The 288,358-nt window shown below is 43.4% G+C and overlaps 3 protein-coding genes and 1 long non-coding RNA gene across 9 annotated transcripts; 2 read left to right on the plus strand and 2 right to left on the minus strand.

Annotated features, from left to right (window-relative positions):
* Positions 1-8,125: 8,125 nt before the first annotated feature.
* On the minus strand, positions 8,126-82,923 carry NMT2 (N-myristoyltransferase 2). Of its 5 annotated transcripts, none has more exons than XM_036024099.1 (13): positions 82,741-82,907; positions 55,078-55,213; positions 54,673-54,715; positions 50,729-50,873; positions 43,903-44,021; positions 43,715-43,806; positions 43,485-43,601; positions 42,666-42,836; positions 41,169-41,277; positions 33,524-33,694; positions 16,309-16,476; positions 14,283-14,420; positions 8,126-9,181 (listed from the first exon to the last, which is right to left on the minus strand). In XM_036024099.1, exons 1-13 carry the CDS (start codon positions 82,766-82,768, stop codon positions 9,077-9,079), a joined length of 1,542 nt encoding a protein of 513 aa, XP_035879992.1. In that variant the 5' UTR covers positions 82,769-82,907; the 3' UTR covers positions 8,126-9,076. The 5 variants fall into 5 exon arrangements, with proteins under 5 accessions (XP_035879992.1, XP_035879988.1, XP_028361804.1 ...); XM_028506003.2 differs by lacking the exon at positions 8,126-9,181 and adding an exon at positions 11,941-14,102 and having other exon boundaries at positions 82,741-82,914; XM_036024095.1 differs by lacking the exon at positions 54,673-54,715 and having other exon boundaries at positions 82,741-82,910.
* On the plus strand, positions 8,138-11,021 carry RPP38 (ribonuclease P/MRP subunit p38). The gene is made up of 2 exons (XM_028506004.2): positions 8,138-8,234; positions 10,090-11,021. The coding sequence occupies exon 2, from the start codon at positions 10,104-10,106 to the stop codon at positions 10,944-10,946; it is 843 nt and encodes a 280-aa protein (XP_028361805.1). The 5' UTR covers positions 8,138-8,234; positions 10,090-10,103; the 3' UTR covers positions 10,947-11,021.
* A 33,201-nt stretch (positions 82,924-116,124) lies between the features above and the next one.
* FAM171A1 (family with sequence similarity 171 member A1) lies at positions 116,125-243,447 on the minus strand. 2 transcript variants are annotated; one of them, XM_028505869.2, is made up of 8 exons: positions 243,149-243,447; positions 170,963-171,190; positions 160,153-160,245; positions 151,778-151,936; positions 146,608-146,784; positions 122,827-122,943; positions 119,682-119,796; positions 116,125-119,061 (listed from the first exon to the last, which is right to left on the minus strand). In XM_028505869.2, exons 1-8 carry the CDS (start codon positions 243,243-243,245, stop codon positions 117,360-117,362), a joined length of 2,688 nt encoding a protein of 895 aa, XP_028361670.1. In that variant the 5' UTR covers positions 243,246-243,447; the 3' UTR covers positions 116,125-117,359. The 2 variants fall into 2 exon arrangements, with proteins under 2 accessions (XP_028361670.1, XP_035880024.1); XM_036024131.1 differs by lacking the exon at positions 146,608-146,784.
* On the plus strand, positions 224,727-227,705 carry LOC118500198. Its single transcript, XR_004902753.1, has 2 exons — positions 224,727-225,227; positions 226,462-227,705. It is a non-coding gene; the product is annotated as an uncharacterized LOC118500198 (long non-coding RNA).
* Positions 243,448-288,358: the final 44,911 nt, after the last annotated feature.

The raw sequence follows: 288,358 nt of genomic DNA on the forward strand, positions 1-288,358 counted from the left end.
GAATGCCCTTCCCCTACCTTCTTAATTGGCCAACTCCTCTTTCAAGACTAGGCTTAAGTGGCACCTCCTCCAGAAGCCTTTAGGATAGGAAATAGCTTTAGTCTGGTCTACAGGCTTATAGCCATCCCTCCTCTGCTTCCACTCTCACTCTCCTTCAAAGGGCTCCTGCTGCACTGGGCCACCCTTCTGTTTCAACAGGCCTCACCCTCCTGCCTGAGGGCCTTCACCTCAGAACACTCTTCCTTGGATGTATGTGCAGCTCAGACCTTCCCCTCCTCCAGGCTTTGCTCAAAGGTCACCTCTTCCTCTTAGGAAAGCCTTTTTTTTTTTTTAAAAGATTTTATTTATTTATTTTTAGAGAGGGAAGGGAGGGAGATAGAGAGAGAGAAACATCAATGTGTGGTTGCTGGGGGTCATGGCCCACAACCCAGGCATGTGCCCTGACTGGGAATCAAACCTGTGACACTTTGGTTCGCAGCCCGCACTCAATCCACTGAGCCACACCAGCCAGGGCTTAGGGAAGCCTTTTATCACCCCCAGCCAGGCACTCCCTTCCCTCCTTCCCTGCTTTGTTTTTGTCCATAGCACTTTGCATCATTTGACATAGTGTGTGTGTATGTATATGTGTATATATAGTTTATCATGTCTCCTCCATTAGAACTTTGTTTGGTTCACTGCTTTACCCTCAATACTTAGAATTCAATAAATACTGTTATCTGGTGAATACAGGGAGAAAGGAAACAAGGGAAGGAGTGTGGAAGGAAGGAGAGAAAAACTTTCAGCATTTTTACATATCTAACATCTAGCTCATTGCCTGAAATATAAAAGATGCTCAATAAAAGTTGTTGAGCAAAGCAATATGTTATTTATTTTATATATACAGACATATGTGCACATTTCTAGCTTAAAAGTGCTTATCAAATTTGTTCTTATATTGCTTTGGAAAGAATTTTGTAATAATTTAATTCACATAAATATCTACATCTTAAAAATTGTAAAATTATAGGGTCTGTGTATATATATGTCATATTTTTAACAGTTACTTGCAGCCAATTTTGTATCATGTTGACACTTTATGTCCAAAATTGGTGCTGGCTCTTTAGGACCTATGGAAAAATCAAAAGTCTAACATCACATCACTTTAGGCCTCTTCCCTTAAAAAATAGTTTATTAAAAGAATAATCTCAGACTGGCTTTGTTACCACATGACTTAAGGTCCTTGAAAGTTTCTCTTTTTCGTAGGACGGCTCTGCCAAGGCCTCCAGACCACTTTACACGTCTCAGCCCAGCCTCGAGTGCAATGCTTGCCTGCAGACTCATGCCAGCCTCGCTGGGATTCCCTGCAATTCCTCCTCGTCTTGTGGGAGACTCCCACAAAAGTGAAATTTCTCCTTCATTTCCCTAGCTTCAGTTGAGACCAAGGCTTTTCATTTTGCCCTTCCTTCTTTTCCCCCATCCCTCAGCACCCAGGGTACAGCTGCTGGCTTCTGTCTCAGTCTCTGGAACTACTCAGCTGAGGTTTAAAGTTGGTTTGTCAATGCAGCATAACCCACTACTCGTAAACCTATGGTTATTTTACCTCTGCGACTAAGGACATTATGCTGATCTTGCATCTGATGTCTTGTAAATACATTAAGTGGACTGAATCCAATTAGGTTTCCTTCTTCCTGGCCTCCTTGCTGCCACCACATTGTTACTTAGGGATTTACTTAACTGCTCAAAACAGCTGACATTTATATTGGCTCTTTGTAGTATTATATAGTCCTGCCTAGCAGAGCTTCCAATAGCACAGATTTAAAGACTGTTCTTGGACTTTGTGGCTCATAGTTAATATGTTCTTAGTAACTGATTTAAAATAACTGATTACTATTTGTATAAAAATTGTTGTTATATAAGAACAATCACACTGTGGTGGTCAATTTAATGAGTACACTTGACTGATCATGGGGTGCCCAGATTAACCATTATCTCAGAGTGTCAGGATGAGACTAGCAGTAGAACTGATGACTCTGTAGAGCAGGCTGCCCTCCCTAATGTGGGTGGGCATCACCCAGTTTGCTGAGGGTTTGCATCAACAAAAGGCAGCAGCAGAAGGAATTTGACCCTTTTCCCCTGACTCACTGCTTAAGCTGGGACATCTCACTTCATTTTCTCTGGCCCTGCAACTGGGCTTTACGCTCTCTGCTCCCCTGATTCTCAGGCCTTCAGGTTTGGGCTGGACTACACCGCCAGCTTTCCTGACTCTCCGGTTTGCAGACAGCTGGCTGTGGGACTTGTCCTCCAGAGTCGCATGAACCAATTCCCCATAATAAACCATCATTATATGATGTATATACTTATCTCCCACTGTTTCTGCTTCTCTGGAGAACTTTGATTACTAATACACAGCAAAGATTAGAATACCATAGAGAGGGAGAAGAATCTGGCAGTCAATTCTCCTATACTCTTCTATTGACACACTTTCTTGTTGGGACTACTTCCATTTAGTTCATCAAAGGACTGTGGCTGACATAACTTATAACCAGGTATCTTAAACCACTCTTACATCATGCCAAACATATAAATCTAATAGCAGTCCAATTCTATAATTAATATAAAAAAGCTTTGTTATTCAAAAACCAAACTGAAGTTTTACATGGTAAAATTGTGAGGTGGCAGCTAGGAATGAGCAGGAGAGGGGAAATAAAGGCAGGGTCCTCACCATTACAACCTAACAAAGAACTCAATACAGGAGGCTAGAAGCAAGAGGAAGACGTGTCTCACCAACTGACTCAGCAGTCCTGAGCTCGGTCTGATAAAACTGCTGGGTGTCCCCAGCATTATAGGCAAAAAGAGCATAGGAGGAGCAGAGTCCTTGAGCCTGTGCGGCGAAAAGGGGGACTTCCATAACAATGTCACTAAGATTGCCGGGTACAGGAAGAGGGCCAGTCCTTGAGATTCTATGCTGGGAAAGGAAGCTCCTGTAACAATTTCACTAACTAAAACAAAGAGCCTTTACTCACTGAGAAAGAAAGTCTTTGTAGCTATACATTATTCCCAAGGAGGAAGGAGGGGGACCTAGAAGCCAGCTAAGGTACACAACCACTGGTAGGGAAAGTGGAGGCAGTCTGGCTTTCTCGCCCAGGAGGCTAGGTAACTAAAGGAAGCAGTGCTCCCATAGCCTCGGAGGGGCCTGATAACCAGTGTTCTCATAGCCTTGAGACTGGGTCCGATAAACTGTTCCCACAACATGAAGTGGGCTCACATGCACAGAATTATGTTATGTTTTGTAAAGTTTTGGCAGTTTTCCAGCCTTGTTCCCCTCTAGTACTTAAAAAGGTAGGGACTCCCTGCTGGGGGTGATGCTAGGAGACATGCAAGGGGACAGGTGCCATGATGGGTGACATGCTGGGGAGCAAGGGTCACAACATGTGACCTGCAGGGAGACACGCAGCTTCCAGCATGTGTGGCTCACCCACCCATGAATGAAGGCATGCCAGACATCCCACGACTCCATGAATATTTTTCTGTATGCACAAATACCATGTACCTGCCTGGCCTTGAAGGATCGCAACACACCCCTAAACCCCAACAGTCGGCATACTTAGATTAGCTAAGTATCTACTTGCAGCCTCGGCTCAGAACACACTCACTAACTTACTAACAACTTTATTTTCTCTATTCAGACTAGCTGGGCGCCTGCTTGCGGCTTTGTACCATGCTTGCGTGTGTGTTTCATAAGTAAGCTTGCTATCGCATTTCCTCTATATGTGCTGTCGCTCACTTGGATTCATCTCTTGTGGCGAGACAAGAACCAAGAACCAAGAACCAAGAACCACGAACAGAGGCAGGGAAAGAAGCCTCCTGAACTGCATCTCTTTCTCCCCATCTGTAACAAAATAACTGTAACACCTGTCATTGAAAAGTAAAGCGAATCATTCAGTATAGGATACCCGGTACATAAGAGTTAGAGTGATAACTTGAAGACACTGAAAAACATGGAAAATGTTATATATGAAACAAAATCAGAACACAAAACTCTACCTACATTATCATTTTAACAATGTAAATGTGTGCATAAATGTGGAACAAATTAGAAGGGAACACAGAAAGGAAATGTGTTTTAAGGTAATTGAGTCATGGGAATATTTTTTTTTCTACTTTTTTGTTATGTTTGCGCAATACAAATAGGAGAGAAATGTAGTTGTTAATTTTAGCAAAAATTCTTGTGGAAGTTATATGATTAGTCTTAAATTAAAACACAAGCACTAAAATCATAGAGGTACAGTTACTTTTTATTAACTCAATTCTTAATTCGGGTTGGCACCAGAGTCATCACAGTTATCATAATCAAGCACTTTTTATGCACAGGGACTGTGCTAAGCATCGAACACAGACAGGCTCTTCTACTGCCCACAACAAGGACTATTCTCATCACTTCATCGAGGGTTAACTGACTTGCTTTATGGTTGCAGGCTTAGTCAGTCGTGGAGTTAGGGTTTCAATCTAGCCAGCCTGGCTCCAGAGTTGTGGGAGGTAATGACAGGTACGGTAATCTTCACCCAGCAAATGTAAACCAAGATGATGTTATAACTCTAAAATCTGGAAACTCACGGGGGCAAAACATTATACACATTTCCTTCTCATTACTCTAGCACAGCGATTTTCAACCTTTTTCATGGCACACATAGACTAAGACTAATTACTAATATTCTGTGGCACACCAAAAACATATTTTTGCCAATCTGACAAAAATAGGTATAATTTTGGTTCATTCACACTGGATGGCTATCATTGTGTTGATTGTTGTCACTTTTTTATTTGACAATCTAAGGGAAAAGAGGTGAGTGTCCCCGACTAAACAGTCAAGCTTTGCATGTTTTAAAAATGCCTGCGGGCAGTTGAAAATCGCTGCTGTACCGTTGCAATTAGACATGGCTCTCTGTTTGTCTCAGAGCTTCCAAGTAGAGACCTATGACTACTTTAGAAGTGCATGTTTACCGTTCATCACAATGAACTAAGAGAATTCATTTTATTAAACAGGGTCTGTTGTTACACTCAAACTCGCTATAACTTAGTTCTTTCTGATCTTTCTAATTGTGATTCTAAAGATCACATTGTACTCTACCCTTTGCTCAATAATCTTTGACAAAGGGCAACACATCTCTTTGTTTAGTTTACCGCCAATTAGGTACATGTAGGTGATGGAAATTGAATATATGAAACTAGAACAAAAGAAGTAGGGGGAGGGGAACAAAACAAGCAGTTAAGAGACTGAGAAAAAGAGGAGGAAACGAAAGAGGGGGGCTAAATTAAACTGGAAAAGAAAAGGGAAGAGTGTGACTGAATAGGAAAGAGGCTCGCTAGGTCAGAATCAGCCTACTGTTTTCTAAATTCTTGAAATGCTGACCTTGAAAATATTCTTCAGCTGGTTTACAATTGTCCGTAACTTCCACGTGACTCCGTTCCTAACCATTCACCTCCATTGTTTGGAGTAGCCACAGCAGACATTTGGAGTTGCCGAATTGCTGTCGCAGAACTCAAAGCAGCCTTTACTCCCTTTCTTTGGGTTTGGGGAGCCGGGGAAGGAGGGCTCAAGATTGCCTGTAGGAATGTTATTTCCTCAAACCGCTTCTCATCCTCCATTTATCTTGACTTTCGTGGTTCTGGGATTTTCTTGGGGATTCAACGGAGACGGGGGGGGGGGGGCAGGGAGGGGCTAGGGTTTTGCGTCCCTTTGCAAGCCAAATATAGAAAAGCAGGAAGAGAGAGGGGGTCGCTAAGTCCGCCAGTCTGAAAGATAGAATTTGAGACGGCAGGCGAGAGGGCGAGCTTTCCAGAAACTATTGCGGTCTGACAGGTTCGCAGACCACGAAATCCAGCTAGTTTACCGTGGTAGCTAGCAGGTTACCGTGGTAACTGTGAAATCGCGCGAGACAGACTCCGCGCCTGCGCACTGCTGCCATAGGGCCCTGATCGACGCTTCACCTGACTCCGCATACACCCTACGCTCACATCTGAAGGGTTTTACTGATCCGTCCCTGCTGAGTAGCTTCCGGCACCCTCGAGGCAGTGAGCGGGCTTTTTCTGTTGTGAGTGAACACACGCAGAATGATGAAATATCAAGTTCTTTGAGCATTTGGGAGGTGGGGCTGGGAGGGCGAGGGCTGTGCGCACGCGCGTGGCGGCTCACGTGGACCCTGCGCCCGTGGCAATCGTGAGTGGGAGGGGGTAGGGTGGCGGAGAGACAGGAGGACCCATGCGGGTGGAATCGTGACTGGGACTCGCGGGGTGCTGAGGTCGGCAGGCATTCAAGGTCTCCCAGGCCTAGTCGCCCCTGCCCGGCCGGCGTGTTTTCCGGTCTGGGGCTTTGGCTCCTGCTTTGGCCTCTGCCGAGAGTTTAGCGTCTTTTGGGGTAGCAGAGATACTAAGATAAAGCCCCACCTTGGCCCTTCAGTATTCCACAGCCCGGAAGTGGAGCCGGAGAACAAAATAACTACACCCCGTATGCTCAATAATAAAGTATCGAAGGTCCTAGATAACCAGCGCAGCATCCAAAGGGAGAGATTAACGCTGGGTCAGGACTGCAGTCACTGGGAACTGGGCCTGTCCACCCTACGCCGCTGGATCTAGAAACCGGGAGGCATCCCTGAGTCCATTCTCTGCTTTACTCCCAGTTGATCACTACGTTCCGGAGATTTTACTGCGCAACTGTTTTAACTAGTCTGTATTTCTGTCCATTCTGTCCGCAGTGACTCTACCATTATTTCTTACCAGGACTTCTTCGGAGCCTCTGCTGCTTCCACTCCTGGCAGATGACCCTCAAGCACCCACATCCATAAGGATCTGCCTTGCTTTCCTCATCCTGCCCCTTCTCTGCTTTATAATGCGGAACGGTTGCTTCCCACTTTAAGGCCATCAACGATCTTCCACCATATGGTCCTTACCTATCTGTTCTAATATCTCACTACTCTCTAGCCTCTGCCCCAGTGACTTGACTTCCTTTAATGCTGTTCCCCGGGCACTGTTCTTGGTGCTCCATTTGGTAGGCATTCTTCAGATATATAAAAGTCACCTCTACCAGGAGGCCCTTCCTGACCCCCTCAACTAGTCAGGCTTCTGCTATATGTTCCTTTAGTATCCTGTAGTTCCCTGACCTGAATGTTTTACCAAGCTGTTATTGGGTTGGCCAAAAAGTTCATTTGGTTGTTTCCATAAGATGACTCTAGAAGTGCTTAGTTGTCTTTTAACTTCATTTGAAACAATTTTGTCAGATTATATGGTGACAGCTGTCATATCAGCATGCATTTAAAAAAAACTTAACCAAAATTGGTGATTTTTTGTGTAGTCATTTTAATATTGAAGACGGAAGCATGCAACATTTTCAGCATATTATGCTTTATTTCAAGAAAAGTAAACATGCAACTGAAATGCAAAAAAGGATTTGTGCTGTGTGTGAAGGTGTGAACGTGTCAAATGTGGTTTGCGAAGTTTCATGCTGGACATTTCTTGCTGGACAATGCTCCACGGTTGGGTAGACCAGTTGAAGTTGATAGTGATCAAACTGAGACATTAATTGAGAACAATTAACATGATACCACTCAGGAAATAGCTGACATATTCAAAATATCCAAATCAATAAAGTTATTTGTGAAAATGAAAAATGTGTCTTTTATTTTAAAGAAAACTAGACAGACTTTTTTGCCAACCCAATACCTACTGATATGCCTTCCTCATAGATTCGATGCTCAGTGAGGTCAATGACTTTTTTTCTGTAATACTTTACGGGTTAGTACATTGTGGATAATCCGGAAATACCTGTTGGTGTAAGAAGGGGGGTCATGAGGCTGAGGGTGGGAGTAGTATTCCAGACAAAGGGGATAGTATGCATGAGGACATTGAGATGAGAACCTGGCTCAGTGGTGGGGTGTAACATGCATGATGGGGCATATTAAGGAGAAAGGCTGGTGGAGAGATGGGAACAGTGTGGTGGGCCTTCTATGTCACCTTAAAGAGTTTGCACTTGATCCTATAGGCAGTAGAAGCCTCCAAGACATAGCCCAAAAGGCATCTCAGCAAGAGCTTCCTTTTTTTCCTTTCCAAAGCCCGCCCTTCTTACTAGTGAGTACTTGTTTTTGGATTATAGGGCATGGAGATTCTGCTTATCTGAATTTCCTGGTTCTCATCTCCCCCAGCCAGATCTGAAGACAAGAGGAGTTAATGCTTACCGTGCTCTCTCTGCAGAGCACAGAACTGTAAGTATTGATTCTGTTTTGTTTGAATGCTGACACATTGACTTGTAGTTTGGCAAGAGCTCTGTCAGATCACTTTTGTCTTGTCTTCCTGACCACCTTCAGCCTGATGCCAGCCTCTGCCAGTCACCCTTGGGTTTGCACGAGCTATTTCCTGGTTCCCTGAGCTTGAGGGGAACATGGAGATAATGGGGGATGGGGAAGGCTGTGCAGTGGGGCTGGTTTGAAGGCAGCAGATACTGAGTCTCTAGCAATGAACATGATATGGACACAAACGAGGTCTGACCTTTCACCTCATGGAGCTGTGGAGAAGAGAGGTCCTGAGGCCAATTTTCAGGCCTGTCCAGTGTGGGAAGGCCTCCCGTCCTACACCTGCAGTTGCTAGTTCCAGTTCTGTATCACATTCACCCAGGCAACTTTTTGCAAGTCCAGATGCTCTAGGCCTATTCTCAGTGATTCCAGTTGAGTAGCTCGGATGTAAGGACCAACCATCTGATGTTTTAAAGGCCACAGATTATTTATGAGGTGCAGCCAGGATTGGGAGAGCCTAAAAATTTAGACTTAGAAACCAGCTGTGACTTTTAGCAAGGTATTTGACCCGATGCTGTGTCCTCATCCACACATTGAGCAATTATACAGTTTTGTGAGACTGAAGTTAATAGATGGAGAAAGTGCTGTATAAATTCTGACATTGCACAGGGACACTTGCTCGCCAACATCAGTAGACAGCCCAGTAAGTGGGAGTTTAATTGGGGAGGACTTAATTCTTAATACTGCATGGGGCCTTTCAGAGAGGGCAGGCCTCAGTGGAGTGAGTGAGGGAGTATCTGGAATGAGAGATCTGGTTACCTGAAAATAAGGACAGTTCCCATTCCAGACTTCTCCTGGGCTGCCTCATTTGCCCTCAGTTTTGCCACATGGGTCCCTATGGTGGAACATGAGGAAGAAAACAGAGAAGAGAAAGGAATTTGCAGTTAGCTCTGGGAAGGAGAAACAGGATATCCCCCCTGGACTACTATTTTACAACATTTTTCCAGAAAGGCTCCTTCTGGTTATTTTTCCTTAATGGAATGGTAGCTTTAAATTTCATGACAAAATTTTCCTAGTTTTCATCATATTGCCAGCTGGAGGAACAGTCGGATTGGATTAACTTTAGGAAGGGGGACTGTCCACCTGCCTATGTATCAAATGTTTTAGGAAGGATACACAAGAAGCTCAGGGTCCAGGGAGGGGGAGAGAACTTACAAGATGGCATAAAATGAAAATGTCATTTGCACTTCTAATCATGTACATACGTTACTGTTCATTTTTAAAAAAAGAAATCACATCTAGTTAATTATAAAAGGCAGAGGCTTCCAGGGTCCTCACAGATCGTGAGCTCTGTGTAGACAGACACGGGGACTCATGTGAATGAGTTGAGGACTTGTTCACTGCTGACTTCAGTGCCTAGAACACTGCATGCATGTCAGATATTTGTGAATGCATGAATGGAGGCCTAACTAGAGAGGAATTTAGGAAATGGTAACAAATCTATAAGATTAATACCATACAGTCATTAAGAGGATAATTTTGAACAAGTAGAAACATGTAACAATTTTAGTAAATAAAATTTCACTGTGATTGCAGTAATGTAAAACATTCATATATTGCCTATATATGAATAAAGACAGTCATATGAAGAAATGGGGAAAATAAATTACTTAATCTTAAAAGACAGGTTAAGTGTATGGTCACATAATTGGTCCTCTATAATTAGGCTTGCTCTAGCCTATAAAGAATCAGAAATAAGTACAGCCAGGATGTTCTTAAGACATGCATTGCCAGTTAACACTGGCTTCCCTTATCATTTGCTTCTTAGGAAGGATTTTCAGAATGGCTGTGGCTCCTCAGGCACCAGGGAGGGGCTCCGTTCGGAAGACAAGACCTTTAACTGTAAAGACTTCACTGAACAACCCATATACTATCTGCTGGAGTGCTCTGGAGAGAGAAGATATGCACTTCATCTTACAAACACTTGAAGATAGATTTAAATCTGTTGGGCTTGAGAAGATTGAGGATAAGAGTAGAAAGAAAAAGCAGCCTTTTTCAAAAAAACAAGGCAGAGAGAAATGTAGCATAGATGTTATAAGTGACGCTCTGGAGAGAAAACCAGAAGATAACCAACAGGTGTCAGGGTGGACTTCTGTCCATGTCAGGAAGCAGCTTGCCATTGGCGTTAATGAAGTGACCAGGGCTCTGGAAAGGAACGAACTGCTTTTAGTTCTCGTGTGTAAGTCAGTCAAGCCTGCGATCATCACCTCACACCTGATTCAGTTAAGTTTAAGCAGAATGGTTCCTGCTTGTCAGGTTCCCCGTCTCAGTGAGAGAATTGCACCTGTCATTGGCTTAAAATGTGTCCTGGCCTTGGGATTCAAAAAGAACACCACTGACTTTGTCGATGCAGTAAAAGCTATAATCCCCAGAGTACCCAGTCTAAATGTACCATGGCTTCAAGACAGACTTGAGGACTCCAGGGAAAATTCAGAGTCTGACTCTTTGGAAAACGAAGACAAAGACATTTTGGACACTTCCTTTGAAGACCTCTCTAAACGCAGGAGAAAGCCAACTGAAGGTCAGCAGGCTGTAGTGCTGCAACCCCTTAAAATAAAGAAACTGATTCCAAACCCTAATAAAAAGAGGAAACCACCCAAAAGTAAAAAAACTACTTCAAAGTAAACTTGTCACTTCATACAACTGGAAAATGACACCTTGTAAAAAGAAACCTTGAATAAATTGTTACTTTTACAAAGATTCATGGGAGATTGGTAATGTTCCTTTCAAATGTGTGAGGCTTTTTAGACAGCACAGAGATGCTGAAGCTTAAAAACACTTAAGTGCAGAAAATAGAAGTATGCATATGAAAAGTTGATTCTACGCCTGTGCAAATTCACTTTGTAAAAGGCTGCCACAGTGCTTATGAGCAAGAACATTTTCTCTCAAACTTGGAAAATGTACCACAGTAAACATGGTTCTAGTTAGTAGGGCAGATGAAACTGGATTGCAGATATGTCATCAGTTTAAAGGAAAGATACTAAATTCTAAGCAATACATTGTTTTTAGAAACAATACATCAGTTTTTATTCCCCATTTGACTTTCTTTCGGTGGGTATAAGCATGGGCTTGGGAGAAAGGCTTGATACTTACTGAAGAAGACAGTTAAGGTCTTTTGACTGGTTAGAATTCACCCTTTTACATGGTTAACATTTCCTTAGAAATTTAACATGTATAAAAAGTATGGTGATTAGGTGAAATGAGGCAGGAACAGAATTCAAAAACTGAGGAGCTTGGATTCTCAGAGGTGGGTCTGCAATGATGAGCATCCTTCATGTTGGGAAATAGAGCACAGTCAACACTATAGTTATGTTCAAGTGGCTGTCACACTGTGTTTGGAAAAGTTACTTTCTCTTATTTAGGGTAAAGAGTTGCCAAGTTTATTTTCAGCTTAAATTCTGGGTGACACTTGGATTATGCTGCCTCCACTCATTTAAATTTTACTGAATGCCATCCTGGCCAACCCCCCACCCACAAAAACAAAACACTTACGAAATAGAGCATTTCCATTATTGACAAAAGGATGCAGGGTGAAGACAAATGCTTTTTTTTAAATATATGAAACACTGCATGTTACACTGAAATTTAGTTCCAATAGCTCCTTAATAAACAGAATCAGTTTTACTGATTATTTTAAAATGTTTATTGATAATCTTAAATTACAGAGGCAACTGCTATTTTTAAATGACTGAGAAAAAATATGACTTCTATAACAATTGGAATTTTATAAGTGAATAAAGGAACAATGCCACAGTTTCATCATGAGGTAAGCTCGTGACAAGATTTCTGACTGACAATTCTGCAATTATTTGAAAACCTACTTCATATGACTGTTCCATAAAAAACTAAACATAAATCCCAACTGAGCCTTGACTCCAGATTAAGTTAAAATCCCATTTACTTAATGCTGGTTTCTTAAAAAAGTTTCAGTGAATTGGTTCAGTTTTGCTTCTTGAAGTTTTCGTCTTCTGTTAAATAATGGTTATACAGTTGGGTTGAATCATCCTAACTGAGGAAGAAGTCTTCCGTTGTTAAGCAAGTACACAGTGCTGTCCTAAGTGGCACTGGTACACGCACACCCTCTACTGGTAGCGTTAGGGATAGCACAACCTTTTGGTTGGTTTTTAGGATAATGAATGACAAGCTGCAGAAAGTGGCTTTTGGCTTGTTAGTGTAAATCAGGGTCAACAAAAATTTTTTTTTGTAAGGACCAGACAGAAAATATGTTAGGCCTTTTGGTCTAAATTGAAACAACTCTGCCTTTTGTAGCATGAAGCAGCCACTGGCAGTGGATAAATGAATGAGTGTGGCTGTATTCCAATAAAACTTGATTCATTCATGGATGCTGCAATTTGAATTTATACAATTTTAACATGTTACAAAATGTTATTTCCCCCCAACAACTCAAAAACAAAAAACCATCCTTAGCTTGTGGGCTGTACAAAACAGACGATGGACTGGATTTAGCTGCTAGCTGGATTTAGTTTGCTAGCTCTTGCCTGCTATAAGACGAGACTCGTTTTTTATTTAACTATTTATAACATGAAGGAAAAGCCATTATGTCTAAAACAATTACATTTTTCTGGATTAAACGGCCTAGGCACTGGAAGAGGGAAGGCAGGAAGAAGTATCTACATTGTGGTATTTGAGTCAAGGTCAGTATATGTGGCCTCATTTAGCATCTTTTTCCCCTTGGACTATTGACAATATGTGTATATATGTACACTGTGAAACTTGGTTTTTCAATTCTGGATAAAAACACCATCAGTAACAAAATTTGAATACTTATTTACAAATAAGACATTTTCCATTAGCATGACAGCTTTCATGATAAATTAAAGTCAGCATAAAGGAATATGTGCAATTTTGCATAAGTAATAAAAACATTCAAACTATCAATATCCTGATAGCACTGATAAGATCCACTAGGCATTTTCTTTGAGTTCAGTGCTTCCACTTCCTTTTCCTCCCCTATCCTTGCTGTGGCTGAGAGGAAACGAACTGGTGCAGCAGCAGCAGTCGAATCAGTTACGGTGCACGTACTCTTTCAGAGAACACATTTCGTGTTTGCACAAAACTTTGCTTTTGAACTAATCCACTGACATGTTGAAAATTAAAGTACAAATTTATGTGTCTATTGATTTGGGAACTTTGCTTTTGGAGAAATAAATGTACTAGTCACCAGTACATTTTCATCTTGCTCTTCAAGTAAATATCCACCACTCATCATTGAGTTATGCAAGTGCTGATTTCAGAACTGTTCCCAATGGTAGCGTGGAAGGTGACACAAGGAAAAATTTCTCAAATGGATCCTTTATTCTGTTACACAAACAGACCACCACTTGATAAACAGAAATGCAGCAGTTTATCTCCACACCTTAGCAAAGATTTTCTTATATGAGTCTGTGACTTCTGTTCCATCCATTGAAAGGGTCCCTTTCTAGAGAATGGAAAAATAGCTTCTCTTCATCAAGAGACAGCCGAAAGTCTGAAAATTAGAGGAATGTGCTCTTTGTACCCTTTCGTCCCTCTTTCAAATGGATAAGCCGTGAAAAAAAACAGAGTGTTAACATTCCAGCTGGAAATACATAGTATGGGTCATATACGGGTGGATGCTTTTTCATCTTGTCCAGTTGTTACTGACTGCATCAATTTCACTGAAGTTGTGCTTTTATTCTTCTTTGGAAAGAAGTTCCAGGAATCATTAAGTAGAATATTAACAAATGATGGTGTCAGAGTTCTAGAAATGGAAATATTCAACTATTGTAATACAAGTCCAACCTACAGGGAGGGAAGAAATGGAATAGTAAGAACAGGTAAGCACGAGAAATTAAATTATAATGTGGTATGATAGATCTGTATTTTTAAAAAGCTACTAAAAAACTTAACAATCCTAAGGGAAGTATGGAATTTCCTAAGTAAATTTATTAAGTTTACAAAGGGTATATCAACTTCTCTTACCTTTTCAGAATCTGTTCCTGGACACCTCCAATTGTACAAGTAATACTGTAAATTGCCATCTCCTATACCAAACTTGAGCTTTTCCAAGAATGTCTTATTTTCCATCAAATCTAGTGCATTGAATACATCAAATCCTTTCTGCCAATGTAAAAAGGATTTAAAATTGAAAATTTGAAAAGACTAGAGTGTTTTCTGTATTATGTATTTCAGCGTAACATTGAATGCCTCTAATAACCTGAATATGCATTTATAATAAGATTCAATGTCTGTCATATATAGTATAGGTTAAGAATTCAGTTCAAAACTGTCTCATACAACTAGCAGTGAATCTGATGGAGTCAGCAAGATTGTTCAGAAATACTGAATCAAAATGTAGTACACTGCTAACAATGACATAAAATCTATTAAGAGTTCAGAAAATATTTTGTTCCTGTTTTAAAAGGAACTGTTGCCTAAATGGCTCCATCTCCAGAACTATTAGTTACTAGTCTTTCTAAATTCTGACTTATCTTAAGTAACAGCCAAGAAACCAAAGTTGTAAAACCTTTAAATAGTATATCTGTCTTTGGCTGATAGTGGGAAACAAATTCAGTGAAATTTAATAGTAAAAATCTAATGTCTTTAAAATGTTAGATAATACTATGTAAAGTAATATACTGAGTTGGCCAAAAAGTCCATTTGTTTTTTTTTTGTAAAATGAAAGACACAGTTTTCTTTTTCACCAGTAACTTCATTGATCTGGATATTTTGAGAATGTTGGCTGTCTCCTGTATGGTAGAACACTGATTTCTCTCAATGTCTTGATTTGATCACTATCAACGTCAACTGGTCGGCCTGACCATGAAGCATCGTCCAGTGAGAAACCTCCAGCACGAAACTTCACAAACCACTTCTGACATGTTCAATCAGCCATAGCATCTTCTCCATACACTGCACAAAACTTTTTTTTTGGATTTCAGTTGTGTTTTAATCTTTCTTGAAATAATAAGGCATAAAAACATTGAAAATGTTGCATATTTGTTGATATTCAATATTAAATGGCCACACAAAAATTCACTAGTTTTGAAAAGTTTTCTTTTTAAATGCATGCTGATATGACAGCTGTCACAAAAAGAATTTAACAAAATTGTTTCAAATGAAAGTAAAGACTAGGGCCACTAGAGCCATCTTATGGAAAAGCAACCAAATAAACTTTCTGGCCAACCCATTAGATGAAGCACCTAAATTTCTGCTTCTCAAGGTTTTTACCTTAAATAACTTATAGGACTTTATTAGGAAGTAGTTGAAATGAGTAATAGGATCAAAGAATAAGGATAATGTTGATTTGGAGATCCACTAGTAATGGATTTTTTTTTTGGAAAAATAAATGATCAAATACTAGATAAATGAAAGGAAAACACTTTTGATGTGGTGTTCCCAATTTCTCATGAATGATATTTTTTCATATTAAGTAAAGTGCATCTGTCTACTGACTTCAATTTCTTTTTAAAGGAAAATGTTTATTTGTAGCAAGAATTTAACAATTATCCTAACTACCACATCACAGAAATAAAAAATAATACAAATATAGTAAGGTATATTATGAATTTAATTCCTTTTAAATTCTTTTAATTTGACCAGTAATCCCCTTAATTTTAAAAATAAAATCCCTTTAATTTTATAATTCAGAGACCATTTATTTAAATCAGAAAACTTGTTGCTAATTATTCATTGTAAAACAAACACTCATGTATTTTCCTTATGTCATAGGATTATATATTCCTTATGGGTTTTATATATTCTTATATAAGTGTTTAAATTACCTACTTTATACAAAATGTCTTTTTGGTTTAGTTGCAATAGAATTAATGATGAAAAGAGCCACTAAATTCTTCTTTTGACTCATGGTAGAAAGTAAACAAACAAACAAAACAAAAAAACTCAAATGATTTCTTCCTGTGTGCAAGAAAATACAGTAAGATGCTTTATGTACTTTGACACACATACTTGGAAAAATACATAGGACAAAAAGCAGTGTATCTCTTACCAATTTAGCTATAATGAGCGCATCATTCATGAGGTCCAGCAGGGGCGTCTCGGTGTGAATGTTGTAGAAGGAGTAGGCAGCTTTGAGGCTCTTGTGAGCAGGGTGGTGCATGACTGTGGAGGGGAGTGTGTAGAAGCTCAGGAAGTCAGTAAGTTTACCACTGGAGTTCTAAAGAACAAAGGGAACATCAAGTAAATACCTCCTAGAAGAAATTTTATCCATGCATTTGAGCTAACTTTTTGACTTAAACTATGACTTTCTGTTAGAACAAAAAAGCAGCAATTCATACTCCTCCCTTGGCAGTCTGATTTGGAGCCCTGTAGGGTACGCTATGTGGAGGCTGAGAAGGGCATGGGGTTGTAACCTTAGGCTAAGTGCTAGTTCATGATTTGAATAAAGAAGTTAATCAGAAAGATTTAGAAGGAAAGCTTCCATTGGGATGACTAGTGAGTCTCTCTAGACTTATGGGAAAGTGATTAGAGTAGAATCATTGTTTTTGCAGAAATAAGACAGCGCTAAGGATTTGAAGGCTGCCTTGTCTAACTAACAGACACTACATAACAGTTCACTTCATCTTGGCACAAAGTGAGAATTTTATTAGCTTAAAGCAAAGTTGGAAAGAGTTTGAAGCTGTTTTTAGAAGCTCGTGACAGGCACTGGGTACTGCACCAAAATATACATATGTGAATAACTGAGAAAATCCGATGCTATCAAAAATCAAAAGGGATGCAAAAGTGGTATTGATTTCATTATCTCAGGTATACTTTTCAATACAACCAATTAGTTAGTATTATTGAGCTGTTTTGGTTTACAGAGGTTGCATATAATTCAAACATATCATAGTTTGAATTATACAGCTGAGGCGGCTAGTCTGAATGCATGCTCAATTCCACAGGGGTGGATCACTGGTATTTGAGTGTTCTGACTCATTAAACATATTTTTAGACATTAAATTAGAGACATTAAGCTACAGTGATTGTCTACTGCACAGGTGGCAAACGCAAGGCCCGCAGGCCGAATCCAGCCCTCCACCTTGTTTTATCCTGCCCAGCACCTTGTTTCTACCCAGAAGCAGTGCCGAGCTCCTTGCCCCTAGTTAAGGAGTGGTTACATTTGTGCAGTCCTAAAATTACATTCAGCCCTTTGAAGGCAACTGTGAGGCTAATGTGACCCCTGGTGAAAATGAGTTTGACACCCCTGGTCTATTGTCTTGTATTAGCAGCTCAGTATTAGAGATGAATGAAAAACCTAAACTTTCAGCATTAATAAAGATTCTCAAATTAAAAAACAATACAACAAATTAAAAAAACTCACTGGATGGGCTTAATAGTAGAGTGGAGATGACAGAGGACAGAATCACTAAACTTGAAGAATTCAGAATTTACCCAATCTGAACAAAAAAAAAAAGAGAAAACAGACTGAAAAAAATATGAAGTCTCCGGGATCTGTGGGACAGTAACAAAAGAGCCAACACTTATTGTCACTGGAGTCCCAGGAGGAAAAGGAGAAAGCATGGAGCTGAAAGAGTATTTGAAGAAATAATGGCTGGCAATGTCCCAAATCTGACAAAATACACACAACAGGTTCAAGAAGCTGGGTGAGTCTTAACAGGATAAGTGCAAATAAATCCACTCCAAGATGCCTCATAGTTGAATTTCCGAAAAGTAAAGACAAAGAAAAATCTCAGAAGTAGCTATAGAGAAACAATGCACTACATATAGAATAGCAATTTGACTGACAGAAGATTTTGCAACTGAAATCATAGAGGCCAGATGAAGTGACATTCTTTGAAGTGCTGAAAGAAAGGAACCATTAACCATAAATTCTATAGCTGGTGAAACTCCTTTAGGAGTGAAGGATAAATAAGGACATTTCAGACAAATAATAACTAGAAGAGTTTGTTGCTAGTAAACATACTTTTAATATTGACCAAAGGAAATTCTTCAAATAGAAAGAAAATAATACAGAATCTTGGTGCATCAAGAAGGAAGAACAAACAACAGAAATAGCAGAGCCCTGACCAGTGCGGCTCAGCTGGTGGGGTGGCATCCTGCAAAGCAAATGGCTGCCAGTTCTGTTCCTGTTCAGGGCACATACTTAGGCTGCAGGTTTGGTACCCAGCTGGGGCATGTTCCAGAGGCAACCCATTGATGTTTCTCTCTCACATTAATGTTTCTCTCCCTCTTTTTTCCCCTCCCCCTCTCTGAAAGAAAGGAAAAAAGAAAAGAAAAAGGAAAAAAAATAAATACCAGAAATTTTGTTATACAATTGACCTTTGAACAATGTGGGGTTTAGGGGTGCCAACTCCTCAGGCAGTTGAAAATCTGCATATAACTTTTGACTCCCTTGAAATTTAACTACTAATAGCCTACTGTTGACTGGAAGCCTTATTAATAACATTAATAGACAGTTACATATTTTGTATGTTTTAAGTATTATATCCTATATCCTTACAATAAAGTCAGCTAGAAAAAAGAAAATGCTATTAAAATCATTAAAAATACATTTATAGTACTGTGTGTATGTGTTGAAAAAAATCTGTATGTAAGTGGGCCCACACAGTTCAAACCTGTGTTGTTCAAGGGTCAGATGTATACTACAAAGTATGCTTCAACTCTTAAGTTTTACAAATTTACTTTATGATGGAAACAAAAACTGTAACACCATCTGATACTCAGGACCCTGATATTTAAAAGTTGAGAATGTAGAGGGACCTTAATGGAAATGAAGTCACTGGAAGTGGTAAAATGTTGATGATACCAGTAGACTATGAGCAGTCACATGTGTACATGTAATATATCTAGAGCAACCATCATGAAAGCTATACAAATACACTGAATGTGCTAAAAATAAATCAAGATGGAACTACTAAAAAATTCTCCAAGTAATGCACAGGAAGGCAAGGAAAAAGAAACAGAGTAACAATACCAGAGGGATCAAGCAGAAATAAATAATAAAATGGCAGAGTTAAGCTCTAACATATTAATAATTATCAAATGTAAATGGTCTAAATATACCGATCAGAAAAGACTGGCAGTCCTGACAGGATGGGTCAGTTGGTTGGAGCATCATTCCATACACCAAAAAGGCTGCAGTTTCAATCCCTGATCAGGGCATATACACAGGATGCAGGTTCGATCCCTGGTAGTGGCATGTGTGGGAGGCATCCAGTCAATGTTTCTCTTTCACATCCATGTCTGTCTGCCTGTCTGTCTCTGTCTCCATCTCCCTTCCTCTCTAAAGTCAATAAACATATCCACAGTGATGATTAAAAAAACAAAGAGTGGCAGAGTGGATAAAGAAACACGGCCCAACTTCATGCTGTTTGTAAGACACTTGCTTCAAATTCAATGACATAGATTGAAAGTAAAAGGACTACCAAAAGATATATCATATAAACATTAATGTTTAAAAAGTAGAAATGGCTATATTAATATTCAATAAAATGACTTAAGAGCAAAGAAATGACTAGAGACCAAGAAGGATATTACGTGATGATAAAAAGATTGATCCACTAAGTAGACATAAAGGTCCGAAAGGTATAAGTACCAAAAAACCTCCAAATATATTAAGAAAAACTGACAGAACTGTGAGGAGAAACAGACAAACACACAATTGTAGCTGGGAACTTCTATAGCTCTTTCATCAAGTAGAACTGCTAAAAAGAAAATCAGTAAGAATATTAAAAATCTGAACACAATCAACAGGATCTAACTGGCACACATGGAACATTCCACCTAAAAAGAACAGAATATACATCTCATTAGCACACAGAACATATTAGGTCCACAGACCAAATGTGCCTAGAAGAAACCTCAAGAAGCCCAACAGAGCAGAAATCATACAGTGCACGTTCTCCAACCATAATGGAATGAAACTAGAAATCAACTGGAATTCCCTAAGCACATCAAAACTGAACAGCGGAATTTAAGTAATCCATGAATCAAAGAGTCTCAAAGGAAATTAAAAAAAAATACACAGATGTGAATAAAAATGAAAATAGAACATACCAAAATATGTAGGATTAAGGGATTAAGTTAAAGCAGTACAGAGAGGGATACTTACAGAAATAAATGCTTACACTGTAATAGGGGAAAGTTTGAATAATCTAGTCTCTCCCTCAAGGTATGAAGAAAAAGTGGGGAAAAAACCCCCCTCAAAATCCAAAGCATGTAGAAGAAAATAATCACAGAATCAGAAATCAATGACACTGAAAATAGGAACATAACAGAGAAAATCAATGAAACAAAAGCCTGCTTCTTGGAAAAAATATCAGTAAAATTGATGCAATGCTAGTAAGACTAACAAAAATAAAGAGAAAGTGTAAATCATCAATAGAAAGAATGAAATAGGAATTACCACTACAGATCTGGCAGCCATTAAAATAATAACAGAGGAGTACTATGAACAAGTTTCCTCTAATTTGACAATTTCGAAGAAATGGACCAATTCCTCAAAAACCACCAACTATTAAAACTCCATCAAGATGAAATAGATTATCTGAATAGTCCTTATTTTAAAAAACACATTCTCTAAGGTTAGATGGTTTTAGCTGGAGAATTCTAGCAAACATTTAAGGAAATATCACCAATTCTACACAATCTCTTCTTGAAAACATAAGAGGAAGTAATACTTCCCAGCTCATTTTATTAGGCCAGTATTATCCTGATGCCTAAACCACACAATTGAGAATACAAAAACAAAAACAAAAACCACAAAAAAACTTGAAACCCCTGCAGACCAAATATCTCTCAAGGGCTCAAAAAATACTCAACAAAATATCAATAATCCAAATTCAAAAATGTATAGAAAGTATACACCATAATCAAGTGGATTTTTTCTAGTAATGTAAGGGTGGACAAACAGCTGAAAATCAATCAATGTAATATATCATCAGACTAAAGAAGAAAACTCATGATCGTAGCGATTGAAGAGTGAAATTCACTGGGGAAAATTCAACACCCATTCATGATAAGAACTCTCAGTAAGTTAGGAATAGAGGGGGATAATTGCAAACTGGTAAGGTGTACTGACAAAAATTCTACAGCTAACATCATACCAAATGGTGGAAGTCTGAATGCTTTCTGCCTAATATGAAGATCAATGCAAGGATGTCAACCTTTACCGCTCTTATTCAACAATGTATTGGAAGACCCAGACTCTAAATAAAAGGAATACAGATGAAAAGAGAAGATATAAAACTGTTCTAATTTGCAGATGACATGATTGTGTATGTAGAAATCTCAAGAAATCTGCCCAATAAACTGGAACTAATAAGTGATTTTGGCAAGATTGCAGAATATAAAATCAACACAGAAAAAGCCATTGTATTTGTATATACTAATGATGAACATGCTGAAACCAAAATTAACCCTGTGGAGGTCATGGTCAAAAAAATTACACTGTAGGTCACACGTTTCCAGGAGATACATTCATTACTAGTATGTGCTGAAATGCAAAAAAAATAATAATAATAAAAAATAAAAAATAAAAAAATAAAAACACTGCAAATTTGCATTTATTATATTTATAGAATAAAATACATGATTTTTATTTATTTTCAGTTACAATCTATAAGTTAAACAAAGAAATATAAAAACATAAAGAATAAAAAATTTTCTTTTCAAATAACAAAAACATGGGTATTGCTAAAAATTACAACCAAAAAATGTCTTTAATGTTAATCAGAATCTTCAATAGTTGGCTTTGCAAAACGTTTGTAACACCCATTGCAAATAATATTGCTTTGCTCAAGGCATAAATACTTTATACAACACTTGCAAAAATATTTTGATAAGTCACTTTGGATGTATAGCCCCTAACACATCTTTTTCTTTTTCTGTTTGTCTATGCTGTCATTAGTTCCCTTCAATTTGTGTTTGAAACTGATAAACTTTCAGGTGTAAAGGCTTGTGCACACCTGTAGAGATTTCTGAACACTTTTTTATTTGTTCTGACACTAACTGCATGAGATTTCTAATAAATATTCCTTAATTTCCTAAGGAATAGGAAATAATAAATATTTCTAATATTTATTAGAAATATCCCTAAATATTTCTAATAAATATGCCTTATTTTCACATTGCTGTTCAGCATATGAATAGTCTGAGCATTTATTCCTGCAATATTCAAAACTGTGTAGAATATAAATAACCACAGACCATCTTTTGGTGTTCCTGGCCACACTATATGCACCTATCATTTGGTCCACAGTGTCAATTACCGTCTTCAGTTGGTTGTAATATTCTATTATATCAGGCTTTCGTGAATCTAAATTTACGATGTCATCGAAATGCATACTTGAAACTAAAATTATATTTTTCCTCTTTTGGGTATATGAGATATATAAGTGTGCAATCTCCACTAAAAGCAATAAGTTGGATTTTTCAGGCCTGTTTTTAGAAGACACAAATTAAGGAGGTAGTTGGCGTTTATTCTTATGAGCAGTACCTACACATGAAAGTCACTTCTTTTTCAAGTCACGGATAAGGTTTATATCAGTGAACCAGTTACCTGCTGTAATGTTACTTTCTGAGGAGTAAATGGGTTCTGCAAGTCACTTGAATATGTCTGCTGGTTTATTACTAATCAAGTAAGGACCTTTGGGCTGCTTACTGGCATATGTTTCAAGATTTCCTGTGTAAAATACCTTTGAATCAACCATAGTAAAATATTTATACCATATTTATTGGGCTCAGATGGAATATATTGTCTAAACCCACAAACTCTCTAAATCCAGGTAGCATTCCTTCTGTTATTACATCCTATACCATAGATAAATAATTTACAATTCTTTACAAATGCTGAGAAAACGTCTCTCACAGCTGCTAATTTGTCTACTTTTAGGAGTTCTAAGCAGGTAAGTTTGTCATCAAACTTGATACAATTATGAATAAATCTAAATCTCCAGAAAGATGTCATAAATCTAAAAAGTTCAATCTCACTACCATTTGTAGCCCATAAATCCTGTAAATTTAGCCAACTGCTGCTATGTAAACCAGCTAGCTATGGGCCTAAAAATGCTTTTAATTCGATTTTATCTATTCATTTAGCATCTCTTTCTCATGAAAACCAGCTCAGGATAGGATCAATGTATTTATTTGTGTATAGTAAGATTAGATCTAAAATATCAATTGTGATGAAGCAGTTCCAAGTTTCAAGTTCTGTCTTGGCATTTTTTGTGTGTTTGGCCAAACTAATGATGGAAGTCGACACAAAATAGTCTATGACCGTTTTCTAATTTGTCTTCTTACTGGATTTTCCCTCCATTCTGAATCTTTTTTCTTTCCAAAAAAACATACTCTTCATTCATGTCTAATTAATCTTTACTTTCTACACTAAAACTACCTTACTCAGTATCCAAATCTTCTGAATAAACTTCCACATAAACTTCATCTTCTAAATCACTTTCATTTTAACATTCAACTTTTTTCCATTCTCATCATCAGACTCGAGTAGCATTTGCTGAAGTTCTTAAATATCTCTTGGATTATTGAGTCAATATATTTTTCCAGCCATTTTCAACAATAAATTAAAAAAAGAAACAAAACACTACTTTGAAGCTCATGAAAAAAAAACAACAAACTAGTAAACACTGACTTTGGAGTTTGTGGTATCTTTCAGATACAACTTATTATCAAATATCACATGCTTTTACAAAACACATGTTATAGCCAAACTGATAGCTTAAATGTATGGCTTAACATTAGTCACATACAAACGTGCAGCTAGTCGTGACCTTGAACCTATGCACCTAATACCTAATATATGTAATAATATTTAAGACAAGAGTTTGTATCTCTCATATCAGCTGCATCTTTTGCAGGGTTGAAAACAGGATACCATCATAATCACTCCAAGGAAAATGAAGCATCCAGGTATACACTTAAGAAAATATGAAAATCACACCAAGACACATTATAATTAAAATGGCAAAAGTTAAAGACAAAGAGTCCTAAAGCATTTTGGTCAAGATGGAGGAGTAGGCAGACACACTTTGTCTCCCTATGCAATCACAACAAGAATTACAACTAAATCTCAAATAATACCCAGAACTGTGAGAAAATTGAACTGTATGGAAGTCTGACAACCAAGAATTTAAAGAAGCCACATTCAATCAGATGGGGAGGAGGGGTGAAGACACAGAGACAGGGCAGAGAGGCGAGTAGACGCAGTGTATCATGGAGAGGCGGTGGTGGAATGGCCACAGGTGCTTTCATATTCACATGTGGGGGATAAAAATTGGGAGGGACACCTTATGAGTGAGCGATCCCAGCCCCAGGACAGACCACACAGCCCAGGGTTCCAGCACTAGGAGATAAATCCCCATAATTTCTAGATGTACAAACCAGTGAGGCTTGGGGTGGCAGAAGAAACTGCCGGATTTTGAGGAAACTCCACTTAAGGACCCACACAGTCTTAAAATATATGCAAACCCACCCACAGGTGGGATTCAACACCATGGTTAACAGTTGGAAGGGCACCAGTTGCATACGGGGAGTGGGTGAAGTGACTGGGAAGAGGGTGAACGCCGGACAAACCTCCAGAAGCCAGGCAGTGGCACAGCCCGCTTTACAAGTCCTCTTCCCACACAAAGCCCCAAAGCAGTGAAGTGGGTTGGCCCACGCTGGTGAATACCTAAGGTCCGCCCCACCCAATTTATAGGTGCCTTTTTTACAATAGGTACTATTAAGATGGGGAGTCAAAGCAGCTTTACCTAGTACATGGAGACAAACACAGGGAGGCTGTGAAATTGAGAAGACAAGGAAATGTGGCCCAAATGAAAGAGCAGAACAAGACCCCAGAAAAATAACTAAACAAAACAGAGATAGCCAATCTATCAGATATAGAGTTGCAAACACTGGTGATTAGGATGCTCAGAGAATTCATTGAGTACAGCAACAACATAAAGGAAGAAATAAAGGCTACACTAAGTGAAATTAAGAAAAATCTACAGGGAACCAATGATGAAGGGAAGGAAGCTGGGATTCAGATCAATGACTTGGAACATGAGGAAGTAATAAACATTCTATCAGAATAGGAAAAAGGAACAAGAATTCAAGAAAACGAGGAAGGTGTGTGTAAGAAGACTCTGGGATATCTATATATGCCAACATCTGAGTCATAGGGATGCCAGAGGGAGAAGAGGAAGAACAAGAAATTAAAAACGTATTTGAAAAGATAATGAGAGAAGGCTTCCCTAGGTTGGCAAAGGAAGTGGACATGCAGGTCCAGGAAGCACAGAGAGTCCCAAACAAGTTGGACCCAAGAATGACCACACCAAGACACATCATGGTTAAAATGACAGGGTTAAAGATAAGGAAAGAATCTTGGGAGCAGAAAGAGAAAAGCAGAGAGTTATCTACAGAGGAGTACCCAGAGGACTGTCAGCTGTTTTCTTGGGAGAAACACTGCAGGTAGGAAGGAACTGGCAAGAAGTATTCAGGGTGATGCAAGGCAGAGATCTACAGCCTAGATTGCTCTATCCAGCAAAGCCATCATTTGGAGTGGAGGGACATATGGGGTGCTTCCCAGGCAGGGTAAAGCTGAAGGAGTTCATCACCACCAAGCCATTGTTACATGGGATGTTGAAGGGACTTATTTTGGAAAAAAGGGAAAGATCAAAACTATGAACATTAAAAAGGCAACAAATTTACAACTATCAACAACTGAATCTAAAAATAACCCAAACCAAACTAGGCAAACAACCAGAACAGGAACAGAATCATAGATATGGAGATCATTTGGTGGGTTATCACCTGGGAGGGAGAATGTGGGAAAAGTTGCAGGGATTAAAAAGTGTAATTGGTAGGTACAGAATAAACAAGAGGATGTTTAAAATAGTATAGGAAATGGAGAAGCCAAAGGGCTTATTTGCATGACCCATGGACATGAACTGTGGCATGTGCTGCTGGAGGGAAGGGTGTACCAGGTAGAGGGGTGCAAAGGGAGAAAAATTGGGACAACTGTAATAACATAATCAATAAAATAAACTTTTAAAAAAGCAGTAAGAGAAAGATGGGTAGTTACGTATAAGGGAGCTCCCATAAGACTACCAGCTGATTTCCTAATGGAAACAGTTCAGGCCAGAGGGACTGGCATGAAATATTCAAAATGATGAAAAGCAAGGCCCCACAACCAAGACTACTTTACCCAACAAGGCTATCATTTAAAATTGAAGGGTACATAAAAAGCTTCCCAGACAAGATAAAAACTAAAGGAGTTTGTTATCACCAAACCACTATGACAAAAAATGGTAAAGGGAGAAGAAGAAGAAGAAAAAGGAAGGAGAAAAAAAATAAGGGGAGGGAAAAGAAGATGAAAGAGAAAAATACTTAAAAGAATAAAATGGCAATAAATACATATCTATCAATAATCACTTTAAATGTAAATGCTTAAATGCTCCAATCAAATAACATAAGGCAGCTGAATGGATTAGAAAACAAGACCCATATATATGCTGGCTACAAAACACCCAACTCAGAAGGAAAGATATAGACAGACTAACAGCAAAGGGGTAGAGAAAGATATATCATGCAAATAGAAAGGAAAGAGAAAGCTGGGGGAGCAATACTTATATCCGACAAAACAGACTTTAAAACAAAGGATACAGTAAGAGACAAAAAAGGACACATCATAATGATAAAGGGAGCAATCCAACAAGAGGATATAACACTTGTAAACATTTATGCACAAAACACAGGAGCACCTAAATATGTAAAGCAAATACTGATAGACATAAAAGGAGTGGCTGACAGGAGCACAGTCATAGTAGAGGATTTTTAACATCCATCAACAAACAGAAAATTTTCCAGACAGAAAATCAGCAGCCTTAAAATGACACACTAGACCAGATGGATTTAACTGATGACTTTGGAGCATTTCATCCCAAAGAAGCAGAATACACATACTTTTCAAGTTCTCAAAGGATGTATTCTAGAATAGAGTGCGTTAGGACACAAAAACAAGTTAATAAATTTATGAAGATTGAAATCATATCAAACATCTTTGCTGACCATTATGGTATAAAACTAGAAATCAATCACAGAAATGAAAAACACACAAAGACTTGGAAGCTAAATAACATGTTACTAAACAATAAATGGGTTAACAATCAAATCAAGGAAGAAATCAAAAGATACTTTGAAACAAATAAAAATGAGAACACAACCCAAAAATCTATGGGAAACAGCAAAAGCAGTCCTTGGAGGAAAATTCATAGCATTACAGGCCTAATTCAAGAAACAAAAAAAACTCAAATAAACAATCTAACTTTACAACTAAAGGAACTAGAAAGAGAACAAAGCCCAGAGTCAGTTGAAGAAATGAAATAATAAAGATCACAGCAGAAATAAACAAAGTTTTTAAAAAAGTACAAAATAAATCAGTGAAACCAAGAGCTGGTTTTTTGAAAGATAAACAAGATTGACAAACCTTTAACTAGAATCATCATGAAAAAAACAGACAGAACCCAAATAAAATCAGAAATGAAAGAGGACGAGTAACAACGGATATCACAAAAATACAAAGGACTGTAAGAAAATACTAGGAATAACTATATGTTAACAAATAGGACAATCTGGATGAAGTGGATAAATGCCTAGAAACATACAATCTTCCGAAACTGAATCAGGAAGAATCAGAGTATTTGAATAAATTACAACTTATAAAACTGAAGCAATAATCAAAAACTCTCAATGAAAAAAAGTCCTGGGCTGGATGTCTTCACAGGTGAATTTTACCAAACATTCAAAGAGGAACCAACACCTCTCCTTCTTAAACTATTCCAAAAAATTCAAGAGGAAAGACTCCTAAGCTCATCTTATGAGGCCATCATTATTCCAATTCCAAAACCAAAGACACCACAAAGAAAATTACAGGCTGACATCCCTGATGAACACAGATACTAAAATTCTCAAAAAAAATTAGCAATCTGGATCCAGCAATACATTAAAAAGATCATACACCATGATCAAGTGGGATTCATTCCTGGGATGCAAGGTTTATACGATATCCTTAAATTAATGAATGTGATATACCACATAAACAAAATGAAAGATAAAAACCACACGCTCATATTGATAGGTGCAGAGAAAGCATTTCTAAAATCCAGCACCCATTTATGATAAAAACTCTCAGCAAAGTGGAAACAAAGGGAACATACCTAACCATAATAAAGGGTATATATGACCAACCCACAGCCAACATCATACTCAAAGGGCAAAAGACTGTCCGCTTTCACCTCTCTTATTTCTTATTCAGCATAGTACTGGAAGTCCTACCAGTACTATGATTAACCACATCAATCAGACAAAAAGAGGAAATACCATGTTTTTCAGACCATAAGACACACCTAGGTTTTAGAGGAAAATAGGAAAAAAATTTTTGAAGCAAAAATGTGGTAAAATATTTAATAACATAAATAACATAATATTTCACCAAAGTAAATATAGAGCTACATTTGGACTATAAGACACACCCCCATTTCCCCCCAAAATTTGGGGAAAAGGTGCATCTTATAGTGTGAAAAATATGGTAAAAGGCATGCAAATCAGAATGGAAGAAGTAAAACTGTCACTATTTGCAGATGATATATTGTAACAGATAACCCTAAATAATCCACCAAATAACTACTAGAACTGATAAATGAAATCAGTTAAGTAGCAGGATACAAACTAAACATCCAGAAATCAGTTGCATCTTTTTACACCAATAATGAACTATCATATAGTGAGACTAAGAAAACAATCCTATTTACAATTGCATCAAAAAAAAACCCCTAAGAATAAATTTAACAAAGGAGGTAAAAGATGTGTACCTGGAAGACTGTAATTCACTGAAGAAACTGAAGAAGATACAAATAAGTGGAGGCATATTCTGTGTTCATGGATAGGAAGGATTAACATCATTAAAATGTCCATACTACCCAAATCAATCTATAGATTCAATGTAATCCCTATCAAGATACCAATGGTGTATTTCACAAAACTAAAACTAATATTAAAAAAATTTATATGGAACCACAAAAGATCCCAATAGGCATGACAATCTTGAGAAAGAAGAACAAAGTTGAAGGAATCACTCTTCCTAATATGAGACTATACTGCAAAGTCATAATAATAAAAACGGCATGGTGCTGGCATTAAAACAGACATAGAGATTAATGGCACAGAACAGAGAACCCCAAAATAAACTCATGCCTTTATGGTTAGTTAACATTTGACAAAGGAGGCAAGAACATACAATGGGGTAAAGACAGTCTCTTCAATAAGTGGTATTGGGAAAATTGGACAGCTTTGTGCAAAAAAATAAAATTAGGCCCCCTTTTACACCATACACAAGTATAATTTCAAAATGGATTCAAGACCTAAATGCCAGATTCTAAACCATAAGAATCCTAGAAGAAAACACAGACAGTAAAATCTCAGACATTTCTCATAGCAATATTTTTTCTGACACATCACCTCAAGCAAGGGAAAGAAAAGAAAAAATAAACAAATGGGACTATGTCAAACTAAAAAGTTTTTGCACAGCAAAGGAAACCATCAACAAAATGAGAAGATAACTCACTAAATAGAACATATTTGCCAATGATATATCTGATAGTGGGTTAATATTCAAAATTATAAACAACTTATAAAACTCAACACCAAAAAACCCTAAACAATCCAATTAAAATACGGGCAAGCCCTAGCTGGGTGGCTCAGCTGGTTGGAGCATGGTGCTGTACACCAAAAGGTTGTGGGTTCAATCCCTAGTCACGGCACATCCCTAGGCTGCAGGTTGGGTCACCAGTAGGAGTATATATGGGAGGAAACTGATGTTTCTCTCTCTCTCAAATTACTAAACATATTCTTGAGTGAGGATTAAAAAAATTTTTTTAATGGGCAAACAGCCTGAATAGACACTTCTCCAAAGAAGACATACACATGGCCAATAGACATATGAAACGATGCTTGACATCACTAATCAGAGATATGCAATGCTTGAAGTCACTAATCAGAGAACTGCAAATTAAACCATAATGAGATATCACTTCATAGCTGACAGAATGGCTATCATCAATAAATCGACAAACAGCAAGTGCTGGCAAGGATGTAGAGAAAAAGGAACCCTTGTGCACTGTTGGTGGGGAGGCAGACTGGTACAGCCACTGTGGGAAGCAGCATGCAGTAACCTCAAAAAATTAAAACTCTAACTGCCTTATGACCCAGCAATCCCACTTCTGGGAATACAGCCAAAGAAACCTGAAACACTGATTCAAAAGAATGCATGCACTCCTGTGTTCAGTACAGCGTTATTTACAACAGCCAAGATTTGGAAGCAGCCCAAGTGTCCACCACTAGTTGAGTGGACAAAAAAACCTATGGTATATTTACACAATGGAATACTACTGGGATGTAAAAAAAGAAGAAAATTTTACCCTTGCAACAGCATGGATGGACTTAGAGAGCATTATACTAAGTGAAATAAGCCAGTCAGATAAAGACAAATACCATATAATTTCACATGAGTGGAATCTAATGGACAAACTGAACTAACAAGCAAAATAGAGACTGACTCATAGATAGGGAACAGACTGACAGCTGTCAGAGCTAGGGGTGGGGTTGGGGGCTGTGTGAAAAAGGTGAAGGGATTAAGAAAAAAAAAGTCTCATAGACAAAGACAACAGCACAGTGGTGATCTCCCTAAGATCACCAGGAAGCTATCTGCCTTGTTTGCCACGCGGACATCTGCACTGGGAGTGCAGGAGCCACGGTGGGCACGGCTGCTGGTGTGCTGGTGCCTCGGCACCAAACTAGGCAGTGGCATGACACCGCATCAGGGGGCACTTAATTCACCGTCACCACACCCTCTCGGTTAAAAACAGGTTGCACACGTGCCCTTGATTAAGAATTAATTTCATTAATTCTCAACCCTTAACTCATCTTTTTAATCCTCTGTGGGAAGCCTTCTGCTGCAGACTGAAACACAAATGCTTTCTGAAGAAGTCCTCAGGCGACTGAGGGGTGAGCTGAACTAGCCACTGTTCCCTGCGACACCACTTTGCTGTGGACTGGCACGCTGGTCACTCAGCCGTGGCTGTCTGGCACATCCTGAAGGTCAATGATGTGAGTCTTGCACTTCAGGGAAAGGACTGGCAGGATTTGCTGCCGATGATAACATCTGAGCTTTCAGGAGCAAGGTAAAGTTTGGAAAACCAGTATCCTCCACCAGGAGCTAAATTTTGTATTTTCTGATGATACAATGGTGGTAATATCAATGAATGTGATTTTTTTACTACCTAATGAAATGTCAGTATTTGGAAGACCTATGTAACTCAGTCAACCAATATTTTCCAAATGATTGATATATGATATTCCAAACTCACTGGTAAAAGAGTCATTCAAAAAACAAGATTGGCCTGTGGATTTTAATCTAACAGAGTATGAAAATTCACTAATATGATTCAGATGCCCACAACTATCTGAAAAAGCTATTAAAATACTCATTTCTTTTCCATACTTCAATACTCTGTGTGAAGGATTTTTTTCATATACGTCAACCAAAACAGTGTGTCACAACACACTGAATGCAGAAGATGTGAGAACCAAGGTGTCTTCTATTAAGTCAGACATTTAAGAGACTTGCAAAAAGGTAAAACAATACCATTCTTTTAACTAATTTTGTTACTTTAAAAAATAGTTATTTTTCATACAAAATATGTCATTTAGGTAAAATGTAATGGGCTTATTGTTGTTATGCAGTTATTAAATAATATATATTTTCCAATTATTCTTTTTTTAACTGAGCTACAATTGACATGTAACATTATGTTAGTTTCATGTGAACAACACAATTTGGTATTATGTATACATTGTGAAATGATCACCACAGTAAGTCTACTTAACATGCATCAATCACCTCACAGTTATAAGTTTTTTTTCTTATGCTAAGAACTTTTAAGGTCTACTCTCTTAGCAAATTTCAAATGTACAACACAGTATTGTTAACTAAAGTCACCATATTCTACATCACGTCCCCATGACTCCCTTATTTGGTAACTGAGAGTTTATACCTTTGACCACCTTCACACTGATCACCCCCAACCCCCACTTCTCACTTCTGGCGACTGCTAATCTATTTTCTGTATCTATGAGGATTTTTTTTTAAAGATTCCCCATAAGTGAGATCATATGGTATTGGCTTTGTCTGACTTACAAAATAATATTTTAAAATTTCTGTTTTAATTTTGAATACAGTAAATATATGTAGGTATAACCCACAAGATAAAAAGTTCTTTGGGGTCCTCAATAATCCCTAAAAGGGTGAAAGAGTTCTGAGATCAAAAACTTTGGGAACTGTTACTCTGGAGAAACTTGCACAAGTGTGTACAGGTTTGTACACAAAGATAACCACTCCAGAACCACTCCAGCACTGTTTTAGAAACAAAAGTTTAAAAACAAAGGCTGCTCAAATGTTTTTCAGAAATGCTGTCTGAATTCACGCTGTCTGCTCCCACCATTACTGCCTCCCTTGGCCGCCACCCTGCATCCCGACCCCACCTGACAACGCTGAAAACACGTCTGCAGCTCCGTTCTCACAGATGCACAGCGAATGGGCCTCTGCAGTAGCATCTACCTGACCATCTCGCTCCTTTCTCCCCTCCAGGTACTTACCAGTTTAAATCCCAACTTCTTGACCCAACCCAACTTCAACCAAAAGAGCTTCTAAGTGAAACAGCATTTGTATAGCAAATTCTAAGCTTTTTAAAAAACAGTTTACAAATCACTATGTTAAACTCTAACCAATAATCAGGAATTGTACTGTTACTTTTCCTTCCTTCCTCTAAACAGGGTTAAGTAGGTGAGTCTCAGACAAAGGCAGTTCAGTTCGTTTTGCAAAACCAAAGGAATATTAAACTTTGGAATGTATCTACCTCAAAAGAGGTCATCCAAATTGGACTTTTTCAAAACTGAGAAAGCAATTAATCACACAGGTAGAAGCAGAAAAGCATCACGATTTCCCACTCGCAAGTAGTAAAAGCAAGCTTTTATCCAGGAATGGAAATTGCAAGAAGAAAACTGGTTCTGGAAGGGTGAGCAGAAGCTAGTAGAGAAGCAGTAATTCATGGAAGAAGAGGAAAGAGATGGCACTCTATGATCTTTCTGAAAAAGGGACTCAATGGCACAGTCCTTTCACACTTCTCTACACTATCATATCACCTTATCTTTACCTCCACTACAAACGTGTCAACAATGTGCTCCTTGGGGAGGAACCAGTGGGCTACTTCTTCTTCGTCCATCACCGGAGCAAGATGAAACCGCTTCAGGTAACTGTTGGTTAATTCTCTAACTGCTTTGACATCTCTTGGTTCCATTGGTCTTAAGCCCGAAGTCTTTGTCACCTTGTCAGAGTGAAAACAAAACAAATTGGGAAGTTTAAATACAGAGGGGTGAAACGCACTTTGCACTAAAGTGTGGTCTGCAGACCAGCCACGTCAGCGGCACAGGGAAGCTTGTTAGAACTGCAGACTTTGGGATCTGTCCCAGACTTACCAAGTCAGAATCTTGCAGTTTAGCAAGATTCCCTGGTGATTCGTCTACACACTAAAGTTTGAGAAGCACTGAGTTAGAATATATGCTAGACAATGCGTTGTATCTTATCTTTGTGTGCCAGGTCTTTGGTGAATATTGCCCATGACCCAAACAAAATCAAAGGAACACTCCAGGTTGATCCATATACTAAGGGCAAGAATTCTAACAGCTGAGATGACAGGGCAGAGCAATCTTAGCATGTGTTCTGGGTACTGTGCTTTAAAACTGCCTTGTCTGACATTCTGAAAACACAATGGCAAAAAGCTCAGACATTTATTTCAATGGTCTGTGAAAAGGATATAGCTATTTGTTCTCATAAGCAACAGTGAAATCCTATTGATCAGAAAGGAGAGGCAAGTGTTTTAATAGCCAAGATTTGTCTAAAGGCAAATGGCTGGCTGCCAAGAACTGGTTGTGGCCTCTCATGCCACCTTTTAGATAAAGGTAATCAGCATAGGCATGGGAGCCCATTCTTCCAAAGCATCACAGATTTCATTAAGTCACAGGAATACAATAACCTAAAGGTCAGGACATCTGGATCTGTTCGACCTCCTGTCCTGAAAAGAGCTCCAGACACCACTGAGCTCTCTAGGAACTGCCTAGACACCAGCACACTAGAAGTGGGAAAACCCACTCCACGTGCTTGTTTGAACAGACAAGATACCAAAAACTTAGAAACGCAATTTCATTTTCCCAGCTAATTTGATGTTTTTGAAGAAATATTGGATACATTTAATTGATAACTTGTATATAAACACTGCTACTTTACCTTTTCTGTCCTAATTATTTCTAAATATATTAAGAGCTGCCTCTGAAATTAGATCATTATGATCCCTGCATACCCCAGACTAGTAGAAAACAGGTTTTCATTTTGTGTGCTGGCTCTGCTCGATATTAGCAGTTGTGCTGAGGTCTCCAAGGTTCTGTGACAAAGGATGCTGATTGATTATTGATTGGTGAGAGAAAGGAGATGGGAAATACATTTTTTGTATCTATAGACCCAGTAGTTCTTAGCTAAGTATTTACTATATAAAACTCAGTTGTAACTTAAGTAATCTATAAAGACACGGTTATACAGCTAAAATAGTTTTATGGTCTAAATTGAGAGAATCTAAGTTCTTAACACTTATAATAATAGAGAAATCATAGTTCTAGCTTCTGTGGATCTCAAAGTGAAAGGACAAGAAATCTCCAGGTCCTTGTTTCCATCCCAGGCTAACCCTTCAAGCAAGCAGGGCAATACCAGCCTGAGTCTGTACTGAATGAACGCCTGTGTTTTGTACCACAGTCATTTATAGAGAGGTGAAGGCTACAGACATGGAAGAAAGTCACTGTCGGCTATGAAAAGATGATGCTTCTGTGGCCTGACATTTATATGCAAGCCAGGCGTGAAATTGCAATTTTCTTTTGTTTCCCCTGAGTCAGTTTTAGTATTGGTAGAATTTTTATACTGCAATTCATGGGAAGAGGGAATCTATGTGTTTCTAAATTCTGTTAAATGTAATAAACATGTATTTCTAAATGCTACTCAGAAGACCAAAACCATATATGTTGCATACTGGAATCATTAAAAAAGATTGTTTTCTGCTATGAGGATGACCTTGATAAATTTTAAATGGTTTTTCTTAATATTAGATTTTTTTTCTTTTGTTACTGGCTCAGTACCAATCAACAATATCAAGCCATTAGATTAATCAATGAAAGCAACAGGATACACAATGTGTTAATACAGAAAATTCAGAAATGAAGAAAAGGCTTGCCAACTTCCTTCTAAAGCAAAATATGTATATTTTTTATTTTTGATATTTTTAGAGAGAAGGGAAGGGAGGGAGACAGAGAAGGAGAGAAACATTGATATGAGAAACATTGATTGGTTTGCGGTTTCCTGACCTGGGACCAAATCTGCAACCCAGGCGTGTGCCCCGACCTGGAACCTAATCCGTGAGCCCGTCTGCTCCGCCGCCTCAGTGTGTGGGACAATGCCCAACAAGCCGAGCCGACCATCCAGGACTAAAGCAAAATATTGGTCAGTAGCACAGTTCCCACAAATTCAACACTCATACTGCCCAGTCACTAAACCAACGTCCTGAAAGCAGCTGTTCTCAAGTACTCAAATACTAGGCTCTGAAAGATCAAGTACTTCCAAGTCCTGGCTGGCGTAGCTCAGTGGATTGAGCGCGGGCTTCGAACCAAAGTGTCACAGGTTCGATTCCCAGCCAGGGCACATGCCTGGGCTGCAGGCTACGGCCCCCAGCCACCGCACATTGATGTTTCTCTCTCTCTCTCTTCCTCCCTCCCTCCCTTCCCTCTCTAAAAGTAAATAAATAAAATCTTAAAAAAAAATCAAGTACTTCCAGAAAGCTTTGCTAATGTGGTTATAGCCATCCACATTTGTCATGTTAGAAATTAGACATTTTAAAACAAAAAATACATATGTATGTATATATATAGTGCTCATATATATATATATACACACATATCTATATATATATGAACACAAATTTCATACAGCCTGTGGAAAGACTTCATAGTACATTTGTAAGATAATGAAAGTAAAAAGTGCAAACTATGTTTTAGTATTATTGTAAAAAGTGGTGACTTCGCGGACCGCCTGAAAGGGCCTCAGGGACTCTGAGAGCTGCTATCTAGAGTCTCCGAAGGCCGGAGACATGGGCAGTGGGATGCAGAGGAGGAACACACAGGGCAATGTGTGTTTGGGCAAACAGACAGGGAGAAAATAAACAAACTTAGCAATTTATAAGCACTTTGAGTTTTTACAGAAGCATTAAAGCAGAAAAGAACGACGGACAATTTCAGCTATAAAAAATATAAGGTCCTAGAAAACAAGGGGCAAATATTTCCTTTTGCTGACCAACAATGGCTTATGTATCTCAGGGCCTAAACTTGCCTCTTTCTGACATCATGAAGTCACATACTCTTCAAAAAGTCTACAGAAGCATGAAATAAATTTTAACCTGTAAAACAGAAACACTCAGTTAAGCTGTTGTCTTCAGGAAGAGATGGGAAGAACCTAAAACTTAGGTAAACATAGTAACTTTGGCATAATCTGGAGTGAAGTGGTAATATGTTCTGAGTGTTCAATAAAAAGCAAAAATTATTTTCCAGTAACTGAGAAAAATCTCAAATTTCATAAGCAAACTCTGTATCTCAATCAGACTTACTTTCCCACAGTCCAACTAACATGCATTCCTCACTGGACTCCATGTATATTGAAATGTGTGTAAAAGCTGCTGATAAGGTCATAAAGGAATAAAGCTCAGAGTCTATCAAAAAACAGAAGCAGTGTTTGTCCAACCATGTGGCATGAATGTTGCAGGGGTGTCCAACCTTTTGGCTCTCTGGGCCACACTGGAAGAAGAAGAGTTGTCTTGGGCCACACATTAAATACACAAACACTAACAAAAACTGATGAGCAAAACAATGTTTTAAGCAAATTTACAATTTTGTGTTAGACTGCATTCGTAGCCATCTGGGCCATATGCAACCCATGGGCCGTGGGCTGGACACCCCTGTAAGCCAAGGTTCCAGAGTGAAGATGTAAGCAATGACTACAGTTATTTATTTAATTTTTAAAAGGAGCAGTAGGACACTAAACACTAAAAAAAATCATCTACTGCCAGTAAATCTAGAATATCTCATTGTCTTAGCATACCTTCACAACAATGCAGCAGGAATGATGGGAGATTCATCTGACTCCTGCTCTTTATCTGATTCAGATTTTTCCACTTTTAAGAGCACTGACCAAAAAAACCTAACTTTCTTTTGAAATGCTCAATACAAGTTAAAGACAAACCAACGTTACGGTTGAGAAACACATTACTCTTGGAAAAAACCCTAGCATCTTAGATAGCAGTAACCAATGGTGTGGGCTTCAGGATAGTTCTGTCCTGACGTTAAACCTCTGGTAAATGAGTCTGGTGTTTCCACGTCCTCTTCTGTGAAATGGGGAGAATGACCTGCCCGTCTATGACTGTCATGAATAATAAGTGAGGCCAAGGATGCACAATGTCTAGCATGATGCTGGCCACAATAAGGGTTACCCCATATTTAGGGGTCTACAACAAAGGTAGAAACCAAGCACAAGAAGCAAAAACAAGAATAATGAATCAGAAAATAAGACATGCACAGAGCCAAAGTTGCACTCACTGAGGTTCTTCTCTTTGTGAAGAACTAAAGGGTTGTTGGGTAGAGAATCAAGACCTGAAATTTGTCAGACAATCAAGGCGTTTTTTTTCTGTGAACAACTTGGAAGAGAATGGAATTGTTCAAGACCCAAGATGTCTGAGGTTTGACTGTATCTGTCCCTTCATCTCTTCCACTCTTTTTTTATTATTAATTTACTCTTTATCTTTCTTCCCTTCTGTATGACTTAAAAGGGGGAGGGTGACTGGAACATGCCAACGAGAGCTGTCTGGACCCTGACGTTGTGCTTTCCTGTCTTAGCCTATGCTCTGCTGACCTGCACCAGGAGACATTCGGTGGGACTGGGCCATGACGCCTGCCCAACAGGTGTGTTTAGAGTTGATGGCAGAAGCAAAGGGATCTAACAGGCAGAACATGGGATCTGGGGCCTGCATCCCAAGACCTCCACTTATGAATGACGGGCCCCGTCTAAGTGTCAGATTCACAAGCATTAGCCTTTTCACCTTAAAAATTAGGATAAGAAGTGCCAAATTCAAAAGGTTATTTTGAGAATATACTGAATAGCATGTATGGGAGTACTTTATAAACTTTAGTTCACTGGGGAAAATAAAAACCAATGCCTGACCAGTGACTTATTACCGACTGTTATCTGCCTTGACTGGTTCTTATACAAAAACATGAAGGCTGATGGACACAGTCAAGTCAAAAATACTTTTAGCAGCTCTGATTCTAACTATCCTGAATAAATCAATGATAGGTACTAAAACTCCTTATTCTTCATTCAATTTTGGGCAACCTACATGTAAGTGGGTACCTTCCTTAGATACAGGCTAGACTGCCTCAGGTTCAACACGCTAAAATCTGCGGAGGCCAAAGAACAGCATTGGGCTCTAGTGAGAAAGGCAGGCGTGCTTGAAGTTTCTAATTCAACTCACAGAAAGCAAAGCAGCGAACAACTGAAAAGGAAGACACTACACAGGGCGTGTTTCGTCTCAGCGGGGTGCTGTGCCCTGTTCTTCTCACTGCCATTTGCGCCCCTGTGACTCTGTCTTTCTCGGTTGCTCTGGGTCTTGGCCATTAGCAGAAATTGTTTCTGGCTCCAACAGAACCCATAAATATTGTCTCTCATGATGACAGTGTGACCTCTCTGAACATTTTCCTATTTTTTCATTTCAGAGCCCTAGCTTGAGAGGGTTGCTGCTTCTTCCCCAAGTTGTGTGGAGGCTCCTTCTTCACATCACTGCATTTTCTATATTACCATCTGCTCTGATCTACGTTCCTCCTCCCTCTCTGGCCTCACGGAGAGGCGGGGAGCTCATCCGTTTGAGCCCCCACTTCTCAACAACAGCTAAGACAGAAGGGAAGAACATTCCTTCCGCCCCATCTGCCAGGTGGCGAAGCCCACGAATGATGGCACCAGCACCTCCAGCATCTGCTTCCTTCCCCTCCACTTCTCTCCTTATTAAATTCTGTCTCTGGTCAGACATCAGGTGATTCTCATTTATTATCAGAAAAAGACTTCCATTCATATAGTTATTGATTACACGCATTTGGCAAACATACGACTGGCCAAAAGACAAAAGGAGCTAGAGTATGCTGCACCTAGAATGGCCACGGGTGGGGCTCCCACACGTTCCAGAGGAACATGGCTCCATTCTACCTGTCTCCCTCAGCCAAGCTGAAGTGTGTACTAAGACTACGTTGTAAAAATCCCCCAAGCAGAATAATTCTGAAGAAACCAAAACTCCAAATAAAAAGTCTCATCTGTGGTGGACAGACTCTCAGATGGCCCCCAGTGAGGTCCGCCTCCTTGTGATCCATTCTTTCAAATGTGGGTGGCCCCGTGACTTGTACCTAACTGATGAAATACGGTGACTGGATGTCACTTTTGTGATTTGGGAATAAGGTTCTAACGTCCCTGTTGACAGGAGATTCTCTCTAGGACTCTCTCCTCACTGGCTTTGGTGAAGCAAGCTGCCACACTGTGAGCAGCCCCACAGAGAATCCCACGTGGCGAAGAACTGAGGTCGGCTTCACCTGACAGCCCACAGAAACTGAGGCCCTCAGTCCAGCTGCCCACACGGCACTCAGGCCTGACAATGGCATGTGTGCTCAGCAGTGGATCCATCCCTGTCAAGTTTTCAGACGAGACCTGGCTGACACCTAGATGACAGTTTCACGAGAGACCCTGAAGCAGAGGCCTTGGCTAAACTGTGCCTTCATTCCTGACAGACAGAATCTGGGAGACGGTGAGTGTGTCATTTAAGCTGCTACATTTGCAGTCACTTGTTACAGAGCAATAGATAACTAATATAGTATCCAAGCCAAGAATGGTAAGCACATTTAAATTTTTACAATAGAATATTACTCAGCAATAAAAGAGAATGAACAATAAAGTAATAATGAAAAAAAAAGAATGAAATCTTCCCATTTGCAACAACATGGATGGACCTAGAGAGTATTATGCTAAGTGAAATAAGTCAGAGAAGGACAAATATTGTATGATTTCACTTATATGTGGAATCTAAAAACAAAAACAAATGAAAAAACAAAACAGAAACAGATCCACAGATGCAGGGAACAAGCTGATGGTTGCCAAAGGGGAGGCTGTTAAGGGAATGGGTAAAATAAAAAAAAATTTTTTAAATGATAGAAATGAATACATTTTCCCCTACTAAAATAGAGACAATTTTTTATATTGGGAATTTGCTACTTTAAAAAGATGATAATTTATTAAGACATTATTTCCTCTCCCAGGTCTCTCCCTCTAAACTTTATGCCTTAGTTCCATTGAGTTAAGATTTCATCAGAACTCCAAAACTTTTCTTCCCTCTTACTTAACAGACCATGAATACTCAAAATTTCAAAACTTACATGTCTGGAGATCAAGCCCAAACAACCACAAACTGAAGAACTTAAAAAGTCTTAAAGACAAACGAACTGGTATTTCCAAGGGAACTCCCTTACTTCTCCTAGCCCTCAGTTCTATGCAGACCGCCCAGCTGCCCAGTCAGTCTGCAGACACATGAGTCAGTTTTTAAGACCCTGCAAGTAATTCTTTTCTACACTAAAAGCTTCAGTTGTTACAGCCTTGAAACACTGCAAATCACTTTTACTTACATCTGGAAGTCTGTACAGCTTCATTGTTCTCTGTAAAGTCATGTTTCTACTCAAGTGAGAAAATTTCACTTCTACCAATTTTCTGGGGTTTAGTGATCGATGCCAGTATCTGGAATACAAAAAAGGTTTGAAAATCAAACTGATTTCTAACTCTCCAAATTTTTACTCTGTCTCAGCTCAGCTGTGGTAGAACATTTAATGAACACTTACATTGTGTCTGGCCCGTTGCTGGGATGCTGGCTGGCCCTCTTCTAATGCAGTTATTTTAGAAGGCCTTTTGTTTTGCCTCTAAAATATATCCTACATTCCTAATTCTGTTTCTCTGTAGTTTGTGATCTTTCATCTTTCAATAAAGAGGTATCTTAAAACTGTAAAAGTCGTATTAATAATGACCAATTTGCAAGTATTTAATAACCATTGCTGATTCTACAGAAAGCAAACCAAAAAGTCTAAAAACCTGAAAGCAGCCCTGGCCAGCGTGGCTCAGCTGGCTGAAGCATCGTCCCATGAACAGAAAGGTCTCAGATGAGATTCCCAGTCGGGGCACATACCTAGGTCAGTCCCCGGTCAGGGCACGTACGAGGGGCAACAGATCGATGTTTCTCTCCCTCTCTCCCCCCGTCCCTTCGCCCCCTCTAAAATCAGTAAGCATGTCCTCAAGTGAGGAAAAAAACCCAAACATAAAAATATTCTCCCTAAAGTAGTAGCCTTCATGTTTGTAACATAAACCAAAGAAAACAACTTTTTGAGAAACTAGCTTGAATTTCTTAAGTGATTCTAATTTATTTACTGGGATGAATGATTTCTATTAATATGTACCTGTGAAGTCTTATTAACTCTGTTTATTTATTAATAATTCAATAGGACACAATAATTTTACAGTTTTTTATACTATGTCTATCTGACATAGTATAGACATAGTACTTGAATCAATAAAAATAGTGGAGGGAGAGAAACTCTGATTCTTCAGAAATAGATTAGCCAACAGACAACCTGATAAACAACTTTCTCACTGGCTTAACCTTTGAAAGCTTGATGAGAGCAGACAGAGTCATAAAAACAGAGCTCTAGCCTCTTGAACAAGTATGTCTGGGCTTTTTGACTGATGTTCATCAAGCTTTTGGAACAGCACTGCAGAGCATGGTATAAGACTGAGTGTTTAGAGAAGGGAGAAAAATGGCACCATTCTGGATATCTCCACATCAGAATGCCCTGGGTTTCCCCAAGGTAGAGACAGCACCGGTCTTCTAAATGGAAGACACTGAAATGCAGCTCCAGATCACTGGGATACAAGTGCCTGCATGGTACTAAAAAGGCTGGGCTCACTGGTTCTTGCTTCTAGTCTCCATCTCTGCTATCAACCAACTATATGACCGTGGATAAGCCCAATTCCCTCTGAGCAACATGTGAGGAGAATAATATTGTACTTCTAGCAACAGGGCAGGGAGGGTCAGTGCTTAGGTGCAGTAAGATGCAAGGTAAGGGCGTTGCTATTACCTGCATGTGGCCACTGGCTTAGGAAGAACCACACCAGCGGTATAAACGGCCTGGAAAATCCCTTCCAGGTTCACTCTTCTAGTTATTTCTCGAATTAACACTGGGGCAACCCGTTTGGATCTCAATTTCTTATGAACACAAAGAAAGTTGATTTCAACCATCTTCTTCACACTAAGAAATAAGGATGTCAAAAATCAGAGAAAGCATAAGATAAAAATATTTTAAAATATAAAACAATACACATAAAATTTCAAAGAATAAGAAACTGAAAGACCTCCTGAAATATAATATTTAAGAAAAATATTAAGAAAAACATTCTATCATCTAGACATTTCACAAATTCAGATCAATATACTATTTCCCGTACACCCCTGACAAAATGATTATAACTCTAGATCATGGAGATACAATGTCCCTTTTTCCGCCCAGAAATAAATCTGAAGCACCTATTTATAGCTTTATTTATTCTGCATATATGCATGTATATATAATGTGTGAATATGTACACAATACACATCTGTGTGTGTGTGTGTGTGTGTGTGTGTGTATGAGACTAAGAGGCATAGGGAGAAAAAGAGAGAGTTGTCTTTTTCTGTTGTTCCCAGGCCAATATTTTTAAAAACTAATAAACTTTTTTTTTGAAGCAGTTTTAAGTTGACAGCAAAACCAAGCAGAATGTACAGAGTTCCCATTTACCCGTGCCCGCCCCCCCACTCTCTCTAGCAACAGCCTGCAGAAGTACTTTTAAAAACCTATTACAATGGCAATTCTTGAAAAAGCAACATATCAAAACTGACATGGGCAAGCTTTAATACGTACCTGTCATAAATCCGAATGTTGGCTGGGATGGCACTTATGAACCCTACCAGTTTTTTGTTTGAAGACACTCTGACTCCACAGTGCCATTGCAGAAGCCAGCCCGGGGGACGCAGAGCCCTGAAGTCAACGCGGGTGAGGAGAACAGGTGCCAGTTAGTGTCCTAGAATACAGCAACAGCCGGGGACGTGCCCACCCCCTCCCACCACGGCTCCCCTGACCCGCAGACTCACCACAGCAGGAACTCAGGTGAATAGTCAAACCGGAACATGTTGTCGTCATCCTCCACGTAATTCTCATTTAACAAGGTATACAACTCCTTGAGCTACAAGACCAAAAGGGTGTCCTGTCTGTGGCGCTCAGAACCAACTCAGAAGCAATCTGCATGAATGCGGGTATTGAATTTAAGAGTTTTACTCACCACTTCCGCATTACCCAAATCTAAAGTGTCCCACATAAAACCCTGTGGCAAGGAATATGGTTCTTGACGCACGTTGTCTTTATCTGCTTCAATTGCACCATGAGACGTTATCACTTCATCTGCAGAAAAAGAGAATAGGAGACAAAAAGAGAATATTCGATTACAAAGCACTCTGATGATCCAAAATGGTCCATTACATACAATACAATCATATTCGGGGCCCTTGGGTTTAATATAATCTTTAAACAATTTCTTTCACACCACAGTTCACACCTAGTCTTTAAAAATAGACTATTATTTCAGCTACCTGTAGAGTGAAAAAGGGTGGCTAGGTAGTGGTGGAGAATAACCGCTACTTCACCACTGAAAGGAGAAATTCTCTGTCACGCAGTGACGAAGTGCATCACGAATTGGTAGTGATTTCCCAGTCTCAACCCTGAAATTACAGCACCATGGGAGACAATATAAGTCTGTGACAGACTCAGAGATGCTCCCTTTTTATTCTGCACTTCAACAAGCTGGGGGTGGGGTGTGGAAGGGGAAGTGGGGAGGAGGGCTGCAGGGATCTCTGACCCCTTCCAGCAAAATCTAAAATTTTAGTTTTGCTCATTCCCTCCCCCCTTGACCCTGCCCCCTGCCCACTAGTTGTCATCTGCTCTCCATCTATGAGCCTATCTCCATTTTCCTCTCCAGCTTGAAGAAAAAGCACTCATGGACATGGACAGCAGTGTGGTCATTGCTGGAGGAAGTGGGGCACAGGGGGACTAGATGGTAATGGAGAAAATGCAATAAAGATTAAATCAAAAAATAAAAAACAGACAGTATCTAAACTGAAGATAAGGTTTATCCATTAGGACTAAGATACTTTAAAATTAAACTACCTATTATTCCCTAGATGCATCTTCCGGGAAGCTGCTAATTTTTGCTACCATAATATTGTGACAAACTAGCGGTCATAAGGGCAAAGTTTAAAAACATACAATTGGAGAGTACAAGTGAATATGTGTGTGTTTACACAGTGAACCATGGATTCATGTCCAAACATACTGAATTATGAATTAAGTCTAAAATGTGTTGAAGTATTCTAGAAACATAATAAACAATGAATCAAGAATATAGCTGAATAGTTTAACACTATAATATGAAATCTTAAAAGTTCTATACTTTTATTTTTTAAAACATACTTAAAATATTCTATTTAACATTGAGTTTTCTTTCTAAATAAAACAGGAGGCTCAAATATATGATAATCTCAGAAGTCAAGAACTATTGACACAAAATAAATGTCAAATTGTTGGCTAGTCAAGTAACAAGTACCACTCATAGATTTTAAAAATTCATTCCTGCATTACATACTTTTAGCAATAGTACCTACAGAAATTACAAGTTGAACTAGAGGAATCATAAATTATATTTGGCCACAAAAACACAATTAAATAGTTGTGATCAAGGACTAAAAACATAACTATAGTTCAACACCAGAAACAGAAAAAGGTCCCACAAAAAAAATTAAATTAAATTATGTCTCTCCACCTAGACTGCTGGCAGAGCAGTTCAAGTCATCACCGTCTCTAGCAATTTTCACAAAGGTACCCTTTTTCAATTTCTCCTCTGCAGCTTCCCTATGTGGCTGGGATAAAACCCAGGCACACCCACCCTGCCCAGCTCCCCAGGCTTAGCCACACTGACCACCCTTAGGCTGGCCCCTGCTCAGGGCCATGGCGAGGCCCTCCCCATGCTCATCACGGGGCTGGCCACTTGAGTTTTTTCAGATACAAGCTTACATGCACCTTCCCCTGACTAAAGCTTTTTCCTACCTAGAGTATATCCTCTCCTCCAACCCCCACCTGGCCACCACTTATCCTACTTCCACACTAGTTTTGCCAGTATGTACCTCAGTGTCTGGCATTTAATAACAGACACTCAACAAATCTCTCCTAAATATAACTCAGCCATGGAAAACGAAGGAAACCCTGCCTTGTGCACAGCATGGGCAGACCTTGAGGGCACTATCCTAAGTGAGATAAATCGGACAGAGAAAGACAAATATCATATGATCTCATATGGGGAATCTTAAAAAAGAAAACAGAAAGAAAACAAAACAGCTAGAGAAACAGACTGGTGGTCGTCAGAGGCAGGAGGTGGAGGGTAGGGAAGTGGGTGAAGGAAGTCAGAAGGTACAAACTTTCAGTTATAAGATAAGTAAGTCCTGTAATGTACAGCATGGTCACTATAATCAATAAAACTATACTGCATATTTGAAAGTTGCTATGACAATAAATTTTAAAAGTTCTCATTACAAAAAATTCTGTAACTCTGTGTGGTGACAGATGCTAACTAGACTTACTATGGTGATCATTTTGCAATATAGAAATATATTGAAACTTTATGTTATATACTTGAAACTAACATAATGTTGTATGCCATTTGTACAAATAATAAACAAACAAATAATAAAACCAGAAGGAGGAACCCTGGTCTCTGCTGATTACAAACAACCCTCAGGTACAGGTTCTTACCATCACAGACCTTTCCTTTTGACAGATGGAAGTTTCAGGGTTTGTACCAGCTCCAAGGGGTTTCCTTTCCTTTTCTTTCTAACCCCTGACTTTGTTCCATTCATCTTATCTCTACTCTACCAGCTCATCTCCAAAGGAATACCTTAGACTTCCTCCAGTCAGCCCAAGTGGCCAGATTCCCAGCTGTTCCCTTAGTCCCTTCAGACCTTTGCTTAGGGCTTCCCTATCCACACAACACCAGAGGACCACCCCATTCAAGCAGCTGCAAATAGCTGACTGTGTTTAGACTGATCTGGGAAATAGCTCTGGAGAGAAACAGCCTCCCTGACTTTCACACATTCTCCCCTACCTCAGGCTCCCTCTTCAGTACCAGGGGTTCTCTGAACCAGAGAATCCTGCAAGGATTTAGGGGAGAGGACCCAGGCTATCTTCCCAAAGAGGTGTACTGGGGTCAGGTGCCCTAGAGGTGGCTTTCTTTTCCCCAAGGCAGTGACCTAAAAGCTACCAACAGCTTGCCAAGTAGCATTCAGCCAAACCCATACATTTGGATCAATAAAATACACCCTTTAAGCTAACGGTCACTCAATTCAATGCCATTTAAAATCCTGTAAATTCACTTCAACAGAGTCTTCCTCTGTTACCATATACACTTCTAGAGCCTGAAAGAAAAGGGAAGGAGGAAAACTTCCTTCTTTCACACTCTGAAACTCATGCTTTTTAAGCTGCTTGGGGTGGGTATGGGTGGGAGACAAAGGGTAACTTCAAAAAAGTTTGAAAACCATTATTTGAAGGCACAGAGAAGAATGCTTCCCTAATTTATACACTAAAACAGATCATTTCTACATAACTGGGCTATTAAGAGTTTTAGATGGCAATTAATCATTTATATTACACAGATTCTGGAACCCAAACAAACCAGAAAGAAAAAAATAGAAATAATTGAGACTCCTGGTCAAGATGGCAGCATAGATAAACACGGCTTACCTCCTCACACAACCACATCACAATTACAAGTAAAATATAGAACAACCATCACTCAGAACTGGCAGAAACTGAGATGAATGGAAGTCTGACAACTACAGAATTGAAGGAACCACATCCATCCAGACGGGTAAGAGGGGCTGAGATACAGAACAGGCTGGTCCCACATACACATATGGTGGATAAAAATTTGGGAGGGATATCTCAGGAATCAGGAGTCCCAGCCCCATACCAGATCCCCAGGCCAGGGTTCCAGTGTTAGGACGATAAATCCCCATAACTTCTGGCTGCAAAAACTAGTAGGGATTGAGTTGGTGGAAGAAACTTCTGAAGTCTCAAGCAGTTCCTCTTAAAAGAAGCCACACACGAACTTACTCAGACTCTTTCCCTCTGAAATCCAGCACTGGGGTAGCAGCTTAAAAGGCACCAATGGCAGACAGGGAGGAACTGAAGTGTCTGGCATCAAGGAGAGAGTGGGGGACAGTTTTCTTCCAGACAGAAAGGTAGGTAGAGCCACAGAGCCAGCAGGCGGGTACCATATCTGAGACTCCATCAACCTGGTTAACTCTGTTTGCCCAACTCTGGAGATCCCTTGAAACTCTGTCCCACCCAATTTACAGCTGTTAACAGAATCTTTTCCATATGAATGGCTAGTCTGGGCTCAGCTTCACAACTTCCTAAATCCTCTCAAACAAGCAACAGTTGGCCTCAGTGAGCCCTGAGCCCCCCCAGCCCCTGTACCTCTAGCTAATTGGCCCCAGGCACAGCACTAGCAGCAGCCAGCATACATTCATAGTTTGGCTTTGCATGGGAATCTCCAAGCACAGCACAAATAGCAGCCATCTCAGATTGCTTTATTATAGCTCAGGCAGGGTGCCCCAGGCCAAACACAGGTGGGGACTGACCTTGGCCTACACCACCTGGGAAACCCCAGGACTTGTGCACCCAACGGACAGCTACAGACCACATTGGAGCACCACTACCCTGCCCCTGCACAGCTAATCTTCCACAGAGGGTGTATGTTAGTGGTCAGTGGTCACAGCCAATCTTTGCAGCTGACTTCCCTGGGTAAATCCCTCCCATTGATCTGCCATCAGGACCAAGGCTCAATTACAAGAGGAGGGTATACTCAGCCCACATGAAGGGTACACCCTAAGTACCCAACTTAGATGACAGAGGAGGCCGTGCCACTGGACCCTATAGGTCACCTACTACATTAGGCCACACTAGCAAGACAGGGAGTCATAGCAGCTCTACCTAATACATAGAAACAAACACAGGGAGGCTGCCAAAATGAGCAGACAAATAAACATGGCCCAAATGAAAGAACATATCAAAACGCCAGAAAAAGAATTAAACAAAATGGCGATAAGCAATCTACCAGATGCAGAGCTCAAAACAATGGTTATAAGGATGCTCAAGGAACTTAGTGAGGACCTCGACAGCATAAAAAAGATCCAGTCATAATCAAAGCATACGCTAATTGAAATAAAGAACAATTTACAAGGAAACAACAGAGTGGATGAGGCCAAGAATCAGATCAATGATTTGGAACATAACGAAGCAAAAAACAACAAATCAGAACAACAAGAAGAAAAAAGAATCCAAAAAAAAACCAAGGTTAGTATAAGCAGCCTCTGGGACTACTCCAAGAGGTCCAACATTTGCATCATAGGGGTACCAGAGGAGAAGAGAAAAAGCAAGAAACTAGAAATCTATTTGAAAAAATAATGAAACAGAATTACCCTAATTTGGTGATGGAAGCAGACATGTAAGTCCAAGGAACACATAGAGTCACACACAAGACACATGCAAAGAGGCCACTCCAAGACACATCATAATTAAAATGGTAAAGAATAAAGAGAAAGAGAAAAATCTTAAAAGCAGCAAAAGAAAAGCAGCTAATTACCTACAAAGGAACTCCCATAGGACTGTCAGCTGATTGCCCAAAAGAAACTTTGCAGGCTAGAAGGGATTGGCAAAAAATATTCAAAGTCATAAAAAGCCTGGATCTATAGCCAAGAGTGCTCTACCCAATGAAGCTATCATTTAGAATCAAAGGGCAGATAAAGAGCTTTCCAGATAAGAAAAAAACTAGAGTTCATCATCATCAAACCATTATTATATGAAATGTTAAAGGGACTTATTTAAGAAAAGAAGATAAAAACTATGAACAACAAAATAGCAACAAATATACACCATCAACAACTGAATCTAAAAAACAAACTAAGCAAACAAGAACAGAGACAGAATCACAGATACGGAGAGCATTTTGATGGTTGCCAGATGGGAGATGAGTATAAGCAAATGGGTGAAGAGGTAAGGGGATTAAGAAGTACAAATAGGTAGTTACAGAACAGTCCTATGTCAAGTACAGTGTAAGAAATAGAGTAGTCAAAGAACTTATATGCATGACCCATGGACATGAACAGTGGTGTGGGGATTACCTGAGGGACTGGGGGGTGCTGGATGGAGGGGGACCAGGGAGAAAAAATTGGAACAGGTGTAACAGAATAACTAATAAAATACAGTAAAAATTTTTTTAAAGTAGAAATAATTATATAATGAGGTATCACTGTTTAACATATAGCAAAGCAGCAGATTTAGCTTTAACATATTTATAAACATTTATGTGGCATTCATATCATCCGCCTTTTTTTTTACATAATGTGAAGGGGGAACAATTAAATGGCATTTATTGAAACTGAAGCAGTAAAAGTCTAAGTGAAACATCCCAGAGTAGGCAAAGTGCTGAGGAAAGAGGCCTATTATGATGGTTTTTACCTGACCCAAAGCCCTGAGGAAGTCCTTTATGAGGTGCCCCAATTCTCTTGTTATACTGGAATACTACCACATTGGTTATAATCAACACCAATGGTGAGTGTTGAGGATCTTGGTGTTAAACTGTGCAAAATTTTCCATTTCTGTAAGATTTCATAAGTCAAATTTTCTGTCTTTGGGAATAACTGAGATGTGAGACTGCTAAAAATTCATGTATAGGAAATACAGCTCCATGAAGCTCAGAATCAAAAAACAGCGTGTGGGGGAGACTCCTTCTTTTATAGTTTTTTTTACACAGGCTAATGTTTCAAGTGAGAGAAAACTGGGGTTTTTTATAGGGGTAGAAATTAGATTAAAATTGCTGTTACTGAAAACCAATGTCACTACTCAATACATATCTACATTTTAAGAAAGAATTGTTTGTGTCAAGTTCTAATTTGTGGTATGAAAGAAGTTATAAAAGTAAAGTAAAGCCTCTTTTGTATTTTTTTGTTTGTTGTTAACACAGCTTTGTTTGGGGAGGCAGGGGAGGCAGAAAAGCTTACTTAGTTTGGGTACCGGCTGTGTGTCCCAAAACTGGTATCTGTGTTTGGCAGCCTCATCGATGTTCCTGGCGGGGCCCTGGCACGCCGATAACAGCTCCATTGCTCTCTGGATATCCTGCAACTTCTGCATTGGAATGGCAGGACTCTACAACAGCAAAGACACACAGACACAAACTATGAGGAAGCTGCCACCGCTCTAAAACCTGGGGCAGAGACATGTGCATCTATCTGCCTTGGAGACTACAGCACCAAAAATTGAACAGTCCTCCTCTAAACCTGGTCAGGGCCTTGGGTTCATGTATGCTAACATATTAAAATATAAGCAAACATACGATGTTAAAAATAACCATAACTCTATAGTTTTGCTGGGGCTGTGACAGTTTGGAGAATTTAAGATAAATCAAACTATCCTTTGCTTTAGTTTCCCACCCACTGGCAAATGGTCTTCACCATGATTCATCTGAGCGGAGCAGCAAAAGGAAGTGACATGCAAAGCATGCATACTGTCGCACCAGCCAGTCAGCCACTAGCCTTGGTTTCACTGTTAGGGTTATGCTCTGCAGTAGCAATGTGAGGACAAAGGAAGTAACTTCCAGGATGGAAACTAGGCAGACAAGGGAAATTTCAGTTCACTAAGAAAAAAGAAGTAAATCTGAATTTAGTACTGAGCTGGGAAGGTAGTGGATTAGGAAAGGAAACCTCTAAGGATGCCTTCCTCCTGGGTCATCCCCTGTCTCCTAACCCGGGCGCCCTTCCTGAAATAAACCTTCCAACAGGGACCAGCAGTTCCCTCTGAGCTCAAATCCTTGGCAGCCCTGGCCTGTTCTCCCCAACCCAAGTGTTCAAAACTAACCTTTTTTAAATAAAACACATTCTCACTCTATAAAATTGAGACTACCTTTAAATTATAAAGTTCCTTCCTCGAAGCCAATATTCCTCTCATCACTGATGATTCCCCAGCTCTTTTTTCTTTTTAAAACCCCCAAATAAGGTCATACTGCATGGAAAATGAAAGTATCCTGGAAATGAGGGAATAGTATATAGGACTGAAACTAGAAATCGGTGAGTTTTTTTCAATGTGCAAAATTACTGATTAGTTTTAGCGTGTTGATGCCATCCAAAGAATGCTCTTCACTGTAGTTCAAAGTGGTTAGAAGGAATTTCAGAGCCCTTATGTTTCCTGTGTGCCAGCGCACCAGGGGCACCGAGGAGGGGGACCCTGGCCCTCGACAGTCTATAAGCAGCAGCTCTGAACTTCTGCTCAACTTGGACCCTTAATAGTGTGATCTGGGGCAAATCTTTCAACCTGGAAGCTTAACTTGTTTGACCAGGTACAAAACAGGGTTATTTAATACAGACTGTCCTGTGGATGCTTTACTCACTGGGTTCCCTGAGGATTCTTGCCACTAAAATGATTCAAGGAAACAAAGCACTGGAGTCCAACCAGAGGTAGGTTAAAGTCTACTGTCTCCCCTTACAAGTTCAATAGCATCACCCAAGGCTGCTGTGATTTCTGTAAGCTATTTACCTTGTATTTTGATTGAAGTCTAAATTGTAAGGGTCATATCTCCATTACACAAACTCAATTAACAAAATGCTTTTGCTATTCTAATAAGGCTAATTTTTAAATTTCCATTTGTGTCTCTTTTGAACCTCCAACATAAAAGTAACTGGTTTCTAGCAAAGTGAAACTTACATCCAATCCGAACCCCCGACACAGTGTGTTAGAACACCTACACTTCAAACAGGAAGCATATTCCCACTAATCACGCTTGAACACTCACCCACCGATCTTCAGAAAGGGAAAGCAGAACCCACTCTTTCAGAAATCCCCCTACAGTGTCTGCACTGGATGTGTCATGGCAATTCTTCTTTCCTGACAAGAGTTAAGTCCTCTAACACCAATACATCGAAACTAAACTATTTTGTGACAAACACAAATCAGCAGCTTTGTGCCAAAGGAGCCAATGATACCCCAGTCCCGTGGAGGGGCACGCTGAGTGCTTTCTGCTCGACCTCCTTAGCCTCAACAGGGTGACCAGCAGTGTTTACATGAAATCACCATTTACACACATTTATATCCCACTGGGATTAATTTATATCCCAATAGCATATAATTACTTTAAATGCTTTCTAGAAGTAGATTTGAGTAAGCAGAATTTTCAAATCCATGGTGACAAAGCAGAAGGAAAACTCAGCTATGACAAATTCTTAAACCTATTCATCTACCTTCAGCAGTAGCACCACCTGGGGAGAAACGAATAGTGTTAGGAAAGGTGAGAGTGTACACCAGCTCGGCATGAGCTTCCCACTATAAATTCCTATTAAAGAGTCAGGCAGGCCTCTTTTCGTCCACATCTGTCACTTGTGATCTAAGTACATTGGCTGTTCTCTTTACCCATTATTTTCCAAATTCAGTACTTTGGAAATCTACAAGAATCCAGAGAAATTATTTCACTTTGGTTGTTGATTGTACACCATAATATTCTCTAAACAGTGTCCACTATAGCCTGGCCAGGTGGTTCAATTGGTTGGAGCGTCGTCCTGCACACCAAAGGTTGCGGGTTTGATTCCCGGCTGGGGTGCGTGCAGGAGGCAACCTATCAATGTTTCGCTCTCTCTGTCTCTGTCTCTCTGTCTCTTTCTCTCCTGCTTCTTCTCTCTCTCTAAAATTAATAAACGTATCCTCAGGCGAGGAACAACAAAAAAAAACAATAAACAGGGATCACTATAATATATGGTGCTATCTAGAGCTGGCATCAGCTTAAAAGAAAGGAGCTTAAGTTTTTAAAAAATACAACAGAGAGTAGCGCATATTAAAACAATTTTAAGTTATTCTTAATAAAAAAGGAAAAGAATTTTTCTACCACATAATGCTAACAGTTCCTCCAGCCTTGGCTGGCTCTAGTTTCTAATAAGTGACCAGAAAGGGGAAGGGTTAAAAATCACTAGGGGTTACAAAGATGGCAGAAGCTGATGGTGATGACAGAAGCAATAAGGAAATGGCCACAACTGAATATAAGTGATACCTCATTTATCTGATGAAACAACGTTTAGAAATGGGAAAAGAAAATCTTGCAAGCTTATGGTGTACCTTATACGAGTTACCTTGGAAATTATGTCCGGTGGATAGAATATTTATTACCTGAGAACCAAGGTGAAAAGCTAGGGAGGAAGACTCCATTTTCTTCTCACCCCACAAAGGCAGTCAGGGGAAAATGGGGGCAAGTAATTTTCCTTCTCAGTGATTCCTGGTCCTTATGTGTAAAACAGGCGACAATAACAAAACTACCTGCAAGATTCACTTTATGCGATACATACAATGCAAACTTCGTACAAGAAAAAAATTTAATTCCACAAAACTTGCATAATAGTTATAACTGCCATGTAGACAGAGTGCTTTACAATACAAAAACCATTTAATAAGAATGATCTAATTATAGCCTCATAACAACCCCATGAGTTGAGGAGAAGTCATCATCCCCACTTTGCAGATGAGGAGATGGGCGTAGAAAGGCAGAATCCTGTGCAAAGGCCAAGCTCTAGAGCCATGGGGCCAGGACAGAGCCCGGGTTCCCATCCCACCTCCTGAACCCTTCCCGTGACACGTACTACAATCATCAAAACAACTCTGTTTCATTATGCTTCTAATTCGACCCCTTTTGGCTGTGAGTTTTGTTGCTCCAAGGAGGCTCTGTGCTTCCCTGGGCCCAGCACACAAGGCCTGTGCCCACAGCTAGGGTGACTGGGGTTGCCCTAGAGAAAGGGGTGCCTGCCATCTGCACCACCAGTCTGCCAACACAGTGCCCAGCCAGATAACTTCTGACTTGGTTTAAATGGGTGTTTCTTCAGGGGAAACATTAGGAGCTAATTCCCACCCTTGGCAATGGAATTAATAATGGCCACTGAAGACTGGACTGATTCAAAGTCAACGTAAGACTTACCCGTGGCTGCTCCCGCTGAAATCTGCTGCCAGATGGTGTTGTGCTATTCAGATAATTAGACAGACACCCAGAAAAATTAAAATGTGAATATCTTCTAAACTAAAAGTCATCAAATATTAAGTGTAACTTCAAAAAAAAAAACCCTAATAACTCACATTGAGACTTTGTTCTATGATTACAATCTACATACTAATTTGCTGAGAAATATGCAGGTGGCATTCTAGCACACCCAAAGGCACAGCATGTACCTCTTTGTTATTGGGTGCTGACATTGACCTGAGGGTATAAGTACCCTCCAGTTACTATCAGTACGGTCACACCGCTGACCCAACAAGGGCTAAACTGCACAGACCTGCTCTCACATGCATGAGCAATGACACAGATTGAAATAAACACGGCTCTCACTTTTGAAGGCTGCTGAATCTTGATCTCCTGGGAATCAGATGCAGAGTCTGACTTGGTGCCTCCAGAATGTGGTTTCTCCTTTTTTCTCTTCTGTTTCTTCTTTTTCTTTTTGGCACCCAAGTCCCCTCTGGGACTTCTGTTAGGGAATTCACAAAGGGTAAAACAACAAATCATTATATAAAATTAATCACTTAGAACATTATGTCATACATGGAAAAAAACACTACGTTAGGATATATGATACTGTGATTTACAAGAAACATATATATTTGATAATACAGATGACCAAATATATATTTTAATATATATTATTAAATTTAATATAATATATTAATAAATATATATTATTATATACCATTATATATAATATATAGTTGTATAATTATATAAACATAAATTTATATATAAATTTAACATAAATATAAATATAATAATGTACAAATAATATATTAATATCATACAATATATAATATATTGTTATTTATTGTTTATAAATATATATTTGATAAATATATAATATAATACTATACATTAAATATATTTTTTAAAAATAGATTTGGTTTTCGTTGATGGTTCCTGGCTGACAGCTCCTGAATCCCTTGGAATTTCCTACATGATGAGAGCTTAAAGATGTCTCTTACATTAATGAGGTGACTTCTGGAAGCACCTAAAAGATGGTTGCCAGTAGAACCAATCATGTGATTAGACAGTTGGAACTTTCAGTGTCAACCCCAACCCTCCGGGGATGACAGGGGGCAGGAGAATGGCCAGTGGTTTCATTGCTTATGCCTGTGTGATGAAACCTTCATAAAAACCCATAACGACAGGGTTTGAATAGTTCTCAGGATGGTGGAGGTGCTGGGGTGGGAGGGCGTGTGCCTGGAGAGAAAACGGAAGATCCGTATGCTTCCCCGTGCCTTACCCTGTGCATCTCTTCCATCTGATGATCCCAAGTTACTGTATTTTGTCATGTATGATGCACACTTTTTTGCCCAAATTTTTGAGGGTAAAATAAGAATGCACAGTATACATGGGTCGTACTAATTCTGTATCTATATAAATGTTTTTATTTCTTCTATTTGTGCTTAAGGCATTAAAAGTGTAACTCTAGAAAGCAATAACAATATCCATATGCAAAATACCCTGGAATACGATAATCAGTTTTATTTCTAAACATAAATAAATTAAAAATTGAATTAAAAAATTAAAAGGAAATATTTTTTCCCCTGAAAGGTTGGGCCAAAAACATGGGTGTGCATTATACACAGCAAAATACAGTATATCCTTTGATAATACACTAACGATCTAGTAAGTAAAAGGTTCCCTGAGTTGTGCGAGTTGCTCTAGTAAATTAATCTAACTCAAGGAGAGGGGCTCTTGGGAACCTCTGGTCTGGCAGAAGTGCATGTAAAAACCTGGGCTTGTGACTTGTCTGAACCCTTACCCTGGGGGCTCTGAGGCTGTCTCTGAGTAGACAGAATCAGAATGGAGCTGAATTCTAAGATACTCTGCTGCTGTATGAGAATCGCTTGGTGTTGTATGGGAGGCGCCCCACCACCACACACTCACATTCAAATTGGGTCCAGGAACCCAAAATAGATGTAAGTGGGAAATGAATTTAGTCAGATTAGGAAGTTAACAGGACAAGTAACTCAGGAGAGTATTAGTCTGCACTCAGTCATCCTGCAGGATGCTTAGATGTCATCTCAGCAGGAAAATTGTAGATATAAACCACATTTTATAACAGAAGTCAAATTGCTTTCACAGTTATCACTGCTGCACTGATCTACTTAGTCAGCTTTTTAAAGGGAGAGATACATGTTGTAAAAAAAATCCATTATAAACATCTCTTGGGTAAAACAAATCACTAATCTTGACACAATAGAACCAAAGAAACTGCTTTTGTTCAGAGGGGGCAATTTTTCTTGAAAACAAAAAACTTTTACTAAAAGGATTAGCAATAAAAAAAACTCTACATGAAAGAAAAAAACATTCACTGGTAAAACACTTCCGTTTGGAACCTTGCCATCTCCTGAAGAGCAAAAGAAACACGGGAGATTTAAAGCTTCCATTCACTGGGGCCTGTCCTGGCCTATGCTCAGGAGGTAAATTAAAATTTAGAATCAGGGATTGTTACTGAACTTTTGCCTGATGTAGGGGAAAGTCATGGAAATAATCAGATCTGTTCCATGGTTCTCAATTAGCTCTATTGGTCCCTGCCCATTATACTTCTTGAATTTTTACCTAATTATAAAAATACATATTCATCATAGAAGACACAAATGTCATTAATATATTAACATCCTTCATATAGCATTGTCCCTTAAAGATAAATCAATAGTTGTTCTGGTATATATTCTTCTAACATTGTCTTTCTTCTCTAAGGATGCTTTTGTTTTTACTATAAATAAGTTTTAAGCAAAAGTTGAATCCTAACCATACCATTTTGAAACCTTTTTTTCTCCTTCCACTTCACAATATAACTTCTTTTCATGTCACAATATATTGAGCTACCTCATTTCTTTTTAGCTACTGGATAGTTTTCCATCATGTAAATATATTTAATTCCTATATTAAAAATGCTGCTGCCAAAAATATTCTGGTACTTACATCTTTGTTCATTCATGATAATATGTCCGAAGGTGGACATGCATGTACAGTTTTGGTTTTCGTAGACAAATGAGACTACTTTAATAAATACTGTACCAATTTCCACTCCACCAACAGTAAATTGGACAGTTTCTGGCTCTGCATGGAAGGAGCTTGGAAGTCATCATTTCATCCTAACAGACTGAAAAATCAGCATTCTTCAACGTGTAAAAAGGTGACACAGGGCAAACTGCCACCCCCAAGGCCGCAGAGACAGAGGCGAACACAGAGTTCCAGTCCCAGGAGCAGAGACTCTCCAGCTGAAACCAGCACAGGAGCCACTACCCGGGTGTGAAACCTCGGCTGTAACTGCGAGACTGCATGTGGGCAAGCCTGAGAGTTAAGAAGTCCAGGGGGCCCATCAGAAGGGTCTCCCACCCTTTTGTGAGTTTTACTTCCAGGAGCCCAAGAAAGTTCCCACCGTAAAGATTGGAGAAAAGTCCCCTTGGGCTTCCACCAGGGGACAGGGAAAGGGAATCATTTTGAAATAGCCAGAGTACTCTGTTCTTCCTAACAGGGTTTGCCCTCAGGAGAGACCAGGCAACCCACAGCTTAACCGGCTGGCAGACTGTCAGAGCCTAACTGACCTGGGGAAGGGAAATACCCAACTCCTGCCCATTCTAGCCACTCTGTGACAGTTAAGGGGGCTGGAGAAAACTGACAAATGCTTTAGTGAGGCACAGCCTCGCTAAAGGCTGGGGCCTGATCATAGAACTGTAGAACACGTCCCCTCCCCCCACATCTCACCACCGCTAAAAACCTATTTACAGCAGTTCCCTTACCCAGTATATCATGTCCAGCTAAGATGAAAAAATTACAAGGCATGCTCAGACACCAAAAATACAACTGGAAAAGACAGAGCAAGCATAAGAACCAGACATGGCAGGGATGTTGAAATTACCAGACCAGGAATTTAAAACATCTATGATTAATATGCTAAGGGCTCAAATGGACAAAGTAGACAGCATAAAAGAATAGATGGGCAAGGTTAACACAGAGATGAAAATTCTAAGAAAGAACCAAAGAGAAATGCTAGCGATCAAACAAACTGTAACCGAAATGAAGAATGCCTTTGACAGGCTTGTTAGCAGACCAGGCACAGCTGAGGAAAGAATTTCTGACTTACAGGACACAGCAATGGAAATCTTCATAGAAACCTCCCAAACTAAAAAGCGAAGAGAACAAGGATCGAAAAAACAAAACAGAATATCCAAGGACTGTGGGATACCTAAAAAGGTATAACATACACATAATGGGAATAACTGATAGAGAAGAAAGAGAAAGTACAGACAAAATATTTGAAGCAATAATAACTGAGAATTTCCCAAAATTAATGTAAAACATCAAACCACAAAGCTCAGAGAACACTAAACAGGATAGATGCCAGAAAAAAATCCTCCCCAATCAATCAAACAAACAAAAACAACAACCCTACACCTCGGTATATAATTTGAGACTACAAAAAAAAAATCAAAAATTAAAAAAAAATCCTGAAATAAGCCAGAGGGGAAACTAGAGGAGCTTAGAAAACACCTTGCCTAAATAAAGGAACAAAGAACAGGAAACACGATGTTGATTTCCCTACTTCTTTGCCAGCACTGAAACATTACCAGTCTTTTTACCTTCTGTCCCCAAGTCTTTTTTTCTCCCCCCAAGTCTTTAGGTAGGGAAAAAACTTGTAGATTTAATTTTCTTTATTTAATCAGGTGTGAGGGTACACGTGCTTATCAACCATTTATATTTTTCCATTAATTGCTCATTCTTATCCTTTTTTCCTTAGCCATCTTTTAAAAATTGATTTGTAGGTGCTCTTTATTAAAAGTACGAATAGAATCTATCATGTATTAGATATTTTTACTTTGGGCACTTTAAACTCATGCAATCCTTGCAACAGCCCTATGAAACACTACTTTTTGTTTATACTACATTGTCTAGTTTGTTGTATATTATTTAGATTACAAATACTTTACCCAGTTTATTTTTTAGCTTTCAGCTTTACTTATGGTATCATTTCCTGTATAGACACTTAAAATTCTTATAGAGTCTAACACTTAAATACTTCCTCTTGTGGCTTCTTGGCATTTAAATCTTGCTTAGATAGGACTTCCCTATTCCAACATTACATAAGCACACTTCCATACATTCCTTTCTATATGACTTTTGTAAAAAAATATTTCACTTCCTAATTCCCTTAGAATAAAAGGTGTATAATGTGAAGTATCATGTCATTTCTTTTTTTTTTTTTTCAATTGGTTCCAGAGAGAGGAGAAGGGAGGGAGAAAAATGAGGGAGGGAAACATTGCTGTGAGAAACATTGACCAGTTGCCTCCTGCAGAGACCATGACCAGGGGCCGAACCTGCAACCCAGGCACATGTGCTGACTGGGACTCAAACCTGAGACCTTTTGGTTTGTGGAATGACGCCCAACTAACTGAGCCACACAGGCCAGGGCTCAGGTCTGTATTGCCCAAAGACAGATATAATAAGAGAGGCAAATATGCCTACTTCGTAGATGCAATTACCTAGTGAGGTTCTCTTTTTGCCTGACCCTGCTCTAGGTCCAAGCACTTTCGAAATGTCTAAAAATTCTTTGATACTTCTCCCAAGAAGAGGTGGGGTCCCTTCCCCTCCCCTTAAATCTGGGCAGGGTTGTCACTCTGCTCTTAACACAGAAGAAATGACACTATGTGACTTCTGCAGGTAGGTCACAAAACACAGTTTCCACCTGGCTACTTTGGGATGTTCACCCTTGGGGCAACCTGGAGCCACGTGAGAGGTCTGACTGCCCCAACCACCAGGCTGGCAGTGCCGCTGAGCATCCAGGCAGCAGCTGGCAGCAGCTGGCACCAGCTAGCAGCCGTGGGAGGGAGGACTCTTGGACGGTCAGCTCGGTCAGTCTGCGGAAGACTCCCCAAGGCAATGTCTGACTGCACCAGCACAAGAGGCCCCAAGTGAGAAACTGCCTTTTCCAGCATGCTTACCCACAAAATCCACAAGTATGATTAAAAAAATGTTTTAAGTCACCAGATTGGTAATACAAACCAGAACAGAAATTTGGAACCTGAAAATCAAGCACTGCTCTAACAAAACCCTGAAACACAAGGCATCAGCACCAAGACCAGGTGGAAAGACCCTGAGGAGACTGTTGGCAGAAGTCCGATGGCCTTGAGGAGGCTACTGGAGAGGGCTTGAAGAAAATACAGAAAATATTTCATTTCATGATTATTTCAATGATTTCTTCATTTTCAAATAAAGAAAGGTTTGAGGGAAAATGACGCTTGTTATGCAGTAGAGGAGCATTTATAAAACCGGTGCCAGCAATAATGTAGAAAATAGAAGATGTTCCTAACGAACTTGACCTAACTAAAGAGATTTCTGGGCAGAGGGCTGAAAGTGCTGGCTCGCTGACCATTCCAGACAAAAAGCCTTGTAGGTTCCTGAGGGAAGTGCCTTGTGCATCTTCTCTGAACAACATGCTTCCAAGAATCTATGTGTCACAGCAGCTTCACCAGGAGCCCAAGGAAGAGAAAAACCTATCCAGAAGAGATCTGTGGGTAACTTGCGTTTAATGGACTGATTAAAAATGGAATCATAAAAAGCTCATGACATTTTTTAAAGAGTTACATTGGCTTGGAAAACAGAGAGCAGAAGAAAATGAAGAGGACTTCAGACCCTCAGTCTTTTACAAAGCAGGAAGCAGACAGAGGGGGCCACTCAGTCAGATGCAAAGTCAGTTTTCTTTTGGAAGATGTCTTAAAGGGCACAACCAAGAGCCCAGAGGACAGCGGTCAGAGCCAGGGAGAACAAGTCCCAGAGAATGGGGCTGAGTTTGAGCCAAGGAACCGGCAGCACATTACTAAATAGATTTCAGAGCTGCTACGAACCAGACCGGGGTGTGCTCCCTATTTTCCCCTTTTGGAATAATGGCTCTCCTACCTCTGTCCACCACTTCAGGGTGGGCGTGTGGAGAGCAGACAACGTATCTGCTCAGTTCCCAGGTACTCAAATCGACTACGAGGGGTGCCTCACCCACACCTGGACTTGGTTTAGATGACGAGATCCTCTACTTGAAGCCTGAGCCTAATTAATACACAGGCTAAAACAATATGATTTTGGAGAGGGCCTTAGGGAGGGTAAATGTATGCTGCATGGAGGGGAATGTAAATAATTTTCAGCCAGAAGGACTTTTCAACATGTCCTCAAAATTTTTAGGATCCCACCCAATGAAAAATGGAATCTAGACCCCTCCCTTTGAAAGTAACTCACAGCGAATCATTCATAAATGTGTCAATACACGACTTCTGAGTGTAGGTGAAAAAAGGCCACAAAGCTCCTACCCACTTCTCATGAAATCAAGTTCTTTCCATCAGAGGACCTTGAGATCTGCCACGCTGGTGAGACCACAGGCAAGCATGTTGGGTGAGAAACCAGCAGGTCTCTGGCCAGCCCCGTGAGGGAGCCAATGCGCAGGCCCGGGCCAGTGCAGCCCTTGGCTGACTGCAGCCCTGGCCAAAATCTAACTGCTACCACAAGAGAAACCCCCAGTGAGAACTCCCTTGAACTGCACCCTTTCCAAATTCCTAATCCACAGGATGTGTGAGTATAATAAACCAGTTGTTGGTTTGTTATACAGCAATAGTGACTGGCGCATAAAGATCCAACAGTGAACAAATTGAAGTCCCATCCTGTGAGACATACATTCTTAGGCAACAGACGACGCACAAAGGGGAGGCTTTCGGAGAGTGACCGCGACAGGGCCTGCAAGTGTGCAGCCTAGTGGCTGGCTGGCGTGCAGTCAGTCTTTCAGTAAATACTGAGAATTGCTATTATTCCACATTTAAACACATTGTTTCCCCTGCTAGGACACCTTTCTACCCTTCATTTCCTGGCAAATTGCTTGTCACTCAAAATGCAGGCCCCAAACCACCTCTTCCGAAAAACCTTGCTTCTTCCTGAATCTGAATCAGTTGCCCCCTAGCTCAATGAGCCCCCTGCCATCTGAGCACCATTTCATCAGGCACACTCTACACCTGGTGTTCTCATCTGCTCTTCCCACTAGAATATGTGCTCCTTCAGAACAGAGTCTCTCATTTCTCTATAAAATGTGTGAATAAGAGAAAAAAATATATATATATATTGCTCTCTTTCCCCCGTTCCTGGCACAGAGCTCCTAAAACCCTTGTCATTTCCTGGGTGAAAAGGAGTGTCTTTTGTTCTACTGAAGTGACCTGGTGGCTTCCTGGATGGGAGCCAGTCACCAGAAAGACCAAGCACCCTGATTAGAAGCTTGGTATTTTCAGCCCCACCCTTCCATTCTCCAGAGAGAGGAGAGGGGCTACAAATGGGATTAGTGATCAGTCAAGCCCACTCGTGAAGCCTCCATAAAAGTCCCAACAGTGGAGGGTCAGGGAGCTTCTGGGCTGGCAAACACATGGAGGTGTGGGATGGTGCAGCGCCTGCTGAGGGCACAGGGGAAGGATGTGGGTTCCGCATCCTTCCCACGTGCCTTGCCCTACACGCCCCTTCCATCTGGGTGTTCATCTGTATTATAATGAACTGGTCAACAGTAAGTAAATGACCTTCCTGAATTCTGTGAATTTAAATTAACCAAACCTGAGGAGCTGGTCAGAAGCACAGGTGACCACCTGGACTTGGGATTGTCATTTGAAGTAGGGAAGTGGCAGTCATGCAAAACTGTGCAAAATTTAGCTGAATTGCGGGACACCCAGCTGGTATAGGAACCCCCACCACACACACACACACACACACACACACACACACACACACACAGGTGTCAGAAGTGCTGTGTGCGTGTGACAGTAGCATGACAGCAAAAGAGACGCAAGGAGGCGAACTGGGTTTTCCCCACTCAGATGTGCGGTAAACATCATTCTTGCTCACCAGTATGTTGAATTCCCTCTCCTGCAGGCAACTGAGAGTATGTTGCATACACTTCCCACCCCTTAAGATGAGGCACAGGTGAGCAGTTTGCTTAGCTGATGGAAGATGAGTCATTCAGAGACTTTTCAGGCTTTGTTCCCTCAATGTTCTGATGGCTGGCACCTTGTAAAGTGTTGCTCCCATATGAAAGCGTGGAGAGCCTTTCCAGGGGTGTCCAACCCATGGCCCATGGCCCACAACCCAGATGCAGCCCAGGATGGCTATGAGTGTGGCTCAATACAAAATCATAAATTTACTTAAAACCCTTTTATGGCTCATCAGCTTTCATCAGTGTTTGTGTATTTAATGTGTGGCCCAAGACAACTCTTCTTCTTCCAGTGTGGCCCAGAGACGCCGAAAGGTCGGAAACCCCTGCTAGACTTCTCTCTGCTGAATGCCCCTTCCAGCCAAGTCCTGCACAGCCTTGTCAAGATGATGGCAATGGGACTGATGGCATGTGCTTTAGCTTAAGCCCGAGTCCCTCAGAGGATCAGAGGCCCCTGCCTTCACACGTGTAGGGGAGGTGGCAGACAAACCTTTGCTGACTTATGCAACAGAACTGTAGTGCTGTTTTTACCACATCATAACTTAAGAGTATCTTAACTGATACAAAGTGCTACTAGCCTCATCACCCACATCTAGGTCATAAAGGGACTCTCTTTCTGTCAGTTATCCATGAATTAAAAATCATACTCTTTTTAAATTTAAAATGGATAATGTGTTCCTCTACAAGGCCAAAATATGAAAGGTATGTTCAATATTGAGAAAAACTGTTTAGGAGGCAACTGCTTGGGCTACAGCTTCATATTTCCCTGATTCAAGTCCTACAATAGAAAGTGCTCATTTTTGGAGACAGATTGAGACCCTGCCAAATGGCACCCTAGTGGTCTAAAAATAGTAATGCATTCCCACCTCAAAATGAGCAGTTTATTTTCTTCAGTAGAATCAAATCTGTATTATTGTGATGTTTATATTTAAAATCATCTGGTGGCTAAGGACTCCCATAAATATCTGACTAGAAATTGGGCTAAACAAACATATCACAGCCAGATACTGGAGCTCAAAATACACCATGGGTAAGTACGTCAAAATCTCTGATTTGGGAGTTTGAATATTTTAGGCGTTGCTCCCTCAATGTTCCCATAGCTGGCACCTTGTAAAGCAGTGAACTTGCTGTATTGTGAGTACATGATTTATGTATGCATGTGTTAGTGGGGGGATGGAGTTACAAAAGAAAGCTGTTTGTCTCCCTAAGGTCTCTAATGCTTCTATGCCCAAAACATGTAGATTTTTTATAACAAAGTCTTGTTGAATGAATGAATTATTAATTCTGGTTCTTGACATGGCTCTAATTACATATTGTCAGGTGGTAAAATACCTCAGAAGGCTAAAATTCTCCCTATCTGGACAGTAAAGTCAAAGGCAGAAGTATTCACTGAGCATCTACTATGTGCTCGGCACTGTGTCGAGGGGACGGTGGTAACTGAGATCATCCAGAACACGGCCTTGGCTTCACAACCCAGAGAATTATCCCTCTCCTGCCTCATCCTTTCACTACTGCTGGTTATGGCTCTTCTAGAAGTCACCAGGAGCCCAGGATCTCACAGCTTTTCTGTCCAATACACCCAGTTAAAAGTATCTCCACATTTGCAAGAAGCTTTCATCCAGACGGATACAGGCTGAGAAGTGATGGCTGGCACGGGTGCCTACCCAGCTGGATGAACATAGCTACACCAATGAAGAATCCAGACATGTTTGTCCTGCATGTGAATTAATTTTTCCTAAAACAAATAAATTAAACTCATGGAAACTGGTATGGATATAGAGACAAAAGATAAAAATAGCAGACAATCTCACCAAAGATTTCTTAGATATGTTTACATTACCTGTTCTATAACTTATAGGACACTTGTGAAAGGAAGTTTTCTGTTAAGGTACATTTTGGTAGCTAATCAATAGTATGTACCAATGGTATTGTTAAAATTGTGCTGTTATTTTGATATAATGAAGAAACTAGAGTCATTTTTGTTAACTCTAGTTTGTCAAAGTTTTATTTTTCCCTCTCAAATATAAATTGACAGGGACCAGCAGAAATTGGCACTAAATTAGCCATTCCCTGCTCTAAACTCCCAGATGTATCTGGTAGTATTTATACAGTGATGAGAAGCAGAGCTGCCCAACCCTTAAGTTAGAGCTACTTTCCATTCCCCAGAAGCTTCAAGGAGAAGAGAATTTGAGAATGAGAGCTGACAGACGCACCAACCACCTCACACTCATTAGGATAACTATAATCAAAAAAGGTAATTTTTTGTTGTTGGCAAAGATGTGGTGGGAATATAAAATGGGGCAAGCAAGAGCTTTCAACAAACAGTCTGGCAGTTCCTCAACATGCTAAACAGAGTTACAACATGACCCAGCAATTCCACAGCCAGGAATATATAGCCAAGAGAAATGAACATATATCCACACAGAAATCTGTACACGTATATTCAAAGCAGCACAGACAAAAAGCGGAAAACACCCAAATGTCCATCAACTGATGAATAAAGAAAATATGGTACATCCACACAATGGAATATCACTGAGCAAAAAAAATGAAGTATGACACATGCTACAATGTGGATGAACCTTGAAAACATTATGCTAAGTGAAAGAAGCTAATCACGAAGGACACACAGGATATGCTTTCATTTATATAAAAATTCCAGACTAGGCAAATATACAGAAATAGAAAATAGATTAGCAGTTGCCAAGGGCTGAGAGGATGAGGGGGGTTGGACGGTGTCAGCTAAGGGATGCAGGGTTTCTTCTGGGGACAATGCAGATGTTCCAAAGTTGGCTGTGGTGATGGCTACACACTCAGTAAATATACTAAACACCAATGAAGTGTAGAGTATGTGAATTATACATCAACAAAACTGTTTTAAAAATTGGGAAATGAAATTCTTGTCTCTGGGGGTGGTAAGATATTGCTAAGGCCTCAGGATGATAAAAGAAAATATCTGCTTGTGAAGATTCTTTTTGGAAATCCAATGAAGAAAAACTGACTCAGATACCCAGTACTTAAGGCTGGTTACTGAATTACAGAAGTTTAGCCATGGATATTATGCAGCCTTTTATAGATTTCTATTGGCACTTTAAGAACAGGCATTCCATTTCCCGTTTCCCCAAGAATTCATATGAAAGATACACAATGAAAGCCTTTGAATTTTGCTACCCCAGAAAGGACAGATACTTCAGTCTGTGTCTAGAGAGAATCTCTGGCATATTCAAACCCCAAGAGTAAACCAATAAACTCCTTCTTAGCCATGCAGATGTCAAATATTCAATAAGCACATCCAGCAAATCCCTTCAAAGATGTATTCAAGGATTCCACAGAGAGGGCTTAATGGAATGAACAAAAAACACATCATTTTACAATAAAGTGTAAACATGTTAGAGTTGCTCCATGAGAAACAAGAGAGGCAGAAACTATTGGCTGACCCCCCAAATCCATCTCCCCCACTCCCTAGCTCACAGTGAGATAGCACTTCCCAGCACCTCACACTGAGGTATGGCCATGTGACTGAGTTCTGGCCTGTGGGACAGGAGTAAAAGTGACATCTGCCCCTTGGCCGGCCCAGATTCCCTCCTGGGCATGCTCCTCCGCACACACTCCTTCCCCGTGCTGACTTGACGCAAGTGCAGGGTGAGGCACTAGAGGAGAGCACAGCCACAGGATGGGGAAAGCTAGACTCTGACAGAATGAATGAAGGGAAGTCCCCTGGCCAACCCTCTGAACACCTGGCCCAGGGCTGTCCCGTGAAGAAGAGGAAAACGCTATTGTGCAGAGCAATTACACATTAGGGTCTCCGTGTTGTAGTGGCTTAGTCTATCATAACTAATACATTAATTTTAAGGGTGACATGCCTGCTCAATTTACGGCAATGTGAATGCCAAAGGTAAGAAACAAGTTTAGATTTGATAGGATTCCACCAGGGAGATCACTGAGCTCCTCCCCACAAGAACCATTAGTAGTCTGATGTTATAATTATTTTACAATCCCCTCCTTGATTTCTAGTTTCCTGCATAGAATATGGTGGGATTATAGGTAATTTCAATCTTCACTGTATTTTCATGCATTTTCTAAATTGTCTACGATGATCACAACCCTTTTGCAACTAAAACATTATTAAAATACAACTGAGTTCAGGAAGAAATAAACAGATCAGGGAAACAGCACACATGGCCCAGTAACAGCCCATGGTATACGGGGACTCGAGATTTGATAACAATTACATCATAAATCGGTGGTAAAAAATGAACTTTTCAATAAATAGTATCAGAAAAACTGACTTCCTATATAGAGGAAAATTTAATCAGTTTGCTACTTCCTATCAGTGACAAAAACAAATTCCAAAGGAGTTACAAACCCAAACTTGGAAAACAAAACCTTAAGACTGGAGACAGTGCTTTTAGTTGGTTCAGTTAACATGGATCCAGTGCCTAGAACAGTGTCTGGCATATAGTAGACGGTGAAGTCAATATTTGTTGACTGGATAACTGAAAGAATAAGAAAATAACTTCATAGTGTCAGTGAAGGAAGAACTGCTTAACCAAGGACCCAGGGTATAAGCCAACAGCTAAAAGGGGATAGCCCAACTACATCAAAGTTAAGCATTTTGTGGCAAAGTGATTATAAACCAAATTTTAAAGCTACAGAATGAGGCAAGATTTTTAAAAAACATATGATAAAGTGTTACTAGTCAGAACATACAAGAAGCTCTTCCCCCTTCTCATTCTGTCTGCAGTACAGCACAGAGAAGCAGCATGATATCCTCACCAGGACTGCAGGTGTTAGCTGGAGCCTGACCACTTGGTTCTGAATCTTGGCTCTGCTGCTTCCTCCTAGCTGTGTGACTTAGAGCCTATTATTTAACCTATCTGTGCCTCTGTTTCCATACCTGTAAAAGGATGATGTTTTCAATAAACAGTGTTATAAAAACGGTGAGGATGACTTAATATATCAGTATTAGTAGTTGGCACATAGAAATCACACAATAAATGTTACCTATTATTATAAATAATCTGCTCTATTTTTCTTCATATAACTTATGGTTAGCTAAAAATGTACTATTTATTCACTTGTCTTCCTCTAACTAGAATGTAAGATCCATAAAACAGCATTTTCCATTGTATTCTCAGCACTTAAAACAGGGTCTAACATATAAAAAGTCCTCAATGGATATTTGCTGGATGAATGAGAAATCAATGTAAAAATCAATAAGAAGACAAGAGACTGACAGAAGTATGGGCTGAGGATATGAATAAGCAACTCACAATAGAGGAAACTAACAGCCAACGAATTATGAAAAGATGCTCGGCCTCACCAGCAGTAAGAAAAATGAAAATATCTCACATTCTACTTTTCATCTACTTATTTGCCAAACATTGTGAAGTCTAATGCAATCAGAAAAATGTGAGGAAAGGGAACATTCATATATTGCCAGTGAAATGTAAGCTGATGTAACCACTTTGGAGAATAAGCTGGCGCTGCCACCATCACCAGCGTCATCACTGTCATGGTCACGGCAGCTAACATTTAGCACACAATGTGTCAGGCACTGTACTGAGCACCTTACAGACATCAACTTTGTAAATGGTCGCAACTTTGTGCAGTACATCCTCTGTTATGATCATTTCTATTTTATAGAAGAGGAAACTGAAATATAGAGAGGTTAATAAGTAACTTGTGAAGGTCACATGGCAAATAATGGCAGAGCCAGGACTCGATTCAGCTGACCTGGCTTCAGAATCCATGTAATCCCTACACTCTACTATTGTTTATGCATTTCTACTGGCTGAACATCTTGTTATTATTAGCAGATATTTATTAGCAATTTTTAGGTCTTCTTTTATGAACTGTCTATCTAGGATCACTGATAAATTTGTACTAGCCTACAAATTTATTGAAGGCTAGTGTTGTATTGAATCATAACAGATCTTTATTCCTGTGTGTGCGCGTGTGTGTGTGTTCAGAAAACCAAGTTACTTTACTAGAGGGAAAGGCACTACAAGGGAGAAAACATGAGAAGGTTTTGGTGCAGTTTATGGAAAACAGCCGAGGTAACTCAAAGGCACACCACAGTGCCCTGATGACGGAAGAGAATTCACACACAGCTATGGAAGTCAGCCAAGGCAGAGTCAAATTCTCCCATGTACTAGCCACAAGCCTGTCCTCATGCTGGGTCAGGGCACCCATCTTACACAAGTTGATCATGTGGCCACCCAGTTCAATAATGGATTCCGCCTGTAGTTCAGGTTCTTGAAGACATTATATGAGTGAGATGAGTGAGTCTGTTTCTTGTCAGAGGCTCATCTATGCAATTCCAGTAACAGCTTCTTCAGCCTTCTTCTCCCCAAGGGTAATGCACAGCCCAGAGCAAGAAGCAAACCTTCCACCTGCCAGCATCTGGCTTCAGTATGGCCAGACCTAAAGACTTCAACTGTCTCATTGGTTAGGTAGCTTCATCTCCTTCTCAACAAGTCCTTCTCCCCTTGGGATTGATGTAGAAAAACGTCTGTCAGAGTCTCTTCAAAGCCCCACCATCTGTGGTCAAAGCAGAAAGGCCTAAAGAAGACTTTGGAAGGCTCAGAGCTCAAAGCTCCCCCAAAGCTTATGGCCAGTGAGGGGCGGAACTCAATAATGACCTTTATCATTACAAAGATCAACCAAGGTGGTAGGTGGCTGCAGCTAGTGAGTCTGAAGCATTGGGCAGAGGTCACAGTGGGCCCAGCCAACCACTGCTGTGTTTACACGGGAGTCAGCAGCAGGGGGTGACTGCTTCAGGGCAGTGGCTAAACCGGAAGCCCTGGGTGCAACACAGGCCTGGCTGCCGCAGAACCCCGATGACACCCTGGGCTAGCTTCTGCTCTGTGCTTTGTTAACTAATCCCCCTCTCTGAGAGACGGAGTTGTTTCCAAATTTTCAATTCTTTCCATTCTTACCATCATCTAATGTGGGAACATATGTTGTATCTCATTAGACTTCTCTTTCCATAATTATATTACCAGCAAACAAATTTAGTACCCCCACCTCAAAAAAAACAATTCTAAAGAGTTAACATTTTATTTTAGCGGGACTTCCGGCAAGATGGAGGAATAGGTGGGCGCATCGTACCTCCTCGCACAACCAAGAACAGAACCACAATAATTTACAACAATGATTTGCAGTCATAATATCAGAACTGTCAGAGGATTTATCTAAATGGAAGTCGGACAGCCTAGAAGTTGAAGTAGACCCGTACATCCAGACTGGTAGGGGACTACAAGCCGAGCGAGCGTGCGCGGGGCTGGCGCGGGTCGCAGGTGCGCGGAGGTCGGTGGAAATTTGGCGCAAAATCGGTGCGACAGCAATCCGGGGCGCGGGAGTGCTGCGGTGCAGCGGTGATCCCTGAGTACGCAAGCAGCGTCTGGGGGAATCAGTGGGGCAGCGATTGTGGACCAGGGCAGAGCTCACAGCCCAGAAGCCCAGGGAAGTGTCTGACTCCAGGAGAACGGAAGGGTCGCCAATGATCCCTCCTGTCCCCGCTCCCGCCCCGCCCCCACATATAACGTCACAATCTAGCGACTGGGGCACCCAGCACCAGTGAACACCTAAGGCTCCGCCCCCCACCATAACAAGAGCGACCAGACCGGAGAAAAAATAAATAAATAAGTAAAATAATAGGAGAGACAGGGAAAGACGTAAGACAAGTTTCCAGCAGAACAGATCAGACCCCCAGGACTCATCCTTTTGAGTGACCAAGAAATAGCCAATCTATCAGATGCACAGTTCAAAACACTGGTGATCAGGAAGCTCACGGAACTGGTGGATTTTGGATCCAAATTACATGAAAAAATGCAGATTACCATAAAAGGGATGCAGGAAGACACACGGAGAAGAGCCAATTGCGAAAGGAAGGAATCTGAGTCTCAAAACAACACAGTGGACCAGAAGGAAGATAGAATCAACCAAGCAGGAGAGCATGATGAAATAAGAACTCAAAAAATCGAAGAAAAGCTTAAGACCATCGAGGACACCTTTAAACGTTCCAACATCCGAATTATAGGGGTACCAGAAGGGGAAGACCAGCAAGTGGAAAAGTTATTTGAACAAATAATAAAGGAGAACTTCCCCAAACTGGCAAAGGGAACAGTCTTCCAAGAAATCCAAGGAGCGCAGAGAGCCCCAAAGAAGTTGGACCCAAGAAGAAACACACCAAGGCACATCATAATTACATTAGCCAAGGTAAAAACGAAGGAGAGAATCCTAGAAGCAGCAAGAGATAAGGGGACAGTAACCTACAAAGGAGTTCCCATCAGACTGTCAGCTGATTTCTCAAAAGAGACCTTACAGGCAAGAAGGGGCTGGAAATATTCCAAGTCATGAAAGACAAGGACCTACATCCCAGATTGCTCTATCCAGCAAAGCTCTCATTTAGAATGGAAGAGAAGATAAAGTGCTTTTCAGATAAGGTCAAATTAAAGGAGTTCATCATCACCAAGCCCTTACTTTATGAAATGCTAAAGGGACTTATCTAAGAAAAGAAGATAAAGAAAAGACATGTATAGTAAAAGGACAGCAAACTCACAATTATTAACAACCACACCTAAAGCAAAACCAAAAGAAACTAAGTAAACAACTAGAATAGGAACAGAACCACAGAAATAGAGGGCACAAGCGGGGGCTAGCAGTAGGGGTGGGAGGAGGAGAGAGGGGGGAAAGGTATAGAGAATAAGTAGCATAGAATGTAGGTTGAAAATAGATAGGGGGAGGGCAAGAATAGTACGGGAAATGTAGAAGCTAAAGAACTCATAAGTATGACATATGGACATGGACTAAAGAGGGGGAAGGTGGGTGGGAGAGGGGGCACAGGGTGGAGGGGAGTGAAGGGGGAAATGGGACAACTGTAATAGCATAATCAATAAAATATATTTAAAAAAATAAATAAAGAGTTAACATTTAAGTCGTAATAAAATTTAATCAAGATTCACTGGCCAGAAACTAGTCTAGTGTGAAGTTTAATTTGTGAAGACCTGTCTTTGCAGATTGTCTAAGATCAAAATAAAGTAGGGCATTTAAATGCTAAAATGACGTTTTCTATATTTTTTAGATCATTACATATCATTGAAAGACTGAATACAAATTGTTCAGCTATTTAACAAATAAATTTCTTAAAGGCTTACTTCTTTGCTTCTTAGGTAAACTGTTCCTAAAAATGAAATGATGAACAGGAAAGTAGAAAAATCAGTTTTTAAAAAAAAGCTTGAAGAAGCTGGCAGCGTATATCCTCCATGGTAGTCCAAATAGTGAAAAATCACCCTATTTCCTACACCTTCAATCCCCCGTGCTCACAGGTTTTTTTTCTGATAGAATAGCTGACATACACTAGCTCCCACTTATATGACCTTTGTCATTTCTGGGCCTTTCAGAGTTTATGAAGAGAAGATAATAAGTCACAAAAATCTTTTTCTGGCTGAGATTCATTTCAGTAGTGTTAGTATTTTATACTCAATAATATTAATTTGTGTCAGCAAAGTTAATAATTTCCTGTGCTTTTCAAATTATACTTCTATTTCTAAATTCCCTTGCATATCTAACTTTAATTCCTTCCTCTTTTCTACATCCCAATGCTGATCATGGACCTAGTCAATTCTTTCATTAAAGGAACGTTCCATATTAGATTAAAATTCTTGTCGTTACAGAGTGTGGCAAACAATTACGCTTTCCGCCCCCCAGAAAAATCTTGTGAGGGAGTGGGAGCAAGCTGTGGATGGTAGTGGAAAACTGCTGTCTGAGGCGGTCCCGCCAGTGAGGAGGAGCAGTGAGGCTGCGACAGTGATGAGACGACGGTCAGTCCTAACCTGGAACAGACCCCCGGCACATGCAGGCTAAGGGATTCCAGGGACAGATGGCTCAGGGGCAGAGAATGACTAGAACAGAGAAAACAGGATAGTGCCATTGAGTAGAAGGGCTGAGAGATAAGTCTGTGACATGTGGCCAAGAACAAAGGCCAGAAATGAGACGGAAAACAGGACTTCCATGGGCAAAGTGAAGGGTCACAGGCAAAGGTGAGGCTCTGCAAAGGGCACTTCTCACCAGCAATCTCAAAGATACACGTGATGTTCTCAAACACAGAAGAAAACGATCTCCCAAATCCAGAAGAGAGCTAAAGGTCATGATCTGCTTTGGGACAGTAGAGGAAAGAGACAAGGACAGAAACATCCCAGAGCTCAGAGAAAAGGAACTGATGGTGCCTACAAGGACAGCTTAAAGTTGGGACAAGCCAGGGGAGAAGGAAGGAATGGGGTCTCTCTTTTGCCAACACTTACCTTTTCCCTCTTACCCTCAGGCTGTGGCAGCAGAGAAGTAACCCACGAAGAGCAATGGGGCATGGTGGGAGCAGGAGGCACAAGGTGTACGGTCCACCCACAGGCCTGTGTCGTACTGACTGTTCAGCCCAGTTTCTTCCCATCCTCTGTTATCCCCGAGGGTAGGGACCAGGCCCAGGACAAAGTATGTACTTGTTAAATCATAAACCTTTGAGAGACAAACTCTTCAGTTCACCGGTGAAGACACACTTGCCCAGATAGGTTAAGTGACTATTCTAAAATCAAACTGAAGGTAAGTGACAGAGGTTCCTGCCTCCTGGATTAATACTTATTTCAACACACCACACTGCCTCCCTAAAACCTGTTAGCTGAAAAAGGTTTTAAAATATTAAATATTCTGAAATTAAAAAATATTCTGGAGAAGTGTTATACATTCAAGGATACTAATTTCAGCACTGTTAGCGCAAAATACTGGAAATAACCTCATGATCTATCAACAGAGCAAATTAAAAATAATGATACAACCATTCAACAACAAAACATACATCCTTTTAAAAAATGAGGTTTATCGCCCTGGCTGGCGTAGCTCAGTGGATTGAGTGCGGGCTGGGAACCAAAGTGTCCCAGGTTCGATTCCCAGCCAGGGTACATTCCTGGGTTGCAGGCCAGAACCCCCAGCAACCACACATTGAATCCTTCTCTCTCTCTCTCTCTCCCTCCCTCTCTCTCTCTCTCTCTCCCCCTCCCTCCCTTCCCTCTCTAAAAATAAATAAATAAAATCTTAAAAAAAAGGATTTTTAAAAAAATGAGGTTTATCTATGTGGTTTGATACATATAGTGACTTCCAATATATACTGTTAAGTGGAAAACTGAAGAGCAGCAATGGAACAGCATGCTACCATTTGCAGGGAATGCACGTGCAAGCACAAGCATGTGCACACACAGGTACAGACCACCACCAGAAGGACAGCCAGAAACTGGCAAGAGTAGCTGCTTATGGGAGGGAAGCTCAGTGCTGAAAGAATGAGACTTACTTTGCACTGGATACTCTTTTGTGCCTTTTAAATTTTGTACCATAGGCTCAAACTACCTATTCAAAATACTGAATAATTAAAAAATTAAGGCATCTATAAAGCCAAAGCTAATGTACAGATGTAATATTAGTTAACATACAGGTTGGGCTGTGTTGGGTGGAGTCCCAAAATCACCGTAGCATCTGACACAGGGGCTCAATTTCAATTCTGTTTCATGGGAAAGTCTCAGCTTCCCTCAATGGGCGGGTCAGGGGTAGGGGTTCGACAGGAAGAAGATGGGTCAGGCTCCCTTTACTTTGCTCTCGGCCACCAGGATGTCTGCTGGGCTCACCTGGCCCAAGATGACTTCTCACCACATGTACACTCCAGCCAGTGGGAAGGAGGAGAAAGACAGCCCATGTTCCAGGAAAAAATGGGGTTGCTTTGGAGAAGGGGCCCAACAATAGAGGCCTAAGCAAATGATGATCCTCTCTATAGAGCCACAAGATGGACTGGCCAGCAATTTCACATGATCAGGAGAGGGCTTTGCAATGCCTTGGAAAGAAGTTCAAGGTACAGACTAACAGGAACTTCCAGGACAACAGATATGGCCTTTTTCCATTTTTGTAAACACATGTGAATAGGAAAATGTACAACTGAACATATACCACAGCACTGCTTTTTCCTTGATGATAGTCTAACATTCTATATTAATAATGGTATGCTTTTGCAAAAATAATTTTTTAAAAAAACTTCATTTGGAAAAACAAAACAAAACTCTGCTTTCACTGGCTCTTTCTTCAGGTTCCATAAAATGTTAATAAGTACCCAGAGGGTGGTTAAGAACAAGTATTACTGCCACCCTCCCTACAGCCCCCAAAAAACCAAGTGAAGAAACTATAGGAAATTATCATATTAACTGAATCACAATCTTTCTCTAGGAAAGTACTACCTGAGCTTGAACACTGACTGAACACAGTGGTGGGAATAAAGGGGCCCATCCGTGGTGTGTGTACTAAACCAGTAACAGAAGCACAATGTGCTAACGAAACAGAAACTATTGAAGCTAAAAATCCCAAATCAGTAAGGGACATCCACCAGATCACTTTTGCACTGGATTTCCTCCTGCAGCTGGGAGAGCATAACATGTCACTAACTTACAGGGGCTCAAAACAGCCATGAACACACTCTGTAATACTGTAATAAATAACACTGTAATACAGGTGGGTATGTGAAATATCAGGGGTATCACTTTGTAAAGTATATGATTGTCTAACCACTATGCTATACACCTGAAACTAATATAAAGTAATATTGAATGGCAACTGTAATTGAAAAATATAATTTAAAAAGAAAAGAAAAACACTGCCCACCCATCTCAGGAGCTAATCAGGCAGGGCAGGAGAGCTGGTCCCTGCTTGCTGCCAGGTTTCCTCGTCATCCAGAGATGCTCACATCACACTCCACAGCCCACCTGCTGCCTCTTACAGGAAACCGACTCTGTGGAGGCCTGACCGACTACAGGGCACAGGGTAGGGTTATTATGGGGGCACCTGGAAGACGCTAATATGTCTGAGGCTACACTGGGGCAGCTACTGAATGAACCTTACAGAAAGGAGATGAGACAGCTGTGAAAGAAAAATAAAAGATCTCACTGCAATTGTATTGATGCCATAATTAAAAGCAATGCTTTAGCCCTGACTAGGTGGCTCCGTTGATTGGAGCATCATCCCTGTGCACCAAAAGGTTGAGGGTTCGATCCCAGGTCGGCACGTTCCTATAGGAGGCAACCAATCGATGCCTCTCTGTCTCTCTAAAAATCAGTGAACATATCCCTCAGGTGAGGAATAAAAAAATAAATAATCCTTTCAGAGACTTGAAGAGACCCTTTAAAGGGTTCTCTGTAATCAAACTACAATATATTTTTAAACAAATAAGTGCATTCAATTTTTAAAAAATTCAATGACATTAGTGTAACCATTACACTGGTGAATTTTGCCTCCAGAGGCACTCAGGTTGGTAATCTAGGAGTTATGGAAAGATAACCTTCACACGTTATCAAACAAATTGCTCTATTTTGTTTATTTATGGTCCATGAGACCATGAAGTTTACTGAAAAGGCAAGAGTTCACAGTCAGTGAGAGGCCCAACACCTTGACTTGAATTTGAGGTGTGGCCTGCATAAATTATTTAGCCTCAGTCGATGCAATAAGAAAAACTGTATATACAAAGCAGGAGGCACCAACCAGTACTTCAAAAAATTAGCTGCTATTTTACCATGTTGAGTCCTATACAGCATAGACACCCACCACCACAAACTCTACAGTCCAAGTCCTTTTAACTAGAATTGGAAAAAGAAATCCTTCATATATTAATATTTCTAATGCCCATAGGGAACACTTTTTAAATTAGAAATTAATTTGTCAATAGGGACTAAGAACACCTGGGATATATTCAATAAACCTTTATGAAGCTACCAATGTGTGCAATGTATTGGACTGGCCAAAAAGTCAATATGTTTTTTTCCGTAAAAATAAAAAAAGGACAGAGTTTTTATTTTCACTAGTAACTTTATTGATGTGGATATTTTGAGTATGCTGGCTATGTCCCTGTATTGGTTTCTAGTGGGTAAAGGCCAGAGGTGCTGCTAAGCATCTTCTAGTGCATAAGACAGCCCCACAGCAAAGAATTATTCTGTCAAAATGTCAATAGTACCAAGAAACTCCACAAACTACTTCTGACACATTCACAGAACCTTCTCCATACACTGCATAAATCTTTCTTTTGCATTTCAGTTGTGTTTCTACCTTTCTTGAAATAACAAAACATAATATGCCAAAAATGTGTATTTTTCCTGTCTTCAATATTAAAATGGCTGCACAAAAATTCACCAATTTTGATTTTTTAAAAAAATGCACGGTGAAATGATAGCTGTCACAGTATAATCTAACAAAATTGTTTCAAATGAACTTAAAGATAACTAAGCACTACTGGAGCCATAGTACAGAAGAACTAAACAAACCTTCTGGCCAACCTAATAGCACCAGCTATTGCAAGCATGGGAGACTGCGGGTGCTGTCTCCCTGCTCATAGTCTACCTGCAGGCAGACAGGTAGACAAAAGACTCATGTACTGAAGGTGCCAGACTCATTTACTATCTCCTTCTGTGATAACTACTTTGACTGCAGACTTCAGTAAAGGTGTGGCCCTAAGTGGCCTTTGCAAAGGTGTACCATGTGATAATCCCCTCCCTCCACCTTCCCACCTTCTCCCACAGCTGAATGGACCAAGCCTTGCTGTCCAGAAACCAATGAGATCCTTTCTGCAGAATGTGAACCAAAATACAGAGTCTTCATGCAGTTAGTAGCTGACTAATGGAAGGAAGAAGGCTAGAGAGATAGGTAGACCCTGAATTCATGAACTGCTGATCCTCAATTTTAATTCTAATATAGTTCTGCCATACTTTATTTTGAGGTAACCTACTGCATGTTTAAAATAAAACCTTCCTTAATTTGAGTCAGTTTGTAGACAATGTTACACACACACCTTCAACAATGGACATAAAGAACTCTGTTGCCATACCCCGGCTGGTGTAGCTCAGTGGATTGAGCACGGACTGGGAACCAAAGTGTCCCAGGTTCGATTCCCAGCCAGGGTACATTCCTGGGTTGCAGGCCATAACCCCCAGCAACTGCACATTGATCTCTCTCTCCCTCTCTCTCTCCCTCCCTCCCTCCTCTCCCTAAAAATAAATAAATAAAAATCTTTAAAAAAAATAAAAAAAAAAAAGAACTCTGTTGCCCACTTACCAGCCATGTGACCCTGGACAAGTCACTTATCTCTATGAGTCACAGATTTTTTGCAGTAAAACCATGATCTGCCTGAGAAGATGAGTGGGGAGACGGGGGCAGGGGAATGTGACTGGTGGAAAGGCGCCATGTGAAGGATACATTCAGTAAAGGCTAGAGGGCCTTGGGTGATAATGACCATGGAAGGCTTCATAAAAGAAAGGACAGTGGAACTGGACCCTGAATTTAATGAAGAGGTGGAGTTCTCACAGCCAATCTCAACAATGCACAGAAGTAACAACATACTGCACAGAGTCACTTCAATTTTTTGGAGAAAAGAGCAGTGTTTTGAGCAATTAAGAGACTACTCTCAGAAGGAAAGAGGACTCCCAAGAACAACTACAGAAAATGATACAACAAAGGAACAACAAAGGAACATGGGCAGTAATAAATCCCTTTGGTGGACAATGATGTCTGGTATTGAACTTGAAGTTGTTTTCTGCCCTATGCTATAATCAAACACTCCTTCATTATTTACAAAGCCATCAGAAAATGATGTGCACAAGCAAATGCTTTATATTAGTGGTTCTAGAGGTGAATCACAGCTAACTGCATTAGCCAGGGTCAAGAGTTTGAGGGGAAATAGTAAAGGGGTCCAAAACATTAGGAGCTAGTGATGGGGGAGCTGGCAGCAGCCTGGATGTGCCAGAGGACCATGAAAATCCCAGTCCCCAAGAAATCCTCAACCATGTGCATGACCCCAGCCATTCTGTTGATCTATTAAAGAAAAGAATTATCCCAGGAGGTAAAAGGATGTGGAAACCCTTGGGTTACAGAAAGACAGAGAGAAAATCCTAGAGGCTTCTAGATTAAAAACGTCCAAACAAAAAAAGAATAAGGTTTCCCATACAAGAAATGGAAGCAGATTGGCAAAGAAACAACATCTGTGCCACTAAAGCTAGAAGATAATAAAACAATTTTATGGAGATTGAAGGAAAATGATTATCATAGAATCACATGCACACCAGACTGTGGCTTACTCATGAGAGCAAACGAAAGGCATCTTCAAACATATAAGAATTCAGAAAAAATAAGATATAAAGAGAGTGAGATGCAAGTATTTTATCATACATAAACTACTGCTTTCAATTAACATAAATCATATTTCATTCATGGACTTCCAGTATTACCCACAAAATGAAATAATCTTTTTAGTTCATAAAGAAAATTCTATGAAAATGAAAGAAAAGCATATACAGGAATATCTGCACTGGGAGCAAAATAATGTGGTAGTTTCCTTTTATCTGAGGCTCTAGGTTTGACTTGATATGTCTGAAACAACTAGGAAATACATTATACTCGATTGTGGGGGTAAATTAATTGTTTCAGGCCACAAGGATGCTATTTAGTAAATTACTGCTTTGTGCACTGACCCATTCCTAGTTGTCTCAGTGATAATTCACCTTTAAAGGGTAAAGCATTTACCTATACATTCCACCAAAGGCTTTTTGTCACTTAATTTAAATTGGCAGAGAATGAAGAAGCTAAGTGTAAAAAAGGAGAGTCAATTTTCTTAATTTAAATTTTTTTTCCTTAATCTTCACCCAAGGATATGTCTTTTATTGATTTTACAGAGAGTGGAAGGGTAAGAGAGAATGACAGATAGAGAAACATCGATCAGTTGCCTCCCACACACACCCTGACCAGGGATGGAACCCACAACTTAGTTATGTGCCCTGATCAGGATGGAACCACAAACTTTTGGTGTATGGGACGACACTCCAACCAACACCGTGACACCTGGCCACGGCAGGAGGGTCAAATTTTCACATTACACACATGAGCTGCTTAAGAAAAAAAAAATCTAGGTTTATAGTGATCCATTAATGCACGAACCAAAAAACCCGTTAAGTACTATCCCAAATTTGGCAGACATTATCTAAATTTAAACCCCAAAAAAGCAGTCCAACAAGCAGAGCAACTTGAATTTTTACTACTCTCTCTGTATCTTAAGAGGCTACAAAAAATCCATGATATCAATCTCTCCCCCTAGGAGCTATGTTATCTGCTCTAGGTTAAGACATTTCAGTCTACTGGGCATTCTTAAATTTTGAGTGAGCATGTTATCATGTATTTAATGTGCTGATGTACAAAACTAAAAACTGAAGAGGGCGTGGAGATGACTTTGGGTGCTAATCTGGGAACTTCACACAGCCTATAGCAAGGTAGCTAGGGACAGGCCCAGATCAATGGCACAGAGATGAATAATTCTTTGTGCTGTGGGCATTCTTAACTGTGTAAGCAAAGAAGTACGAATCAAATCTTCAAAAGAACAAAGCAAAATAGACAGAAATTACAGGGGAGAAGGGAAAGTCCTAGGTTTTCTCTAGAAAGATAACGGACAGGCAGTGAAGTTTTGGGGTAATCTATCACATTTGGATCTGAGCCCATTTCCGGCTATTGCTATTGTTTCAAAAACATATCTACCATAAGGCAAATTTCTATCACTGCATAAACAAAACTCAGTCTCAAGATTTCTGTAGAATTTCCTTTCCTATTTTTAAAAAAAGGCACTCCAGACTTGAATTATAACACTGGGTATTGGCAGCTGCCACTGAAATATTCACTGCAAAAATAATTTCTTTAAAAAGTGACTCACAAATAGGATATACATTTACTCAGCTTCTCTTTTTCTTGATCTTTTAATATTTTATAACACATTGAAGCTAAGCAAAAGTTCCTTCCTTAAATAAATCTTCCAGCAGACGTTAAATAGAATATAAATGATTTACACTTCAAATCACCAGTCATTTACAGAATCCTCTGCATGAACTGAATAAATAAGCCATCTGTGACTAAGGCCTCCCGTATCATGGTTTTTAAGCTGACCCAGTTCTTCATCAGTCACCAGGGTTTGCAAAATCTCACTTCTAAGGGGCATCATGAAATGCTCTGTGCCTGCACATAGTTTGAATCCAACAGGGAAAAGGGTAATGTGAACACCACCTTGAAGGGCGCCAGCCTTTATTTAAAATAACCCCCGCATCCCCTGCTACTAAAAAGAGAACTTTTATAGCACCCTTAACCGGAAGCAATCTTTTCTCCAACGGAGAGCAAGTGAAGTCTGCGGGGGAGAAAAAGGAGCTCGTGAAAAGGCAGGAGAAAGCCGATCAGGTGTGAAAACGCACTGCGTGCCATTTGGCCTTGAAGATCAAAAGCCGGCCCGATAAGCTGCGTCTGGTCAGGGCTGCGCGAGTGGACCCCAACCCGCAGTAAACCAGGGGATGGGACCTACTCTTAAGAGCTTTGCAGGCACGCTCTGCGGACGCCCTCGGCGAGGCTACCCTGCACGCTGTCAAGGGCGGCCGGGCCGGGACCCCCTAGGCGCCTACAGTCCGATTGGGCTCCGGGCGGGGGCCACGACCGGGGTAACTCAACTTTCCGCAGTTCCCGGCCCACAGGAGCAGAGGGAAATCTAAACCACTCCCCTGCCAGTAGCTTCCCTTTTTTTCTGGTGGTGGCGGTAGCTGGAGGAGGGGTGGGAGGGTTTGGAGGTACTTCAGGAGAGGACGACAAGGAGCGAAGAGAGGACGACGACTCCCCACAAGCCCGGCAGCCATAAAGGGAAGGGGACCGCGCCTCCCCTCGGTCCCACCGAGTCAGACTCGGGCCGGGCCGGGGGCGGGAATAGGCGAGGGCCGGCGGGCCGCACGGCAGGTGACAGCGGTGTCGCGAGTCCCCGCACTGGGGCCTCCGGCCTCCCCGCCCACCACGGGGCCTCGCCGCCCAGGCGCCACTGAGCCCGCCAGCCGCGCGACCCGACCCACGCGGGGACCCCCGCCCCCTCGGAGCGGCTGCCGGGCGCCTCCCGAACCCCGCGACCCGCGTCCGAGCGGAGCCGGAGGTGCTCGTGCACCTACCCCTTGGCGTGCTCGGTCTCCTCCTCATTGTCCCCGTCTATCCCGCAAGTGTCCTGGTCGTCCAGCTCCAGGCTCTGCTGGCTGGCCGCAGACTCGCTGTCCTCCGCCATCGCGGCGGCGCGGGCTGCGGAGGCGGCACTGGGGCCGCGGCGGCTACGGCGGCGCGAGCAGCTCCCTCTAGTGCCGCCCACCGTCTTTTCTGAGCCCGAGTCTTCGGCTCCCGTCAGGCCTGAGCCCGCCCACCGCGCCGGGGGCGGGGCTGGGGGTCCGCGCGCGGCTTCCCGCGAAGGGTAAAGGGGCTGGAAGGGGCGATGTGGGGGAGACCAGCCGGCTGCGGCTGAAAGCTGTAGGATGGGCGCCGGGGGCGAGCCCTGGAACCCAAGACTGTCCGGTCGGTGTCTCAGCCTTGGGCCTGTCTCCGAGTGCCGCAACCTGAATGCAGATGTCAGATCCTGCAGTCTTCATTTTTGGATCACAGGTCACACGATTTCACATCTCTACAGGTCAGCGAACGCTTTTCACCATTACAGAGAATTTTGACTCAGGAGCTGACGTGGTAGGGACAGAGGTTTTTAGAAGCCATCCCCACCCCATCCCCCATGTACATTTTTTAAAAATTCCATTGTATGTCTATAGGTAAATTTCCAATACAGTAGCAAATCAAAGTCAAAGTCAAAACAGGGCTTTCAGCCTTTCCCTCTCCTCATTCCAGCCAGGCTCACAGCCCTGAACTCTTTACAGAAAAACTCTGGAGCTGCCCGTTTTCCCTGTGAAACAGGTAGAATAAAATGTTCCCCAAAACTGCCAAATTGCTCCATCGAGTTAAGCCCTGCCAGAACGATGGCAGTTATCAATAGGTAGTTACAAAACAATGGTCCAGAAACTACCCTGCATTCTTTTAAGTTTGTTTTTCGTATCTAAAGCCAAGCCATCAATCACAAGGTCCAACTCAATACCTGATGGGGCAAGTGCCTTCCTGCATGCCATAATAAGAGCTGCACAATCTCAGAGTGCTTAGCTTTGCTGACATATGGGGACATGTGTTCCAAAGAAGGAAAAGCCTACTAAGCTACTGCCTGATTGGTTAACCCCAGCGACTTTCTTGTGCACAAGCCATAAACACCCTTAAGCCCCACATTTGGGACCCTGTCTCAGTGTTCTCTCCCTCTGCAGAGCCTCACTAAATCTACTTTTGCTTTTATCAGTGTCCCTGGTCTAAATTCTTTTACACCAGGAGACAAGAACCCAAACTTGCTGGTAACAGTTGGATACCACAGACTGTTGGCTCAGACCTCTCCGGGTGGGGCAGGGGCAAGGAACCGGGATGTTGTCCATGATACTGAGGAATTATGCTAGAGGATTGGACAGTTTCAGGCAGACCAATTGGGCTTCCCCAAGTCAAGGTCATGACCTAGACCTCCAAGAAAAACTCAGTGCTTTCTAGGTTGAAATGATCTCTTCCTGTAAATGTGGGTGGCAAAGGAGGTGTTCCATGGATTGCCACATAAAAGGCAGGTGAAGTTCAGACTCCTATTTGCTGTTGCTCTCTGTACACAGTAGCCTTTCCTTTCCTTTGCTGGTGTTCAAGGTCTCGCTAGGCCATGGAAGAGACAGTGGAAAGATAGTTACCAGAAAGTACTCAGTGAGGGAAATAAGACTTTTAAAAGCCACCTGAAATTTTTTTGCATAGGGTATTGGGAGCATTTTGTGGCTTTTCTCCCCCAGAATGGGGTCTATACCTTTAAAATGCAATGAGAGAAGCATCTAAAGACAAAAATTACGGAATGGTTTCAAGGTCCACCAGCCTTTTATGACAGACTGGTGTTCCGTAAGAAGTGCAAAATGGGTCAAGACACGAAGGAAATTCAACACTGCCTTTCAAAATTGCTACTATTTCTGAGGTAGTAAATCCCAGGTAGCCTCTGCCTTCAAACTTTAGGATAAAGGCAAATTCAGATTAATGAGTTCCCTGCAGCTCACCCCTGTAAACATGAAGAGTTGGGTAACAAACCTGGTTGGGTAACCAGTGGGTTCCTGACAAAGTCTATTAGATCAGTCACTATAGCCTATCAGAAGTGGTCATTAGAAGACTTCTAAACTAGAAAGCAAAGGAAACTCAGCAGACATATTTATTTGAATTTTTAAGAAGCTTTAACTAAGAACCTCTCAAAAACAATAAGAAAAAAATAATCCCAGGAAAATAAAATCAGACCATCAAAAACAATAGCAAACAGGGGCCATCTCTTCCCCAGGATGAAAAGGAGTTGGCAGAGATGCCTGCTCAATACTGGATTGAGGTATTATATAATAGAAATGTTTGTCATTGTCAGTCATTTGAAGGCAGTCAAAGTTGGCAGACGCCCTGGAAATGACCTTAAATCCTATTGTCATGTATAGAAACCCACTCTGCTTCTAAAAATGTTTGTGTCTGGTTTAATTGCAGCGTTTGGGGGATTGGAACCAAGCAGCATCTTCTGGAATCTCAGATCCAGGATTTACTTGGGGAGAGGGAGTGCTGTAGAGGGGCTATCAGGGCACTAAAAGAGGTGCTTGGGAATTTCCTGTCTGCCTGACTCATCTGCTGTTACAGATACAAGACCATAGTTGCATAATTGGTCTTGTTTTATTTAAACTATTATAATTTTATCTTTCTAAAAAAGTTATAGTAATATACACATAATATAAAATTTACCATCCTAACCATTTCTAAACGTGTAGTTCAATAGTGTTAAGTATATTCACATTGTCGTGTAAGCAGTCTTTAGACCTTTTCATCTTGCAAAACTGAAACTATTCAGGTTCAACATCTTCCCCTTCCCCCTCCCCTCAGCCCCAGGCAACCACATTATACTTTCTATCCCTGTAAATTTGACCACTCTAGGTACTTTATACAAATGCACAGTAGTCATACAGTACTTCTCCTTTGTGGAATGGCTTATTTCACTCAGCATAACATCCTCAAGGTTCATGTATGTTGTAGCATGTGTCAGAATTTCCTTCTCTTTTAAGGCTGAATAATATCCTATTGTATGTATGTATGTATATACTACATTTTCCTTATCCATTTATCCAACAATGGACATTGGGTTGCTTCCACATCTTGGCAGCTGTGAATAATTCTGCCATGACCATGGGTGTATAAATATCTGTTTACAACCCTGCTTTCAATAATTTGGGGTATATGCACAGAAATTGAATTGCTGGGACATGCAGTAGCTCTATTTTTAATACTTTGAGGAACCACCATGCTGTTTTCCATAGCAGCTTCACCATGTTACACTCCCATCAACAGTGTGCAAGGTGGGGCAGTGAACCAAACCTTTAATAATGAGGAGTAAATGTGCCTGCTCATTGCTCCAAAGAGAGACACCATCTCTCTTCCAAGGCTATTTGCTATATAATTATCCTCGTAAACATTGTCCAGAACAAAGAACAGTCAAGTGTCTTGCTTTCGAGATGTGGAGAAATATGAGTGACCCTTGGAGAATTGTCTCTGAACAGTATGCCTTATCTCCTCAACTCCCTTTCAGTCTTCTTGAAGTCAGCAATCATGTCATACTAGTTCTATAATCCACATCTCTAGTGAGTTGATAGTGGTCCCCAAAAGATATGTCTGTGTTCTCTCCCCCTGTAAATGTGCCCTTGTTCGGAGAAAGGATCTCTGAGGTTGTAATTAACTTAAGGATCTCAAGATGAGATCACTTGATGAGATCCTGGATTCCTCAGGTGAGCCCTAAATCCAACAACAGATCCTTCTAAGAGAAAAGCAAAGGGAGATTAGAGAGACAAAAGAGGAGGGCAGTAATTATTTGGGAGTGCTACTCCTTTTGATGGGCTTCGGAAAAGAAAAATTAAAAATGCAACTGTTGATCCTCACCCCTTCTGTGGTTGAAAAACCATTGTCAGAAACATAAATAATAAATCCAATGAGGTATAGGGACTTGGTAGACACTTCCATGATGAGAGTTGAGGGGTGTTGCACATATACCACAGTGGGCAGGCAGCTGGGGTAAGCAGCAGAAGAGTACTGGTAGGGCACGGTAGTAGCAGAAGGGCACGGTAGAATGCCAGGGGCATTTCAGGCTCAACCCCTACAAGCTATGTGACCTTTGGAAGTCTCCAAACCCTGTAGAGCACAGGTGGCAAACACAAGGCCCCTGGGCCATCCACCTTGTTTTATCCGGCTTGGCAGCGCCAAGCTCTCACTTGCCTGTTAAGGAGTAATTATATTTATACAGTCCTAAAATTATATTTGGCCCTTTGAAGGCAACTGTGAGGCTGATGTGGCCCCCGGTGAAAATGAGTTTGACACCCCTGCTGTAGAGTGTCAGTTATCTTACCTATAAAATGGGACATTATTATCTACCTTACCTGTACCACCTGGTTACTCTAAGGCTCCTCAGCTAGTTATACAAGAAGTGGTGCAAAAGGAAGTACTTCAGAGATTGTCAAGCACAACACAGATGAATATGGGGCAGGAGATAGAATAGGAAACTCGGAGACACTGCGGCTGTCATCAGTCAGTATCCTGATTTCCAAGATTCACCTTGTCACCCCTGATAATAATTATCATTGTGGTTCCCTGCCTGAGTGGGCCATCAAGGAGGATTGTAGGAAATCACATGTATAGAGGCTTAAGTAAAAACCCTATAAAACCTGTGACCCCTCAATAGAAGGGAGCCATTCCCTGGCCAGAGAGGGCCATTTCTGGGGAAGCGTTTTCCTTAATAAATGTCCCGCTTGCTTTGTTTTACAGTATCTGTGTGCTCAGTCCAATTCTTTGTTCACAACCACCAAGAGCCTGGTGCTATCTCCAGCTGCAACATACAGAACTCACACAGGCTGGGCATGATGTCAAGCATGGCAGCACTTACCTTCCAGGGAAATACTGTTTGTCACTGTCCATTGTTGTTGTTGTTGTTTTTAAGCCCTGTCAAAGTTTACACATTCAAGTAGTCCAGTTTAGTGGGACAGATATGACATCACGGCATTGCTGGTATGTTTTCCAGAGGAGGTAGGCTTTGAGATGAATTTGGAATAAAATAAAGACTTCTTGGATCTTGGGTAGAGAGCAGGATTGTCTGATGACATGTCAGAGGAGAAATAAGAAAATCTAACGTCTTTTGCATAATTGGCAGGGAAAGGATCTGTGAGTGCAAATGCAAGGTGATGTAATTAGGATAATTTGATAAAGAGTCTCAAAATCAAATGTGAATAAATTGGATCCACTGAAGAAGCATCCACCAATTATGTTGTCAAGAATGCAGGTGGGAGAAATGAATTTAACTACAGTGTCTGCATGCAAAACTGCCATTTAGTGTGATTTATTTCATATGAGAAATGACCTCAGACTATCCCAGAGATTTACAGGGAGGAAAAAAAAAAACAAGACAAACACACACACACACACACAAAAATTTTAAAAACAAGAAAAATCCCCTAACATTCAGCAATGAACCAATTTGCAGGAAGGAACGGGAGATTGTTCAGAGGCTCCATGCCTGAGGGAGAGTGGCAACGGTAATCAGATGATCTGGGGACATGTGTTGTGTGCTTAAATGTAGTTACCGAGCTTTCTTGTAAATACAATGAGGTATAATTGCATTTTAAATTAATTCCTATCATGCCAGCCTTTCAGTTATTTATGTTCATTTTTATTTTGCATGTCAAATAGATTTTTAAAAATATATAATACAATTCGAGAGGATGTGTTCGAGGTAGGCACTGTTTTATTAACAAGTATTTATTGTGTATTTTCTCTGTAGATGATGAGGATGATGAAACAAATGTGCATTTACTTATTTACTACATGTCAGATGTCGAAGTAAAGACTTTCAAATATATTCTATCATGTTAATCTCTACAACAGCTCTGTGATGTAGGTATTATTCTCATTTTCCGTTTTGGAATCTGAGCCTCAAAGAGGTTATATAACTTATCCAAAACAGCATCTTAGCAAAACCTTACAGCACTGAGGTGCTGTGGGGCAGTTGCCTGCTTTCTTGTTGGAGCAGACACTTGTCTACACAATGTGCCACTTTGTGCTTGTCATCAGAACCCACCACCCTTGTCAACATTGCAGATGCCAGCTACTCAGTCTAGTTGCCTCTCTCCCACTCAAAGGTGGCACTTAGATCCTGTTTGGTTAATGACACATAAAGATGCCTCCTGGGGGTCACTGGGGGAATTTTAAGCCACCTGGCAGAGGGAAAATATAGATCCTCTGAGCTATAGGACTGTCTCTTGTTGGCTTCTTTGGGGGGAGAAAAAGAATCTCCTAGTGTTTCCGTGCCTTGTGTCTGGATAACATCTTACTTGCAGCTGAGAGCACGCCATCAACAGAGGCAGGGCTGCTTGCCTGGGTGCCTGAGATCTCACCACCCGCTTGGAGGGGGAAGTCTCTCCCAGGGAGACCAGGGCAGCCTGCCTACAGCTACAGGCCGTCAAGCCACCCTGCATGAAAGCATGACCCAAAAGACAGTTTGAAGACCAAATTAGGCTCCCCTTTTTGGGAATTTGAACTGGAGATATAGGGAGATGGTTGTTCATTTGGCACAGGAGGGAGTAATAAAAGCAAAACAAAAATGGAAAGCACAGAGGCTAAGAGAAAAGCTGAGTCATGTCAAGGCAGAGCAGTTCACTCCAGTGAACACCATTCATAAACTACTAATGCTCAGGAGGGCAGGCAACCAAAGGGGAGAACAGTGGGGGCCAGTTACCCCTGTTCACTCCATGTTCTATGATGCTATGGCCAGTGCACCCCCAGGACTAGGACTCAGGAAACAGAGCAGCCTTGGCCTTCTGCTCCATCATCAGTACCACACTGTTTCTTTGGCGAATCTCCAAACACACCAGCATGTTCTTAATTTGCTTCAGGCTTCCTTGTCATTCATTGTCCCAATCAGCCCCAAACCTGTACACCAGTTGCTGCCAATGTCTTGGACCCAGAGCAGCCGCCCAGTTCAGCTGTCTCTGTGAGGCCTGGCGGTAAGGCCTATTCTTTCTGGTTTCTTGCTTGCTTCACTGTTCCAAGTAGCGATAGGGGAAATCCCACCCCCAGCCCAATGTAGGCTGAGACACGTCCTGCACACAAAACAGCCTGCCTACCACAGCTCATCAGCCTCTTCTACTAAACCCCGATTTCCTTAACCTCATATATTAGTTTGCTCGGGCTGCCATAACAATAAAAGTGGCTTAAATGACTGAAATTTATTTTCCCATAGTTGTGGAGGCTGGAAGTCTAAGATTAAAGTGCCATGAGTGTTAGCTTCTGGCGAGAGCTCGTTTCCTGACTTGTAGGTGGCCACCTTCCTGCTCCGACCCCACACGGCCTTTCCTGGGTTGGTGTGCAGAGGGAGAGGGAGCCTCAGTGAGCTCTGCCGTCTCTTCTCACCAGGACGCAGTCCTACTGGATCAGGCCCCACCCTTATGACCTCAGTTAACCTTAATTACTTCCTTAGTGCCACCATCTCTGAACACAGTCCTATTGGGTGTTAGGGCTTTAGTATATAAATTAGGAGAGGGGGATGAAAGTTAGTCTGTGGTGCCTTGAAAGTAGTAGCCATAACTGACTCAGCTTTTAACGCCCATCAGAGCCCAGTCCTGATATTCCTCAGTGTCTAGGGACTGCCATTTCAGGGAAGTCATGCATGAAATGACAGAGCTGGCATTTTAATTCAGGTCTTCCAAGCACCGAATCAAATGCTGGACACCTATGGGACCTAAAGGAAGAATAAGACGTGGTTTGTCCTCCAGGAGCTTAATCCTGTTATGGTGGCAGGCCAAATAATTGACATAAATTATAGTCTAAAGCATCATGCCATGGTGAGTGGCCCCAATGGGAAGCATAGAAGAGGGTTCTGGAAGGGGTAGGACATGAGTGGGCCCTAAGAGGCTGGTTTGCTTTGGGACTTTGGGGAGGAAAAGGAAGGGTACTGTAGCCAGAAAACCTTGGGATGTGAGATCTGAGATGGAGGTCCAAGACTCAGCGTGGTAGTCCAGGATGCATGAGGAGACCAGCTGGGCTGGACAGAAGTATAACATGGGGCGAGAGTTCAAGAATAATCCAGGCAGGGGGGACCAGATCTGGACAGTTTTGGAAGATTCTGAATTTGAGGATGACATCTTAAAGTCTGAAGTAATTTTTGCACTCAGACCAATAGTTCTGACATTTTAAACCAACCATTTGAAAATTACTATAAAATGTATTCATTTCTTTTAGTAAAAGGAATTATTTCATGGCTATGACAATCAATGTTGAAAAGCTTAGGAAAGATATATTTTATCATATGGATTATTGATGTGGTTGTGCAGAAGGTGCTATAATTTTAAAGTTAGAAGTATACTCAATATTCTTAAGTATATTTTATTAATTATGCTATTAGAGTTGTCCCATTTTTTCTCCCTTTTATCCTCCTCCACCCTGCATCCCTCCTCCAGCATTTCTGACCCCCCCCCTTAGTTCATGTCCATGGGTTGTACATATAAGTTCCTTGGTTTCTCCATTTCCTTTACTTCTCTTAACATCCCCCTGTCTTTTTTTGTGCCTACCATTTATGCTTCTTACTCCCTGTACCTTTTCCCCATCCTCCCCCTTCCCCTCTCCACTGATAACCCTCCATGTGGTCTCCATTTCTGTGAGTCTGTCCCTGTTCTAGTTGTTTGGTTAGTTTTTGTTTTTTAGGTTCAGTTGTTGATAGTTGTGAGTTGTTGTCATTTTACTGTTCTTATTTTTTATCTTCTTCTTTTTCTTAGATAAATCCCTTTAACATTTCTTATAATAAGGGGTTGGTGATGATGAACTCCTTTAACTTTACCTTATCTGGGAAGCACTTCATCTGCCCTTCCATTCTAAATGAGAGCTTTGCTAGATAGAGTAATCTTGGATGTAGGTCCTTGCCTTTCATGACTTTGAAAGCTTCTTTCTAACCCCTTCTTGCCTGTAAGGTTTCTCTTGAGAAATCTGTTGATAGTCTTATGGGAACTACTTTGTAGGTAACTGTCTCCTTTTCTCTTGCTGCTTTTAAGATTCTCTCCTTATCTTTAAACTTGGGTAATGCAATTATGATGGCCTTGGTGTGTGCTTCCTTGAGTCCAACTTTTTGGGGACTCACTGAGCTTCCTAGACTTCCTGGAAGTCTATTTCCTTTGCCAGACTGGGGATATTCTCCTTCATTATGTTTTCAAATAAGTTTTCAATTTCTTGATCTTGTCCTTCTGGCACTTCTATGATTTGGATGTTGAAACATTTAAAGTTGTCCCAGAGGTTCCTAAGCCTCTCCTCATGTTTTTGAATTCTTGCTTCTATATTCTGTTCCAGTTGGATATTCATTTCTTTCTTTTGTTCCAAATTGTTGATTTGAGTCCTGGTTTCCTTCCCTTCACTGTTGGTTCCCTGTATATTTTCCCTTATTTCACTTTTCATAGCCTTTGTTTCTTCCTTTATTTTGCAACCATACTCAATCATTTCTGTGAGTATACTGATTATCAGTGTTTTGAACTATGCATCTGATAGGTTGTCTATCTCCTCATCACTTAGTTCTTTTTCTGATCTGTACTTTCATTTGGGCTATATTTCTTCATCTCAGCACCTCTGTTACATAGTAAGGGGCAGAGCCTTAGGTGTTTGCCAGGGTGGGGCAATGTTGCTGTGTGGTAGTGCTATATGTGGGGGAGGGGTCTGAGAGGGAACAATGTCACTTGCTAGCTTGCTGGGCTATTGCCCCCCTTTCTGTCACTTCCTTTGCTTCCCACAAGTGTCTTGTGCCCTTTCAGGTGCTGATTCCTGGGTGGGTGGGCTTTTGTATGTTCTAGGATCCTGTGGGTCTCTCCAACGGATTCTCCTGTGAGACTGGGATTTTCTCCTGCTGCCACAGCTCCCACAGATTTGTACAGCCAGAGGTTTTGAGGCTTTATTTCCCTGTGCTGGATCCCTGGATTGTGTCATCTGTCTCACTCCCCAGTTGTTCCTCCCAGCTAATCCACACGCAAATGGGGGATATTTCAATCCTGCAGCCACACCTCACCTGCTCCGCCCCAGCTTCCCATCTCTGCCCCTCCTGCCGGTCTGGATGAATGTTTCTTCTTCAACTCCTTGGTTGTTGGACTTCCATGCAGTTAGATTTTCTGGCATTTCTGGTTGTTTTTAGATTGGTTGTTTTCCTTCTTTTTGTTGTGAGAGGAAGTGAAGCATATCTACCTACACCTCCATCTTGGCCAGACAGAAGTGCACTCTAATTCAAGATGAAATTTCAAGTGAATTCTTTGTACAATGAAGTATAACTTTTCATATTTTTTCAACCAATATATTGGATTGTATAACACCTATAGTCATGCTTTATTCTATAACTTGCTTTTTGTGTTTCTAAGGCTATTTATTATTTGGGAGGAATGAACTTGTGGGGATATATTTCAGAGATCAAGCCTGACTCCAGAATTTTCATATATATATTTCAGGAGAAAACTGAAGAACATTATATATTTTAAAGAGAATAACATGAAAGACTGCATGTTTAACTACATGCAATTCCTTAGAAAAATGGTCAAAAGCCATGCCTACTCTTGGGAGAATATTCAGACACTGTGATAAAATGAACTGCTCTCTAAATGTTAAGAAATTCAAAGCTTGAAGGGCACTCACTACTCTCCCACTCTTCACTGTCAACAGTGTGTCATCATACTGTCCTCTAACACTCATCCGGATCTGCCCCTAAAGCCAGTGACGTCTGAAAATTATTGTGAGACATTTTGTATTTTTAAACACAAATTTAAGTCAGAGCTTTTAGGAAGTGTGGGTATTTAAGAGAACTCCTTCCTTTATCTGTATGTGTATGTCTGTAACTCTTTCAATGGTGTAACATTAAAAGAAGTTACCTTTTTAATATTCACATTGCTTTAAGAGATAATCCTTTTGGATGACATCAGACAACCATCCATATTTAGTCGGTATTTTGGTTTTACTTATTCTTTCAACATCTGACTGCATACCATTTCCCCAACCTTGGGCATGTCTGGGGCTTAGGAGAACAGCCATTGGGACTATAAGACTCAAGCTAATTGTACCTCCTCCCCAACTCAGTGTTAAATTTAACAGTCAATTTTGGATCGAGTGTTCTGCATCCCATTATTTCACATGCAGTCCTTTCTTATTCTCACTCTTTTTCTTCATTCAAATCAGCAAATGGTTACCCTGCCAGTCTCTGCCCCTAGCCTTTTCCCTTTTTCTTTCTCTCCCTTTGGGTAACATAAAAACATATGATGGCAAATGTCATTCTACTTCTTGGAGTCTTCAGGAACCAGATGTCTCTGGAGGGCAAATGCAGTATAATAGGTAGTGAAGGTCAAGTTGACTATGTGAAGCTCAGGCTTTTGTTTGGCTCTCCTATGGGTTCTTCTACTGGGGCCCAGAGCCTTTGACTACTGCAGTTTTTAGCAGAGGAAGAACAGACCGGTACTTAAAAGTCCTTCTGCTGCTTTCAACATAGATCAGTCCAAAGGAAGGGACAAAGCGAGAGTACGTGGGTTTCAGAGCAGCTGAATATTCAGTTCCCTTTGAAACCTCTGGTGAGCCATCCTTCCTTCTTAGACAACTATGAGTAAGGACACCTTGCAGCTGAGCACAGGCAAAAGTACTGGCTCCTACCTGCCTCCTGCCTGAGCATTCAGGGTTCCTAACCAGGCCCTGGCTCTGACTTGACACATTGAATCTGGACTGTTCAATCAAGTTCATTTACTCCCTGGCTCTAAACTGCCTGCATCTCAGCTTACCCCTTTCTGGCACTTTACCTCTGGCTTTGATCCTGGATTTCAGAATGTGATACTACTTTCTTCATGCTGATTTTCTAGCCTAGATTTATTCTCCCTGCTGTTCTGGATTCCCAGCCTTGGTTTCAGACAGGACAGGGCTGACAATCATGACCAGATCCTTGGTAAGCATGTGGGTCCTTGGCTCTCTGTGCAGTCGGCCATTGGACGCAACCATACAGATGCATTTAGGCTCCAGTCTCTTCAGATCTTTCAGGCAAGTCGCCACACAAGTGGCTGCGGTTGTGCAAGGTCTCAAATGAACCCTTGGTGGTGATTTGGAGGACCAGCATTATTAGCAGAAGCCTCATCAGGTAGAAAGTGTCGTGGAGACAGTAAAATGCCTGCCGAGAGTCGGGTGACCTCAGCTGTGAAGGCCTTCTTTCTGTTTCCAGATGGGGGTCAGGAGTTGTAAACAATGGTTCTCCCTGCTGGTGGTGCCCCTGAGCCTGCACCGGCCCCTTCCCGCCACTGGCACCGTGAATTTCCACCTTCGGGTTCCATCAGAGAGAGCACACTGTCTCACCCCACCCCCAAGTGTCCAGAGTTTCATAAGACTTTTATTTCAACTCAGCTTTACAAGATAATGCCCTGCAGCCCCAGGGCGTACCCAGGCTCCATTTCCATCCCCACCTAACAGAATAAGCAGGAGAAGGTCTACCCTGACCCTCTCTCTAAGTCCTTCGGTTCCCCACTATGGCTAGGAGTCTCAGGACCCGGACTCGCCAGCCCAACCCCATCACACTGAAGGGGTGTTCGGACGTGGAGCTGGAGAAGGCTTCAACATCACCTGGAAGCTGCTTACTTCAGAACAGGCCTCTCTGCTCCCACAGGTTAATAGAGGGAATTCTATTCTCCACTGCTGCTGTTGGCAGGGTCTACACTTGGAGTTTCCCCAGACAACCCCTTCCCTGGGGTGTCTGCCAGCCTCCAGGTGAGGTTCTACCACTTCATGGACTGAACCGTTCTTGCCTTGATTTCCCCTTTTGACCCAGAGCAGTGGTCCACTCATTGGTCACATTTTTTTATCCTTAAAGTCATTTTTTTCAGAGACCCATTGCTGTGGGGTTTCCCCCACCTGCTGTGACTAACAGGCCCCTCCACCATTTCCTTAACTTTAAGTGCTGCAGAGAAGGGGTTGGGTATGAGTCACCCCCACGGCACTAAGCACCTTACGTAGATGGGACTACTCCCCAGGAAGACAATTTTGCCAAACCAAAGACAAAGGTCCTACTAGACCTTTCTCCCAGGCCAGTGACTGTTACTTGCAGTACATTTAGGCAATTTAAGTAATTCTTCCACGAATTAAAAGGTCCCTACCTCTAGTCATTGTGAGTAAGTAGGAAATACGAGTAGTAGCTTCTGCCTTTATAAAAATTTGGGTATAATGCCTTTCTTTCTGCTGAAGGGAAGGGGTGTCAGAGTCTTATCTCCAGCATCCACCAGCTGTATAATCCTGGGTCTTATTTTCAATTCCTCTCCTTTTTTACAAGGTAGAGAGTTCTCTGTGTCTGCCTGGGAGCAGAAGAAATTCTTTGTGTGGTGGGTAATTACAGATGAGGAGAGAAGGTTTACTTTCATCAAAATTTTCTAAATTACCTGTTGTACTGATAGCTCCAATCACACCTCGCTTTCTTTTTAAGTAGCTGTGACAGTGCAAGCTCTCCCACAGCACATTCCGCACGCCTCTATTGTGGCATTTCTCAGAGTTGTAGTGCATTAGAGGTGACTTCTGGGGGCTTGTGTGAGTAATCCACAGACATTTAATTTCAGTTCTCCTTGTACAACAAGTGACTGAATCAAATGAAGCATTCTTTAATACCAGGCTTTAGGAAAATAAAAAGCCTATTCATGAGGATGTGGACAAAGGAAAAGATAAAAATTGCAAATGAAAAACTCTAATTTCATAACCCTGGCTCTACAGAAGAAGGTTCTCAGGGGCTGGACATTTCTCTTCAAGAAAGATTTTGTGGGAAAAGCATCAATAATGGCAATGACTTTCTTGTGCCAGGACTTGGCTGCCTTTGGCTTCCCCTCTCTGATACTTTTTTTTGTTCTTATGGAAGTTTGGGAAGGGCCAGGTTGAGTCTCAACATGTCATCTGAATAAGCAACACGTCACTGCAGCAACCCCCAGGGGGGCTCAGCCCTCTGGGTGAGAGCTCTTCTGTCAGCTCGGGTTTTTCAGAGCATCCCCACTGGTCCTCCTTCCCCAAGGCAATTGCAGCACGTGGGCATGGCTCGTCTTTTATCATACTGTTTACTTTTACATGCAGGTACCATACTTCCTAATGCCAGACCGCGATGCATCTCTCTGTACCTCTGTGCTAACCACTTCGTACCATGGAATGTCTTGCAACCTTTCTACCTGAACCCGGAACCTCAGCGTGGCCACACCAGTTTACAACACACACAGCCCCAATGCACAGGGAAACTTTTACCTTTCATGGTTCCAATAAGATGAGATCATCACAAACAGAACTTGAGAATGATCCCTTACACTTGACGCTATGACTGCTTGCATGAGTGACCTTTGGGGACAATACCCTGTCACATTTATCTCTAATTCCCAGGACTTTGTTTAGTGTTTTTGGCATAATTGGAACCTGAGAAATAACTACTCTAAATATCGAATGACACTGCTTGAACTAAAACAACACACGCTGTTATTAAGGATTTATTCTCTACTTTTTCAGCCTTGAAGGCTGTAGGTATACGCAAGAGGAGTCATTAGAAAAACTGGAAACATAAAGAAGGACCAAATCTCTTATTCAACAGGGAATTATTACTTAGCAGAATTCACCCAGCTTCTCCAAATGAGAAAGGAAACAGGGATTAGTTAATGCAAATTCAAATTAAAAATAGCAACATAGATATGCATAGATTTTTTTTTCAGTGCTTACTCCTCCCCAAATATCTTGGGTGTTGAATGCTTTGGATAGATTATGCCAGAAAATCCATATGTAGGACAAATAGCATGGGAAAAATTTCACCAGCTATATCAAGTTCCTGATGTATTGTCTTTGAAGGTTCTCAAATAATTCCATCTTTAGAGTAGAATATCTGTTTCTAATGGGCTCAGCTTGGGCTGGTTTCCCACTGTTGTCGTTCACAGCTGTGCATCGCCTCTATCTGGTCAGCGGAACCAGACCGGGTCTAACCTTTCATTAAATCTGCAGCTGGGGAGATTGGACCAGGTGACGTCTGAAGGCCTTTGCCTCCTCATTCTGTGATGACATGAAACTGTCAGACTAGATCTGAAAACAATGATCCTCTCTCTGTATGTTTTTCTCCCATTTCCCTGGGTCACACCTTGGAGGGAAGTTGCTGAGGTTATTTTTTTTTAATAAATAAATAAACAAAGTTTATTTTGGATAAAATATGTGAAAGTCAAGCCGATTCTCATTATTCACAATAGGAACATTCTGTAAAGTCAACATGAACGCTCAATTAGTGAATACTGAACTATTACACCGTCAAACTCTAATCCCAGGGTCATCAAACTGTGGTCCCAGGGACAAGTCCAGCCTTCCATTTGTTTCAGTAAATAGATTTGCATTGGAACACAGAAGCAAATGCCCACTTGCTTACGTATTTTCTATAGCTTCCTTTGGCCACACAGCAGAGTAGAGTAGCTGCAGCAGAAATGATGTCCCACAAAGCCTAAGATATTTACTCTGTTTTACTGAAGTTTGCCAGCCCTGGCTCCAATTTGTTCAATGAGCACCAATTGAGTACTTACACTAGGTGCAATTTCTCAAATTTAAAATATTACCTATGTAATCATTTGACTTTCTTTCCCAGTGATCTTATCTTGAGTGAAGTTAATTTTTAAAATCCCTTTGAGGGCTCAATTTTAGTACTTTTGCTCTCCCTAACCCTTACCTGAGAGTTAAATGTAGAGATCCTGCTGCTAGCCCAGAAGACCATGGCTGGGTGCTAGCTCCCCATGCCTTTACTCCTTCCGGATGTGAGCCCTATTCTGTGCGCAGTGAAATGCCCTTCTTGGTGGTATCCCCCTCTTCCTCCTTCCACTCGGTTCTCTCTTTTTGATACTTTTTTTTTTGAAGCATAACAGTGCAACTAGTAGCTAAGAACAAATCCCTGTTACCACTGCCTAGGTCAAGAGTTTTCAAACATTTTTTTTTAAGTGAAATTGTTTTAGCCCTAGCTGGTGTGGCTCAGTGCATTGAGCGCCAGTCTGTGAACCAAAGGGTCGCTGGTTCAATTCCCAGTCAGGACACATGCCTGGATTTCGAGCCAGGTCCCCAGTGTGAGGTGCGAGAGAAGCAACCACACATTGATGTTTCTCTTTCTCTCTTTCTCCCTCCCTTCCTCTCTATCTAAAAATAAAATAAATAAAATCTTAAAAAAATTAAAGTGACCATTTTAGAAAAAGTAACTGCACAAGGTCCCTAATATATATAAATCAGTAACAATTTTAAGATCTGTCTTGGCTTCCTATCTCACAGGACCCCAGAACATTTTAGAATAATTTTAACATCCATTGTTTAGGGTACTGAAGAAACAAATTATGGAGAAAGTACATATCAGTGAAAATACGCCTCTTACTCCTTTAGCTGTTACAAACGTATGGCAAAACGAAATAAGACCAGTTTAGGTCTACTTTAAGGGAGTTTTCTTTGAGTTCTTTTATTTCCCCATTTATATTTATGGAGGCATTATGACCTGGGTCAACCAAATAAAAAAAATGGAATAGGAAGCCAAAGACTGTGAGTCATGCAGAACTAGATCCAATTAAAAGAATGATGAACAAGAAATGTCCAACATCACAGCGTGAGGTTGAGGTTAAAGAATGAAACTCTCCTGGAGTGTAACAAGAATAGAGTCAATGTCATGGGCTTGTAACCAAAGTCAGAGAGAACATCTAGTATAGACTTTCAATCTGGAACTTTCAGCTAGCTTACTTACCCATTCCTGGAGCTAAGTTAATGGCCAGGCTTCCATCTAGGCTTCTGCTGCAGGGGAATGCAAAATAATGACTTAGGCTGGGAGGCCACCTGCTCTGTCTCCTGCTCCTACGATACCACCCACCATCCACATGCCTCTGTGTTTAGCTGGAGAATCATGCCTCCCTCAGACCCTGCACCTCTCCTGCCAGATAGTCCCCTGCTGATCTACAGTAAGAATCTGGCTTTTCTGACCACACCAGACTCCAGATTTTGACATTCTCAGATATCCTGAAGTGCAGGCTCTATTAAAACATTTGTTAACATCATATATTTGCAAAATAATATTTTCTTTCTCTGGTAGCCCAGGCATGTCTCTTTCTTGTGGGATCTATGAAAAGCTGTGATAAGCAATCAGTATACTCCAACACTTTGAATTTTTCTACCAAATCTTGTGTCAGATGTTGATAGGCATGTTATCTGAGTTTCGATTTCTGCCACTACATAAAAAGGACTGCCAGCTTCTCAAACCATATAGAATTGTTCTCGATATTTTCTACTCTACTCAGCCAACCTCACGTTTTAGGGTCTGTTACTTATAACTCCCCTCTTTATGGAAAAACTGTACACATGAAGATGAAGCAGAAAACACAGTTCTCACAGACAAACAATAAAAGGAATGCATTAGAGCATATTTCAAAAGTTTAATGGCATTAAGTTCGATCATGGTTCCAATTCAATTTCCCTGTGATTCTGTCGACTTTTTCTCCTGCTTTCTGTCAGTTGCATTGTCTTTTTCTTTTCTTTTTCTTTCTCTGGTAGCAAAATGACTCTAGCAGTTTCAGTTTTCACTGTGCAGAAAGAGTGTCTTTTTCCTCCAGTGGGTGAACAAAAGAGTGTCTAATTTCATTCTGATTAGACCAGTTTAGACCACATGCTCATTCCTCAACCAGTCACTGGACAAGGAAGGTGTGTTGTGTTTATCATCTGCAGCCAAATCAGGGCCTAGCTCTCCAGTCAATCCTACCTTAGCCACACAGCTGCTGTGTGACAGGGTTAGGACAGATGGAAGAAGGAGGGCCACCAACCATGTGCGCCATACCCCTTGGAGAATCGATGGACTAATCAACTGCAGGGGACAGTGTTGTGTTCTGCATAGGTGGCGGCCGGCAGCCCACTCCCGTGCCTAGTGATGTGGTGAGATGGTAGAGCAGAGTCCAAAGAGGGGGGGCCTGGCAGGCAACTCCAGCGTGTCCAAGACCCCGAGAGAAACACATTCTTCTGCTTTGTCTAAAGGACACCTTAAAATAGCATGACTGCCAATGCAGTGCCCTGGGAAGAAAAAGCTTTTAAAAATAGTACAAAAACTAAATCTTGGAACTTAAAAATCATACTTTTGTGAAGATCTCAGTCTGCTGCCTGCCTGCTGATCATTTCTTTGGTTGCCCATCAGGTAGTAAGGCCAAAAAGGTGTTCTTGTTATTGTGATAGGTATGGCTCTCAGTCTACAAGCTTATAGAAGGGACATCCATTTCTTTATTTTCTAGGGCACCTAGATGTAACTCTGAGACCCAGTCCCCTGGAGTAGTGGGAAGCCAATCTCAGTCATTATGGGGCCATCTCCAGTCCCTCAAGGGTGTACAAAGATGCCAAAGGGTCTTAACTGGCGCCATTGCACTGGGTGCCAAGTAGGTACTCCTTTGCTGTATCTTTCCTCATGGGCTTCTGCTCGACAGTTGTGGTCCAGGTCTACGTGACTCCTCTTGGTCCAGCAAGAATAGTGCTCCTGAGCAATGTTAGGGCAGGAGCTTCTCAGGCAAGACTGGTCAGTCTGGTGCTCAGCATCCTTCCACATATGCCCAACCACCCCTTGTCTCTTCACACATTTTCAGCCTCCTTCACCTCTTCTCCCTGCTCTTGACCTTCGAGTCCCTAAAAACACCATTCCTCCTCCTTGTCAGAGTTAATAGTGTCAAGGCACTCTTAACACAAATTACTTAAATTAGCTGACGTTTTCACGCAAGATGGTAATCTAGGTGCTCTGAAGAAATGGAATAGACTCTCCTACATGCTTGAAGGAGAATGGAGGGCTAAAGATAGGCCACGCCAGTGTAACCTGGATGTAAAGAAATCTGACATCACATAATCAAATACAATGTATGCTTTGTTTCTCTAGCACTGTCCCTTCATAGGGGTGGGGAAAGTTTCCTCTCTTGAAAACCATTGGGTGGGTGACATTTCTGGTCAATTTCAAGCAACAACCATCTTACAGACCATTAGTGACACAATCAGTCTCAATGCATTAATCAGAATTCCCAGTCAGCCTTGTGAGCAGTCAGAATTTCTGCTGGTTTTGTCATTAAATCTTTTCTCCCCAGGTGGAACCGGCCGTAAAGGAGACCATGTGGTCTAGCTTCTTTGCTCACTGAGGTATCTGGACCTGGGCATGGGTGCCGGCAGCTGGAGTTTGCAGCACCATTTTGTCTAAAGAAATCCTCCAAAATGCTCCCTCTCACTGTCTCATGAGCCTTTAATACGTGGACTGACACCTTTCCTTTGTAAGTGCCGCACCCTGGATGGACACTCTGCCACACCAGCATCAACTTCGGGCAGAGTCCCTTCTGCCTGATTCGTTCAAAGCCGTGCACACAAGGTGATCTTTATGCTCAAGAGGTTAGAGCCTGGAGTTCAAGGGTAATCTGCACCTGACTGCCGGACCCCTCTGAGCTCTGCCACATGTGGCTGCACCATTATTTAGCAAGAGGTGTCCCCACTCTGTGCTTCTGAAACTGGAAAAGCCAGCGTTCCTGCTGCCTGTCACCACCGGAACCAATAGGCAGGGACAGGGACTGAATCTTCATGGGCACTTCATTCAGATGGCCGGTGATCTGAAGACGGTGGGCTATGCACCCTAACAGACCGTCTTACATTCCATTTGAAACCAACCATTTTTATAAGGAGAAGAAAAGTGTAGGTAAGGGATTTGGAATTCACCGAAAAGGCTAATCAGATAAAAAGCTGCTGCATTTTTTCATTCGTTGACCAGAGATTCGTTATTTTTTAAGGTTTTATTTATTTATTTTTAGAGAGGTAAAGGGAGGGAGAAGAGAGGGGGAGAAAAATCAATATGTGCTTGCCTCTCATACGCCCCCTTCTGGGGACCTAGCTGGCAACCCAGGCATGTGCCCTGGACTGGGAATCAAACTGGTGATTCTTTGGGTCTCAGGCCAGCACTCTGTGCACTGAGCCACACCAGCCAAGGCTGATAGGTGAGTCTTTAGCTGTGCCCTGGGCTGTGGACGTTTCTCCCTGGGCTGTGTGGACACAGTGGCTCAGATACTATCTTGATGGCTTGCAGTCTTCCTGGGGCACAAAGGTAGATCGGCTTATGGTCTCCTGGAGGCAGGGTGGGTTACACTTTTAGTTCCTGAAACAATAGCTTTTTACATACATTAATTACTAAGCTTATTGATTATTACCTAAAACCAAAATTCTCCAACTCTTGAGCCCCCCATCATTTCCACACTCAGGCAGCTGATGTTCCACCTTAAGTCGCACTGTGGGAATATTCTCTCTAACCATCAGAATTTGTCTTCAGAGATGCTCATTCTGATCACAGCTGTAAGACTTCGGACTATTCTGAGAGGGAAGCATTCCCACAATCTTCTAGGGGTCCAGGGCTCCTATCCTGCGTGAAACCCATATTGCCCTTTCCTTTGACTTTTTCCATGTGAATTAGCTTAAATCCAGTCACCCCTCAGGGGAGAAAGTTTCATTTGTAGTCATCAAAGTCTTACATCCTGTCAGCTTGCACTGTTCGTACCTCAAATACACACATTTGTGTCCTCAGCAAACTAAGTCATTAGGAGAGCCAGGGAGGAGGGCTCTGCCTTCTGTGGGTCACAGCAGTTTTCTGGGTGAAGGGGTTGGAGCACCTTCCCCAGAGCCAAGTGCATGGCTACAGGATCTGGGGGACCTGGGACTGGTCAGTAGTCCCACAGCCTGCAATAAGAAAACAAATTTCGTATCGATATCCATTTAGACAACTTAAAAACTACCCTGGGGCTGATTGCTCTTGGATCTCAGGGGCCAGATGCTGTCTTCACTCTCTTATTGTTCCAGCCACCAGCACGCAGGCCTGTGAAGAGATGACAGGAGAGCACCCGGCAGGGTTTTCGGCTGCAGATCCACACACTGGAACGATCAGCACTGACTTTATCGTGGAAACAGACACCAGATAACCATACTCCTGAGTGACCTCATTGAGAATGTGGTGACCCAACCCACTAAGGGTTTCTGGAATCCTGAATTCTTGGGACAGGTCACTGTTACAGGCCTCAGAGGACAAAGGGAGAAAAAAATATTGTGTCACACGGAGGCATTTTTCTAATGATCCCAAAGGTTATTCTCAAATGAAAAAATTATATATTGCTACTCTGGAATTCCTGAAATCCAAGAGATCCTGACTCAGCAACGGTGCCATCCTCCAGGAGCTGATGTCCCCAAGGACAAAGGGCAAAGTTTTTTTGGTGAAAGGAGTCCTACCATTTAGTTAATTAACACATCCATCCCCTGCCTTTTTTGTTTTTGTTTTTTCCTGGTGGAAAGAATTCAGTCCCCACTCTCTTAGTAACTTTCAAGTATGTAATACAGTGTTATCAGCTGTAGTCACCGTGCTGCAGACCTTGTTCATCTCGTAGCGAAAAAGTTTACACCTTTCTACTGACCTCTGTTCTCCTAGCCACTGGCAACTACTTTTCTCTGCTGTTCCATGAGTTTGACGTTTATTTTCCCTATAGATTCCACATACAGGTGATACCACGCAGTATTTGTCTTTCTCGGGCTTACTTCACTTGACATAATGCCCGCTACGTCCATTTGTGTTGTTATAGATATCAGGATTACATTTTTTATTCATTTAAAATAAATGGCCCTGGCTGGTGTGGCTCAGTAGGCTGAGTCCAGGCCTGTGAACCGGAAGGTCGCCTATTCAATTCCCAGTCAGGGCACATGCCTGGGTTGCAGGCCAGGTCCCCGGCTAGGGGATTGCACAAGGCAGCCAACTGATGGTTCTCTCATACGTTAATGTTTTTCTCCCTCTCTTTCACTCTCTCTTCCCCTCTCTCTAAAAATAAATGAATAAAATATTAAAAAAATAAATAAATGAAATAAATAATTAAGGTACAGTAGAAAAATTCTGAATGTTATGTGGTAGTCAGTTCAGCTCTCCATCTTCCAGTACATTTCTCTGGAGTCCTGGGCCTGAAGAGAAAACATCTGAACAAATGCAACTTGGGAATCAGAGCTAAGTCCTAGCAAACAGACTAAAAGCCAACCTCATCCTACCCTTGGTTCCTGTTGCCTCCTCTCCTCTGTTCTCTGAAAACTCTCTTGACTTCTGGAACTCAGTGCAAGTCTCACCTGGTTCTTGAAACTTCCCAGACTCTCCTTTTCATCTTAGCCCTTATCTGCTTCACCTTTGGATTTTGGTGAAATGTACTGGACTTTGTATCAGCAGACAGGGCACCTACCCCTAAAATGACAGCTGTAGTTGACATTGACATTGGAGCTCGGGTCAATGAGTTGGCTGTGTTTATTTTCTGTCCTTGGGGCTTATTATATGAGTGCATGTTAAGGCAACATGCAATCATACAGACAGTTACAAATGGATTTGGCCCTGGGCAAGTTCATGGATGTATCTTGCAAGGCACATAGGAGATTTAATGTAGGTTTTAAAAGAAACAAAAAAAGCTGAGTCAGTTTTTTAAAAAAAGGAGGTGGGGGGACTTTTAAATTAATGAAAACTAATTAAATAGACAAAAACATGGGATTTAAAAACTTACTTTCCACACTAATCAGATAATTGCTGCGTCTTAGCTTTGATGGAAATCTTTGTTCTTACTCCATCCTTAATATCAAGAGCAGAGACTGTGTTTCTTGCAAACTGAGTTAGAGAATGATTTTGATCGCCATTCACAACATTCACAATTTTTATGCACCTTTTCTGTATCCATCATGGGGTAATACTATATATAATTCCAAGGCAGAGGAAGTCAAGAATGCTCTTCAGCTTTCATTCACAGAATGGCCAGTACCTAAAATCTAGCAAAATAAGAACTGTTGTTCTGTCATGGTGACTTACGTACGAGAGCAATAATGTGGTTGTATGAGTTATTTAGGATTTTATGATGGTATTTCCATATACTTCCATAGGAGTCGGGGTGAAAACTTCCAGAAGTATATATTCCAATGTACTTACTTTTTCAAGCACAAGCATGCCTTCAAATGTCTATGTTATAATGTATTTGCATAATTTAATGCAAACAGATATCCCATTTTTACTGACTAGGTTATTTGTAGAGCTGAACTGCCAGGTGTGGGTATGCTCATTAAGACCACAAGCCAAACTGAAAGTAAGTCTTCTGTAATCACAAATTTCAATAGTAAAAGCAAGAGTCTAACAGAGAGAAGTGCCAGCTCTCCCAGTGTTCCATTTTCCCCATGGATTGGCATGAGGAGAAAGTCAGCATGGACATGGGGTATCTTACTGCAGAAGGTGCTGCCGTTCTATGGACCCAGGGGCACGGGGCAGGGCAGTACACCAGATCTGGAGTGGGGAGGGCGGCTTCCCCTGTGAGGTGAGGCCTGCTGGGAAAAGCTTTATAAATTGCCTATGGTTGGACCTGAAAATCACACATTGTTATTTTATTTTTTATTTATTTTTTATTGTTTTAGACAGAAGAAGAAGAAGGAGAGGGGGGTGGGGGGGGGGAACATCGATTTGTTGTTCCACTTACTTATGCATTCATTGGTTGCTTCTTGTATGTGCCCTGACCAGGGATCAAACTTACATCCTTGGCATATCAGGATGATGCTCTGACCAACTGAGACACCCAACCAGGGCAGCAGACAGGGCTGCACATTGGGTTTTAACCAGGCACAGGACTTCCCAGTTTATTGGGTTACATCTGGCCTATAGTATGCTTTATTTCTGAGTTCTGTTAAATACTAGTGACAAGGAAGCTTGAACTAACTGAAAAGGAAAGGGGAATTTATTAGAAGGGTATGGAACATTTTAAATAATGGAAGGAAGAGGATGAATAATACAATTATGGGGATGACAGTGATGCGGCTGCACTTTGGAATCAACCAGAACCAGAGTCTTGAACATGGCCAGGGCTCTCCTCCCAGCTCTTCTCCGTGTGTTAGTTTATTTTCTCTTCTTGTGGCCTGTCTGCCTTAGGCAAAAGGGAGTCTTCACTGGAAAGTTACTGGGGTGGCTCAGGTAATGAAGGGAATATGGCTAATAACAGCAATATCAGAGCTTCATATATTGTAGCTCCACCTTTAGCCCTATCTTTCCCAGTTCTAGTTAAAGAAAAACAACAAATCTGATTGGCCCTTATCTGGATCAATCACTGTGAATGTGAACCAATCACTCTGCTCTCATAGCAGAAACTTGGCCATTGGGCCTCACCTTTTCGGGCAGTGTTCCCAGAGAGGAAAGGATTATTAGCCAGAAAAAGGAATGTGTCCTTAAACACATGAAAAGAAATGTCATTTTGTTACTCTAAAATCATAAAGGAAGATGGATTATTGAGAAAACTTGGCAAACAACTTTGCATCTGCCAAAATACTTATTTTATAAATAGAGGAAACATCAAAAGTCACTACATGGTTCATTAACTTTGTTTTTATAACTTTTTAGTAAATTCATTTATCAGCCAGTTGGGTTTTTTTGTTTTGTTTTGTTTTTAGCTCTTACACCTTCTCTCTCTCTCTTCCCCTTTACACACACACACAGCTCACTGTGCAAGCCCCAGGAAACAAACTGAAAGGAAGGTGAGCTTTCTGTTGTTGGAAGGAATCATATTTTCTCTTTCCCTCTTGATTTCCACCTTCCCTGTGCTACAGTTTTAGTTAAATAGCCTGTATCATTAATTCAGTAAGTGTGTCTTGGAAATAAACACGCCTTTTCCAACCATAAGATCTTCCTGAAGTTCCAAATTTTATTCTGTTTGCCCAGTGATGAAGTTGTTTAAATCAGTGTGCTGTAGGTGCTACTAGACTGGAAGGAACCACGGTAGTTCTAGCTCATGTGAGGGCAGCTGCCGCTCACCTGACATAAAATTTCATTGCCGTCCAAGATGCCACCCTGGGCCATTTATTTACTGATGTTCTGTCTCATTCTTGTAATGTCTTGAGAGGAGCAAGCTTCAGATTTGTAGAATATAATCTTTTAAAAAACAGCGATCTTTCATATGAGACTAAGTGTCACGTGGCGAAAAATCGTTCCTGCTCCATGTTGTTCCTTTTCTGAAGATGCCTCTCTCCAGCTGCCTTTTACCCTCCAATCCAAAAAAAGGCAAACCTCCTCCCTGGGAAATAACTTTTTCTCTTCTTTCATAGAAGAAAACGAAAACCTGTCTTTCTGACCTCTTTCAACGTAAAATGTAATTGATCTCCAGTGCAATTTGAGCTCTTCCCTATTTCCAGCTAGTTCTTTTATACCCGTCATCAGCTGTGCCCCCTTTGTGTGTCTCCTGATGTCAAACATGAAATTTTCCACTGCTGGGCATTTGATCTCACATTAACCTACTTTCCCCACAGTCTCTGGCCTTTAAGGTGTGACTGGCGTCCGAGGGTGTGAAAACACCCCGCCTTGGGGAGTAGGTATCAAGTTATCTTTCTGAGGCTCAAAGGATCCCTCAGGACCTCAGTTACTGCCACCAGGCTTCTTTGAGGAATTTGAAATTGTAATACTATTTATGAAACAAAATTTTTAGCCTTCCATAAGAAAATACCACTGTTTCGTGTGAATTTCAGAGTAGCAGAGAGCATAGGGAAGTTAGTCTGCCTTTGAAATGACGGAAGAACTGATCTCACAGGTCGTGCTGAGGACGCAGTGAGCCCACCCGTGGGTTTTTATGGAGGTTTCTTTGCATAGACACGATCAAATCATGGGCCATTCGACCTCCAGCCCCTCTACTGTCTCCTGAGGTCGGGGGTGGGGGGGGTGGGGGGGTGGGACTGAAAGTTCCAACCCTCTAATCTCTTGGTTGGCTCCCCTGACAACCCCTCCCCCCACCTTCTTCCTTAGGTGCGTTCCAGAAGTCCTCCAATTAACATAAACTCTGGTATGGTTTAAAGGGTTTTGTTGTGAATATCGAGACACTTTTATCACTTAGGAAATTCCAAGGGTTTACAGGCCCTGTGCCAGGAACAGGGATGAAGGCTATATATATATATATATATATATGATATTTCTTATCATAAATCACAACATCACACCTTGTTTCACCCGCCTCCCAAACCTCCCTTAATGATGAAGTCCCTCATTTAATTTGTGCTAGTTTGAGTTTCGTGTCTGTCATTTGCAACCACAAGAACAGTGTCAAATGCCAATGGGATGTGATTGGCTGGAACCTCCCACACGTGGGCGGGTGTGGGCGGTGAGACTGCCACTGCGGTGGGAGACAGTGAGGGGCTATCACAGCTGCGCCTTTTAGAAACGGGGTGGGGACAGGCCCAGGGGCACTAGCATATGATACGTCTCTTTGTAAGCATTTATTTTACCCTACAGCAAGCACAGGCTTCTGGATCAGAGGCAGGCCAGTATTTACTTATAAAATACCTTTACACTGTTATTCCATCCCCATTTTGCCCCTCGGAGATGCAAGGGCACAGAATGAAGGCAGATGGGTTTTTTGGGGGGACATACAATGAGTGACCTTACTATAGACAGAAAACCCCAAATTATGATATTTGGTGTTAACATAGGAACAACCTTACTACACAGCTGACTACCAGACAGCACAGCATACTCTTCTGCCTCTCCTACCTGCACCCCCCCACCCCCTTCTTCTGCCACACAGGGAAAGAAACTTTAGCTTTCTAAAGGATACAGATCCTCTCTGGGATGAGAAGGGGGCGGTTCCTCTGCATTACAATGAATGTAAATGAAGATAAGCGGTTGGCTAATGAATGGCTCCAGGGCAGATAAATCGGCTACTCTCTCTGCAGCAATCCACTCCGTCTCTTTCAGGTGCCGAGGTGGCCAGTAAATTTGCTCAGAAAACCCTGGCCAGCCAGATACATGAAATATCCGCCTTGTTTCCTGACACCAGGTGGAACTGATAGGGCTTGGTGCATGAATTTGGGTGGTGAGGTTGGCATTAGTTTGTAGGGTGACCCTGAGGGTTCTGGCTAAGGAAAGTGTGTGTGGTGAGGCTGTTTACTGGGGGAACGGATGTGGGGGGAACCTAGGAGAGCTGGGCTCAGCCGGGGCAGGGAGAGCCACAGGAGGACAGGCGATGCCTCCATCTTGGGACAAACTGAGTTGGAGGTGCTTGATGGTCATGTGGATGGAGACGCACAGTCAGCAGCTGGGAACCAGGGTCTGAATCTCAACAGCAGACCCAGGCTGCAGACACAACCATGGGAGTCCTTCACAGGCCGTTGGCGTGACGCCAGGGGAACGTGCAGCACCTGAACAGAACACAGGACAGTTCAACCGGCGGTACGAACAGAGCAGAGGAGAGCCCCAGTCACACCTGTCAGGAATATACACGCTACTCGGCTTGGGGGCCTCTCACTGAACACACTTGCCCTCCCCAACTGCAGATCCAGGGTAGCACAACCAACCTGCTCTGGAAACAAGGGGAAAACCCATCATTCCCAGAGCTTTCCAGTAGAAGGTGCTGCAAATCATCTTCAGACTTTCCAAAACAGTGGTGTACGAGCCTGACTGTGTGTCTGAATCATCTGGAGGAATGCCTTAAAAAACTCCCAGCAACAGGTTCCACTTGCAAAGATGCTTACTCAGATGGGTCTGTGGCGGTGCCGGATGGCTTCAGTATTTTTTTTTTTTTATCTCCCCAGGAGATGCTAATGTGCATGTGGATTTGTACTGCTGCTCTAAAGGTATTGGCCAGTGATTGTGGTCTTCCTACAAGAGCAACTAAATAAAGAATGAAGAGGCCACTGCTGTGTTTTTGCAAAGGTATTTACCTTTGGGATTAGTAGCAAGTAAACTATGGGCATTGGGCTCCTACCCTAAGTTACCGCTTGTGTAAGCAGTGCACTCATAAGCCTCTGTACACCAACATGTAAGGCTGCACCTTCACGGAGCCCACTGGTTAACGATGAACACTTGGCAACACATCCTGCTCACACAAAGGAGGAGAAGCTTGTAGAAGGCAGCAAGCAGAGGAAAACAGAGACCCTGTTGTTTTGCCTACCATTTTCCAAAAAAGCTGAGAAGCAGCTGGTCTAACAAAGGAGGATCATTGTTACACTATAGCAAGAGGCTTAGGGAACTACAGGATACAAAGAATGATTAAGAGAAGTAACAAATTGTATTTGTACCATAATTTACAAGGAACTTACAAATATTGGTTGTGTTACTTGAACTCAACCCATCTAGAGAGGTGAGCACAGCAGGGACCACCAACCCCCTCCCCAGCCACACAAATTAATTAGCTATCTGATCATTGGTGACAGGGCTGACTCTCAGAGGTGTTCTGAGCCCAGGGGACCATGCAAGCCCAGGCTTCTTACCAAAACCCTGGAATTTTAATAATTAGCATGGCTGCCAATGCCTTCTATTCTCATTGTCGAGTGTCTAATGGACACAGAAGGTGAACAGATGGCAGAGGGTGTGGAAGGGCTGGCAGGAAGCACGGGGCTGGAGGGGCAGCATGAGCTGGACATACACAGGGCTAGGTGTTAGGAGATGGGGCCCTGTCTCATGCTATGGTGTGAATGTTTGTGTCCCACCAAAAATTCTTAGGTTGAAATTGTAATGCCCAAGGTGATGGTATTCAGAGGTGAGGCCTCTGAGAGCTGCTTAGGTCAGGAGGGTACAGCCCTCATGAATGGGTTTGTGGCCTGTGAAAGAGACCTCACCGAGCTCACACCCACCCTGCTATGTGGGGTCGCAGTGAGAAGTCTTTGACCTGAAAGAGGGTCGACACCAGAACCTGACCACGATCATAGACTTCCAGGTTCCAGAACTGTGGTGGTTCATTACTCACCCAGTCTAGGGTTTTTTGTTGTTGTTGTTGTTGCTGTTGTTGTTATAGCTAAAGACTGAGTGGACTAAGACACTCCATGCGGTCACTCTGCTGCGCCCGCGGGGAGGTCATCGCAACACTGTTGCCTTCAGTACCCTACTGTGAGGTTATCACACCTCTTTCCTGTTCTAGATTCTCAGGCTCTCTAACTCCTGTTCATCCAGCCGAGGTGTAAATGGTGTCACAGGGATGATTAACTACTTCTCAGGTACCAGAATACCAGCATCAAACAAGTCACAGTCACTGTGAAGAATAACAAAAAATTTACCAGGAACTTTGGTGTGTATTTATATCTATAGCTTTGAAAATAATTTTTCGGGGGAGGGGGGTGAGGGAAGGCTTGCAGTTCCTCCTTCCTTTAAAGAGCTCAGCTGGAGCTGCCAGCGTCTGCTCTGTCCTTCTCGCCCACTGCCCACCTGCTCCTCTTTTGCCACAGAGCAGGACCACCAGCACGCCCACCTCAACAGGTTCTCTGTGGTGTGGTAGGCTGACACCAAAGCCTCAAAACACAACTGCAGCTTGTTTTAATTATGGTGTCAAGAGCAAATAAGAAGTCATGGAATTTTGAAACAGTTGAAAAATCGCCACCCATTTCTATCCATGCACTCATCTTTATCCCCTTGTCCTCCAGTTGGAGAGGTCTGCAAAAGTAAAATCTAATAGAGGGTGAGCACGAGAAAGCACATCGAGCTTTTCACACCTATGGCCTGATTACTTTTAGCTTTTATGGTCCTACTTCCTTTTTTGTTCTGGTCTCATTTTCCTGAGTGCTTTGCTTCACTGCTTTAACATTGATCTGTTTTAGTTCATTACAAGTGAAATCCCAAACGCACAAGGTCTTTGTCATTTAAATGATGCTGTGTATCTCCTGTTATGGTTTATGGCACATTCTTTCATAAATTCCTCCACCATCCTGCAGCCAGACCAGGACCACGAGAAGACAGGTGGTTCTTTTCCCCATGAATGGCGCACACATTGCACCCTGAGTTACATTCACGCCCGGTGAGCAATTTCACCTAGATTTTTCTGTTCTAATTAGAGGTTTCCATGTGAGGCTTCAAAACAAACAAGAGACCAGGTACTGGAGCCAGGCAGCCCTTCGTTCACATGCTGCTCCCTCGGTGCTAGTGGTGTGCCGGAGGAGACTTAGGAGGGATGACTTGAAATGTCAGGGATTTCCCAAGCTAGTTGTTAGGGAGATTATTAATGTTTTAATTTTATAAACTTATGAGTAATTATATTAAAAACAGAGGTAATAAATACTCAAAATTCATCAGTCCCTCGTATTTACTATACTTGATTCTTCTCATTGATGGTAGTTACACTCTATAAAGTTGCTGAGGACACTGAATGAGGGAATGCGATGTTAGATCACCGTTCCGAGCAGAAATACAGGGTGAGGTGCCTGCGAGCCTCTGGTCACAGCATCCTTATCAACTGACCAATATATAGTCTTGTTTTATGTATTAGTGCCCTAACATTGAACTCATGGCCAGTGGCACTGCACCTCATGCGTGAATGAAGCTTACCTAACACATGTACTTCTTCTGTAAGGCACATTGTAAATCTTCTGGACCTTCGGAGAACTAGACAAACACTTCAGCACTGGGCTTGGGGGCCACCTCACAGTGCAGTCGCCAACGAAAGCACATGAATGTAGAGAATGTGGGGACATGGTATTGGGCAACTCAAATCTTTCATTGCTCTGCACATGTCCATGAGTGACTGCGAAAACCCGGCAAGGATTGATTTTGGGGTTACAAATAAATTTCAGCAGGTTTGCACATATGGAACCTGCAAACAATTAGGATCAATTATTTGACTATACTCTTGAGGTCACTTACCTTTACTGTATCTGTGGAAATATAGCTGTGTGCAACAGTGCATTTCTTCCCAACATTTAAAAAATTACTGATTTTAGAGAGAGAAGGGAGAGAAGAGAAACGTCAATTTGTTGTTCCACACATTTATGCATTCGTTGGTTGATTCTTGTGTGTGCCCTGACCAGAAATCGAACCCACAACCTTGGTGTTTCAGGATGATGCTCTGACCAACTGAGCTACTTGACCAGAGCCTGGCCCCCCAACTCTTGAGAGCAGTGATGTCACTCTAGTTGCTTGAAACTGGCCACGTGGGAGTGTTCACACCATGGAAATCGGCAACGCCACAACCAAGGCTTGATTTGTTGACTGTCTAGATTTAAGAAAGCTATGGAGAAAATGCTAATAATGCAGATTCAACTTAAAACTGTGTCATGTCTAAACCGTGTGGTGATTGCTGGGAGTAGGGTGGTATAAAGGTGACTATATGGTATGGGAACAATACAATAAAGATTAAATTTAAAAAACTTGGGGAGGGAATAGAATACTGATTCCTACTGAAAAAAAAAACCAGTATCATGTCTAGACCATTAGACTGTGGCAACACAGCAAATTGAGGAAATATTCTTACAGTATCCAGAAACTGTTACCTGACTCAGCAAAGAATCCAGACTGTGGTGGATAAACAAGTGACATTCTGGCTTGTGTCTTTGTTGTTGCAGCTTCATCTTAACCATTCATGTAAAAAAAATTCTATTAATGTTTATGTCAGAGCTACATCCCTTTGTCAATTGCTGTAACAAGTATGACAAAAATCCATGAAAGCATTCTCTGAGAACTGTCAAATGGAATTTACAATTATGTCTTTTGTTAGGATTTGTAAGTTGTACCTTTAATCAGGAGCATTTGTAACTTAAATTCACTCATGTCCAGAGATCTGGGGGTTTAAGCAGAATGCCCCTGATTCTAGCTGAGTGGCCTCAATTACTTAACCCCCCAAACCTCAATACTTAGGTTTAAAACAGAGTAATAGATAGATAAACCTTCATAACAAGGTTTTGAGAATTGAATGCATTGTTGTTCCCAATATATCATTTCCAGGGTAGATATTCAATGAAGGTCAGACCCCCTCTCCTCACCTGGAAGACCAAAGCAGGTCCAAACCACCCCTGGGCACACCCATCCTGTCTTCTCACAGCTGGCCCTGGACAGGTTATTCCCATTAAGTCTCAACTAAATCAGGTGAAAACTCACCACTAGGTGGCACAAGCAAGATGCCTTTGATGGCTTTAGTTCTTCAGGCAGTGTGATTGATGCAGAACATTACGACATATTTTACCCTCACCAGGCTAGAGAAGATAAATAAAATGTTTACAGTCCACAGCCACAGTGCTCTGTGCAGGCAGTTCGGGTCTGGTGATCAGTGTTGGCACCCTAGTGAAAATGTTACCCTGTGAGCCTCATTTTTGGACCAGTGAAAATGATTAAGCCCCATCTTTGGCAGAATCAACTTCCCTTCGGCAAACCCCGTTTTCCTAGACACACGGTGTCTTCTGGCCACTGCTGGCTGCTCCACACTCTCCATACTGGTGGTAGACCCGGGTGCCTCCAGCCTGACGGGAGGCCAGGAAAGCCCCCGCCCCCAACTTCCTGCCAGGTCTCCCACAACTGGTGCTGTCAGGTCCTTCTGGAGACTGATGCTCTAAGGAGTGACTGCCCTGGCAGCAACCTTGGGCAGAGTGCGAAGGGCTGGGGACCCCCCAGCATCCCCCGTCACCTCGGTCTGACCCTGCATACTCTTGGACAGGCCACTTACCTTTTCTTTGGACAGTAGGTGATGAAGGGCCTCTCCCTGGGGTCTCAGTGGGGTCTGCAAGGGCTTGCCTGCCACCTATTGGTGGGATTGTCCACTCCCAGAGCTCCCTTCATTTGTTAAACCACAGACACCCATTTATTTGTTTATTTTTTAAATCACCATCTGAGGGTATATTTATTGATTTTTTTTTTAGAGAGAGAGAAGAAGGGAGTTGGTGGGGGGGAGAGAGAGAGAGAGAGAAACATTGACGTGAGAGAGAAACATCAATCGGTTGCCTCCCACAGGGTACTTGAATTGGTTGCCCCAACCGGTTATGGAGCCGGCACCCTTTCGATGCACGGGACAACGCCCAGCGGAGCAACCCTGCCTGGGCCACAGACACCCATTCAGACGTCCCGACACTGTGGGGGAATCTCTCAACAGCTTTCCCTCTTAAAAGCAAAATACTAAATATCAACACTTTAGAATTAAAGTAATAAAAATCAGCCTGGTTAGTTTCCTGCCTGCTTGGAATTCACGAATAAAGATTTTGTAAAAAAGCTATTCCTATAAACATAACTAGCTTCATTTATTTCCAGTAATCTCTTCCATGTTCCGATGTCTCCATTAATTATTCTGAGGAATGGTTTTACACATCTGGGATGGTTCTGGCCACTTAATGAGGTCTTTTGGAAGCTATTCCAAGGTGAATCAATACTGAACATAAAAGAAAACATCAGTTTCCTGTGAAGTGCAGACATCTCTCCCTGTCTGAAACAGCTCACAATGTTATTTCGTATTCTTGAATGAAATGAAACGCAGCAAAGGTAGACTTTTAAGGACTTAAATCATAGTGTAAATGTATGGTCTTTGGATATAAGTCCAACCAATTGGCATTTAGACTGCCAAGAAAGGAACAGTGAATTCTTCATAACAACTTTGAAACAAGTAATGGCTCAGATGAATGAAAAGGACCACAAGATAGCTTTCTTTCCCTTCAGAGTTTATTTTGAATGTTCATTTTTGGATAACCAAGCAGCTCTTTAAGGAGAATGCACAGAAGAGTCATTCTGGCACTTTTGGATAGTACATAAGATTCTTTTTTTTAATAGTCACACTCAGTCCACTTGCTCAGTCCATACTCCACGTTAGGAGAGCAAGATCAGCCCATAGGATTCCAGCGTTAATATGTAACTGTATATACAAACAGCCAATAAAACCATAATGGTGGCCAGGGGCCAAAGGGATGGGGGGGGTCTCTAAGGTGTCCTCTAGTCTATCTTAGCTACACAGAATCCACGTCACACAGGAGAACGAGAGTACACTGCGCTGGAGTCAGAACTCTGCGCACCAACGGGCACTTGGCAGCATGCAGTTCAAAGAAAAGGGGCATCGTTTAATAACTTTATAAAATCCAGGCAGTTCTGTTACAGGAGTTAAGAAAAACAAAGAGGATAAGTGAGGGACTGTCTGTTGTCACTGTAAAAAAGGCACTTGGAGTTAATGGGACCAGAATTGAAGGATTCTCAGCTGATAAAAAATTTCAGTACAATTCTATTAAAAGGCTTGGATGTTACGAGATGACACTCAGGAGTTCCTGAAAAGAGACACAGAAATAAACCACCAAGAAGCAGAACGGATGAAAACGAAGGACTAGAATCTTGACAACCAAACTGGGTTTTATAAAAATAGTGAACCAGAAATGAAACCCAAGCAAAGCAAAAACCTAAGCAAAGTAAGAGCATGAAGCAGCAATGCATAGCTTTCCTTTGAGGTAATGAGTACCTCGAGACACTAAGTGCCAAGCTAATTTCTCAATCATAACTTCATAGGAGCATCATCATGATAAAACTGACTCAAGCAATGCAAAAAGAGTTTCATCTGTTCCCAGAATCTGAAGGAAAACTGAGGTTATCATTAGAACCCAGCAACATCACTTGGGGTTTTTCAGTGTCCTCGGAGGGGGGGACACATCGAGTACGTGGAGGGACATTCAGACACTGCGTTGGGCCACCTCCCCGGTGGTGGCAAGGCGTCCCTTTGCTAACCGTCTTTCTTCTGAGTCGTCGCTGTGACTCCTTTCTGAGGTTCACACGGACGACAACGGAAACGCCCGCTGGCCACGGCCGCCCTCGCTCAGCTTCCTCCGCAAACACACACGCACTTCCCGAAGTAAGACTTTTTGGCAATTTCGTTAGACAGGGTGACTCTGCGTTCGCTCATTTAATGTTAAATGCCATCAGGGGTCTCTCTTCCCGCTTCTGCCAGGGGCTCTTCTTGTCCTCTCCTTGATCATCGTCGTCCTCATCTTCGTCGTCCTCGTGAGCAGATCTCTGATCGGGGCTGGCCAAGGGCTCCGCGGGGACGTCCGCAGTTCGTTTGGTCGTCTCCTCCTGCAGGCTGGGCAGCTGGCCGCCGCTTCTGCGGCTCGAGCTGTCCAACAAGCATCGCAGGGCACTGTCGTCGGGGGTGCAGACGGTGGTGCCACAATCACTGCCACTTTGGTCCATGTCTTCCAGGTAGACGAGCTGCGTGTAGGCAGTGCTGTCCGCCGCCCTGGGCTCCTTCTGAGGATGCTCCTGGACTGGTGGGTGGTTCTGCGGGAGAGACAAAGGATCTCCTCTTCCCTTCCGGGCGGATTTTGGTTCATTCATATCCACACCCGAGTCCAAACTGGCATCGTTACTTCCGTTCCTTCCAGCTCTTTGGAGATCTATGTAAGAGTGTCTGACATGCGCGTTGGACCTGCCGTCCAGGGAGACGAACCAGGCCCGGGGGTGTGGGAGCGGCTTCCCGCCACCGAGTTCCATCAGGGCCTTCTCGGTTAGGAGCTGGACCTCGCTGTTCATCTGGGCCAAGGCCGCGTCGTTCAGGGATGCTGGGATGGACAGAGACTCCGACATGGACGCGTTCTGCGGGCTCCACTCCCGGCTGCCTGCGTCTTGCAAGTGCTGCTGAGAGATTGCCTGGCAGGATAAGGGCTGGGCTTGGATCTGGGAGGAGGGGTGCGGGAAGATCCCCGCATGGGGGCTGGAGAGCTCGGCCTGTAGTCTCTCGATTTCCAGCTGCTGGTCTGCCGGGACAACCAGGGGCTGGCCCACGTACGAGTGGTCCCCGGGGAGTTTCATGTAGTGAGCGGGGATGACCAAGGCGGGCAACACTTTTCTGTAAACGCTGTCATTGACCTGGTCAACGGAACTGCAGCACACCAGCTGGCCGGGCCGTGGAAAAGACGTAGGCCTTTCCAGGTGGTCTACGGATCGCGACATCATACATTCAGTAGGTCTGCGGTCAAGCAGCTGTTCTTTTTCGGGAGAGGAGGGCGTGGGGGGGTACATGTGTTCCTGAATGGTAAGCTTACTTGCTGTGGAAATATGGGTAATGGAGGCCTGACTGTCTCTATCTTGCTTCTCAAACAAAGGCTGTGACAGCATGGCATTGTAACTCCTCCTGTAGTCACTGCTGCCAGGGGACTCATAGCCTTCCCTTTCCACGGATTTCCTGGACTTTAAGGGGAAAATCTCCACGGACTTGTGGTAGTCCTTCCCCAGCGTCCCACTCGGCGTCAGGTTATCAAAGGAGATTTGGCTTTTATCCTCTTCCTTATGGGACAGGAGTTCCTCCCGAGAGCTGAATTCTTGGGAGGTGCTGTAGGAGAGCTTTAGCATGGGGGTGTGCATGTCCACTTCTCCGTTGGAAGACATCATTTCCAGATGGACGCCGCTCATCAGCTCCTTTGTGCCCGGGGCGTCCGGGCGGCTGTGGCTGGTGACGGAGAGCGGGCCTGGGAATTCCGACTCCCGGCGGGAGAACAGCAAGTTGATGTGAGACATGGAGGTGGACTGATCTCTTTTGGAACTCTCCAGGGCTGCGGGAAGCTGCAGTTTTCTGTGGTGCTGACGAGGTTTCAAGCACTTCCGCCTGCGATCAAAGAGACAATAATCCAAACCCACAGATTAAAGATGCTCTTCATGGTCAAGTTTCAAGTAAAACCCTAACTCACAACTGCCAAAGAAAGAAACAAGACAACACAACTCACTGGCAGCGGCGGCAGCCAGAAGCCTGCTCCCCCCACACCCTCAGCCTGATTTTGATTCACAGCAGCACCATCCACAGACTTCACCCTCAGGCTTTATAAGTGTATCCGAGTTATTCATTCAAAAGCAGTTACCCGAAGAATCGACAATCAACATTCTTGCAAACGGAATAGACGAGGCATCACGATAAAAATACTTCTGCTTTGTCCTTGAGAATTTCATGCCTTAATCAGTGTTTAGGGATATTCTGAACAAATCACAGGACAACTGTCAGACATTTCTGTTATAACACCCCTTCTAAGCAGCGTTATATACAGTGTGCCTCCTGTGTCCTTTGCTCGTTTGCAAGTTAGATGACAAATGTTCCGTTTGTAGACATTTTTTTTTATGAGGAAAAAAGGGACCTCAATCAGAGAGAGGAGAAAAAAAAAGAGACCTCCATATCAATACTTGCACAAGACATTCTAAATGAAAAAAGATATTGCCAAAATGGTAAAACGTTACCTGCAGTAATATAAAAGGAGACACAGCAAAACCAAAAGTATGAAAGCCATTCCTCCTAAAATGGCCAAAAGAAACACCGTGTGATACGTGGTGATGTCCTGTGTGACCACGGGACCTGGAAGGCCAGAAAAGGGCATTTTAGATTGGTGAACCCTTCAAGTATAAAGAGGGATAATGAATAAAAATGTCATGTTTTTATTACTGTTACGGGCCTGGAGCAGGGCAGATGCAAACACCCTTCAGACGATGTCACAAGGTCACGCAGCGAGGAGGGACGACCGCGCCGGCGGCACTGAGGCGGCCGTGGCCAGGGGCACCCTGAGTGTGCACACTGCCTGCAGCCTGTCAAGGGTCCCTCCCTGGCAGAGAGAGCCACATGCGTTCAGCATTCTGAACTCGCGAATTTAATAAAAGCAAATGGACGCACGATAATATAACAAGTGGGGCTCTTATGCTCAGAGAGACATGGCGTGGGTATCAGGAGATTTTATATGACAGGAGAAAAAAATCACAGGATTTTATTCTCGCTTTCACTGGTGGTCGTTAGGACACTGTGCAGGCCCTTTGCCTAAATAAATCGGTTGAGACCTACAAAAGGAATGGACCCTGACTTAAATCCACCCCTAGCTTATTACAGGGTGTCAAGTGTTTCTGAAGGCCTTCCATTTTTTAAAAATAAAATCCTCCTCTGCAGTGACTTTTCAAAATGATTAACCTTATGTGGCCACAGATCTCCCCAGAATTTATAGACCAGATTATCAGAGATAAGCAGACTTTTTCATTTACATTGTAAAGAATCTCAAGAGGCGCTGTGACTTAACTCTTTATGTTCAGTAGTTGTAAGAATGTATCTTAATGTCACCGGCAGCGGATCCACAGTGACAGCACCCCCCGACCCGCCCGCCCCTGGGGCCACATCACGCTCTCTGGGCCCTTCCCGGTGCCCAGGTGCCCTGGCAGGGCCCTGAAAGTGGGAAGGCAGGAGTGCGGTTTTATGTTGTTTCAGAGTCGTAAGGCTCTGATTACTAAACACCAAAAACATGCATCTGCTTATTGATTTTTGATACTCTAAGGGATAGATTTCTTCAAAAATCTCTTAAAGGAGACAAATCTCTTAAAAGCTTGACAAACCCAAAAAGGTTTACTAGTTTTTGTAAACAGTGACATTACTGAAGTTCCCAGATGACACCATTCTCTCTCAAACGTAATCCGCTTCAGTGGGGTGGAGTTTATATTTACCAAAGTTGGAAAAATGTCTGACAACTATATCCTGCCTTAATCATGCGGAGAAACAACTGTGTTGCACAAAGACCTCCACGGGCATGGGGCACGCACAACAATCACTTCCAGATCACTGAAGCTCGATTCTTTTAAGTGCTTAAAATGTCATTATTTTAACTTCTGCCCATGGAAACCTTTATAAAATTCACAGGCATACTTTATTTCCTTCTTAACCAGAGAATTGAAGAGGAAAGCCCTAATTATGTTCTAGTTGGTGCAGGGCTCATGAAGACACCGCCTCACTGTAATTTGTTTTAATAACAGCGACGGCTGTGAGATTAACAACATATGTGTTTTTACATTAGATGCCATTGGGGCTGTGCCATGCACGCTTTTTATAGGTTTTTCCTTCCCTGCTAGGAAGCTCCAGCGGACCCACACCCAGCGGTTCTTTCTCCCCTCTTTACAAAAGTACCTATTAGTCTGTCACATGGCGGGAAAAGGGATGGCCAAGGTTGTTTGAAACAGGTCTAAAATGAGAGTTGACTTTAATGCTTTGTGCTCTCTACTTTGGTACTTAAGGAATTTCTTTTCTTCCTTACTCTTCATCATATTCTAGAGAGTTCCAATTTGGAGACTGGGTCACGCCTATATTGCTGCAAGAACAGTATCATAAAGGGAAGCACTCTGTCAACACAGACGTTACGTGTGCACTTCTTCAGTATGGGAATATAAAGTAGACGGTGACGGATCTTTCCACACCCATCTAGGAATGGCCTCCAACAAATTAGCTGCTTTGGGAGTCTCAGTGTTCAGCCCAGTGGTAATTCCATGGCTAAAATATTCTGGACTCCCATCTTGGAACTGCCTTCAGGCTTAATTTACAAGAGGCTCCTTTCAATCCCAGCACACTTTGACCTAGGCTCAGTCGCTCACTTCACTCACCAGGCTGGGATGTGCATGACTTTCAGAGGTACCCACGAAAACCAGGAATCGTCTGCACATAAAGATGTGCCATCAGTGAGGAGTTTCACCAAGGAAGGCAGTCCAGGGATACAAATTCGAAATGCATTTTGAGCAATGGAACCAACACTGGAAATAACTTTCCTAAGGTGACTATTTTGAAAAACAATGCTGGTCCTGGCTGGGTAGCTCTGTTGGTTAGAGCACCATCCCAAAATGCTAAGGTTGTGGGTTTGATCCCTGGCCAGGGCGCATACAAGAGAGAACCAATGAATGCACAACTAAGCGGAACAGCAAATTAATGTTTCTCTTGCTCTAAAACCAATCAGTCAAAAAATTGGAAAACAAAACAAAACAAAACAAAACCAAAAACCCAATTCTGGAATGCTCACTGGGATAAATTAGGGCACAAAGGTTAAAAAAAATAAACTTTTAGTCACACTTTAAAAAAAAATACAAGTTCATTCACATTTCCTAAATGGAGATACATATTCTTCTAGATACAAAGCTATTGGTTGGCTCTTCCTAACCCTTTCAGAAATGCCAGATTGAGCTTTTTGCCCCAAGAACTCCATGACGACTTTCTGTGAGTCCCTCCGTTGCATGCCTTTCCCTGCGTGTTCGCTTACACCAGGCCACAGCTGTTTCAGGAATGAGGGAGGAGGTCTGAGCTGCCTCCGTGGGCTTTAGATTAAGAATTTCCTATGGCAGCTGTCTAAGAAAAACAGAGCCACGAGACAAGATGATTTTCTATGCATTATTCTTATCCTGCATGGGAGAGTTCCAACCAGAACTCCCCCACCCCCACGAAATAACTCAGTTTCATCATCTGATTTTTCAGACTCTCAAGCATTCCTGAGTAAGATTTGATGTCACTGCTGAAGTTATTTTCAAAAGTGCACTCAGCCTGACCCCTCAGAGACATCATTCCCTGTGACTGCAGGTGCTGGCTGCACGTTACCTGGGTTGGGAGGAGGCATGGCTGCCACCCAGTATCCCAGCTGAGGGGCGATGTACGTCCACGTCAGCTGGCTGCCCTCCTGGTGCACGAGGCCTAGGCCACTCTTCAGCCACGTCCCTGTGGGGTGCAGAGAAAAACTTCAGTTCTAGGCATGCTAACCTCCTATTTAAGGCTTAGGCACGTTGTACAAGTCACCTAAAATGTCATGTTCATAACCGATGAGGTGGCCAAAATGGGCTGCATACAGCTTTCTGTAGAGATTCTTTCCAACTTGCTTCACTTCAGATTTTCTTTGCCTTCCTTACTAAATTCCCTTCAACCACTTTATCAAACATTCCTGCTTCCAAACACAATTTTAGCAGAAGTCTTTGGAGTTTAGGAGGAGCATAAAGGTAGCATGACAGGGGCTGGTGGAAGTGGGAAGTGGGGGAAATCCAGCGCTGTTTATATTATTTAACCTCGAACATGTAAGTGAATTTCCTACGCAGAATCACAGACTAGCTACATCAGAATTGCCTAGGAAAGGTTTTTTTTTTAGTATATACATAGATTCATTGGTCCATCTTTGCCAATACTGACCCAGAAAGCCTGATGTAGGTGACTATTTTCAGAAATTTCCAGTTAGTGCCGGTGCTGGAAGAACACGGATTAAGTCCAAGTCTGTTCTTTCGGTTATTACTTTGACTTGCATTTAACATTAACAAGAACCCACTATGTGCTGGCTAGTCACAGTGGGTAATGTTTCATAAACACTCATCCCTCACTTGGTATCCGCAGAGGATCAGTTCCGGACCACCAGAGATACCCAGACCCAGGGACACTCCAACCCCCTGTAAGAACAACACACGCAGCTGGCCCTCCGCACCTGTGGACGCCCAAGCTCGAATCAAAAATACGTACGGTGGGAACTCGGTTCTTGAACTTAATTCATCCTGGAAAACTGTTCAATAAGCGATTTGTTCGAAAACCAAATCTCCTTTGTGTGCCACCTGAGAGATGTGTGACCGATCGCATAGGTATCAGCCTGAAAGGGCTGTAGGCAAGAATTGAGACCTGGAGTCTTGCTCAACAACCGAGACATTTTTCCCATGATCAACTTGGTCAAGAGTCGCATTGTTGAGAACCAAGACGTCTGAGAACCGCGTTTTGACTGTACTGTTTTCAGTCTGTGGTTGGTCGAATCCACAGATGCAAAAACCATGGATACAAAGAGCTGGTAGTACATTATCTATAATTCTCACGACAACCCTGTGAAGTTGGACCTTTTCCCTTTATGAATGAGGACACTGAAGACTGGTGTACTACAAAACTCTTCCAGGGCCTCCCAGGCAGAGCAGGGTGCCTAGGTAGGTCCTTCCACCCAAGGCTGGTGCTCGTGCTTCCGCTCTCCTGTGCTGCATCCTAGATGACTTGAATCGAAAGAGTTCGATGACTTTTTCACTTTGTAGGGTTTCTAGGAACAGACTCATTGCCCAGTCGTTCAGCTGTCACCTGTCTTACCTGCAGAGAACCTCCCTTTGAGACCTGTGATGGAGTCTGGCAGCAGACACAAGGGAGTGTGCTGGCCAGGCCCCACAAGGGCACACGAACACTCACCCCACCAACCAGCAAAGACACTGGCCATCTCTGCAGGCTCCTGCTCCGCCTCAATGCCCACGGTGCTCCTGCCCAGCTCAGCTCCCTCCTGCAATCATCCACCACGTGAAACTGCCCTCGTCCACTTGAGACTAAATGCACCAACTGTGCACCAAACAATCTACCCTCCAGGCTCCAAATCCTTGCCTTGCCTGTGTACACATATCACTGAGGTGGCAATCATGGATTTTTTTTCTTCCTCTTGAAGAAAGAAATAATAGTTGGGGCTGCTTTAAGGGACTTATCGGTTGCCATAGCAACACTCAAATGCAGTGGGAGGAAAGGTGCGCAGTGATGCCTCCGAGCTTGTATGCCTCTGCTGACTGCAGCTGAACAAAGAACTGGAGAAGCCGGGGTCAGAAGGCACCTTGCACCATCTGACTGTCCTGTGCTACAGGCTGAACCGCGGCTCCAGGTGCTTCTGCTCAAGTTAGATGACAATACCAACTGGAAGGTTTCCAAAATGAGTATGGGAACAAGGATGCCTAATTCCAATTCTTCTGCTGAATGCCATCCCAGAGATGATGAAGCCACTCAGGGCATCACTCCTCCGAGGCTAACGAGGAAACAGATGCAGAGGACATATGACACAGGAAGTGAAAGGGTTTCTATATTTGGTACTAATGTTTCCTTGAAGGTAGAGAACGAATTGCTTGTGACTGTTTCCACTTCTCCCTGCCCTCCGGGACCCCATACTGAATAGCTCATGACTTACATACCACACCCCACTCCCACACATGCTCTCCCACAATAGCAGCCCTGCTGGGATCTCCGTATCAGCCAGGAAGTGGCTGCACATTCTTTGGTTTAGTTTTCCCCAGATTAGAATTTTGAGTCATTGCTCTTCAAATGGAGCGGATGCTGGGTTAGGCTAAAGGGGACCCACATGGAAAGGCCTGGAAGCTCAAGAGTCCTAATTCCTGTTCATTTGAAGGCAAACTACCTAAATGTGTCACTAAGTTGTCTCTGCCTTCTACAACACAACACAGCATTGGGAAACACTTTAAAAATGCCTCCCAGTTACACTGGGGATAAGTCTCATGGGTGGACACACACACTCCATCCAGCCAATGAGTCTCTACGTCCAGCCTGGAGGGCCCTCTGTCCAGCAGCAGCAGTGGTGGTGATGCGGGTGGGAGCCAGAAAGGCCAGTGACGAAAGGACACGCAGCTGCTTTGGGAGCACAGGGAGGAAAGAGTGTCCCCTGGGGTGCACAGAAAAGGCTTCCAGTTGAATTGAGCTTTGATGAACTGGTGGGGACTGTCAATTGGTGGTGGAGGGGGTGGAGTAGAAGGAAGGAGGAGGGGATTGCATACAAGAAGGCTTGCAAGATGTAGTGGGTGGGATGGAGGTGCAGGGAGGGAGGGAGCTGCTGGCGGGTGCTGGAAAGGAGTTTAGTGCTTGCTTGCCAACGGCTGGGCGGGGCTTCAATGCCATCAGCAATAGGAGGCCCCTGGGACCTGGAAGTGGAGGCACAGCTGGTGGAGCTTTCCTCGCTGCCTGTGCCTCTGCCACTGCTCCCACCCCCTTCACACTTCCTGGTGCGTCTTCATCACACGCTCTTCCACCCAAGCCTGTGTGTGACCTGGCTAACAACGGCTGCTTCAGCCTCACAGTTTCTGTGTTTTCTAAAAATCTACCAATCTTTTAAGGTTTAAGTCACACCATGCATTTTCCCAAGTTCCTCCAGCACTCAAGAATCTTCCACAATGGTGCCCTCCCAGGGTGTGTGTTCCTGCATCACTGATTTTCCAGAAGCATCTGCCCCCCATTGGCCTACCTCACCTCCTCTCTCAGACCAGAGGCTCTGCATGAGTGGGCCAGGTCTTAGTTTCCTTTGTCTTCTTCTCAGCACACAGAAGTCTCTTTGGTGTGGGAGACCGGTAGTACTGAAGGAGCAGTGAAAACTAGACATGCAACTTCAAAAATAATACCAGACGACCTTCTGTGGAAAGTTGGGCTGGTCAGCAGGCAAGATCTCCTGACAAAACTGAGGTTCAGATTGTGACTCCATCCTTTCCAACTAAAGGGAACAGAGCCAGCTGAGAAAGAGGCATTGCTTTTGGCCTAAGTTTTCCATAGAATGTACTCATACTCAGGATACAGAGGGTGACGCTACTGAGATTCAACGATCATGCAAGCGTCATTTTGTAGGAGGAGTAGGAGGAAACAAGCTACAGGGAACACGAGAGTGAAGGAACTGCGTACCGGAGACTGTGCCTCCAGTGACTGAGTCCTGACGCTGCAGGGAGAGGACGCTTTCCCCAACTGAGCAGTTGGTGCGCAGTGGAGGGGTTTCTGGTGCTCACGGCTGGGGAACTCGTGCCTGGACCTTCCTGGTGACACCAACAGCAGAGCACAGACCTCTGAATAAGGCTCCTTGGTTTGATGAGGTCATGTGACTGCTGGATCCAATTCGGCCAGGGTGCTTAACGGGGGTCTCTCTCATCCGCGTGGGGCCCCAGGCACAGCTCAGACAGAACTGGAGAGGGACCAGGTTGCTCCTGCTGTGTGGACAAGGAAAGCTCCACCCGTAAGGCCTCTGCTTGTTCTCCTTGTCTGCCCCCAAGCCTGCTGCATGGGTCAGAACAACTGCCCGAAGGCCTGTCCTGGCTAAGCTCGTTTCCTCTGTGGTCCAGACACAGAGCAGCCCCTGACATCATCACAGCAGCCCAGCAACTGCTTCCTCTGTTCACTTCACCCCTGTGCTCCTCTTTCTCCTTGCTCCGGACTGGTCCCTCCCAGCCTCTTCCCTTTGAGGCCTTGCTACTGACTCACTCAGGGTCCTCTTCAAAAGTGGGCAGATGCTGGGAACATGCCACATGTCTGGGCAGGTCACCTGATGCAGGTGTGCATGCAGGACGCTGTGCTTCCTTGTGTTGTCCCACGAGCCCAGCCAGGAGGCCACCTTCTTCCAGCACGGCTGCTCTGGCTCAGAGCATGGCCGGCTGTCAGCTGGGTCACTTGGGAGTAGGCTGGTGGCCAGGAGCACCTCTTTGCTCTGCCCAAGGTCCGTGGCATGTCTATTTCCGGGAACGTATGTGTGTGGAGGTTATACAGCAATCCTGGCATTATCACCATTCGGAAATTCTGCATTACAGAAATTTCTAGACTGGTGGTTTCCAAATAGTTTTTAAAAGCATTTGAACTCCATAATGCTCTTTCATGTGACCTTAAGCCATAGTTAATACATAGAATAGATCAAGGATAAGCCTCTCTGTGTGAAGGTGAAGAGAACCCCCCTCCCAATGGCAACTCCTGACATCTCCTGAACACAGTTTGCCAGTTATTTTTTGTGTAACTTGGGTCTGATTTGCCATCATTGAAAAGGCAGTTTTATATAATTCTAAAAAGCATCATTTACTCCTGCCTTATAAAACAGAACATAATTTTGATTTTTTCTGATAGCTCAGGGTCATGATTATGACGGACTACAATGTGAGGCTTGAAAATACTGCTGTCCTTAGGTCCCTACTGAGGAACATGACATCGTTTGCTCTCACACTGAACTCCCACCCACACCCGTGTTCGTTTCCCATCCCTTCCTTCCCCTTTCCCCCCTCCCTCTCCCCTGCTCTCTTCCTCCCCCTTTCCTCCCTCCCTGTGCGCTGTCGTCAGTGTGTCTACAATCTGCCCTGCTCCCTCACCACCAACGGCCCCCAAGCCCCACCCAGGGTGGTCCGATACTAGGACCACCTAGCTAACCTACCCCACTAAAACTGTCTGTAGAAGACTGTCAGCAGGCAGGGTGATGGACTGGGGAACAAGACAGTGGTATTCTGAATCCAAGCCTGGTATTTTTTCCTCTTCCACACTACACCCACAGGTCAGTTTCTGTGTGAAATGTCATTCTCTAGAGTTAAACCTTACACAATGGAAAGATTTAGAGATATTTTTGAGAATAAATGCTTTGTTGAAAAATCATCCTCATCCTTTGAAAATGACTTAGATATGTATTCAGCTGGTAAGGTTCACTGTGTATAAAGAGCACCATGAGTTCCTAACTTGGAAGCTACACCGAACACCAAGGATTATCACACACAGCAACTGATGGACAGAAAAAGATACATCTCGTGCTGGTCTGTATGATCTGATGAGGCCTCTCAGCAATCACCAAGGGTGCTGCTGGCTTGCTTGGTTCCCAAGCGGTGATGAAATCAACTTTTATTTACAAAATACAAAGAAAAGTGAGCTCAAAATGGTCGTCAAAATGGAAAAGAACTCAACAATATGAAAAACGGCCCAGCACACAAGGTCTAATTTGAATATGACCCACAGAGCTCAGCCTGGCCTGGTTTTCCTGCCTGGAAGCCCCACATTAGCTTACCACCAGGCTACTGCATCTCAGCATCTGCCAACAAGCAGAAAAACCTGGTATGAGGAGCACAACTGATTTTGAAAAGGAAACTGTAGGTGAAAACCCACACTTGACCCGATTACAAACTGAAGTTGGCACCTTGCACAGGAGCAATGTGCAGGGACACGAGTGCCCACTCTGGCGCTGACACTGGTGACAGTGTGGGACCGCAGGTCACTGGGAAAAGAGAAGTCCAGTAGGGAAAGGGTGAACTGGCCCCAACATAAGATAATCCTGCACATGGATACCAGCTGTGCCTGTGAATTCCAGCTGTGCCGCTTTCTGGTGGTGTGACCTGGGGCCTTGCCAAGGGTGGCCAGCAGAGGACCTGCAGGTCCTTCGTGATGTCACTGAGGGAGGGGGGAAGTTCAGGAGCTTTGGTTTCACATCTCTCTTGTCCGTAATCCATGCACATCCTCGTGGTCTAAGCACTCACAGAGGGAGTTCTGCTTCCTGTTCAACATCTTCTAACTGGCACACTTTCCCTGAAAGGGGCTGGACTGAGTTCTACAGGATCTATAAGCTGGGGCACATGAAGAAATTCCATGGCCACTCAGAAACCCATCCCACAGCAGTTCTTTGAATTAAGAGGTGGACATTCACACGTGACATATGGTCATCTTTACTCCTGCATTTAATTTCATTGTGAAACAGCTGGTAACATCTATGGGGAGAGGTGAGACACATGTGTGCATGACACAGGCAGGAACTCAGGCAGCAGGAGCCCACGGCTGTCCCGCCACCCTGCTCTGGTTGGTGACCCCTGGGCTGCGGTGACTACTGCTGAATAATCAGTATGGCGTGGGCATTAGCTGGTTTGAGGAACAACTGTCTCAAGAGAAGTGTGCGCCTCTCAGATCCATAGCTAGTGCTTATCAGCATCACAATCGCCGACTGCAGTCATGGGGCCTGTCCAGATCCCCCAGCATGCTCAGTTTCTCTAGGAACCACACGCCTGACTTTTCCAGGCTTTCATCTGTGTTACCTTAACCTATAGCCTCTACCACACTTTTCTACCAACTGTGCACATAGGAGTACCGAGGTCTCTCTTATGCATGCCTTAACAAAACTGGGACAAGATCGCTTACTACAATCAGAATATAAGAATCCATCACATTCATCAGAATAGCAGAAACAGGGCCAATCTCTACTTTTATGATATTGTGCAGCAGCCTTCCTTTTTCCCGATTGAAAGTCTATGCCTTCGAGTATCTGTTTCCTTCTTTAGAATGATTTTTCCATGAAATCTGTGAGGAAGAAACATTCCTTGTTAATTACATAGCAAAGCATTAACCTGGTGGTCAATTATCTAATCATTCTTGTTGAAAGCAATCAAACTGAAGAGCAAAAGTTATGTACAGATGGCTGGATTCGTATAGCTTTAGGCAAGTACATTTCAGGACTGGTTTAAACAAGAATAAAATTAAGGGAAACTTGCTATAAACAACATCCTTCTGCTCAAATAATAAAAATCACAGATATGTTGAATTATTAGAAATTAAAACAAGAAAGGAATCTGTGCTCAGCTACAACATGTTCCCAGGGTACTTTTAGGGTAGTTTTTCAAAAAATAGATTCTTAAAAATAAATGTAATTAAGCAACTGATCCCACTCCACCCCCTACCCTTGCTGCTTTAAACTTTAGATGAGTTATCACCAAGATTACTGAAACAAGTTTTGGGAGACAGCAATAATGGGAAACTATACAGATTCTGGCAGAGTTATAGAAAGCTTATGCCTTAAATAGTAGCCAGAAATAGTAGAATATATAATGGCACTAATAAAAACTAATGAGAGAATTCTGAACTTACAATAGGTATACATAAATTTTCCAGAAAGTAGTTCATCAGACTACAGGCTAATTAGGCCCAAATGGAGAGAAATTTTGTTCATTAGCTAGTAAATCTAATATCCATCTTGCAATTACATCTCAGAGGGGACAGGGTGGGTTAGCAGACTGGGATTCCAGAAGGCACAGCCAATGATGGCCAGCCTTTGAAAACTTGCTCAAAATGAGGGATAGCGCAAGAGAGAAGTTTACAAACAGCTGGATAGATGCCATAAGATGCTCCAGACCAGTGCTTTTGTTATAGTGGCGATCTGGTAAAAATGCAGATTCTCATTCAGTGGGTCTGGAGTGAAGCAGGGGATTCTGCAGTTCCAGCGGGATCCCCATCTGTGGACCACATTGTGAATAGCAAAGCTCTAATTTAGTCACACTTTTGTGGGTATGGTGATTCTTTCAGAAAACCCCGAGGCCACTTCCCACCATGTGGCTGTGCTATATCAGCTGGGCAACCAGTGCTTGAAGCAACTTCAGAAATATACATTTCTGAATACAGAAATTTTAAATTTCTAATACATTTAAGAAATAATGTAGTTACTTATCTGACAACAGGCCAGGAGCTGGCAAACTAAAATACAGCAGATCCTCAAATAATGTTGTTTTCTTATAACGTTGATGGTGAGATGCCTTGGAAACTTAACTCTGGTTCACGTCAAGTAGCCTGTGGTACAGTTGGTTTTGTTACATGTCCTTTCGCTTAAAGTTGTAGTTTCCAAGAGCCTACCGAGGAGGATGTGAAGTGAGGACTCCCTGTGCCTACAGGAAGTAGTGCCCCTGTTGTTGCGCCCTTGTTTTAAGGGGCAGTGCTGCTTAGTGAGCTGGTTCCTTTGTGTGTGGCCAAATTCCTTCTAACCTTAAGATCTTTGTGTTGACTGTTTTTTCTGCCCAGGGCATACTATCCACACGAGAGTCCCATGTTAGGTTCCTGGTTCAGGATCTCAGCTCAAACATCACCTCTCCAAAGGGTCTGACCAGCTAATCATTCCCTCTGACATCACTGTGCTTAACCATCTTACTGTACTTGTGCCACCTGAGTAAACTGGCCCGCTGTCTCCATTTAGAACAAAACATTCATAATTGCAGGGACCTTCCCCGACTTGTTTCATCATTGCTTTATCCCAGAGCCTAGAAGACAGTAACATCAGGCACAAAGATGTTCAATAACTGTTTGCTGAAATGAATGAATTGTTTGATTTTTTTTTAAAGAGAGGCCAAAAATAGAAGTCGATGGCAAATCTTTCAACTTTTAAATGTTGGCCAGGATATTAAAGCACAACAAATAAACAAATGCCCCCAGATGAACTGTGTGGGCCAAACTGAACACACCTGGGGATGGGGTGTGGTTTGGCGCTCCCAGATTCAGTCCATTACCACGTTAAGCCACTGTAAGTCTTGCCACAGAAGCAGGGATGTACAAAAATCTGATGTACTACAGAAGGAACGGGAGCTGAATGCTGAAGGAAGTCTGGTTTGCCCCTCCCCTTCTCTGCTCGCTCTGATCCCTGGATGTGCAAATGAGCACTTCACTGGGCTCCGTTTCATCTTCTTCCTGATGAAGGAAGAGTGTGGCCCCCGACCTACTGGGTTGTGTTGCAAATAGTGATGAAAACTGTTGGTTTATAGTAACACCTGTTTTGCTAATGGATAAGCTTAGCTGAGAATGAGTAGGAAAAATACTTTTTTCAAATGATCTCATTCTTTCCAGCCCCTTCAATTCAGATACACTTCGAACTGTACATTTGAAATGGCTGGGTCACCACATACAACTACATCCATGTGACATATGACAGAGCAAGCAAGGATGCTTTAGCGGAGACCTATAATGAAGCACCTTCTGTGCAGGCTGGGTTTGCAAAATATCTGTGTTCTGTGTGTGCGTGTGCATGTGGGTGGTGCACAGGAAGGGGTGATTCACGGGAGGTGGCTCAAAGAACCAAGATATTAAGAACATAAACACGTCTGGCGATGTGTTGGGTGTTTTCTGTGCTGTCTCTCTTCAGTCTTACACAACCCTGAAAGGTAGGTATTCTAGATCTCATTTCGGAGGGGAGAAACATGAGGTGCAGAGAGGTCCCTGATTTGCCTGAGGAGAGGCCCACCCCTAACGTTTGCAGAACTCAAGGCAAGAGTACAAATGAAGGTTCATATACAATATATCTACATATTTAATTTATAAAGCAAGTGATCACATTGTTAAATAAGTGTGTCCTCTCCCTCCACCATAATTTTAAAATAGCCTAAAGGCCAGGGTCCAATGTAGAATCCCTAGATTTCTCAGAGCTCACACAAAAGGAGAGTTAGCTTGTGACCTACCCCCCTTCTCTACTCACGCCCAGCCTTAAGCACATGGATGCAGACCCCCACCCATCCACTGACACGTCCAAGCTCATTTCCCAGCCAGCAGCCACTCCTTTGCAATGTCTCTGGCCTGGGGGTGTGCCTGTGACATGAGTATGTGAGCTGACAAGTTTGCCCTTAGGAGATGGACCTGAGGGAAAGGACCAGGAAGCCAGATGAGACCTGTTTGGGCAGGGAATTCTGGGGCCTTGGGGACCAGGAAGATGTTCTAGAAAGGAGGGCTCAGCTTCCAGGTGGCCACATCCCTTTGGCTCAGAGGACATCTTATCTCATGGGGAAGGGGCACAGCTAAATGAGGACCAGAGTGAGGCCCTCGAAAAAGGGGGCTGAGAGCCGGAGTCCCTCTTGCTCTGCCCAAATAGCAGGGCTACTAAGAGGTAAAATTTTATTCTGAAAGACCTATCTAAAAGGTTTCCCCGGTAATGCACACTTTCCCAAGATTAAATCTTAAGTGTCGATGAAACTCTACCTAAAAAAGATACGAGGCAAGGACTACGATTCATACCAATGAGTCCCAGACGTGACTCATGTACAAAACTACTTTTAAAAGAAAAATAAATATCCCTATGCAATGTGTTGACTTTATTTAAAAAATCATAATGTGTTAAATATGCCCTCATATGAAAGAGCTTAGCGCTCAGACAAAAGTATAAAACCAAAACAAATTTGTAAAGGGAACCTGAAGCCATGTTACTGAGGGAACTAGTCACCTGCAACTTAAAACACTGACAACAGGTGGCCAGGGCGGGGCTCCTTTCGAGCTCAGTGCACCTACGTTCAATCTCCTACCACTTTTCTCTAGGTGAACTCACCATGAAGTCTTCCTCTTTCAGCATACGTTGATTTCCTGCTTTGTTACTATGGTAGGTTGTGTCTTTCATGGATCACATCTGTCACTGTTCAGTTCTCACTAGTCCTATTCTATTACATAGTCTATTCATACATGCAGATAAGGCAATACAAGTATCCGATGGTTTTAAATTCTGTATTAAGAGGGTGAGAGACAAGGAGACTTGGATGAAGGAGGTCAAAAGGAACAAACTTCCAGTTACAAGATAAATAAGAACGAGAGCTGTAATGTACAATATGATGATGTAATAACATGAGAGATGTAACATACAACTTGATTTCTAGTTAATGCTGCTGCATGGTATATATGAATGTTAAGAGAGTAGGCCCTAAGTGTTTTCATCACAAGAAAAAAAACTTTTTCTTCATTTTTGCATCTATATGAGATGATGGGTGTTAACTAAAGTTATCATTTTAATAATTTCACAATATATGGTAAGTCTAATCATTAGCTGTGTACCTTGAACTTATACAGTGTTGTATGTCAATTATAGCTCAGTACAACTGGAAAAAAATTCTGAGCTCAGATGAGGTAGAATCTTTTGCATATCAACTTTTTAAAAGATTATTATCAAAACCGAAACCCAGATTTAAAAATCCTGGTGGACAATTCCCAGACCCCAAAGAAGCTCTCGGGGTCTACAGGCCCCCAGTGGGAGAAACATGGGGTCTCACTCAAGAAGAGCCTGGACATCTGGGATCTCCATCCATCCCAAGTCCCAGCCTTGGTTTCCTCCCCTGTGGAGTGAGCACAACACTACCCATTGCTGGAGAGACCACAGGCACTGAGTGTCACCCAGGACAAGAGCAGGGTGGGTGGAAGTTCAGACTGCCGGCCACCAGCGGGCTCGCTCCTGGTAAAACACCAGGGGGCTCTGTACACCAGGGGGATCGGCAGCTCTACTTACTCAAATTAAAAGGCATCACTTATTCTGAATCGTTAAGAGTTATTTGGAAATAGGGCAAGAGCAATAACATTCAAAATATGGAACAACTGGTAGAGCACGGGTACCAGCTCATCAGATTGGGTGTCTGGGACACACCAGCTGTGCAGCAGTCCTGGCTGAGACGGGGAGACTCAATTCAAAGGCATTAGGCATTTGCTGTGCCTGTCCTTCTGTCCTCTACCATGCTTCACCAAAAACGTGCTAAACAAATACGGACAATAATGGTTATAACAGTAATGGCTAACACTTACAGAGAGCCCTTCAACCAGTGCCAGGAACTACTTTAAGTGTTTTCCATTCACAGTAACTCCATGAGGTAAGGACAAAGACTGTTATTCCCATTTGGTATATCAGAAAACCGAGGTTAACCCAGAGGTTAAAGAACTTAACTGAAGATCACACAGCTAGTAATCCAAAGAGGAGCCAGTATTCCAGTCCAAGCTGCAACTGCTGGGCTACATGCTCTCCGTATCCTGTGCTCCTGCTGTTGGGTTGGCCAAACAGTTGGTTTGGTTTTTCTGTAAGATGGCTCTAAGAGTGCTTAGTTGCTTTGAACTTCATTTGAAACAATTTTGTTACATTGTATTGTGACAGATGTCATATCAGCGTGCACTTAAGAAAAGCTTACCAAAATTGGTGAATTTTTGTGCAGCCATTTTAATATTGAAGATGGAAGAAAATATGCAATACTTTCAGCATATTATGCTTTATTATTTCAAGAAAGGTAAAAATGTAACTGAAACGCAAAAAAGGATTTGTACAGTGTGTGGAGAAGGTGTTATGGCTGATTGAACAAAGTGGTTTGTGAAGTCTCATGCTGGAGATTTCTTGCTGGACGATGCTCCACAATTGGGTGACCAGCTGAAGTTGATAGCGATCAAATTGAGATATTGAGAAAAATCAATGTTCTACCATGTAGGAGGTAGCCATCATGCTCAAAATATCCAAATCAATAAAGTTACTGGTAAAAGTGGAAAATGTATCTTTTTATTTTATGGAAAAGATCGTATGGACTTTTTGGCCAACCCAAGACACGCTGCACAACCAGAGCAATATTCAAATCTGTCAAGAACACTTTTACCTTTTAACTACTCGTTTCAGTGGCGATAACTGAAAACAGAAGACATTTAAAAAGTATTTGGTTCTGACATAAGCTATGGCAGCTTTACTTCCCTAATTATTTTTCACCCAGGCTGAGAACAGAGCAAGCATGTTGGATGCAGGGCTTGAAGTTCGGACCAAGTGGCCCCAAAGCAAGAGGCCTCTGGGCTCCCAGGTGACGGGGAAGCCAGCGGGAGGATGCAGACTGGCCACAGATAATCCACAGAGTGAATATTCTGTAAGTGGTAATTAAGCGTTGACTGTAACATGAGACACATTTTCTTTTAGGAGGAACATATTGATCTAAGACCACAAAGTGGGCAACAGTCATTTGTAAAGCTTGCCAAAAATGGTTTCATTTAAACTCAAGCATGGAAAGTTCTAGCTCTATATGAAGTGACACTTTAGGAAATTAAGTCTCTGTGAATAGGGTTTCAAAACAAAAGGGACCCCGGACCACAACCACAATATAGCAAGCGTAGTGGCATTATTCTCTAAGAATTCTCATTTGGTGGGGTGGGGGGGCTACAAACACAAACGGCCTCACAATTCTTAGGAATGGATTGGTATTACAAGATTGTTTTTGAGTTGCTAGGCAACATCGAAAAACAAATGTCCATGTTCTGAGATCACTCTGCATTCACCCTCCCCACGGACAGCTCGCGTGTTCGCCGCCGCACTCCCCTCCTCCTGGACCACGGAGTGGAACCTCGCAACTGGGATGCGGCCGGCCTGTCGTGGCAACAAGACACCAATCTGTGTCTCAGACACAAATCCCAGTTTGTTGGCCACCCGGCAGCCAAGGTCTCAGGCAAGACAGTGTTTTCACCGGACTGTTCTCATTCACACCCAGATGGAGCCCTCTGCCTTCAGCGCTCTTTTCTGCTGCACGGCTCCGGTCAGCCTTCCTGGTGGGCACATCGCCACTCTCTCCCTCCTGCACAGCTAACCGAAGCCCCACCGATCCACTTATACGGGCAATTGTCACATCTGGGAAAAAGAAGGTAGACTTTCCAGGAGAGTTATTTCTTTGTTTCTAAGGAAGAGCCTTGCCTGCGGGAAGACCGCCTTTCCCGGGGCTGTGTGGGCAGCACTCTAAAAGACAGGTCAGTGTGCTCTGCTCTCCGGTGCGTTAAAAGACAGGAAAGTCTGTTCCCTCAACCATCAAGTCTCTTCTTTTTGAAGAAAGTAAAGATGAAGCACCTGGTTCAAAAACTGACATCACACATGGAAATACATGCTTAATATGACAGAAACGAGCTCCCTTCTTTTGTTCTAACTTTCGCCGAACGCACATAACGTAGTTCACCCGGCAATTCAGTCGCTTCCCCTCAGCACCGCGTGTCCCTTTCCATCTGGGCACGTGGCTCGTGACATTTACAGAAAAAGAGATGCTAGCGATATTTCCATTTTCTTATGTTACAAACGTAATTTAGAGCTTTAAGAACTCCCACCCCTTCCTCCGAAAAGCAATGAAATGGAGCAACATCTTAGCTCGGTGTTTTAGATCCAGCTCCACCTTCCAGGGCGGCTGGCCACGACTTACCAAAAGGACTAGCTCAGGGAGCCCAGCATCGGCAGGAACACTCACGCTCTGAAGCAGAAACAAACCCACTACAGGCCAATCCTGAGTGGGCATCCCTAGTGCCCGATCCATATGTGCCATACATAAGACGCTGGTTCAGTAACCACCATTTCTATAGCAACCCACACACACTCTGCAGGCTGTGCTTCGGAAAGGCAGTTAGAACTGGATTCCACAATGCAGCTTCGCTCAGAACACACTTTTATTTCTGTCGTCTCATTAGAATGAGAGTATTCAAATCAAGTAACCTAAGTTATCATCAGACAGCAAAAACCTGTCACACACATAACAGTAATTCTCGATTTCTTTGCCACTCAATGTCCGTCGGTGCCTTTAAATTCAAACCACTGACCTGGTTTGCTTGCACAGCAGGGACCATTCCCCAGGGCAACAAGTCAGATCACAGGCTGACAACCCGGGACGTCGGACAGCCATCTGCTGTCCCAGTTATAGGCAAAAGAGAGCACATGCATGTAAAAGCGAGCTGACACAGTCATCTCTCACTGTCCAGAAAGCCTCAGCCACAGCACGGTCACCATGACCAACACGTCAAACTGGCCCCTGCACAGGACAGATCTGAAGGCATGTGTGCCCACTGCGTCCCTCCCCTGAGGCACATCCTGACCCCCGGGCACTGGCACCGGCCTTGCACCTCTTCTCAAAGGAGGGAGCACCATTAGAAGACTATAAATTAAAGACATCTGTGAATTCCTCAAAGGAAAAAACTTGCTAAATCGAGTCCCCTCTTGCATGATAAATCAAGTGGCATTTTAACACAATGGCTCCAGCACTGCGTGTAAATGCAGCAAAAATTTCAATTCCAGTACATACAACTTGAGCTTCTTAAAAAAATTTTTTCCCCAAGGGTACACATAACATTAGCCAACTCATATTGTTGCAACATACTAGACACAATCCAACTTTATGTTCTAAGATGGTGTTAATCTGTTATGTTACCCTCTTATGAGCATGTGGGTTGAAACATGGAGATGCTAAATAATGGGACATTCTTTGCCTGTTTCAAAAGAAAAAATTAAAAGACAACTGTAGCCACTAAACATAAATGACAATCTCGATAAATGGCACTGCCAATACTGACTCTACTCTACGGGGGCCTGGGGGCAGCAGCCCCAGGTTTCTCTCCCAAATGTTCAGTCACCCACCACGCATGGATTGAAGTATTCGAGTGAGTGATAAAATGTGAATTTATTTTTTCAAATAGCAGTCCCAGAATACTAAAAAAGAATTTCACCATTCTTCAGAGAGTCTGAAATCTTGCCCTACAAAGAAGGCGTTATCACTCTGAGCATCCAGTCACTTCCGGCAGAATGCTGGAGGGTTCTCTGGATAAGGGCAAGTGCAAAGGGTGACTGAACCAGACACCCCGGGTTGGTCCTGCACAGTGTGTAGGGTGTATCTGCATTCTTATACTGGATGGTAAGAGCTTCCCTGAGGAATGCATTTGAGATCAGGGAAAACAAAATGTTCTGCAACAGGCCAGAGAGTAAATATTTTTAGTTTGTGGGGACATGCAGACTGTCACAGCCCCTCAGCTCCATGGTGTAGTGAGACAGCACCCCCGTAGCCCGTTTGCGAACAACTGGGCACAGCTGTGTGCCTGTGTCACAGTCCATCAACTGAGTGGCTTATAAACAACAGAAATTCACTTCCCGCACTTCTGGAGGCTAGAAGTCCAAGATCAAGGTGGCATGAGATTTAGTATCTGGTGAGGACCTGCTTCCTGATTCATCGATTACACACACCTTCTTACTGTGTCCACCCAGAAGGGACCAGCGATCTCTCTGCAGGCCCTTTTATAAGGGCACTAATCCCATTCATGGGGGCTGCACCCTCGTGACCTAATCACCTCCCAAAGGCCCCACCTCCTAACACCATCACACTGGAATCAGGTTTCAACACCTGAGCTTTGTGGGGGCATACAAACATTCAGTCTCTAGTATCTAATAAAACTTTATTTAGGTAAGCTTACATTTCAATTTTTATAATTTTCATGTGTTATGAGATACTCTTTTTCTTTGGATTCTTTCTTTCAACCATTTAAAAATATAAAAACCATTCTTAGCTTTTGGGCCACAGTTGGCTTTATACTTATTTAGGTGAAAAAATTTTAATGAATTCACAAATTTCTATCTCTGGCTGTTAAACACTTTGAAATTGTAATTACTTAAACTTATCTCAAAAGTAGATAATTTAAAGTGTTAAACTGGTTTGAAGTGATTATCATACTTGAATTAATCATAAGTAGCAGTTAATTAGTAAATAGTTATATACTTAAGATGTATTCCTATTTTTTTCCTGATCTGATAATACCACCTTGGAACTTTTTATTTAACTGAATAATTTAGTTTATACTTAAATAATATTATCGATTACATATATTAGTAGTAAAAAACATGAAATATATAGGCTTCTATTGAGTTTAGTAAGTAAAGAATGTATGGTTATTTGATTGTGTCCATCCAATCTTAGAGATAACGTTTTCAGAAAACACAACTTAATTCATTTGATTATTTTTGAATAGCTATTCAAACATTGGCTTTTTCTCTGCACACAATCTGTGACGGCCAGAAATCTGGCAGTTATGGTCTTCACTGTCGATGCTGAGTTAAAAAGACCATTTACACAGAAAGAGATCGCCTATACAATGGAGATTCCCAATGGGAACAGGCCCCATGCCGTGGGAATGACTTCCAGAGGACTGGATAACTTCAGAGGCTTCAATGATTTCTACTTCGTGTTAGTTTTCTATTGCTGCTGTAACAAACTACCATAAACTTCAGGGCTTAAAACAACACAAATTTATTCTCTTATAGTTCCAGAGGTCAGAAGTCCAGTTTCACTGGGCTATAGGTAAGGTGTCAGAAGGTGGGTTCCTTCTGGAGGCTGTGAGGGGAGAAGCTGTTTCCTTGCCCTTTGCAGCTTCACCTGGATGCTTACACTCCTTAAATTGTGGCCACTTTCTCCATATTCACTCCAAGCTCTGCTTCATTGCAATCTCCTGGTTCTGGCTTCCCTGCATCCTTCTGAAGGACTGCTGTGATTGCAGTGGGCCCATCTGGATGGTCCAGGAGAATTTCCTCATCGCCAGACTCTTAATCACATCCCCACAGTCCCATCACCATGTGAAGGAATACTCACAGGGTCCCAGGGATTACAATGTACACCTGTTTGAGAGGCCATTATTCAGTCTGCCCCACATATAATTTTTTACTAAAATAAATTTTTATTTGTGAGTTGTATATAAACTAATGTGAGGAAGGCTGGTGCTCCCATGGGCCTATGCCACACTGTTGTGACACACAAGGTCTGTCCAGAAGCCATCCAGCCAGGTGCTATGAAAAACAGAGACACTTCCTGAAGCACACATGAGACACAAGAAACACTGTACAGAGGACAGTGATGCCTCAGTTCCCTTCAAAGTAGGCACCTTGGGACCTTACACAGTTCTCCCAATCACCATTGGCTGACCCTGAATCTCATCAACAGTCTGAAATCTCTTCCTTTTCAAAGATGATTTTAATTTTGAAAAAAGCCAGAAGTTGCAGGGTGCCAAATCTGGGCTGTAGTGGGGCTGAGTCAACCCTCTACAATCTGGGTGATTTGATGTGTTGCCCAAAAACTCTGCATGAGATGCAATGCATGAGTAGGCATATTGTCGTAATGAAGCTGCCAATCACTAGTTGCCCATAGCTACAGCCTTCTGAATCATTCGAATAGTTTCTGCAGAGGAATGTTCAAGCTTAATGCAAAATTTGATGCAGATTTGTTGCTCTACTCACTCAGTCATTTTGCATTCGATGGCCACACAGTACACAAGCTAACTCAACAGTGTCTACCACCCCCACTGACTAGTGCAGTGAAGTTGTCACTGTTCACACATGCACATTCCAGTCCAGTCTCCTTGGCTGCCAGGGTACACTGATGTCATGAAAACCATCTCATTATATTAACAATGGCTAACTTTTTCCAGACAAATGTTGAATATATGTATAAATTCTGAGAGAAAGCTTCAGTGTACAGTTGACACTGGAACAATGCAGGGGTTAGGGACGCTGATCCCCTGCACAGTCAAATGTGCTGTGTATAATTTTTTATTCCCCCCAAACTTAGTCATCCCTCAGGATCCACAGGGGGTGAGTGGTTTGAGAACCACCTTCACAGTTACCAGAATCTGCCAACACTCACGTCCCTTACAGAAGATGGCACAGAACAGTGCACACAGTGGCCCTCCGCATTCGTGGATTCCCAACCACAGGCTGAAAACACTGTTTTCAACCCACGGTTGGTTGCATCTATGGATGCAAGACCTGGGGATATCGAGGGTTAACAGTATATTTACTGGGAAAAAAAATCCATGTATAAATGGACCCATGCAGTTCAAATTGTTCAAAGGTCAACATCATGTTATTAGGCACATAAACTTTTATACTCCCAGCCCTACTTATCTATATTCGAGTATAGTCATTCAAAAAAGAAGAGGCAGGAAGAAAGAAAAAATAATGGCAGCAAGATGGAGACACTCCAATACAGTGGTCCTTTCTCTGAATACCATGTGTATGCGCACAGACAGGTGAGGGTAAACTCTATGTGTACAGTCACTGTACGTGCAGATGTTACACTGTCACAGCTTTACCTGTCCTGACTCTAAAAACATCTGATTCAATAAATATTTTAGTTGGGTACCCAGTATGTGCCAAAATTTTTTTTTTAAGATTTTATTTATTTATTTTTTTTAGAGAGGGGAAGGGAGAGAGAGAGGGAGAGAGAGAAACATCAATGTGTGGTTGCCTCTCACCCTCCCCCTAGTGGGGGCCTGGCCTACAACTCAGGCACGTGCCCTGACTGGGAATTGAACTGGCAACCCTTGGTTCGCAGGCGGGCACTCAATCCACCGAACCATACAAGCTAGGGCCAAAAACTATTCTTGATTACAAGGATTCAAAGACTTGGCAAGGACACAGATAATAACTAAGAAACTACAACACCATGTCCTTATATGCTTCTAGTATCACTATAATAGGTACAATGTGTCTAAATTGCTGTTTAGGGGATGGAGAAAGGGATTTGAAAGGCGAGATGCTGCTCACACAAAGTGGAAGGCTGCGAGGGAGTCCTGAGCATTCGCAGGAAGGGCGAGTAGTTGGTTGTGGCAGCAACAAGGGCGCGCAGGACACAGGGGATGGTCAAGAGGCAGGGAGACAGGCGGGCCAGCTCTGAGGAGATGAGCGTCATGCTAGGCAGTGTGGATGGACTGCCTCACGGTGAGTCGCTCTACGACACTCTCAGGTGGGAAAGTGGTCTGTCATTTTGAAAGACAGCTCAGGTAGTTCAGGTAGCAGAAGACCTACTAGAGGGAAGGAGAGGCGGAAGGCAGTGAGACCAGGGGCGGAAACTGACCAGAGAAGAGGGAAGCTTCAGAACCAAGGCAGCGGTACCAGGAGAGGAGAGGTGAGGGCAGGGTGGAGAAACGCTGACCTGACACTCACATGACTCTGCAGGGGTCCGGGCACGGCTGCTTGGGGAAGTGGAGAAAAGAACACACTGGGGATAACCCTGAGGTTGCTATTGCGATGGTCTGGGAGATGACACCCTTAACCAGAGAAGAGACACAGATGAACAGGAGATGGGTTGGAGTGAGGGGAGTTGCTGAGTTTCAGTTTTAGACACGGAGAATTTGAGTTTCAGGTAGGACATCCAGAAAGAGATGTCTCACAGACATGAGACACACAGAGCTGAGACTCAGACGAGGGTGTGCAGATAACTGTGGGAGTGTGAGAAGTGCTGAGATGCCCCTGCAACTGCACAGAAAGTAAGTTAAGAGCTGGGCGCAGGGCGAAGCCCAGGGGCTGGCAGATGATGAGGACACAGGGGGGCATTGAGTCAGAAAGCCAAGAAAGGAGGGCCCTCTGCAGAGGACAGAAAACCATCAAATGCTGCAGAGGTGTCTGTCCAAGAGGATGAGGAGGTCACCTCTGTTCACAATCGGGCTGCTGCTGGCGAACTCAGTGACATTTGCTTCAGGAGAGTGGCAAAGTGGAAGAGGGACTGCAGTGTGCAGAGAAATGGGGGCAGCGCACAGGGAGCAGTCCTTCCAGAAACCTGGGAAAGCAGCTTGGATGGCATGGTACCAGGAAGCCTCTACAGAATGGGGAGAACTTTGTGTACCTAACAGACTCTTAGGGCACGCTTGCTTGGTACACCAGGCACTGTACTGAGCTTCTTACAATATCAACTCATTTACTCCTTGGTGTGGTTGACTTTATGTGTCAATTTGGTTAGGCCACAGTTTCCAGATTATCTGTTCATGTGTGTTTGGATGTTGCTCTGAAGTTATTTTTAAGACAAGACTAACATGTAAGTCAACAGACTGGGGACAGCAGATTACTCTTTATTACATTGGTGGGCCTTATCTAATCAGTTGAAGGCCTTAAAAAACAAAAAAGACTGAGCTCCCACAAGGAAGAGGAAATTTTTGCCAGCAGACTACCTTGGGCTCAAATTGCAACACTGGCTATTCTCTGAATCTCCAGCCTGCTGGCCCTCCTGCAGAGTTTGGGCTTGTCAGCCTCCATAGCTGCGTGAGCCAATCCCTTAAAACTTCTCTCTTTCCACACATGTGCGCGCACACACAACACTGTTTCTCTGGGGAACTCTGACTAGTACACTGTTTGTAACAACACTGGGTACTATTATTATCCCCACTGTACAGCTGAGGAAACACAGACAGGTTAAGTAACTTGGCCATGGCCATGTAGCATGTGGGTGGCAGTGCCCTGTGAGCCCCTGCTCTTTCATCCTCACCTGAGGACATTTGTTCATTGCTTTGAGAGAGAGAGGAAGGGAGAGAGAAACACTGATAGGAGAGACACAGTGATCTGTTGCATCCCATATGCACCCAGACGAGGGACTGGACCCGCAACCTAGGTATGTGCCCTGACAGGGAGCTGAACCCACAGCGTCCTTCGGTTACAGGACGGCGCGCCCACCAACTGAGCCACACTGTTCAGGACTGATTCCAGGCTCTTAACCACATGCTGTGCTGCTCCAGAATGACTCAATGATGTTCAGGGTCAACCAGAAGGGCTAATGGAAGGGGCAGAATATACAAGGAATGAAAATAAACAAATGTAGTCTTGTTCAAATGAGAAAACAGGCACAAGTGATTTGCCCAAAGTGGGACTTACAATGTTACGAGGAGCAGAACCCAGGTTTTCAAGGTATAAAATGCAAGCTTTCCCCTTTCTCCTTCATATTTTCTCTCCATTCCTCTTTGCCCGTATCCTTTCCTCCCATCAGAAGTCCCCTGCTCTTCATAGACTCTCTCTGTCACACCCCCCTGGCGTTGCTCTCTCCTGGTGGCCCAGGGCTCCTTCTGTCCTCAAAAGTCACCGAGCTGCAGAGAACACACGCCAGTGACAAAGTGCCCTTCTCACTGAGGGCAGCGTGACCACCCACCCACCATCGCCGGGTTCTGTGTGTCTGGTAAAATCACCGAATCCCACACAAAGAGTTATGGGGTCTGTTAGTAATTATTCAAAACGTAAAAACAAAACAACTCCCCACCCCTACCCCCAGAAAGACCAACAGGCATTTGGTTCCAGAAATAAATTTCTATAAACTACTCAAGAAATTAGCTGTCTTTGAAAACACACTTGGTGTTAAAAAACCTCCCAGTAATCTGCATTGGGTTGCTTGAAAGCCAGTGTTTTCAAGCGTGACTTCCTGGGACCGGGCACCAAAGGCTCCCAGGCCAAGGTGCCCCCAGGGCCCTGAGCACACACACGAGCTGCCGCAGCATTATTCTGAGTGTTGACGACAAAACGTCCTGAAGGAAAATCTGGAAATGTGTATCAAAGCTTCTGAATGTGCACTTTTTTAACCCAGCAATTCTACTTCTTCCAAAATTTTATCTCAGAGAAATAATCATGACCGCGTATAAAGGTTTACTATAAAGATAGTTATCATGCGTTGGTGAGAATATTAATGTTCTTCCTGACTGTAGGGGATTGAGCCCCTGAATCATAATGGACCCATGTGATGGGATGCTATGCATTCATTAATGTTAACACTGCAGAAGAGTAGCTGATGCTATGGAAGGATGTTCATGACATGCAAGTGATTTTAAAAGCACGTTATAGAACAGTACATAGCACATAATCCCATTTCTGTTAAATATGTACTTTGTGGAAGGCAGCCTCCTGGAGGCCCCTACATCCCCACTGCCAAGTGCACACGCGCCTGGGCAGCCACCCCACCCCCACTGTTGGGCTCCCTGACTGAGATCGTCTGCAAAGAAATGACAGTATACTACGTTGACATCAGGCTATAAAAGACTGTGACTTCCATTTTATCCACTTGTGCTTTGTTAATTTTAATTTTTATTTCTTGTGTATTTTCCCTTGGATCATTTGGTCTGGTGTTTGGTCTGGTGGAAGCGAGCTGCAGTGCTGTGAGCAACCCCCGGAGCAGCCCTCATGGGGAAGGACTGGAGCCTCTGCGAGGGACCGGGCGCGCTTGCCAGCCCCCGTTGAGCCTCGAGACGAGTGTGGCCCTGGCTGACAGCCTGTCTGCAGCCTTGCCAGAACCACCAGGCCGGCTGTGCCTGTGTTCCTGACCCTCCAAAACTGTGCGATGACAGGTGTTCACTGTCGTCTAAAGCTGTTGGGCTTGGGGGCAATTTGTTACCTGGCAATAGATAACTAATCCACGTGTGCACTGTGAAATGACTGAAGGAATATGATCCAAAATATTGTTTGTGGTTCTTTCTAGGTGGTGGAATAATAATTTTTCTTTTCTTTTTTTTTTTGGTGTGCAATGTTGGCAATGTCTTCCTTTTTTCAGAAAACAGTAAAATCAACCACAAGACCAAGAGACATCATACACCTTCTAAAGAATCAAAGTATAAAGATTAGGGGAGCCATAATAACGTTTAAAGATTCTTTTCAAGTAAATTAGCTTAAATGTGCAAAAAAGGGAAAGAAAAAAAAGGAGAGGAGACTCGCATGAGCCACCTGAAAGAAAAACCAACCAGAAATGACGAAGTCATCTGTTAGCCGGCTGTCGGCACAGGTGTCTCGCTTACCCAGCTTCTGGTCAAATCGCCATGCTGCGACATAGGCATTGTGCCTCAGACTGCTCTGTGTGGCCAGGGGCACCGTGACATAGATGGGGCCATCCACCAGCACCGGCGTTCCATCGCTGCTGAGCAAGTGCACGCTGACCGCTGTGACTGGGCTCAGGTCGTACCGGGTGCCGTTTCCTGGAAGCAAGAGGCATTCTCCATCACATGCACACAAAGACTTGCATGGGTGGAGCTGTGGGTACCGTCTCCAAAACTAAAACAGACAGCTACCAGTTGCTGGGTACCGTGACTCCCATCTGCCAGGGACTGTGCTGAGCACTTGACACCACAATCCTCCCCTCAACTGTCTAAGGTAGGGAACATCCCCATTTTACACAGAGAGAAACTGAGGCTCAGAGAGGGTCCTAATGGGAGCTGGACTAATGGCACAGAGTAGTTGGTGTTAGGGATCCACAGTCTGGCTGCGCATTCTAATTACTGTGCCTTGCTTTAAAAAAACGGCCTCAAAAGGGAAGGGGTGTGTGGAAATCCCTGAAACTGACCCCTACACAGAGGGAGCCCCATGCACATGTTAATTACTTGGCAGATCACCAAAATGAAACCCAGTATTTTTAAGTAGAGATTGCCATAAAAAGAAAAAAGTAAATTTCTTCAAGGAGTGCTTCAAAATATTAACTTACTTCTACTAAAAGCACACCATTGAAAACTTGGGCTTGAAATATTTATGAGTTATTTTAGTTGCCAATGTTATTTTGATCTGTTTAAAAGGAATTTAATACACCAATTATTCCGCATTAGAGGCCTTTTATCCAAGCCAGTGCTTTAATGACTGTCTACTTTACAGATAAATTAGGCAATGCTTATGAGAGCAACATTATATTTATACACGTAAGCAATCCATTTTAGAAAAACTTTTTTTCCAGTGAAATGTAATCACAAAATGTATTCTGTCATAACTGTAAATCTTGCCTTAAACACAGTGACAAAAACACAATGCTAAAAAAATTTTAAGCTACATTAGAACATAATCTGTAGGATTTCTTATTAAGCTATTTACATATTTACCTACCCACCAATTATCTGAGCAAATTCAAACCTTCAATCAGGACTAAATTTAAACATTTAAAGCCTGTGGATGAAAAGGGGGCCCCATACTAAACCTGACCAGCTCAGGGGAGGCCTGTGAGGCCTTACAAACTCAGAGACCTAAAGTAACCACACAGGATGGTCTGAAATGAAACCTTCTGAACTGAAAGCAAGCTAAGACATGTAGGTAGTCACGTCCTAGGGCAGAATCTTCCCTGACAAAGGTCAATATCACCTTAACTGAGTCTGTCTGTTGTACTTTTGCATCTAAGATAACATATCTTTGGATTGTCAGAGTAATTCCTTTTTTGCCAGGCCCCTCGGGGCACAACACCCCCTCCCCAGTGCAGGACCACAGAGCCCTGATGGTCACCTTGTTCTCCCTCACACCATCTCCACCTGCCGTCAGTGTTAACTGTTACCTGTCCTGGACCCACCGATGGAGAAGTATTTCTCTCTTCATTTTACTCTTCATCCAGTCTCAGAGGTTTCCTTGCTTTGCTTTCTCCTGCCTCCCCGATCTACCACCAGTGAATTTTACGTCACCCTCCTTACACCCCCTCCTTTCATTCTGATGTATAAAATGAGCAAAACTGCGTTCTCTGGAGCATTTTCTTAATTTGTTGAGATTTGGCTTCCTGGCAATTGTCAGTTCAGCTCAAGTAAACTCATAAAACTTTTAATGTTTCTTAGTGAACTGTAGGGTTTCAACAAGTTAGAGCTAAGCCCTTCGTGGGGCAATGTCTGTGCAGCGAATGACAGCAGTATCCTTGTGATTTATGCCAGCATCTGCTTTTCAGTGTAGGGAAAGGTGAGGAAAGGGGACTTCGATCCAAAGGTCCGCATTGGGGTCATAGATTCAAGTTCTGAAATCTTTTTGTCTGACCATTTCATTTCAGATAAAGAAAGCCAAAACCCAGAATTTACCAGGTTTCTGGACAACACATCTTGTGGTGGAGCTGACCTAAATGTGCGCAAAGGTGACAGAGAAGAAGAGCCAGGTCTGCAAGGGGTACCTCTCTGCTAGGTTCTGTGGGGTTCTCTCCATGAGACAAATTAAGTTACTTACTAGACGCCACAGAAACAACTCAGAGATAATGGCTTCAGCTAGGCAGTGCTGCCTCCTTCCTCAAAGCTGAGGCGGGAAGTCTGAAGAGGGAAGCGGCAGGTGGAGTCGGAAAGCGTTCCAGACTCAGCGTCATCCATCCTTCCCCCACTTCACTGTGCCTCCCCGACTCCCAGCAGTGGCAGCCCTGGTTCCCCACTCATCACCTTAGCATTCTCCCTTCCTGTTATCTTGCATATTCCTGGCCCAGGAAGCAGGGTTCCCGTACCAGGTGCTTAGGTGGCCTCAGGCAAATGACTTCACTCCTCCAGGGTTTGTTTCACTTATCTGCCAAACTGAGGGGGTTGGACTAGATGCTTTCCTGTGAGTCTACGGGAAGAAACAGACTCAGCTATAAATATTCCCAAGTAAAGTGCAGCCCTGCAGAAAAGGGCATATTAATTTAATGCAATATACATTAAGTTCATGTGATTCAACGTTCTTTTAAAAGTCCTCTGTCTGAAGACACTGCAGGCACGTCTGTCTGCATACTGAGGCCTCCCCTCTCAGTACCCCACTACATGCCTTCCAGATGACCCTCCCCTGGCCCTCCCACTTTCTTTACTCTGGAAAAATTCATACTCTGAAAGGCTAAGTTGTTTCTCCTCCAGTCCTTGTTATGAGACTGTAACTCTACATAACATTCTGAGCTCTGTGTACCAGGGGGTCTTTCCTTTCTGTTCCATCTTGTTAGCTGGCTCCTGTCATGTCTGCATGAAGACAGGTGTCAGGCCGAAGCAGCAAGGCTGGGACAGCACCACTGGCCCATACTCGGCACCTCTGATTTGTAACATGAGGGGTTTTGCTCAGACAGCATCTAGGGTTCTGTCTGGCTTTGAATCTCATTACTGACTTTTCTGGACTGCACGACAGTTTCACCCATTAGTCATTTAACTGACTCCCCTCTGTCTTCCTGGAGTTACCAGAAGTATCAACAATTTCTAGAAAACCCATTGGGGCCATCCCAGAACAATGCTGTGCTTTCTTAGCAACCACAGGGGACAGTATAATGTTGTGCAGGCATGGTACGTGGCCCTACGTGACGCCAGGAAATTAACGGAGCAGATGGGAGGGCATGAGCAAGTGAGGAAGTGACTGACATCTCCATGTGGCTACATCTCTCTATTTACAGTTCTTAAAGTTCCCTCCAAACTGAACACAGCCCCCTTAGGACGCTCTGAGGAAGCCAGCCTTCAGAGCACTGTCCCACTGCATCCGTGGCATCTGTCCGCTTTCATGGAACTCTAGTTATGACCTGTCACCTCACACAGGTATGTGTGGTCTGGGCTCTCATGCTAAGCTGAAATCTTCTAGATGCAGTTTATAAAACAGGAGGCAAACGGCTATGGGGCAGAGGAGAAGCTGTGCAGTGACCTGGAGGTGGGTGCCCAGCGGCTCAGCCGCTGGGCTGGTACAGGGGGTCCGCACGGCCACACCCTCACACGTGCTGGCGACCACACCGTGGGCGGCTGGCTGCCTTTCCTGTTAGCACTTGGAAAATTCTTCCCAGGTCAACTTATCCATTATTTCCGTGGAAGAGAAGTTGAATGTAACCTTCCAAAGACCTCTCTTCCCTCTGAAATAACAGTGATTTAAAAAAAAAAACAAACTGCACCAAAATCAATGGTCCTTTGCCTTTCTATTCTTCTTTCCCCATCATCTCAGATTTCATAATTCATTCAAGAGCTCTAGGAAGTGGGGCACAGAAAAACGAATGAGCTCCCTGCAACGAGGTCATTTCTCCAAGTTGGGGTTTTGTGGTTGTGCACCACTTTGTCAGGGAGAGTGGGGGAGATCCCACCATGGTCTCAGGTTATACTTTATCATGTTCGAAACACGAGTTTTCTCCCAGGGCTGTGCATTTAAAGTAAAAATGAACACTTTTCCCCCATAATGTTTACTTAAGATGACTACCATGCATCTGTCTGATTACTGACTACGAATTGCATCACGATCACATAAAAATTGAAGGAAGAAGAAACATTTCCAAAAACAAGTACCGCGTACAGAAGGAAAGTAAATGACAAATCACCAGGTCATCGATCTATAACCAGTAACTAACTAATGTTCTACAAAGTGGATCAGACGTTGCAGGTTCAGAAGCTTTTTCAGAGTGACCAGTTACATAATCATTCTGAAGTGATATTCAATGGAAGTGTCCCTGGGAAGTGCAGTTACTACTCACCCATCAGGATCAAACCCAGAACAGCCTCTGGTTTTTGAGTTTACGCTGTGACTAGACCAAGTGTCAGGGAAAAGAAGAGTGGAGACAAGAAGTGATTCAGGACTTCAGAATGCACCACGCTGCCGTTGCCAGGAGGACTGGGCCCCGATAGCACCCAGCGCCTGCTGGACTGTGCTGCTGGCCGTGAGCAGAGGCGGAAGGCACCTGTCTCCAGTCTTTACTGATCAGATTTACCACAAATTTTCTGGCTGGCGGCTTTTACTTTCTCTGATATTTTTGGGGGGTGGAGAGCACTGGTTTGCTCACCTCGGATCGGCCCCACTGCCACCTTCCCTCCTGGCTGTGACTGACATGTGGGTGGGTGGGGCTGTGCACCTCTGCAAAGGCCAGCAAGGCAGGCTGCTCCACCAAATCCCGGGTCCCAGGGTCAGGTGGAGAGAGGCTGAGGGCAGAGGGGCAGAAAACCACTAACTCTGATCTTATACTTTAAAAGAATTACAATTTCAATTAAAAAATTCTACTCTGAATTAAATGTAGTCAGTCTACCAAAGGAGAGTTCAGAGAAAGGGCTTAAGGCAGTTGGTACCAGCAGAAAGGCTCAAGGAGACAGTCTCTAAAACTCTGCAGTGGTGCAGAGTGAATTCCTTAAGTAACAGTTTCAATGCACTTGAACTTGGAGAAAGAGCTCCCTCCCCTTTGCAACTTCAGTTCTCCCATTTAGTGCAAACACTTCAAGCCACATACAAAGATTCAAACACAGAAGCCTGGCTGAAAAAGGAAGAGACTCAAATTACCTGTTCCGTTTCCATCTAATCCTCGCAAGTATGGAAAACTGTCCACCTCGGAGGGGGAGCCGGCGGCCGTGAGGAAGGCGGTCAGGTCGCTGTAGCTGGTGTTCTCGGGCAACCGCAGAGACCTCCTCTGGAAATGCACGCGCGGCTGCGGCCGGGCACCTGCGGAAATTAACCTTTGAGTTGCATCCCCAAGGAGCAGTGTGTGTTTTCAGAAAATGCCGAAGGAGGAAGTGCTTCTCCAAGGTTTCGGCAGGGCTTCCCCTGCCCCCGCCCTCCCCTCATTGCCTCCCATCCCCCCTTCACACAGGACACGGAGATGTGACAACACGCTATTATGGGGATAGAAATAATAGCCCATTGTCACATTCGTTTCAACACAGGATGTTATTTAGGTTTTTAACAAAAAGCTTTCCAAGTGCTATTTGTGAGCAGTCTTTTCACTGCACGCACTTGCCCGTGGTCAGGGGTGACATCTTGGGAAACAAAGCCCATGTAAGGGAAACAAGCAGATGACACTGGAGATCCCCTTTGATGGGGTGCAAACACAACCCTCTCTGTCTGGTAAAACCTGGGCGAACTCCCAGACCCAGCTGAAGCAGAGCCAGGGAATGAACTGTGTGGCCTGGACGAGAAATGCAAAAAAAGAGCCCAACAGGAATGAGCACATTTCCCTCCGTGGAAGCTGCTGTTTGGCATCTAGTCTCCTCCGGAGGGTGCATCCTATTTGTGACAGATCACGGTGCAGATTTTATGAGGAAGCTCTAGTAATGTGGAATGACGCTCCTTCCCCAGGCCTCACTCTGTGCAGAAGGACAGTGGAGATGGCAGGTCCCCGTCATTCCCCTGTGACACCATCCGCAGTTTGACTTTGCTCTGGGCCTTGTTTTGATTGTAACGCCTGAACCTGTTTCACCTAATGCTGTGGTGACAGTCACAGGATGAAAAGGTGCCGAGTCATTTTGCATAAACCCAGCAAAAACATCATTTAGACAAAAATTAGTAGAAATGGGAGTTACAGCATTTACCTACAAAAGTACACGTTCCTCCCAATTAAAGTGGTTGCTCAAAGGCAAGAGTCAGTCTTGACATCCTGGTCATCATTTATGTCACCCCCGGGTGGAGGCGGACCACGCGGCTGGTGGGGGTCATGCTCCCCAAATGCATGCTGGTCTGGCCCAAAGCCCTGTCCAGAGTTGGTCATCCCTATGCTTGAGGGTTCGTTTTAATTCCGGACCAGAAATTTTTAAAGGTACACAGCTATCTAGAAGCGTTTTAGAACAAGGGAGTTCTACAGCTCAAAGGTGCAACTAGCCCACGTCTCTTCCCACAGGTGAGACCATGGGAGCCCAAAGGACTGACTGCCACACAGGCGTGGGGGCAGGCTGCCGTGACGACGGACAAGGTGCTCACAGTGCTCCCCAAACTCCTAAAAATCACTGATTAGATTTCTCAAAGGACTGCTTCTCCACTCTGTAAACCGGCCCAGCATCAGGGCCTGTGGCAGCCGGGTGCCCAGAGCCATGACAGTCCTGTGCAACTCTGGTCACCCCCAAAACTAAGGGGGCACACGCGGCAGCCCTGCTCCAGACCATCAATGCCCTGTCTTCACCCCTGAAACAGACCTTTGGTCATGTACTAGCAGCCATGTGTCGTGTGATACGTTTATTTCTGTATCTTGTAACTTGCATCTCTTGGTCTGGTCTTCTTTCCTCGGCCTTCCTGCTGTCACCTCCTGGGTCTGCACAGAGTTTGAATGCCACACGCTTCCCAGGCCTGGAGCTGTTTGCTTCTCACAGTCCCTTCCCTCCACATGTGCTGTGGCCTCTTTGGTCCCCCTCCCCACTGCCCTCGGAGATGGAAAGTCAAAGCCAACCCTGTTTTTCCCCTCCTCACTCCCAACTACACAGCAACAGTCATTAGTCCTGATATATTTTTTCAGTGAGAGTGAACTTTCTGAGACTTAATTTCCCTTTCTCTACTGTTTGTCAGCTTAAAAATGTTGCTCATGCCTGGATTTCACGCAGTGGGGGGACAAAGGACCTACTAAGATAAAGAGTGATGTGTCTAAAGTGTGACAGGGCAAAGAGGGAGCTTGTCCCTGTGAGGGTTAAGACAGAACGCAGAGTCCCACTGGTTACCCCAAACAAGGTGGGATACGTGCCCCCTTTGGGGCCTAGGAACAGCCCTGGTGAGACGGGCAGGTTGAGGTCCTTGTGACGTCTCCCTGATTACACTAGACCAGGACGAGGAGAAAGGGAGTCACACTGCACCCAAGGAAAGCACCCCAGCCCAGCCTTACGGGGTTGGCCTGGGACCCGGAAACCACAACCAAGGTGGCTCCCTGCCTCCCAGGGGCCTCGGGATCTTGTTCCAGTTCTGTGCCTGTCTGTCTTGTACCTTCTCTTGCTCTCTAATGTGCCATGCTTTTTAGTGGGAGATGCATCTCTCCACTCCCTACCCCAGTTCCCCCTCTCCCCCTGCTGCCTCCCTTCCCTTTTGTTCAGGAGAACACCTGGGTCTGCCTGCTGTGGCTGGGGGTGGGGGGCACAGAGGGGCCATGCTGGGGCAGGTCTGCTACAAGGGTATGTGGCCGGCCCGGCTGCCTTGACACATGCTGTGGCCAGCAAGGCCCGGGCACCGTCTGCTGAGGGAGCAAACACGCACCACCACGGAGCTCTGGCAGGGCCTCTGCCTGGCGAAATGACCCAGGAAACACCTGAGGGGTGTAAGAGTTGAGGCTATGCTAAGCTGTGGTGTAAATAAAATTTGAAGTGGTGTGTGTGGGGTTGGGGGAGCGTAATGTCCTTAAGTTTATCTTCATGTTGGAGCAGCTAAATTCCCCACTTTTCAGGAAGGGAGGTGACCAGGTGGGAAGGGAGAAGGAGAGTGGACGGGACAGTCTGTGGGTCTTCTCTGGATGCCTCTCGCCCACACCCCAACCGCTGCTGTTCCAGCCTTCCTCTGGTCTTCTCCCCCGCCATCCCCCAGATGCTCAGGCCCTCCTCTACCGAAAACACTGGGGCGCCCTGCCCTCTCTCAGCACTTTAAAATCTTCCTTCCCTCTTTTCTGTCTCTGTTTTCTCCCAAGGTCAACCCAAGTACCTAAACTCTTGCTTGTTTTATTGTAAGACTTGGCTCAACCAACTATTTTTGCCTTTGTCATCAACCTTCTCTACAGTCTTTTCCTCCCCAACCAAAAAACATACCCATTTCTAGGTGAGGACCTAGAAAAATAACAATAAAACGTGACTTTAACTGCTGTTTCCATAAGCAGGTGTCTTCTCTCTTTCTACCCAACCCCAGTGACACGGCTTCTACCCCCAGCACCCACTTCCCCGGGGCGAGGTCAGCTGATGACGGTGTGATCTGCTGACCCCACGACCATTTCCCAGCCCTCTGCCTCGGCCGACCTCTTCACAATGGACAACACTGTTCCCCGCCCCCGCCCAGCAACCCTCCTCCTTGGCATTCATGGCCCTGAACTCTGGTCTCTCCAGAGTCAGCCCACTCTTTCTTCTGCAAGTACTTTTCTCCTCCTCCTCCTCCTTCCCACGGAACAGCCCCTGCCACCGCTGCCGCGGCGGTTGCTGGGCTCTGTCCTCACCGACTCCCCTCTGCTGCCACACACTGGGCTGTCACCTTCCTCTCCGGCCCCAGACTCTCTGCCAAGCTCCGTGTCTGCATTTCCTCTGCCTTCTAGGCACCACAACCCGGACGCCCACCGAGCCCTCTAAAATCCTCCTCTGCCTTGCCTCCCCCTGAACAATAGCCCGTTTTCCCCAACCTCGGGTTCAACTCCAGGTCGGCACCATCGCTTGCCCTTCCTGCTATCCTGCACATTGGCTCCAGGGCCAGGATGGGCCGCCCTGCCCTGGTTAACATTTCTAGCATCATCCTGTCCTCCCCTTCTGCCTCTGCTCCACATCACCCCACGTTACCCCTGGCCTTAACTATGGCAAGAGTCTCTTAACTGGCCCCTTGCTTCAGACTTACCCCTTTTTGTCTACTCACATGCTGACTTTTCTAAAATTCTACTCTGCTTATGCCCTTTCCCGGCCAAGAACTCTTCAGTGGGTCCATACCACTTACCAAAGGAACAAATGGCAGCAACCACGAGAGACCAACGAGATGCAAACTACTACTCCATCTGCCCGTAAGTTTAGCGCTTTAAGAATTTTGAAAGTTTTTATATACATATTATTTAATATTCACTGCAGTCACGTGAAGAAGGAACTCTCGCCTCTATAGGTGAGAAGGTTGAGGCTCAAAGAGGTAAGTGACTTGCCCAAAGTCACTCTGTCTGTAAGGGGCAGAGTGAATTCTGTCCATTCGGACCTCGGTGTCCCCACCTAGCACACCATCCGACATCAGAAGGGATGGTCTACCACTGCCAGCCGGCTCTCCGCCTCTGCCGAGTGAGACTGCCCAGCTCTCGGCTCCTGCACACGTGGCCACACTCCGCGCCGTGGCTGAAGCTACTTCCCATCCTCAACTTGCAAACCAACATCCTCCCATGTCGCCTCCTCTATGCTGCCTTTCCTGATCCCACCCCAGAGCCTAAACTCTATTTCCATCTTTCTCACAGCCCTGATCTTTCCGTGTCCTGTGTTACGCTCATCTGTATAGCTGCACATCTCCCTGATCAGCGGCGCCATTGGAGGAGAACACGGGCAGTGGAATCACCTTAGCTCTATTTTTCAATCTTTCCTCTGCCACCTTCTAGTTCAGTGACTTTGGCCTTCAGGTTCTTTATCCTTAAAATGGGCATAAATCACATCTGTCTCACAGTACGGTTGTTAGGGTGCCAGATCAGGACACATATGTGTGACACCTAACGGTACCCCTCTTGGTACGTAACAGGTGCAGGATAAGCAATGATTCCCATCTCTTCTCCCCTGTCAGACGGAAGCTCCTTAATCACAGGTGCTCTGTGAAACCCATCACACTGTGTCCTGTGTATAGCTGGTACTCAACAAAGCTTACAGAACTGAATGTAAAGCTGAGTTATACTGAGCAACTCACTATGTATTAATAACGGTCTGTCTCAATTCCAACTAGGTCAGGGTTCCTCAGTCTTGGCACCATTAACATTTCGGATCAGGTGGTTCTTTGTTGGGGAACAGGGGCCATCCCACACATTTCAGTGTGTCCAATAGCATGAGTGGCCTACACCCACTTAATGCCGGTAGCAGCTCCCAAGTCAGGACATCACCAGACATTGCCCAATGTCCCTGGGGACAAAAGTGCCCTCAGCTGAAAACCGCTGTGCACGACACGGTGAGCACCCTCACGCTGACCCAACGACACGGCCGAGGGTCTCCTCTGCAGCGGGCCCCGGCTGTGGAAGGGAAAGGACACAGGCTCTGCCATCTGGAACTCAAGGGTAAAGAAGACAGTCATGGAAACAGCTTAGTTCTCACAGTGTTTTCAATGCTAAAACAAGAGATCTATGCTAAAAAAAAAAAAGTACTGGAGAAACCAAGAGAGAGCCACCAACTGTCCCAGAGAAAACAAGTTCCGTAGGTGCTACCCGAGACCTGTATCGGAGGCTGTGCGGAGGCAGATGGAAGGGACTGCGCACCTGGAGGAAGGTTTGTGTCAGGAAGGCTAAGGACCTCTGTGGGAGCCAAGTGCGGGGCCCAGGGGCAGAGGGCGAGGCTTGTAAAGGGCCTGGTATGTCCACTCAGGTGTGGACTTGATGAGGCCGGCCCTGTAGGCTCTAAGATGAAGATGACGTACTCCTCGCACTTCAGGTTTAAAAATTCTAGTTGGGGAGGTAAGGCATACTCCCAAATATGGCGGAAAGCAGGGTAGCATAATAAGATTGAGAACCCCCAGCTGGAGGGTTAAATCCATGCTTCCGGTTACAGATTAGAACAAGAGGGCAGCAAGGGAGTGAGGGGTGTGTGGAACCCCAGGGCAGGAGCCAGAGGGATGGAAGGCCCAGTGGCACCTGGCTCTGGGTGGGCTCAGGGCCCCTCTGGGACGACAAGGCAGGAGTTCGTGGATTTCACCGGAATGCTGCGGCTCTGATAGGACGCCGCTGATCCCCAGTCTGCTTCTCTCTCCACTGCCACCACCTGGCCCCCTTTTCTTCCTCATACTTCCTATTCCTTTCTCATTTGGGCTGTGGGTGGCCTGGCCTGGCTGCAGACCCATTGCACCGCAGGACCTTTCAGCTGAGATTCTGCTTCTTCTGGGTTCTTGCTTACTTAGCGGAATGTCGTTAAAAGAAAGAGGAAGAAGTGCTGATGGCTCCAGCTTTTCTCTCCCAGTTGGACCCCAGCCCCTGGCCCCACTGAGGGGTGAGGTACAAACCCCCTGGCAGCTGAGGCTGAAGAGCAAGGCACCAACGTGATTCCCATCTCCAGAGAAGGCGCAGAAAAGCCCTCCTACACCCTGAAGTAAACGGGGGAGCACAGCTTGTCTGTATTAGAGACATTAATTACAGCTGTTAGTCTCTTGGCATCGTTTCAACCGGGCTAGCAAAAGACTACAGTTTCCTGTGTTAGTAAAGACCATGAGAAGGAAGTGTAAACATTCCCGCATTTCAAGAAAACTATGGTCTCATCCCCATGTTCACTGCAGCATTATTTATAATCCCCAACACATGGAAACAACCTGAGTATCTTTCAGTGGGTGAATGGAGAAAGAAAATGTGGTCCATATAGACAATGGAGAATTATTCAGCCATAAAGAGAAAAAAATACTGCTGTTTGTGACAACATGGATGGACCTTGAGTGTGTTATGTTAAATATAGTAAGTTAGATAAATATTATATGATGTCACTTACATGTGGAATCTTACAAAGAAACAAACAAACTTACAGATACAGAGAACAGACTGGTGATGGCCAGAGTGGCAGGGGGTGATGTGTGGGCGAAATGGATGAAGGTTGTCAAAAGGTACAAACTTCCAGTTATAAAATAAGTAAGTCCTGGGGATGTGCTGTATAGCATGGTGCCTATAGTTCGTAACACTGTATTGCACATCTGAATATTGCTAAGAGAATCGATCTTAAAAGTTATCATAAGAAAAAAATTAGTAACTATGTATGGTGATAAGTATTAACTAGACATAGTGTGGCAATGATATATATGTGTGTGTGCATATATATAAATAAAGTATTTATATATATATGTGTGTGTGTATATATATATAATCATTATGTTGTACACCTAAAACTGGGAGAAAAGGAAAACCATTATGTTTTAGTTGTGAAACAATAAGAGCAGAGCTAATCAAAGAAAAACTGGAGGGACCTTGGCTGATGAGCATAGGCCACGGTGCAGTTCTGATGAGAATGGGAGCCGAGGTCCTGGGTCTGCCCTCTCAGGGGAGAGAAAAGAAGGTGCCTCGTGGCTTTCACTGTGCTCCTTGCCCACCTCAAGTTACATGTCTATTGGACGTGTCTACACATTTTTCTCTTCAAACCCATCTTCTAGGAGCAGCGGCTACACGCTCACCTCAGCTACTTAATAAAAAAAGAACAAATGAGTTCAGCTCATTTGCAAATGGCACACGAGTGTGATTAGATAAAGAATTAGTAGCATACACAGCATTAGAACACAGAAGTAAACAAAAACTAATGTGGTGAAGCATTAAAATCCAGAAAACAGCATTTTTGAGGCCCATGACTTAGGTGGAAGAAACTGACCTCAGCACAGAAACACGTTTGACACAAGCTTTATTCCCAATTGTAAGCCAACATCAACTAAAGGGAGAGACCCTCAAGCTCTCTGTGTCCCCTCAAGAAAGGTTAGAAGGGGGAGGCATAGTTACACACATTGCTGTATGTGATGTGGATTAAACTAGGGACAACACAGAACAAAAAGCCACACTTGAATGCTCACAAATGTTTTTCTGTTTTGACTGGGGAGGGTACTTTTTATTGTGGTAAAAACCCTGTAACATTAAATGTACCATCCTAACCATTTTTCAGTGTATAGTTCAGTTCAGTGGTGTTAAGTATATTTACATTGTTGTGCAACAGATTTCTAGAACCACTTTGTTTTGCAAACAAACTGTATGCTCGAATGCCCACAGTCCTTTCAAGAGCAACCCTGTCTACTGGTCAGTGAGGCGCAGGCTGGGTCCTGGCTCTGACCTCAGGAGGCGGACATCCTCTCCTTTGCAGAAAGAGAGGTGTGGTGTGGACAGAATGGGGGGCCCCTTCTTTTCTCTCAACATGTAACAGTTGTGCCTACAAAACGAGATCACACCCAATGGACAGTTTTACCAAAATTCAAGTGCGCTGTGCCCCAGCTTTGGATAAATTCACTGTCGTCACTATCTGACAATCAGCTGTCCCTCAAAAGATTTTAGTAGTTGGCCCTAAAGTGACTGTTGCTTCTCTTTTAAATATTCAACATACCTTGGAATCCTGAGACTATTTGGACAACATCTTCATAAACCATTAGAGTGGCAGACCGTTCCGGAAGCAGACCAAGGCTCAGTGAAGAAAACACTGCAGACACAGAAATAGACATAAGGAAATTGTGACATAAATATATATTTAGTCTCTGCCCTGGTTCCTGACACAGAACTCCTAAATCCCATGTAATTTCCTGAGTGATAGGGGTGACAGGGGTGTCTTTTAATGAGGGGACTCTGGGTGGTTCCTGGATTGGGGCTGGTCACCAGGAAGATCAAGCCATGATTAGAACCTGGGAATCTGCAGCCCCACCCCCATCCTCTGGGAGAAGGAAAGGGCTGGAGATTGAGTTAATGACTGGGCATCCCTATGTGATGAAATCTCAAGGAAAACACCCAAAGTAGGGGATCTGCAGTGCTTCTGGGCTGACAAATACACGTGTGTGCCAAGATGAAGCAGCACCCCAACTGCACAGCGACCGAAGCTGCTGCACTCAGAGCCCTTCCAGATCTTGCCCCATGCACCTCTCCTTCTGGCTGTCCACCTGTATTCTTTACAATATGCTTTATAACAAAGGATGATGTATGTTAAATGTTTCCCTGAGTCCTATGAGCTATGTAGCAAATTACTGAACCTGAGGGGGGCTCATGGAGACGTCTGATTTTGGCTGGTCAGTCAGAAGTCAAGAGGCAACCTGGGACTTAAATCGGAAGTAGGGAGGGTGTGTGGGACTGAGCCCTGAACCTGTGAGGGCCGCACTAACTCCGGGTAGTTAGCGTCAGAACTGAAGTGAGTGGCAGGACCTGCAGTTGGTGTCCAGAGAGTTGGAGAATTGACTGGTTTGAGGAAAACACCCACTTGTTTGGTGTCAGACGTGAGAGAAGGGAAACAGCTTTTCCTTTCAGAGAGACTTTCGCCTTGTCACGGGAGTGTCGCCATCCCTCAGGTGACAGTGGTTTATCCTACAACCGCCAGCCACTGTTTCATTTGTTAAAGGTTTTTAGTAAAGCATCTGAACCTCTTCACATAGGAATATGTAAAAAGTTACAATATACACACTATACACATGTAGAATACTCATATATATAACATTAGATATTAACATGAACAAAGACTTCAAAAGTATGTGCTATGGTTATTGTGTGCCTGATGATAAAAGAATATTCTGGGAACTAATAAGATGATAGAACTCATGCTATTTCATTTTATTTATTTATTTTAAATTATACTTTGTTGTTAATGCTATTACAATAGCACTAGTTGTCCCAATTTTTCCCCTTTGGCGCCCTCCACCCAGCCCCCCACCCCAACACCCTCAGGAAGTCCCCACACCATTGTTGGTGTCCATGGGTTGTGCCTGTATGTTCATTGGCTACTCCATTCCCTCTGCTGTACTTTGCATCCCCATGGTTATTCTGTAACTACCAATTAGTTCCTCTTAATCCCCTCACCTTTTTCACCCAGCCCCGCCCCCCCCCCCCCTTCGCCCCGGCAACCATCAAAATGTTTTCTGTAGCTAGGTTTCTGTATTGTTCTGCTTGTTTGTTTATTATTATTTTTAGATTCAATTGTTGATAGATATGTATTTATTGCCATTTTATTCATATTTTTTATCTTAAAGTAGACCCTTTTATTTAAAAACATTTAATTTATTTACTTTTTTTTTGGAGAGAGGAGAAGGGAGGGAGAAAGAGAAGGACAGAAACATTAGTGTGTGGTTGCCTCTCACACGCCCCCCACTGGGGACCTGGCCTGCAACCCAGGCATGTGCCCTGACTGGGAATCAACTGGAGACCCTTTGGTTCATAGGCCTACACTCAATCCACTGAGCAACACCAGCCAGGGCTTAAAGAAACCCTTTAATGCAGGGGTCTCCATGTAGACTGGGCTGTGGACTTGGACCAGTACTGGTCCAGGCCTGTCAGGAACTGGGCTGTCCAGCAGGAGGTGGGCTTGAATGTCACATGTTTGAATCCTCCTGAAACCATGTCCCTGACCACCCCCCTGACCCCATCCATGGAAAAACTGTCTTCCATGAAACCAGTCCCTGGTTCCAAGATGTTTATGAAATGTTAAAGTTTAAGATTTCATATAATACTTTTTTGGTGGTGATGAATTCCTTTAGCCTTTTCTTGTCTGAGGGGCTCTTTATTTGTCAATTCTAAATGATAGCTTTCTTGGGTAGAGTTATCTTGGTTGTGAATCCTTGCCTTTCACGACTTTGAATACTTCTTTCCAGCCCCTTCTTGCCTATAAGATTTCTTTTGAGAAATCAGCTGATAGTCTTATGGGAGCTCCCTTATAGGTAACTAACTGCTTTTCCCTTGCTGCTTTTAAAATTCTTTGTATTTAACCGCTGGCATTTTAATTATGATGTGTTTTGGTGTGGGCCTCTTTGGGTTCATCTTGTGTGGACTCTCTGTGCATCCTGGACTTATATGTTTATTTCCTTCACCAAGTTAAGGAAGTTTTCTGTCATTATTTTTTCAAATAGGTTTCCAAAACTTGTGCTATTTCAAAAATTAAGTACCCCTGGACTTTTAACTAAAAGATTCACAAAGCCTACAAGTTTCTGAGTAAACCATGAATTTAAGAGAAAACAAATAAACATATTATGGAATAATAATCACTAATGTTACTGAACCCTTCCTAACTTGCCAGGCATTGCTCTGTGTTTTAATTTTGGTGATTTATTGAAATCTCAAAACAACTCTGTACAATAGGCATTATTAACATACCCATTTGACAAGTAAGGAAACAGGTTTACAGATAAGGGATTAACTTGTCCAAGATCGTGCAGGGGGAAAATACTGGAGCTGGGGTTTGAAGTCTGGATTCTGTTCTCAATCACCATGCTTCAAGAACTCATATTCAAAGTTCAAGTGTCTAAGTTAAAAGAGGACAAACATGAGGCCTGGAGAGGTAAAGTGACTTTCAGGGAAAATACTAGGAACCGGAAATATTAAATGCCAAGAATATCAGTGACTTAGGATTACTGGCTCTTAGTTGTGCCAAGGGAACCAGTCAGCTGGCCTTGGATGTAACCCCTCTACAGAGGCATCATACTTAGCTGCCACTACCTACAAGGCCCAGTGGTCCATGTGCGGAATAGATCAGAGCTGGAGCCAGTGGGCCTTCAAGGGCTCTTCTTTAGGAGGGGGCTATATGGCAAGTGCCATGAGAAAGCTAAGAAGGCATCATGGTGCTACCAAAAACAGCCTAGCAGTTCCTGCAAATGTTAAACACAGTTTCCATGGGAGCCAGCAATTCCACTCCTGGGTATATACTCAAGAGAGCTGAGAATATGTTCCCACAAAAACCTGTGCATAAATGTCCACAGCAACATTAGTCATAATAGCCAAAGAGTAGAAACAACCCGATGTCCATCAACCAATGAAAAGGAAAACAAAGTGTGTTCTATCCACACAATGGAATATCGTTCACCCATAAAAAGGAACAATGTGCTGATTCAGGCTGCAACATGAATGGACCTTGAAAACATTATGTTAAGTGAATGATGCCAGATACAAAAGGTCATGTATTACAGGATTCCGTTTACCTGCACTATCCATAGTGACAGATTAGTGGTTGCCAGGGGCTGGAGGGAGTAAGAAAGAATAAGCTGATGCAAATCGGTGTGGGTATTTTTGAGGGTGAGGAAAATATTCTGGGATCAGACAGTGGTGATTGTTACATAACCCTGTGAACTGCACACTTCAGAATGGTGAATTTTACAGTATATGAATTATATTCCAAATACAAAATAAAAACAAGTATTTAAGAGAGAAAAAAGAATCCATCTCAGGGGTTCAATGTTGGGAGAAAAATCCACACCAGGTTGGAGGAGGGGGGATCAGGTAATGCCTGAGAGCTAGAACTAATGGGAGGAACCCTAACTGAGACAAATCTTGCAAAACCACTTCAAAGGTAAACTTAACCTTCGTTAACAATGATACCTTCACCTGGTAGGACCATGCCTAATGGCCAGAGAGAAAGGGCCAGATTGTTCTGCCTGTAGGAAACTACTCACCTCAAAGCTCAGGCAGGTGTTGCACTCCCTGTGTCTCCCAGCACAGGTGCCTGGACACTGTCCTGCTCCATGAGAGAGCTCGAGACCTCTGTGCTGGCTGGGGGGCGGGGCGGGGAACTCTGGGCTCTGAAACCACCTGTGATCATCTCGGATGTGTGTGACCATCACAAGGTGTTTTAAAAACGTTTCTAACAAAAACATTTGGTACTTCCATATAAGAAGCATCTGTTCTAGCAAACTGTTTCTCAAACCTTATTTTGTATAGGAGAAAAAAAACCATTTCTTGTCATGAGTGTGCTGTGTGGTGGTAAAGGCACCAGAAGGGGCTTCCTGAATCAGGAGGGAGGGACTGTGAACTTCTGATGGACCGCGTGCCCCAGTGGGAGGGAGGTGGCAGAGATGCTCAGGTCTGCTGGTAGGTGGTATTTTAACTGTCACAGGGGAGATGCTAACTAGTGGCTGGAGGTTCTTGTCATGCCAAGGAGAGGTGTGTTCTCCGATAGGCAGAGAGGAAGGGACATTTCACTCTACCTGGGAGAGTCAGGAAGATTTAATGCCACACTGGGCACTCGAGGACAGAAGGCAAATTTTCTTTTTTTTTCCTCCTGATCTGTCAATTGCCTTTTCATATTCTTTTTTTTTTAATTTAATTTATTTATTTTTAGAGAGGGAAGGGAGGGAGAAAGAGAGAGAGAGAGAAACATCAATGTGCGGTTGCTGGGGGCCGTGGCCTGCAACCTAGGCATGTGCCCTGGCTGGGAATCGAACCTGCGATGCCTGGTTCGCAGCCCGAGCTCAATCCACTGAGCTATGCCAGCCAGGGCAGAAGGCAAACTTACCAAGAGAACAACAGTAGAGGAATAATAGTGCAGGCAAATAGGAAGAGAGTATAATCTCAGATTCCTGCAGAGAATAGCAAATTGCTCAGGATGACTGGACTGTGACATATGTAAGGGAGAAGCCACTGGGGCAGGAGGGTCTGTGTGTTGTGTTTAGTCTAAACATTATCCCAAGGACACCAAAAGACTTTAGGAAGATGTGTGAACTTATATATACATGCACACGTGTGCGTTTATACATATACCCATATTTTGCCATGTATAATGTGACTTTTTTGCCTGAAATTTTTAGGGAAAAATAAGGATGTGCATTATACATATGTACTGCTAATTCTATATTTATATAAATATTCTTAATTCCTTTGTTTATGTTTATGCATTAAAAGTATAACTCTAGAAAGCAATAATATCTGTACATAGAATAATACCCTGGAATACGATAATAGATTTTATTTCTAAATATAACTAAATAAAAATTGAATTAAAAATTTAAACAAAATATTTTTTTCCTGAAAGTCTGGGTCAAAAATGTGGGTGCACATTATACACCGCAAAATATATATAGGAGGTCTCTCCAGAAAGTATCCAGCCATGTACTATGAAAAATAGAGACATTTACAGTAGACAACACAAGATACAAGAAACATTGTACATCAGACAAGGACGCCTCAGTCCCCTCCAAAGTAGGAAACTTGGGACCTCACACAGTTCTCCCAGCATCTCTTCCACTGTTCAAAATACTTTGCAAAACCCTTTGTTGTAATCGCCATCAGCTTCCCCATTGTATTTCCCTGAATCTCACCAACAGTTTGAAAACTCTTCCCTTTCAAAGGTGATTTTAGTTTTGGGAAAAGACAGAAGTCACAGGGTGTCAAATCTGGGCTGTAGGGGGGCCAAGTCACCTGGGTGACTTGAAGCTTCACCAAAAAACTGCACCAGACGTGACACATGAACCGAAGCACTGTCATGATGAAGCTGCCAATCACCAGTTGCCCCCAGCTGTGGCCTTCTGAATCATCCAAATAGTTTCCATGGAGGAATGTTCAAGTTTAATGCAAAACTCTATGCAAATTTGTTGCTATACTCCGTCATTTTGAATGTGATGGCCACACAGTACATGTGCTCACTCAATGTCATCTACCGCCCCCACTGACTAGTACAGTGAAGTTGTCATTGTTCACACATGTGCATTCCAGTATACTCTCCTGGACTGCCAGGTTACATCAATGTCACACAAACCATTCTTGTTATATTAACAATAGCTGGATTTTTTCTGGACAGACCTCACACACATATGTATGTATATGTGTGTATATATATGTATACACATGCACACATATATATACACACACAAATATCTATATATAATGACACTAATGCTTAGTAAAATAGAGGGTGGTTTGAAGAAGCTAGCCAGCCACTGCTGCAGTAGTCCTGGACCACTGCAAAAGGTCCAGGGGGCAATCACTATGGAGATGAAAATAATCAAGATGTGGAATTATAGTCCTTAGTTGATGGATTACATTTTATATAGCTTAATTTGTTTTACCTATTTGCCAAGCTGAGTCATCCACCCACCCTGAATCTATACGTCCTTCCTTGAAAATGAAAAATATATGTATCTCCCAGGAACTAGTCAAGGATGAAAAAAGAAATCCACTCCAAAATCTCATATGCATGCTTATTCAAACAAAACCATGTGTGTACATGTAGTAAAGAAAGCATTTGTTTTCTTTAGTTTCAAGTTTTTAACATGCAGGGTGGGCAAAAGTATGTTTACAGTTGTAAGTATGTGAAACAGTTTGTTCTTTTATTATTTACTTATTACATTATTTGCCTTCTTCTTATTGTCATTACTTCGTATCCTTATTTATGATTTGTCTTTTAGGTTATGATAGCTGATAATTTAACCTGTTTGTCCACCCCTGCACTTTACAAGAGGCTTCCAACTTTTCTCTCTTCCTCATCCAATTATCTGGAATACCAGAAGTGCTAGTTGGCTTCCAAAATTACACATGAAAAAAATAATCTTCTCTGCTTTTCACAATAGACGAGTCTAAATTTTGGCCACATTTTCTGTGAGAGTCTAGTCAAAAGAATCTTTCTTATGTTGACAAGACAACTGGAGAAAAATAACCAGAGACATGGGAGGGCCCTTGAAATTCAGTCTTATTGTTACAGGGTGCAGCCAAGAGGGGGGACCCCAAATAGGCATTTGAAATGGGGTCCAGAATTCAAGGTGTCCAGGAGATTTTAAGATGTCTCCACCCCTTCCCCTACGGGTGTGAGTTGGGGGAAGGGGCACACAGAGCAAGAACATTCAGGGCAGCTTTGCAGCTAATCCATGGCATGGTCATTTAACATACCTATAGCCTTTGGCTGGTCACTTAGATATGCTAAATAGCTATGGTCATGCTCAAGGCCAGGGGGATGAAAAGGGATCTCCCCCCAAGATGTAACTGGGGGGCAGGTCCTCCGAGTTACAGCGCCTGCGTGGGAGCTTGGAGAAGATTGGCTCCATGACATGGGGTCACACCTGCCCAGACCCATGATGACAACCAGAAAAGCTGGAGAAGACAGCAGATTGAGGGCAAGTGTGCCCGAGTGTAGGAGAAGTCGGAAATGGGGCTGCAGAGGAAGATTGGCACAGGGATTTAAACCCAGACACGGCAGCCATTGGTGGGGGGAACCACACGGCCTTGACAGAGTGGAGACTCCCAAAGCCCTGAGAGGGAGAACCATGTGGCCTTGACAGAGTGGGGACTCCCGCAGCCCTGAGGGAGAGAACCATGCGGTTTTGGCTGAGTGGGGACTCCCGTGGCCCTGGGAGAGAGGACCACATGCCTTTGCCAGAGTGGGGACCCCCACAGCTTTAGAAGGGGGAACCACCACCTGGTTTTAGCAGAGATCCCGGCGACTCAGCTGAGGGTGCCGGGAACCCAGGGAGGTCTCCCAGTCGAGATGGATTTCCTTTCCTGAGATACGGTACTCTGGACTGGGCAAAAGGGGAAGGAAGGAAGGACTATGTCTGTTTGTGGGTGTTTTAAGGGACTTTAGGATTTTTGATAAAGAGATTAGGTCACTACTTTAAGTTTGTATAGCATTAAATAAACATTTCCTTTCCTTTTCACGAATCTCTGGCATTGAGAGACGTCTTTCCTCGGGCGGCGGACATAACAGACCTGGGGGCTTCTTTCAATAATAGTGTATCGTCCCAGGCCCCCCCTTGTTTGTTCTGTAACATTATTAATTTAGGTTAGAAATGAGAAATGTGGGCTCAGAGAGCATGATGGGGCCACACGTGCAGGGCTGGCTGCGGCAGGCAGGGGAGACCCAGGTACCTTCATGCCTGGTCCAAAGCTCTTCCACTTAAACTACACTGTCCCCATTATTTGACTCATTTAAGAAAATGTACACTAGGGGAATGACTGCTTTTTCTCAAATGATCATGTTAACAAAGTCCAAATGAATAAATTATAGTTGATCCTCATTATTGGTGAGTGAGCCACTTCACTAAGATGTATCTTCAATCTCCTAATCAATACTTGTGGTGCCTCACCTGTGCACGCACAGAGCAGTCTTCAACTGCTCTGTGCACATTCCCAGCTCAGGCCAAACAAGGCAACACCACGCTGCCTTCTTGTTTTAGCTCTCACGCCACAAGCATTCCTTTTTGTGATCTCTTTGGGCTTTCTGGATTTTGACTGCTCAGTATTTCTTGGATTTATCTCTATTTTTCTAAAATTACCCTAAATAGTCTTTTTAGTAATATCTATATGATCTTCTATAGCTCACAAAAACAGTGGTCTCAACCTCTAGTGAAAACTTTTATCCATAGGAGGAGAGGGGGGTTGTTTGTTAAAATGCAAACTCCTGGGTCACCCTCCCCAAATAAATAGTTGAGTCCTGACATCTGTATGTTTTTTACAAGCACCTCCTGGTGCTAATAACCATTCACCCTCAAGACTCAGTTCCCCTCTCACACCCTCTCAGAAGCCCTCATTCACTCACCTAGGCTGGTTAACAGTCCTCCTAGGCACACACACGTGCGCGCACACACACGCCACACTTAGCTCCCATGTGTCCCCAGAGGCAGCAGGGACCTTGGTGGAGTGCCTCCAGTGTTCTGTGGCACAGAGATGAGCACTAACGTGGGTACTCTGCCAGGTGCTGTGTTGGGTGCCACATATTTACAGAGCACCCACTGTGTTTTAGGCATTGTAAGCTAGCTCACGTATGTTCACTACTTTTTAATCAGAATGATTCCATGAGGTGGTATTAGCTCCAATGTACAGACACTGGCATCAAAGCTAGAGGGGCTCAAGCACAGACTGGGAGCCAGAACCCAGGTCATTTGGTGTCCCAAACCCACGCTTCCCCCATTATCCTGCCAGCCGTCAGCCTATCCCTGTTGCTCTTCTAATGGTGTGAACATATGTATGTTGTGGTCTGTGCACTGGATGGAGCCTTAAGTAAGGGGATAGGAGAGACCTGAGGGCTGCTCCCCACCTACCCCACCCCAAGCTGAATCTGTGTCAGGCACTATTCTCGCTCCCTGTGATGGACAGCTACTTTGAAGTGGTGAACGGTAAAGTGACACTGGGATGTAAAATAAGGAATATGTATTTGGTCGTGGTCTCCATTCTGAGTACAGAGCTTCTAAAACCCTTGGCATTTCCTAAGTGATGAGAGCTATAGAGGTGTCTTTTGTTATTCATAATAAGCCCCTTTTGGCCATGCTGGAGTTTACGTTATAATGTAATACAACGTAACATATTATATACTATAGTGGTCTTCGGAAAGCCCACTTAGGTTATCTAGGGATAACCTAAGGATGGGAGGTGGTTGCCAGGAACCATCCACACATGAGAGGGTCGGAACTTTCAGGGGAGGGGAGAGGGCCTGGAGGTTGAATCCATCACCCAGAGCCAAAGATTTAGTCAACCATGTCTATGTACTGAAGCCTCCATAGAAACCCAAAAGGGCAGGTTTGGATAGCCTCCTGGCTGGCGCACGCGTGGAGGTGTTGGGAGGGGTGCACACCTGGAGAACCTGAAAGTCCTGTGCTCCTTCCCACACACCTTGCCTGATGCATCTCTTCAAGCTTCCAGTTTCTTTAGTAACCTTTATAATAAATCAGTAATCTAGTAAGTACATTGTTTCTCTCAGTTCTGTGAGCCATTCTAGAAAATCAGTCAATCCCCAAGGAGGAGGTTGTGGGAACCCCCGATTTATATACAGCCGGTCAGTCAGAAGTACAGGTGTCAACCTGGACTTTCCACTGGCATCTGAATCGGGGTGTGTGTATATTGGGGTGTGTGGCGGTCTCATGGGGCTGATCCCTTAACCTGTGGGTTCTGACCCTGTCTCCAGGTTGACAGTGTCAGAATTGAGTTCAATTGTAGGACACCCAGCTAGTATCTGAGAATCTGAGAAGAGTTTGATGTGTACAGAAAGAAGCCCGTGTTTGGGGATGAGAAGTGTGCAAAGTGAAGCAGAGTACTGAGTGAGAGGAAACACACAGAAGTGTTTTCCCTCAGCAGGTGAGAAGGGGGAGGAGAAAGGCCGTCTCACCAAGATGCCCCTCATCTTTGGCCAGCACTGCTCTGAGGGCCAGGGAGCCTGAGCAAGGAGGCTCCGTGCCAGGGCACTGCCCCATGCATCGGGCTGGTTGTGATCAGGGAGGTACAGAACAGGACGCTGCAGAAGTGAGCAGACGCGCTAAGGCTTTGACGCCATGGTTCGTATAGGAAGGTGGAGCCCCACCACCTTCACAACCAACCCCAACTTTCTCCCTATAAGGAGGTCCCACAAGGTAAAGCAGAGACTAAGCAAATATTTTCCTGATTGTCTGACTTCCACTTTCAAAATAATTTCTGTGACTGACTGTCACTAGCCTGACCGTGAACTCTGTCTTAGAGAAAGGTTAAGAGCACCTTACCAGGTAATCGGATTGGCTTCCACGGGGCAGAGTTTGGCACGTAGGCGTGTTTCGTGGCGGTGACGATCAACTGACTGCCCAGCTTATACCGGAACTTGATGAAGACGACACCATCTGTCCCTGAGGTGCCAGAGGCGATGGAGACCTGGTTGGTGAAAATCTCGATGCGCGCATCCGGGACTGGCTGATGGGTGCTGGCGTCACTGATGTGGACCTTCAGTGTGACCTCTGCAAGAGGAGAAAGCAATATAAAACCAACTGGGTCCCTTTGTTACAGGGTGCAGCCAAGAGGGGAGCCCAAATAGGGATTTGGAATGGGGTCCAGAACTCAAGGTGTTCAGGAAATATTAAGATGTCCTCACCCCCACCGCTTCAGGTATCAGTTTGGGGGAAGGGACAGATGGAGCAGGGACACTGAGAACTGTTTTGCATAGCAACAGCTTTGCAGCTAACCTCTAGCCTGGTAATTTAACATATCTATAACCTTTAACTGGTTGCATAGATATGTTAAGTAGCTGTGGCCATGCTCTGAGCCAGGGGGATGGAAGTAACTTCCCCACCAAGATGTAACTGGGGGGCAGGTCCCCAGAGTTATAGCACCTGCGTGGGAGCTTGGAGAAGACTGGCTCCCTGACATGGGGCCACACCTGCCCAGACTCACGATGGCAGCCCAGTAAAGCTGGAAGGATATGAGAGTGATGGCAAGCGTAGCCAATTGTGGGAGGAATTGGAAATGGGGCTGCAGAGGAAGATTGGTGCGGGGATTTAAGACTGGGCTGCAGCAGCCATTGCTGGGAGAACCACGTGGTTTTGGCTGAGTGGGGACTCCCATGTCCATTGTGCAGAGAGAACCATGTGGCTTTCCCAGAGTGGGGACCCCTGCAGCTTTAGAAGGGGAAACCACCACCTGGCTTTAGCAGAGATCCCGGTGACACAGCTGATGGTGCCAGGAACCGAGGGAGGCCTACCAGCCAACACGGATTACTGGGAAGAACCAGGGGCTGCCTGAGCACCGGACTTCTATTTCTTTTCCTGAGATACAGTACCCCAGACTGGGCAAAGGGGGAAGGAAGGACTATGTGTGTTTGCGGGTGTTTTAAGGGACTTTGGGATTTTGGTGAAGACATTAGGTCACTACTTTAAGTCTGTACAGCATTAAATAAATATTTTCTTTCCTTTTCACGAATCTCTGGCATTGAGAGACATCTTTCCTCTGGCAGCAAACATAATGAACCTGGGGGGTTCCTTTCGGGTAATAGTATATCGTCCCAGGCCCCCCCTTGTTGTTCTGTAACACCTTGAGCAGTGATTCTGCTATAGATGCTACAAGAGGTGGCAAGTGCAATATGATAAGAAAATTGAGGTCTACACCCAAAATACAATTAATTTTAACAAGGGAAATTTCCTTCTTAGAGATCCTATTTTATTTTACATGATTTCCTATTTTGTTCAAAACCACTGGCCCTCACAAACTGTGTTCTCTTCACCCCTCCCTTCTCACACCAATGAATAATTGAGATAAAAATTCCATCCCTTTAAGACATTGTATAGCAAACATAATACTCTTCTATCCTTCCCAGTGTTGCCTGCAAACACGGCCTGAAGAGGCTCAAGCTGCTGCAGAAAGACCCTGAAGGCTCAAAGATGTGCAGCCATAGTCTTCGAAGGTCCCAGCAAACGTGGACATGACCAACCCAGGATCGCTGGGCTGCTAATCATGAAGACGACCCAAACACGGTCCAAAATGTCATGAAAAGGGAGAACCCATAGAGTGGGGGGAGAGAAGATCAGAAGAAGAAAAAAGTACATATATGAAAAGATGAGTGAAGCTGAGTCAGTAATATTGGCAAGAAAACATAATGAATGCAGAAAATGGACAGATCCAAATTAATGTTAAAATATTAAAACTGAATGGATCATATTCAATCCATGTAAGAGATGTTTACTGAGCTGCTGCTACACTCTGTGCCTAGAATTGAGAGTACGTGTGCAAACGACTACACTAGTGGTGAAGAAAAGGAGTACATGGGCACGTGCTAAGCCTGGAGGACATCTGGTGCAGGCATGAAGGGGGCACTGGTGGAACAGCATGGGCAAAGGCTCAGAGGCAGGAAAAAGCCATGTGTGCTCCCTAAAAAACAGAACAGGTTCTGAAGGCTGGACAAAGAGTGTGAGGGGCCTGGGGCTCCATGGGAGACAAGGCTAGATAGGCCAGTGGGGGCTGGGTCTCTCAAGGCTTCAGAAGCGATCTGAAAGGATCGTCCTCTGCCCCGGGGCAATGGGAAGGCATGAGGGTTTTAAACAGGGAAGTGGACATCAAACTTACATGACAGAAACATCTGGCTCTAGATGAAGGACAAACTGGGGCAGAGACAAGACTGAAGACTGAGCTTCCAGTTAAGAGGCCTCTGTAATACCCCAGAAGAGGTATGGGGCCCAGACTCCAGCATCACAACGACGTCAATGAAAGGACCATGTTCCGGAACAGCCAGAGGTGTATCCTGCTCCAACAAACGTCATTTTCTTAAATGCTTGCTATCCAAAGCTCTTCCACAAATGGGGCAACCACACTGAAAAGGGTTTCTTTTGCTTCGAGAACTTCCACCTTGGTAACTTGCTTGGTAACCTTATGATACTGAAGCAACCTTTTCAATACTGTGAATGTCAGGTAGTCAATCATCTTCTCACCCATTTTTTCACATACTGACTTAATACATTTCTGGACTAGATGACCATAAAGAAGAGCTAAAGATCCCTAGACCTAGGGACTCCCACGTCTGTGCCAAATAAATGTCTCACAACCTTGCAGAGAAAAAAAAGTGCTACCGAAACTGAACTTGGTTGCTCCATACTACAGAAGAAACCCAATGCCAAAAGAGGGATAAAACCAACACCATGAAAATCAAGGACACGACATCACAGAAGCTACGCAGTCAATTCCCTCCAATCTTATCACTGCCGTGTTAATGCAGGTTTGCAGGATGTACCCCATCCTCGTTTTCTCATTAACTTGGTTTTCCCTGTCCCCGGGCGGTGTGCAGAGTTGTAACATCAATGAACTCAGCTTTCATTAACATTCCCACAGCAGTCCTCTACATCAGGGCAGTGAGAAGGGGGCTTTGTAGGACTGCATGGAGGACTCCTGCAATGTTATGGTAATGCAACATTTACTGACAGTCGGAGTTACAAGATTTCTGCTTGGTCTCCACTGTTTGCTGGGAGGGCAAAAACAGCTGAGATCTGGAAGAAGCTGACAGATTCCTAAGTAAATACAGAAAGAACGAGTTCTACTGAAATCACTGTCCTCAAGCCTACCACTTGATTTTTTTCTAAAACAGGAAGCCGAATTTATGTTCTGCAATTGTGTACTTTGAAAGCGATTATTTAGCTACTTCTTTTAGTGTGACAGGACGTGAAAAAATGTCAATATACCTAGGTAATAACTATAGATCACCGGGGTAGTTTGTTAGTTTTGCTGTTTGCTTTATTCATATGATAGTATATCATGAACAGTTCTCCAGTTGAACAGCACTAGATTGAGTTCATTTACAAAAAAACCAGATTTTACTTTTTTGCAATAGTTTCAGGTTCACAGAAATATTGAGCAGGAGTTATTGAAATTTCCCACTGGGGTATCATTTTTCTGGAGTAACACTTAGAATTAGATTAGCCATTCAACAACAAAGAGAATTATTCATACCACAGGAGTAACCTTATGACTAGGTGAGTGAGTCCCTATTTACTGCCCCTAAATCACTCTGCAGGTCAAAGGAAGATGCTACAAATGGCCCCAGGCCCGAGTGTGCATTGAGATGTCCCGTGCTCCTCTGCTGGTCAGTGAAAGCTTCGGGACCCGGCTGAGATGGGGCACCTGACAAGTAAACCCAAGCTGGAACACTGTTCTTTCACTCCTTGCGCTGCATCCCCATCACCAAGTTCTGCTGATTTTAATTCCACAATATATGTTTCAGAGCTGGCCCCTCCTTCTTGTTAACTAACTGGCCCCTGCCATCTGTCACCCAGACTGCTGCACAGCCTCTTCACAGAAACTGCCACTGTCCTCAGACCTGCCCCTTGCAATCCCACTGAAGCCAGTGGGAGCCATCTGAACTGCTGATCTGATCACTTCCTGTCCTGCTTCACACCCTTTAGTGCCCCCAGATGTGGCCGGCTGCCTATCTTTCTATGGTCCATGAGGTAAGAATGGTTTTTATAGTTAAGTGATTTTTTAATCAAAAGAATAATAGTTCATATCACATGAGAATTACCTGGAATTCAAATTTTAGTGTCTATAAATAAAGTTTTTTTGAAACACACCCACATCCAGCCATTCACACACTAAGGCTGTTTTTGCATTGCAAAGATGGTATTCAGAAGCTTTAACAGAGACCACATGGCCTGCAAAGCTTGAGCTATTTACTTTGGGCTCTTTAAAAGAAAAAGAATGTGCCAACTCCTGACCTAAGGGATCCATTTCACATACCCCAGGTCATCCACCACCACCCTTCCTGGTCCCCATGTAGTGCCCACAGGCCCGTGGACGCTGTCCCTCCCTCTCTCCCTTCCACTTCCCATCTCCGTGGGAAATGCCTTTCTGCAACTTTACTTCCGTGTTGCGAATTCCTGTTCATCCTCTAAAAGTCCTAGTTAAGGTTTATTTGAGAGACCACTCCTGACTCACCAAACCCTCTCCAAACTGGGTCGAGGGCCCTCATCCCCATTCCCCCGGACCGCCTACACCGACACTGCTCCCCATCCACTTCAGAGCAGTGGGCCCTCGCTGCAGGCTGCCTGTGTGGGCCAGCCATGGTAGGCAGACCCCTGGGCCCGAGGAGCTTCCAGCTTTAGATACTACATAAATTCCAGGTATAATCATGAAATGGGAGGAGAAGTGCCTCAAAGGAAAACTGGGCACCACAGCGCAGAGCATAATGGATGGGGGACCTACTTTCAATGGAGTGGCTGGGGAGGGCCTTTTGAGGAGGTGTCCCTGCAGCTCAGGCCTGAAGGATACACAGGAACCAGCCAGACAGAGAGGCCCGGGCAGAGGGGCAAACGTGGGCGTAAGAAGGCCCTGGCTGCCTGAAGGTGCAAGGCCTGCACCACACACTTATCCCTGCTCCACAGTCTCTGGTGTGCTCTGTGGGTGCCTCAGGAATAGAGGTTCTTGTTTTCTTAAAGTTAATTTTTATAACCTTAAGGCCTAGCCTGGCACCTAGAGCAGGGTGTGTCAGTAAGTTTGTAAAATGAATAATTGCCAGAATGAAAGAAACCACCCCGTAATGCTGTACTGTCCAATGTGGAATCCACTGGCCACTCGTGGGCACACACATTTAAGTTTCAATCAATGAAAGGAAGTCACATCAGAAACGGAGCTCCTCGGTCACACCAGGTACACATTTCAAGGGTTCAACAGCCAGCATAGTAGTAGTAGCTCCCGTACTGAACAGGACAGACAGGTTTCCTTCACCGAAGGAACTATTTGTGTTGCAAACTCTTACCTCAGAATCTGAATAAAGAAATCCAGAGCATCAGGATAGTTCAAGGGTCTGAGCCTGACTCAGCCCTCGGGGATCTGACCTTCACTTGAAGTCCTAGCAGTGACTTGAAGGGCTCTGTGTGCTCTCCACCCCGACCACACGCCTCCCCGCCCTCATTCCCTGCTCCTCCCCGTTTCAGGGGATCCAAATGGCTCTCCCTGGCCTGGCACACGCTCCCCCGCCCAACCCCAGACACCCGTCCACGCAGCTTGTTCCCTCAGCTCCTTCAGTTGCTGTTCCAATATCACCTCCCCAATGAGGCCTACACTGACCAGTAGCTAAGTTTTAAAACCATTACAGAAATTTTAGAACCCAGATAAAAGTAGAGAGAATAGCAGGAGGAAACCCTCTGTACTGATAAGTAAGTTTCAGTGACCAACTTTTGCCCATTTTTGTTTTATTAATTTTCCTCCCTATTCAATTTTCCTCCTTCCCCACCTTTCCTTCCTTCCTTCCTTCCTTCCTTTTTTGCTGGAACATCTTGAAGGAAAGCCTAACTATTATACTCAATTTCATTATTTCCCCATAAATATTTCAGTTTACAACAGATAAAGACTTCTAAAAATCATACCCAAAATAACATTATCATACCCAATGTATAAAATAATCTCTTTATATCATCTCATACCCAGCAAGCATTCCATTTTCTCTGATTTTCTGAAACTGTAAAAGGGTGTAGAGCAGGGGTCCCTGGAAAATAGCAGAGCATACTCCCCACAAACCATGACTGGGGAGGGGGAAGTGGATGATACAGTGTTTAAGATACTTTGCATAATGATGGCAAGGTAACAGCTGTGCTGCTGCTTAGGGCACAAGGTGTATGTGACCTTAAGAGTGTATCATGACTCCTGACATAGCCAGAGGAGGCTGACGCCCCTGTGTCAGGGGAACTCTTGCCCTGACTAAAGATGGCAGCTGAAAGAAGATAAAAAATATAGGGAACTGGCAAAAGTAGCACCTCATAGGAGGGGCTGTATATGAGGTCACATAGGAGGTTCAGGGCATTTAAAATAAGGGTGGGATGAGAGGAAGGGGGAGCAGCCATACAGTCTGTAGTAAAGCAGCAGCCATGTGGTATGGAGGAAAGGGTGTAGGAGAGGGTCACACTACAAGGTCTGGAGTAAGAAGGGGAAGACCCAGCAGAGCTGATGGAGCTGCAGAGACCTACCTAATCAAGCACAGATTTGTGGGAGATGCTTGGAGCTGAACTGTGACCAGGAATGCTAAAGTACAGACTTCTGTTTCTCTGAAGGACGTAGGGAGAAGCCAGTCTCTTGGGACGTGTTCCTCCCTGGACTCCACCACAATCCAGTGTAACACAACACATGTTTTCCTGAACCACTGCATGGAGGCTGAGAACAACGCACCCCAGATCCTGAAGGAGAGAGCTGCTGCAAGAGGATGGCAACTCTGAAACCCACAAGAGCACATTCCAGAGAGGATGGAGATCCATTTGTGCAGCTGGCTTAAGAGTAGATAAGGATAAGGGGAACTTCTGGGCATGGTTTTGGCTTACAGCCTGGTGGGGAGCCAGGGAAGTGCTGGGTGTCGTGGGAGAGCAGGGCTCTGAGCAGGAGTGCTCTCAGCCGCCCTGAGATAGGCGCCCTGTAAATAAAAACCTGCTCCTTCAACACTTATCGTTGGGTCACGTGTTAAGGTGCAACATGGCAGAGCCCTGGTTCGCTCAGTTACAAAAACAGTTAAAAAATAAATAAATCTGACCATCCTATCTGAAATGTCAAACCAACCCCACCACGCACATCTGATATTATTGTGCTCTACTTTTTCTTTTCTGCATGACACATCAGTCCTGGCGTGGCTGCCGTTTATGGGTTTATTAACTAACTGATGACCAGAATATAAGCTTTGAGAGAGCTCTTTTGTCCGTTCCTTTTTTCATCTTTAGTCATGGATCTCAAGCATACAGAATAGTGTCTGGCACACAGTAGACGCTCAATATATGTGCTGAATGAGTCACTAAAACTAACAGGCATTTCTGGATATCATCTGGTACATGACCCAAATGTCCCTGGGTTTTGTTGTTGTTGTTGCATTTACTTCTTATTCATGATTGTTTTAAATAGATATGATCAAAAATTCATTTGAAAAGCAATAATCAATTCAGATAACTAATTGTAATTAAGCAGAAAATCTTTACTGATCAGCTATTGTATGCAGAGTATGATAGGAGGTACTGTGGGAGATTTTAAAAAACAATAAAAAAGAATGACTCTTGTTTTTAAGGAGTTTACTGTTGTTTTGGGGCTGGGGGTAGTGAGGACCAACCCTTGGTTCAGAGAACAGAAAGGATGAGACTGGGTAAGACAGACTTTAAAAACACAGCTAAGAAGACATTAATGGGGCCTGGAGTTTATTAACAAAAACAAATACAAAGAAAGTAAAAAGATCTGAAAAGTATCCTAGAGATAGAGGTGGAACGGGGGTGACATTATAAGATTGAACCAGGGCACCCATGAGCCACACTGTTGAAGTCGAATGGGCACTGGCTACACAGGGCCACACTGTCTGGATATCGGCCTTGAGTGTGGCTTCTCAAGCTCACAGGGAGATGTTCTTGGAAGAGGTGAAAATGGAAGCCGAGGCTGGAAGGATGGGTAGCATGGGAAGATGGGTCTGGGGGTGGGCAACCCAGCGTCTCCTGAATGCCTTCTTCCATTTGAATTCTCTCCTACATCACACACTGGGCCCAAGGCAGGAGCCAGAAACTTGCTTCCCGACCTCCCTGGTAGCTAGGAAATAGGAATGGACTTTTGTCTCTGCTAATCTGATGCCTTCATGCTGGATTCTGATTTGAAAGACAGCAACATAAAGAAGCAGTTGCTTTTCCTGACAAAGGGACCATGGAGGCATCTGGCTGGGGACAGCAGTGCAAGCTGCCCTGTCTCAGTGCAGGAGGGTGGTAGGGTGTCCCTGGCTCAGTCTCGCCATATGGCCTAGGCATCCTTCTGGCTGTGAGCCTCCTCCTGGAAGTTCTATGAGCTCTCTATACGCTTTAATAAACATTTTTCCTAGTTAAACTAGCTAGAGTGGGGAGTAGTGTTCCACACTCAGGCTCTGTACTGTCCTGGCAGGGCACTATATGGCTGAGGATCTTTCCCTGAAATTGTACCATCTGGTTCTGCCTCCAGCCGCTGGCTTTCCTTTCCAGTATCCATGCTAGTTAACTGCTTGAGTCCACATCACTGGGCCTCAGGTCCCCGGATATTTGGCCAAACATTACCCTGGGTGTTTCTGTTGGGTGTTTTTTGGATGAAATTAACATTTAAATCGGCAGACTGAGTAAAGCAGATTGCTGGTGGGCCTCATCCAGTTGGTTGAATAGAAGAAAAAGGCTGACCTTCCTCTTGAGTAAGAGGATTCCTCTGGCCTGACAGCCTTTGAACAGGCCCTGGCTGCTTCCTGCTTAGAGACTTGAACTGAAATTCTGGCCCTTCCTGGGTCTCAGGCCTGCTAGCATTTGGACTGGAACTCCACCATCAGCTCTCCTGAGTCTCCTCTGGCTTGCTGACTCACCCTGCAGATCCTGGGACTTGGCAGCCTCCATAACTGCATGAGCCAATTCCTAATAATATATCTCTGCATGCAAATATATACATCTGATTGGTTCTGCTTCTTTCGGAATGCTGACTAATGTAGTACCCATCACAGGTTCCCATTCTGCTCCTCGTCGTGGATGGACCATGAGCACGTGCTCAGGTCTCTTCCTCTTACACACCCCTTCTCAGCACACTATTTCATACTCAGGAATTCAGTCACTGCCTCTAGAGCATTCCAAAATTTTCATCAGCCAGCCAGAGAATCAAGAAGGAAGAAACGAGCGCTCAGGAATTCTTCCTCCGCCGTGATTCAGCGCTCCTTGGCACTTGGCAAACACACAGCGTTTGGCTCTATGGGCACAAACTAGTCCTTTCTCAGTACTACAAAGAACATCTGCTTTGTGGGTAGAAACTAAACATTATCTTTGAGCCCAGCATCATCTTTTAGTCATTTCCTTTCCACCTGCCCCAGATTTAGAAGTAAATGCAACAAGGCCTTGTCTAATTGTTGGCTTGCAAGAAGGCGGATCTAAGTAGCATGCAGAGCGCAAACACCCGAGGAAGGAGCGGAGGTGCACAGCCCACGGGCGCAGGAGGACCTGCCATCAGCGTGGGACAAAACTGCCTGCACACATGGGCAGGCCCTGTGGAAAGCATGCTTTGTTTTTCCTTCTCCCCGTTCCTCTTCCAGGAACATATACCTTGAGGTAGTTTTCTACAAAGGCAGAATGCACGTATTTTATCACTTCTCATCTAAGCTCCAAAACCAACATTCTCAACGTCTCTGTTATAGTCATGTGCTAACTGGTTCTCTTCCAGATCAAGGTCCCCTGTGGTGTGCACTGGGCACAGAGCTAGAACAATGACTTTTCCCTGTGTTTTTCACAGTCTGAACTTCCCACTTTTTGACAAACTCTGGCTTCATCCTGGAAGGCAATGTGAAGTCAGTAAACTCTCATTGTTTTTTTGTTGTTTCTTTTGTGAAGTTTTGGCTTCCTCTCACCATTTTTCATTCCCTTTATAACTCCTCAAACTGGCTGGTGTCCTGGGATTTTAATTTTTTCTTTCCTTCCGGTTTTTAGAGCTGTTGGTTCCCATAGGGCCCAATATGTTCTAAGCAGCCATGGGCCCTGCAGAAAGAAAGGCCATTTCCACTAGGTCAAGCAAAAGCCTTTCTCCCAAGTTGCTTGGAACCCCCATGGCTGCCTGTTGCCAGGGAAAATGTGGAAAAAGAAGTCACTCTACTTAATCCCCAGCACTATGATTAGCTATATTTAACCCAAATTCAGAGGAGTCACAATGGCTTTTGTCTCTTAAATAAAACAATAAAAAATTTACTTGCTCACTTAAAACATTTTCCAAATGGGAGGTTATTCCTGAAATGTTACCAGACCTTTGTTCTAAGAGATTTTGCCTTGTTATTTGGCATTGACATTTTACATTATCAGAATATCCACTGAACTTCCACAACTTTATATACCACTTCCAGGCAACGCCCAACATGTTCAGAAGCAGCTTTCTGTATATTTACTTTATACCCATGAAAGGTTTGCTTTATGTTGTAATCTGATGAAGTTAGCATGTGCTTCGTTCCACCAAAGCTTTCTTGTCATTTGTTCCCTCCCGTCTTACACAGTGCATAGTACAGCCTTATGTTGTTCAATTTTATTTTCTTTCAAACTTCAGTAAATCATGTCCTTAAAGTAAATTATGTATATTCTTAAAAAGACCTATGTAAAGTACAGGGTGGGGCAACAGTAGGTTTACAGTTGTTCATATGGAAAGTAACACAATAGTTAATAATACTAATGTAAGAATAAACTGTTTTGTGTACTCACAACTGCAAACCTACGTTTGCTCTACCCTGTATATATGATGTCTATCATATCATACATTATACAATCTATTATATATAATTATAGCATGTATTAATATATTAATATGTACATTATACATAAATCTTATATATAGTATATGAGCATAATATTTTACATTACATGTTACATATAATATATAATATAGTTTAATAAAAACCTGCTACTATATCTTGGCTATTATAAACAACACTGCAATTAACAAATGGGTGCATGTATTCTCTTGAATGGTGTTTTGGGTTTCTTCAGATACATACCCAAGAAGTGGAATCACTGAGGCATGAGGCCATTCCATTTTAAATATTTTGAGGAACCTCCACACTGCTTTCCACAGTGGCTGCGCCAGTCTGCATTCCCACCAACAGTACATGAGGGTTTCCTTTGTTCCACATCCTCGCCAGCACTTATTTGTTTATTTTTTAATGACAGCCATTTTGACAGGCATGAGGTGATATTTTATTGTGGTTTTAATTTGCACTTCTCTGATGATTAGTGACATTGACCATTTTTTCATATGTCTATTGGCCATCTGTATGTTGTCTTTGGAGAAGTGTCTATTCAGGTCCTCTGTCCATTTTTAAATTGGACTTTTTTTTGGTATTGCATTCAATAGATGAGTGGATAAAAAAATGGTGGTGCATATATACAATGGAATATTACTTGGTCATAGAAAAGAATGAAATCTTACCGTGAGAATGCGTGAGAATGGATGGACCTAGAGGGTATCATGCTAAGTGAAATCAGTCAGTCAGAGAAAGACAAACACCATGTGATTTCACTTATATGTAGAATCTAAAAAACACAGAAAATGAACAAACAAAATTGAAACAGATTCATAGATACAGAGAACATACTGATGGTTGCCAGAGGGCAGGGGTGACTGGGTGAAAAAGGTGAGGGGATCAAGAAGTACAAATTGGTTCAGAGAGGTGAACTACAGCATAGGAATACAGTCCGTCATACTGTGAGAACTATGTGTGGTGCCAGGTGGGCACTGGAAGTGTCAGGGGAAACACTGTGTGAAGTATACAATTGTCTAGTCACTATGCTGCACACCTGAAACTAGTATAAAATAATATTAAATGTAAAAAAAAAACCCCTGCTAATCCTATAAATCCCAGACTTCCCTGAACCCAGATTCCAGCCCCACTAAAGCATTTGGCAATCCTATATGTGTTTATATAATTCTAAAAGTAGCAGTTTGGTGTTCTTCTGCAAAGACCGAGACTTCAGGATTTTCACCAGGAAGAGAAGGGATAATGCAGACATGCTTCTGAGGGACAAATGGGCCGGCACCGGTCCTCCTTGGTCCCACAGGTCGTCCCCTCGGCTGCCTTTCTCTGCTCGGACACCCCTGCTCTTGACTGTGCTGGGGGCTGCCCTAGACTTTCTCCACTGATCAGAGGTCATGACACCTGACACAAAACTCCCACCCATGTGGGCTCTTCCTTGTCAACGGGACCCTAATTTTCAGTGGAGGAATATGATCTCTGTAGTTCCATTTGAAGTTCTAAGCAGTGTAAAGCACATGGGAGACAAGTTTGCTGCTGCAGCCCCTGGGAAGTTAGAATCCACTTTGTGTCTTTTTGTGTGTACTGTCTCTGGAACCTGGCTCACCCTCTGGAGCCCCTGAAAAGACGGCCGGGTGATCCCCTCAACAGTCCCGGCTACAGTTCGGAATGAGGGCTGTGTGGGGCGCTCCTGCTGGCGGCCCCGCCCTCTGCAGGGCCTGTGCTCATCCCCCTCCACCTCCCTGGTCTGTCTGTCTGTCCCTCCCACACATAGACCTCTGTCCTGGCAGGGGTGCCAGATGTCTCCAGGCCATCAATCAGCACATTACTACTGCTTCCCTCAAGAAACTTGTACAAGGATTAAACTGATCATCCTTTTAACAATACTTTCTAACCAACATCACCAAGTTGCCAAGGATGCTGAAATGCACAGCAAACATCCACACAAGCACAGCAATTCCAGAAGCTATGTCGTATACACACAGAATGCGTGATATGTACATGCACAGCATGTATGACACTTTCTATTTTTTCAAGTGACAGGATGCCTTTTTCTCCTCACTGTAAACACCCTCTGTAGTGAAAACAGAAAATGTAATACTCAACAGCCTGTTTTGAATTTCTGGCCAAGGATCCTGTTAAGTCTGTCCACCCATAAGATGAATGGCAGCAGTCATTCTCTGTGACTGCACTTGGTACAGGATGTGTCTTTCTGGAGCTGCTTCCATGTGCAGGCTATGCTAGTAACCCACTTCCCACTTAGGGAAAGGGGTACATGGAAATACCACTACTACAGACAGAATGCTATAAACAGAATGATGCCGCTTGTTTCCAAAGGCTATCGTTATATCAGAGTGATGTGAAAATAGTAATAAAAGTGACACATTTTGTGGCCAGCTTTGGGGGTTAGCTCAGTTATCTCAGGGTAAACGCAGCCACAAGTGCCTCTGTGCCCCCGCGAGTGCCAGCGAGTACTCTCAGGCAAATGGGAAATGGGTTAAAGCAACTATAAAGTGGCTACATTCTTGCAACTAGCCAAGGGGTTATTTAGGTAAAGGTCCCAGGGTGATCTGAAAATTACTGGTGGATTTACTTGATTCAAATGTACAATTTACATTTGAATATAACCAAGTGTCATCAGGCAAAATTAATGACAGTGTTCCTGTGATCGCACCTAAAAATGTTAACCTAAAGGGACACTGTTCCAAACCTCTCGATGTGGTGGCAGCAGGAATCACTCAGGTGTAGCTTTAAAATGAGAATGTGCTTCCCTATCTTAGGGGAAGCATCTCTAAAAACCAATTTAAGATAAAAGAATGCTTTAACAGTTGAAAAGAAATAACAATATCCCTGGCTGGTGTGGCTCAGTGGATTAAGTGCCAGCCTGCAAACCGAGGGGTCACTGGTTTGCTTCCCAGTTGGGGTACATGCCTGGGTTGCAGGCCAGGTCCCCAGTGTGGGGCGTGTGAGAGGCAACCACACATTGATATTTCTCTCCCTCTCTTTCTCTTTCCCTTCTCCTCTCTCTAAAGATAAATAAATAAAATCTTTTAAAAAAAGAAATAACAATAGAAGCAGGTATTGGACAGTGAAATGATGCCAAATATGGCTAAAAAAAAAAGCCGTGGTTCCAACTTTCAAGAACTTTTCCCTAAAAATCGATCAGTATGTAAAAACCTAACACATCCTCAGTATAACAACTGGAATATGAAAAAGTGAATACAGTGCATGTGTTCACAGGCTTCACACAACATCCTCCACAACAGAGCTCTGACGACGCAGCGCTGCAGTGACAGGAGGACCTGCAAGTAGAAGGAAACCGCTGCAGCCATGGAAAAAGGGTTCTGCCCCGCTGGTGTGACGTTCTCACCACAGCACAAGGGCCACTTAGGAGAGTCTGGAAGAATCCTGGAATTGTGAAGTTCATGAGTGATATTAAGTACATCTATAAAGTTAACAGAGACACCTTGCCAAGCTTTAAAGCTCTGTTGGAGGATGCTAGTTAAACGGTTGCCAAGGGAACCTGGTGGAGGAAAAATTCTTGGTGTGTGTTCCCAGATCTCCTTGTAACTAGAAAGATGCACTTTTAATAGTTCTTTGTCTAGGGCTAGATCAAGAGTAAAATTACATGGCATGTATTTTGGATAAAGAAACCTTCAGATCAGGTGGGACTTATCTCGAATATGCAAGGCTGATTCAACATTTGAAAGTCAATTAATGTAATCCATCACATCAACAGATTGAAAAAGAAAAACCACATGATCCTGTTAATAGATGCGAAAAGAAAGAAAACATTTGACAAAACCCAGCACCTATTTAAAATAAAGCACTCAGTAACCTAGGGATAGAGGGGGACTTTCTCCACTTGACAAAAGCTAGCTACAAAAGCGAAAACAAAAACCCTACAGCTAACGTCATACTTAGTGATGAGAAACTCAAAGCTTTGCCTCTAAGCTCAGAAAAAAAGAAGGAAACCTTCAGATGTTTGTTTTTAATTTTTTTGAAGGAAGTCATTTCTCTCTCTAGGAAGAGACCAGATAAAAAGTGCTAAGAGGGAGCTGGGGGGGACAGCGCTGACTCATTGATGACTTTGAGAGTTGAAGAGGGGGCCAACGGGGCCAGCTGCAGGGGCTTGCTGGGGAGCTGTGAATGACTCAAGTGTGGGAGGCTCTCTGGCCCTCGAAGTTTTATGAAAGAAGATAAAGGTCCTTGAAGCAGCTGAAGTTTAGTCAATGTGGTGATTAAATTACACATGTGTGCTTATCCTTTCAAAGAAAGAGATATTTAACAAGCTACAGGGAATCTATTATTAACATCTTCTTTTCTGTTTCAGATGAAGCTTAAATATCTGCGGGCAGTTTATGGTCTTCGACACGATGCCCAGGGCAATGGGAAGAGTGTGCACAGAGTGTTTTGTGGCCAAAGAGTCTGGGGTTGGCTCCCAGGCTCCTCAGGTATTTGCTGTGTGATCTCAGTCAAGTCCACCAGTCTCCTTATGCCTCCATTTCTTTGTCCACAAAGCAGGGATTCTAACTGTTTTTTGAAAACACTGTAGCATCTGTCGGAGGACAGGCGATGGTATTCGTAAGGGGTTTGCTGGCTGAACATCATCCCTGGTCTTGCCTCCTGGCCCTCACGCCTTTAAGTTGCCCTGGTGACACAAAATCTCGAGGCCACCACCACCTCTGAATGAAAAAGCGTCTCAGTGAAAGAGAAACAAAAAAGGAAAGATGGTATGGTTTTCTAAGCACTGGGCCCTGACAACCTGTATTTGAATTTCATCTCTCTACTTCCTGCTGAATGATCCTAACTAGCATTTCTTATCTATAAAAGGGGGAGACACCCCCCAAACATCTCAGAGGGCTATAATGAGGTGTTAAGTATAAGGTATCCAGCACATAGCACAGCACACGATGAGGGTTTAATAATTGTTAACCATTTTTATAATTAGCATATTGTTTCCCAATATTTGACTCAAATGAGGACCACCCAGGGTCTCCAGCAAGTTTACAAAAGGTCTCCTGAAAATATTCATGGGGGGAGCGGACTACGCTTGACTACAGTTCATGGAAGATTCTCCTTTCTCTTCCACATCCACCACCGACACTCCCTGAGGACACGGGTAGCTGGACAGAACAGCAGAAGCCACTGTTTGGAGAGAATTCTCAGGGGGTCTTTGTATTTTCGCACATCTTGTGAATGAGGCACTGACTAGCCTTTGGTGTGGAGTCTCTTCAAGGCTGTTTATTTAGTGAACATTCATATACAACAGACAGTGCCTCCCTCTGAAGCAAGGTAGAAGCCTGATCACAATCCCAACGTGTGTGTGCCTGGGGCGGGGGGTCCACACCACCAAGAATTTGTGGGACATCAGCTGGGTGCCCTACAATTCAACCCAATTCTGACTGCCTGGAGACGGTGCTGGATCCCACAGGGCAAGGACTTCAAGGCTGCCCCCAACTGCCCCCACTTCAAACATCAATCTCAAATTCAGGTTGTTGCCTATGCCTCTAACTGACCGGCCACAGATCAGCAGTTCTACCCCCTCGGGTTTGACTGATTTGTTAAAGCATCCCACAGAACTCAGGAAACATTTTACTTGGCAGATCACTGGTTGACTATAAAAGGATACAGTACAACTCAGGAGTGGCCAGAGAGAAGAGATGCATGGGGCGTGGTGTGGGGGAGGGTGTGGAGCTCCCATGCTTTCCTCCGGCATGCCACTCCTCCCAAGTCTTCACACGTTCACCAGCCTGGAAGTCCCCCCAACCCCCTTCTTTTGGGTTTTTATGGAGGCTTCATTACATAGGCACAATTGATTAGATCACTGACCGCTGGGCACTGATTCAACCTCCAGCCTCCCTTCCTTTCTGGGGGGTCTGGGGAGCAGCACGGCAAATTCCAACCCTCTACAGACACGGGTGGTCTCTCTGTTGAGCAGTCCCCATCCTGAGGTGTGTTCCAAAGGTTATGTCATCAGCATACCAAAAGACACCTTTATCACTCTCATCACTTTGGAGAGTCCAAGGGTTTTAGGAATTCTGTGACAGAAACAGGGACAAAGGCCAAATACATATTTCTTCTTATAAATCACAATATCATAGGTAGGCACACCTACTGCCTATTATAAAAGATTGGGCTTCCTGAAGCTCAGGGTTTCTCACCTGTGACGCAACCCATTGCATGTACAGGTACCATCTGGCCCTCTTTGAGTTGCCCCATGGGAAACGGGGCTCAGGGAACTGGTACAAGAACGCTGATGCTCTGGCTTCTGCTACTGCTGCAACGAAGAGTCCATCATCTCTGACCTGGAAGTATTATGCCTTCTACCACCATCTGCACAACTGTAGCAGGCTAACTTATTAGCTACAAGTAAGGCAGAATCCCAAACCCTTCACAGTTCCTGACAGCCTCTAAAAAACCCCCAAGGAAATCCAGGAATTATGAAGGCACTCAGGCAGGAAAAAAGTGTCTCCAAGGGTCCTTGGAGAAGGGCCAGGAGAGTCAGAGAATTAAAAAACAAAGACAAGAGAGTCCCAGGTTTAGGTAATGTCTTTTGGCTTATAAATTTTTTTTTTTTTTTTTTTAGTACATTATGGTCCCACACAACCTCAGAATCTAGAGCTTGGCACTTTTTTTTAAAAGATTTTATTTATTTATTTTTAGAGAGGGAAGGGAGGGAGAAAGAGAGAGAGAGAGAGAAACATCAATGTGCGGTTGCTGGGGGCCGTGGCCTGCAACCCAGGCATGTACCCTGACTGGGAATCGAACCTGCGATGCTTTGGTTCGCAGCCCGCGCTCAATCCACTGAGCTATGCCAGCCAGGGCTAAAAATTTTTTTTAAAATCAGATTTTGGGTTTTCAAATTCTTAAATGACCAAGATTGTCCTTTTCTCTTGGCAAATTATAACCACTTGCCCTCCTTATACCACACCTACTCCCACCTGCCAGCCACTCCTCTGCATCAGTGTAACAGGGTCATTCTGGTAGGTTCCATGTGCCCAGCCTTTCCCATAGGACGACAGAAACAAAAAGCAGAACCTGAAGGTTTTCCACTCCAAGCATCGGTGGGCACTGATCATTTTTAGTTCCCTTTTACATCTTAAGAGTTGAAAAGCCATCTTTTGATCATCACAAGCAATACCAAATGAATAGAGTTAGAATCATAGGCCAATTAGATTGTTAGCTGCTATTCATTTAACAGTTGAAAATACCCATTTGTTTAGTGAAATATCATTTCTGCTTTTTAAATCTGTTTGAATAAATTCTGTATCAATGAGACTGAAAACTATGCTTACTTCTACACATTACAAAACCTTACAATGTCCTGATAGACACCAATGTTTGTGAATCCAATCAATGGGGGGTTTTAAGAAATTTAAAACTTTTCACAATTCAAATCTCCTGCTTCATCTGAGGGTAAAAAACATCTGACCATTCTAAACAACAAAATACTGTTCCTTGTGGGTTTTTCCCATAGTGAACACCAATGTACAATATTTTCCACAGTTTAAATTTATAGAATTCTTAATTTGTGCCAAATGGATTAACATTTCGCCTTCCAATCTTTATAGCTCATGCACTTGCATCAGTGTCACTAAAGGGGTTTCATTTTCTGCTTCTGCCTTGAAAAATGAGTTCCACATTCCTCTTCACTGCCAACTCGATTAATAATTCTGCAACATAAAATGGAGATTTTTCCAACTTGCAATAGAGAAGATCTGCCATGTTTTGTCTTACACTTAAAAGTCGATGCTATTTTTAGCTCTCCTTCACCAGGGCATTATTAAATGTCACCTGTTAAATGGGTCACAGACGTATATTCAGCACTGAATAATCATTTGGCTTAGACCAAGAGCTCCAAAGCCATTAGAGTGGCAGGGCCACACCCCAGAGAGAGCCAGCTGGCCAAAGGCGTCAGGAATGTAAGTGTAGGCAGGAGAGTCCACGTGTGAACCACATTAAAGGGAAGTCCCAGGTGGCCCCACTGCTGACCAGCCTTCCTTGCTCACTAGCCAGGGCGAGAGAGCTGGTCTACGTGCATTCACGGCACTTCCCGGGGCTGAAAGTGCACCTTCGCACTGGGAATGTGACCCGAAAGGACCTGGGGATGGGGAAGAAGTAGCAGAAAGTGTCAGGGGCTCCATCCCCACAAGGAAGAAGCAGTGGGCCTCAGCTGTGCTGTAATCTTGAACCCTTCACTTTGCAGACCGAGGAACTCCAGGGTCTCACCCAACGTTACACAGCTCGTTTGTAACTGAGATAGGGCTGTGAGGGCCAGTAGGCACCTGTATTTTGCTGTGTATAATGCACACTTTTTTTGCCAAAATGTTTGAGGGAAAAAAATAAGGATGTGTGTTATACATGGGTATAACAATTACATACCACGGGTATATTAAGGCATAATAATACCGTGCACAATGAGCACAAAAACATCAGTGTGTATTATACACGGGGATGCATTATACAGAATACAGTATATTAGTCACGTCTTTTAATTCTGTATGTCTGATGCTTTGAACACATTGGGGCTTTGCTGACTCTGGAGGGACTGCCCTTCCCAGGACCACCTAACTCCTAGTGATAGCAAACCACTGTCTTCAAGGGCCCACCTGTACCAGAGCCCCCACCCCCACGACCTACTCCGTGAAGCTCTCACACTCAGGGTCACTAACCCCCTGCCCTAGTCACCGCAGGGCCAGAGACCAGATAATAAGAGCCCCTGTGCCCCGGAGCCCACTGAAATTACTCAAAGCCAATCCTAGCCCTGCCTAGCCTGCTTACCCTGCCTTGCCCATTCCTCCCCAAGAAAACCACAATAAAGGCTCTCGTCCATGTTTCCCTTGCTCCCTCTGCCTCCTGACCGACGTGGTGCTTCCCCAAGTGGTCCCCCACGGCATGCTATGACCTGCCTTCTTGGAAACTGTGAGTGTAACAAATTGTCTTTTCAATGACAGTTGTCTCCCAATCTGTTGTACCTGAATAATAGCAAAACCTGTGTTTTAAAACAGATGACTCAAGGTTTTGCTGGCTGAGGGATAAGCCCTGAGCAGAGCATTGGCATAGAACTAGAGTTACACTTGCTCTGAGGGAGAATGTTCTAAAATTATGGGCTGTGAGAATAAATGGTATGTTCCACATCACAGAAAACACCCTAGCAGTGGGGGGAGAAGACGGCTCATCAGAGAAGAACAAGAGGAACTCTGGTCAGTTCTGATGACCCTGTATGCTACCTTCTAAACTCTGTGGCAGTCTTAAAGTGGCCTAAGGTATCAGAGCAGTGAATGAGAAATTGCAGACTTTCAACAGCAGAGGATCACTGAAGATTTCTGAGCAGGGGACTGAAGCAATTCATCTTATAACAATATGCAACAATAGACCACAGCAGAGGGAAGCTGTAGGTGGAAGGAATAATGAGGAGATTACTGTTGCAGTTCAGTCCCAAAACTGCAGTGAGGGGCTTGCTGGTGCATATGTATGTGTGTATGACAGTGGGGACAGAAATAGGAGGAAGGGTAAACTTGAACTTGAACTGACTGCCTCTCACCACAGGTGAGGAGAAGTGATCCAAGCAGAGGCTCTTAGTGGAACAGATAACATAGCATCATGAGGGCAGGGCCTGATAGCATGGACAGAAACCTGCAGAGGGCCCACCCAAACAGTGCACATTCCGTGTGTGTGTGTGTTTGTGCATGGAATATATATCATATATACACGACAGACACATCACAGGTATCACTTCAGTGTGCAACCGGACTGTACTTTTCCTGCCGGGTCCAACCCCCACTTCACATTCAGAGGCACATTTATCCAAATCATTTGATTCAAAAATTAGTTTAAGTTATAGACTTACGTTCAGGTGTTTCACAGCAAGGCTACAACAGATAGGATATTTTAGGTTCTCCTTTGAAAAGGTCATATGAAAATATTATCATCATGCAGAGGAAAAATGTTCAAATCACCCTTTCATCAATATCAGTAAATTTAGAGGAATTCATTCATTTAGCTCTTTAAGGAGATGTTCTTTTAAAGCTGACTGTCAAGACCATCTGATTTGGGTTGAAGACTCTGAAGGATGACCCAAAAAATACAAGTGAGGGCACTGAGAAAAAAATGCACCCTAAACACCACAATCTGCACCCAGAGAACCAGCAATCACTTCCGCATTCCCATTCTTCTGCTCAATTAGGTCACAATCACCTTCTCATTGGAACTGAATTGGGCAAACATCCATCATAGCTGCACTCCTGCAGGTCTAGCTTCCTAGACCGAGGCTTTCCATCAGGCCCGTGCAATTCTGGAGTGAACTTGAAGGGCCTTTCCAGGGCTCGGAGTTGGGACACTCTGTGGGCAGAGACACACACTGAAATCCAGAGCGGTGCTGGTGCTGAGACGGTCTCTGCTGGGCGACCTCACTTCCCGCTTCCGTGTGCGGACCCAGGAGTGGGAGGAGGACACGACCCACACTCCCTCAACGGGGCAAACCCTTTGGCTTGTTTTCGGGAAGCTGTGTGTCAGCACAAATCCCACGACTTCCCACTCGCTTGCTGGAGCTGTTGGATGCCATACACAAAGGCCATCTGGGGGATGAACCCATGACCTTGGTGGGACACAAACGGGGTTCTGAAACGCTTGAGCTAAGTGGCCACACACAGAATTAAATAGTTACGATTTCATCCTAAAACAGGAAGAAACTTCCTATTTTAAGTTATGGTTCCCCCCAAACCATAACATCCATATCACAAACATGTGAATATACTCTTCCAATACTGTAATGTTTGTTTTTTTTACAACCAACCAACTAGTGAACATTTAGAACTTATTTAGGAGCATGGAGGTGATGGGGGGAAATGAAAACTTTTCTTTTTAATGATTAGAAAGCAGTAAACATTTTTCATGCTGACCATATGCACATATTAATGTTACAAAATCACTGGTTCCTATGCACGCAATCCAATGCGGTACGTTATGTTCCACGCCCAGTATACAGCCAGAGTGCGCAGGATTTACTTAGGAAGGGTGTGTACTCTATTTAGCCAGAAAGCAAAGCTGTTATGTCATTGTGAAAGTCCATAGATGCTAGGGGGATAAAGAGAAAGTCTTGTAAATAGACAAACATCTGTTAACATTTAATTTTTAAAAGCAGAAAGCTATTTTTTAAAGATATGGAAAATCTCAGACATGTTATCTAGAAAAAGTCTGTTTTGATCAGTATTTCTCTAAGGAGCGGATCTGGTTTTTCGACATAATCTTAAAAAGGCAAATACAATCTTAACATGAACAGCAATTCCTTGTTGCAAACCTGGTCGTACTTTAAACTGTGAGCATTCTGTTTTCTTGCTCATTTCTTATTATTATGTAATTTGCAAATAATTAATTAATGGAGAGAGATAACTTAAACATAAATATAATCCAAATTAGAGGCAAGCAGACACCAAGTCTATCGTATTTTCTAATGCACATATTTACTGAAATAACAGATATTCAAGTAAGCTAAACAGGTGCTCACAACTCACAGTTTAAAAGCAAATCAAAGTTTTCAGTCTTGGCTGGTAGCAACTGCCTACATTTTAAATGAGATACTCAAGGCGGCGAAGTAAATCAACCAAGGAAACAAAGTATTTGGAGGTGAAGAATCTAACTTCTAAATGTTTCTTTCTAGACTTAAGAAATTAGCATTTGCTATGACTTCTTTTCTGCAATGTGAAAGAGAGTTTATCAATTAAAAACATAGGAAACATGAAATGCTAATATTTTAACATAAAAATTTCAGTGGTCATTAAATTATTTTTGTTTAATGATAGACACAGTCTTCAACTAGGAGAAAAAAAGAACGTGTAAGGGTGATGTTGAATTCCTAAACTTTAACCTCTAACTTTGATAGGTCTCTGGGGTTAGTTCTTAAGCAACAGATACAAGTTGTCTTTTGGGGCTGGGACCCACTAGCCTGATGGTAAAAGTGAGTTGAGCTTAACTAGCCAATTGCACTTGATAGTAAAGTTTCTTTCTGGCCTTAGAAAAGCCCACTGTGAAAAAGAACGACCCCTTTCCCATCTCTGTTGCAACACTTGCAGTGCCGGGGTGGGGGCGCAGGATATGGGAGTGTGAGTGTTGATTTGAGCAAAAGAGTTTGGTGAAAGGAAATTGGTGGGAAGGAGTAACATACAATTGATCATTCAAAAAAAAAAAGACCTCTTATAAATGTACTGGAGAAAAGTTTCCAAATAACTGTCACATAGGTTCTATTATTATTTGATCTCAGCAGTAATCTCATGACACAGAGCAGGCATTCTGGGTTTAGAGAAAAGGGAAGTGTGACCCACAAAGCTTAGTGATATCCTAAAAATGGCAGAGCTGAGGTGCAAGCTGGTCTGGTCCTGTGGCCCAGCAGTGCAGCAGCGCCCAGGCCGGCTCTGCAGAGAAGCAGCTGCCACCCCTCTCAGCTCCAGTCCTGCTCTCCCGCAAGGGCCTGTTTACAACAAAACTTCCTTCCTGTATAAAGACCTGCTGGACCTAGGCATCAGTCCTCCAGAGGTCTTCTGTCTCCCTCTCCACCTCCCTGAACCTGGTAAGCACCTTTGTAGCAAGATGGACCTCAGTCACTATGGGCAAGACAAAGGAGGGAGATTCCCAGGGAAGGGACAGAGCCCAGACAGCACTGCACACTGGGAACTGAGGGATGCCGGCAGGGAGAGTGGAGGGAGGCGGCTGTGCACACTTCTCTTCTGAGCCTCACCCCTGTCTTTCATGCAGTCACAGCCCACAAGGTTCTCCCTGTGCCCCCAAATAACACACATGTACAATTACTGCCTTCTTTTCCAAAAGAGACCACTTTTACACTTGGAATCTAAGCATTTCTGTTTGAAAAGACTGAGCATGCTTTTTTGCTCCTTTGTAAGCACAACAGGGGACTTGAGTATGCTTTTTGCCATCATAGGCATAATCTCAATGTTATCATTTCAAATGCTTTCATTTGCATTTAACATTTAAATAAATTGGGAGTAGAGGGAAAAGAGAAAAATGATTAACTGGCTAGTGTGGCTCAGTTGGTTGGAAGGGTCACCCCATAAACCACAAGGGCACAGGTTCGATTCCTGGTCAGGGCACAAGCCTAGGCTGCAGTTCCATTCCCGTTGGGGCATATGAGAAACACCCGATTGATGTTTCTCTCCTTCTCTCCCTCCCCCCCTCCCCCCCTCTCTAAAATCAATAAGCATGTCCTCGGGTAAGGATAAAAAAAAAGATAGTGAAAAGTTTAATCCATATTCCCTTTTAATTATTTTTGACCCACTTGCTGCAAAAGTAGGTAATGATGTTTAAAGGCTCCAGTCAGCGTGAAGTAACCTTTGTCTTCTCTGTGCTTGTGATTTTGTTTCCTCCTCTAAACAGACCTGGTCTCCCTCCTGCCATGAAAAATGTGTGGTAAACACAGATTAACCTCCATTCATCCTGGGACGAGCTCTGAAACACCGCTCTGGAGGCTGAGGCTGGAACCCAGGCGATGATTCCTTCCTCCTCCAGGAGGGAGCGAAGGCGGTTGCTCTCGAGATCCTAGGAAGGAGACCCCGTGCCTTCCTCACACTTACATCTCCTCCTGCAGGAACAGAAGTTTGCCCAGGGAGAAGGGTCTGTTTGTAAGAAAGACTCAGCTCCCCTCTGTCCTAGTCTTTTCAGTGCATGGGACAGGGGAGTCACTTCCAACTGTTTCTCATCTGTGGTAAAACATGGCTTGACAACAGCTCACGCTAAGAAAAATGGCGAGTAGATAGTGCTTGGCCCAGGGAGGCCCAGGTGCTCCTGGGACACCTAAAGCCCCCACAGTGTACGTAGCATGTTCACACATCTCATTCCACCCGTTGCCTTTACTGTGAGGTATGTGATAGGCACCCCATTGTGACAGACATGAAAATACACCCCGAAAGGCTGTGACCTCCTCGAACACACAGCAGAGCGGGGATTCGAGACCCATCTGCTGAGCCTGGGGCACTCTGTTACACTCAGACTCTTGCCAGTCAAGTCCAGGCTCTGCTCTTCTAATCTGCCCAGATCAGAAGGTCACCACACAAGGAGACAGAAAGTCCCCACTAACAGAAGTGTGCCTGAAAGAACGGCTAAGAGAGTGTGTTTCCAGTTCCACACAGAGCAGCAGGATTAGAAATGGTGGTGACGCTCTGCCGTGTCACCCTCTCCCCAAGGCCCTCTTTGCCCCCTGGAGCCTGCTCTGGTTGGAGCCAGCAACCTGGACCTCCACCTTTTCTGAGACCCTCACCTGCCTCACCACACTTGGAGGACTGTACCTGTCAGGCCAAGGGTCACAGAAGTGCCCTCTGCAAACTAAACTGCAACTTATAAAAAAGATTTTTACAACAGAATGTAAATCCACTACCACTCGGAGTTCGGCACTGATTTCCTTCCAGCAGGAGCTGTGCCTCTCCCTGCCTGCCGAGGGCAGAGCACTGGTCCGGGGAACCAGCTCCGGACAGCCCTGGAGTGGGACTGGTGATGAGAGAGCTCTTCCTCCTTGGCCAGAACACACTCAGAACTCCTACTCCGCATGGCAGAAGTGTCTCCTTCATGCTGCTTTGAAGCAGAGGAACCTCCCCCGTGTTCCAGGACTCAGCAGCCGGTGGAGGGAATCGGGGCTGCCCCGGCAGCCTCGGGAGGGAGAGTCCCAGCTCCCACACTGAAATGCCTCCTGGGTCCGCCACCAGCTTCCCCGCACCCCCCCCCCCCCCCCCCCCCCCCGCGCGCAGCCTGTCCTAAAACTGGATAGTGCCGGATGGTAGAAAATCCCTCCTCTTCCTGACTTAACTTCTCTCTCCCCACAGCCCTACGTGGGGCCTCAGGAGTCGAAGAGGAACACTTAGTCTCCCTCCTGCAGACCCCACCTAGTGAGAACACGGAGACGACAATATCCAAACTCCGGACTGCCTCCAAATCAGCTACATATACTTTAATGGGTCAAATTTACTACCATAAATGAATTGACCATTTTCAAAATGCAGGAGACCTGGGCACTTGGAGATCTTATGTGTTTGCCTGCATTTCCAAGTCTTTTATAATAAAGGACATCCAAACTAAAAGGAAAATTAAGAGGCATCAGTAATATTCCAAGGGTAATGAAAAACATAGCCTTCCCAGGTAAATAACTCCATTCACAATCCACACTGTCCTTAACTTGGAAAAAATAAAATATAATAGACTTATGGAGGCCACTTCCGAATCTGCAGGAGTATGGTTCGTTTCCTGTCGGAGCAAAGCAGAACTTTGCTGAGTCCACACTCTAAGAGAGTAGGAATGGCTCCTGTCCTATTTCCTCAGTCCCTAGAGCTCAGCATGGGGTCACTTGGGGACCTGGTCTCTCTGCCCGTGATCTCTCCTGAAGTCTTCTGTGTCTCCTGCAGACATTTCCTGTTGACAATGTGCTTCCACGATCGGACCAGAAAAGCCTGTTTTCACTGCCAAAATCCGATGGTGAAGGGATGGCATGCCAGCAGTAATCACACGGTACACAGCAGGACAAATGGCCACCCTGTGATTGAAGGGTTTCAAAATAGGTGACCACATCATACAACGCTTCAAAAACATAGGTCTGAAGGCTCCCGGTAGACCTGGGAACTTGCAGACTTTAACTGTTGTGGTTTTGCCCACTTGCAAGTCTTTTTGAGGCTGGCACTCAGTGAAAACTGAGAAAACCATAAACTGTCTGGGATGTGAAGCACATTCATTGTGTAAGGAAGGCGGTTACTGGGCCCACCTGGCTGACTACGCAACACCAAGGCTGAACGTGGCAGGGGGCTCTGTGCGAGTATCAAGTGATTTCAGGCGATAGAGATCAAGGGACCTCAGCAGCCCTCATTCCTGGGGCCAATCAAGGCATGTCATTCCAACCCCAAGGAGGGGGACATGGTCCCAGAAATGGCCCACCTTCCGTGTGTGTGGGAAAAGGTCAGGGATCATCTGGTGTAATGCCCCTCTCTGCTCTCAAATGAGTACCATTAAGACAGGCCAAAAGTGACCCCTGAGAGTTGGTCCTCCCTCACTGCCCAAGCCTGCAAGGCTGCAGCCACAGGGAGGAGGCAAAACGTGCTCCATCAGGGCCCATCTCTCTCTTCTTCCTCCAGAGTCGCGGGTGTGCTGTGGACTGAACTTGCCTTTCCTCCTATCACAATGGAAAATTCTCTGACTCCAGTTTGGAATTAGGAAAAGAAGTTGCCCTCTGGTCCCTGTCTTTCTTTTTAAAATGAACTTTTTGATATAGTTTAGATGTAAAAAAGCCCACCCATCTTAAGTGTACAGCTGGATGAACTTGGACAAATGCATTGTGGTGGTGGAGTAACACCCACCACAATGCCTACAAACACAGAATGTTTCCGTTACCTCCCAAAGCCCCTGGTCTTCTGGCCTGTTTGACCGGCCTACCAGGGAAACGCAGAACGGGTTCTACTCCGGAGCTAAGCAGCTCTGCCATTTACTAGCTGTGTGACTATAGGAGTTGCCTAATCTCTTTCTGTCTTGCTTTTTCCATCTGCAAAATGGGAACAGTGGTAATATTTACAACATTGTGCTTTGTGTGTGAATTAGATGGTGTGGTAAGTGCAGAGCATTTACATTTGTGTCTGGCACACAGGTGTTCTTCCATATGCATCAGCTGTCATCATCATCATCATCATCACCTTCATCAGAAATGGATGAGCTTCCTTCTCTGTGACTGCTTGTCCCTATTTCGGAGGGACTTGTGACAGGGTCCTAGAGAGATCACCTTTAACACCACATTATCCCATTATTCTAATAGACTTAGTACATATGCAAATAAGGACTCATTCACCAAGGCCTCAGAAAACACTCCTCTCAAATAAGGACTTACTCTACCTAATCAAGACGACTGAGACCTTGATCACTCTTACAACCAACCACCCTTGCCTCCCTGAGACTAACCTAGTGTCCCCTCTGGCTAACGTGTAGGTCTTAACACGTGCAGGTGTTAAAGAGCTCTGATGTGCTTTTTATTGAGGACAAGGAGGAAGTAATATTTACAAATTTAACATTTTGGTATATTTTCTCTCAGTTCTTTTTTGTTGTTGATTTTCAGTCATTTTCCCCTACATAGCAGGAAACTTGTATTACATGTGCATTTTTACATTTTAAATGTAAATCAGCATATAAATATTTCCCTTGTCATTAAACACTTGTGTTAAAGATTATCTAACATTTCATCTTATGCACATGTCATAGAATGATTTCCTATTTTGGACTTGGAGGTTGTTTCCAGTTTTCATGACTATAAATAATGCCACCAGTCCCCTGTGCATAATTTACATGCTTTGAGTGACAGGCATCTCTGGGTTTATTGACAAGCTGTATTTTCTGTGCAGACCCTCTGGGCTGTCCCTGGAAAGCACAGGCACCAGCCCAGAGGGTGGCTTCCCTCCTCACTCACCAGGCCACTGACTCTGCGTGTGCTGCAAGGGTACGTTTCAGTGTCCTTCCAAACTGCAAAGTTGTGTGCGAGGCAAAGGGCTTCTTGTGGCCCTGCTCTTAGCACGAGCATCCCTCTGAGTGATCCAGTGCTTGCGGCTCCTTGAATTCTAAGGAGCCGTTTCAGCCTTTATGACTGGCTCTCTCCACGCCGACTTAGTGACTGAGGCAGGATGTACACTCCCATCTAAAAGCAGCCTTTTTACTTCTTAAAACCCAACAACTCTCTTTTCCAACCTTCAGTAAGAGGGAGGGGCTGAGCAGAATCACCGAAAAAGCTCCAGCTGTGAGATACCATTTTTCCCTTAAAATTTTCAATTCTGGGGGCAAGGTCAGAAAGGTTAATGATATACTAAGTTGGTTTAATTTTGGCAGAAGAGGCACTGAACATACATTCCTTGCTGGGAACATAAATTAGTATAACCCCTCTGGCAATACCCATCAAAGTCACAAATGCATATATGCTTTGACAGGCAACTGGGCTTTTAGAAACTTATTCTCTGACACATGTAAGAGAAAAGGTGTTCTGCCCATCAGCGGCCCTGAGCAGGCCCTGGTGACACAAGGAGGAAATATTCCACCAACATCTGAGATAGTCTGTCTAGTAAGAGAGTTGTTGTTTGCACAGCTATCTTCCAGGTGGAAGTGGAAGAAAACTTACAAGGTCTTGACCGTTGTGTCGGGAAGCAAACCAGGCCTGTGAGACTCCAGGGAGCAGGGGAGAGGAAGGTCATGCCAGACAAAATGTGGAGTGTGTAGAAAGAAAGACATGTGAATCAGGCAGGCCTGAGGACAGGCAGGGATGGGGAAGCCAGAGCAGAGCCGTACGGGTTGCCTGGTGATGGGGAGCAAAGCAGCACTGCCTAGAGAGGTGGGGCTGGTCAGCCGTAGGGAGTGTAGGCCACAGGGAGGGTCCGGGTTTGTCCTATGGGCCTGTGATCATGAGAGTGAAGTATAAAAACCACTCACATACATTTCTATCTAAAAAAGAAATCCAACTGTATTAATACTTTTTACTGATACACATGACACAGTTTATAAATAAACAGACACATGTGGGGCATATGCCCCATTTCATTGCAAGAGTATGCAGTCAAAGAAGTGCAGACACAAATGATCTCAGTGATGGGAAGACTGGAACTTTCTTACTGGGAAAGTGACATGATTAAATGTGTTGTTAGCAAGGCCACCAGGGGCTGGGGACTTCTCCTCAATTCCCAGAGCAGTAAGTCTAGAGAAAGAAAGGGACCAGGGCCTCCTCCTCCCAGGTGACCCTTCTGGGACGGGAGCCGATACTCAGATCCCTGCCCAAGTCCCACGGCCACACAGAGAAGGGTCAGGAAGCTGGTTCGTATCGGTGGGTGGCAGGTGTAAACAGGTAAAAACACAGTCGACGCCTGCGTTCCTTGCAGAGAAATCCATTCACCTTCTTCCAAGTGGTCATATCACCCAAGATGGTCCCCCACTCCCCTTTGGGAAGAAGGTGCTTGGAAAAGGTGAATGGATTTCTCTGTAGGAGGCAGGAGTTAACGCCCCTATCAAGTGCTCAAACTGGTTCCTATCAGGGGTTTCAAAACATTAACTTGATCTGTTATTTTTAGAAGTTTTGAGGTGTATACAGTCTTGTGTTTTCTCTGTTATAGGATGCTTAATTTTATTTCTCTCATATCCTTCCTAAACATGCCTCACTGTTTTAATTCTCTATCCATCCCTTTAAGTGTCTTTCTAAGGGTCTAAGTGTGACTGCTGTGGGCTGTAGACACCCTTACTGTCTGAGGATCACACTTGTACTCTCTCTTGCAAAAAGCAAAACATAAGGCAACCCCGAACTGTTCCTGAAAAAGGAGGAACACCCTGATTTTGACTGTCATAAGGGGGAAACCCGGAGGCCTTTTGGTGATTCCAAGAAAGATCAAAGGCTGCAGAGGGGACAAAGGGAAAGAACAAGAAGAACCCCAAACTTCCCCGTGGGCGGCCACGCCCACCCCACTGCAGTATAGAGGGGACCATCAGGATGTCCACAGAACAGCCGGGAAGGCTGGTAGGCAGGAGGGCCACGAGTCTGGAAGGATGCAGCTAGATCCCAAAGGACGGTGAAGACACTTCTGGAAACCCAGCCCGCACGTCCGCTTCTATATTTGAGCCTGACAATGGGACCTACCCTGAGCCGAGTCGCCGGATCTCTGCCTCTTTTCCATCACAGTTCATTCCATCAGAAAGCCTAGGTTCGCCACAAATGAAAAAGGGCACATCTGCCCCCAGCAAAGAAACGAGACATGGCTTGGGGTTTGAACACATATGAGGAAGACTCTCTCTCAAAAGTAGGAACAAGGAAACCAAAAGCACAAATAATCCCTTCATCCGAGAACTAAAGGAAGGAACATACAGAGTTGTCGTTTTTTTAAAAAAACAACATTCTTGGTCCTTTCGATTAAAGAAATAAGAATAGTAGGTAAGAATATTTAACTTTTTATATTGCAAAGGCCATTTTAGACCACACAGCAGTAATGCCCAATAAAAAAATCCTCTCCTACTTGTACCTAAATAGTTACAGTAATACTATGCATGTACTGAAAATCATCAGTGAAACGCATGAAGGAGTTTAGGTAGCTCAGATAACTCTTGATTTGTCTAAATCAAATGATTTCTAGATGACATATTTGAAAAGAGAGTCTAATGGTGATGTGCTGTGGGCAGAACTCTGCGTTCATCGGGGCACCTGAAGCCAGAATCCCTGTCGCCCGCGCTGGTTGAGTCGCCTTTGATCATCTTGTGGCCCGACTCAAGGAAGTCACCACAGAAAAGAATGTCCTTGTATGTTCAGGTTTGCTACTTGGGAAAAGTGGTCCAGAAAATGGACACTCATTCAGATATTTAAAATACAACCCTACATGCTTTCAATAAGAGATACGCTAGCTTATGTGATTTCCCTGGGGCACAATTTCTGCTCACAAAGATGGGGGAGATCTGAAACTCCAGCAGAACCCACAGGTCATCGCTTCATCCGACAAATGCAGGGCTGTGTCCAGGGTCTTAAGAAACGAACACTTCTTCTCAGGTGTGTTGGGGGTCCTCTCTCACGTTCCTGAAAGGACATTTCTCAGAATTTGTTCTTACAAACAATCGGTAATGAGAAAGCCACAGTTTCAGCTTCAAATCCCACAGGCGACCAAATACGGCAGCTTTCTTTGTAACTTTTTTCACTAAAAATAGGACTTGGTTTAACTTTTTTCACTAAAACTATGACTTGGTTTCACAAATAGTGGATTTACAATTTCGTACAACTTTGATTAAAGTAAGAACTCTTTGCAAACATTAAGCCACAAAGAAAAGCCCAAACCCAAAACATTTTGAATTTCTGTGAGTCTAAAATGTTGATATATACAAATACTAGCATTCCCCGTCAGGAACCAAAACTGTTTAATGAAAACAGAGAGAAAAAAATTGAGGTTTAAAAATCAAAATGGTTTCTGCCTCAAGTCAGAAACAAAGACCATGTTGACTGTATTCTGTACCATTATGAACTCATAAAACTACACAGAGCCAGCCCCTGCAGGAGGAGGTGAATGTTAGAATAGAAATCGACTTGCTAGCTCTTCCCAGCTCTGTAGTTATACAAGAAATACACATAGCTCTGTTTTTTTCCATGCATTATTTACTGTCATTGAGAAACAAATAGTAGATACTGTTGCTGACTATCAGCCAAGACAGCTATCTATGTGCCAAGGTGCAAAATTTTGCAGGAAATAAAACTCTAATGGTTATCATTCCTTTTGCTTGAACACAAACCCTGTCTCTTTATGCTCCAGTGGTAACCCCAGGCCTGATACAAGCATGGGTTATTTGATCTTTTAAAACCTTTGCAGAGATTAGAAGGCTGCAGAAAAATGCCACTGGGGGTTAAAAACAGCTTTCTGAAATTATGCTAAATGGACAAATAATGCTTTGCTTTCTTTGACAGCTGTTCAATAACTGAATACAGCTGAGAGAGTCTGCTGCCAAGAGATTTCTATTTGGTTCGCTACCAGGTTTTCTTTTCCAGAATGCTTTCCAACATTCAAACTAGTCTTATTTATCTTAAGTGCATTAAAAAAGATAATTCTTATTTTAATTCTTTTCTAGCATGCTTCACCCATGTTAGATAACATAAACTGTGTATTTCAAGGCAGCAGCCTTATGGTTAAGGCTATTCCAGCTGGACACAGGGTAAGGCATAGCTGATTACCTTTCAGTTACCTCTGTGGGAATGCTATATATTCTGCTCCTTCAAACCCATACCTGATCCCTACCTGACACAGTTAGTCACTATCACTGAAAGTGCTTAATAGTAACTGTTACTGTTTCCAATGGAAAGCACAAGTATGGTACAGCTCTTCCAGAAGAGGCAAGTGAGCTGTCCGCCACATGGTCTCCCAGAGTGCGATCAATTCTGGTAAATTCATCTCAGTGTCTGGTCTGGTCTTCAGCCCTGACAGAGATCTTGCCCCCAGACAGGGCTCCTTTAACAGGGTGAGAGAGACTGATGCATAAAAACAAAACATGACATCTTAATTTGCAATGCAAAATACACTTCTCCTAAGATGGCAATCTTCTCATCAAATAACCAGTACATTCTCTTCCTTGAAAGTACACCAACCCAAGAAGCCAACTTATTATCAGAAATTTACTTATTAGGACCTAGAAAAAAGGAGAGTTAACTATAGGATTTAAAGCATAATGGCGTGAGGCTAACTTAGCCCAATGCATACAAGGTCTGTCCAGAAAGTATCCAGTCATGTAATGTGAAAAAATAGAGACATTTATTGAAGAAGATAGAGATACAAAAAATACTGCACATAGGACAATGATGCCTCAGTCCCCTTCAAGGTAGACACCTTGGGACTTCACATGGTTCTCCCAATCGCCATCAGCTGCCCCATCATATTTTCCTGAATCTCACTGATGGTCTGAAATCTCTTCCCTTTCAAAGGTGATTTTAGTTTTGGGAAAAGCCAAAAGTCACAGGGTACCAAATCTGGGCTGTAGGGGAGCTGAGTCACCTGGGTGATTTGATGTTTCATTAAAAACTCTGCATAAGATGTGATGCATGAGTGGGTGCGTTGTCACGGCAAAGCTGCCAATCATCAGTTGTCCATAGCTACGGACTTCTGAATCATCTGAATATTTTCCATGGAGGAATGTTCAAGCTTAACACAAAATTTGATGTAGATTCATTGCTGTACTCACTCAGTCATTTTAAATGTGACAGCCACACAGTACACATGCTCACTCATTGGCGCCTACCACCCCCACTGACTAGTATAGTGAAGTCATCATTGTTCACGCATGTGCATTCCAAGCCTCTCTCCTTGGCTGCCAGGTCACACTGATGTCACACAAACCATTCTTGTTATATTAACAATGGCTGGACTTTCTCTGGACAGACCTCATGCACCTCCACAATCAGAACAGCCTTGTGAAAGGGGCCACGATGAGATCTACCCTCCGTGTTGTGATTTTACCCAAAGTGAGTGGGAAATAACTCAGGCAGGAGAAAAGAGCATGGTAGTGGGATTATAGTGTGATACAGTACCTGGTTCAGTTTCAACAATTTAAAAAACTCTCCAAACACAGTTCAAAGAGTTTAAAAGTAATAGCCACACACATGCTAAGAAAAACTTCCAGTTCTACTAAAAATACGATGGTGAAAAAGCCCACACAGGACATAAACTATTCCAAAAACACACGGGGTGGTGGTCAATCAATTTTGCATGAGTGCTATCATGTAATGTTTAGCTAGAATTCTTGAAATTCATAAATAAATAGCAAAGTGAATGACAGCAAGATAAATCTGATTTTTAATCTCTACCCCAAGATGTGTAAGATTTGAGATGGAAATTGACACACACAAGGTCTGCTTCGGATTAACAGGGAATGTAACACCTAGGCATCTACTGGTCACATGGCCGACTGCGACCCAGCTTTCTTTTCTTCTTCCATCTAAAGTTGTTCAAGCAGAGGAGTCCACCCCAAGCAGGGCACAGACAGTAGACCACCCCAGTGCAACACAAATCCTTCTCCAGCCCTCAAATGGCACTCCCCCCCCCATTTTCACCTGAGGATACAGTTATTGCTTTTAGAGAGAGAGAGGAAAGGGAAGAGAGAGAGAGAAACATCGATGTGAGAAATACTGATCAGTTGCGTATGGGCCCCAACTGGGGGTCGAACCTGTTACCTAGGCATGTGCTCTGACCAGGAATTGAACCCGTATCCTTTGCATGTATGGGACAATGCTGCAACCACTGAGCCACCTGTCCAGGGCTTAACGGGCACATTTTAAAAGAGATGCATCCTACTTCTTCTTTAGGGGAAACAGTCTTTATATATTGTAATCTAATATATTTTATTCCTGTAGCATAATACATTATCAGTATCACAAATTTTAACCATATTCTCCTGGCAACCAGCAATCTCTGCACTGCACTAAGCATTTCTGGCAGCATTAGCCCAATCCACCTCTGGCCTCACGCACGACCCCCCTATCGTGCACAGCCAGCTGGGATTTACTGTGTGTTTTCAGTGGTGGTTTTACTCACATTACTCACATCCACCCAAGGAATGGTTAAGAGGTTTCCTATTGACAATCTTAAAATCTACTTAACCACCAGAGTCTATTAAAGCCTTAGATGCAAGGGTGAGGACAAAAGAGTCCACAAAAAAGAACAGAAAAACCAAACCAGTGTGTGAATATCCTTGCTGTCATGATGGAACCACAATTTAGTCATGGATTTAATAACAAATTGCAGGCAGACCAGCCTCAACTAAATCAAGGCCTTTACATTTCTAATTACTCCCTGAGTAAAAACATCTGCACTGATGCCGTCCACCCAGTACCTGCTCCCGCATCCAAGGACCCGGAAGAAAATGGAAAAGCAATGGCAGTGACAAGACGTCAGGAAAGTTAGAGGCACATCATGTAACACATCTGCCTAATGACCAATGACTAACAGTAACAAACTGGTTAAAACGGAGCACCACGATGTCCTCTCAACTTCTTCCTCCTCTCCTGATAGCTGACAGAGTCTAATGTCACCTTTGTTGCAAACTCTGTATACCCAGGAGCACGGTCTACATGTTCCAGTTTCTCTGCAAGTGGAGAGGGAACTTCCAAAGACCCCTGAACAGCGATCTGATGCAGACTCGTCTAGCTGTCAATGATGACCCCTGCAATTCTTCTCACAGTGGGCACAGCCAAACTGTTTTCAGTGGCAAGCCTTTACTGAATCTTTCCAAAACTTCAACTTGGTCTCGCAAAAAGACAACTTTCTTTTCACACTTATATGGTTTATGTAATATTTAATCAAAGTCAACCAATTACAAACAAGTTCAACTGGCAACAGCAGTTTGAGAACACAATTCTCAGAGCAAGCCCTGAGCTCCCAGGCCCGCAGCGCAGATGGGGTGGGGGCCGTGCTGCCAGCGGTGTTCAGCCAGCCTCACACACCAACCCTGCGCTCCCCGTGCTCCCTGTGCTCTCCAAAGGGACATGGGTGACTCTGCAAGGTCAGAGTGCTTCTAGCACCCGGATCTACCACTGAGTAAACTACAGATTATTGTCCAATTTTAAGATTAAAAAAATGCCTCATTTCTTTTAAGAGATCTCACCAGCTCATCTTTCTGCTCAAGATGCTGCAGCCATCAGCTGGTCTTCAGCATAGCGTCTAAACCACTCCCTTCGGCTGAGGACTCTCACCCGGAAGCCCCGCCCCCCACTCCTCTCAGGGCACTCACCTCCCTCCACCTCCATTTCAGGTTCCTCCCATCTTCTCTTTGCCCGCTTCCCAAGCCCTTCTGCCCCCAATTCTGTGTTCCCCCAAACACTTAAGAGTCTATGGCACAGTTTTGCACACTGTGCCGGAACTCAGGGTCTCCAAAAGCTTACTGTGTTCGGCGGGAGCCATCGAGTAGGATTACCCCATGAGACGGGCTCAGTCCCAGGATGTGTGTCTCATTTCCCTTCTTCATCTCCAAAGACACACTCACCTCCGCCTGTGGCAGGGCTCAGCTCTTATTCCAATTAGCCGGGAGGGGACGTGGGTGGTGGGGGCGGATGCTGGGTTTGCACCCTGTAGGTAGTCGCTGCTTCACTCTGACCCGAGGGAAGATGAGTAGGAAAGGAAAGAGGACTTGCTTCAACAGCCCATCCTTCTATCTTCTCACACTCACTTTTACACAGCGATTACTTCAGACTCCTACTTGTAAACTACTTTACAGATGAAACATATCTAGTTCAAATCGCATTATAAATACTCTAAGGATGCTCAGGATTAGGAAATCCATGATGAACTGTTCAGTAAGAAAAAAATCATTCTCCACTGCAGCTAATTACCTCCTAATTCATGTGTTGGGCAAGTTTAGATTCCTCTATTTTATGTTCTATTAGTAAGTGGTACAGATCAGTTGGACTGACCTCCCTTCTCCCTGCCTCCCATCACCTGCTCGTTCATTCACAGTTGGTGTGTGGACGCAGGCTCAGCCAGTGACTGAATATGTCTCAGATGCCTGCCTCCGTGCGGGGGAGTGAGAGCTTCCTGCTGTTCTCGGTTTTTCTGGTCAGGAGGACACAGCCTTGCACAGTGGTTTTCTACCACTAAAATTTGCACCAAATGTGTGTGCAATGATTAAACCATCTCTCTCTCCTGAAGTACCAATCAAAAGTCAATGGAAGTTCTAAGTTTCAGATGAGGCAGTCCCTTAGAAAAAATGAACTGAGATCCAATCACTGAGAACTGGCAGAAAACTGTGGGGTCCAAAAGCTCCAGAACCACACAAGCAGGGTGCAGATCCCGGCTCTGCCCCTTGCCAGATGAATAACCCGGGGCAGGCCGCCTATCCTCCCCAGCACACGGAGCTCACGGGTGTCAGGGCAGTAACACATCAGGGTGCACGGTGCTCGGAACAGCGCCTGGCGTGTGCTCAGAGCCCACCCAGTCCTCGTTAACTGTTTTCATTTCTGAGGAGACTTGACTCAGAACAGCCTAGACAGGGATAGCTACATGTACCCTGCTTAAATCGACCAGTACTTTTGCACTCTTTAAGAAGAATATTTTTAAAAATAAACATTAAATTACTGGTTTTCATCAGGAACTGGGCTATTCTGAACAAAAGTAGACAGGTAGTTTGGAGTTTAATCCCTTGTTATAGACACACTGACGACCCCAAGTGCGGATGGAGCGGCCTGCTCTTCGGCACCGGACCCTTCTCCCTTCTCGTGGGAGAGGAGCAGCCTGAGCCCCGGCTTTCTGGAGCTGCGGCCCTGCAGGAATCTGGCTGCTTCCACTTGGCTGAGGTCATTGCTCTTCCTTCATCAGCCTCCCTAAGTTTCTCACTGATTTCTGTCAGCGATCCCTCTCTAGCCCCCAGGATTTGGCAACCTGGTTTTCAAACCGCCCAGGCCCTGGCCAGCATCGCCACCCCAAGTTCTAGTGTCAAGCACCTGCAGGTCTCCCCAGGCACCTTGAGACCTGGCCTCTGACTGTCAGGGTAGAGATGAGAAACCACGTGTCCGTCGCTGAGCTGCTCCTTGTGACAGATGCAGCACCTCGGAAAACAGTCAGGACAACCTGTAAAGCAGGTCAACTACACAAGGAACCGAAGTGAACAGAACCTATTAAGGGATGTTCCAAGCACACCGATCTAACTTTCCCTGGCATCCTCAACACAGACCTGGCTACAGAGCTCCCACACTACACATTTTTCATTTTATCGCAACCACCTGATGAGACAGGCTGGACAAGTCACCTTTAACTTTCCTCCGGCAGTCCTCAGCTGCTCTCATTACAGCCCCTGAACCCCATCTCGGCTCCCCGGAGAACTCTGCCCACTGTAGGCATCGCCTTCCTTCCGGGGGCGCTCCGCATCCCTGGGGTCTAAGACCAGAGGCTGTAGCTTATGCTTTTAAAACCCCCTTCTCTGGCCCCTCATACCGCTTTCAACTTACACTGTCACTGTTCTCTGTTGTCTGGGAAATCCATTTCAGGGCTAAAAGTTTCGTCATCAGCCTCCTTACCTGGATCATTAGCCCAGGGTTTCAAGGCTGCCTCCTGGATTCCCAAAGCCCCCTCACCTGAGGGGGCCCTCCCTCCCGACCTGCAGCCCTGACGTTGCCAACCCGGAAAGCAGCGCCCAGACAGCCTCACCCAGACGTCACAGCCGTGCTGTTCTGGCCTTGGCAAGACTGAGGTTTTGGTTTAACTGCAGTAAGACTTTCCTGTGGTCCAGCCACCTTTTTAATGAGAAATACAGGTCTAGAAACATGGAAAATATCCTCTAATCTTGGATTTGAGAACTTGGGTCTGTGATGTGAAAGGAGACACGGCCACCTCCTTGCGTGCCATTTACTGCCTGGCCAGTGCCTCCCCATCACACTGTCCCGGGGGGCAGGCGGTCTGGAGCGAGTATCTCTGAAACCTTAAGTAAGTGATTTTAAAAAGTTCCAATGAGCAGACATTTGGTGGTTAACTATTAAAGTTATTCACCTTCCTTTTGTTTATAATCTACTGGAATAGTTAACTAAAACTAACCAAGTGCAACAGTGCATTCACAGAACATGCAAGATACATTTAAAGAGGCCAAACAAAAGTAAACTCTCGAGTGCTCAGAATGGTGTTTCCCAAACTCTCCTCAGAGGACACCAAGAGCTATTGGGGCTGAAGGAAAGGGGGGCACCAATACATCTGGAGGACTTTGGTTTAAAAAAAGGTGATTTTCCGGAAGGTGGCACCTACCCCTCCAGCTGTGAAACCCAGGTCATAACGTGGGTCCAAAGCTGTTTCTGCCACATCATCTTGTGTTTCCAGAGCACTTCTGAATGTGCTGCCTGCTGTCCAAACACGCCTGGACACACTTTCCGCCACAGCACCGTTCCTAGAAGGCCGCGTGACTCAGGACCCACCGCCCGGGAAATGGCTTCCCAAAGCGCCTTGCAAGGTGTATCAAGGATTCTATAAAATCTGATTTGGGATGTGCAAAAAGAGATTTCACCTCTTACACTGTGATAGGAAATCAACACACACAAATGTGCTGCCTCATTAACAGTGCTCTCTTATGTTTTATCAGGAGAAAACGATACCAGCTGAACGAACAATAGGCCAAATCAGTAGTCGCTGTGGCAGGAGGGGAGAGGGCTGAGAGGGGTGAAGGTGGTCAGAAGGTACAAACTTCCAGCTACAAAATGAGTAAGTCACGGGGATGTAATATACAGCGTGGTGACCACAGTTAATAATACTGCACTGCATACAGGCTGAGACAAAAGTAGTTTTGCTGTTGTTCATATGAAAAATAATACAGTAAAGAGTAGATAAATAATGCAAGAATAAACTGATTCACATACCCACTGTAAGCCTGCTTTTGCCCCACCCTGTATTTGAAAGCTGCCAAGAGAACAGACCTTAAAAGTTCTCATCATGAGAAAAAAAAATGTAACTATGTGGGGGGATGGATGCGAATTAGACTTAGACTTTGGTGGTCATTCCATAATATATTCATGTATCAAATCATTATGTTGTACACCTAAAACTATTACAATGTTACATGTCAACTACAGCTCAGCTTTAAAATAATAAACTTACACTAAAAAATGCTGCTCTAAAAATCTATTTGCTTAGTGAAAAAGTTTTGTTGCTACAATGGAAATACAGAAAAAACCATGACCCTAAAGCACCACATCAGGGTTTTTACATAGAAGGAAAATAAAACATACAACCAAAGGGGTTAAATTTTAAATGGCAATTAAATATTTACAAGATGAGTGCTTGTATTTAGCAACAATATTGAGATTTGAAAAATTAAATGCTAAGCTTGTCTGATGCATTGCCTGAAAGTGAGAAGAGATTTTCAGTCTTTTTTCATTTGTGCCAGAGACTCCAGAACACATTCTTTGTGTGTGAACTTCTCAGCAGAAGCAAAGGTGTGTACAAGTGTAAACTGAAGGAGGGCCCTGCCTGTGTGGCTCAGTGGGTTGGACATCATCCTGCAAAGTGAGAGATCACCAGTTGTACTGCTGGTCAGGGCACAGGCCTGGGTTGTGGGTTCGGTCCCCGGTTGGGTCAGATTCAAGAGGCAACTGATCAGTGATTCTGTCACACATCAGTGTTTCTTTCCCTCTCTTTCTCCCCGACTTCCCTTCTCTCTATAAATTAATGAAGTCTCTAAAATATTTTAGAAAAGTGAAAGAGGAATTAGGAATAAATTCCTAAAACTGATAATGTGGGGTCCAGCACAAATAATGCCCCTTTTTTTATTGCAAAATCTTCTATTACAAAATCATAAACATATAATTCTGTAAGGTAACAACAGCACACTCAAGCACACCATGTGACATTTTAGGTGAAATTTTCAAACTAAAACTATAAATTATTACACCCATATTACTACCCCACTGCCCACACCCAGGCAGGTGTCACTCTGCCGGACCCTGTAAGCATTATTAGGCTCATTTTTACCTTCCACTGAGACCCAGTTTCTGGCTTGTTTAAGCTTTCATTATTTACCTGGACTGGTGAGACAGAGAAATTGTTTTAATCTCTGCATCTGCCCTGGGGTCCTTTCACTCAACAATCAGGAGCTTAATACAGTGTCTGGTGTCAGAGGTCCTTATGAGTGACAACTGTGAAATCTTTGATTTATATGCCAGCCAACAGCACAGCCTTCTGAGGGAGGAGGGCATGATAATGCAGAGGATGTTCTTCAGAGCAGAGCGCCCTCAAAAACGAAGTCGAGAGAGGGAAACCTACAGGGATGAACCAGGATGTCGGGCCACCATCTGGGGCCCCTCTGTGACCCCCGGGTTGGCTGGTGTCATTGGTGTTTTGTGTCTCTTCTGAGGGGAGGCTGGGCTGGAAAGTACCCAACCACCAACTCCCTGAAAAGAAAGAAAAGGAGGACCTAATAGCACAGTTTTTGCAGTAAAATGGGTTTGTCTTCCACACACAAAAGGGAGAAAAATCCGACCTGACCCTCAAGGATGGGTGGTTGCCCAGCACACACACGGGGGCTTCGGAGTCTGCAAGAGCGCAACGCCGTGCGCAGAAGCACTTTCTGTGGGCGGGAAACCTGTGTCACACGTGCTTCTCTGAGTTTCAGATGCAGCTTTTCCACTCCGCTTGACTATTTCTGAAACAGAGATAGTTTCAGAAGCAGTGTGGGCCTATGATGGGGCGGAGTCTGACCAAATCGAGGAAATGTTCTCTGTTAGAATAAAGAAAATACCTCCCATTATTTTCGGCTCTATAGAAATGTGGTTTGGGTCCATAAATGCCACTTAAATGTGAGGTGTTAGAACACTCACAGAACCAGCACATTTTCCCCACTCAGTGTGATGCTATGCAAGCAATGGTTGTGGCGGAGGGGAGGGGTACCTACAGAGTGCTTGGCTTGTTCCGTACTTTGGAAGTGCTGCTTTGACAAGAAATAGGCTCTGCGGTATAATTTGAAGTCAGGTAGCATAACATGTGCTGACAGAAGATGGTTTGACTTTAGATGGTGGGCACACAGCGCAACATACAGGTCTAGGTCACAGAAATGTGCATTTGAAGCCTTTATGGTCTTATTAACCAATGTCACCCCAATAAATTTAACAAAAAATGAAGAAGGAAGAAACAGGCTTTCAAGTTCAAGGATCTGGGGGTCACTGTCCAGGGCTGAGTCTTCCAACCATGTGGAAACTGACAGAACGGCAGCTACTTTCTCCCTCCTAAAGTGTGTCTGCGCTGTGCTGGGCGTCCCTCAGCTGACCCCGATGGCCCCTCCAGGGCCATGCCTAGTCTGACAGCTGGAAAGGCCCGTGCCCAGGAGGTGCCTATGAGCAAGGTGGGAAACTCATGCTGGAAATAAGACTTCCCCTCGATTTTTCTTTGAGAAGATACCATTTCTGACCCCCTCAGCCAACTACCCTGAGAGCTGAAATCTTGGGGTTCCCAAGTCAGCACTGAGAAACCTGAGGAAGGGTGCCCCTGAGGGGCGCCCAGGCTGCTCTGAAGAGATCTGGGTCTGGGAGACCGGACCATAGCCAGACACAACCTGCCAGCACTGGGTTTGGATAGAAATCTTGCAGGTTTGTTTTGCCTGGGTCATTATACAGGTGTATGCTATAGACTGAATTGTGTTCCTCCCCCCAAATTTATATGATGAAGCCCCAGTCCCCAATGTGACTGTAGTTGGAGGTGGGGCTTTTAAGCGGTGATTAACGTTAGGTGAGGTCTCAAGGGTGGGGTCCTAATCCAACAGGGTTGGTGGCCTTATAAGAAGAGAGACACAGATCCCTCTCTGTGTCTCCACCCCACTGCCCACTCCACGTGAAGGCACAGAGAGAACAGTCACAAGCAGAATCGGCCAGCCCCTTGGTTTTGGACTTCCAGGCTCCAGAGCTGTGAGTGGTGAACTTCTGCCGTCTAAGCCACTCAGTGCACAGGATTTTGTTACAGCAGCCAGAGCAGATGAGCTCAGTGTGGGAGTAGAATATTAATTATTTAGATAAGTTGAAGCCATATCCCTGAACGGGAGAGAGTTCGGGTTCCAGAATAAATTTCCTGGAAGTCACCACAAATACTTTGGGCACTGCTAGATTTATGATCACACTTGCTCCAAGTGTGTCAATCTTTGTAAAGGTTCAAAGCCCTACCCCGGAGGAAAGGCACTCATTAGTGGCTGAGTACAAAGGGCGGGGGGAGGGGGAGGATGGGGTCGGGGTAGGAGCTACATTTGAGTCCCAGCTCTGCCTGTTTGTCAGGCAACCCTGGGAAAGTTGCTTGACAACTGTTTAAGTCTTCCTTTTCTCCCAGGTAAAACTGGGATAACACAGCAGCTTCAGTTAAGGATGATTTCGGCTGCAAGTCCTAGAGAGCTTGGCCAGCAGTGGCTTAAATACAGGACAAGAAGTCTGGAGGCAGAGCAGTTGCCAGCCGGGCTCAGGTGCTCAGCGGTGCTGTCAAAATATGGAATTCTTTCCCAGGGTTTGCTGAACCACCCTCAGCATGCTGGCTCTCTGTCACTTCCTAGTCCAAAGCCTCCTGGCTCGAGCACGGGTCGTCACAACAGCGTCCAAGCAGAAAGGAAGGGAGAAGACAGCCCAGCTCCTCCTGCAGCTTGTCAGAGAAGGAAAGCTTCCCAGAAGCTCCTAGCCCAGGGGGCGAGCTCTGGAGCCCCCAAGCTGGGTCCCCTGCGAAGCAGCTGCAGCCCTGAGGCCGAGCCCACCAGGGGACCCAGAAACAACACCAGGACCCTGCGAGCAAACAGGGACAGCACTGACTTCTACTAGGTTTAAAGGGAAAGTTACGTGTAATATGCTTAGCATGGTAAATGCTGACTATTAAAAAACTTAATTTTCATGTTTTATGATAACTCCAAGTTATCTGATAAGCTGCACTTCCTTCGCTGAGATCACTTGATGCGGTTTGTACACAAAAACCTTCCGGAGTCTATGTTCCGAGAAGTCAGAGTATAAATATTTGGATGAAATTCCCGAGGAGGAAATGTGAGCAAATGATATGTTATCTGCAGTTTCATACTAGAACCACACGTTTTTCTGGTGTTCTTCAGCCACAGCTCCTATCACTGGATCCCTTTTTGGTGGCTTCCACTGAACACGGTCCTCAAAGAGTATCTTTCATTTAAATACACCAAGGGCCTTTGGGAAAAGAACCCAGCACTTTCATCAGCAGTAGGGAAAAAAAAAACACCTCCTTCAAAGTTGTTATGGTTTACTTATCACGGTTTTAAATAAACTTCTACTTAAAAAACAAAACACTCTTCTTAGCAGGCATACCACATAAACAGTTCAATTAAACAACTTCCTGGAAATACTCACTTTGGAATGAATCCTGAGGTCTGATTCAGATGAGCACGAGCTAATCGTGGACGTTTCAGAGCTACAGAAACTAAGTGCTCACTCGGATCTCACGGATTCAAAAAATGAACTTAGTACAGGAGAGTTGTTAATGGTTATGTGGCCTTAAAACTGGTAACTCTCAAACCCTAGCAGAATTCATCTCGTTCTAATTCAGACCTGGAACAGTTGAGAAGAAAAGACACTATTTTGTATGCTCTTTCACGATAGGTATAAAAACAAATAATACTTATGGTGTGCATGTCAGACTAAAATATGAATGCCAATTAATAAAGGAAACAGCAATTAGCAAAGTCATTAATTATGACACTGCCTTTGCTTCTGTTGTCATGACTGATGATCTGTTTTGATCTCTTTTGCCTTTAGTATATTCGTTAATGCCTATAAATAAATAAATTCACAACACAGACCTAATAGTTCATATACATTTTATCTGAAATCAAAATAAAGGAGATTAGCGCTGGCTGGTGTGGCTCAGTGGATTGAGTACTGGCCTGTGAACCAGAAGGCTGCAGGTTCGATTCCCAGTCAGGGCACGTGCCTGGGTTGCAGGCCGGGTCCCCAGGTGGGGCCATGCAGGAGGCAACCAATCTATGTTTCTCTCCCTCTCTTTCTAACTCTCTCTAAAAATAAATAAATAAAATCTATCTTTAAAAAATACCGTAAGAAAATCAATGACATTTGTGAGGAATATATTCTGACAGTATTAAGAACACCAGAATTCAGATAGCACATATATTTTCTCTTATAAAACTTGTATTTTTAGCTAATAAGTATCACCTCCTACAACTATCTCACTTCTACTCCCAGCACCAACAGTTACTTTCCCTATTGGGATTATGTTATTTTTTAATAAATATTTAACTTTAAGAGAGTTTTAGATTTACAGGAAAATTGAAGATAGCACGGAGAGTTCCCACACGCCACTCACCCAGTTTCCCGTTATTAGTGCCGTATAATAAATTGGTACGCTTGTTTCCATTAATGACCTATATTAATACATTACCATTAACTAAAGCTCACACTGTATTCAGATTTCCTTAGCTGTCCCCTAATGCCCTTTCCTGTCCCAGGACCCCCTCCAGGGCACCACATCTCACTGTCACGTGACAGTGTCTCAGACTGGCCTTCTTCTTGATGGCCCTAACAGTTTTTCCTGGTCAGGCATTTTGTAGAATGTCCCAGGATTTGCTTATTTTCTGATATCTCCTCATGGTTACACTCGGTTTTGGGTTTGGACAGGAAGATCGCAGAGGTGAGCGCCGTTCCCATCACACACTTTCCATGGGGCTTATCACGGTTGACGTGGCCTCAGCCCCTGCCTGTTTGTCAAGTCTCCCCAAGGGGAAGCCCCTTCCGCTCTTTGCACACTGCCCTCTTTGGAAGGAAGTTCACTGTGCTCGGCACACGGGTGGGGCTGGGGACTCTGTGCCCTCTCCTGGAGGACAGAGTATCGGCATCCGTTACTCGGAATTCTTCTGTGTAGCTTTGCCTCTTCTCCATTCATTCACTCACTCATTCACTCACGTCAGTATGGACCCTTGGATACCCAAGAGTTAATTTTTTAGGAAGAGGCAGGAAGAGATCTTGTTGCTGCTTGTGCACATGCAAAGGCCACAGAGGACAGAGGCCGCCTGCCGATGTGGCCATGGGAGAGTCACTGGCCTCCCTCATCACCATGAGGGTCTCCCGCCACACCGGGCCCATGGCCCACAACACTGGACTTCTTCCTGCAATAACATTACAAAGTCCTAGGTGTTGCAGAACTTTGGGCTTAGTCTGAACAACTGAACTGCACATACTAGGTCTACCCTGCCAAAGGCCTGCTATTCATGTTAGTGCCCATCCTTGCCTCCATCCTCAACCCCCACACACCAGCAACGAGTAAATCATACACGTGACACAGGTGAACACCCAGAGTCAGTACCCTATCAGGAGAGTGGCTAGGACCGGCAACCCACGCTACAGCTTCACACAGACTGTGTACACAGCGGCACATGCAATAAATGGGTTTTCAGTCTGCACAGTGAATTCAAGATGACTATTTCCACACATCTGGATGGTGTGTATATTTGGGTACTGAAAGCTGAGCAGCAAGGGGCACCTGCCTGTTAAACGTGGAGGTTTGCACCAAGTGCTAAGTGAGCCCACAGAGACGTCATTCAGAGAAGGTGACAGCTCAGATGCAGCTAGAATCACAAGGGAAGACTGGGAGATGGAAAAGGGGGGTGGATTCTAACGCAGAGCCGTGCCAACATTTTCAGTATAAATAAAGTCTCTCAAAAATGAAATCTAATGCGTCCAAATTTGCAATTTTGCTTATGCCAGCAGATTGCAAACTTTTCAGGTGGCAGAACACCTAGAAGGGAGAGTGAAAACTGCACTGACGTGTAGACTTAAAATAAGTTTACAATTTGGGGTGAGACAGAATTCATCTTACAAAAAGTTCTGGGAGATAAGCAGCACGGATGGACTAAAACAATGTACTGAAGGAAAATTTTCAGCTATGATGTTTTCCAGTACAAACTGGGGAAAGTCCTCAAATGTTCCATTTTTTATATCCAAGCACATTGGCTGCCCTCATGGTGAGAACTGCTGGTTCACACTACTCATTTGTGTAACAGGAATGTTCGGCTAACTGAAGGATATACTTGAGGGGCCATTCTCTACATGACCATAAAATCCAAATTAGCAAAAAAAATAAAGAAGTTTCACAAGATACATTTAAAAAACGTTACTCAAGAGTTTTGTTATTTTTTTGCAATTGCTGGCAATAGCTACTCTTCTGTTTTTAGCTCAACTGTGCATTAATGAAGATTTATGATAAATACATGGAATTACTTATGAGTTAAATGTGGAAGACTCTGTCCACAGTTTTGTTTGTTAATCATTGTGCCTTCGCAGCAGTGGGAAGAAAGCATCAAAGAGGGAAACGAGACACCGCTGCCTTGGAGCGGACCAAGGAGCTGTGCCTACCCCATCAGCCACTGGGACAGCTGGAGATGACCCAAGGGAGACCAGGTGCTCCTGAGGGTCCCCATGCTGTCCTCAGACAAGTCACAGGGTTAAAGGGACCCTTCTGGAAAGGCAAAGAGGTCAGACACCACTGCCCAAACAGAGGGGGCCTGTAAGAATAAAAATAAAATAATAATAGCCTAGAAGGTCGGCCTCTACCCTAATCTGGACTTCAGAGTCAGCCGCTGTTACAATGCAGCTCAGATTAACCCCTTGGCCCCAGTATACAGATCCAGGGACTAGTTACTGCACTCCTAGGCCCATGCCCAGAGATCCTGACCCCGAGCTCGAGATATCACCCAGGGGTCTGCACATTCAAGTAGCATCTCAGGGCACAGATGAAGGAGGCACAGAGGTCCTGAGGACACTTTGAGATACCCCAACTTGGCGCTACACACCTTAGGTGATCTGCGCACCAAACCAGCCCGCTCCACCTGGGAGTTGCCCCTCAAGACTTTTAGCCACATGACAAAGTTGTTAACCTGGTGAGGTGGCATCAACTGGAAGAGGTCTAATCAGCAGCCTGGTGCGACCACTTGCTATACAACGGTTAGCAAGCACCACTGCGACAGGCTTCTATCAGTCAGTACTTACATTTAATTATGTTCAGGGTCCCACTTATCCCTTTAGCTATCCCATAAAATTTCAACTTCAGCTGGGGGCATTCCAGGTCTGACCCTCACCAGTCTCACTCAGCAGTGACTTTAGAAATGCAGCTGGCACATACTCGGGTTTCTGATCCCGGGGACCACTGCCGAACGAGCCTGGCAGCCCCACCTGTGAGTCTCGGCCCAGGGTTAAATCTGCATGTGTTTATTTACTCCGCAAGCAAAGATCCCGTCTCTCACTGTTCCTCCTCCGCGCTGGCATGCAGATACTTCAAGACAATACATGATGCTGGAACTCAGCCAGTCTCGACTCATGAGCCAGAGGGAGAGCTTTGGAAAAGTCGGGTCTGTACAGGCCCAGCAGACCCCGAATCAGAATCTTTGGGGTGCGTCCTAAGCATCGGTTGGCTTTACAACACTCCAGGTGATTACAGTGCCCACCCCGGGTTGAGCCCCACTGGGAACACTTCTTTCCTTCCAAAACTTAGAGGTGGACAGCTTCTCACATTCTACATCACAAATGGAATCCTTGAGAAATTATTGCTGAACTAAACTGAATGTATTTACTGGGCTGCCATCTGTGATCTCGTCTTCCCACTGTATCACCACTGTATCACCTCCAGGCCGAGGGCGGTGCCCTGGAGGAGCCAGTGCGCTTTTTCCTCACTCTCCCTCCAGCTTGGGGCTGAGGAACCATCTCAAAGTGGGGCCGATACTACAGTTGGTAAAGGAAGCAGCTTTCACCAAATACAGTGTTCCTCTGACCCATCACCATGGCCGAGAATGAGAGCCAACAGTAGTGCTTCCCAACAACTGCCTTCTGCCATAATAAGCATTGCCAGATTTAGTGAATACAAATGTGGAATGCCAGTAACATTTGAATTTCAGAGGAAAAGGTCAATAAATAAATTGTTAGTGTAATTATGTCCCAGGCAGTATTTGGGCACACTCACGCTAAAAGTATATTCATGGGTTACCTGAAATGTCACTACATTGACCGGCCCATATTTCATCCGGCAGCTCAGCCAGCACCAGCCCCCGGATGAACGGTCTAGCTTTGGGTGCTTTGTTTTGGGAGAAGGGGGTCATGGTTTTACAAGATAAAAACATTCGAGACCCTTGTGCTTGTCTCCAACAACATGCTTTGGTGTTCAGACACAGGGACCATCCAGAATAAGATATAAGCAGAACATCCCTTCCTCCTAATGACTTTTCAAAGACCTCTGAGTCCTTCAGCTCGGAACAAAGGACACAGCACAGTGAACTTTCGCTGTCCGCCACAGCTGAGCAAACTCACCAAACAAAGAGAGCATTCAACTCACACTTTACATCACACACCCCCCAAAACCTCAAGGAACTATATGTAGAAACCAGAAACAGGGATGAAATTTTATCTGGCTCATCTTGTAATTACAAATTCTATTTCCTGTTCTTGCTCCTGAGAGAGCTGGAGGAAAGACACGCAGTAGAAAAGGGAGAAGAGAGAAGGGAGAAAAGCGGTATAATCGGGTGTGTGCCCTCAGCACACACAGGCCGAGGACCCATGGAGTGAGAGGCAGCTCTGGCCTTGGAGAGACAGATGGATTGTGGGTGCTTGCACACGACCTCTCAATACAGGCAGTGAGCATCTGGACCAAGTTTTCCGCTGTACCCTGAGCAGCTAGAGCAGTGCCTGGAACACAGCAAAGGTATGCACACAGACCTGAGGAGGGGGTATGGGGAGGGGACCAGAGAAGGCTCCTTAAAGGCAATGATACCTGATGTTTTAGGAAACGTGAAATGAGTCAGGCCAAAGCTTACGAGGCAGGCGGAGTGGCTCATGCAAAGGCACCGCAGAGACAGCTGGACTCCCACAGATAAAGACACCCAACAACAGCTAAAGCACCAGGTGGTGTTCAGAAAGGAGGTCTGGACTGGGGACGAGATCTGGGAGTCCATCAGGAAGATAGCTAGAAACTGAAGGCCCAGTAGAGAGAGGATGCTCTGGGAGGTTCAGGGACAGAACCCTTGGTTGCTTCTTCCTCTCAAGGGGAAGCAAAGGGGAGGAGGGACCCAAGGGAGACTTAGAAAGGGCAGTCCTAGCCAAGGACTGAGCTAGCCAAGGGGGAGCCAAGCCAAGAGAGGCTGTTGCCACAACAGCTGGGAGAGCATGTCACGGAGACGGAGGTGCCTTGTCAAAGGGGAGACAAGGCCGAGCATTAAGGGGTGGAAGGGGGTGGTGAGTGGAGAGACTGAGTGTGGAAAGCAGCTTTTCTGGTGATGGAACGGAAGAAATGCGCAGTCTGAGTGGCCCCAGGACCCAGGGAGTGCTGTTTCCCAGGTATGTCCGTGACGCTGGTACGAAGAAGAGATGGAGCACGGGCAGGGAGACGCTGCCTTTCCCTACTTCTTCTCCCTCAGCGTCCCTGTCCCTCCCGAGCCCGAATCCCTGAAGCACACACTGTGAATAAGCCACAGCCCGGCTGGGGCTCGGACCCACTCCTGAGCGCCCTGGCTCGTGCCTGGGTCCGTGGTGCCTCTTCCAAACGCTAGGAGATGAACATTTCAAGAGGCAAGGGACTAGGGGACTCAATGCCACTTTACTCATTTAAAAATACAGAACAGCCCTGACCCATGTGGCTTAGTTGGTGGGGCATCATCCTGCAAAGTGAAAGGTCACTGGTTCAATTCCCTGTCAGGGCACAGGCCTGGGTTGCAGGTTCAGTCCCTGGTTGGGGCATGTGCGGGAAGCAACTAATTGTGTTTCTCTCCCTCTCCTTCTACCTCCCTTCCCCCCCTCTAAAAATAAATAAAATCATCTTAAAAACACAAAACAAAAACATAAACTCCTGTGAACTAGAGAGATAAGAGCTCACACTGATCAGTGTTCTACTGGTTCCTCGAAGGCCTTTTGGAACTCTGCAGGCCGCCAGGAATCTCCAGGGAGACAAGTTACAGAAAAGTCACTCAGGAATTCCGCCGCCTCAGCGGAGCCTGACCACCCTCTGCTCAGGGGCAAAGCAGAAAAGGCAGCGCTGGGCAGAGCCTGCCCGGTTATCTGGGTGTGGTGCACAAGCTATGATTTTTTTAATGTCTTAATGATTGTGTATATTTACTTTTAAAATCTTTTTACATATGTTAATATGTATTCCTTTAAAATTTTTTAATTAAGGCTATGGGGGTAACATTGTTCAGTAACAGTGTGTAAGTTTCAGGTGTACAATTCTACGATGTGACACCATCACCTGTACATCGCGCTGTGTGTGCGCCACCCAAAGCCTAGTCTCCTTCTGTCACCACGTATCTGGCCCCTTGACCCTCTTCATCACCTCGTTTCCTCCCCCTTGGTCCCCACCACACTGCTGTCTGTCCAAGTTTGAAGAACCACATCTTTTAAATAAGGCAATTCATTTCTCCTTAAAAAAATATATGGAAAAAAATCAGGAACTCTACATCTCCGAGTATCAAGTCGTTATTATTTCTTTAAACAAACCCCAAATAGCAGACAATAAATGACTTACTCAAGATGGCGTTTGCACAATACTAAAAACCACTCCAACAGAAACCTGATAAAAAATGTGCAGGCTTCACGGTTTATAATAGTCACACTACATTAAAAAAAACATATAAAAAGGCGGTTCAATACCAGGTACAAACTAGAACCAGGGTGACATCAGTATTTCTGTTGCTCCCTGAAATCGTTTTTGGGGTCAGAAATACATGCGGTATGATTGGGGGTGGCCTACGGGCAGATTAAAGATAACCGAACCAAAGGCCCACAGTGAGGATCATGGAGGGTTCTGAAGAGTTTTCATCACGTACACAATAAATATCCTAATTCTGTGAATGTGTAACCAAGTGCACACTGACCTAGAAAAAGATGTGTGATACCCCTTCCACACAACACTTAAATGTACTAAACCAGCCACCTTTCTTGAAGAGAGGCTTTGACCCAGGTGAGAATAAATTCTCAAGGCAGCTTTCTTAAGCTGAGAAATTAGAGATCTCAGGAGAAAGGAGCGACTCTTTACAGGCGGGCAGGTGGCGGCACAGCCCAGGTGCATGCAGGGAGCCCGATTCAGTGGACAGCCTCCTGGGGCAGTCTCCCTCTACGTCCGCCGTGCAGTGAGGAGCCAGGCCCACAACAGTACAGCCCACCGACCAGCAGCAGGGTGAGCGCTGCAGCGCCTGAGGGGCCACACCTGAACCACACCGGAACCACCGAACCAGAATCGGCACGTGGATTGTATGCGTGTGGCAGTCTGGGAAGCCGCGGTTAGAAAAGTAAGATCAGCGGGCTTTCTGCAGGGTGGCCCCACACCCAGAGGTTATAGGAAGGGCAGGCAAGTTATCAAGGGCTACTTTCATTATATTACATTTCATTTTATCACACTTTTTGGTTTTATTTACCTTTTCTTTGGAGTAACAGAGCTGTTTTCCTCTCCTTTGCCCATAAGCCTTCATTTTTCAAAGTAGTTTGGTTTCATGTGTCCAACTTTAAATGATATACACGAGTAGAATGGGAAAATGGGAAATGTTTTTCAAGTGTGATTTTAGATATGATTGTATTTTATTCTTTGTTTGTGACAACTGTTCACCAGTGTCTCACAGCAAGCTAGAAACCCACTGAAAGCATTATCCACCACACACAACCACAGAGGAGGGGCCACGGCTGGTGCCGCAGAAAGCGCAGGACAGGCCTGGATGCGCGTTCTGCAGCAGCCTCAGCACATGCTTCCAGCCACAGCAATGGGTGACCACACCCACAGCACTGTGAGCTCCCGATGCGTGGAGCTCCTGGGTCAGTTTTATACGGCCTGACGAAGAGTAGGGGGGGGTCAAAAGTATCCACGACTGAGTGAATAAATGAACATCATGTAAAGCCGGGCTCATGCTTCCCTTTCAACTCCTACGAAGGCAAGAGGGCTGAAGGGCCTTCCATCCATCCATTCCTGACAGCCAAGAAGCTTCCCCCAACCTGAGGTGTCTCCACCACGGCTTGCATGAAGATCACTGGAAGGGCCTTTCCCCATCACCACACTCATGAGCATCAGTGTCCTTATCTTGAAGACACTGTTAGGACCTGGACAGATAAATGCTGCATGTTCAACTACACATATCACATGCTAAGACTGGGTACAAGTGGTTATTTTCAGCAGTTTTCAAAGTCTCTTCTGCTGCTGAAGTGGACTTTACAGAGGTGAACTTTCTGTGCCCTTTCGGCTGCTGTGATGTGGACACTTCCCATTGAGCCAACTGAAAAAGCAGGAACAAGAATAAGAAAAGAAAGTAAAGGAGATCAATCACAAAGACGACTAATTGTGTCCAAATAAATGACGTGAGATTAGCGGAGGAGGCTGGGGTGGAGGAAGGTTGTGCTGGAGGGCCAGGCCCTTTGATGTTGGGACATCTGGTTGAAGATTAACCAACCAAGCAGAACACTCTGGAAAAGCGGATTCATAGTAATTTGGGAGGGAAGATAGATCAGACCCGGCCACTGGTTCACAGACTTAGAATAACACCCACTACTCATGCCCCTATAATCTGAGACGTGAGTTTATTAGCAAGCTCAGCAACTCCACTGGTCATTTTGCACCCTACCCCCCAAAAAGAGCTCTTTTTCAAATGCTTCATAGAGAAACTCAGGAGGCTTGGCTGTGAGTGATGTTATTATTCTCTTATTCCCCCAACAGCTACAACTCCCCAGGATGGCGGTGTGGTTCAGATTGTGCCATCCTTCCCATGTCCACATGACCCTTAGCCTTCAAACCCCGGCTCGAAAGCCTCCCTCACTGCCCAGTTAGCCTTTCCCTGCTCTGCGCCCCGACACATCTTGTTTGACAGCACTTTTTGTTTATCTGTGTTTCCTCCATAGGAGCTTGAGTTCCTGAAAAGCAAGGGCTGGGTTTTAATTATCTCTGGAATGCCGTAACTTGGAACCAGAAGTAGTCACTGAAAAGCATGTGAGCTATGCCTGGTGGGCAGCGGGACCCCTGCGTGGGAGCGGGGCGGCTTTGCCTGGAGGCCCCGTGCAGAAATCACGACGGAGTCGGAGAGTGCAGCTGCCTGGCGCAGCCGAGGGGCACACGCTACAAGGAGAGAGGAGGAAGACAGAGGGTGTGTTGGGGGGGGGTTACCGCTGCCACACTGGACCAGCACATGATTTCAAGCCACAGTTTTTTCATGTATAAAAAGGGGTTTCTTCTGAAAACCTCTCAGGATTATGAGGAGCAAAACAGATAATGGATCTGAAAGCACTTGAAAATCTCTAATGAATCATACGAAGTTAAGATAATAAAATCAACATTTTGGGGTGAAAAGTGAGGAAAGCAGACTCTTTGTTGGATGGATGGGTATGTGGGCAGATGGGCAGATGGATGGGTGGGTGGGTGGAGAAAGAATGGCTCATCAGCCATAAAGCAGCCAATGGGAAGAGAAGGTCAGAAACTGCCTCGCTTCACATCGCACCAGTCCACTCTCTCCTGTGCACATCTGAAGGGCTGTGATTTTAGAAATGGGAAGATATGAGTAGGAAATGGCCCCACCCAATTAACACAATGTTACCTAATGAGTGCACATAAACAATACCCCTGGTCCGAAGGGTACTAACCCCTTTCTCATGTTTACTTAGTTATGTGATATTTTGACATGTACTGATTTATAATGCATTAATGTACTATTCGGTGCAGCAGCTAATATATTTCCATCAAGACACTGAAAGAAACAGCATTACAGAAAATGATTTTATTTTTAAATTTGAAGAGGGAAATGAGATTCAAGATGGTAAAAAAAAAGAAGCTGTTTCAAACAGTAGTCGGGAAAATATACACTAGGAACTTTTTATCAATGCTAAGTCCAGCCAAACACCTAAGTTACAGCACGAGAATCAGTTCTAAAGAAAATACAAAGCACGTGTTAAAAGCCAGTTCAACAGTTTCTTCCGCCAAGAGGTGAGGGAGCAGAAGGATCACTTTCTGAGTTTAATTTCACTAGGCAGTCTTTGCATTGACAGTAAAGGGAAAAATGCGTCCATACACCTGTGCACAGAGTATACGCCTGGGTCCAGTGAGGTGGTTTAGGGAGAAGCTGTACTGGTAACACTTGGACCATCCATGGGGGGAGGGAGTCTGCATGCAGAGCCTGGAGAGCAAAACCACTTTTGAAAAGGGCTCCCTGGGTCCCAGCAGATGGCTGTAAACTAGAGCAGACTGCAGACACTGCGTCCCCCGCCCTGCCGGTTGAATGCATTAACTTTTCTATCCCTTTCCCATATGCTTTCTCACACATCCAGATACGTGTGCAGCAGACGGGAGGTAGGTAACAAAGAGAAAGACTGGTCAGCAGGAAAAGAGTGGAAAATCTTGTCTTGAAGGAAACATCTAGGAACCAACCACCTCCAACCTCTGCTTAGATGGGAATCTTTCAAATAATCAAGTGACAATAAGCACAAGTGGTTTCTTTTATGCCGTCCTTAAGAAGCAGATATTGCCCTTCCGTATTACAGTATTTGGAAGGACAGACTTGCACTTGTCTAATGCTATTTTGTTTTCCTAGCTTGAAGTAAGGACAGATTTTCCTAATATCAAAAAATGTGAACACAGTAAGAGTGACTGACCCGCAGTTCCCAGAGGATGGCTGTCTGTCGCATCAAACACCAAATAAACGGAGGATTTGACTTCCTGCCTTCAGCAATCAGGCTGAACAAAGGTATCTCATGAGCATCTAACAATAAACTTTTCTATGTTCCAAAAAATCCTCTCCTTTTACAACCTGTCTTAACAAATAATAGAAGGGTTGTTTATGCCACTAATTCTATCTGCTTAGAAGTCCAAAGACACTAGGTCGAGGGCTCTGGGAGAAGCACCTCATGAACAGGACAGCGGTCTCCACAGCAGGGCGACCACACACAGGTGTCACTGTTCTTTGCCTGAACAGTTTCTACAGAGCAGGCCGCTTTGCAATAGAATGAAAGTTAGAAAAAGCCACGTGAGAGAAGAAACAACGGGAAAGAGAGGACTTGACTGGAGTGCCCACCCCTTTTCCCTCTCTGAACCGGCTCAGTTCCCGGAGACAGGCACATGGACAGGCACATTCATTCCACATGTCAAGTGTTTATTGTTAACACAGTCACCCAGAAAGTGAGAATTAATGAGTTAGCAGTACCGGGCTGCCCTGCCCCCCTGAAGTTACTTGTGGGCCAGCACTGGCACTGCCTCTGAGCAGAATGGAGTGGACTGAGTCCGACAGAGACACCCCAACAGTGTGGGCCCACCTCACCTGCAAGGCCACCGGTGATCGCCACACAGCAGCAAGGACACGCCCCTGCCACATGTGTGCTCTCGGTCCCTCCCACTCTCCAAACTGGGGCTTGGCGGAGAACTTGAGGGCAGCGGCCTTCAGAGACAATAAGCCTGGCAACTGCCTCCCTGCAGGTCTGAGAGAGAGGCCTGGGGAAACGCTGCGTCTAATCAGCCCACTCTTTCTCCACCAGCACCTCGCAGAGACTCCAGCTGAAACAGCACCTCTGACAGATCAGGAATGCTCTGGCACCGTCAACTTTTGATCAACAACAGGTCATGCTTGCTGCTTGAATAAAACCCCTCTCACTAAAATCTGCATCAACCAGCTAGTAGGTCGATGGCACAAGCAGAGGAAATAAGGAAACAATCACGTATCTTGTCTAAATTTCCCAATGGTATATCCAGTCTTTAGGGGAGTTTTGTAAATCTCAAAGAACTCAACACAGATTCAAATTTCGTTGAATATGTTTAGAATGTTATCCTGACTTTCTGTAACTTCTTAAAAAATGATTTATTTCTTTATTTTTAGAAACAGGAGAAAGGGGAGAGAAAAAGAGGGACAGAGCCATTGATTGGTTGCCTCTCGCACGCCCCCAGCTGAGGACCTGCCCGCAACCCAGGCACGTGCCCTGACCAGATCCACCTTTCAGTTCTCAGGCCGGCACCCAGTGCTCTGAGCCTCACCAGGGCTATCCTAAGTTTTTAGAAAGGCTGTTAGAATACTTCGAGGAATTAATACAGTAATGATGCAAAAGGCTCAATGAACTGTCCCAAGTGACTTGCAGAAGCTGCTTCATCATTAACAGATTCTGGCACCTGTTCAAGTGTGTGACTCTCACACCTTCCAACTGGCATGTATGTTTTGGTTTTCCTTAAGGAGGAGAACGGGCGTGGAGGCAGTCCTGTAATAACCTCTAGCGGTGCATCAGCAGGATGCAAATATTGGCCTCTGAAACAGTTACTTTTATTTTCCCCTTCTGTCCCGTTCCTTCCCCACCTAGACACACGCATGTGCACACGACGAACCACATGGCTCATCTGGTAGGTGCGTGATGACATGGCTCTACCTGGTCAGACTGGATATTCACTGAGAAGAAAATCTGGCCATGGGATTGACTTTAAGAAAATATTTTTTAAAGGTCTACATTGAAACACTGTTTAGAAAACAAGAACATAATAGTAAAACCTCAGTTTTGATTCTAAAAGTGCTAAACACTCTTCAAACACCAAAGCCATTCATAGCTGGAAAATAAAATGTATGTACTTTGTTGTCTGTCTGTCTATCTATCTATCTATCTATCTATAAATCTGCCCACCAAAATGGCTAAAGTTAAAATAATTAACACCATCAAATGTTGGTGAGAATGTGGAATAAAATTTTTCACACTTTTTTGTGTTTGTGTATGAAAAAAGATACAACCAATTTGGAAAAAGGCCTAACAATTTCTTATGAAAGTAAACATTCACTCACCCAGTAACCCAGAAATTCCTCTCCTCGGCACTTCCCCAAGAGCAATGACAGCACAGGCCCACAGAACAACTGCATAAAATGTTCATACCAGTGTATTTGCAGTAGCTGAAAACCAGAAGAACTTGTCTATCAATAGGAGAATGGATAACAGACTGTAGAACAGTCATACAGATGAATATTAGTCACCAATAGTAAGAAACAATCTACTGATAAAAGCAACAAATTATGGTTCTCAAAAAATATGGTTGCCCTGGCTGGCGTAGCTCAGTGGATGGAGCGCAGGCTGGGAACCAAAGTGTCGCAGGTTCGATTCCCAGCCAGGGTACATGCCTGGGTTGCAGGCCATAACCCCCAGCAACCGCACATTGATGTTTCTCTCTCTCTCTCTCTCTTCCTTCCCTCTCTAAAAATAAAATCTTTAAAAAAAATAAAAATAAAAAAATATGGTGATTAAGAGAAACAAAAGCATAAACTATATGTTTCCACTTATATGAAGTTCTAAAACGGGCAAAAAAAAAAGTAATCTATGGTAGAAAAAATCAGAACAGTGGTTTCCTCTAAGAATAAGGCAGAGATTTACTGACAAGGGGCATGAGAGAACTTTCTGGAAGGATGGTAATTATATCCTGTATCATGATGGGACTTGGGGTTGCAGAGATGTATGCATGTCAAGATTTGCATATTTCCTCATATGTAAATTTCCCTATGAGAAAAAAATCAAATAAATAGCTTGAACACTAGTTAATGATATGTATGCTGCAGTATTTGGAGGAAAGACCACTGGTGCCTTAGACATACTTTTAAAATGCATAAAAAACAAAGTCAATTAATAGATAAAATAATGAATAAATTATAGATAAATGATGAAGCAAGTAAAATATTAGTTGTATAATGTAAGTGGTGAGTATGATACTCATGTAAAATTTTTTCCATTTTTTGTATGGCTGAACATTTCATGAAATCAGTTAAAAATAATCTGTTATGGTCCTATAATAACATTTAAGCATTTATTTTTGGGATCATTGCATAAGAGGAACTAAGTGGCTTTTTTTTAAATGAAAAAGATTATAAAGTTTTGCCTGTAAGTTCAAATACCAAGTAAACACAAGTGTATTTCACACGTACTTCACAATCAATACAGCCCTCACTTAATGCCAAAGCAGAACAAGGGCATCTCATTATGCTTTACAAATCCAAACATACCTGACAGGACTGTTTTACAAACAACCACATCCTTCCCTAGCCCCAGCTCTCCACTGACGGGTTCTAACAAGTTTCTCTTGCTATGTAAACAGTTTGCCACATGCTAATGGACTTGAAAGGCAAGCCAGAAGATTCCCCCACTCCCAGCTGGGTGTAACCCTAAATCCCACCCTGCTGGACTGGGCCTCCCTCAAAGAGCTCCTCCGAGTGGTTTGAGGGAACTTACCCCTTCTCTGCATCCGGATCTCACACAACACCAAGCACAGAGCTGAGCTGCTCTGCAGATAACCGTCCAAGGTTGTCTTCCATGGCGGAGGCAAACATGGACCCTCCCCCTCCACACACACCCAAGGGGATACTTTTGTCTTTCTGCATAAAAGCAACCAGGCCCATTAAGAGCCCCCTTTTTATATTGGTAAAAATGCTATGGTGATTAAAATTGTGTAAGATTATCATTTATTCCTCTAAGACATGACGGCTGCCCAGTCTGGGGGTGAAGTACAGACTGCTCGGTGTCACATGGGGGACTCTGCCACTCACTTCGGGAAAGTGGTGTAACTTCCTGTGCCTTCAATGCCTCTTCTGACCTCTGCACCTCACGGGATTGATGTGAGGATTAAATAAAATAATCCATTCAGGTACGTGGCACCATGCCAGGCATGCAATAAGCACCCAATACGTGCTGGCTAATCACTAGTATTTTTTCACGTCTAGCTGAATGGAGCTGAGAGGGCCTGTCACTATCACACTGATTCAGCATTAAGGAGAGCAGAGAGAGCTAAATATTTATCATTCAAAGAACCTAGTATATGAGTTATCAAAATAAACCTTATATTTCACGTCTTTCAGGGTCAAAATACAAAAACTCAGGACCACTTTAAATATAGCATTTGGTATCAAATAAGCTGCCTTAGGTTTTCCTTGCAAGTGAATGTGCAGAATTTAGAACTGAGTCCATAGAGTTTACCATCTAAAGTCTCAGGGCAGAAGAGACACAGAAGTCACTCACCCAAACCCTTCTCGAGACCCAGTGAAAGGACACTCCCCCCAGTCCTCCTCCCTGCTCTCCTCAGCCTCCCCTCTGGCAGGGGGATCTGCCACGCCCACCCCCTACCCACTGGAGTCCGACTGACCTGCCCTCCACATTATGGCAGAATGAGCCCCCTAAAGTCCACGCCCTCACCCCTGGAACCTGCGAATATATGTTCTGTCAAATAGTAACAGGACCTGCAGAGGTCACCTAAGGTTACAGGCCGTAAGTTAGGGAGACTTTCCTGGGTTATGCGGAAGACCCAATCGAATCACAGGAGCCCTTAAACGCAGTGAACTTCCTCTGGTTGTGGTCAGAGAGACAGGCAGCAGAGATATGTGAGAGCTGTGGGACGTGAGGACTGGACGTGCTGCTGCGGGCTGGGCAAAGGAAGGGGCGATGTGACAAAGAATGCACCCGGCCTTAGGGAGTGACAAGAGGCTCCCACTGACAGCCAGCAAAGAAACAGGGAGCTCGGCCCTCTACCTGCAAGGAACTGAAATCTGACAACTGGAATGAGTTTCGAAGCAAATTTCTTCCCAAAGCCTACAAAATGGAGCACAGCCCAGCTGATGCTTTGATTTTGGCCTTGTGAGACCTGAAGCAGAGACTGGCCTGAGCCATGCATGCTGTGCTCAAACTTCCCACCGACGGCAGCCTGGGGGACAACAGCAATGGGTGCTGCTGCAAGCTGCTCTATTTCGGATCACCTGTGAAGGCAGTAACAGAGCATGAATGCGATAGTCCTTAAAGTATCTGCGGTTCCCTAAATGCTCTCCCTGGATCTGTTCGATCTAGACCACACCTTCTCTGGGATGGTCTTTCATAAGTAAGACTTTGAAGCTACTTACTTATATGTCTCGCTTTTTGAAACAACAGCAGCAACATGCCTGGAGGTCCAGCACCTGACGAACTTAGTTCAGTTCTTCAGGGGCTGAGCCTGGGAGGACCAATGGGGAGGAGCTTGTGTGGGAGGGCGGTGTGACCACAGGGGCCCGCAGGCCCAGCCATGCATTCACGAATGTCGTGGATGGATGATCACATGACCTGGATAACCATGGCATACAAAGCCAAGCGACCTGATTTCAAGCTCTCCTCTGAATGTACTGCGGAGGGTCAATCCATTTTAAATCTGGCATCCAGGATCAAATAGAGCCCTTCAGGTACAGTCCCGCCAGCACACAACAAAACAAGATTTGGTCCTAATCTTTCTAAACACCAGGCATTCGTCAGGGCAGCCCAAGGTTACCCTGGCAATTCTGGTAACCAAGTCACACTTTCTGCTCACTTTTTACTTAACTAATCTTATAGCCATCTAAAAGATCCATTTTTGTTGTTAAACAGGTTTCTTCCTTTCTATTCTTCAATTTTGTTAACTTTAACCCATACTTACTGACCGCAGAGTTATTTTTTTAACCAAACTTTTGCAACAGATTGAATGTTTCTGTCCCCCCTGAATTTATGGTATATGTTGAAACTTAATCTTTAATGTTATTATATTTGAAGGTGGTGCCTCGAGAGGTGACTATGTCAGGAGGGCAGAGACCACATGAATGGGATTAGTGACCTCATAAGGAGACACCACTGGGAGTTTCTTCTGCTGTGGGAGAACACAGCAAAAAGATGGCTGTCTCTTAACCACTCTGACCAGGCACCAAATCTGCCAGTGCCTTCATCTTGGACTTCCCAGCCTTCAAAACTCTGAGAAATAAATTTCTGTTGAATATAAACCACCCAATCTATGGTATTCTGTTTTAGCAGCATGAATGGACTAAAACACCCCTTTTCACATTTCTTTCATTAAGAAAGTATAATCAGACTTCCGGTCAAGATGGAGGTATTCATCCAGAAGGGTAGGACGGGGGGAGACAGGGAGCTGGGGCGAAGAGGACACGGTGTAGTGGCAGCGAGGCAGCAGCAACCAGGGAGCAGTGGTGGCGGCTGGCGGATCAGGTGGTTCCACATTAGGGATACTTGTGGAGTGAGCCTCAGGCCAGACAGCAGAGCCCATGATTCCAGCACCAGGAAAATAAAGTCTCATGAACTCATGAACTGGCTGTAAAAACCAGTGTGGCTTGGGGCAGCAGAAGGAACTACAGGTCCCTCAGGAGAGTCTGTATAAAGGGCCCATGGGGTTCTAGAACATACATAAACCCACCTAGTCAGGGAACTGCCACCAGGGCAACAGTTAGATGGGTGCCAGTTGCCTGTGACTGGAAGCAGGGTGAGTGGCAGCAAACAAGCCTCCAGCAGTCAGGTAGTGGCACTGTCCCCTCTCTGACCCCTCCCCCAACACAGAGACACAAAGCACTGAAGTGGGTTGCCCCACCCTAGTGATTACCTAAGGCACCAACCCATACAACATAACAAATGTGCCAAGACAGGGATTCAAAGCAACTCTACCTAATACACAGAAACAAACACAGGGAGGCTGCCAAATTGAGGAGATAAAGAAATATGGCCCAAATGAAAAGAACAGAACAAAACCCCAGTAAAAGAACTAAGTGAATGGATATAGCCAACCTATCAGAGGCATAGTTTAAAACATTGGTACTAAGGATGCTCAGAGAACTCATTGAGTATGGCAAAAGCATAAGGGAAGAAATGAAGGCTACATTAAGTCAGATAAAGAAAAACCCACAGGGAACTAACAGTGAAGGGAAGGAAGCTGGGGTTCAAATCAACAAATTGGAACATAAGGAAGTATAAGCAGCCAGAACAGAATAAAGAAACAAGAATTCAAAAAAATGAAGAGAGAATAAGAAGACTCTGGGACATCTCCAAATGTGCCAGCATTGGAATCATAGGGAGGCCAGAAGAAGGAGAGGAAGAACGAGAAATTGAAAACTTATTTGAAAACACAATGAAAGAAAACTTCCCTAATTTGGTGAAGGAAATAGATGTACAAGTCCAGGAAGCACAAAGAGTCCCAAGCAAGATGGACTCAAAGAGGACCACACCAAGTCACATCATAGTTAAAATGCCAAAGGTTAAAGATAAAGAGAGAATCTTAAAAGCAGCAAGAGAAAAGCAGAGTTACCTACAAAGGGGTTTCCATAAGACCATCAGCTGATTTCTCAAAAGAAAATTTGCAGGCAAGAAGGGAGTGGCAAGAAGTATCTAAGGTGATGAAAAGCAAGACCTACATCCAAGATGACTCTAACCAGCAAAGCTATCATTTGGAATTAACAGACAAAGTGCTTCCCAGACAAGGTAAAGCTAAAGGAGTTCACCATCACCAAGCCCTTATCATATGAAATGTTAAAGGGACTTATCTAAGCAAAATAAGAAGATCAAAGATATGAACAGTAAAATGACAACAAATTCACAATTATCAACGAATGAATCTAAAAAACAAACTAAGCAAACAACTAGAACAGGAACAGAATCATAGATATGGAGATGATTTGGAGGGTTATCTGTGGGGAGGAGGAAAGGGAAGAACGGGAGAAAAGGTACAAAGATTAAGGAGAACAAATTGGTAGGTACAAAATAGACAGGGGGAGGTTAAGAACAATATAGGAAGTGGAGAAGCCAAAGAACTTATATGCACGACCCATGGACATGAACTAAGGGGAGGATTGCTGGAGGGTATGATGGTGCTGGGAAAGGGGGGAAAAGGGAGAAAAATTGGGACAACTGTAATAGCATAATCAATAAAAAATATACTTTTAAAAAGAAAGTAAAATCAATTTCCCAGAAATGTACTCATCCACATTGTTAATAAAATATTAATAAGCTATAAATCATAAATGAGTAATAATCAAATTAAGAATAAACAAATAAAATGAGTAAAAATCAAATTACAAATAAATGAATAAAATGTTAATAATAAAATATTAAGACCAAGTTACATGTGCTTTAATTACTTATGTTAAGATAAATTTTCATTAGAAAATGCTTCTTGTTGACCTTCTCTTCAAGAGATATAACCTTAACTGCGGTACAAAGGAACCACACCACAACCGCACTCTAGTCTAACCAGTCTAAAGAGAAAGAGAATAAGCCTCATCCATTGAGACTCTGCTACTAATTACTGCTTTGAAATCAGAAGTCTTACTAGTCTGACTCACCTTATTATTGAGAATAGCTTAAATCAGTGCTCAGTGTCTTGAGCTCAGCTCTCCCAGAATTGTATTAAAAATTACATTAAAAATCTTTCCCTCTATATGAATTCAGTAACTTTTCTACTCAACTTTTGAGTTCAAAAAGTAAGTTCAACCAAACAATGTTCGTCTGACTTGGAAACAGTTGTTTTTCCTCATAAACTGATGCTTCTCTTTCCCTGCGGAGCACAGCACAAAACAAACAAAATCACAAATCAAACCAACTTGTATAAAATCAATACTAACTTCCAAGGTATTTTTTCCCAAACCAGCTTTTCCTATGCCATTTGCTAGGAAAATATTTGAATATGTGTTTATATGTTTTATATAAATGTTTGAACATATTAAATCCATATTTGATCATTTTATCCCCCCTTGCAATGTAAGTACTATGAGCTTCACACAATTACGTCTTTAATTATTTTATTCGGAGCATCCGCTGCCATTGGGAAGCGCCGCAGGACCAGTACTCTCCAGTCCGTGTGTCTCTGCTTAAATAACTGACCACTGAAAGGAGTTCTCTTACAGCTTTGAAGAGCACTCAGTGATGTGCTGAATACTTATGCTCTAGAAAATAAAACTGCCTCTGTCCTACCACGGATAAATTAGAAATAAGCATCACAGACAGCCAATAGCTGGACTTGAGTCATCCAAGTGCTAGTGGGTTTTATCTTATTCAAGAAACTCATGCCTAATTACACGAAAGTATCTTAGTTTTGTCCTTCTTTGTGAATTTATTTTTTCATTTCTTTCCCAATTGGATTATAAAATATCATGGGGTAAAGACTCCTAAATAATCGCACTTACACAAAAATATATTGTCGCCACACCACCTTTTTGTCTAGTAAGTAGCATACTGTCTTCATACAGCAGATACTCAATATTTAGGATTTCAAGAGCAGGAAAGAGGAACACAGCTGTAGGCGAAGGGAAGGGAGGGTGTACAACAGTCCCCCGGGGACGGGGAGTGGTGTGTTCTAGCTGGAGAAGACAATTTAAACTGGTGAGGAACAGCAGCCAAAGCTGAAACAGGCTCGGGAGGGAAGGCGGGAAGGAGGACTGTAAAGGCCGGACTTGGTAACTTAGACATACTTTGGGCAACAAGAAAATACTAAATGCTTTTCCGCAGGAAAGAAACAGGACTACAGTGGTGTTTGAGAAGGACGTCATGGACGAGACACTGGGCTGAAAGCACAGACTAAAACAGAAAGACATGCCGCCTCCACGAGTACCCTCGAGGGGCTACGGTACGCGCGGTGGTGAAAAGGAAGAGAACTGAATGATGAATGATTGTGAGATATGCTGGGAAGACAGGTATGATACCTTAACAGGTGGATAGGTCTTCAGCCTATTCCCTCCCAATCTCCATTATTTATTTACTTCTTGACCAAAGCCCTAAAATCAGGAAGGTTCAAACTTCTCTCCAGTCTTGAGCTCACTTCCTTGGGAAGACTGGAGCCAGGACACTTCATTATCCTTGTCCTTCCCCTGGCCCATGAGGTTCTCATCCCCTACTAAATTGCCAGTGACCCCCTCAGCTGCTGTTGTGCTTCCTGCCCACATGTCACATGCCTTCCTTCTCTGGACCACACTGAACTTGATTCATTTGCCCCCAGTGAGATAAAAAATTCACAAGACAAGCAGTTTCATGCTTCCTGCATTCCCCAACAGGTGTAGTGTCAAGGATAATCCAGGTGTTTCCGCATTGCTCTGCCCTCTGCCTGCACCAGGGTATCTTCAATCGTTTGTGCAGACCAGGCCCAGAGCTGGCCGGGGGTGGCGGGGGGCAGGTGGGGCATGTGTTTGCCTGAGAGATGCAGAAACACATCAGAAGAGCTGTGCTGAGCCTCTGAGACAACACCTGGGAGGCCATTCCAAGGTGGAGGGGGGACCCTATCATTTCATTACATGAAGACATGGGGGAGCCTATGCTGACATTCAGTCATGACTTTCTTTTATCTCACTTGCTACCAGTAGATACACTTCAGCAAAAATCAGAGCAAAGCTTGAAAGCCAGCAAGAGCTCCACAAGTGGCTTTCAGCAGGGGTTTGGGAGCTGCATGTTCTCCCTTTGGTGTGAACAATCCCAACCCTGGTCAGAACACAGAGGACTCGTGCATCTTGTTTGCAAATAACCCCCCACCCCCAACTGATCTCATTGGTGAAAAAGTTGGTTATTCTGGTGGTTATACTACAGGTCCTTGAGGAGATCCTCAAGAATCCCCAACACAACTCCAATTTGGCAGAATGTTGTTAAATAGATGTGAAAACTTCAGGCATTTCTCCAACTGTTAACCTTCAGGGGCTTGGTCCTGGAAAGTAGTTGACACTCTGCATTACCCTGACTGTATGGGTAGTCTTTTTTCATAATTCTTGAGGATTAGGGTCTGTACCAGTTTCCTATTGCTACTAGAACAAATTAATCAGTGGCTTAAAACAATATGGATTTACTATTTTACAGTTCTGGAAGTCAGAACCCCCAAATCAGTAAAATTGGGCTAAAAGTGGGATGTTGGCAAGGCATCTCCCCAGGGAGGCTCCAGGGGAGAACCCCTTTCTCTGCCTTTTCAAGTTTCCAGAGGCCACTTGCATTCCATGGCCATGGCCTTGCTCCACCTTCACAGCCAGCTGCGTAACATCCTTGATCTCTCTCCGACTCTTACTCTGCTTCCGTGGCCACATTCCAGACTCTGCCTCCCTCTTGTAAGGATCCTTGTGATTACAGTGGGTCCACTTGGATAATCCAGAGTAATCTTCCCACCTCAAGATCCTCAACTTAATCAAAGTTCCAGGGATTGGGGCACAGGCATCTTCGGGGGTCATGATTCCACCTCCCACAGGGTCTCTGTGGTTAGAGAGCACCATTATCGCAGGTCACCCTTATTCTCTCAGCCTGGGGTTTCTCATCTGCAGAACAAGGAGTATAAACTTGACCTTCAAGATCCTTCTGATACTATATACATACATCTCTCTTGATCTAAAGACATCTGTGTAAAGATGCTATATAAATGCACCCATAAGATTATCAACTACATAGAGTATAAGGAAGAAAGGACCTAAGGGGACACCCAGATTTCAAGGCTCACTGATGGAGAATTTCAGCCTTGGAGTTGGAGATGGGTTGGAGAAGGACGTTGGAAGATGAGGAGTTAGAGGTATGCTTGGTGCACTGAAATGAAGGTGAATAATAGCTTGTTGGATGTGAAGAAATAGAGCTAGGGCACGAGGTCAAAGAAGAGTTAGAAAAGGTAGAGTCATTCACATACTAGGGTTTAATTAATGGAATCTGTAAGGATTAATAAATTCTGTAAGGGGTAAATGAAAGAAAAAGAAAACTTTTTGTAGACTGACTGGAATCCACGAAGAAGAAGAGCTAGCAAATCATTTCAAGCAGGGGCTTGATCAGAAGAAGGTGGAATCATCTTAAATGTGTTGACTGAACTGTTTGTTTATTTTAAAAAAGACCTTATATATTTATTTTTAGAGGGGAAGGAAGGGAGAAAGAGAGGGAGAGAAACATCAATGTGTGGCTGCCCCTAGTGTGTCTCCGACTGAGAACCTGGCCAGCAACCCAGGCATGTACCCTGACTGGGAATTGAACCAAGGACTCTTTGCTTAGCAGGCAGGCACTCAATCCACTGAGCCACACCAGCCAGGGCTGAACTGTTTATTTTTCAGGACATTTATTATAAACCACTTTCTAATCTATTTAATTGCCTCAAATTTTGCTTATTTATAAAAATTATACTTTTCTTCACATAGGGCATACTATTGGGTCACACCATATAATTTCTTTTAAAAAACAAGTATTTCATACAGTTAATTGGTCTATTAGAGTGCCAAGTTTAATTTAAAAAATACATTCAGTTCCACATTTGTAGGACCTGAATAATTTAGCTAGAACTGGGGTCTTTAAAAGTTCTGAAACCATATTCGGTGATGTCAAGTGTAAAGGACTTTTTCACAATATTAATCTATAACTCGATCAAACTGCAATAGCATTATTGGACTGTATTATAATTTACATTAAACATGCTTTACAAAAATACAAAAGGTAGTTGTTATCACAGGATGAATTCTCCCATCTAGTTTTCTGAAAAATTTTTATCCATTTTTCCTTCAATATACAGTATTATCTGTTGTCCCTCCAACTTATCTCCAAGTGCTTTTTTAGTAATATTTACTAAAGTTACTAAATTAGTATTTATCAACAATAAAGATGTACAGATTTATAAAGATATCATCAGTACTTTGTTCAAAATAAAGAGTTGATTAAAACTTACAAAGTACTTTCATTTGTAGGCTTCGGTTTAAAAATCCAGGCCTCCCTTGTATTACAGGACAAGTACCAATAGGATACAAAAATAATTCATAAAGTCACTTCAAAGACCTTGCCAGAAATTCCCTAGATTTTGCTGTTGCTTCCAGACAGCTTTCACACCTGGCTTCAGCGAAGTCCTGCGGTTTCCCAGGGTGTGCGTCTGTGAGTTTTATTTAGATGATACGTTCTTAATATAATGTCAGCCTAAGTCAGGCTTTGTTGGCTGATCCTCCTCACATCTTATGTTGCTTCATGGACTTTCAACTGATCAGGGGGGTTCTAATAACTGAAATTTGAGTTTCACCAAGAATAGAGCTCTCAGAAAGAAGAGAGACAGCCAACCATTCCCCTCAAATGTTATGACATATTGTAGCTTCTCTGAGATGAACAAACAGTTAACACATCATTGCAAAATTAGATAATGAGCAGCAAAGTCAAGATCATACATCAGAAGTCCAAGCCCGAAGTCCTTAACCTAGCTCTGACCTTTTCTGGCACATGAAGCGAGCTGGGCTCCGAAAACACATCCCTACAGAGCACATCTGCACAGCTAACTGTTCTAAGGACGGCCCCCTCTATCAGGCCAGGCTCAACACACAGTTTGTAAAAGATGGAGAAAGGCAAAATTAGTCAATGCTTTGGAATAACAGTTTCTGTAACATTTCCAAGGGAAAAAAAGATACTATAAACACTTTAGAGCAACCTAGATGAAACACTTAATAAAAATATGCAATCATATTCTAGAACTAGTTCAAATTCATGATGAGCAAACCCTCGCTGTGACACCTATTGCCTTTGAAATCCCTTCGCTGATTCAAAGCAGCTACAGCAAGAAGAGAGAATCTGATGCCAAACCTTAAATCTTGTCTTAAACATATAAATAGCAAAGTTATGCCAAGAAGTTCTGCAAGATGTTAGTTTCCTCAGACAATGCAGTAAAGATTCATTTCATGAGGAAGGTGTCATTTAGTCCCAAGAATCTGGCTGGAATACCACACAGTCTATGTCCGATCTGTGTGTTCTGGGTCTCTAGGTTTTTCCCAAGTAATTTGTACCTGTGTACCTGTTGGTACACAATGTCTGTGTGCACAATTCATGTTCAAAGCATGATTCAAGCAAGTTTCAGCCACAGAAGTAAAACTCCTACAAATTAGGTTTCAGAGAAGGTAAACTTTGAAGTTTTCTCCTTAAAATGCGTGCTAATGACAATGACTGCAGGTTGCACTAAAACAATCATAGGTGTGCTGCAAGAATTTTTAAAACATGCAGGACCTGACTATTTAGTCAGGAACACTGGCCTCTTTTCCCTTAGATTGTCAAATTTAAAAATGACAACAGCCAATACAATAATAGCCATCGATACAAATGAATCAAAACTATATGGTTTTTTTGTCAGATTAGAAAAAAAATGTATTTTGGGGTGTGCACAGAATTTTACTAATTAGTTTGTGTGCCATGAGATAAAAAAGCTTGAAAATCACTGATCTACAGTACATGTACCAGCTGTCTTCAGCCCATCATCAATACAGCACTGACCATGTATGTGCAGAACAATCTACAAAGTACTGTGGAAAATGCAAAGTGGAATCAGATGTGGCATTTGTCTTCATTGTGTACAATCCAGGAGAGTAGATAAAACACGCATTTTAAAACTATGTTACAAGTGTCAAGATGGTTTGAAGAACTCAGAGTGGTGAAAGGGACCTTAGGATGTCAAAGGAGATACTGTCCATTCCCATAAAAATGGTACTAGCTCAAAATCCAGATGCCAGGTGGTGAGACCCTGACTTCAGTTGGGGCTCCTGGGCTCAGCTCTTTAAGAAGCCATCCTCATCCAATCAAGGAAGTGATCCAGGTCAAAAAATATTCCACTCGACCATCCCATAACCTAAGATTCTCCTAGCTACGGCATAAATGTCCTTACAGTTGTCATTCCTCTTCCGCTTCACAGAACATCCCATTTCTGAGAGTCCAGTTACCTCATCTGATGTTTAGCAGCAAAAACTCTGTAAAATGTGGTCTCCAACCTAAACCTAATAGGTTTTTTTCATGACCCCCCCCCACCACCAGTTGAGGCCTTCCCTATTTTACAAGTGCACAAACTCAATATTTCTATACATAGCACTTCAAGTGGAAAACAAAAAAGTCAACCCCTTCTTTGGAATCAATGGCTTCCTTGAAACGCAAAATATCACTCATGAAAATAGCTGATTCAAAGAGCAGTAGGGTATTAATGAAAGAGGCTACAATTCAACACCAATGACCTAATGTCCTAAACATTCATTTCCTACATGAAGAAATACATGGGTCTTTGTACCTTGTCAATGCCCCCCCTTCCATAACATATGTTACTACATTTATATGTAATTCATAATATGGTATGAATTGGTATGAATATGGTATGGTATGATCATATCATATCATAGCTACAGCAAAGTCAATGCAAGAAAGAGATGGCGGCAAACGTACAGCAAGAGATGGATATGAAAACCTTTAATTCAACGTGTAGGTAACAAATTAAACCCAGTAGACTGTGGGTAGAATCTTACTCCCTGATACAATGTCAGGAGTAGAAAAACACCCAGGTTCTCTGCTCCTATATTTGTTATATGGGAAAAAGAGGGTTAGCATGAGGATGGGGGTATGGCAGGGTCTGAGTAGGAAGACATGGGAGGGAGGCTCTTTATTCTGCCTGCAGGACTGGCTTCACAGGACACGCACCTTTCTGCAAGAAAAGGGCACGGGTAAGGCTGGGAGGGGGGGGGCGCGGTGACCTCCAGGGCTACAGGGGACCTTTGCGGGAGGCCAGAGAGGGAGAGGTCCTCGGGAAGCCAGCAGTGGTGTCCTGCGAGGAGGCAGATGCTCCTCTGCAGCGGCCTCACTCGCCCTTTTAAAAAGGCAGGCAACAGAGAAGCAATCGATTCTGTTCCCACAAAAGCGTGCAAAGGAGGCTTTGGGGTTTCCCCAAAATAAATTCGTGCTTTAAAAACAAAAGACAGGCGCCTAGCCTTCCTCAGAGGCGACCACATTACTTCCAAGGCTGGAAAGCAGATTTGCAGAGGCCAAAGATTAGACAAAAGGCAGGAGCTGGAGACACACAGACCTGGAAATGATTGTTGTTGTTTTAAAGTGACTAGGGCCTCCCAGTTCCAATTCTTTCTCCCCTTTCGGGGGTGATTCCTTCGGCGATGAGGAAATCCCTCAAGGCCTAGAGAAGACGTCGAATGGGGAGGAGGAGGAGACCCCCTAAACTTTCCCGAACTGCGGCAGGCCGGTGGCTGGCAGCGGCCGTGGACCTCGGGGTCCCGGGGTGCAATGGGCATCCCAGGGGTAGTGGCCACCCCCTCACCACTACAAAAAAAAAAAAAGAAAAGAAAAGAAAAGAAAAGAATCGAGCATAACCTGAGCTCCCGGGCTTCTAAGATCAGAGATCAGGGGGCAGAGCGGGCAGCGGCGACCTGGGGGCTGTCCCTGTGGCTGGGGCAAAGGAGATGGAGCCGCATACCCGAGTCAAGGCATAAAGAAAAGGACCTTCGGATGCATTAGAACGCGCCACCCGAAGCAGCAAAGCTGGTGCCACCCGCACCCCCACCTGTCCCCAGCCTCTCGGAAGCATCTGCTCCAGGCCCCTCGGCATCCCGGGGCGGTGCCGCCCCCTCCGGAGCGCAGCGCGGGGGCTTCGGGCCAGGCTCCGGCGGCGGAGACACAATGCGGCCCGAGAGCCTCCCCGCCGCCACCTCTGCGGCAGGCCCGTGGCCCACACAAAAGCCCGCCGGGCCGGCCTCGCCTTTCGCCCCACCACGCACCCACCTTGGGCTCCCGCGCCCGGATCCCGCAGCGTCTTGGTAACCGCCTTCCAGACGTGGCAGCCCAGCAGGCAGAGCAGGAGCGCCGCCGACCTGCTCATCTCCGTGCCGCGGAGCCCGGGCCGGGTTCGGCCTCGCCGACCACCGGGACGGAGCGGCGCGTCAGGGGCGGCTGGCTGCCGCGCCTGCCTCCATGTCGCCTGGCTCCGCGCGCGCCGGGCCCGCCGTCCAATTGGCCGCGCCCCCGCCCGGCGCGGCGCCGGGCTCCGCAGCCCCCGGCCGCTCCCTCCTCCGCGCACCCGGGTGGGTTCTTCGAAGCGCCGGCGCTGCGGCCCTACCCACCCGTTAACCCCTTCACGCCCTGCCCTGTCCGCGGGCAGCGCCCAGTTCCTGGGTCCTGGTGCCACCTGGCGGCCGCCACGCTGCGGGGGAGGACAGTGCGCCCCGGGGCAGGGCTTCTGCCGCGCGAAGCTGTCCCTTGCTCCCCGCACCCTCGTGTGCCCGAGAGCCCCCGCTAGTGCAGGGAGTGCGACCTTTAGCAGAAGTACAGCCGGCATTCCCCCACTCCCCGCTTCTTTGGAGAAAAAATAACACCTGCCTTTCAGATCTGAGGCCTTCACACCTGGTTAACCGAAGGTCTCAGGGTGTGACCTGCCTCTGTTTCCTAAGTGTAATGCGGTCCTGCAACTATTCTTGTCCCAATCCTTGTACGCTCTCAGGTAGATTTGACAACCAACCTGAAGGTCAGTGGGAACGGAATCCTAAACCTGTGTAAACTGTCTTAGGCCTTCAGTGCCTGCTCACTGACAGGTGAACCCTTCCAGGTTAAACTGCGCTTAGATATTTCTAGAAGGTTAAAGTGGGTAGGAAAATTTACCTTGATTGAGGCCCTAGATACTTTTTCTCCAGTTTTGTTTTGCATTCACTGTAATATGATCTAAGAGGTAGGTACTGTTATCCTCACTTACAGGTGAGAAAATAGAGTCTGAGGAGGGTTAAAGAACTTGTCTTTAGCACACAGTGGCAGAACTAAGGTTCAAACAGGCTGGTCCCAAGTATGAAGCTCTCCACAAAAACCACATGCTTCCCTTAAGCAGGGGTATACTCACCCCACTCCAACCTCCCATTCTCTCAACTCACTCCTGTCTGTACGCCCTCCTCCTCACAACCCTCCTGAAACCTTTGGGTCTCTCCACCCTGTCTCCAACCAACACTGCGGTGACCCCAGAATCTCTGCAAGGGACCCAGGCTCTAAAGAAATGCACACCAGGTTCACCCTCTACCTAGTGCTATCTCCAGAACTCTAGACCAGAGGAGCGTTGTTACTGAAATTTTATTAACTGGGCATTTAAGCATGGAGGGCATCATACCAAAAGGAGAACTAAAGATGACACTTGCCCAGTTGGCTTATAACAGACAAATTATTGTGAGACACAATACGTGACAGGAGGTGGAGAAGCCTGTATATATGGGTTTTATCATCACCCTCAGGACCAATGTTGCAAATAATGCAAATTGCACAGCTGCACAGGGTGGCAGGTGGTGAGGGATACAGAAAGAAGACCCACCATTGGGGACCACCTGACCCTGCCTCCTTCGAACATCCAGTGTCAAAGCCTCAGGGTCCACCTCAGAGCCAGGGGAGGGAAATGAGTGGATGGCAGTCCAGCTCACCCTCAACAAACAGTTTGGGTGCCAGCTCACTGGCAGAGAGTCCAGGCCAGCTAGATGGCTGTGGGGAGCAGGTGGTCCCAAAAGTTTTCAAGTCACTGTCATGGCATAGGCAGCCGCTTCTAAGAGAAGTGGTATTAAGTCTGTCTCAGAATTGAAACTTTTCACTTTAAATCTTTTCAGGATGTGCCTTTGTCAATAGACAGGAACAGCCTGAGGGGGTGGGGAATCCAGAACCAGGTTGATTTTGAGGAGATCACCTGGGACTCACAAAATCCTGAGACCTGAAGTATAAAGTCTCCTGAAGGAACAAAGGACACTGTTATAGTTGGGGTTCCTAAAACGTGCCGCTCTCCCTAGGCTGGAGATGTTTCCTCATACCAATGTATTTGGGTAGGATTATATTTCCTTTCCTGTAGGTAAACATACTGAAGCTCAGTGAAAAATAATTTGCACAGATATGTAGATCTGATGACAGCGAACTCATTTCTCCATACCAGGTTACTCCAAGGATAAATTTCATGCAAATGTTCAAGTTACCTCCAGCTGTGCCCAAGTGGTTTTAAAAACCTGTTCAATCTCTGTAAGGTCTGAATCTGGTGAATAGTATCTAGTGAGTGGTTTTGTGCCTGTGCCAATTTCCTGGCTTTGATAATGTACTGTAGTTATATAAGGTGTTATACTGGGGGGGAGTTGGGTGCCTGGTGTAAAAGACCTCTCTGTACTATTTTTGTAACTTCTTGTGAGTCCATAATTATGTCAAAATAAAAAGTAAAAAAAAACATTAAACCCTGTTTTGTATCACTTTTTATGAACTTTACTATTCACTTAAAACACTGGAGTTTGTGATCCTAGCACAGCATATAGAACTTTTAAGAGTGGGAGAAGTCTCAGTAAACACTAACTGATTGATCTGATCAAGTTTGGGTCACAATCATGACTATAGATACTTGGGTATAAAGGTTGCTATTACCGTGTGTGTAACAAAATTTTTGTGGATTACATAGCACTTTAGGGGAAGTTTATGTACCTTTGTAGCAACATTGAGGCTTATATAAATAGTTTCAGAACCCTCCTCCCATTTTTCAGAATAAACAAAAATAAATTGAGTACTTTGCATAGTGCTCCCTCAATCTGCAAGCAAGTCTCAATGCCAGCGAGAGAACTGGGACCCTCGTGGGCATTCCCTCATTGGGTGGATGTTTTCCAGTTGCCTGGGTGGGAGGCTAAGGAAGCACAAATTCTGCTAAATCACACAAACAAGTGCACTTTGCATATCATCTGCCCAGAGTTATGTAAGAATTAAACAATCACCCTTCTCCTTCACTGGAATAAAAGAATATGGCTTACCTTTTCTTGTGTTCCAATAAGCAAACTCCCACTTAGCAACCAGGGAAAAAAAATCACTGCCTGAGAGGGAGTGTCTGCAGAACAATGGAAATTAGAAGTGTTCTTTCCTTCTAGAACTTTTCCTGTTGCTCTTATGAAATTCTCACATTGTTTGACTGGAGATGAATTATGACTGTATTTATTGGAAATTGCTTAGAAGTTGCCTGACTGCACAGCATTTGATGTTAATTTGCAAGTTCGCTGCCAAAAGCAGTGATGCTGTATACAGAACTTTTCCTGTCTGAGCGTTCCAGAGACCTTGATTTCACAGGCTCTGCGTCAAGGTTTCTAAGCCCAAGACTCTTTATTCTATTGAAACCTTTCCAGAGGTTGGTGACCATGTGGTGGAAATTTAATTGTCTGAATTTACTTCAAGAGGCATTTTCCTTCCTTCTCTTTCTCCTCCTGTCTGCCCTGCCCCCAGTCCCTCACCCCACCATCTGCCCCTGAGTAAAAAGCTGCCTGTGAACAACAAAGATTTAATAGGTTTATACAGATCAGGAAGCGTGTCCGAGACATTCCCACTTCTGTGGGGTGCTGCTTTTATTGAAGTTAGATAAAATGTAGCCACAGGTAGACATAAGGTCTCAGCATCTTTTTCAGAACTTGTTTGCCATCCCTTTGAAAGAGGAAAAGGTGAAGAAATTATTCAATAGGAATTGCTGTGTCTCTTTTAACCCTCCAGCACTTTCTGCTCTATTTGTGGCTCAGCACACATAGGTCAGTCTTTGTGACTTTCCAGCAGTATCTTTCTTCCAAAGACATCCTTCTTTTTTTATTTTTTTACACAACCTCCTTTCTCCCGTTCAAGTTGTCGGCCAGGAGTAGCATCTTGTTAAGGAAATAATTCAGTGAATGAATGTCTGATGTCAGCTTCATGTGAGATGTCTCAAGAGTACATTAGCCTCCGAGAATGACTGGAAGTGCATTTTCAGATCCACTGTGTGGCTGTGCCCCTTTACATGTCCCATGGCGACTGTATGAGTCCAGGATGCATCCCTAGGTCCTGGCTGTTGGAAAGAATAGTCAGAGGCTAGTGGCTCACAAGAATCTGGCTGCTCAGAGATGTATTTTCAGCCTGTTCCATCAGAGCAAGGGAAAGTTTCTCGCACAACCCTTTGCTAGCCGTTGAATTGCTGCCATGTTAGACGAGGAAGGCTCATGGACAGTGGGAAAGTGGAACAGGAAGAAATATTTATTTGTGATTACTGGATCTGCCTTCAGAGACGTCTAAGGAAATATCAATCCAGCAAGGCAGAAAATAGAAAGGTTTTATTTTTGTTTTTCCAGAGAAAACTTAAAGAGTTATGGAAAAAAACCAGGAAAGTAATGGAGAAGGCAATTAGCATGAAACGAACTCTTGTTTCGTGGCTTATTCTGTACCTGAAAAGGGAGGAAAGCAACCCCGGTGCCAGAAACCCTAACTCTCTCTGAGTGGCACTTCCTTATCCTTATTTTCCCTTTCCCTTCAATTCCTCTCTTAATTTTGAGGCTCTTGACCCAAAGCTATCTGCTGCCAGGCCATTTCTTTTAATGCCCTAGTCCTGTTTAATTATTAAGCAAGAGTCTCTCCTGCCAACAATCCCCTTCATTATAAGCCCCATAAACCTGGAAATGGGGGTGAGGAGGTGATTTGTCCAGGCAAACAAGTAAATAGGTTTCGACACATTCACTTTGAAAGTATATAGCCTCAGGAGATCATTTTTCTGTATAAAATGAAAGGGTTGAAAGGTCTATCGCCCTACAGGCTTCTGAAATTCCCCTCTGTGAGCCTTAACCTAGACTGCATTAGCTGCTGGTGTTCTCGTCTCACCTTCCAAAGGGATGGAAACTTCTGTGGACAAAGGAAATTCACTGGTATATAAAGTTTCATGAAAATTTTAGTAAATATTTTAGAGTGGTAGTCTTCTGAAATCTTCAGAAAGTAAATTTTAAAAGATATGCCCCACTTTCCCCCACCAATAAAAGAACAAATAAAAATCAGCTCAAACTCCTAACTTTTCTGTTGGAGAAGTACTGGGTAAAAACCAACGGTTTTCTTCAAAAGGGGAAGAGGAAGGGGGAAAAATCATTCCTTCATACTCCTTGAAAGGTCTGGCTTTATGTCTAAAGAGGGATCCTTGGTTTTACACATGCAGTTTGTGTCTCGATGGTGACTCAATGTTTGTGTCTCAATGTTGACAAATGCAGTTTGTGTCTTACTTAATGTTACAAATTCTGATTAACTCCTCTCCCCAGTAACATGTCTGAATGAAGGGCAAATAGTTCTCATCTAAATATGCCCAAGCCCTATTTATGCTTTTGCTAGAAGAATATTTATTCCTGAGAATAATGGATTGGGCAGAGGGAGAGAGGTTCTTCATGTAGGGGGTATATTTCTTGGTGTGATGGTTAACTTTACATGACAACTTGACTGGGCCAAAGGAGGCAGAGAGCTGCTAAAACACTATTCCCGGGTGTGTCTGTGAGCACGTGTCTGGAGACAGAGGTTAACATTTGACCTGGCCAACTGAGTAAAGCAGATGGCCTTCTCCGACATTGGTGGGCATCATCAAATCATTTAGGGCCCCAAATAGAACAAAAACGTAGAGGGAAGGCAAATTTGCTCTTGCCTGAGCTGGGAAATCATCTTTTCCTGCCCTCAGTAATCAGTGCTTCTGGCTCTTGGGTCTTGGGACCCTGGATTGGGACTTACACTGTGGGCTCCCCTGGCTCTCAGGCCTTTGGGTTTGGACTGAACTATATCACCTGCTTCTCTAGCTTCCAGATGGCAGATCATGGGACTTCTCTGCCTGCATAATAGTGTGAGACAATCCCTCATAGTAAATCTCTCTCTCCATCTCTCTCTATATATCCTATTGGTCCTGTTTCTCTGGGGAACCCTGACTGATACACTCAGGAACTATGGGTCTTCTAGTGATTTAGAAATAAAGATGTATAAAGCTTTCATAACCATGGTCTCAAAGAGCATTTCCTTTTTCTGAACATAGGTTAACGGCTCCCTGAATATAATAAGGGTTCAGTTGATGAAAGAGAAATCTGTCTAGATTTCTAGGCAGATGTTCTACAGAGAATTAGGTCTCATGACATCTGTGGAAGGGCTAGAGGGGAGCCTCCAGGACAGACCTCCAGAGCAGCAGGATACCCGGGGAGCTGCTTCCTCGGCCCCAGGCAGGAAGCTGCACAGCAAAGGTTGCATTCAAGACCCTGCACTGTTGCTGGGTGCAGGGATCAGACAGCAGGGCTTCACCCTGCCAATCTCCTTCCAGAACTTTAGGAAAGTAACAGGGAGACAGCATTGTCTCATTTTTGCTTCCAAAATCCCTACCAAGAACATCTAATTGGCAGAATCTAACTCCTACCCAGAAGCTTGGCTGCAAGGAAGTTTGGAAATGTCATTTTTAAAGCATTCAACTTCATGAGTTTATGACAGCATACCAGAAGGGCGAGGCATAGGTGCCCACTGCCAGTTTACCACATTGCTACAGAATCCTAGAACCTAGTGGCTGGATGATCAGACTTGGTTATCACCCTAGTTCTAGGTTCAAGGATAACTGAAAACATTAGTGGTCCCTTAGAACAGTTCCAGTATCTTTTCTACATTTTTGAACATGAAACACAATGGTAGAAATGAAAGGCTAGAATTCAAAGGAACATGAAAAAACTGGTCCATCCTCTCTGTTTCATAATTAAGAAAACAGAAAATTATAGCAGAATTAGGGTCCAGTCTAAAGTCACCCAACTAGGCTGGGTAGGACAGGCTACCTTTGCAGAAGTGAGGAAGGTCCAGGAGAAGGTACCTCCAGGCCTAGTATGGAAGGTGTGATTGGACAAGAGAAATGCATGGAGGAGGGAAGGCACCCTTGGTGTAGGCACAGTTCTGTTTGATGTTCCTTCAGAATGTTAGCTTGGTCATGTGACCTCCTCAAACACCCTTCTGGTCACTCTGTTTAAAGTAACCCTCTTCCTCCAAATTAGTGTCCACCATTTTATTGTCTTCCTCACACCTATCACTGTCTGAGAGGATCTCAATATTAATTTAGTTATTCAACTTCTTACTGTCACTCAACTCTCATTAAAATATAAGCTCTATGACAACTGGGCTTTTTGGCTAGCTAACTATTAATATGCAGGGTCCAGCACAAATAACACCTTGTTTTTATTACAAAATCATAAGCATGTCATTCTGTAGCATAACAGTATCACATTCAAGCACACCATATGACATTATAGGTGAAATGTTCAAATTAAAACTATAAATTATTATACCCATGTTATTACCCTATGAACCATACTCAAGTGGGCCTTACTCCTGCCAGACCCTGTATTTCCAACATCTATGGAAAATGTTTGAAGCTCAATAACTACTTCACAATGTGAAAAATCATGTCTTACCTTGAAGAAATACTCCCTTCCAATTAGTCTACTTATACCTCTGCTATACTGGATTGATTTATGAATTAGCAAGTATCTATTGAGTCCTTACCATGGGCCCAAAGTTTAAGGTAACTGAAGATCCTCTCCATCCCAACACTCTTCCCTCTTCCACCTTTTTGAACTTCCCTCTCAAGGTTACTTTCAGTGACCCCACTTCAGAAAAGTAGGAGGCACCTTCAGACTCTGAAGTACACTTGAACACTCCCACCATGAGCCCTTGGCTGATGCTGACCCTCTAATTCCTTCCTGTCATTCAAGGTGTGGTTCAAGTCGCTCCTCTGCCATGACCTCCAAGTCTACACTGCTTTCTGACAGGTAAGGTTTATTTCATTCATTAACTACTTTGTAGAGTTATTTATCATTCTAATTACATGTTACTGTGTGATGGAAACAACTATGTTACATGTATAAGTTACACCATGTATAGAAAATACGTATAGCCAGATTCTGAAGTGAGTTGGGTCTGCATTGCCCCAAGTGCATGCAGTCTGCCTATAATAGTCAAAACGGTAACACCTGGTAGGGCTATTTGGGAATGTCTGTGCAAACATTTGACCTCTGAAGTTATATATTCCTGAGTTTTAACATCAGTATTTAGGCAAAAGGTTTATGTATGCAGTAACTCTCCAGAATCTTCTCCTCAAAATAAGGCATACTTCAGTCATTAAAAAAAAACATTGAAAATCTGAGTGTGATATCCTTTTCACAGCAATAACCTTCTCTTTCCAATGTGCAAGCTCTTTAAAGGAACCTTCTCTTCTACATCTCTGTCAAGATCTTAACAATGCCTTACTTCGAGATGACTTTCCACACTTACCTATTGGCTTACCTATTGGTTGGTATAAATAGATTTGATGGGTTGGAAATAATTCAGATGAAATGTAAGATGTCATGAGGAGTGCTAGATTTTGATGAACAAATGATAAAAAAATTATTCTTTCAGTTTATAACACCTAAGAAAGATGTTATATAACAACAACATTTTTGTCTAAATAAAAATATTTATTTTTCAAATAAATATTTGAGTCACCATTCTGTAAGACTTGGGCATTGTCTCCCTCAAATTCATCTTCTCCAGAATCTGCTTTTACCTGGGGTGAGGGTGTCAGCAGATCTATGAGCAGTGGTCCCGGGTAGATTTCCCTGAAGAAGTCCATTTGTCTCCAGAGATAATGGAAGTTGGGGACTTAGAGAAATATAGTCAAGAGACAGCAGTCCTTGAAAGGGGAAAGGAAGGTGTCCAAGCCTCCTGAAAGAGCCCTGATTCTCACTCTGCACACACTGAGAGCTGGTTCCCAGGGAGCCTGGTGGGAAAGCACCCTGTAGTAGCATCAAAGGTGACATTCCTAAACTCACCAAAAGCATCGAACAGACTGAAAACCTCACAACGTAGAGACTTTTCCTTCACCTACCTCCAAGTCAATACTTTGCAAAACATATGATTTGACTTTTTTAAAATTTGAAACTCTTGAGAGAGAGAGGTGGGCTTTTCCAACTGGGATTAATGAGAGGAGAGGATAAAGGTCACCAACCCATGGCAGCCATCTTGCCCCCATGAGGTAGGAACCTATGAATGGAGTCAAAACAGAACAGAGCAGAGCTAAGAAATAGAGAGAGTGAGAGGAGCCCCTGAACCCAGTATCTGAAGCCAGCTTTCCCTGGGACTTTCACTTGTTAACCCAATAAACTTTTTTTCCTTTTAGCAATCTTGCATTGGGCTTTCTCAGTTTACAACCAAAAGAATCTGACTAAACCAGCCAAACTGAGATAGTGGATGCCCACAGTTTGCTGGTCCTGGATGCTGCCTGGAGGATAAGGTGGCATCTACCTAACTTCCTCTGCCCATGACTGTGGTCATTAAAACAGTGAAGAAAAACTTTCTGGAAGACCAGACTCCTTCAGGAAGGCACTTTTAGGATATTTCTCATGAGGATAAGTATCTGAGAGACACACAGGAACCAAACTGGAAACGCTGGACATGCTGGTCAATCACTTCTTTGTATCTTCATACTTGGTGAAGAAAGGTCTTTAAATCATATTAATTCTTTGTGTATTGGACAGTAAATTTTTATTATATTTTGAAATTTAATCTGCCTACCGCATCATTTTCTCTTTTCGTTTGTCACAGACACTGATGGTGACAGATCTGCCTTCTCACTTCCTTAGTGCACACCTATGTCTTTGGTGACCAAGCATTCACTCCACCGCCTGTGAGGGCCTTCCGGGTGACTGAAAGGCAGTAGCCACATTTATCTAGGGTGAATCGCAAAAGCCAGACCTAGTTTGGTAAATAGTTTTAAATTCAACCACCAGCTGAAAACTAAATTTTCGATTATGAATGTTATCTTGGCCAACAAAAATAGAAGTCATTGTAGAGGAGTTAATTAAACATAATAAACAGTTCAGGCGGAACAGGAAACCAGGAAACTATTTTTCCTGCCTCCACAGCTTCTATTACAGAGGAAGGAAGAGCTAATCAGCAAAGAGCCAGGGACATGAGAAGAATGGGAGACTCACAGCAAGGACTCAGTGTTTGGCACTGAAGCCAAGTCATAAATTTAATCCCCAGGGGGTTGAAGCTCATGCCTGTGGGGAAGGGCAGGGGATGAAAAACTGAGCGGAACAGTTACCTATAGAATTTACCACATAAAATGACAGTTATGGTTACAACTGGGATTTGTGGGTGAGTGTGCCAAAATACTTTTTTGGTGACAAGATGATACACATCCAAGGACTTTGAAGACTGAAAAAAATAAATGTGGAGAAAGGCACTGTGCAGAGAAAGTAGGGGATGAGGTGAGGGAGAGACGGAGAAGGTGGAAGAACATTAGAAAGAGAAGCCTTCCTCCTCTTGAGCTACAGAGTTAAAGACAGTGCATTTAAGAAGCCAAAACCAAAATGCGCTGCTTTCCCAAAGACGTAGATAGTGCAGAGAGTTTTACTCATCTAAAAATATTCAGTGTGAAAGTGGACAGAAGATTTCCACAGGATTTTCCAAAGATCCAAGGCCCTTCCCCCAACCACCAGTCTCACAAACTTCATGATGGGTGCGCTGAGCAAGAAACAAGGAGCGGGCCACCTCTTTCCACCACTGTCTAGAGTCCCACACACCCAATGCCATTTGAAATGTGGCTGTTGGTTGTGAGAACAAGGTTGCCCTTTGCTAGATGTGAGGAGGCTGGGATTAGAAAACATCCTTTACTGCGTCCCTGGAGCACAGGCCTTGTGCCTCTCCCACACAACCTGAAGATAGCTGCTCACAGCTGCCTCGTGCCTCCCCCACTGAGCAAGCCATCTGTCCTGTGAAAGACATGGGAGGCCTCGTGGCTGAGGAGCTGCAGCAGACAGAGTCTGCAGAGGACTCTGGGGTCCAGTTATGAGGGGCAAACCTGAGAAAAAAAAATCCTCATGCTGAGCTGGTTCTTGTTAAAAGTAGGATTAAGTGAGGAGGGATACAAACAAAAATTTTTCCTGTAATTAAAACTTGTCCCCGAGGACTTCCGGCAAGATGGAGGAATAGGTGGACGCACCGTACTTCCTCCTACAACCAAGATTAGAAAACCAATAATTTACAACAATAATTTACTATCAGAATAACACCCAGATCCGGCAGAGGATTTATCTGAATGGAAGTCGGGCAGCCAAGAAGTTGAAGTAGACGCGTTCACCCGGACTGGTAGGAGAAGACGAGCCGGTCGGGCGCGGGGCTGGCTCGGGTCGGCGGCGCGCGGAGGTCGGGGAAGGTTTGGCGCGAAATCGGCGCAAAAGCCATCCGGCGCGCAAGAAGGCAGCGGTGATCCCTGAGTACGCAAGCTGCGGCTGGCAGACCCAGAGGGGCAGCGATTGTGGACCAGGGCAGAACTCGCGGCCCGGAAGCCCAGACAAGGGTCTGAGTCCAGGGGAACGGAACTACCGCCATTGTTTTCTCCCACCCCGCTCCCGCTCCTGCCCCCACATATAACGTCATAATCTAGCGACGGGGGCGCCCAGCCCTGGTGAACACCTAAGGCTCCGCCCCCCACCGTAACAAGAGCAACCAGACCGGAAAAAAAAAGGAGAGGCAGGGGGAAAAAAAAAAATATGTTTTCAACAGAGCAGATCAGTCCCCCGGGACTCATCCTTTTGAGCGACCAAGAATTAGCCAATCTATCAGATGCGCAGTTCAAAACACTGGTGATCAGAAAGCTCACGGAACTGATTGATTTTGGGCGAAATTTAGATGAAAGAATGCAGATTACCATAAAACAGATGCAGGAAGACACGCGGAGGAGAGCCAATAGTGAAAGGAAGGATTATGAGTCTCAAAACAATACAGTGGACCAGAAGGAAGATAGAATCAACCAAGCAGGAAAGCATGATGAAATAAGAATTCAAAAAATTGAGGAAAAGATTAAGAGCATCCAAGACACCTTTAAACGTTCCAATATCCGAATTATAGGGGTACCAGAAGGGGAAGGGGAAAAGCAACAGATTGAGCACGTATTTGAACAAATAATAAAGGAGAACTTCCCCAATCTGGCAAAGGGAACAGTCTTCCAAGAAATCCAAGAAGCTCAGAGAGCCCCAAAGAAGTTGGACCCAAGAAGGAACACACCAAGGCACATCATAATTACATTAGCCAAGGTAAAAACGAAGGAGAGAATCCTAGAAGCAGCAAGAGGTAAGGGGACAGTCACCTACAAAGGAGTTCCCATCAGACTGTCAGCTGATTTCTCCAAAGAGACCTTACAGGCAAGAAGGGGCTGGAAAGAAATATTCCAAGTCATGAAAGACAAGGACCTACATCCCAGATTGCTCTATCCAGCAAAGCTCTCATTTAGAATGGAAGGGCAGATAAAGTGCTTCTCAGATAAGGTCAAGTTCAAGGAGTTCATCATCACCAAGCCCTTATTTTATGAAATGCTAAAGGGACTTATCTAAGAAAAGAAGATAAAGAAAAGACGTGTATAGTAAAAGGACAGCAAACTCACAAATATTAACAACCACACCTAAAGCAAAACCAAAGCAACTAAGTAAACAATTAGAACAGGAACAGAACCACAGAAATGGAGGGCACATGGAGGGTTAGCAGCAGGGGGGTGGGAGGAGGAGAGAGGGGGAAAAGGTATAGAGAATAAGTAGCATAGAATGTAGGTTGAAAATAGATAGGGGGAGGGCAAGAATAGTACGGGAAATGTAGAAGCTAAAGAACTCATAAGTATGACACATGGACATGAACTAAAGGGGGAAATGTGGGTGGGAGGGGGGTACAGGGTGGAGGGGAGAGAAGGGGGGAAATGGGACAACTGTAATAGCATAATCAATAAAATATATATATATAAAAAAAAACTTGTCCCTAAAATATCCATTTGTGCTGAGGTCCTGAGAGCTGCAAGGGGTACAATCATAAAGGCTGGTAAATCTGAAGAGGAAAAAGGTAAATCTGAAGAGGAAAAAGGACGAAATGTGACTTTTCCACTTTATTACTGTGTTGCTGTGCCAGAAATGCAGAAAGAGGTAGGCAAACTGGAGAGGACTTAAAGGGCACTGGGAGCATTGGGGAGGAAAAAGATTAATAGTTTTCTATAGCTGACCAAAAAGCAGTTAAATTTGTGCATCAGAATGAAGATGAAGATGCATAATGAGTTATGAAAAGAGGATGAAGACAAAAAGAAGTAAAAATATTTAAGCAACTTTTTGAGGTGACAGTAGTTCAAATAGCCAAGTAAAACTTGAGACAAGAATTTATGTGTAAACCTCCCCTCAACCAAATCGAAACAGAAGCCAAAGCTTAACTGGTTAGTACATTGGGAATTATTTTCCGAGGAAGTCATTACAACACTCAGGATCTTCTACAACTTCAAGAACTTCTCCTTGACTACTTGCATGAATTTTGCCAGGTTATCTCTCTTTCAGACACCCTTTCCTCAGTTCTGAACAAATGAGATGAAAATAACAGCTACCTCACTGGGATGTAGAGGTGATGAACTGTCACTGCCTGTGAAAACGAAGTGCTCTGCAACCTGAAAGCTCTAAATAAATGATAATAATGTCACTCAACTTCTTAGGATATTTTGAATTTGAACTTGTACTCATGGAGTCACATCCATGGGAGTCATGATTTTTAAAGTTAAGGATCAGGTGCTCAATTCAGATGATGCTACACCTTGGCTACTGATAAAATGAGAAACACCAGCACACTGGAGTAGGCATCAGAAAATTCTAAAACTAAAAATCACCGTGGGCTATCTTTAGATGGCTTTCACAAACCACCAGGCCTGACGCCAACCTACAATGTAGGTGTACAATATTTGAAGGTGAAAGTAATCATTGAAAGACAGTGTGGTCAAGCCAAGGGGGATGTCATGCTAGGTGGCAGTGATAACCATCCCTCCAAGGGTTCAGGCTGAAACCCATGAGTTACAGGGAGGGGAAAGGGGGCTGGCTGTTCGCTAGGCACATGGTTTCAGTTCTGTAAGGCACAGGAAGTTCTGTGGATGGATGGTGGCCATGGTAGCACAACAGTATGAATGTGCTTAATGCCAATGATCTATACACTCAAAAATGGCTAAGATGGTAAATTTTATGTTACCTGTTTTTTGGCACAATTTTTATTTTTATTTACTTATTTCTTTTTAGAGATGGGGAAGGAGGATGAAAGAGTGGAGAGAAACACTGATGTGAGAAAGAAGCATTGATTGCTTGCTTTTCATGTGTGTCCCAACTGGGGACACTGAACCCGCAACCTAGGCACATGCTCTGACCGGGAATTGAACTGGTGACCTTTCGATTTGTGGGATGATGCCCACCCACTGAGCAACTCCAGCTAGGGTTTGGCACAATTTTGAAAAGTTATGAAACCCCCGCCCCCAAATTGCCTTTGATTTCCATTTTCACTCATTAATAAGAGAGATAACCCAAGGAGAGATGTTGAGAGGATGGGAGATGCAGTCAATGAATGTTGCTGTAACTCCTTTGACTCCTCAGTGAGCGACCCGGAAGCAGAGGTGTTTCTGAGTCCCACATTTTTCCTCGCCCAGGTGATGCCTCCCACACAGCTTCTGTCCCTAGATCCTCTGTATCCCCCTCATATGTTCAAACCGCTGGCCAGGGCTAGTATCCTCACTGCTGATTCCTCAGGTGGGCTCTGGGCGAGAGAACAGGGAAACAGAGGGGAAAGACATTTAAAAATCTAAAATAAAAAGGAAACAATCCAGGATTTGTTTCCATGAAAGAATGGTATGACTTGCAGTGATTTTCCATGTATTTCTGGACAACAGGAAGACTTACCGTGATTGTGCAGACTCTGGAGGCTCACATTTTGGACATCTTGCTCCTGATGGTTTCACTGTTGAACAGAAGCAAAAAAAGCAAGTGAGTACTCTGGGACTGGGATTAAAGACTGAGGCCAGAAATAATCTCCCAAGCCCTGTGTCAATAGGTGACATATAACACACCACTCTCATCCTGGCAGGTCCCAAACTAAGAATGAAAACAAATAAACCAAAGAAACAGCAGACCAGGAAGCCAGGGGAACTTCCCATACTTGATTTTTTGAAGCGTCTTTCTAGAGAGGAGATACAGGCTTCCACCTTGACGCCTGTTGCTAACACTGGAAACCGCAGAAACCTCAGGCATTGGCAGTGGAAGAAACCTTTGCCTTTCTGAATGATCTACAGGGAAGCAGAACATGAAGCAGGAGGTACTTCAGGTGGGTCCTATACGAGACATGCGGTCATGACGAGCCAGGAGTCCAGAAATGCTGTGACTTACAAAGGTTCATTACCTTCAAAGGGAGGGTAATTGGAACAGCATTTTGAGGATGTTAAAGAGTTGTGTGTATCTGTTTTTTAATTGTTTACTCTTGGTCCACTAATTCCACTCAGGATTTTTTCTTGTGAAAATAGTCAGTCAAGTCCAGGATGTTTTTTTACAGCATTGCTTATAACAGCAAAGAAGAAATTGGCAATACGTTAAATATTATACTGATTAGATAAATGATATTTTAATACAATGGAATATTATGAAGGCATTAATATGATGGTGGAAATTTATTTACTGATGTAAGGAGACACATAGCTTGGTAACATGTATCAATGCTTCCAAGAAAGTATATAGACTTGAACTCCTGCTCTCTCAGGAACTTACCTTCCAAAATAACAACAGTGCAGGCTACCCAGCACAGCAGTGTGTGCTGTACACGTGTACTGCTGCGAACACTGCTGCTACATGAAGCTCTGTTAACTGAGACTGATTGAATACATTGTGATGTAACTATATCACAGAATATCATGTGAGCATTAAAATTATGCTGTAATTTATCACCATTGTAGAGAAAGCTAATGGTAATATTAAGTGGAAAAAATGTACAAAATAGTAATTATGGCATAATTCCACCTTAGTAAAAGTAAAAGTAGTATAGAAAAGCTGTGTGTGTGTATGTACACACACATACACACTCCTAATTTTTAGCAACCTTTTTTCTTTTGTATATTTGTTTTTCTAATGGGAATGTATTATTTTTTATAATAAGAAAATGCAACAAGCCATTTTAAAAAGCATACAGAGATAATACTTAAGAAGTAATTCTAAAATAGTATTTCTCAGTCTTTTTTCATTACCATTCCATAAAGAGACTTTTCAGACATATTTTCCTAAAGACCACCACCATGAAATTTTAATACCACAGACATATTGTATATCTATTTGTGCATATATGTACATCTGCTTTGTAAAAAAAAGTATGATATTTGGATAATCAAGAACCAGTCCCTGCCCCTCATATGCTCTATCTTGGAGGCAATATTGTCCCTGTGAAAAGTTATGTTCTTAAAGAACAGAAGTTTGTGTGCAGGAACTTCTTAGTGTGGGGGAAAAGCCCCGAAAGTTTAAGTTCAGGATGGATTCCAAAGAACTGACACATAGCCTTATTCAAATTCCTAAGAACTTCAGTAGGAGAAACTTACACACATGAGCAAATCAGCTGTTCCCAGTGGTGGTGGGCCAGGAATTATCCACACCCCTTCCAGGACAGGGTCCCTGTTTTATAGGGAGTTAACGGTAAAACCATTTGATGGGTAGTCATGGAGACGACCATAAAGAACAATGCATTCCTAAGTTAACAGATAACATCAGGCAGTTATCACACTCAATGCATTCATTAACCTCCTTCCTGGGGGCATGGCATTTATTTTTGGGCACATTCTGGGTTTCTGGGTAGTCAGCCAAGCCTGAGGCTGCAGAGGGTTAAAAAGTCACAGAAAGTTACACAAAGTCCAACATTTCCCAGATGCCTTTGTGGCTGGAATCATATTGCATCTCAGTGAGATTCCCTATACTTAGTTATCGTAAGACATCCTAAATTTAGTTACCTAGATTTTCTATTTTATTTGTTTGCACATATTTCTTTTTTTTTAGATTTTTATTTATTTATTTTTAGAGGGGGAAGGGAAGGAGAAAGAGAGGGAGAGAAACATCAATTCGCACGCACCACACTGGGGATCTGGCCTGCAACTGAGGCATGTGCTCTGACTGGGAATCGAACCAGGAACCCTTTGGTTCACAGGCCGGCGCTCAGTCCACTGAGCCACACCAGCCAGGGCCTGCATGAGGGGATATCTTGATTTTTTGGGAGGAAAGAAAGAATAAGAGAGGGTAAGGACTGTGGGTGAAGAAGGAGGGAGGGAGAGCAGGGGACCGGCGGTGAGAGGGAGGGGACGGAAGTGATGGGGAGAAGAGGGAGGAAGGAGATGGATGGGCGGTTAAGGCGTGATGGGTCTGAGAGAGGGCTGCGGGAGGAAGGAGGGCGAAGACGGAGGGAGGCCGGTTCGGTAGCGAGGGTATCGGCTGGATGGAGTGCGGGAGTGACGATCGTGCGGATTGACGGAATGCCTGTAGACGTGGTTCTTGCGGTCCTGTCTTCCTTCCTTCCTTCCTTCCTTCCTTCCTTCCTTCCTTCCTTCCTTCCTTCCTTCCTTTCTTTCTTTCTTTCTTTCTTTCTTTCTTTCTTTCTTTCTTTCTTTCTTTCTTTCTTTCTTTCTTTCTTTCTTTCTTTCTTTCTTTCCATATATACACCAGCCACTGCCTCAACATACTCTACTGTCCAAGTTCTCTTTGACAACCAAATTGTCTGAGAGGCCAAGTGGTACAACATGAGAATAGTGGACTCACATTCTGCCCGATCCTGCTTCCTGCCTTTAACAGATGTTAAGCCCCAAAACACCCCCTCAATCCATTTCTGCATTCTAATCTTCAGCTGAGTCAGCCTTCCCCTGTCATCCTAGCCTGTGACCAGGCTCAACCTCAAAGAGTATGCCAGCCCTGATTCTAGAAGTCCAGGTGGGTTGGTCACCAGTTCACCTCCAGTATGAGAAACAAAGGCCTATTTAACTTTTGCCTTCCTTGCAATGATCAGAAAAGTTGGGTTAAATTTCATTTTTTAACTCATGTTATACAAATACATTTTCAAAGTACATTTGTTCTCCTTTCCACATCTCCCAGGGAGAAATGATCACATCCAGAACTTTGAGAAATTGCCTATGCATCTGAGGGAAGGAGGAAAGGACTGGATTATCACAAAGCAGTGTCTCTGGGTCCTGCCAGAGAAAGCCACAGGAATTTGCCAGAAGACAATCTTACAGAAGAACTAACTGATTGCTCTCTCTCTTCCTTCATGCTCCACCCACTGCGAAAACATTCTATTCATATGCTCTCTCATGCTTACAGTTGTGAGTTACTGCTAAGAATCAGGCTGAAGGACCCAGTTAATGATGCTGCGCTCTCCTGTGGGCACTGAGGTTAAGAATACACACAGAAGAAGGACGGGGACCAATGTACAAAATGAGCATCATTGCTGTGTGTGGACCTGTGGCCAAGCGTGCTTCTTGCTGCTGTCATTTCCCCAAACTGAGCAAAGGCCCTGGGTCCCAGGCACGGGGTGGGCCCTCCCACGGAGGCCTGGCCACCCCACTGTGCATTTTGATTGTAAGAGGGAGGACTGACAAGTGAGATGCACTTGCAGAGGGTGACCTTCCAAGAAAGAGTCCAAGAAATGTGGCCTTTATTGAGAGTGTCAACTTTAACAGAGTTTACCAGTCGTGAAGAAAATATGGAACAATCCCTGTCTCCCACCAGACACAGCAAAGAGCCAGGGAGAAGTGGAGGGGAAGCAGCAGCTTCCTCCCTCAGTTCCCTGGGAAGATGAGGGTCTTGGCAGAATTTCCTATTTGATGGAGAAACTTCGGAAAAAGAAGAAAACGATGGCTCCTGTGGAATACAAGTTTTTCCATATACATTTTGTCCATTTATTCACTCAACATTTATTGAAGTTTTACCGTGTGCCCAGCATAGTAAAAACATAGTGCTTCAGCTACCATTTGGTCAGGTAACGTCCCACCTCACCCAGCCACTCATTCCCAGTTCTCTGCAACCCCAAATGCTAAGCCTACAAATACTTTAAAAGGTGGAGGAAATGGTCGCTGTCTGAAAATATTCCCGTTACTGGGCTCCAAACAAACAAAATCCCACCACCAAAATCCAAAACACCAAAACCTCCCCAAACTAAAGTGACTGATTCCACAAACATGGCGGCCCAGGATATGTTCAGCTTTGGAAAGAATACACAGAAAAAACAGGACAGGAGACCTACGAACAAAAGGGAGAAGTTAAGGTAGATGGGCCAGTGGGAGAAAAACAACAAAAAGTAGTAAAAACTTACTACTAGCAGGGGAAAAAAGCAGCCTGGACTTTTGCTGGAGGCGATGTCTATTGTTTTCAAACTTTATTGACCCCTCTTTCAACACTAAAATAATTGAAGCATATATGCATATACACAATGGTATGATTTATGTATAAAGATTATCTCAACACTTTTTTCAAGGAAAGGTTAATTTACAGAGTATTTTTATTTTCTAAGGGAGTATATAATGTTTCAAGAAGTTTTCTAGGAAAACTATTTTAAGCACAGAAACAACTTAAAGTTTTGTTGAATGTATGTTCATCTAAAGATCTTATTTCTGGACTGAGCTGAAAAATTAAATGTTACTGCACATTATCCACCATGAGGTTGGTCTTCTGAAGTTCCCTTTGTCTTAGTGGAGTGAGAAAGGTGAAATTAAAAATAAACCTAAGAAGTGCTAGAAGGAAAAGTGGTTGCATTTTCATAGTCTTGGCAGGGAGGGGTGGGAGGTGGAGGGAAAGGGCTTTCTGCAGGTGTGGCAGAACTCTGAAGTCAGAAGGGGAGAGTTTAATCAATTTAATTACATGAATATTAATACTTATGCGTAAGTAAAATTCCAGCTAGAGCTGTTTCTATATCCTTATCAGCACTGGGTTCTGAACATTTCAACTGTGGAAAAATACTTAGAAAGAATAAGAGGGCATACAAAAATAAGATTACAAGGCTACCTTTTGGTTGTGACTGTGGGTAATTTTTTGTTTACATTCACATTCAGCAAAACTACTAAAATGGTAACATTAATGGGGTACTAAAATTTTTACTTCCTAAATAGGTTTGACTGGCATATGATTAAAAACAAAGTGTGTTTACAGCTAATTCTTTTTGCAAATATAAAAGGTGACTTCCAAAAAAAGGAAAAAAAAGTGGTGACATAAGGCATGAGCTCATAACTAGGCCCATTATTTCAATTATTTGTATAGCATTCAGACACTGAACTGAACCACGATGTTCGTGAAATTCATTCAAACAAACACAAAGGCTGGAAACTATACAAATATCCCGTTAAAACTGATACTGATATAAAAGCAAAATTGATGGCTTTTTCTTTACAGTATCTGTTGTTTGGGGGAAACTGAAGCCACTTGGAAACAATGTTTACTTGCTAGTATTACATAAATGCAAATCAAAAATAAGCCAAGGCCTTTGTTTGCTTATCAACTTGTCATAGATTTAAAATAAAGATAATCCTTTTGAGTTTGGAGCTTAAATGGATCACAGAGATACAAATTAGATCTACTTTTTGGAAAAGCAATTCGACATTACAAATCAATATTAATGCAATAGAATCTTAACTGTATAAAAATTATATTGCAAAGTCTCAAAAGAATATATACTAAAATGTTTAGTAATGATCTCTGAGTGGAAGTAGTAAAAATATTTTAATACTGTTTAATTTTAAAAAATGATTTTTGTGGCAAACAACTAGAATCAACCAAAGTGCCTATCTACAAGAGAAAGGATGGATAATCTGTAGAATATTTACAAAGTGGATATTCTCTTTCTATATGCCCCCCATATACTTTTTGCTCTTCCTTAAAAAAAAAAGTGGTTAGGCATTTCCCAAGGCGGGCAACAGGTGGAGCCACCTGCCCCCATTTTTTGGAGTCTAGTGAGAAAATACAGCAAAGTTGTGAGGATGGCAATATTTTTTTAAAAAAGGAAGAAAGAACAGTCCCAGTCTCCACATCTCCATGAAAGGGACCAGGGCTGCTGGGCAGCTCCGTCCCGCCGTGGCCCGGAGAAGGGGGCGGGTGGCTAAGGGAGGCCTGGAGGTGCTGGGGGCAGGGCGCTTTAACGCCTCATCTCCTCTTGTCTCATCTTCTTTTCTTTCTTTTTCCCTAGAAAAAGGTGAGCTATAGTCAGGGCCAGGGGGAAAAAAGCCTGTGCTGCTGACCAAAGGTAGTCAAATGAACTACTATAATAATAAAGGGATTAGTAACATGGTTAAATCTTAGTAATACTGTATTAAGTGAAAAACTAAGTTCACAAAGATTGTGTTAAGCATGAATTTCTTTCTGCATTTACCAATATTAAAAAACACGTGCTTGTATCAGTCAAGGTTATGACTCTATTAGAAGACATAATCCACTTGAGCAAGTTAACTTGCTTTTAAAATAAAGTATCAGATTGTGGTCTCTTGGGTGTCAAGATGGGCTGTGGATTCAGCCCTGAGGAGAAGAATTCCACTAGCTTCTGCTGGTGCCTTTTTAGAAGGAAATTCCTGCCTTGTGGTTTTCCAGACTTCAAATAGGGCCACCCTCTCCTCTTATACCCACAGACCTGTTTCTTCACCATGGCCCCTGCCACGCACGACAAGGCCTTTTCTCATGGGCATGTCCTCCAAGGCTACAGCACTGCCAGTTCTGTGAGCAGGGACTGCGGACGGATGGGGTAGGGGGTGAGGGTGTGGGGTGGGGTGTGTGACCTGACTTCCTGCCCTGCATGAGCTCCTGGCTTTGCCACTCATCATCTCTGCTCTGGGTCACCTGCTATCAGTAGGTGCCCCAAGGTAACATATGGCATCAGTGTCCACTTACCCTAAATGGGCTTGGATTCCTGCTGTATTCCTGGTTTTAGACACTTACCTCATTATCTTGTAAGTGCACTTATGCACAAAAGGGTAATTTTTATTTTTGACCTAGTACTTAAAAGAAAATCTTTATTGTATTTTTTCCATTGCCATTTAGTTCCCTTTGTACCTTCCTCTCCCAGCAATCACCACAGTGTTGTCCATGTCCACGAATCCTTTTTCCTTTCTGCTAAATCCCTCCCCCACCACCAGCTGTCATCTGCTCTCCATCTATGAGTTTGTCTCAGTACTTTCAGTATGAACATTTTAGGCCATCTTGTCCACACTGTATTTCCAGGATCTGAAGTTCTACCACTTGTATATATTCTTTTAAAATTCTCATGTTTGCATGATTATGGGCACCATGGACTTCTTAACTGCTGACCTTGGAACTGAGGAAGTAAACAAGGGAGACGTGAACAAGAACCAGGGAGTCTAGAGTTACTAAGTAGCTGGGATAGTTGGTGCATGTGCGTGTGTGTGCACGTGGGTGAAATACAGCGGAGGGGGATGTTGGCAGCAGGACAGCAGATAGCAGATGTCAAGTCTTGGCAACCCTGGGCTTGAGGCAGTCACCTGAGTGAATGGCACTGGTGCTCAGGAGGCAGAGGGGGGTAGCATCTGCCATAACCTCAAGATGACAGGGGGTCACATGAAGTCACCTTGTGAGGAGGGCGGAAGTATATTTGGGAAGGAACAATACAGCACAGAGGTGTGTCCTGGAAAACATACTGAATCGGACATCAAAATGTGAGGATTCAAGCCTTGGATCTGCAACTAGTAAAACCTTTGGCAAGCATCTTGATCTCTTTGGACTGCACCTTTCTGGTTTGTCAAATGAAGCTTTAACCACAGTATCTGTGGGGTCCCCTCCAGCTTCCATATTCTGATTCTGTGAAGAGATATAGGAATAAGAAATGGTGGCTGCCAGTTTTTTGGTGTGTGAAATAATACCATTTTTTCACAGTACAGTATTTATAAACGTAGGCTGTAAGAACATATGCCAGGAATGGTATAAAATATAACAAATGTCTTTTTTATTCTAAATATAAATTTTAATCACATTTTACCCCCAAAATGCATTAACACAAGTCTGGGTAGACTAATTCATTATTATTCACTTAACAAATATTTACAAAAAAATATTTAAAAAAAAGTTTGGCTATGTGCCTGGCTCCATTCTGGATGCTGGAGAGAAGCAGTGAACAAGCCTCCATGGGCCCTGCTTTCTAGTGGGAGAGCACAGCATTCACAGGCTACATCAAATGGTTCAGCAACTATTCATATGATGTCCTGTCCCGCTGGTGTTCTTAGCTAGAATGAAGCCTTCTTAAAATCTGGGGTCATGGTGTATACTTTTGACCCCCACATGGCCTGCACCCATAAAAACCAGGCTGATGGAATCACATACATTGTTTCATTCTTATCTCACAACCATTTGATGAAGAAGAGTAATTGTCAGCATCTTCTTTCCTTAGATCCAGTAATAAGATAAGGACAAGCAAAAATTAGTGTCAGATGATAGACCATTCTCTTGACTCTTAGAGCACTGTTATTTTTATAAGATCAGCCACACTGAGCTTCATACGTCAGCAAGCAATACCTACAGGCTACAAGGCAATTCAGGATGATGATGAAGAACTTGGGCTTTAACGATGCAAAAACAGTATGGAGGTTCTGAAAAAAATTAAACACAGAACTACCATATGATCCAGCAATCCCACTTCTGGATATTTATTTAAAGGAAATGAAATCAAGATCTTGAGATACCTTTACCTCCACGTTCATTGCAGCATTATTCAGAACAGCTCAAATATGAAAACAACCTACATGTCATCAACACATGAATGAATTAAACAAGTTGTATACACACACACACACACACACACACACACAGAGGTATATTATTCAGCCATGAGAAAGAAGGAAATTTTTACCACTTACAACAACATGGATGGACCTTGAAGGCATTATGCTAAGTAAGATGAGTCAGACAGAGAAAGGCAAATATGATGTGGACTCTGACCCTTGGGGTCCAGTTCTTGCGGCTGGGACAAACAAATTCACATGGACTACAGAAGTCCTGTGGAGAAAAAGGGATAGCATGCCCACTCTCTGAGTGAGAGAGAGCCCTGACCCCTGCTTGGACAGGGTTTTATTGCTTCTCTGGGTACATTACATTGAAGATGGTCCTCATTGACTATGCACAGGTTTGCTTTAGGTGATTACCTTTTACAGATAACAAAGGAGAGGAAGTTGCTAATTACTACAAAGAAAAAGGATATCTACAAATGTAAAGGAAATGGTGGTTGAACTGGTTACACGCCATCCTTGTGAGGTTTAGCATAGATTTTAGGAAGTTACTTTAAAGCTATGCAGTAAACATTTGCTGCCTCAATTCAGGGTGAGGGAGTTTTAGCAAAAGCAAGCCTCATAGCAGTCTAGGTAAAGTGCAGGTCTGATTCCCCACGGGAGAACCTATCCATGGGTTTGGCTTTCTGTGTGCTGACTCACACCTGTCAGTTTTCCGATAGGGCTGGGATACATTTGCCACGCCACACAAAATGGTTCGCCATACAAATATTGTATAATCTCCCTATATGTGGAATCTAAAAAAGCTGTACTGAGAGAAACAGAAAGTAGAATGGTAGTTACTAGGGGGTGGGGGTGGGGGAACTGAGGACATGTTAGTCAAATGGTATAAACTTGCAACCAGTAGATATATGCCCTGGAGATCTAATGCACAGCATAGTGATTGTAGTCAACAATATTCTATTATAAACTTCAAAGTTGCTAAGAGACTAGATCCTAATTGTTTCCACAACAAAAAGGAAATGATAATTTTGTGATGTCATAGAGGTGTTAGCTAGTACTCTTGTGGTAATCATATTGCAACATAAACATGAATCAAGTCAACTTATTGTACACCTTAAACATACACAAGGTTACTTGTAATTATATCTCAGTTAAAAAACAACCACATGGGCTTTGGAGTCAGACAGATCTGGGCTCAAGTAGTTGATTCCTGGAGCTTGACTCGCTCATCTATGAAACTAGATTAGTGATACTCTCCCTCTTAGAGTATTGTGAGAATTCACAGGATTGCCAAATTGTTAAGAATTTTAAAAAAGGATTTATTATCTTTCCCCAGCTGATGGAAATTTGGGCATCAATGATGAAAATGAGCTACTGGGGTTAGGGTGGCAGCTACAGCAAGATTATCATAACTTTATGTCCTTTTTGTCACTGGTTATCTTTGCCATTTGCTTTGCACTCAGAATTTAAATGCTTTCTCTGATCTGGTTTATGTTTTCTCCTAATACTACTAAAACTCACAGAGCTTGGACCCTATGTTGATGCACATACTTTGTTGATTCATGATATAATTTTATTGGTCCTTTGCGTTTTTGGTGATCCCAGAATATGTTTTAGATTTTAAATTTGTGTTGGACAGAGATAAGATGTGCATACTTATTTTACTTTTCTACTTATTGTTAGCCCATTCTGTGTATTGGGTTTTATTTTTTTGTATTCTTGAGTCACTATTTCTTTAAATAAAGTTTGTATAGTATAGAGTTATAATTTCTAATAGAAGAAAATTTAAAGAATCATTCATTCAATTCATTCATTCATTCAAAAAGTAGTATTGAATTCTTACTATGCTCAAGTAAGAATAAGAAGGCAAATGAGCCAGGTTCTTTTTTCTTAAGGTGTTGGTGCTTGGTAGAGTAAAGGAATAAGGGGATATGCAAAACAAGCTTTCTAATTTGATCAACTAAAAACTACAGGAAGACTGTCATTATTAATTTCTGTCCTTTTCTAAATGAAGTCTTAGCTTTGGTAAACACAATTTGATTTTACGTAATTTAATTAAAGAAATACATCTTGATGACCAACTAGGGTGAGTCCTTGGGGATGAAATAGACGATGCACTGGTCCTCAAAGAGTTGAGAGGGCTGGTGATGTGGACTTGGGTGTCCCTGTTCGCTCAGCCCTGCCCCATTGTCACCGTTGACAGGGTTCTAGAGTAAACCAAATGTAAGGAATTCAGGATCACTAAGTTCTCTACGTTTATTTAGTGTTTTCCATATGCACAAAGATCCTCTTCTTATTATGCCAAATTATTCCTGTGATGGCTTAAAACATTTAGTTGAACTGCCAGGACCTGTGATTACTGGTATTTTGGCTAGGTTTCCAAGTGGAATTCCCCTTATGCTATCCTGTATAAAACAAAATATTAAAAAATTGCTTGGCTTGGTGTCTTGATGAATAATCATTGAGATAAGATTTTCTCTGAAATGGAAAATATTGTTTATCTTCCTGCTGGACTTGGCTGATAGTTTCAGTAATTGTTGAACTTTGTGCTGATTTCTCTTGAATGGATCCTTTTGTTTTGATGGCTCTCCTTATGTAAACCATCTTTAATTTCTTTGGAGAGTCTATTGCTAGCAAAATTACTTGTTAATATTACAAATTTCTTATTCCACTTGGAAGGGAAATAATTGCTGATCCCTTCCTTTTTTTTGGCATCTAAACATTAAGAAAGAGTATAGTACCTGCCCTAGAATTGTAGACTCCATCTTTGGAAAACTATAAAACAGCAAACATTTTTATTGACTTCTGGGAATTCAGCATGCTCCTCAAAACATAATTTTTATTACAGGAAATTTCTTGTTATTTTCTAAATTAAAGCATGGGTTTTCCTCTTATATCAATAACTCACTTCACTTTTTAATTTTCTTGCTTCAGTTATGTTGTTAGATGGTTCAATATTTACTTTAACTTTTTTCATATGAAATCAAAACAATTATTTTGATTCACTCACACAAATGATAATTTGTGAATAAGAGAAAGCAAATTAGAAAACACAAACCAAAAACCACAAGATCATTGTTCTGGTAGTTCATTCTATCATCCCCTAAATATGGCTTCTTAAAAGTCCCAATTTCCAAAGAATACTGACATAAACTGTCCCAAACAATGGGACATTAAGAAGGCTCTGCACCCAGCTCCAAACTGGGGATTTCCTCTCCGGCCACAATTCTCAGACACCAATCGGGTACCCTACAATTCAACTCAATTCTGACACTATCTGCCTGAAGATAATGTTGGATCTCACAGGTTAAGGGAGGGGTAGTCAAGACTACCCCACCCCCACACTTCAGGTGCCAATTTCAACTTCAGGTTGTCACCTGTGTTTCTAACTGACTGGTGATAAAAGGAAGGTTCCAGCAACCTCTCCCTTGTGTTTAATTAATTTGCTAAAGTGGCTCACAGAGCTCAGGGAAACATTTCATTTAGTCGATTGCTGATCTATTCTAAAAGGATATAATTTAGGAACAGCCTAATGGAATAGGGTAAGGCATGGGGTGACACTCTTCCAGCATGTCCATGTGTTCAGCAGCCTAGAAGCTCTCGGAAACCCCTCTTGGTTTAATGAGCTTTTAATCAGGATCTTCCTCTTATTAGTCAGTTCAGGTTGCTGTAACAAAATACTATACACTTTGGGGCTTAAACAACAGCAATTTGTTTTCTCACAGTTCTAGGGGCTGAAGTCCAAGATCAAAGTGTTATCCAGGTCGGGTCCACTGAGGCCTCTCTTTGTGGCTTGCAAATAGCCATCCTCTCGCTGACTCTTCACATGGTTGTCCCTTTCTGTATGGGACACCCCTGGTGTCTCACTGAACATGCTTATCTCTTCTAATGGGGGTGCCTGGCATATTGGATTGGGGCCCACCCTAACAGCCTTGTTTTAACTTAGTTATCTTTTGTAAGACCTTATCTCCAAATACAGTCACATTCTCAGGTACTCTGAGTTAGGGCTTCACCATAGGAATTTTGGACTTAGGTGAATTTAACAGGTTGCTGGATATAAGTTCAGAATATAATTTTTAATTGTATTTCTGTACTTAGCAATTAACAACAAGAAAATGAAATTTTAAAAAAGGAATTTACAATAACACCAAAAATGTAAACTATATAGTAATGTATCTAAGAGATGTGTGTGATATATGCACTGAAAACTACAAAGTATTGCTGAAAGAAATTAAAGAATATGCCATATTCATGGCTTGAAAACTCATTATTATTGTCAATTCATCCCAAATTGACCCATAGATGCAAAGAAACCCACCTAAAATCTGAGCAGTTTTTTTGTTAGTTCTTGATGGAAACTGACAAGCTGATTCTAAAATTTATATGAAAATCCAAAGAACCTAGAGTAGTGGAGTCAGTCTTTAAAAAGAAGTACATAACAAAGACTTATACCACCAGAAACCAATTTATTATGAGGCTATAGTTCTAAGATATGAGTGGTACTAGCACAGGAAAAGTCAAGTAGATTAGTGGAACAGAACAGAGAATCCAGAAACAGACTCAAAATCATAGTTTAGTAACTACCTGACTTATGGCAGAATCTCTCCTGAAACTCAGAAGGAACAGGACAACCTTCTGAAAAAATGATGCTTGGCCACGTGGATACCAATATGAGAGAAATAAATTATCCCTTTTCCTTACTGTGTCCCAAATTCAGCTGAGTAGTACTGTATACCTAAATATGACAGGTTAAAGAAAGCTTTAGGACAATAACAAAGAATAATATCTTCATGACCTTCAAACTAGAAATTATATCGTAAGCAGATAATTGGACTACATTAAAATTAAGAACTTTTGTTAAACAAAAGAAACCATTTGGAGGCCAAGAAGGCAACCTGAGAGTAGTATACAATATTTACAACACATGTAACAAATTAGTGGCTTATCTATCAAATATATTGAGAACTACTACAAATCAATAAAATACACATATACACAACAGACAGATGGGCTTGAAAAGGCACCTCAAAAAAAGAGTATATCCAAATGGTCAAGAACATGTGTTCATCTTATTATTAAGCAAGTAAAGTAAAATTAAAACAATGTGGTGGCATTGTATATATGCCCAAATGGTCAAAATTAAAAGACAAATGGTGTCAAATGTTGGTGAGGAAGTAGAATAATTCTATCTGCCATATGCTGTTGGTGGGCATGTAGATTCCAACAGTCACTTTGGGAAACTTCCAGTTTCTTTTAAAGTGAAGCCTGGGCATTCCCTGACCAGGTGACCATGTCCTGGTTTTCCCTGAACAGTTTCGGCTTGTCCATATTTTCTCAGAATGCTTTTCAGTTTAGCATTTGCCCTAGACCTTTTCATTTTTAAACAAAATGTTATTTTAAAGTTGCATTAAAATAAGGCAGAAAAGGTTTAGTGGACTTCCCTCCTCTTCCAGCTTCTGCCAGGATCTTGTCTAGTAGCATGGGATGTATAAACTTTAACACATAGCTAAATCTTAAAGGCAACCAGAGATAACACCCTTTTCTTTCCCCAAGTCTCTCCTGATGCCACAAAACTAAAATTTCCTTTTGTATGGATATAATTCAGAGTGCTTTAAAAATAAATATTGGTGGGACACAAAAGTCTAGGGAGAACTATCTTCTTTCAGTTTTGAATTGTAGTGAAAGAAGTTCTTGACATTGCTGCCCCTGCTGGCCATTTGGTATAATAGCAGTGAATCACACCATGGTCCGGGCCACTGGCCTGCGACAAGCATAAAGCCCATAAAGTGCCAGGTGGTGTGATCAGTGAGTGGGAAAGTTAAGCAACTACAGTACTTGAAGTATGTGTAGAAAATGGTAGCTAAACGGTCCCATTAAAGAGTGAATTGAGACTAGTGTAAATGCTCTTACTATGGTGGTTTTGTCATCTATTGCACAGTATAAATCTACAACTGTTCATCTATTTATGTTATTCTTTGGTAAAGATTTTTTTACTTAATAAACTTTCTTGGGAGCAGTGAATTCAAATAAATGGAAGTGCATATTTAACAAGTAATAAGACTGTTCCAATTTCTTAAGGAAGGTGGTGATAAATGTATTATTTTCACAAAATATTTGTTAACATCAACTATCCATCATGAAGTAATATCATGGGCCACAGACACAAAAGTACCGAAGAAATGTCTGCTTACACATGAAAATGGTAGGTATTTTAGGAAGGCTGTAAGCAGCCATAAAAGACAAGTTTACATACCTTACACGAAGCATGGCTTTACATTAAGATCAAATGAACACAGCAAATTCATTTTGTTCATTTTTAAATTTCAAATTTTCTTGTGCAAACACAAAACACTAAATGATAGTTGTCAGTGTGTTTGCTCCTTTAGCAGAACAAGAACTTTTAAAACAGTTAAATAACAGTATTACAGCAGTGTCATTGATGTCACAAATAGAAAAACCACTTCCACCCTGGCTGGCATAGCTCAGTGGATTGAGCGTGGGCTGCGAACCAAAGCATCGCAGGTTCAATTCCCAGTCAGGGCACATGCCTGGGTTGCAGGCCATGACCCCCAGCAACCGCACATTGATGTTTCTCTCTCTCTCCCTTTCTCTCTCCCTTCCCTCTCTAAAAATAAATAAATAAAATCTTAAAAAAAAAGAAAAAAGAAAAATCACTTCCATAATGGTGGAATTTTTATCTCTAATTCATGGAGTCACAGTAAAACTTTTAATTCTTTCTGTCAAAGGAAAATTTTACGACATTATATCAAAGAAAATATCTATAAAAACATAGATTTAAATCATTCAACACCGAATATTTTTGTAGTGATAATACAAATACAAATTATGGTATAGCACTGCATTGAGGTTAAAACAGTATTCTCACTAAACTAAGGAACCTATGGAGTAGCAACATAGTTGGAATTGGCTGTGGTCCATGCATAATTTATTAAGGTGTCAAAAATATGTGCTGTTCTTTTGTGCATTAAAAGACTATCAAAAGAGTGAAAAGACCCACAGAATAGGAGAAAATATTTGCAAATCACATGTATGATAGGGGATTAGTATCCAGATTACATAAAGAATTCTTACAGCTTAACAACAAAAAACAAACAACCTAATTAAAAAATGGGCAAAAGTTTGGACGGGGCAGGGGAGAGTAACAGGGGGAAGAAAGGGGACAACCGTAACTGAACACCAATTTTTAAAAAATGGGCAAAAGACTTGTATGTATTTTTCTCTAAAAAAGATATATAAATGGCCAATAGGCACATGACAAAATGTTCAATATGGCTAGTAATTAGAGAGATGCAAATTAAAAATCATGAGATCCATTTCACACTCCCAAGGATGGCTGTTATAAAAAAGTAAAATGGAAAATAGCAACTGTTGGTGAAGATGTGGGGCAACCGGAGGCCTTGTGCATTGCTGGTAGGAGTGTAAAACGGTGTAGGCACTGTAGTCAAGTTTGGAGTACTTACAACTGTAAACCTACTTTTGCCTAACCCTGTATATCAGCCGATAAATTTCCTTTTACCTTATTTCAGTTTAGGGCATGTTTTCTTTCATTTTCAGTAGAAGGAATCTGCTTGATAATCAGCATCGGATTCTCACGGAATTGTCTTTTAGCTTTGCCCATCTTAACGTTAATGTAGTCATAGATCTAAAGGGACCTGAAGTGAGACTAGATGTTCTTTTATCTACGGGGTGGTGGGGGGAGCTGGTTAAAACAGCTCTTGAAAGATTTTTTTAAAGAGGATCATTTCCAAACGCGTCTCAGGCACAGGAGACGAGGGGCTGCAAGGAAACTGCCACCACTGCCCTTTCTCACAGGGACTTAGCTCGAAGTGCTGCTGCTGCCCTCCTGGTCTTCATTTACTGAGCAAACCTTCTCTTTCCTTAGAATTTTATAATTGAGACTGAAAAACAATTTGGGAGTGACTTACCAGCCTTTTCAGACATGGAAAAATTAATGTTTGCAGAGGTGACATGACTTGCCTTTTCAGTATCTGCTTAATGGTAAGGTCAGGACGAAGAGGCAAGCTGGAGCCTGCGCACTCGCCGCTGCTCCAGGGAGACAATCAGCTCCCTGGGCGCAGGGCGCCTATTGAAACTGGCCTCCTTGGGAGAATTTACACCGCGGGACTGGGCAGCCGCAGCGTTCCACCCCTTCCCCTAGGTCCTAGAAGGCTGATAGTTAAGCCCTTTCCAGGACACCCCTCCTAGCACCGTAAATCCCACTTTCTGCCATACCATTGTGAAGTAAATGACATTTTAAGACTGTCTTTTTTGTAACAGTACAGTATCGTAGTTTGTACAAACAAAACAAACCTCACCATTTGAAGTACTTTTACAGCATTATTATGTTACACGTTCCTCTTTACCAGTTTAATTAGTGTTAAAAGATAAAATAAATACATCAATTATCAAGGTTTTTCTGAGGCATACTTTTATATTTTATGCTTCATTTCAGCTTACTTTTTCTATACCTTGGGATATTTCCCAAGTTTCTGTGTAAAGTTATCGAGGGCTCAGTAGATGGCACTGCTACACTGTAGTTTTGGTCAGTTTCAGAATTGTTGCTTTCTGGGATACGCATCAGAAGTTTGTAATATTCCTAGTACAGGGGTTGAGAGGGAAACCCAGGTCTGTTCACCTAGTTCTAGGCAGGTACCAAATAAGATTCTAAATCTTTAAAAAAAAATACTCTCAAACTCTGTGCCTTGAGTACAGAGAGATACTGTCTAAGCGTATGTTCCTTGGGCATTTGTATTTAAGACCTCTCATCCGAGATTCTAAAGGTATTCTGCTAGTATTTTCTCTCCAGGTCTTAGAATTTAGAGGGGTAGGTGAATTCCCTCACAAATTCTTTACTATCTTTGTCTACACGTAAAACAACAAAGTCCAGAAGTCGTGTTACTCTGAAAATTGAATTTTCTCTCTTAGAATACTGCCTCTTGAATTTTAAAATATCACCAATGCTTTAAAAAACAAGATAAACTCTACCTGGTGAATGAATGAATGTGTGACAACCTGGCCGGCTGCTGCCACCCCCAGGCCCATTGCTGCAGCTGGCCAATAGGCATCTTGTTCAAATTTTCTTTTGTCTTATTATGAAATTTTCAGGGATACAAGAAAGGCCAGCTAATTTAACAAACATGCATGCACCTACTACTTAGATTAAGAAAGGAGAGATCACAAGTATATTTGATCCCTCCATGCATTATTCCTATTTGCATTCATTGCCCTTCCTCCGTAGTATTTAGAATTCAATTTTTCCATTTGTGTCTTTGTCATCTATCCTAGTGACAGATGACTCTTGTCCTTTTGTGCTTGCTTCTCCTTGATATTTACTTACTGAAAAATGATGGCTTTTCCTACAGTTTCCCACAGTTTGGATTTTTGTGGGAAAATTGATTGTGTCCCAGGTTGTTTTCTCACTTGCTCCTCTGCCTCTGTACTTTCTGAAAACTGATGTCAGATCTTGATCAGATTTTTGGGTCCCGTAGTTCACAAAATGCTTCTCCTCCTGTATGTCCTTTCAGGATGTCTTTCCAGCTAAAAAACGGGGCTTCCCTTGAGAACAAAGGTCGCATTTCAAACAACGAGAGGCACTATTACCGGTTATTCGTGTACATGTTCTACGTGACTTTCCTCTTTTCTCTTTATCTAAATTCAACAATAATATTGAAGGGAGTTGTTAGATTGAAACATTTACAGCATAAAAATAATAATTTCTAAGCCAAAAACAACTCCTCATGTACTTTGGATCCTGCAAGTCCCTATTCCTTCTGCAACTGGTAATCTAATTTTATTTTTCATTCATCCAGTACATTCAGGTTTGGAGTCAGAAAAATTCTTTTTATTGTCCTACTTAATTACTTAAAAATAAAGCAGGCCTCTTTCCATGTTTCCCGGCTATTTGGCTGAATTAGGAGAAGGCAAAACACAGAGTGAAAGCTAATTGCTCCCTCCAAATCTCAGAGAAAAGTAAATGATAGGACATTCTTTCCAAAAGTCACAGTCTTGGTGAACAATACATTACAGGGAAAAAATGTCTATAATATTATTGAAATTTAATTTTTTATTTATCTCTTTTCTCTTTAAATTCTCAGTGCAGGAACTAAATCTGAGAAGCCAAGTGAACCATAAAGGAGAAGAAGAACTGGTTTAATTAGATGTAAAGATTATAAACCTAGAGTGGAACCTGACGTTTTCATGCTTAGTCTAAGTAGATAAGGGGTGTCAAATTATCACTGAAAACATAAATAGAAAAGGGGAAAATCTTTGTATTATATTTCTAAGCCTTGGAATGGAGTTTGGGGAATAATAATATAAATACATTTTGAGGGATAGGCAAAATTATTTGAGTTATTACTTCTCATAGTCCTTTGAAAACTGATCATTTTTATTGTCTTTATTGCTTTTGTTCAAATTCATTTCAGTGAAGTATCCTCCAAAAACAAAATCTAAATTTTGATCAGTAAATAATTAGATGACTGATTGACTAAAGTGAACTTTTTACTTTGAGACTGATAAGAGTGTGTGTGGACACACAAAGGTAGTATTTCATAGGATGGAGATATTAACTAAGTTTTTATGATGAAGTGTTGGGCTTTCTAAAGTTATAATAGCTAAGTTATTGAAGAGTTTCATGAAAATAATTATGAACCATTCTCGAACACAAAGAGCCCACTAACAATCAGATGTAGGGAAGTAAGCAGACAGAGGGCACACCTGCTGAATCGGCCTATTTCCACCAGGAAATGGTGAGGAAAGGCTAATCAGGTGTGCTAGACGACACAGAGCAGGTTAGAGCGGGGTGGGACCCTAGAATTATTTCATCAATAGGAAAACCAGGGTTTAGAAGGCATAGCTGAATAGTTTAACATCTCAGACCTCATTAGAAGTGGAGCAGGGAGTAAAACCTAGAAACTTTGTTTCTGAGACCCTTTTCAATCCGTTCTGATGACTTACTAAGGCAGGTAAAGGACAGCAGGTAAAACCACTGTTATGACCAGACAATTAGGGCCACACATTAGAACATAGGCTTCAGATACAGGGTGTGTTAAAATAATGTTTTTTCATGCTTTTTCATTTACCCACTTGAAGAATAATAGCATGTCCAGAAGAATTATCTTTTACAGCAGCGGTACACTGTATACAAGGACACACAACACAAATACTTCCATTTGGGGAATTAGTCACCAGAGGGGGACAAACTTTCTTTCTCCATCTAGGATGAACATGATCTGATTTGTTATTGAGATTACTTTCTCCCTTTGAGGATCTGGTCCCTTTCTGCCTGTTTCCACTGTCCCTGTGTTTCCTCCCCTCCTCATCTGCCCTGGACTGGGCTGTGTCAGAGCATCCCCTCTGGTCTCCTGGTCTCCACTCTTCCATGGTGCCGCCGGAGATGTATTTATGACTACAGAGCTTTCCTGTTTAAAATCCTTCAAGGACGTAGCCTTTCCTGGGATTCCATGGCATTTTGTACATGCCTCTATTTTAGCCATTTATCATGCAGAACTGCATTGATTTATTTATGTTTCTACTTCCACATAAGCAGATGAACTTCTCTGGGACCAGGCCTTGCCTCTGTTATTTATTTATTTATTTATTTATGAGGTTAGCCTTGACTTCTAGCCTGATGCATAGCATGCTGTTGACTGATTAAATGGAAGTAAATAAAGTGTCTTTATTTATTGCCCTGTTCTATTTTGACACACACATAGGAGTTCACTCACTCTCCTTGCCATGCTTCTAATTCACACAATATGAGACTAAGGAGGGGCCTGAATTGCTACCTCAATTGAGGTACCCCTCATTACATTCCTTTAAAGAGGGCTCTGGAGTTAACTATTGCTTTCAACCCACATTTATGTATTTTTAAAAAATGAACATGCCCTGGCTGGTGTAGCTCAGTGGATTGAGCTTGGGCTGCGAACCAGGCATCACAGGTTCGATTCCCAGTCAGGGCACATGCCTAGGTTGCAGGCCATGGACCCCAGCAACCGCACATTGATGTTTCTCCCTCTCTCTTTCTCTCTCCCTTCCCTCTCTAAAAATAAATAAATAAAATCTTTAAAAAAATGAACACCTTTACAGGGATTAGTTGACAGCTGAGAGCAAGGGGGAGATTTGGGCTGGAGATTGAGGAGTGTGAGGGGGTGGGGGTGCCGGGTAGAACAGGAGGGTATGAACAAGGTGTCCTAAAGGAGTTTTCCAGTAAAACAGTCATATCTCACAGCCAAGGCAGTGCTAGCTTCATTTACACCAGTAGCATCCTCTTATGGCCATTTTTGACACATGGGCTCTGTTTTGCTAACTTTTGAACAAAACAATGATGACAAATGATCAATTTAAAATGTTTTAGTTTTTTCAACAAAAACAAAAACTAAGCAAACAACTAGAACAGGAACAGAATCACAGAAATGGACATGGAGAGATTTCAGTGGGGAGGGGGAGGGGAGGAATGGGGGAAAGGCACAGGGAAGAAGCATAATTAGTAGGCATAAAATAGACAGGGGGAGATAAAAAATAGTATAGGAAACAGAGAACTCAGAGAACTTATATGTATAACCCATGGACATGAACTAAGAGGTGGGGAATGCTAGAGGGTTGAGGGGTGCAGGGTGGAAGGGGGACAAAGGAGGAAAATTAGGAAAACTGTAATAGCATAATCAATACAATATACTTTAAAATGTTTTAGTTTTTTTTAACCTGGTAATACATGCACATGATTTTAAAAAACAATTCAAGTAGTACAAAACAATAAAATAAAATTAGTTTTAAACATGGCAAGCAAAAGTTTCTTATTTTGTCTATGTCATCTTCCTTAGTTTTTTTTCCTTGTTTAAAATTCCTCTTTCCCCCCAAAGCTTGGAAAAAAATTATTTTCAAAAGGACTGGTCTTTCATCATTATAGTTTTAAAAACTTTACTGATCAGAGTTTTAAAGAGGTCATATGTAAGGTGTGGTGTTGGGGGAGTGGTGGCGGGTAAATGCAGACAACTGTAATTGAACAACAATAAAATAATTTTAAAAATAAAGTGCAGTTAGGCAGTCATTCTACATATGCTTCTTAACTTTGGGAATACAAAGCTCATCAATTTACACTTTCCAAAATCAGCAGTGAGCAGCTGGTATAGGGTATGTGCCAGAAATTAGGATGACAGGTGAATCAGATGTGTTCCATTTGCATCAATTGGTTATAAAATGAAAGAAGGATTAACCGCCCCCAGCGTGGTTTATCTGTATTTGCAATACTTTTCTTCTTCACATCTTGCTGGCAAATGATATTCAGGTTAAAAAAAATCTGGGTTTGAGCACTGCGATTGTTCTGTTTTGTCTTGGCGTGAAAACTGTGCCCAGACAGCTATGAGTCCAGAATAAAAGCTGGAAGTTATTGCTGCATCTAAATAAGTCCCAGTCGCACAAGTTTGAGACAAAAATATTTTCATGGAATGTTGATATTTCAAAGATGTAACGTGAAGAAACTTCTAGATTTTGGACATGAATGAATATGATTACTTTGCATTTACTCCATTTTGAAGACACACATTTTTAAAGGATGTTGACAATTTAAAAATTTCTTAATGTGGTCCCTGTTGGCTTATTTTAAAAAACTGTGGAAATGGAAAAAGGATTCCAGACTAAAGACATGCTAAAACTTTGGGGAAAGTCCAGGCGTGCGACAAAATGAATAGAGAGAAATATGTTGAGACACAAACCGAGAAAACCCAATGCACAAGGAAATTTTTATGACAATTGGAGGCTTTCATGGCGCACTGACCTGCACGCTGGTCTTTCAAAGCGAAGGTGCTTAACATGCTGCTTCATGCAGAGCAGTCATCTGTAGATATTGTTGGTGGTGAGGAGAAGTTTATTATGGAGAAAAAGGAAATTTTGTAGATGAAGAGAAATAAAATTGTGAGGCAACAAGGTCAAAAGTTTTCAATGATTTTAGAATTTTTTTGAAATATAAGTAATCAAATAAAATATATGATTGAAGTACACAATAAGAATTTGAAGTGATGGTCTCAGGGAATAATTGAGTTAATTTGGGCCCAAGACATTTCAGATAGAAATAAAACTGTAATTTAAGTAACATTTTATTTACACAAAATGTTCAGTGACTCACATAAACCTGGTAACAACATATGAGAGGAGATTCCCCCTCAAATGGAATTTATTTATTTAAAAATGTTTGTTTATTTTTACATGTTTAAACTTCAGTCATCAAAGTACTCTCCATTTGAGGCAACACACCTATCGAGATGGTTTTTCCACTGCTCAAAACAGTTTCTGAACTTGTCGATTTTGACGCTGTTTAGTGCTTCTGCTATTTTGGTTTGTTATTTTCACCTCTTCCACATCGACAAAATGTTTCCTTTGAGGAATTTCTTCATCTGGGCATGCAAAAGAAAAGTCACTCAGGCAAGATCACGTGAATAGAGAGGGTGGGGCATGGGAGTCATGCCGTTTTGGTCAAAAACTGCTGAGCACTCTGTGTGGTATGGGCAGGTGTGCTCGTCAGTCACCCCTCAGGAAATGTGCAAAGGGGTTGGAAGAGTGTTCAGAAAAATCCACTGAAGCCTCACGCAGCCTCTCACAAGATGCCAGTGGGTACACTGACACAGATGGGCTCCTAGAATACTCAGCTAGCAGGGGAAGCCGGTACTACAAGGGGCCCACCCTCCGAAGATAATTCTGGGTTTTTTGGGTTCCCCTTGTAGCGTGCAATACTTCTGAATGCTCACATATTGACTCTTGAAGAAACATCTCCAAGTCAGATTCTTCTGTTGAGATGCTTTTTTTCCAGGGAGCATCTTTTTTTGTTTCAGTATTTACATGAAGATAACGGCCTGTGTTTTTCCACTTTAAGTGAGCAAAATTGGTCGTGGGAGAGTACAGATCAAGAAAAATGACAATTTGAAAAACACACGTCCCTTACTTTGGAACTTTGTACTGGGTTTCCTTCTATGGCCTAAGTGCAGCCGGCCCACCTTCCTTACCTTGATTTGCCTCCTTGGATTTTGTTTGGGATGAAGGACTGAGAAACAGCTAACAGAGAGCTGGACTTGAAGTGGACAGCCGGGGGAGGCTACTGGGGCCCTTCTGGCCGGGGAAGCTGCCTTCCTTCCGACAGAGACCAGGGCGTTTCCCTGCAGGCAGACCCCACACAGGTTGTTTGAGTTCTCACAGACGTCAGCAGAACGTTGTTTCCCTTGGGGTCAGCACTCATTTGTGTCCTCTCCAAATCTTTTGTTAGTGTCAGACAAACTCCTAACGACGAGCTGGACAGAACTACAGATGATAGGGTTCATCGCTCCATATCGTGGTGCTGGAATCACAGAGCTCACTTCCACAAGGGAGGAGAGTCTGCCAAGTGTTGGCAGCCACTTCCACCTCGATGTGCAGGATAACGCGGATGTCACAGACACCCTCCGTGCCAAGACAGACGCTCGCTCCTCTCCTTACGGAGAAAGAAGCCAGTTTGAGGAAACCAGTTACAGACTCACAGAATAGAGGGTGTGGAGGAATATTAAGCAGGAGGCACTCCAAAAAATCTTGTGGTTTTGCTTTTGGTGGGGGGTGTTTTGTTTTGGCTCACTAGAGCATGTAGAAGTGGAAATCGGAGAAAAAGAGGTGAGAAGGGAGAGAGAGGACTCAGGCTTCCGTGGTGAAAAGCAGCCCTAGCATAGGTGAGACTGGGAAGCTGGTCAATATAATTTTACTCACCTTTCAATTACTTAATTGAAAAGTATTTCTTGAGTGGCCCTCTTTGGTTGCCAATGTTCTAAAAGCCAGAACTACAGTAGTGAAAGATCAAGTCCCTCACATTATGGCATTTATATTTTTATATCTACATGTTATTATTTGTATATAGTAATTTATATTCATAAATATATTGTTTTATAATTATACTATTTCAGTAAGAGAGATAGACAAGAAGAAAGTAACCAATTAAATAAGTAGATCATGCAAATTCAGCTAGTGAGGGGTGTGTGTGTGTATTTTAGTTAAGCAGTCAAGGAGGGCTTCTAGGAAGTGACATTTGGAAAAAGAACCTGGAATGAGGGGTGTGAGTGATTTGTCAATAAAATTGGGAAGTGCTTTTTTTTCCCCTCCAGCCCAGGATGTGGGTTGTCCCCAGAGCTGGGACCACAGCATCACTTCTAGAAGGGGGTCAGAGCTTTTCTGCTGTAGCTACCGTGGGGCCGACTGACCTGAGGGCTGTGGCTGCGCTGAGAGCGCTCCTTCTGAGAGAGGTGAAGGGGTAGCAGCACCTTCAGTTCCCTAGCAGCTGCTGTGGGTGCTGCAGGCCAGGCTGGGGGCAGGGGTAGAGTCCAGGAGGCATCCTTAGCTCTGGAAGTGTAGGGCTTGAATCTCAGCACTGCTACTCATCCACTGGGCGAGCTGGGCCAGTTGTTTAACCTGTTTTTGCAGAAGTTTCTTTATCTGGAGAATGAAGTCAATGAGTCTGTGTAGGGTCCTTAGGACAGTGCCCCTGGCGCATAATTAGTTCTGTGCAAGTGTTGGTTGTAATGAACAGGGTGCCCTCCTTAGGGGCCCTAGCTCTTCCTGCTCTTCTGCACCCCACTGAAAAGGTTGATTAAGAAGTGCCTTCAATAAGGTCATTATTCTATGCTGTGGAAGCCAGTGTCTTCAGGGCCTACTTGGGCTCAGCAGCTTTCCTCACTGGACCTAACCACAAAAGGGCTGACTGTTTTCACCTCCCGGTAACATGGTGTCCTGAGGGCAGACTCTGGGGCTTCCGGCAGCCTCTCCCGACTCTTGGAGAGGACTTCTCCTATAAGGATGGATGCCCCTTTCAGGCCTCTTCCTCCCTAGACCTCAGGGAAAAAAATTTACAAATTTAATCTTCCTTGGGAAATCTGGCTACATTAAGTACCCGTATGTTAAGTCCATATACAGAGAACTGTATATAATAGTTCATAGGAAAATAGAGAACCAAAAGGCTGACCTGGTCCTGTCACTTCTCTGCTTAGGACATTTTAATACTGAAATTGTCCCATTGTCTACTGGACACAGTGCCCTGCCCCCGCCTTCCTCTCCTGCCTCATTGTTCCACATTCCATGGGCCTCCCCTGGAAGTTGCAGCCTCCCAGGAATTCTTTCAGTCTCTGTCGCTGGACAAGGGCTCTCTGGCCTCCAGTTGTGCTGTGTGCTACTCCTCAGTCTGGAGCACTGCCCTGTCCCTGGTCACTGCCGTTCTTTACCTGACCAGCTGGAATTCACCCTAGAAGTCTCCATTTACGCATTCCTCCCAGGTGCCGGGTGCTAAGCACCTCTCTTAGGTGCTGCCTCAGCAATGGTCACTCCCTCCACCACTGACAGTGTTAACTTGTTACTGAGAGAGGCCTGAGCCCCTCACCACAGGTCTGTCCCTCATCCCATTGCATCCGCAGCGGCAATGAGGACTAATGGAGGAGGTTGTTCACCGAAGGCATGCTCTTCGCTTTCTAGGAGTTTACAATCTGTTCGCTGGGAGGGCTGAAGAATGCACTGCACACACACATCTGCAAAGTGACTCCCTCCAGTGAGTGGACTTCTCTGAAGATTTTGCCCAGATTCGGCTAGAACACAGCGGAAGGGCAGGGAGTGCTGAGAGATGCGGCTGGAGAGGAAGCAGGGGTCCAATCATGAAGGCTTTTGTGAGAGAGATGAAAGAGTTTGGATGTCATCGAAGCACAATAGGAGCAAGGAAGTGTTTTAAGCAGGGGAAATTGGCTATCCTTTAAGCTAGCCATGACAAAACAATTTCACACATCTTATCTGCAGAGACCAATCCTAACCAGCTTCTTTTCCTACTATGTGTGGGAAGCCTCGGTTTAGGCTCACTCAGAATTGCCTTATCTCATGGCTGTCGCTTATCAGCTGTGAGGCCTCCTGCAAGTTAGCGAGTCCTCCAAACGTCAATATTGTCAGAGAATAACAAGAACAATAACCGAACTTACTTATGTGACATTATGAGAACTAAAGGAGATAAGAGAAGTACAGTACTTGGCGCAGTGACTGGAACAGAATACAAAGGGAACTGTAAGGCCAGCTGTCAGTAGTAGCAGCGATAGTAATAACAGTAGTGGTACAGATATTCTTTGAACCTACAGCACAAAGGAGCTGCCCCCAGGACCCGCACTCTGGGAACTGAGGAGAGGGCTCTTACTCTGCAGATGCTGTTTCCTGAGGGCAGACCGCAGTGAAACCTTCTTCCCCTTGTCCCTCCTTGACTTGTCCAGGATTGACACCCCTTCAGCAGGGAGTGCCTAGAGCTAAAGGACCTACTTCCCTAGAACTGGAAGAATGGGATTTGGAGGGGAGGAGCAGAGCAGAGAAAAGCACAGAGGGATGGAGGGGGCAGGGCAAGAAGAGGCGGGAAGTCCCAGGAGAAAGAGGGTTTTCCTCCTTCTGGACAGGTGGGAGTTAGCCATGCTCCAGCCACCCATCACCCACACACATTGGTGTGGAGGAAGCTCGTGGGAAAGCATAAAAAAGGTATTCCTAGCTCTCCTACCTCTGGGGTGGACTATGTAATGGGATAAAACTCCTTTAAATTAGACCTCAAAGGCCATTTTACACACTTTTCTGCACCCCATTTGAATATGTGCATCTGGGCTAGTGGCACAGTTTTCCCTCCTTTCTCTTTCTAGCACTAGGAGGCTGTGGTGGGGGTGCATGTAGTGCTAAGGTATGCTATTATTACCACTGCTGTAATTATTTCAACGTAAATGCAGGGAGGGATCCTTCCATTGAAGTCCATGGGAGATCTGGATTTCCTTGGGTGATCAAAGTGTAGATGCAAGGTGTGAGAAATGGAGGTCAGCCTTAGGTCAATCCTCCCTGGAAATGTGTTTCTATATTGCAAATCAGCCTTATCTAAATCACTAGTAGAAAAGGCAGTCATTCTTGTATCTTAGGTTGTACACCCCCCAAGGCTGCGTTTTCTGTTCAGTCTCCCTCCCACATTCCTCCGTCCCCTTCCAAAGCCATTTATTTCTTCTCTCTGCTATTTAGACTTCAATCCTTTTAAAAAGAAAGATTGACATTGAGAACAACGATTGAAACAATTCCAGCCTTTTTTTCCCCCTCCCAAGGAAGAGGAGAACAAAGTATTTAGCCTCTTGTCCGTTTCAGCTTCATGTGATTATGCGGAATCTTGGCTTGACACTATTCAAAGTCTGCAGATACTGGCTGCAAATGGGGAGTAGTCGGTCACTCACAGATGCCAGAGTGGCAACTGGCTGCGGACTCTGCTTTCAGAAACAGCTCTCCTCGCTTGCCAAATTCAGGACAACTACTTTAGTTGGTTGGGAGGGAATTTCTAGCAGGAAAAGATTGATTGAGTCTTAAGAAGGATTTAAATAGCTTTCCAAATTTCTTAAATTTTGATTTCTATAACTAAGCTTACTGCTGTATATTCTTCCAGCCATCAAACTGCTTGTCTGTTTATGCTTCATGGGTTACTGACAAGGGGATACCTGTCTTTTCTCCACTTCTCTATTTTAGACTTAAAAAAGAATTCCAGCATTCCTCATTGGAATGTTCTGAGAGTCCTAAAGAATTACTGGTCTTCCTGTTTAATGTTCCTGTGTTCTGGGAAATCTGTGAGATTTAAAACTTAGTGACAGAGATGTGACAGACATATCAAGAGATGATAGAAGCTCAGTTTCCAAAGTGCGGTCTGCAAGATTTTTGTTATTTTCCTTCCAAGTGTGGGACAACAGTGCTCTGCCCGTGTTCCTATCCCAGACCAACAAGTGACAGTTGAAGAGAATTGTCTCAGGTAAGAATGAAGCCCTTTGCCCCAAGCCATGTGCAAGCTGAAGTATGTTGATAAGCACTTCATAAATTGTTACATTAACAACTCATCCTCCCCTTTTCCAGGGAAGCCAGCACGCATCAGCTGCACAGATAACAGTCTCAGGTCCCACGTCTGGAGAGGAAAGGTTATAAACAATCCTCCTTTCTCCCCGAGCTAGCTGCTGAGCAAAGGGAACTAGCAAAACAATGCCAATAGCCACCAGAATTGTTTCCAGTTTCTGCAAATCACTCTCCCCAAGAGTGGAAACCACTCGTGCAAACCCTTCCCGAGCCGCACCGCAGTGTCCTGTTCAGGCTGTTAATCACGGCTCCCAGCACCGGAGGACCCTCTGGTTGATGGCGTTACTTCCTGAGCCAGGCTTCTCACTATCAGCAGGCAGGATTTATGCCTCATTATTCTCTTGGCTAAAGAGTTCCTCAAATTTCATAAGGTTTTCCTCTTCCCACAGGATGAGGAGGAGAGGACAACTCCCATTCTGGGGGGTGCTTTGTTTTTTCCCTTTGAATAACAACTGATCTATGCTCTTCTCCCTTCTTGACTCGCACCATGATTGATGGGCCTCTAGATGTATTGGTCCAATTAAGGGTCTATCTATACGACACCAGCTGGTGGGTTTGGTCACATTCCTGTCAAAGCAGTGAATTGGGTGGTGAAAAATTTGGTTCCATTGTTGGTCAATTGAATAAAACCTGTCAGAGTAGTCCCTGAGCTGTGAGTAAATAACCCACAAAACATGCTACAAGAGTGTCATGGAAAGCACATCTGGAAACTTTTCAAAATGTTTACTTGATGTGATGTCTTCTTCTCCACTTTTTCCTATGGCATTGCAGTTCTCATCTTGTTTCTGCCATATCGATGTTCTTGTACAGTTGTCTGTTATTTTCTGTAACCACCTATCAGGGTAAATAAAAGGTGAGTTTTGAGAGTTCAGTAATAACAATCTTTCAATGAGTTTCTGCTCAACTAAGTTTCCCAGACCAATGTCCTGGACTATCCAACCTCAGGGAACCATTCAGATTATTAGGTTGGAAAAGTAATTGGTTGAAACCAGCACAAATACTATAGCAGACTCAGTGGGTAGCCTGTCACTTTATCATTTCCCTAGCCTTCCTCACTAACGGGACCCCAATGTGTTGATGCATTTGGACGCAGTGCACTTAGTGGGTCCTGCCAGCGCCAGGAGTGAATGTTGGCACAGTAAGACCCTTGTCCTTGCCAGGTTTAGGTTTGGGCTTGTGGCATAACTTCAGTCAACAATGCATAAAAGGGAATCTGCTAGGAAGATTTTGAAGATGTTTTTCTGCCCTAAGACAAATCAATACAAGAGGGACAATTGTCCTTTTCTGTCTTTGGATGAGCATTGGTGTGGAGGTGACCTTGGGAGCTGCAGCAGCCTTCTTACCACTATCGGTGGGACATGGAGGGAGGGCTGGAGGTTCCAATAAGCCGAAGACAGCAGGGCGGAAAGTTAAACATATTCACCGAAGTGCTGAACTGCCCTGGAACCGTCTTGTCTTTGGATTTTTTTTTTTTTGGTTATATGGGATTATAAATCCCTTATCACTTAATGTGCCATTATTGAGTTTTCTGCACCTTAAAACTGGAAAGCCTTCCAACAGGTGTAAACACAAAACCAGTGTCATATTCCCAGTGGAAGCATGAGCCAGCATGCTGAAACCTTGAGCAAAGCCAATCTTCAAGATCCTGGTATGAAGCCCTGCAAAAACAATTTTAGGTTCTGGATGAAATATCAGGAACCAGGGAAGAC

Source organism: Phyllostomus discolor, chromosome 1 (genome assembly GCF_004126475.2).
Source record: "Phyllostomus discolor isolate MPI-MPIP mPhyDis1 chromosome 1, mPhyDis1.pri.v3, whole genome shotgun sequence".
Taxonomy (NCBI): Eukaryota; Metazoa; Chordata; class Mammalia; order Chiroptera; family Phyllostomidae; genus Phyllostomus; species Phyllostomus discolor.

Coding starts and splice junctions, on each gene's coding strand:
- RPP38 (XM_028506004.2), top strand. CDS start 10,104: ATGGCTGTGGCTCCTCAGGCACCAGGGAGGGGCTCCGTTCGGAAGACA.
- NMT2 (XM_036024095.1), bottom strand. CDS start 82,850: ATGGCGGAGGACAGCGAGTCTGCGGCCAGCCAGCAGAGCCTGGAGCTG. Junction 50,874..55,077: donor AGATTCAGCAGCCTTCAAAA/GTGAGAGCCGTG, acceptor TTGCTGTTGTAG/AGTCCTGCCATTCCAATGCA. Junction 16,477..33,523: donor TTGACACGTTTGTAGTGGAG/GTAAAGATAAGG, acceptor TTTGTTCTTTAG/AACTCCAGTGGTAAACTTAC.
- FAM171A1 (XM_028505869.2), bottom strand. CDS start 243,245: ATGAGCAGGTCGGCGGCGCTCCTGCTCTGCCTGCTGGGCTGCCACGTC. Junction 146,785..151,777: donor ATTAGATGGAAACGGAACAG/GTAATTTGAGTC, acceptor TCTTGCTTCCAG/GAAACGGCACCCGGTACGAC. Junction 119,062..119,681: donor CTCCTTTTATATTACTGCAG/GTAACGTTTTAC, acceptor CTTTGATCGCAG/GCGGAAGTGCTTGAAACCTC.